This window comes from Oryzias latipes, chromosome 24 (assembly GCF_053564925.1).
Source record: "Oryzias latipes strain Hd-rR chromosome 24, Olatipes_Hd-rR_3.1".
In the NCBI taxonomy this organism is placed as follows: domain Eukaryota; kingdom Metazoa; phylum Chordata; class Actinopteri; order Beloniformes; family Adrianichthyidae; genus Oryzias; species Oryzias latipes.
In genome coordinates this window covers 18,613,143-18,861,457 of record NC_136260.1, presented here as the reverse complement: position 1 = coordinate 18,861,457, position 248,315 = coordinate 18,613,143, and the positions used below count along the sequence as shown (strand labels likewise).

The following is a 248,315-nucleotide window of genomic DNA, read 5'->3' as shown; positions in this document are numbered from 1 at the left end:
TCTTTTACTGATGTTTGCAGGGAGGTTTTATTATTTCATCAACTAAAGCTTCCAAACTTTCTATAAAACCAAGCTCTGACTCCAAGAAAAACTCTGCTGGCTGCTCTCTGACCTCAGCCTTTCTCAGTTTTACAAAGTCAACACCACAAACATCTTGTCAAACTTAAAAGTAAATCAAGCAGGAATGGAAGTTTCCAGTTCTGCTGAAACATGGTCGCTCACATAAAAAGACATTTAGGAGCTGAGAATTGTTTGCGCAGTGAATTTAGGCCGTTAAAGGAGAAAATGATAGAGAAATGACGCAAAGAGACACAATGTCAAGTGAAAATGTTGCTAAGGCCAAATTTAATGAACTTTGGTGTCGCTGATTTCCAGAAAGTGGTTCCATGTAGTAACACGCACAAGAAACAAACAGCGCATATAAAATTTTGAGACAGTAGTTTCCCTGATGTGAGAATCATTCTTATTTTGTCAAGGGTTATTCAAAAGAAAGACTTTTTTTCATTTATGCAAAAAATACACTCATATTTCTATATTAGATTTTTTGATTAATTAAAAAAAAACACATTTTAGTAAAGATAATGTTTTTGTTTTTTCCCTATGGAGCTGTAATCGATGGCATCATCGTTCATCGTTGAAACCACAAACCATCAGTTTGCAAACAGAAATGATGATGTTGGCTGATAAATCTTGGCTAATCTTAAATTCCTCTTTGCGAGTTTGGCCAAAAATAGCTCCAATAAACAGGTCAGTCAAGTCAGCTGTGACTGAGCCTGCAGAAATCCTCTCCTCGCAAATTGAAGTGCTGCGAGCCTCAGCCAATCAATGCATCAATTAATCCACGACACTTTGATCCCAAATCTGGCCTTTCTAAAAATGTCTGTTGAAAAGACTAATGGCATGGTTAGCGCTGTCTATATTCCTCCAGTTATCAGTTAATCATTTCCAAAAGGAAGTAAACATGTTTCTGCAGTGAAAGTCTTTGGCTGGATAAATTAATGTTTATTTACACATGCAGCTATCCAATTCCCAGCGGCATGCATACATTTTTATTAAAAGATGCAAATCTTCTCAATAATCTCACTCATTGATGCAGGGTTATTGTGCTTTTTGAGTAAATTTCTCTAATCTTTGTTTGAAAAGAAAAGATTACCAAATATATCAGTACCTTACCCTTAGTAGTCTCTGTGGTGCGTTTGTCAATCAAATCGGCTGTTAACATTAATGCCAGCTACATGCCTTTAGTATATTTTATTCAAAATATAGCCTGAGAGTTTAAAAAGGTTATTTGCTTTGAAATTGTTAGTCAACATAGTAATAAATGTCTCAATATTGTGACACACGAACTTTGTAGCTTAGTGGAAGTTTGCCCATTTTTTGTTGTTGCTTTTTTCTTATTTTATACTTTTTTTTTTTACATTGTTTTGACTTTGTCTTTGCTTTTTAATGTATTCATTTTAATTTTGTCTGTACACTTTTGATATTGTAAAATAAATGTAAAAACAGTTTTCTCTTCATTTTTACAGTAAAAAAAGACAATTTACAGTTCAAAGTTGAATTTTTTTGTACATTTTCAGGTTTATTTTAGATTTAAGAATCGAAAATGTTACAAAAAAAACGGACATCCAGCGTTAAAAAAAAGAAAAAAAAAACTGTTTTGATGGTAGATTATTTGCGCTAATTGTAAAGCATTACGAACAGTCAAAAAGACCCTAACTACTAAAACATATTAGAACATTTTCAAATTTAACTTAACCCAAATACACAATATAATAACACATTTTTGTAAGCAAACTGAAATAGTTTTTTTCAACTTATTAAAAATGGTAGTAAACTAGAAAAAGTTGGCCATTAAGAGAAACGTTTTTTTATTGAACTGTTCTGAACACTCCAATAATATTGTGAAGTGGAAGGACAGGAACATTTTTATTCTTTTATTTAACTTATTTTATTTCATATTTTATAGCAAAGTGCCCCAAAGATCCCCATTCTTGCAGGTCTTTGTAGGAAACTTGTCAGTTTTCCTCATAATCCCAGGGACATTGTGATAAGTCTAAAGACTTCCTGTAGTCACACCCATTTCCTGTCACAGTATAAACTATAAATTAAGCCGGGACACTTAGTACTGTAATTTTGAGGGGGTGGCTAAATCCACACAGGACTCTGAGTTATGTCTAAACACGAGGGAATTTACCATGGAAGGGAAGAAAAACATTAACTTAGGGCCAAGTTACTGCTAACAAAATATACCAGAAAAAAAATGATTTGGAGCTGCTTCCTTCATGTTCTAATGTCTTTTAAATGTATTTGGGGGTTGATGAAGGAAGTGAAACATCTTTGTTTTTAACCATGTGCTTTGTGTTGTACAGAGACACACAACCACAAACCAAATAGTCTCTGGGCACTTACTGTAGCAGGAAGTTCAATAGGGCAAACACTCGGCATATGTCACCAGGCAACATTCGTGACTCGCAGAAGACGTTTTATGGCTTTTGGACAAAGCCAGAAAATCTTTAGTGACAGGAATAATCCAAACACAAAATGCAATTTTAAAAAACAGCACAAAATTAAAAGAAATATTTGAAAAAATAATAAAAACTTTTATTTTTGTACTAAGTAGATAGAAAGGAGTTCATGACTTCAAAAAGTATTATACACGCTTTTTGCAGACATGTAGGAAAAAAAACATGAACTTAAACCTGTTTTTACAGCTCTCTCAGCATTTGAACTCGTTGACAGCACCCGGGCTGCATAAGGCAACTACACTTTACTGTAGAGCACGTTACATAATCTTGTCACATGAGGACATCATTAAGGGCAATGCCATGGAAACAATAGCAGTCCCACCCCCCAGTTTCCAACCTCATATCCTCCCTGAGCCTGAGAGCACCTTGGGAGGAGCGTCCTTCAGCTGCCCGTCTCATTACACGCCGTTCAATTTGGCCACAGCTTCCTGCTGACATTCAATTAGCTTCTTTCGTTTTCCTAACATTTGCTCCTCTTCTGCATGTCCGCTGCTGCCCCTGCTGTCATTTGCTAATTATTTCAAACATTTATCTAATTAGAGGTGAATCTGTTTATTACGGCCACGATGGCCTGCTGGGCGAGACACACCTGTGCTGCTCAGCAGGAGAAAAATTGACAGTAATTTCCACTGGTAAAAGGATTTGGATGGTTGGTCTTCACCCCTTGACCTTTTGTACCATCAGAGACATTGTTATGCCTGAGCTGCTCCATGAGACCCGCAGGTTCTTGGTCAAAACTGAAGCTAATTTACGTAAAAAGTGCTAATTCCAGTGCTGTTTCTGAAGAAATACCTGACCTACAACATCAAAATTTTAAAGCATTCATTTCTGTTCTTGTAATAGGAAAAAGGATATGATGGATCTATGTCCAGACAGACATCTGTATCTTTGAGCTCATGTCTATAAGAACTACACAATAAAATGATAGTTTTAATGCATATTGCAAACAGTAATATTAACTTCTTAGGTGAAATCTCAACGTTTCTAAAGGTTTCCGAAAGTCTAAAATTATGAGACATAATGACATCTCCTCTCAGTCTGCTTTTTTCATTCCTTTTTAGATGCACATGTGCATAAAAAAAAGTTCTGTTCTTTTGGATTATCTTGTTTTAAGAAGAAGCCACTTTGTTGCTCTGCAAACCTTAAAACCTTGTATTTGAATATTCTTGATATTTTACTGTTTGCTCCACACCTTTCAAAGCATTTCTCAAAATCAGCTTCTTCAAAAATGTTGTGTCTTAGCAGCAAGGATCCAGATATAAGGGAATTATTACTTTTTCCACTTATTACATTGTTATTTTTTGTAACTCTAAATCAACATTACCTATAAAATGATATTGGGCTGTATAACATTCAATTTTAGGTCATTGACAGAGTTGGCTTTTTTTATTTTATTTTTCCATTTTTTTAATGCTCTTTTGGAACTTCTTGTTTCTAGATTTTGATATCTCATTGGATTTCTTGAGAACTTGCTGCATGGACCAGTCATTTATAGGGACTTTGTCATTTAGATAGGTGCTTTTTTCTATTTTTAGGCAACCTCTTTTTACAGTAACTCATCAGGACCCTGCTAGAAAATCTTTGTCTGTAGTAAATATGTACAAACAATCACAAGACACCATATAAAGTATTGACACATCCAGCGTTAAACATTATAACTATGATTGATGATTAAATGGCTCCATCTTTGGAGGTTTCCTCAACAGGACAACAGCGGACCTCACAAACATCCTTTTCGGTGACTGGATCAGAGAAGTTCTGGAGGTAATGAGGGAAACTGTCTTTGTTTTTACAAGAAATCTTAATTTTATGACTTAAAAATGGCACATTTGGGTGATGAAATAACACACTTCCTTTTTATACATTTACAAATTATGAGTGGGTCAGCAGTATTATTTGCATCTTCTTTAACCTAGAATGTGTTGTGATTTATGCGATCATTTAATCTAAAAGTACTAACGTCTTCCCACAAATCCACAATAAACAGCATGACCCTCATTAAAGCTATAGTTAGAAAGGTCACTCATGAGCTCTAAGGTATAGATTTAGCTCATAATAGGTCCGTAACACAAAACATGATAGTCATTTATAAATCATGCACAAAGACAGCAGGAGGTCCTCATGAATGCCTGATTAAAAATACAAATTCAGACTGGCAATTACAAGGTACTAAAATTAAAAAAGACTCATTATCCTATTAAACATGATAACTGGTAATTAGTGTGATGATGGTCTGTTTTTTTTTTTATTATAAAGTTACTAAAGTGATTATATAATCATGAACTTTATACTTCAATTGTCAACAACAACTTTTTATCTATTTTTTTGTTTCTTTTTTCACTTTGTTTTCTAACAATTGACAATTCAATACAGTTTTCCTCTTAACTTTAAGGATCAAAGATCATAACAAATCTGTTTAAAGGATCAACTGAAAGCATTTCTCTGTTAATTTCAAATGTCTGGTTTTAGAAGCTTTCACGTTTATTCACTTATTTATTTTGAAACATTACAGTTTGTAAAAAAAATTGTAGTGTGATGAAAATTCAGAAAAGAAAGCCCCCCTGAAGAGCCTGGTCTTTAATCATGATGCAAAATTTGATGTTGCTTTGGTAATAATAAAAGACACAATCCCACTTTTTTGTAAAATATCTCACAAACATCTTTAGAGATCAAAACAATATTTAGCAAAAAGCAGATTTATTGGGCGTTCAACAAGTACTCTATACAAAAAGCGAGGCAGTGTACCTGATGTTTACTTTGTATATATTATAGATAAACTATATTTATTGTAAACTAAAATGCTCAGTTGGTATAATAAGTTCCTACACTACATGTACCTGGTCCACTTGTACTCAAGTACTTAATGAAATAAAGAAGAAAGTAGTACAAATGTACTTCTTTTTGCCAAGGGATTGTATTCAAACAAAGAAAAAACAAAGCAATTTTTGTTGTCATTTGAGTTGAAGTTTCAAATGTATAAAAATCCATCCTAAACATTTATGACTTTGTAATAGGATTATCTATTACTTTCATTATTACAAATTAGTTGGCCATCATGCTTCAATTTTTAAAAAAGTTTTACTAAATTCAAAAATGTCAAAGCATATCATATTTTACAATCTTTATACCTTATGCATTTTTAATGGAAAGACTTGACTGGAAGAAGTTGGAGGAGTTTTGATTTTCCCACAATGCATTGCAACTCAAGGGCCCTTTAGCAACAGTAAAAAAAAATAATAAAAATAGATTTTTTTTTTTAGAATTTAATGACTATTTTTACTCTTAGAGTGTTTGTAAAAACTGATTTTAGGAAGCACTTCATGACAGGAGGATGAGATGTTCAGAACACTGTTTGGGGGCAGATGCAGTTAAATAAAGCTTCATTTTATTCTTGAACAGAGTCAGCGACCCGCATGACAGAATTTTACTCTGAGCAGAAAGGGTTTGCAGCTGCAAACCAAAACGCTGCCACAGGCAAATCCCTATGATGAGAATGTGGGTGCACCACTATCTGCTGCTGCATGCCCCCCCCCATGTCACTTTGCTTTCTTTAAGTTGTGGCTCCTACCTTTCTCTTGCAGGGATTCATCTCCAGAAATACATTCAGACTCAAGATAGGAAGCTCATCTGACATCCACCTCCTGAGGTTTTCTTCAGTAGAGGAAGACTTGGTTTTATTCTGTCACCAACAATATATATGATGCTTATGTTATATAACACACCTGTTCTACACTCAGTTACCATGTCTCCCATCAACAATGGTGTTCAGCAGTCATGCAAGAAAACATGAAGCCCGTTTGTTGAGAAAAGACAGGAATCGTTGAATTATTATTGCAATCAGGCATGTCGTCTCTGGTTGCCCAACAAGTGCTTTAAGATTGTTTGCTTCTACCGTGAAATATTCTAGAAAACATAGTTAGCATAAATAAAACATGACAGTCGGGCCTGTTGACAGTGCACTGGTGGGTTGCTAATATATGCCCTGTCACAATGCAAACATGATGACTGTGCCAGCGAGCCAACACTTAATAATGAACCGGCAGAGTATAGCTATGCCTGATGGGAATTAAATCAGTTGCCAGCAACTTCGCATTTTGACAGCATTTCCAACTCAGACGGAACATGAGTCACCTCAGTCAGTTTGCAGCATCAGTATTGAGAAAAGAAGTCTTGCCAACAACTTCTGCTACAAAATACCCAAAATCTGAATTTTATTGTGTAAAGCAGAAAAAAAATAATGCAAGAACTTTTAATTTTTTAAGAGAAATGTTCATGTACCTTCCTAATTAGTTTGAAAAATGAATAGTTCATTTAGTTGCGGAGGTTGTCAAATGTCGAGCATTTCCTCCGTCATTGTCTCTCTTTAATTTCATTCTGAATCATAAAACTGATCCAATCAACATTTACGTCAGTGTGTGGTCAGCACCAATCTCTGACAATCCGTCTGATTTAAAGGTAACGACAAAAGCAAAGGACAATAGCCCCCCCCCTCCGCAAATCCTGTTTGACAAGTGACAGATTTGGAAAAAGACAACACTTTTCCACGCTTGATTGTGAGTACCGGACAGTGCTGGATGAATAATTCATGGGAGATCCAGAAGAGCTCGGCGGTAATTCTCATGAGGAGGATGTGCTTATAACTGTCAGCAAACAAACTGCTGCTGTTCACCTATAAATTATTCATAAATTGAGATGCTCTGGATTCAAACCACTCCACTTCACTTTAGATAATGTCAGGTGTTTCCAATTGTTTCTTTGGTTTTCAGGCTGCAAACCTGAAAAGACGACAAATCACTCGTTTGTGGATTATTTATGAGTTATGGAAAACCTCATGCAAAAAGGCTTTGGTTAAACATCTAAAGGCGACTGTGGATGAAATGGCAATTTAGAGGTTAATATATACAGATTTGATGCCACAAATTCATGTTTGTCTTATTTCTATAAACAATAAAGAAATGAAAAATAACGTGTGTTTTTTACAATCAATGCAGATTTCTTAAATTGCTAAACATCTACATAAAAAGAGACCTTTTACATCTTCTACATGAGGCGATCCTCTGTCCTCCACTTGTTATCTGTATTAAAGGAACCTGTTTGAACATGTTATCCTAGGGCAGTGGTTCCCAAACTTTTTCTGCAGGGCCCCCCTTTCTGAAGATCAGAATATTTTCGAGCCCCCCCCCCCACACTGACACGAACATACAAATCCTTTGTTTCTAAACTCCACCGCGCCCCCCCTGCAATACCTCCGCGCCCCTCCTAGGGGGCGCCCCCCAGTTTGGGAACCACCGTCCTAGGGAATGACGTGCAGAGATCTGGGACCAAAGTAACAAAGACTGTCATCAGTAACACACTACGGCCCCAGGGACTCAAATCCTGCTAAATCCAGTACATGTGCAGGCCCATCGGAAGTTTGCCATAGAGCATTTGGATGATCCTCAAGAGGATTGGGAGAATGTCCTATGGTCAGATGAAACCATATTAGAACTTTTTACTATGAACTCTACTTGTCATGTTTAGAGCCAAAAGAATGTTGAGTTGCATCCAAAGAACAGCATACCTACTGTTAAGCATGGGGGAGGGGGGGGCATCATCATGCTCTGGGGCTGTTTGTCAGCAAAGGGACCAGGACGACTGATCCGTGTAAAGGAAAGAATGACTGGGGCCATGTATTGTGAGATTATAAATGAAAACCTCCTTCCAACGGCAAGAGGATTGAAGATGAAACGTGGTCCGGCCTGGGTCAACATGATAACACAATGCCTTGTAAAAAGCATTTCAAGGTCCAGGATATGTTTGGAGGGAGTTGAAAGTCTGTGTTGCTCAGCGACAGCCCCAAAACATCACTGCTCTAGAGGAGATCTGAATGGAGGAATGGGCCAAAATACCAATAACAGTTTGTGAAAACCTTGTGAAGACTTACAGAAAACGTTTGACTGCTGTCTTTGCCAATGAAGGGTGTATAACAAAGTTTTGAGTTGAACTTTTGTTACTGACCAAATCCTTATTTTCCTCCTTAATTTACAAATACACTTTTTTTTTTAGAAATTAGGCAGTGAATATCTAGAATTTTTTTCAAATTTTGTCTCTGTGAAAACTTGCACAATAGGTGGCTGCCTAAAAGCTTTTTTGCCCCACTGTATATACATAACCACATTATATTTTGGTCGCATAAGGAATAAGGGCAATGTTATCAAAAATTTTGGAAGAAAATGTTTGGAGGCCGGGTGACATTTTAACTGAAAGGTCAAGTTGACCCCGATTCAATGACTGTCATTCAAAAAATAATGGTTGACTTTTTTGTTTTTTACTTCATATTTCATGACTTTTCCTAATTTGATGGGGACAACTGATTAAGCATAAAATTATCATGATGATATTATTTTCAATGTGCTAAACACATATTGTATACATTGGTGTTTCTTTGGGGTCAATTTGACCCCAAGCCGTTTTAGCTCAGTAAAACTTGTCTGTGTGTGCGCGTGTGTGTGACCTAACATCCCAACACCTGCAGGTGCAGACTTTTCTCTTTTGAGTTGATACATAACAGGTGGGTGGGGAAAACAACTGTTCCCACGAGAATGTTGATACTTCCAGTGTTGTGGGCATGTGGGAAACAACTTGACTTGTGAACTCCTGCCAAAATGAGGAAGCCAATGTAGGCTTGGGAGTTGATCACATCCAAGTCTTTCCAACTACACATGCCTCCCCTATAAAATTATTACCTCAATGGCGTGGTGCAGTGATAGGGCGGTCGACCTCCGATCTGAAGTTTGTGGGTTCAATTCCCACCTTACTCGCCCATGTGTCGAAGTGTCGTTGGGCAGGACACTGAACCCCACATTGCCTCTGGTGGAAGGTTGGGGCCAGTGTTCGGCAGCAGATTGGGACTTTGACTGTAAAGCGCTGTGGGCCTTCAAAGAAGGTAGAAAAGCGCTGTATAAGCATTTGCCATTTTTTTTTACCATTCAAGTGAAATATTATCAATTGATGGTTGTATGAAGAGCTCAAATAATGACTTTGTCTTCAACATGGCTGTATGTCTGGTGGAACACGCTCTTAGCAGTACATCTACCTTGTTGTTGAAGTGAATAGAGGGACCATTGTTTTCTATTTTTGGTGCTAACGTGAATTTAGGGAAGGGGGAAACCATATTCTCCTGAGAATTTTTCCGCACCACGTGCATGAAGATGTGTGTGTGTGTCTGTGTGACCTACTGTACTCACACCTGCCGGTCCCAAGCCCAGATAAAAAAGAGGAGGGGTGAGTGAGACTTTATAGTGACCAACCAATATATTTTAGAAAAAAAGGAGATACAAATAAGTAAATGAATATGTTTATAGGAGGAAAGGATGGGTCATCAGCATCAGGCAATATGCTTCATTCTGTGCGAGTCCTGAATGTGCACCCCAAATTAGAAGAGATTTGGATGAAAGATATTCAAGATACACCAACTCAAAAAATGAAAGTTTGACCTGATGGTGGCGCTACAGTAAAGGTCATATCATCACCCAAACCAATAGGGTTCTTTCTCTTGTGGCCAATGTTTTCAGTAAATTTGAGAAGATTAGTATGAAAACAGAAACATTAATTTTAATATAAAAGTTTTTTCTGATGGTGGCGCTAGAGAACAGATCAACCCACTGATCTGTTTCATTATCATGGGGTTATTTATGTATTCAACAAATAAACACTGTGCCTGACACGAAAACTTGGTTAACAATTGCATACAAATCATTTTATGAAGGCAAAAATCCCTGGGGTCAAATTGACCCCAAGGGTGAAATGTGTTAGTAATATTTGAGGATAATCCGAGGGTTAATAACGTATTAAAGGAAATGTCCAAAAATCATAAAATGTTTTTTTTTTTGGTTTGTTTTTTTAAACATGGAACCATGCTCGATAAATGGCAGTAAATACAGATATGTCCCAAAACAAACCTCAACGTCTTTTGAAAGCTTTGCTTTAGAGCAGCCTATTAATCCCAAACATTTCCATATAGAACATTTATACATTCAGAAAGCCACACAACCTCATCATATAAACAGAGTATTGGACATATGAACAGCCCACATTCATCTGGAGGCAAAGATAAACAGGAAGCGACAACGCGTCGACTTGGGCCGTTTAAGACTTTCAGTCGGCACTGAGGTCAGAACATCAACCACAGATGGTTTCTATTATCACTCCACAGGACTCAGCGGATTTGAGAAAAAAAAAACATGTTGAAAGCTTGTCAGGAATGAGGGCATTTTTAACTGAAGGCTCAGGATGATAAAAGTGTTGCAACATTACCATCTTGTGGACTTTTCAGGCATCACTTGTTTATAAAGTTCAAAAGTGTCCACTGATTTGTTAAGTTTTTTTTAATTTTTTGGTAAACAAAAAGGGTAAAAAACACATTATTTAGATTTAAATCAGTTCAATATCTGAACCAAAAGGAATACAATGATTTGTCTTTGTAAAGTAGGTTTAAACTTGCTGTAGAGGGATTTCACATTTCTTCTTTTTTTAAGTGCTCCAAAACTTATTAAAAGTTCCTAAAATAACCAAAACACAGATTCTTTTATTGCCATGATTCTCAAAGTTGCCAGTATTTTAAATTTAAAGTAATTATTTTCCAGGTTTTAAACTTGAATGAAATAACCTATTGCCCGGCTAATATATAATACATTTAAATAAAAGGATTATTGTTGACATGAAATCCAAAGTTGAATGGATATCCTTGAAGGTTTCCTCATTCTTAGAGTAAACATGATCTATGAGAAAATGGACTAAAGGGTGATTTGTCTGAAGCAGGGGTCTGCAACTTTATCCTTCAGAAAAACGCAAACAATATGAATAAATAATAGGTATATTAGTGAAGTTTTGTCATATTATTTTTTAAACTGAGGTAATCCAGCTTGAGTAAAAACTGTATTTTTTCTTACACCACTTTTTATTTTTTTATTTTATTTTTAAATAAATCAAGAGGCATTAAGAGCTTTACTATTCCTCCAAAGTGTGTCACAATGATGGTAAAAGGTTTGATCTATTGTCCAAGTGGTTTATTGGTAGAATTAGTATGCAAGTTTTCTTTTTTGAACTTGTCCCGTCCAACAGCTAAGCAAATTAGAGCGGAAGCACATAGTTTACTGTTACAGCTGGGTGTTATGAATCTTCTGACACACAAGGTGTATATTTGAATAAAGCCCTTTTGTAATTTAGACTAAACTTTGAAAGTTTTCTACCGAAGCAGGATCTCAATTGACTAAGGATGTATTACAATTTGAAAGAAAATTGTATGTGCTGCTCTCAAAAGTACAATAGAAATTTAATGCTGTTATAATACAATTATTATAATATTTGAAAGCTGCAGTTTATAAAAGAATGGCTTAATGGCCACAAAAAAACATTACGTTTATTTTTTTAAATGGTGTAGTGGGACTTAATGGCTCTTGAGTTTTGGTTAGTGTAGGAAACTGGAGCAAATGGCTTCTTTAGTATAAAATGCTACAGACCCCAGTCTAAAGAAACAAAAAAGAAACGCTTTTTGGGGGTTTTCAGTGCAATGTCATTGTAAACCTATAAAACTATATAAATAATTTGGTTAGTTAACGATAGTAAGCAACCAAAAATATATATTTCTTCTGCCGGGTTTGTTTCAAGACATCATTAAAAGGCGATTAATTTTTTTTAATACAAATGTTAAAGTTTATCTTCAAAGTGTTTCCAGTGGTCTTTTAATTATGATTATCCCATCTTTAGCCCGATCAAAAAACCTGTGTTGTTTTCTAGGACATAGTTCATTAGAAATTCGCCTTTAAATTGTAGGCAGGACTGTTGGACTGTTGATCCGCTTCTCATTCACCATGATTTGAATAAAGAAATACTCAGAAATGCTTTTTTAAGTGTAATTTTCTTTATATATGTGCTCTATCATTAGAAAAATGCTACTAAAACAAGTGAAAAACACAAAAGCTATTTTAATCTGGGTGGGTCTTTAAAAAAAATCTTGGGTTTTTGCGTATAAATCTAATTTTCAGCTTCAAAAACAAAATGTTTACAATGCAACAGAATAGAATAGAATACAGTACAACACAATACAATACAATAAAATCATTATTTATCCCAAAAGAAATACAAAAGTGGCCAGCTGCTTGGATTCATAACAACACCAGCACATCAGAAAAACAAAACAAAAAAACAATACAAATAAAAAAATAAAAGAATAAAACCATGAAAATTTTCAAAGATTAAAATCTTTTTATTTAATATACTATTAAACCATAAATAATTTAAAAGTGGAAAATGCTAAATCTATTTTTCATTTAAGACGATCAGCATTACAAAGTTTAAGAAAACGCATTTAAAAAGAGAACAGATTTTTTTCCATGCATATGTTCAGGTATATTTTGGACCATAAGAAGACTCCATTTGGCTTCATAAGTAACTACCTCAAACTCCTGAGGAAGTTAAAAAAATAAAAAGTCAGTGGGTTACGCAACGTTGGAAATTTACAAGAAGTGGTTGATTATTTAGCACAGTGCATCCATCTATGACAGGGCTTTCCAACAGGCTAGCTTTTAAGTCCGGCAGTTGATCAATCATGCTGAATTGGTTTTGTTTTCCAGCTTCATGGAGTTTAAGTAAAGCTTGTCTTTTCCTCGATCAAGTAAACCAGCTGAGCATCTGGATTACATCTACTTTGAGTCTTTTTGTATCCACACAATTGCATTTGTGATATTAAATAAATATTTTAGACACTTTAGGCATTCCATACATTTTTCCTAACTGGAAAGGACCCACACTTGAAGACGTCAAACAGGCGGTGCCAGACTTCAGCTCAGAGTCACCCAGAGGGGACTGACTGCTGCAGTTCATTGTCTGTGCCGGGCTGAGCGCGCAGCACCATGGAGGAAACCAAAGCAGAGGAGAGCTTGCCTGACCAGGAGGCGACTGTGTTTGGAACTTCTGAGCCAGAAGGTCAGAAGAAAACGTCTGAGCGGAGAAAGACAAGGATTAAACACTCTAAAATCATTGTTGGGGTACGTTTGGTTTCTGCTCTGTCCAGCCTGGAGAGAGCCTTTTCTCTAAACTTCAGTCTGCAGGCAGCTGGTCTGGCTGCTCGACTGAAAAGTCTCCACTGTGGGACTTCTAGTGGATATTTGTGCTCTTAAATTGGGGTTTCAAACCTTTCGGAGTGTCTAAAACTTTAACTGATGTAAGCAATACTTTTTAGCATTAATTCAATAAAAATAAAACTTATTTAACTTGGAAAATAATTTTCAAAACTTTTTACAATGTTTATTTTCATTTAATGAAGATAATTCCATCTTTTTCTGTCAGGGACAATTGAAGTAAAGTATAAAGTTGAGAGAATTTCTGTCTCTAAAGTTTAATTTTATAGTTTCTACCTTGCTTTTTTGTTGTCACTTTTAAGTAATATTAATGAAAGATTTCTCTCCAGACAGAATCATCTTTGAGAATGGAAAACCACAACTTTACACTGTTTAGTCCCACTGTGGTCTCTGTCCAGCTGTCACACAGCTGAGACCCTCTGTGCTGCTGGTGTGAACGTGGAAACTAAATGTTTTCGCTCCAGTGCAAAGACGCTGAGGTCAGGAGGACCTGCAGGTGAACATAACTCACAGATGGAGGTGTGAAAGCCGGACTAGACCTCCCATTTGAGGAGACAGCATTTTGCTGGGAACTGATTTATACTGGAGTTTGGGGACACAGGGTCTGGATTAAACACAGTTCGACATTTTTCTTTTCAAGGTTTAAACCAATAATTACTTGCATGGCAGGCTAATCTATCATCCTTTTCCTGAATTGTTGCTTCATTGTTCTGCTTAATCAAAGCATCAATATTTAGTGTTACTCATTTTATGACTCAGATGTTTTATGTATGAATCTGATTGGCTGAGGTGAAGTTGGTTAAAGGTCTTTGAAAGTGTGAACTTGATAGGGATCTATCTACCAAAAATTTGTTAAGAAGTTTCAACAAACTCTGTCCTCTCCGTCCCACATGATTATCTTCAAAGTAGCGTCCACTAACATTTATGAAGGTGGACTGCTGAGCTGATTATGTGGTTCTCCTTTGCTGCTGGCGTAAACCTAAATCTTCTACTTCCGAGAGTATTTTGAATCCGTCTGGAGCTTGAAAGTCCTGACACATATGGAATAAATGTTGTCTTCCTGAAGGCCAGTCCTGAAAGCTCTCTTTTTCTCAACTTTCACCATAGTGCCGATTGTATATTCACAAGTCCTTAGGGCTGTCTTGATGTGGTTCTTCTTTGTAAGTCCCTTCAGAACTTCTTGTTGTTCCAGTCGTGCTCTGATGACTCTCAGCTTGTGGAAATCAAGACGATCAGTTTGGGTGGGCTCCCGGTACACTTCAGTGTTGAGATTTCTGTGCTCTTTGATGTGTACAGAACACTCCAAAAGGGTCAAACCCTTTTTTGTTGAAATTGAAGGAATGTCAAACCCTCCACCCCCGGAGAGCCATGCTCTGCCTGTAGTATTTCCAGAGGAAGAGGAAATAGGTGGTGTCCAAAAGGGCTCAAACATAGTGCCAGAGAAGTTCTCATCTTCTCATGTTTTGGAGCTGGACATGAATAGATGAGGAGGGATGTTACATCACATTCTTAACCATGGATGAATGGTGTTGAACAAAAATACAAATGACTATACCTTTTACAATAAATTCCCCAAAAGAACAAGGAACACAAACACGTGAACTGTCATTGACTAATGTATGCAGCTGTGTACGCGGTTGAATTTGCCTTTATTTTCATTCAGGTCCCCTTTTATTTTAACAAGTCTGGATTTTCTCCATAACATCTGCCTGAATCTCTGAGGTCTTTTCTTCTGCATGTCGCATGCCGTCATAAAATAAATACTGTGAAATAGACTGACATTTATCCTCAGGTAACTATTGTACCATGACTGAGCCTGTGGCAACATGAAACATTGCAAAACATTCACAGCAACATGTTTTAGAGGAGGGAAGAAAATTCATTCATTAACTTCTGGTTTGCTGATAATCAACACAGACATGTTCATGCTTGTGACAAGTTTTAAACAGACTTTAAATATTTCTGCTGTTGAACACATGAAGTTGTGATGAACTCAAGTGGATCTGAGAGTCAGACTCAGGCTTTTCCACCAGACACACTGTTTACTTTTGCAGCCCTCAGAGAAAAAAACAGTTTCCCTAGAAGTTCATCCATCTTTGTTCACCTAAAGCTAAAAAAAAAAAAGCCATTTAGGCAGCACAAAATAACACCAAGCCAAAAAAAAAAAGGAATTACATTCCAAATACTGGATTTAATGCACATCTGATTAGATTAAGTCTGTACCAAAACAAGTTACTCAGAATCTTGACAATCAGTTGTACACCTGACTAAAAAAAGACAATCGGTTCTGACTTTTTGTTTAAAAAAATAAGGCAAAAACAGGAAATCCAAAGTTACTACAAAGTAGGAAAACCATCCATTTGTGGGTTTATCCAGTGATGCAATGCATGACATCACCAGTAGGCTCCTCCAACTTTCTTGGCAATCCCTGTCTCTGGTTTTTACTTTGCGTGACTCAACTGTAGATCAGTGTGAAAAGGTTTTGTAAACCCTGTTGCACACTATTTAAATCTGTAATAACATCAACTAACTTTTGCTGAAGAATTACACCCTACATGAAAGTGATGTGTAACGTGGTGATTACAATACATCATAGACACAAGTAAGAGTAACTTGATGAAAATAGTTGATTTTACTGCATCTCCATTTCGGACAAGACAATCTAAACTTAAAATAAACTTTCAAACAAATCATGAAAGCTAAAATGAATTTGTAATTTTTAAGATTATATAGCTGTAATAAAGCTTTGATCAACTTGACTGTACAGAAGAAGAAAAAAACTCTGCAGCAGAAAATATAGGACAGGCTATAACTAAGTGGTTAACCTACGTGCTTTAAACATCTGTGTAGCAATTAAAGATGATATATGCTACAGTTATTGATATGTTTCTGTGTGGTCGAGCACACAGCTTGAAAAGGCATCTTTAGATCTGCTCTCACCATGGCGGTAATTTATGTCCTCTCTGATGGATCCACTACATGTTTTCTTGTAACTTTAGCAATATAAATATATATTTTAGGGTCTTAATTTGTTGATATATGATCAATTTATTCTAGTTAAGGAAGCATTTCTTCTCTGGGTTGTAGGTTCTGCTACTGATTTTGCTGATCGCCATCCTGGCTGCACTGATTTCCATGAAAACAAAGACTCACAGAGGAGGTAAGAATTTTTGGTAGCGTTTTCTTTTACAGTACAGTACTGACAGTGAACTTAAGTGGTATTTACATGGTACTTAATTGTGTAACTACCGACTACTTTCAGAGTATTTACATGGTACTTTTTATGGAATTTACTGGGTACTTACAGGGTGTTTACATGGTACTTTTTATGGGACTTACATGGTACTTTTTGTGCATACCCAGTACTTGCATGGTACTTACTGTGTATTTATGTGGTACTATTCGGTTCATTCTTTTTTTTCCTTTTTTTTAAACTGTTGTTCTAAACATGAACTTGTTTTAATTTAATGTCAGGAAAAGATGTAAAACAACAAGGCTAAATATTTACTTTTGATACTAAATGCCCCCTGAGTGAGTGTCTAAGCAAATTAGATTTTCTTTTATGGCAATTTTGATTTTTTTTTCCTTCATTTTCTTTTTTGTGTTTTTGGTTTTTTTTAATGTAACTAAAATATACTTGGTATTTCATCAAAAAAGTTAGGGACCAACTGGGAACTTACATGGTACTTTTTGTGTCTACTCAGTACTTACTGTGTATTAATGTAGTACCATTAGGTTCATACTTATGTGGTACATATTGGGTATTTATACTATACTTACTGGGTATTTACATATTGTGCAAAGGGTGTCTTTTGTGGTACTTACCACATGTAAGAACAAGGTAAGTACAAATAAAGTACCTTGACCTTTAGGTCTGCAGTAGTTATTTGTTTCATGGTATTTACCATGAATTTACCACAGAAACTACCCCTTAAGTACAATGAAACTGGACTGTAAAAGTAAGTCAGCCCTATTTCCATTCAATTACTTGGTACTTTCAGTAGTAAATGCTGGATATGTTCACATATGACCTTCCCGTACAGTGTACAGACAATTTAAACTTTTTGGTAAAGGTAAAGTAACTGCATTGTAAAAACCTATTCTGGCCTGATTACTTCTTGTAACATGTGGCAAATATAAAGAGAAACAAGACAGCAGTGAAAACAACAATCTTTAATATGATACACTTCTGTAGCATACAAAGTGTCATCACAATGAAATTTGTTTTAAGTTCTCAACAAAACAGTAAAAAGGAGCATTCCAAAGAACAGATTTTTTTTCATATAATTATCTTTTCTTTCAGAGTTTTGTGTTGTTCCAGGAATGATTCACACTTCTCTGTATAGCTCATGAGTTTATCACCCACCGTGAAACCAGGAAATGGCCCGAGATCCTCACCTTTTCCAGCCAAAGTAATTTCTGCAATAGTTGCAGTCAAATCTATTGTAGTTTTGCCTATATTACACTGACGACATGTGGGGTCGTGCTTTTTGTCCGTCGAAATTCCTTCAGCAGAGTTTGGTAGTGGAGCAGGACTTCTTCAGGGGTTTGTAACTACAAGAAAAAGTACAATACAAGCTCAAATGAACATAAAAAGCATGACAACTTTGATATAGTACAAAGTACATTTTAGTTATTTAATCATTTCTATAATAAGTTTGATAAATCTCTGTGAATTATTTATTGCTTTGACTGCAATGTTTGAAATTAATCAATTATCCTCATTTATAAACGTGACAGATTATTCACAACTTAACTTTTTTGATGAAGTACAAAGTATATTTTAGTTACATTAAAAAAAAAACACACAAAAAAGAAAATGAAGGAAAAAAAAATCAAAATTGCCATAAAAGAAAATCTAATTTGCTTAGACACTCACTCGGGGGGCATTTAGTATCAAAAGTAAATATTTAGCCTTGTTGTTTTACATCTTTTCCTGACATTAAATTAAAACAAGTTCATGTTAGAACAACAGTTTAAAAAAAAGGAAAAAAAAGAATGAACCGAATAGTACCACATAAATACACAGTAAGTACCATGCAAGTACTGGGTATGCACAAAAAGTACCATGTAAGTACCATGTAAGTCCCATAAAAAGTACCATGTAAACAACCTGTAAGTACCCAGTAAATTCCATAAAAAGTACCATGTAAATACCCTGAAAGTACCCAGTAGTTACACAATTAAGTACCATGTAAATACCACTTAAGTACACTGTAAGTACTGTACTGTAAAAGAAAGCGTTACCGATTTTTTTTTAACACTCAGTTAGCTAACAGGGCAATGCCAATTCTAATAGTGTGTTGTAACTTTGTGTCCTTCTTGCAGCCTAAAAATAGACACGTGACTGTACTGTTTTCTATTCACTGAGGTTTATTTGTGGGAAATGCAGCAGATGTAATAAAGTTTAATTAACAGCTAAGTGTGTCAATTTAAAAAGTTCAAATCTGGGATAAAAAAGTAACTATTGATGCGCGTGTCCAGAGTAACCTCAAAAAGCATTAAAAGTATTTTGAGAGTTGAGTTACAAAGGAGCCTGTGAAAAATGAAAACAAAGTTCCACCTCTGTCTTATTGTGGTTTATTAACAGACACACGTTTATGTCTGTGTTGCAAAGCACGTTAAAAAACACACTTTTCCTATGGAAAAGTGTGTTTTTTTTCTGTTATGTTCCTCTGCAGGCATGCAGGAGAATCAGTGCGAGCTTTGTTTCTAAAGCCGTTCCTTTACACCCCTTTTCCTTTCCTGGGGCAGTAGTGGTGAGTGTAGGCATATGTGTCCATGGGCGGGGTGTTCCCTCCGCTGTGGCAGAGGACATTTTTCCTCCTCCAGCATGAAACCCACATGGAAAAAAAATACATTTTGACTTATTTATGAGTTATTCTGGTCACTTCAGGGCTGTTGGAACATCTTTCAAGAGTTGTTTTTAGAATCAGATGAAAAGCCGTACAGCTCTATGACTAAAACTAAGGCTTTGTTGGGAATCAAAGATCAAAAATACTTCTTGGAAAGTGTCCTTGCTTTTGGGCCCAAACCAAACTGGAGTCGGTCTGTAGGGGATTTCTCATCAACATGCTAAGATTCCCTGTTATTTGACCTCGCAGCAGCAGACTGGACAGATGCACGGGGGAGTCAGTTGTTTGAGAATGGAGGCAGTGGGCTTGGGTGGTGTCTCCTTGCCTGTCTTTTCCGACTTCATGGCAACACTAGTTCTAGAAGTAGCAGTTGAATCAACTATGGCTGTTGTAAATTCTTATAAATGAAGTCATTTGGGTGACGTGGTCACAGTATTTTCCCAGAGCCGTTTGCTTTTAGCATAAAAATGATGAGCAGATGTGTTCAGCTTGCAGAAACGGACGTACAGTTGAAACACCCCCTCCCAACAACCCCCATTTTTATGTTCTCCACATGTTCACAAGGCTGTGCTTTTTGGACCACATTATAAATAATCAGGGTGAAGACCTCACTGGTTCGCATCACAGGAAACAGATTTCCACATCCTTATGGTTGACACTCGTATTTGCCAATTTGTTAGAGCAGTTCTGATGCAAATATCTATTGTAAAGAGTCTGCTTTGTCGCTATTAACCTTAATAGTTTCAAATAAAAGGTAGCTGATCATTTTGCTCTTCGTCATCAGGAGGGGACCTGTGGTTGGAGCAGGAATCTCATGAAGTTCAGCAGCCAACGTGTCCACCTGGGTAATAAAGCATTGTTTTGTAATGTGGAAATCAGTATTGTTTTATAACACGAATATCAGACGGTCTGCTTTGGATTAGAACTGCAAAAGGAAATGTTAAATTCACCCTCTCTTATTCTGAAAACACAGTCCCTTGTTGGCAGCTCTGAGGGGAATTCAAGCTGTGGGCTTGGAAATAAAAAAATAAGCTAGTCTGACACATCATTTCATTATGTGGAGTATATAATCCAACACTCCTTTTTCCCCCCAAAGGATCGTTTCAATGAGAAAAAAAAGTAGTCGTGTCTATGGAAACCAGACTAATCAGTGTTTTTACTTGTTTGGAAAGAAGAGACATTGCTTAATTTAAGTAGAACCACAGAATGATTAGGTAAGGCGGGCCCAGAAAAAATTGAAGACTCAGCTATTTTTTATTGGGTATACAACCAAACCTCACCTATTTTATATGTGGCTTATTCTTTTTATTTTTGTGATAAAATGCAGATCCAAACAACAGCAAATTTTACATTGTCTCTGACAATTTTGAATTCAACTCTTAAACTTCCTACTCACAGATCATTTTCATGAAAAAAAAGTGAACAAAGAAAAAAGATTTGCCCCAAAAATTTCCTTTTACTTTGAAACACTATGCAACAAAAATGCAGCAAAAGAACCATGTAAATGATGATGAGATTTATGATGTTTGACTTTGAAACTGCAACCCCATTTTAGCGAATTAAACAAAACAAGACGAATCTTCAGATGTCTGCTATCCTATCTCATAATTGACTCTTCTCAGACAAACAGCTCAAGTAAGGGCTGAACTTAAAAATCCTGCAAACAAACTGAAACCAAAAACCACTTTCGTAAACATTTACAGCTCAAAAAGATGAAACCTATAGTCCTGGAAGCATAGTTTTGGGTTTTTAGGCAGGAAGTGCTCACAAAAAAAAATGCAAGTTGTTATTTTAAAACGTCAGTGCCTTTTTAAAGAATGCATGACATTTACATTTTCTCAAAGGTGAAAGCCTTTGTGATTCTTTAGTGAAGAGGTTTGAGGTCAAATTACATATAGAAAATTTTATCATTGTGTTTGTATTTTTTCATTGAGTCATTCTTTTCAAAAAAGTTTTGTATTTTTTAACTAACCCAAGAAGTAAAATGACAAACATGAGTAAACAGTTTCTGCAATCCCTGACCATATCAGATGGTGACATTGACGCTTTTTTTTGCCCTTTAAAATATTTATTGGTTATGCTTTTTGTCAGGAACTCATGAGACCCAAAATGTCCATGTATGTCTAACAAACTTAACACCTTCACTTCACCTTTCAGCTGCTCTCTGTAGGGGTTATAGTAGCAAAAAAGCATTGTGGGGGGTTTTCGGTTTTATATTGGTTTTTAGTGCTAATCTGCTATAATAAATTGCCCTACATTACTAAATTTGAAATGAAGTTGCTCATCTGTTTGTTTTATTTAGCAATACAATAACTTCATTTCTTAGTTTGGTCTTTGAGATTTTTCCTCACTTAAATGTGAACTTTTTAGCCACTGCATTGTTCTAGAAGTTAAATATATTAGATTCTCAAACTTCATTGCAAAAAAAACAACAAAAAAAAGGTTTCTTTGCAGTTAGGAGAGTCTGAATAAATATTTATGGGTATAAGTAGACATAGGATACATGGACAGGCTCCGGGCTTCCTGCTGAGTGATTTTTCATTTCCACAGCCCTAAAAGTAAAAAGAACTCCTCGAATCTTTTCGTTTTATAGTTTTTCCCGACCTCCCCTGATCCTGGTGTCACTGGACGGTTTCCGAGCGCAGTACCTGACAGATCACCAGAGCCATTTACGAGTTATCGGTGCTTTACGTGAGTTCCCAGCAGACAAGGTTTGGCCCCTCAGCTCATCCTGAAGTGAAAGAGTGATGATGTTTTGCAGGAAACAGAGGAACAACAGCTCCATATATCAGACCTGTCTACCCCACAAAAACCTTCCCAAACCACTACACCATCGTGACAGTGAGTGCATAATTCACAGCTATGAGCTCCTCTTACTTCATAGAACAATGTTTAACTTGGACCTTGAAGCACACAGCTAATATTGGCACCCCGAACAGAGACCTTGTTATAAAAAGCTGTTTATATTGGGGCTTTCAAGACACACTTTTTGACATTAAAGATATTTTTCTTTACTTCTATACAGAGGGACACACGCAGTGTCTTCCCACCATATCAAGTTACTGCAGTGCTGAGGGCTAATGGCTCACATGTGCCTGGAAAAACACACTAAATTGAAGGCATTATAACGTAGATTCCACCTCTGCTGGTTAAGCAGACTCTGCAATTAAAATAAACTGCTGTTTACCAGTTGTTTAGATTAAAAAGATAGGAGGGGGCTGGAAAAACCTCTGAGATTCTTGCAGCTGCACCTCCAAATCATCTGGGTTTATTTTTCCTGTGACTCCTGCAGGGTCTTTATCCCGAGTCTCACGGGATTGTGGATAACAAGATGTACGATGTGACTCGAAATGCTTTCTTCAGCTTGAAAAATGAAGACGAAAAGTGTAACCCGAAATGGTACCAAGGAGAACCGGTAAGCTTTAAAACTTGAGGTGCAGAGTCCAATCAGAGCCTTTGGAAAGTTGAAGAGAAAACATCTTTGTTTTTGAGCAATCTTGGAATTGTAGGTCCTTCCTTGCAAGAGTTTACCAGGCATCATTTAGCGGAAAGCCAAACATGATGCCGAAGGCACTTGTCTCGTGTAAGAAACATGCAGCTTTGTTCTCCAGCCGTGCTGTAATTTGCTCTCCAAATAATGAGCTTTCTGATATAATTATGGATTCAGCTTGTGCTAAATGACAGCTTGTGGGGACTGCAGCTCGTGCTTGCTTAGACGCTCTGTGGTTTCTATCTAAATGGGAGGCCTCTTAAATTTCATTCCTCAGCTGCATGACAAACTGCTTCTTCTCTGCACTCTTAGAGGCAGAAGCCAAACAACTTTCCAGACAGGGCGGACAATTTATTGTGCAGAAAGGAACTTTTCTGTGAAAACTTTCAAAAGTGCATTGACCAAACCCTGCTGCTTAAAATGAAGCCTCAAATTGATCTAATACTTACCGATTTAGACCAGAAACAGCATGTCAGATTTCCATCATGTAAAACTTTTGTTTTTCAACTCGTTGTGGGCTTATGCCTTTTCTTTTCTTTGCCTTCTTCTTTTGTGCTCAGATTTGGATCACCGCCATACGTCAAAAACTGAAGGCAGCCACTTACTTCTGGCCGGGCTCTGATGTGGCCATCAACGGCACATTTCCAAACATCTTTAAGGAATATGATAGGTAAAAGGACTCTGGTATATTATTATTTATGAGAAAATTATTTTGTTGTATAAGACGTGGGTTTTTTTAGCATTCAGGTTACTGAAAGCTTTGTCTATACACAGTGGCATCACCTTTAAGACCAGAGTTTCGACTTTATTGAACTGGCTAAGTTTACCAGAGGAGAAAAGGTAATGTCCTTCTTTAGAATAATTTATAAATCAATACATAAATAATTTAAATGCTATTCTGACCATTTTTGATTTTCTTTTTTTACTTTAGACCAGACTTTTATACTTTGTACCTGGATGAACCTGATAGTTCTGGGCATCGTTATGGTCCAAGAAGTCTAGAGGTCAGTGGTGCTCTAGATAAGTTTTTTTTTTTTTTTTTACAAACCAGTCAAGATCTAAATATTTTTTACTGAAAGAAAAAGAAAATCCCTGCAAGAAATCTGTCAATCTATCCTTCTAATTCATTGTTGTTTATCAGAACTTTAAAAACTATTTTGGAAGGGTTTATAATTTGGGGTTATTACGTTAAAGTATATGTTTAAAACAAAACAAAAAAAGGAATACATAGATTAAGAGAGAAATTTGCTAGGATTCCTTTTTTATTTTTAACTTTCTTCAAACCTTTTATAAAGTTTAGAAGATTACAGTGACAGTAAAATAACAGCATAACAAATTAAATGATCCAAAACAAATTGCAATGCAATGAAAGTATCCAATATACATATTAGTACTTTTTTTTTTCTTTAAAATGCATTTTTTTTATTAACTAAAATGCATGAAATTGCCAAATAAAAGAAATTAGAAATTGATCTTTCGGCGTACAACTTGAATGGTAAAAAACAAAAAAGGTTTAATTAACAAATCAACTGATTAATTCTCCTAAACTTGAATTTCCCTGAATTTAAATAGCATATCTCATCTGAAAAGTGTCCTTTATGTTTTGTTGCATGTTTTACTAAACCGTTATACTGTGTTTCCTCCTAAGGTGATTGATGCCCTAAAAAATGTTGATGACATGGTGGGCGAGCTGATGGACGGTCTGACGGAGAGGAATCTGCATCATTGTGTTAATATAATCATCATATCTGACCATGGTGAGCAAACTCATGTTATCACATTTATGTGAAGATGATAGAGCTATTTCCAGCAGTAAGCTATTGAGACAGAAAGTTCTTAAATTTTGTGGTGATGGAACCAAATAATTTCAAATTACATGAGTAGGGAGGTATTGCGGTTTCAGCTTCATGCACTTGCAGGAATATAAAAGCTTGTTATCTGTGCCTTGACACAGAAAATAAAATCCTTAAGTAGCACACAAGATGGTTGTCTGGATATTATATGCATTTCTATCAATGATCTGGAGGCAGTAGCAGAAGCAGCTCAAAGCAATGCCAAAATAATTCTAGGAAAAGATGCACTTTTCTGATCTGTTTTTTGTCTTCAGATTAAAGAAAAAAATCAGAAATGTATAGTTCATCACTTTCAAAATTCGTTTTAACAAATTGGTGAGTTTAAGTGTAATTACGATTAGAAAATGTTGATTGCTACAAATGTGGTGAATCAACCCTCAAATAGAGCAGGTCAGTGGAGATGAATGAAGGTTACTGTTTTTAACTTCTAAAAGTACAATAAAAAAGATAAAAACACACACGAATTAAAGAGGACAAACACAAATCCATACACGCCCTAGGGGGCTTGGGGACCAGAAAGCCACCTTTGTAACAGAGAAAACACACATGTAGATGCAGCAGCTGCCGCAGGAGTGATATATGTTCAGCAGGATAATGAACAACAAGATGCAGCTGGGGTGACTTAAAGACAGGTGTGGACAATTAACAGGAGATGATTTGGGCACAGACACACACACAGCAAAAGTTGACAGGGCAAAAATGTAACAGTTACAAAAATGCATATATATAAACATATATATACATATGTATATGTATACACATTTATATATGTGTATATATGCATAACATATACATATATATAGATACGTATATACATAATATATACAAACATACATACACACACATACTTACATATATACATGCGTATATACATAATATATACATACATACATATATGCATACATAATATATGCACATATATATATGTATGTATATATACATTTGTGTATGCATGTATATATATATATATATATATATATATAACATTTGTGTATGCATGTATATATATATATATATATATGTATATATATATATGTATATATATATATATGTATATATATATATATATATATACATATATATATGTATATATATATACATATATATATACATATATATATGTATATATATATATACATATATATATATATACATATATATATATATATACATATATATATGTATATATATATACATATATATATACATATATATATGTATATATATATATACATATATATATATATACATATATATATATATATACATATATATATATATATATATATATATACATATATATATATATATATATATATATATATATACATATATATATATATATATATATAAATTCCATATTTACATACACATACATACATAACAAAAAATATATGTATGTATATAAATATATTCTCACATGTAGTTGATTTCTTACATGTGAGAATGTATTTATATATAAAAAAATGAATTATGGTATGTATATATTTATATAAATAAATATATATGTTATTTAAATGTAATACATTTGAAGTTATACTGTGGATCTTACTCACAAAAATGGCTTTACTTTTGGTTTTATTACGCAGCACTCTTTTATTTGTCAAGATGAGTTTCTGCTAAATGGAAGAACCATCAGCAGAGTTATGAAAAAGTGCAGCAGATCTACCAATATACCTGTAACTGTTCTCCACAAACAAGGTCCTTCATGAAAAATGTAAAAACATTCTAAATAAAGCCCTCTGGACTCAATTCCTGTTTGAGGAATAGGGCTGTTGATGTTGAAAGTCAATACATTATAGGTCAAATTGCAGAGTAAAAAAATGCTAAGGAAGAACCCTAAAGTACACCTTTTTGTATTATGGTTACTATCATATAAATAAAAGTACCAAAATTTAATTTACATATATGTTTGCTTGTAATCTGCTCCATATCTCTTTTAAAAGTACATGCGCCTTACACAACCATGTAGTTTTCCTCCTGTTAGGACAGTTGATAACATTTTTGTTTTCTTTTTAATAGGTATGGAGGAGGCTTCATGTGAAAAAGCAGCATTTGTGTCAAATTACCTTCCCCACACGTCTGACTTTGAAGTAATCCAAGGCCCAGCTGCTCGCATCAGACCAAAGCGTCTCCCAGAAGATTACTTTTCCTGTGAGTTCCTGTCTTCACTTCCATCTCTGATGCAGAGTTGTTTTAAACCCTGCTGTCTGTCCTTTGTTTCCTTCCTCAGTCGACTACGAAGGGCTAGTGAGGAACCTCTCGGTATGCCAAATATTCCAAGTCCAACTCTTTGTATTGATAAGAAGAATGAGAAATTATCTGCTTGCGTGACTTCATGGTAAACACAGCCATTCTCCCTCTGCTGTGGCGCTGATTCTTCTCATCTGTGTATGTTCTGAAGTGCAGCGCCCATGATCTGACAATGACGCCATACCTCAAAGAACACCTCCCCAAAAGGATGCACTTCGCCAACAACATCCGCATCGAGAGGGGCCACCTCTACATGAAGCCGGGCTGGCAGGCGGCGCTGTAAGCGATATAGCTTTCATTGAGCAAGCTGGAGCAGACGATAAAATAAATGGAGTCAAAAATCCCTTAAAAGGACGTTTCCTTTGAGTCTAAGGAGTTAAAGCTAACCAAAATAATCACAAATCAATCGGAGGGTTAGGACTTTGTCACAACTTCCTGCACAGGTAACTTGTACAGGGCTCCCAAGTGGTCCAAAGGAAATATCAATGTCGTAGACGACTTGGTGTACCCATATATTAAAAATGTTTGTGCTAATTTTTGCTTCGGGCATGCTGCAGGCGGCAGGTCATAGTGAACAGCTAACACGCAAGGGTGAGTCAGGATGAGGTAGGCGAGACGCAGGTTAGCTGTAGAGATTTTTAAGTACAGTTGCATGGCGATTAGGGCTTTGTGAAAAGAAGCAACTGGACTTTTTCCAACAGTGACCTAATATTTACATACCAAATAAGAAAATATGACAAGTATGCTGTGTAATATCGGTACATTAATACTTACCAAATACCCAGTAGAACTGACTAAACCAATACAGTAAGTGCTTCAATCTGCTTTGTAGATGGTTATTTTCTAATAATGCTGTGATTGTGATCAAAAATTACTCAGAAGCCTTGAAAACAAAAATATTTAAGATTGGTTTATTGAATAAACGATGCTTCCATAGTTTAAGGCTGTATCTTTTCTTTGTGGATTTTCTGGTTGTTGGTTGATGTCACATGTTTTGTGGCGATTTTCTAAAAGAAACTTTTTGAACATTGCTAGTTCTGGTCCTTCCTGGTCTTTGGTTTCCTTTATGAGCCAGCCTGAATTATCATGCTGTAATCGTCACCCTAAAGCCCAAAACTACCACACAAAAGCCCAAACCTAGATTTGGGATTTATTCAGTTACTTGTTACAAAATCTCTTTACAACAACAAACAAAAAACTCTGTTTTACATAACCCTTTGCAAAATTCTAAAAATTGTTCATTTTTACGTCATATATTTTAAATGCCGTTATCTCGGTCCCAAAATTTCAATTTTTTTTAAAATAAATATTGTTTGCAAACTTAAAATAGTCAAAATTACACAGTAGCAATCCTGATTGGCTTGAAATTCAATCATTTTAATTGGTTAAAAATTACCTTTTATGCTATTTTAAAAAAATCTGCAAAAAAAACGAACACAGTTATTTACTATGGGACATTTCTCTTTCGAGATGTTTGATCAAAACACAAGCAATGATAACAGGAAAAACATGTTTCTTCCTCTTTTATTCTGAAATATGATCTTGCTGTTTTTCTTGTCAGAAATCAAAATGAGGTCAAACGCTGCAGCGGGGGGTTCCACGGATCAGATAACATCTTTACCAACATGCAGGTCAGAGACAGGAAGAGCACAAGTATTCACTGGGGATGACAAACTAAAAGCTAATGAAATAGAAAGAAGTACCAATTTTCAAAAATTATTTAAAACCTTATTAAAATAAGTTTTGAAATAGTTTTAGCACCTGTGCTGTTAATTAGACATTATAAGAATTTGTTGATAGCTCAGCTGTTTTAGGGGAAGCCTTTAGCTTCCCTGCACTCTGAGCTTTGCTCCTTAGACCTTAATGGATGTGTCCCCTGACACAGTTTACTCTGGAATTTCTTTTGGTATATTTAGCTTACGAGGCTGCTGACTTGTTTAAAAAGGGGTCCCTCAAAGGGGCGCTTGAAATAGAGAGTTTGCTGAACAGTGCCTAATCGTCCATTCCAGGACACGCAGTCAACACAGATTTTTTTCTCATGATGCCTTCTTTGCATCATTTTATGACCTTTTTGTTATTCTCAACCAAAAAAAGAAACTTGTGGGTTAAATAAAAGTAACTTTAAGTTTAAATTTTAATATTTTCTAGATTGATTGTAAGTTTGTCACTTTAATTTTTTTTCATATTCTGTTGACCTAGTATCATTTAATTTGAAGATTTGCATCTGGACTTGGGTGTAAATCTTTCTATTTGCAGAATCAATTCAAAAAACAAAAACAGTTACCAAGACAACAAATAAAACATTTTTGATGATTCTTTGTCTTTTTTTTCTGTTTTGTTTCCAGGGAATTTTTATTGGTTACGGGCCTGGATTTCTACAAAACACAATTGTGCCCCCCTTTGAAAATATTGAAGTTTATAATCTCATGTGTGGTAAGTGGTTCAACGCCTGTTTTACTTTTGCCATTTTTTTAAATCTCACATATAAAACAAATCTTGTGTGGACTTCTTTATAACAAGAGGGGAAAATTTTGAATTTTTCCCGTCCTCAGATCTTCTTAATATCCGCCCGGCTCCAAACAACGGGACCCACGGCAGTCTGAACCACCTCCTGAAGAATCCTGTCCACCATCCAGTGCACCCTGCACAGCTGTCCCATGAGACCCCCTGTGAGGCTGCCGAACCAGCCCCCACATACAGCCTGCACTGCAACTGTTCATCCCAAATCAACTCATCGGTACAACTTCGCTGATGTCAATTTTATCCAGAATGATGTCTTAAAATGTAAAAGATCATCCTAACACCAGCTGGTAAAGATGAACATGTCATTTTTTTGATTTTTCTTTCCCTTCAGGAGACTGAAATGAACAGAATTCTACTAGCTAGTTCCAGTTAGTTCAGTTTAATTCCTTAATGATTTCTTTTTAAAGCTTTCACCTTTTGTTCAATAACATGAATTTCTTTCTTCAGCCAAAAAGGAGTCACAACGTCGTGTCCACCATCCTTACGGCACGCCAGGAGTCGTCCAGTCAGGTGCAAACTTCTGCCTACTTTACCACCTGGACTACATCAATGGCTACAGTAAAGACCGCCTCATGCCTCTGTGGGTGTCTTACAGCATTCAGCCTCTGGTGAGCTTTATTTCCAAACTTTTTCTCATTCAGCTGATGTTGTGTGATGTTGTGTTTTTTTTCTGTGGCTTTAGATTTGGCATTTCGGATTTCAAGCAGCTGCTGCTCATCTCCTCGGCTTTTCTTTTTCTTGCTGTGTGGCTAAGCTTTCACGTAAATCATGAGCTCATGCAAAGTGACTTTTTACACTATTTTATCATTCCCTGGGAAGTCAAACAGCTACAAATTAAACTAATACACCCTTTTAGATGAACTCATGTGTACATAAATGTGTACACACAATCAAAGAGGTGCGGCTTAAACTCTGACTAATATTCTCTTTCAGTTGAGACCGCCAAAGCCGAGGTCGGAGACAGACGTGTGTGTTCGTGCTGATGTACGCGTCCCACTGGCCTCTAGCCAGCAGTGTCTTCAATACAAGGACGACCGCAGCCTGACCTATGGCCTGCTGCACCCCCACTGTAAGTGTGTGACTTTATTTAAGAGCTTGTCGTCCCAACCCTCCTGTTGACCTGTCACTGCTGTGCTACAGTCTCTTTTTACACCTATGTTATTTTTTAAGTAGTTTTTAACGGATTAGGTATCATGTGATTCAGAGGCTTAAAATGTGCAATGAGTTTTTCAAAGAACCCCACAGCAGATGGCAATAATAAGAAACACACCAGCAATTCTGTATTTAACTTTAAGGTAAAGACCCACACCACTGAAAATGGTCTTTTTGGTCTTTTTAACAAGTTCTTGTGGCATTTTTTCTCACGATTTAGGACAAATATAGGGAAAATGAAGCCTAAAACTGCACTTATGAGCATTTTTTTTATTTAAATCATTGTGAATCAGGAGCAGACAAAAAATGTCATTTGAAGAAGCTGGTAGCAGTAACGTAGGACCTAGAATCAGCAGACTGCAAGTTCTTTGATATTCATAGAGAACCTCACACCTTTAAAATGTTTGTAGTTCCTGCCCAGTGCTTCTTTCTTTCTTCGTTATGCACTTTCACACACTTTGTGAAACCTTTGGACTTCATTTAATTCAGCAGAACTATTTCAGGATTTTCAGACCTTTGTTTTGTTTGTTTGCTCTGCGGTCTCAAAAGCAAACTAAAGGATGACTGTAGCAGTTACAACAGCTGCTTTTTGTGAGGTGGCAATGCCTGACAGAAGCGTGACTGAACTGCACCAACAAAAGTGTGAACAAGAAAACCAGTCACATGAGATCCCTAAAAAAGCGCCTTCACTTCCTCACCACTAACCAGCAAGACATTTTTCAAATGTTTCTGATCCATGCTTCTTTGAGCTTACAAGTGTTCACAGCGCTCAAAACAATTACTTCCTTTGGTTCAAATCCTCTTTTTTGTCTACAAAAAAGTCTATCTGCATTGACACTAAAGGAAACCGCACCAGGGTTCACTTGCAAGTGAACCAAATTGAACCTTAAGCCTCAGTTCCACTGAGCGGTACAGCCCGGTACGGTACGGTATGGTACAGTCCAGTTAATTCTAGCGAGCGTTTCCACTCAGTTAAGCCTTGCTTCCGCTAAGAAGTTTGTTTTCACGGCGCATGCGTGGTGTAGAACGTTAGCCATTATTGCGTCATTGTAATGCAACAACAATGGTGGTCAACCAACAGCTCGTCTTTTTATTGCTTTAGATGGTACATAAAGCATTACAGGAATTTGATGTCGTTTGAAAGAAGATTGCGGATGAACACCGCTGTAAAGAGGAAAAAACCTTTGGACTGGATCCTAAGTCGGAAAAGAGTCACAAGTGTTTGTGCTTTTTACTGTCGTCATCACTTTCTGCCAATCAGCAGGTGGCTACTACAGCTCCGCCCCAACCAATCCGTTCCACTATTTAATGGACCTACAACCAATAGGGACCCCCAAGAGGCACGGTTCGATACTGTTCAATAGGTCCATTTTAAAATGGCAGACTGGACCGGGCCGTTCAGTGAATACGAGGTTTTAGGTTCCAGATAGACCATGCTTCACGTGATTGGTTCAGATGAACTGTTATATGCTAAAGCAAGCAGACTGTCTGAAAAAAACAGCCCAGTGTGAGGGTTAGGGTTAATTCAAACCTCAATAAGGGTTTTATGTTTTCACACCAGGGTTCATATGGCAGTTTGACACTCTTTCCTGACCTATAATCTTAAAAACTCATTATGATCTATTTTAAATCTATTTTCAAAGTGTGTTATTTTAATGTGATTATTCAATTTTTAAGGCAAAATCAAAAAACCTGTCATTTTCTAGGACATAGTTTCTGCAGAGCAGCAGGAGTTCATCAGAAATTCATCTCTGGGTTGTGGGCAGGTCAGGTGGCATGGAGTAATCCCGCCCCCATTTTCTGTTATTTATCTGTTAACATGGTCTCCTGTTAGCAGCTCCTGAGACCCCGAACCTAACATGACCAGTGCAACAAAAATGGTAAGGAAAATCTGAGCTATCCAGTCGTGAAGCTTTGAGCCAGATGCCACCTCAGACGAGTAAAATGAAGACGTGCACGGATCCATTCAACTGCGAATGGATGCATCAGAATGGAGCGGAGCAGGAAGCTTGTGACCTGCCCAGCATATTTTCTACCTAACAAATACAATTTTTTTAAACTGCAGTTTTTTATCTGGGACTGATTCATAGTGATTTGAATAAAGAAATTTGTCCTCTGTCATCAGAAAAATGCCAGAAAAACACCATTTCCATCAGAGTGGGTCTGAAAAAAGTTTTCATGATATGGTTCAGGTGGTTGGTTCACCCTCTTTCCTGATATCTAATCTTAACAAATTTTTTAATCACATTTTATCTGTTCAGATCTAAGCTTCAGCGGTCCAGAAACAGACTCTCTAATTGGCACCAACATGGTGCCAATGTTCCCTGCATTTAAAAGTAAGTCATTTTTCCCCATTATTAATTTATGTAATTTTTCATTAAAACTTGTAAAAAAGTACATTAAAACAACATTTGACTCCAAAGTAAGAGTTTGAGGATGACAAAATCAAAAACATTATAGATACATAATGTACATGCTTTAAATGCATTACGTCCAGCTCCCTTTTTTTGTTTACAATTCTGCCTTTTTTGCCTCACAGTAAGATTAAGTTATAAAGCTGAAAATGGGTTTATAAAACATTTTTTTAAAAATGTTGCTTTATTTGTTTGTTTTTTCCATTAACTGTCCTAGAATGATAAAATAAATTCTTAAAATTGTACTTTTTATTGGATCAGAAGTGTTGTCTCGCAAGGGGCTGACTGATGCTGCCCCCTGGTGGCAGGTCTATCTCACTACATGTGTAAAGAGGCCATGTTTTCCTGCAGACAAATACTCCAAAGTGCTAATAGCAAATTACCTGCTTCCTAAACTATCTTTTTACATTTTTCCAGAGGTTTGGAACTATATTCATCAATCCCTGTTACCAAAATACTCACAACAGCTTAACGGAATCAACATCCTCAGCGGGCCAATATTTGATACGGATTATGACGGGAATGTTGATCCTGTCAGGGAAGTTTCGGGGTAAGGGACTTGCAGATAGGCTTTATTTTTACTAATATGTCACAATTAATGTTTTCATGCTTTTTTCTTTGATTTCTGCAGGAATGAAGCATCCATCCCAACGCACTTCTTCTTAATTCTGAACAGTTGCCAAAATTTGACTTTACTCCCCACTAACTGTGTTGGTCCACTGAAGGTCCAGTCTTTTATTCTTCCTCACAGACCAGACTACTCTGAGGTCTGCAAAGTAAGTAACCTCCCTGCACCCCTGTAGAAGCTTTGACAGCAGCATAGACGACACACATTCTTTTCCTTACTCTTCCTTTTTGTGCAGGAGTCAGATTTGGAGTTTGTTGAGAGCTGGATGTCTTTCCACACCGCTCGGGTCAGAGACATCGAGCTCCTGACTGGACTCAGCTTCTACCACAGCATGATATCAGTGGAAGAAACACTGCAACTCAAGACTTTTCTAGACACACAGCGTGCAATAGAAAACTCTTGAAAGTGAAGCTTTCTTTAAAAAAACATTTCCATCCTTTTGTTTCCTATTCACGGTTGTTTTTTTAAGGACTGGACATAAACTGTTCACATTTTTATGAAGTACAAAGAATGCACTCATAACTTAAAAAGTGTAAATCTTATGGATTACTCTGTTGATGGAAGGATTTGAATAAAAATACAGAAATCCTCAACATGTGGAAATATCTAATGAATACTTGTCACTGCTAAGTAGGTTTTATCTTGTGCCAATTGATATTTCTATGTTTTTGAATCAATGTTGTCTTTGTATTTTGGTACATTTATCAGATGAATATTCAGTTTTCGGTTTGTGTTTGAATAGATTAGGAAGTCCGTTCACTCATTGTGTTATGTGTGAGAAACAAAAGTTAAAATTGAAGGGCTTTTATCACTACAGACAAAGGTGTTAAGGGTAAAACATAATGAGAGACATAAATAAAGATCCCACAGGTTTATATGGAGCCAATCTGTAGCCATATTTTGTTTTTTTACTTGATATCTTTGCCAAACTCTTCATCACTAAATTATGTCCTTTCCAAAAATGAACTTAGGCCAGATAAACCAGCACCTTCCTCACCAACAGTGTGTTTGAGATTCCAGTTCAACCTTCCTCGTTTGTTCAGTGTGAACTCCATTAACTAAATCCGTGTTTAGGAACGTCCATCACTTCCCAGTGTGTCGGTAGCTTCACAGTAACTGTTCTCTATCTTTGGGTCACATTTGGGGTTTTAAAAAGATGTTACTCGCATGTACCGCGCTACCAAAACACAAAAACAGATGCAAATTCATGTTGGCGACACGTAATATGTGCGGCTAAGATGCATTTTGCTGCATTGCTGCACAAAAGTGCGTCCCAGCCCAAATTTTGCTGTTGGTTGCACGTATTAACTTAACCTTAACCCTAAAAACCCTTCTTTCGGGTCAGTGCAACCAAGAAACTAGTTCAGCACTGGCTGCATCTATCTAGAAAACTGCTTGCAAATGGTCACTTTCTTAAAAAAAAACAGATTCTGATAAAATGTTGAGGTCAAATACAAAATACGATGGTATTTTGTAAGGAGCAATGACAGTTATCACTAATATTACAGCATTTCCAACTGCAGCTTCACTTACCAGAACATCCATCCATCCATTTTCCAAACATGCTTAATCTCTTTCAGGGTCACTGTGCTGCTGGAGCCTATCACAGCTACTGATGTATGGTACACCTTGGGCAGGTGGCTGGTCAGTCAGAGCATTTTCATGCAATTAAGTTCAACCTTGCAGAGACACAGTGATACAGAAGTGAAGCGTTAGAGCAAAAGGCAGTGGAATAGCTTGGAAACAGAAACCTAAATTATGAAATAAACTTTGACAACATCTACTGAAGAACCTTAACTTGAGGAAAAAATCGTGAATGGGAAAATATTGTAAAGACAAGAGAAAAGGGCAGTGGGGCTGATTATCTAAGTCACATCAGCTGAGTAGATTGGTGATTTCTCCTCATGGACAAAATCAAATAAACGCAAAAATCAAGACGGTAAACAGAATTAGCACCAATCCTCACACTTTGACTACTAGGCTTCTTTAAGGATAAAGTGGAGCCAACACAATTCACTAAGTAACCACCGAGGGGTGTCTTACAAAAGTACAATTGTTTCCAATTACTGTGATGTAACATGTCACACTCAACAACAGAAACTGATTTCAAAAGCTTAAAATATTTTTTGGGTTTTTGCTGAAGAGCAGCAAGACAGCCTCACAGCTCTTCGGGGTTTGAACATTCTGTACTCCTAAATGTGACTGATGCAAGCTTTCTCCTGTGGCTGAGCTGTTGCTGCCGACTTCCTCTGTTAGGTTCTAGTCAATCAAGGTGGGAACTTTGAAGGATGTTCAGGCAGCAAAACTGTCAAAACCATGCAGGTTTCAGCACGTGCAGCACTGGTCTGACTTCAATCTGCTTTAATATTGTTCTAGGACAAATTTGAACAAACATCTCTTTATTGCTGCAACAGAACCATGTTTGAAAACGAATTTATGTCAATTTTGACCTTCACATTATTATTATTTGAATTGTCTAAACAATACAGACTTTTTCTCTTTTTTTTACACTTTGGTTGCTTAAAAAGATGTTTAGGCATCCTCAATGAGTGTAAATGCAAATGATTATGTTTTTTTACTTAATAGATTTTCCATTGCCCCTCCCCCCTAAAAAAAAAGAAGTAATAACCTGTGGTGACAATCGATTACAAAAGTAAAAAAAAAATTGCAATAATTTCCAATGATTGCACCTTAAGAAAGTTTCAAACCTGAGAAATGTGAGACATGGCTAACCACTTGCGTTGAGCCCACACCAAAGTGCAGCAACGCGTGACATCAAAAGGAAGGAAGCTGATGTGCGCACGTTTTCTTTAAATGCTGCCACTTCCTTCAGCTGACCACTTGAGTGGTGCAGACGGCAGCACGGTAAGATCCTGCAGATATTTGCTCTGCACCTTCTTCCTCTGCCATGACCCAGTTTTCTTGCAACAAGGCCCTGCCTTGCTTTCAGTTTGATGCTATGACATGCAGACGCTGCTTGTGACTTGCAAAGCCCTGCAATCAGATTTTGTTCTGTGCTTATCTTGAAAAAAGTGCTTCCTTCTTTGCACATTCTTTGTGTCAATGTTCTGTCATCAAATGGCAACCTAAAAAGTGACTTTCTCCACAAATGCACTCATTTTTACAGCTTCTTTCTGACAGTTTTCAATGTAAATGTGTTTCAGTTGTGTTTTACAGAGGTTTCAGGGGGAGAAAAAGTGGGTTTTTGTTTAGTCGTCCTTCAGTTTCTGTCCATTCATATTCTCTGAGCCTTGGTTGCTTTCTTTAGAAATTGCATGTAGGTTTGCTTAGGTGAGTCAAGTGTTACAGGAAGCTATGCGTCAGACGAAATGTCTGACTCTCATGGCCCTGGAGTACCAAATTTGGCCCCCTTGTTTCGGTGCTTTTACTGTCATTGATGTGGTTTATGGTATCATTTCCCAGTGTCTGTTCTCGGATGTCAAGCCACTTCTTAACCATCATTCTTGCAATGAGTGGACTTTCGTTGATAAAGTTTACGTGTAAAGCCCTCTGAAGCATCATCTGGCAACCTTTTGCAGCTGAGGTTTCCCATCAGGAGAGGTAAGATAACTGCTGTGTCCACTTCAAAGCCGTGAGGATAAATTAAACCTGCCGCTGATTGTGTCCTTCAGGCTTCCTGGCATTTCTGGTTAGTAACACAGACAAGCTCTTATCTGCAAATGCAGGCTGTCGTCAGGCAGACCCTACACAGGTCCAGGAAACATGTCGCCAGAATTCAAATAAGGCTTGTGTTTCACAAACAAAAAGCCTCAAAATGATTAAATGTTTCCATATTGCTTAAAGGTGACGTTTAAGATATTTTTAATGTAATCTTAAGAGACTGTGCATATTTTTAAATCTGGACACCAATTTAATCACAGCACATCTTTTTCTACTAAATCATTTCTGCCTCTGAGATCCTGTTAGAAAATCAGGCACTGCCCACAATCAGATTATTCTAATGTTTGACGTAAGAATCCTGCAATTACTTTGAAATCTATTGATTAAGAGGTCAAGAAATGAGCAGATTAAATCTTCAGCCTATGCAGAAACTTCAACAGAAACCAAGGAGCTGTTATCAGTTTTAAGATACACTTTTGCCGGCTCAAAATAAAATTAGACAAGCTTTTTGTTGTTGTGTTCTAGCACATCTACTTAATTTAGGCTACACATGTCTTTGTTTTTTTCTCAAAAAATAGTTGGATGGAAACAGAAAGTCCACAAAATTAGTCATCAATAATGCAAGCGCTGGCCTTTGGTTTGTTGCAGCTATCAGTGAAGCATCACTGCACCTCCTCCAGCAGAAGAAACATGATTTCTTTAAGCAAAATCTTGAGTACTACAAATAAAAATAGGGTGCTGAAACTGAGGCAGGAGAAAATTGGAAGGATGATCCAGCAGCGAGGAGAGGATGAGGGAATGTATCATTAGAGATTAAAATATTGAAAATGCTGAATTGAGGTGGCTCCAGCTTAAATGACTAGAGAAAATTCATCTGAGTTGTGGGTTTTCCCCGTTGTCTTCTAGGTATCAGCTGTTGAGGACGTAAGAGGGACTCTGAGAGTGAGACCAGTAAATGGGAGGGGTTGAGGAGGAGGAGATTGTGAGAAAAGAAGCAGCCTAGCAGAGGGGACGGACAGAAAACACCAACAAGCGATCAAAGGCAGTCGTTCGAAATGGATTTAAGTTATCTTCAAGTCCTGGAAAGAGAAAAAGTGCTGGAGGTTCTTCGGAGAGACAAGCAGCTGAGAACAGTTGAAGAGGACCGGATCAGGTGAGTCATTCCAGGCATGCTCTGTCAGGAAAATGCTGAGTGATGCTGAGAAAAGTCATGACTGGAAAATCTTAGAATAATCATCTCAAAAAACAGACCAGCAGGAAAATGAATATTTGCACTTTAATCAGTTAGGACAAAACGTTCTGGTTAATATATTTTGGAGTTGCAGGTTTAATGCTAGAAATGGGAGTTTTGCAAAATATTGAGACTCTGGTAAAAAGAAGGAAACATGTTTCACTACCTGAAACTCCAAAAACACATCTGCCCTTTTTCCATTCCCCCTTAGGAGGATGAAGTGTGAGCTGCAGGATCTGAGGAGGAGGGGTGCAAAGAATTTTGCCCGTCAGTATGGGGAGCGGACCTGCGCCCGCTGCCAAAGGCCCCTGGGAAAGTTCTGGAACTCAGGCGCTGTGTGCTGCGGCTGCAGCCACCGCATCTGCAGGAGGTGCCGTGTGGGAGCAGAAAACTGGAAGTGCACCGTGTGCCATGCTTACAGGTAGAGATGGACCGCAACGACCTCTAAGTTTATGACAAATTGTGTGTAAAAAAAATCTGAAAATTTCATCAGTGCCTCCAGCAATCACTGCAGGAATTTGAATTCCATTGCCAAGATTTTTCTCTAAATCGATTTAAAAATTAAAGAAAGTGACTCATCAACAGTTAACTTGTGGATATTTTAGGTTTTTGGCATGATGATTAATGTAATTTAGCAGATATCTGAACACGTTCTTGTTAATTCCAGTTTATTGATTATGTGAATGTCAATGGTTGGAATCTGTTCGCTCTCTGCAGGGAGGTGAAGATTATGTCAGGAGAGTGGTTTCTAGAGGAAAAGGCAAAGAAATTTCCTCTTGCAAAAGGTTAGTTTTTAGACATCTAAATGCATTTGTTTTTATTTAGGTGTTTTTTCCCCCCCCAACCAGTTTACTGGTTAACTCATCCTCATCAAGAGGGAATCACATTTGATTATTTTATTAATGTTTCACAGACAAATATGAAACGGTTGGGGACATGCTGTTGAAGATTTACAGTGGGCTGAGGTGAGATCTACCTTTACACACATATTCCTATCTAAATAAATCCTTTACATGCATTTTCACCTCCTCTTCATTCTGCCTTATTTTACAGTCACATTTCCGTCGTGCCTCCCACACCTCCACCCAACAAGGATTATCAATTCATGGGAAGATTTGGGGTAAAACTTTTATTTTCCATGTTCACTTTACAGGAAAGGTCAGAAATATTCGAGTTTACTGACTTTTTTTCTGTGTTCTTTGATTTTTAGGAACTGAAGAATTCAAAGTCATTCACCAAATCAATGGAAGATGTTATGGTTTCATTCAAGTGCCAAATTAGAGGCGAGTTCCTATATTTAATTCTGTGTGGTAACTGAAGACAACACAGCGGCTTGATGCGTGAGAAAGAAAAGTGTGACTTCCTGTGGATACTATCACACTAACGAGCTGATTAAGCACGCATGTATAATCACATAGGAAGTACGTTGAAAAAAAAACATTGCATATTGATGTCAGCATAACTCTGAAGATTGAAAACTGATGAGGAAGTCCTGTTTCTTCACCGCATTTTTTCTTTTTTTCTTTTTTCGTGCAAGTTGCAGGTTTCTCGAGTTGCTTTGTTTTCTAGTTTTCCAACTGTGTAAATATGTCTCGTTACAGAGTCCAACTCTCACAATGATGTGCGGGTAGACTTTCTGCAAGTCGACAACAGCAGAAATGGAGGGTTTTTCAAGAGCAGCAACCAAAAGAGCCTTTCTGACACTAACATCAACAAATCCAGCATTGTAAGTCTGTTTTAGTCATAAAACTTAATTATTGGGAGTTTTGCATATGCCAAAACAAAAACAAAAACTAAAAAGAGGTTGGCATAACAGAACACTGTTTTGAATTTGCAAAATCAGTTTTTTGAAACAGCATGAATTCATTTTTATAAATGAGTCACTCTGACACCTGCTGGGGATGAGAGGGAATTTACTTAAAGTGATTTTTTAATATGTTTTTTTGTGGGTATTAAAATAAAACAATTCTATTTCTTTTCTACAGCTTTTCAAAGTCCCAAGTCTTCCAAACTTGTTCAAGAAAAGCAAAGACAGTGACATGGAGGGCTCCTCCACCGGAGCAGAGGATGAAGCCTCCATCAGTTCTGAGCATTCCGGAGGACAAAGAGTGAGTCAGTAAACAATCCCAGGAGGATTTAAATGATTGTCCTGCTTGAATTTCTTGTGCTTTGCTTTCAGAGCAGCATCAGCAGCATCAGCGCAGACTGTGGCCACTTCGACAGCGTCTCTGTAACTGGGGAGCTGGAGTTGGCTATGGTCTACAACAGCAATGCTCTTTGCCTGGAGGTGACGGTGGGCGCCTGCAGAAACCTCACTCATGGAGATGGCAAGAGGAAGAAGTGCAACCCGTAAGAACAGCTGTCAGAACAGTCCACAATGTTGTCTCTGGATATTCAGGACCTTACAACCTCCTGTCAATCTCATTGTAGGTATGTGAAACTGTACGTGCTGCCAGATAAGAGCAGCAAACTCAAAACATCAGTGAAGCGAAACACCACGGATCCCATTTATAATGAGGTTGTGAAGGTAAAAACAAGAAAGCTGCCACATTTTTTCAATTTTTGATCACTTTAATTTTCATCTGATCTTTTTTTACTTGCTTGCTTCTACAATAGTATGATATAGAGCGCCACCTGCTGTTTGGAAAGAGACTGCAGGCCTCTGTGTGGCATTCAGGGACCCTGAAAAGGAGAGTGTTTCTCGGTGAAGTTCTCATCCCGCTGGATGGGTGGAGATATGAAGACAAATCCCCTCAGCGCTTTCACTGGTACCCACTTTGTCCAAAGGTGAGAGCAGAAAATACTTTTGGTAAAGAACCTGAACTGATGTTTGGGTTGTTGAAGGTTTAAAGTCCCACTCCAATCATCTTTTCAGCTATTGTAAAGTGTTGGAGCTAAGCAGGGAGCTTGTGGCCCGCCCAGTGCATTTTCCACACCACAAATACGCTCTTTTTTAAATGGCAGTTTTTCAGCTCCTCCGGATTCACGGTGATTTGAGTAAAGAGAAATTTAGAAATTGAATTTTAAGCCTAGTTTCTTTACATATGTCCTACATCAGAAAAATGCGACAAGAACATCTTAAAAACACAATTTTTATAGAGTGGGTCTTTATGTATATTTGTCACAAGCAAAATTTCAATATAAAACAGCATTTACATTTGGTTTTTGGGGAAATTGTGTATTTATATGAATTTGAATCTATGAAGAAACCACTGTGGAACTGGTCCAAACTCAGCCTTTTTTGTTTTTGTGCATTAGAGTCGAGATGGAGTTGCTGCAGAGCACAATGACTGAAGCCAAAGTTAGCTCCAGAAACTCAGGTGAGCGGCTCAGCTTCAATTAACACCACTTTTTCACAAAAAGCACAAGAGCATGATACATCAGTTAACCTTTGCAACAGTCAGCAGCAGCAGTTATCCCTCATTTTCACTTTTCTGCCACTAGAGGTCAGTAAAAGGCCTATTTTTGCTTAATATTATTTGTTTGCATGTCCAAACTTAGTGGCACAGTGTCTTTTATCAAATCTGCCAAACACTTTATGAAGGCAAACATTGAGCAGAACACTTTGTCAGAGGGTAAATACACTCATTGTGGCCCACAGGCCTGTAGGGAGTGCTGTGTGTGCTCTGGTGTGAGTGACGGCATGCATTTAAAGGCAAGTGTCAAAAAGGTGTGAGGGTGTCTTTCTATAATTTGAATGTATGTTGTGTTGTAGACATTCCAACTCTGGATGCAAGGATGGCAGTGATGTCCCCATCTGCATGAAGTGATCAAGGATTTCGGTCCAAACTGGGATCTGGGAGATTAAAAATGATGGTGTCAAATGAACCAACAGCAAAGACATGTTTGCCGCTTTAAACATCCATACTCTTCTTCAACGCCACGCTTTTCTGTCAAAGTATTCCTGTGAATTTAACTGACCTGACGGATGAAATCTGAAGGCACACGCCCTTCACAGGCGGCACAAGAAAACATGCCCACCTCCCAGACTCTTCAGCATTTCCCCCTCAACAATGCCGTCTTTCTTGTCTCAGAGGAAGTGTACAGATCTGATCTCACTGACCTGGAATTCTTTTTGTGACACCCAAGTGAAGAACATTTCAATATTTATGTATTTAAAAGTTTAAAGAGCCTGCACTTTATCTGTATGCAGTATTTATTTCCCTACATTTGCAAATAATTTATGTTTTATCTGTCAATGTTTTGTTGTGGAAGTGTTTCTTTGGAAAATAAATTAACGTAATGTATGTTTACCCCCCTTTTTAAAGCATGCAAATGCAATATTCAGATGTAGAGAGCAACACAGTGATGCGAGATGAAGTCTTTTTTATTGTCAGTACGTCAAACACCTCATTATAAAATCCAGTTCCTAAACAAAGGCCAGCATTCATGTGCATTTTCATTACAATGTCAGTAAATACTACTTTAGTCCAGAGAGAGGAGTTTGTTCTTACACTGTCTGACCAAACTAAAATTTCACGCTCATTTCCACTGAAATGAAGGTTGAACATAAAAAACAATATTAATAATAGAGGAAAATAGGTTTTTCTAAATTTGATTTTTAATTTTATTGAGCTGTCCCTCCTCTAGGGGGTCAGTGCTAAAGAGAAAGGACACTTAAGGCGTGAGAACTGAAGTGCTCACTCAGCCGTACAGAGTTCAGACAGAAACAGACATAATACAAGAACACCTCAGTGTCCTGCTAAGCACAGAGCTGCATGCAAAAACTAATCAAAAGTACCAAGACGGCAAACAGATTGCAATAGCATGCAGCCGGATATGTTCTGCAGTAAAAAATAATTTACAATTAAATCTCTTTAAGCGATTTAAAACACATCCAACATAAGACTATGATTGTTTTAGTCAAAATAAGTCAAGCTTTTAAAAATTATTGTTTTCTAGTGAGTAAATAGCAAAAATATACAAAGTTGAAACCCTTTATGTCCCATATACAATATAAATATGTTATGATTGAACCTATAGTTTTGCAACAGTAAATGGAAGTATACCAAAATATTTACCGCATGTTGGTTCTTCCCCTTTCTGAGTGGTCGCAGCAAATAAGTTCCTCCTTCACAACAAAGTAACTGCTCGTTAAGAAAATCTACTTTATAGAAGATTTGGCTTTGAACAAATGAAACCCTTTAAGTCTGATGTGAGACCGTGGATCCACTAATACAACTCATAACACTAAGAAAATGCAAAAGGAAAGTCGGTTTTGGCACTTTCTTTAACTTCTCTTGAAAAGAGGTGATTTTTTTCTGAAAAACTCAGAGGGAGTTTGTGTTTGCTTCTGCTGTTGTCCGGTTTCGTCTGCGGCGGGTGTGCACTAACAGGTCCTCGGGTGAGTTTAGATGTGTGTCGGCGTGAAGCGAGATCATTCAGAAAGGGTAAGCAGTGAAGCACCAAAAGCCGTTTACAAAGCTTCGAACTCGTCGATCCTCTGCTTGGTGTTGCCCTGTCGGATCTGTCGCAGGGTTTTGTATTTGTCTCGGCCGGCCCGCACGTTCTCAGAGTGAAGGAGGTCGTTCTGGGTGTTCTTGGATTCATCCCGAGCCTGAGCCAGCTCTGACGTCAAGGCCTAGGGGAGAAGAGATATGGAGAAGCCCCATTAGTCAGGAAGAAACAAAAAAAAAGAAAAAGAAACCCCTATAAAAGTGTATTAACAAAATTAAACCACAGGCTGAGATCAGAAGAGTCCCCATTATTCTGTGGTGACGTAAAGAGCAGAAAGTGTCACCCAAAAATCCATCTTAGTCTATTTTGTCTAAGTTTCAGGAGCTTCAATAATAATCTATTCTACTTTATGGAGGAATCTGACTGGGAGGTTCAATTCCCAGTCTGGCCCGTCTTAGACAGTTTGACGGAGGTTAAAGCTTTCAGTAAATGTTCCTCACATCATTCTAATATTTTGTAAATATTATACACCCCCTTTGTAATTCACTTTTTTAACCAGAAGAACAGAAAGTCAATCCACTTTGAATTTTCATCAAAAACATTAAAAAAAAGTTCTCTCCCTCATTCTATGAGGAACTACATTTTTCAATGTTGCCTTTTTCATAGTTCTTCCTCTATAGAGTCATTTTTTATCAGATTTCTTGAACATTCCCACATTTTTGTAGTTTTTCTTGTAGAGTTGTGTAAAAAACGTTATCTGCTCACACAACTGTTTCCAATCTTTACTCAATCTCCTTCCATCCAGTCGCTTAAGTAAAGTTAAAATACCTGACAGCTCTTTGGGAAAGCATAAGACTGTATACTACTTGATTTTAATCATTCTAGATATTCTACTAGTTTTTTTCTCATTTAAGTTAGAATCTAGAAATGAGGAAATTCCAATTAAATTAGTCAAAATAGTTTTGCTCCATTCTTTTCACACTAATAAAAACACTTGATTTAAGATTAAAAACTTAAGCCACATTAGATGTTTTTGCTTGTTTTTGACTAAAGTGTTCTGCTGGAAGATTTTAACACGTCACTTAAATTTTTTAACACGTTTGTAGGAGAATTGTTACTTTTAGTTGATGGACACAAAAGAAAAAATTGCAGAAAAGCTACACGCCCTTCTATTTTCCTTTTCAAGTGCTGACTTTTTTTTCCTGAAGGTAACAGAAAGCAATGACCTGCACAGTGACACAGCAGCTTCACAGCTAGAAGCCCCTGGTTCCAATCCCTGCAGGGACGTTTCTGCATGTAGGGTTTCTCCAATTCCCCCCAAATGTTATCCGATGTCTCTAAATCGGTGAGCATATGGGTGTGTGTGTGTGTGTGTGTGTGTGTGGGTGTGTGTGTGTGTGTGTGTGTGTGTGAGGCTCTGCAATAAGCTGGCAACTTGTAAGGAGTAATTTCCACTTACTACACTAGTTTTTTGTCTCTGTAATCAAAATAAACTACAATTGGGTACAAAAACTCAAAAAACACAAACCCAATTGCTTAGAACTAGCAAAAAATACCTATTATGAGATTAAAATTGAAGAATTTCAATATTCTGCAGCTAAAATCTGGAACAGCCTCCCTGAAGTCGTAAGACAGGCCTCTTCTGTGTTCATGTTCAAATCTAGACTTAAACATTTCTGTTTAGCCGTGTATATGACTGAAAGGTCCTATCTGCACTTTTCTTTCCTTTCCTTCCTTTATTTTTAAATCAATTTGTAAGTAAATTTTACGTTGATTATTTCTATGATGTATTGTGATTTTAATGCATTTTTCTGTTTTGTGAAGCACCTTGAATTACTTTGTGTACGAATTGTCTATACAAATAAACTTGCCTTGCCTTGCCAAGAATTGTATCAATCAGTTAACTTTTTTTAGCTTATTTTTCTCTTTTTGAATGCTCATGTGGAGATCCTTGTTTCTAGATTTTGATATTTTATTAGGATTTCTTGCAAAGTAAAATTACTTGCTGCATGAACAGATAATTTAGCTACTTTCTAGTGAGGCTGCATCAAGGTATGAAACTTTAAAAATCGACTCTTCGCCCTCACCTTCAACTGTTTCTGGACACGCTCGTTCTTTTCGACCTCTGTCAGCCTTTCCTCCTCCAGGGAGTGGTCAGAGAAGCCCATCGTCTGCAGCTCAGCACTGTGATTGCTGGAGTTTTCCTCGTTGTCACTGTAATCCTCCAGGTGGTTGTAGCTCGGGGGAGGCGGGGGTGGGGGTGGAACCGTCATCACCATGTGTAGTTCCTCCTTGGTTTTGACCAGATCGTTCTGAACCTCTTGGGCCTGGAGCCGTAAGAGAATTTGTGAGTGCACAATCCTAAAGATGTTCTGTACCTTTATTTGACGTGATGAGCTGCACACCAAACACCTCACCTTGTTCTGCCATGCAGTGGCCTCCTCCTCCTTGCGCCGCTTGGCCTCCTCCAGCATAGCGATCCTGGCGGTGTATTCCTCCAGGTCTGCAGCCTGATGCACAGAAAGAGTCAGACACAAAGACTACTGTAAACATGATTTAAAGAAAAAAAAACTCAGTGACACACATGATAACACACATCTCCTCCAATATGTGGAATTTAAATCGATTCATTAGACTTGAGGCGAAATAAGAAATCCAAAAGAAGTGGGTCAGAATAGAAAGAAACGGGATATCCCTTTCTTTAACTCCTGAAAGGTGCTGAACAAAGCAAAACATTCCTTCTGAACACAATGAGAAGAGCTCATCTTTCACTACACCAAACCAATCTCAGCTCCGTCTTTAACTGCGGTGTGCAACATGACCTTCTCCCACAGAGGATCGCCAGGCTGTGAAATGATTTCAAAGGTGTTCAAGCAGGAATGTGTGATCATTCAGTGACAACTGACAGCCTCTGAGGACTGGTAAAAGGAAATTCTTGCTTGATTTTAATATCTTTAAAGCAGCTTAGTGACAGAACGCTCAGTGTTCAGTCATAAGTGGGCATTTTGCACCGACCAGCATGGTCTTAGTAGAAAAGGGACCTCCCAGCATGTGTCTGTTCCATAAAATGCTGATTGCTTGTGGCTGAAATAAAGTGGTAACCAGAGCACTTCTTTGTTCTGCAGGAGGTCTGCAGCAAAGTGGCTCAGCTGGGTTCCACAAAAATAGGCTTGTTTGGAGCCACGACAGCCAAAAAAATGCCAAACCCCAAACCTGTAGAGGACGTTTTCTAAGTGTTACACTATCCCCTTATTTTTGTCATATAAAGGTAAAGACAGAGTTCTTAAAACACAGACCAGCTGCTCTTGAGTCCTCTGCTGATTCTCAGACTGGCGTGCCAGCTCTTCTTTAGCCAGCAGGGCGGCCTGGCGATCTGCCTCCAAACGCACTGCCTCTTCCTCCGCCCTTCTTCGCTCCTGTTCCAACATCATGGCTCTCTGCAGCTGCTCCTGCAAGTCTAAACAGACAGACAATCCTTCAGCTTCAGTAGCATCAATTAAAAAAAAAGAAAAGCCTGTTTCCTTAAAGACCCACTCAGATGAAAATGGTGTTTCTGACATGTAGAAAACACACAACACAATCTCCCTCCTCCGGGTTAGGGAAGAGGGGGCGGGGTTGCTCAGCCCCAACAGTCCTGCCCACAACTTGGAGGCAAATTTCAAATGAACTATTGTCGTTTTGCAGAAACTATGCTCAGCTTTTAGATTTTGCCTGAAAGCCACATAATCACAATTAAAATCCCACTGAAAACCCTAAAAAAGAGTGGGGCTTTAAATTGCAGTTTCAGATACAATATTACAACGAATCAGGTAACAATATTTTGTATTAGTTTAAATTTGTCTGGAAGAAAAACTTGCCGAACAGGAAGCATTTTTGGAACAATTTAACACACCAAGCACAACATGAGAAAAAAAAATACAACTTTTTTGTTGGTTTTACACTTCAAGCACTGCGTTGATTTTATTTGTGTGACTAAAGAGGAAAGCAGTCATCAGGAGTTTACCACACTTTTATGAGTAATGTCTCATTTCCTGTTTGATCAGGCCAACCATTCACCTTGTTTGTCTACTTTTACGTTCTATTTCGGTTGAGTAATTATTGCAAACAATTCATAACGTTGCTATCATTTAGGAGACGTTGACAGAACAAAGTGCGTATAGAAACTGGGAGCTTACAAAGTGAAATTACAGCTTTGGAAAGAAAGAACTAATTAGATAAATGAATGTGTGTCAACGATGAAAGTTATTACCAAATTTTACAAAAAGGAAGTCCATAATAAGAATCAGCTTTCTTCTTCTAGTAATTTGTAAATTTCAAATAAATGCTAAATAAATTTGCTTATTTTTAGTTTATATATTTTTGTCATCCAAATATTGTTTTAATTAACTGCATCCCAAATTTCTTGCTTTTACAAATACCGGTTCTTGTCTGGTGTTAGTACCCAGCTGAATAAGACATTTTACTCACACAATCCCACTGTGTTTGTGTGTCTGTGTGTCTGTAATGAGAACATTCCCGTCCTCTCATACCTTTCTCAGCCTTCTTGGTCTTCTCCTCGAACTGGTACAGCTTCATCATGAGATCCTGCTTCTCCCGCTCGATCTGCTCCTTCTCCCTCTCCATGGCCTCCCTCTTCTTCTTCTCGTTCTCCAGGTGGGCCCTGCAGATAAGACAGCCGCCGTTAACCCACACAAAGAACTGACGCGCTTTGTCGGACACACAAATGCTCAAAAGCTGTATCAAACCAAAAACGTAGATTACAAATTACACTGCAAAAACAGACCCCTTAGAAATAAATTAATAAATCTTACCCCGTTAGCCATTTTTTTTCAAATAAGCAAACCAGTCTACCAAAAATGGTCTAACCAAGAACGCTTATTTCAAGAAAAAAACTCTAGTCTCTCGGTTTTCTTAAACTAAGACTATTTTGCGTTCTTTAGAAATCTTTTTTTTTTTTGCACGGCAACGTTTCTTGAAAATATAAAGTTTTTGGAGTGCACATGATTACCACCTCCATGTAAATATTCCATAAACACTGCGACAGTTTAACCATTCCGCATTTACAGCCACACATGGAGGGAATTGATGGTTTATGACTTCCTATTAGAAGATGTACAACACTGTCGGCTTACAAGCCGCTCAGTGAGAGCAACATCATCAGAAAAAAATCATTTTAAAGTCCACTGGTGTCACCCACATCTGAGTGTGGGCACATTTCTGTTCTCACGTTTGACATACAACTCTGTCCTATAATGCTCAGGACCCCTCTGCCGGTTAACATTCCCCAATTCAACCCAATAAAACTAAATGGTTTTCAAATGTGTTATAAATTTAAATACAAAGCTGCAAATTTAAAGCTAAACTTATGCCTAAATCACTGAAAATTTGATTTTTCTTTCCTTTAAAGAACCACTCCAATGAGAACTGTGTTTTGGGTGTTTTTGAAATGTTCTTGTGACATTTTTTCAAATAATGGAAGACCTACATTAAGAAAATTAGGCTTAAAATTACATTTCTGGGCATTTCTGTACTCAAATTATTGTGAATCAGGAGCAGATGAAAAAGTTTAACGCAGTTAAAAAAAGGTCATAGAATCACGCTGGGCGAGCCACAAGCTTCCAGAACCGCTCCATTCTGATGCATTCACATGCAGACGACTAGATCCATGTCCGTCTTTATTTTCCTCATTCATGCTGGTATCTGAATCCCAACTGTACAGCTGAGTAGCTCAGATATTGCTCGCCATTTTAGGTTGGGAGTTTGAGGCCCTGCCAGCAAGCGGGAGAGCATGTAAACAGATTTCTCACTAACAGAGGGATGTGATAAGATTTCTACTGCCGCTCTGCCGAATGTATGTCCTAGAAAATTACAGGGTTTCTTTGGGGGCTAAATATAGCAAAAGAAATATATATAATTGCTCAAAAGATAATCAGAGTTGGACCTTTAACCTTTTCAAAGCTAATTACTTATTAAATAATTCAGAATGATTGCTTTTATAGACATCATGTGTTTTGCTGCAAAAACCAGAAGCTGTCTTTAAAAGCTTCTCGTTTGGGACCGTCGAGAGCTTCTGTGTTTGAAGCGGCGTTCTCGGCTGGTGATCTCATGGTACTGGCTGTTGTTTCGCCGCCGCGTTGTGTGTGCGTCGTTGCATCACTGTGTTTGAACAGCTGTGTGGGACAGACAGTGGGCCGACAGCTGTTGCCAAGTCCAGGGTGACATTCACTTTCAGTTCAACAGACAGGAAATAAACGGCGATCGAAAAGGAATGCGTTTTTATTGTCCATCGAAAGCCCCTGTTCAAATAGTAGATAAATGCTAAATTATTTTCCAAATCTGCTATAAATAAAAAATAATAAATCTGCTATAAAATAAATAAATTAAATAAATAATCTATCAACTCGTAACTTTCTTTTAGTAAAAGCTTTGTTTGTGAGCTTCTGCGTACTTTTCCGTCTGCCTCTGGTTCTTCTCCTCCTTGGCCTGGGTCTTCATCTGCTGCACTTCAATGGAGTCCGGCTTGCGGCGACGCATGTACAGCTCATGGTTGCCCATGCACAGCTGCAGAACGCGTTTGTTGATTCGCAGTCTTGGGGCAAAAAACACAAAGTCCTAAAGTTTGTGAGAGAAAACAAAAAAAAATAGGAGAAGATTAGGACGCAAGAACAAAGGCAACCTTCAGAGCAAATTCATCTAAACGTATACAGAAAGCCGTGTTGATTGTAAAAGTTAACACTTCCTGGTGTAAAAGAAAACCCAAACCGTGTCTGATCCCCTTTTCTCTCAACAATAGTGAAAAATTGCTAAACATGTAAACATAACAGGGAGTGGCGCAAATAAAACTCGTAAGAAATTGGATTCACCGGAGATTTTTTGTCAATTGGCTTGATGATGAACTTCTTATCGTTGAAGGAAATGTTTCTGATCTCACTCCACGGGAAGCCAATCTTTGGAGTCAGCCTGTAGGAGAGACCACATCAGAGTTACACGGCAAGCACCAACATGAAACCTGGACATCCTACAGAATGAATCACACCCATCGTGTTTAGACGGGCTGCTTCGATATTAGCGAGATTTAAAATCTCAGAGGTAATAGGAATGTCTCGTCTATTCAGACTCAGCCGCTGCGTTGAGCAATAGCAAAGTAAAAGAAAAACCTAAAAGAAAAAAGTGTCCTGAACATGAGCACACAGTAGAATTTACACCAATAGTGGGTATTGGTGTGAATGAACTGCATTAACTTCACTAATCAACTCAGGCCAGCTTAATCAAAGCCCATCCATGGCTACAAACTGGGATGTGGGGCTAATCCTCCCGTGGGCCGACTGTGAACACAGATAAAGGGTTAGATCTGGGGCGTGGAGCCCTCACCGCTCAGCAGTGTCACACCAACTAAACCAACGCCGGTTTCATTCAACGCAACCCAGATCAGAACTGTAAACAGACAAGCCGATAGCGTTAAAACCTGAAAAAGCAGTAAGCTGCCTCATAACAAAACCTGCTGCCGTGTCACAATACTCCCTCAACTGGAATGTCACTCCATCTCCAAAGCTGACACATGCTTTTGGAATCAGGAAAAACGTCGGTGAAACTATCAGTCGGTCGAGTTGTTTAGAAACTAAATGGCCAGAGAAAATCATAGTGAGCAAACAAAGAAAGATACAAATGAACTGAAGTGGTTTTAACACTTGTTAACTCAAGCTTTGCAAAAGAAACTGAAAGCTGAATTAGCTCCAGGCTGGCCCTCAGTCAAGCCCCAGGTGCACCGATGCATTGTGGGCAGGCAGCCCGCAGCGGAGACAGACAGGTTAGCCTCACATTCTTAGGTGTTGCATAGCTCGAAAAACCAGTTGGCGTAACCATGGTTACAGCAGAGGGTAGTGTGGAGGACAGGCACTTCTCTGCTGAAAAAACAGACTTCAGTCCTCAGTCAGTACCTCTCCTGTCTTGCTGAATTTATTCCAGACTAAAGTTACCATGAAGCTAAATGAAAGAGGATAAAGTTAACCTTTAGGATTTAAGATGATTAGTGTTTTAGGAGACGGTGAAGGTTGAATTGGAGGCCACACGAGGCTTCTGATTGGATTAACTTTGTCAATCCACAAACAGTCTGAAGACCACTTGAAGCCTTTAACTGGGGAGAAGCTGCAACCTACAGCAGCTCAGTCAGAGCAGAGCTGGCAGCCGGGGTCAGCGGCTGAGCCTGTGATGAAGAGCTCCTTTAATGCCGCTCACTCCCCCCCTCCACCAGCCACACAGGTGATGCACCTCAAGGGGGCTTAAAAACATCATTTCACCACATATCCAAGATTCCTTTCCATACAGCAAATAAAAAAAAGGAAAGTCACAAACACGCCAGGCAGAAAATGTGATGAGACATCTACAAAAGTAGGTTACCCTGAAGCAAAAGACAAAAAAAAAAAAATCAAAAAGAGATTCAAACAGGAATATTGACATTTTTGGTTCTTTTAAACAGGAAACGGGGGTAGTGACTGGCTGCTGGCATGAACCTGGTTGAGCAAGTTTAAGTAATTATTTAAAACCTGAGCCGAGAGTTGGAACTGATGCGTAAAAAGCTAAATAAAACTATTTTAATAGAAGTAAAGCGAAATACGTTGCACCCATTTGAGTAAATTCAAAGTTTCTCAGGGAACTCCTATTCTTCTGTGCAGAGATAGCATCTGTTACAAAAGGAAAAACCGGGCTACCCACGCTTTCATTCACAAGTGTTTTAGGTCATATCACATGGTTTGCAGTGGACTAAGGTTTGGATCTCAGCTGAGTCACAGCGACACATTGATTCTTTAGTTTCTACGATACCCCAATGCTGATTTATGGGTTTTGTTTTCGCTCATTTCTACTAATTTGATAATAAGAAGTGTCTTATTTTGGAAAAAAGTGTCATCAAAAATCTAAATTATTATTAACAAGTTAACTAAGTACAACTGTGTGTGTGTTTTTTTTTGTTTTAATTTAATTTAAATTAATAATCTGACATAAAAAAAGCATTGCACAGATTTTATTGATTGATTAAATTCACATATATGTGTTCTTTTAAGCTCTTGTGTCTTTTCTTAACAAAAAAGATTAGATTTAAACTTGTTTTTCTTTAGATATTTTTGCAAAATAAATGTATCTCAAGATAATAAAGATATTTTTTCACTAAGTTGGTTTATTCTAAACATTTTAACTTAAATCTCATGTAAAATTAAATAACAAATAAATGATTTTTCACCATTTTTCATGAATATAAATCAACAGATGCAGTGGAATCTGTCACTTCAGCTGGGATTCTTGGTCATTTCTCATTTTCTGCTAAGCATGCAGGGGTTTTGCAAAAACCTGAGGCAGTTTGAACAACAGGAATGCAGCAAACAAGCACAGAAGCGAGAGATTTAGATTTGATTTAGACATCAACATAAGCCAGATAATTGATGTTCTATTTAGACTTAGACGTTTCTTGAAGATTTCACCTCAGGATGAGAACAGTGCTTACTTGTCATCCTTCTCATAAATGTTGAGTCCAAGCGCGTCCACTCCCAGCCACAGCTCCGTTCCCTTCTTGTTTTTGATGCCAAAGAAATTGACTCCATACATTTCCAAATCCTGGGCAATTTTCAGATACTCCAGCATGGCATCCTCTCTAAATTACAATAAATCATAAAAGAAAATGTCTCCAGAATCACCACAAAATCCACAAATAAAAGAAAGGAAAAGAAAAGAAAAGAAAAGTTGTGGTTACTCACTTGAGCATCCCACAATGCTCCTCATGCCACACTTGAATCCTCTCCTCCCACTGTTCTTTGGAAAGCTTGTGTTGCTCCATGACTCTAGAAAGAAAACAAGAACAATGCACATCACTTTCTTCGCCTCACAGAAAGTCCCAAACAAACAACACAACTCGACTCTTATCATTCGATCGTGTTCAAAATGCAAGTACTTGTTGCACTCATGCAGAGGACGCTTCTGTAATGGCTTTTAGTAAAATATAAAATATACAGTAAAAGAAGTGTTTTACCCTCTGCTATAATGGAGCATTTAAAAAACTAGGTATCATAAATAAATAGATGTGAACAGATCTCTGATTTCCCTGTAGAAGAGTGACCAGTAAAATAAAGCCCTAATTGGGACAGACTTATTGACCAGAGCTCCGCCCACTTCAATAAAGTTCAGAAAGTTGAACCTCAAAATAAGAGATTTCGCACAACCTTTTAGTAAATTCAGCCCTTTTTTCTTTCTCTGTCTTTTTTTTTTAATGGGAAGTTGCTCCTTTTTGGAACCAGCCTCCAGTGGTCTTTTGAGGAGGTTTAGCATTAACCTCTAGAACAGAAGGTGCTGGCTACACCTTATCCCTTTAAGCTTTTTTGGATGTTTACATTAAACTAATCAGGAGTTTGGTGTAAATCCGCTTAAAAATATTTTAAATTAAGCAAATGAAGCAATTAAATGACTGAAAATTAAGGTTATTGCCAATTATTTCATCTTATTTAATGTAATTAGCTTTCAAACCTTTAATCTCCTTTGCCTCTTAATAGCATTCAGTAGCGGGTTTTTCCAAATGGTTTTGGACCACCACAGACTTTTATTTTGCTCCATGACCAAATAGTCCTAACTAGACAGCCTGGAAATTCCCAAAAATAATCTCACAAGTCCCTAAATCTAAAGTACTAAAACATCCTCACACAAGCTTGGAAAGGTTTTTTATGACTGAAGGTTCCTTTATTTTTGTTAAACAAATTGAAAGCAGCATTGATTGAAGTGTCTCAATGGTTTGCTTAATTATGCATAAATAATTCTTAAACTTTGATCCAAAGAACAATCACCTTAAAGGCATTTAGCTAAAATCCTGAAAATTGCACAGACTGTTATTTAACCCTTGTGCTATCCTAGGCACTTTTACCTTGGGAGTTGGGTCATCTAGACCCACTAGACCACATGTGTCAAACTCAAGGCCCGGGAGCCAAATCTGGCCCTCCATGTCATTTTATGTGGCCCGCAAGACCATAAAAGTTTTTAATTTCTTAAGATAAAAAATAAAAATTAGTGTGTATTTATTCATATCTGGGGGGAATTAAACTTGAAACATCAGATTGGGGAATTATACATTAGAACTTACACACTGTCAATCTAACCTAACTTGACAGAATCAAATGTAAAAGGATTTATGCTAGAGTAACAAGCAAACATATGTTTTCTATGCAACTGGAACTGTCACTTTAAAAAGTGATAATAAATAAATGATGAGTTATTTAACATCAAGGAGTAGTTACATTTATTTTTCAGTTATATCTGGCCCTTTGAGGACAACCACTATGCTGATGTGGCCCTCAGTGAAAATGAGTTTGACACCCCCGCACTAGACAGTGGGCTGAACCTTTTTTTCTTAAATGATTTGGTGTCCATGGATTACATGAAATCTTTCCACCTTTATTCACCTTTGTCATGGTAGGAATAACATGTCAATGTAAGGGTGGGGTCATCTAAGATAGCACAAGGGTGAAATCATCATAACATGATCGATGTGCTGTTAATATCCCTGGAAACAAACTTTGATTTTACTCATGTTTTGATGCCAATAATTTTCATCCAATCAGGATTTTCATACGAATTGTCAAAAAGCCAAAAAATCCAATTTATATTAAGCCACCTAGAATTCATTTGAGCCTAAAAAAAAAAACATAAAAACTCACAAAGAAAGTATTTCATCTCAAATTCTTAAACTAAACAAGCTTATCAAAGTCAATTTCTGGTTGGAAGCTCGCCAACCCCTCCTACCTCTGAGGCAGCAGGCGTTCTGACAGAAGATATCCAGTCTGATGGATACTTTTGTCGTAGTCTCCGAACCTGGCCTGAACGGAGTAGGACGCCAGCAGCACGGCTGTCTCTGGGGGACAGTAGACCTCATCGGAGAGGATGGTCTCCTTCACCTGCATGAAGAAGAGCTTCTGCGTGATGTCCTGGATCAGCTCCTCGGCAACATCCTCTGGGAAGAACTTTGCAAGAAACCTAAACTGAAGCGGGTTCTCCTTTTTAATTTCTTGTGCCGTCACCTGTAAAGAATGTATTACAGTATTAGAGAAATCGGCTTACAGGTGGAAGTTAGAAACCATATCATCATGCATGCATTTTTCCTTTCATCTTCAAAGCTAATTTCCCTGAGAGAAATCTACCCAGGTTTGCTAATCCTGAAGACCTGGTTTACAGAAACCAGGTCTTCAGTTTACATAACAGAAAGCCAATAGCCTGGTTACTTATGCTCATGTAAACACACGATACTGAGACCTTGAGAAAAAGAGACGCATATTTGGAAATATTTAAAATAATTATGATCAACTTTAGAACAATTAACTATTTTAACAGATTCCAGTTAGAATACAGAACCAGGCATTTTGAATTTAGGTCAATTAGGAATATTTTGGGTCAAGTATGAGCTTATGAGCAACACCATATCGGCACACAATCTTAGCGCGCCAAGCATAAAGCCAAGCTCACATCGCCCTCGGCAACACCCATCAAGCAGCTACTTCCAAAGATATGTCTATGCTAGTGCGAATAAACGTGTTTCTGGATTCCGTGCTGAAAACCCTCCTGTTCACACGTAGCTACGCAAGTTTCTAAGACAGTTTTTGGGCTCCACATAAAAAGGAGGGAATTTCTTTCATATGTCGGAATAGAGCTGTGAAAGAAAAAGTCAGGAGCATGATTTGTGAGATTTGAGTTTTCGTATTGAGCTTTTCCAACTGTAGGCGGCAGAAAAGCACTAGTAAACAGTAGAACAGAAGAAGAAAAAGGCCCTCCCTGTGCGTCCACCGTGAATACCATGGACTAACAGCATGGACTAAAGAATGCGTGTCACATGCCCAGTGTCCCTACCTTCACACTCGTTGTTTCAATTGCTAAAATATTTGCATAATTTAGGAGAATCAAGCAGGGGTTCAACAAGTTCTGCCATCAGCTCATAATATGAGTCCTTTAAACCAGCTGCTATACTGGAAATGCAAAAAAATAAAATAAAATAGACGCACACCAATGCTGTAGCTACTCATCGACTTCAAGTCAAATAAGATCTCTGATTAAGGAGTTCCTTGAAATCGAGACAGTCTTTATCACTCTCGGTTTTCTGAGGACAAACATGAACTCTGTATGCGCATTCATGAAATGAGCAGGAAATATGCACCAACGTTTAAAGAGTAAACATTCATAATGTTGCACCTAATAAACTTCTGAAACATTGGGAGGTATTTTACAAACTAATGCCGACTTATTCTTCCTGATCATGACGTTAAAAGGTTTCTTACTTTTTTCTCCAGCTTTAGCCAGGTGCTGTATCCTTTGGTGTCCACGTACTGCAGCCCAAAGTACCAGATTTCCCTTAAACCAACAGTTTTCACCACCTGCAAAGTGAAAAAGAAAAGTGTGCACTTCTTATTAAATTATGTGGCGCAGTATGAAACTTTTAGAGAGGAATTGGCTTATCTAACCCAATAACTACATGTTTGAATAGTCTTTTAGGACTTCATCTACTCTTAAAAAGGGCAGGACATCACAACCTATTTGAAGACATCTCACCAAGACAAATTCTACTGGTTCCACTGGCAGCTTTATTTACCTAACAAGGGAAAAACATCCTATATTTCAAATCTTTTTATGTCTTTGCTTACAGCTGCAGCAGCTCCAAAAGGCTCCGACAATGTGAGTCTATTGTTTCAGAAGTGAAGGCGGGGGGTGATAATGTATAATGAGGGAGTTCTTGCATGACTGGCATCCAGACTGCAGGAAGACGCGGTGAAAGTCGGAGACAGGCGGGGTGAGGCTCCTGCTGTTTCTATTTTCATGCTGAAGCTCATTATCATCAATTTTTCTGGAAGTTTTACTTGAAAACAATTTATAAACCTCACAGGACCATTTAAAGATCACCGCTTTGATTACAAAAAGAGGGGAAAGTTTTAGTACAATAGTCAGAAATCCTCCTTTCTGCTGCTGGAGTTCCCGTCAAGAGTTCCCTTACGCAGAGCAGAGGAGTTTTCCGCAAAGTAGGAAAATGTGATTTTCCTTTTAGGGACATGAAATGAGTCTCTCCCAGCTCCTACTTGAGTGCATCTCTGCTACATTCCCCACCCTGTGACCAGGTCAGGTGCTAACTGAGTCAACATGCCGGTGCTCCAGCCAGGCCTGCTCCAAACGATAAGCTCCAGGAAAGGCTAAAATTAACCCCCCCAAGCTTGGTGGTTGGTTCAGAATACGGGGCAGAGCCTAACTGTGGGGGCCAAGATAAATGGATCGGATTCAGGCACTCTCTGGTGCAACAAGAACTAAAGGTAACCTGAAATGAGAGAGCACTGCATCTCAACTGGAGAGAAACTTACAAGGCATCAGAAAACAATCGGTCCTTTCATGGGGGCTTTTACTTAAGGGAAGGAGGAGGAGGAGGAGACGCAGAGGACTGATCCACCGCTCCTTCACTAAAGAAGAGCTGCTGCAGCACTTCCCAGAAGAGGATTAGTCCTAAACGTGCAGACGCAGGTTTAGTAAACAGACTTCACAGCTGGTTGCCTTCACCCAACTACTAGTTCAGTTCCCTTTAATGAACATCAGAGTGAAGCACAACTAATTACACCCCTTAAAAAACTATTTGGTTAAGCAGCAACAGATGGCAGGAGAAGAATAAAAATAGTACTTTAGAGTAATAAGTTCCCCTCTGCCATCATGAGGGCAGCTCCACATATGCCAGGACTTAATTTGGACATTATAGCCCTTAAAAAATTCAGTTGTAAATTACAATTTCTAAATATCTTTTCCACACAAGCAAACTTGATCTAAGCTTAGAGTCTTTCTGCAGACATGTGCTGTATCTTGACAATGATTAAAAAATATGCAAACTTGCTGAAATGTTAGCAGCAACACTACAGAAACTTGACTCTGGGTCACCAGACACTTTAGAGTCACTTTAGGATGAAAGGCTCGATGAAATTTGTGTTTTGGGTGTTTTTAACATGTTCCTGTGACATTTCTCCGATGATGGAGGACATCTATATATATATGAATACAATGATTCACAGCAATTTTATAAATATAATCGTTGTGAATCAGAAGCAGACAAGGAAATGTTTTTGGAAAAGGCTTGTTGCCGTGACGTAGAAGCTATAATAGGCGGGACGCTCTGCTCCATTCTGATGGATCCACTTGCAGAGAAATGAACGTCTTTATTTGCCTCATCTGAGCTGGAATCTGCCTCAAAACTGTACGGCTGGATAGTTCCAATATTCCTCGCCATTTTTGTTGCACTGGTAATGCTAGGTTGGGGGTGTGAGGGGCTGTTAGATAGTGGAAGGGCATGTAAACTGATGGATGACAGGAAGCAAGGCTGGGCTCACAATTCTGTTGTAGAAAATGACAAATCTTTGGATATTGGCTAAAAATGGCATAACCATAATTAAAAGACCGTTGAGAACGCTTTCAAAATAGATGAAGATGGTCGGAAAGGATCTTAAAAATCAAAACCATAAAAATACAATCGGCAAAAAACAAGTCTTCAGATTATTCTTGTAGAAGCTCGGGCCCTGTGGTGAGGGAGAGGAATGCTACCGAGCTAAAACAGCATTAGTCACTGTATCCTCTGGGCTGTAACAACCGAAAGTACTCCTGTGCCTCAGGGGAGGAAGGGAGGGGTTCACCCAGTCGAGCCCTGAGAAAGCACTAACCACCACAATGGTGGTGGGCAATGAGGGGTAATAATCTAAGAGAAAGTCACAGATCACATGTTCAATGTGACGGAATCAAAAAGCACAGGATGTTAATTTGAAATAAAAGCTGGTTGAACATCTGTTAAATGTTCTGCCACAAACAGCAGGTTTCCTGTCTCTAAACATTCAGTTTTATTCCTGAGAATCTGTGCTTTCACATTTTGTGCTTCTGGCACCTGAATGAAAGATACAGCTCAAGGCAAACCGCTTCCAGCTTTGTTGCACTTTTAGCTGCAAATAAGAATTCATCCTGATGACTGACATTTTTAACCAGCAAAAACCTCTGATCTGAGATATATTTCTAACCCGTAGAAAATAAGAAAATAAAAACAGTGAAGTCATAAGAAGGCCACATGGAAGTAAAACTGTAGAAGGGTGCGTAAGGGAGTGGCAGGAGTTTCCCTTAAAGTGCCGCATGACAGGGAGTAAGGCTGTGATCATTTAGGCCACAGCAGACCACACACTCGCACTGAGAACGCTGCCGTTTCTCAGCATTTCCACAGAACCTGCTGAACAGAGTATGTCTTTATGCCATAAACCTAAAGCACCAGAAATTAAACTATAGGTTTACAACTAAAGTCATTTATTTGAAAAACATGGACCAGAATAGAACCAATAACTATGCAGCACACTTTTATGCAAAAAGTCCTCTGTGATTAGATGTCAAATATGAACAAGCTCCAACAGAAAACAGCATTTTTCAAGGAAAATTGTGAAATCTCTGTCTTTTTAAACAAAAAAGCTGACTAATCCAGTCCTAAACAAGGCATTTAACCTTCAGGGTACAAGCAGGTCATTGCAGAACGTTCAAATCCTGCCTCCTTCTCTGAATCAAGTTTGCTGATTTCATCACCATCACTGGACTCTTTGTAGTCTGGGATTATTGACAACAGTGACTCAAACGGAATTAAAGAGTCAGGATCAGAAGCTCATAACAACGACACAGTTACTGCTACTAGGCAACAAAACTAACAACCTTCCATCTAGCACAACAAGAGTTTAAACTTGGTGCTGCAATAGCTTTTTTAAGGCATAAGAGATATTTTCTATTATCCAATATTTTATCAAAATGAAAGTTTTGGAGACAAAAGTAAAATGTCAGGTTCCAATCTGTTTATTATGGTTTAAAAACGCACTGATTTGGAAAAAATAATTCAATTTAAGAAAATCAAAGACAAGATTTTGGATATTTAACAGTTGATTTAAAAGTTGATAAAGATGCAACCCCCTGTCCAGATTTGCAGCAACATTAACAACAATATCCTTAACGGTCTGATGCTTTATCACGCATGTTAGTTTCCTTAGTTTTTATGTTGTGTCACCCAAATAAACAGCTGTGTGGCCAACTTTAACCCTGTCCGGTTATTATTTTTGTCACCCATTTTCTGCCTCCTCCCTGAAGAGGGACAGAGCAACATGTGTGGAGGCATTTTGGGTATTTTTTAAATGAAAACTGATGGTAAACTCAGTATTAAACCAGACCTGCTGCTGCAGAACCAACCCAAACTATTAACCTTCCACCACCGTGCCCAACACCAGCATGAAACTTGGTGACTATAACATTTCATAAAGACATACTGCTGTGATACTTTAAAAGAAAGTAAGTACATTTTTTATTTTAACCTTGAGTTAAGCTCAATATCAGCCCCTGGTTTTGCTGACTAATCCTAAATGGCTTTTTTGGTGAGCGGCAAAGATTGGTTGCTAGCGCCTAACCTCGTTTATAAGCTTTTTTTTCCTATTCCAATGGTTCCATTACCTATGTGTAAGAGTTCTCCACATCTGTTGTGTGCACAAAACACGTGGAGCACATTTGTCATAATGTGCTCCACATGTTTTGTGAACACAACCAGAAAAATTGCTTTTTTCTGATGATTCTTCTTCATTTTTTGCTTATCTTTTTATTTATGTGTCGATACAGACAGCACATACCCTGCTGTTCTCTTTCCCTAGTATAAGCAGTTTTCTTGCCATCGTAAATGCTGTTAATCAAAAAAAAAAAAAAAAACTTTACCTTTTCTATATTCAGGAGAATACAAGCCGGATTAGAGATTGCAGTGAAATAAGAACCACAATTTGGGGTCAAATGGACTCTGTATGGCCTTTAATGTAAAAAGCAGATTTATACATGGAATGACACTTTTTTTGTGTTAAAAGACAATAGTCAACTGTTCTCACAGCTAAATTATTGCATTTTGTTTTAGAAAAAACTGCTGTAGTTGTCTTTTTAGAGTTATCACTTCTCTGTAAAGAGATATTCCACAATCTGATTATCTAGGGAAAAAAATTCTCTAAACATTAAAGAGCAAATAACAATAAGAATAAAAATAAACATTTTACAAACCATTTCTGTTGTATTTAAAAAAAAAAGTACAGCAAAAATACTAACAGAACTTTTTCCCCCTTTCATTTAAGCTTCATCTGAGATCAAATCATTTGTAACAAAAAGCTTCAAAGGTCAGTAACATCCTTCAAGGTGCCTGTTTAAACAGGCTGACAGCTTCCAGGATATGAAATAGACTAAATTGAGCTTCAGAGAAGAAAGCAAATCTATTCAAGGCAAATAAAGGTTAAAAGTAAATAACTCTGGTGTATCTGAACGTCATAGGATGGGCTTGTTAATGAAATTTGTGTGCAAAGTATTTGAACCAGTCAGTGTCTTCTGGAGCTCACAGTCACAAGCACTGACTTAAGTCACTGTTTATATTGTTCTATTTGGAGTAACATTAATCTTATCATGACAGGATCTTAATCTGTGAGGTAAAATCTTTCCAACAGAACAGCTGAGACGGAGGGTAAATCCCCCAAACACCCAGCCACAGTGACTGCCGTTACCACTGAAAAACTGGTTGTTCAGGAAGTACCCGAAACAATACCTTTCCTGTCCCGGTGCTGTAATGAAAGCAACCAGGATCTCTTTCCAATGACCCGTCTTCTACATTTGGGTCTCGAGCTTCACAATAATGTCCAACCAAAGGAAAACACAATGAATTGTCCCAGAAAGGGATCATTAATAGTAACAGGATGTTGCACCCTCAACATCCTTATGGTCACAAATGGTAACCTGTTCAATGAAAGAATACAAAGTAATGGCATTGACTCCAGTGATCAACAACCAGTACATAAAAAAAATGTGTAAAAATAAAAAATATGTCGGCTCAGCCCAGCAAACCAGTCATAAACTTTAATTACATCATCAACAGTAGTAAACCCTCAGCTTGATAAATACCAAAACAATCACAAACACGGATCCACAAACTGATAGGCTGATAAAAAAAAAAAAACTGTTCCAATAAATATTAGAATTTCCTGTGTTGTATGTAAATAAATGGAAATGAGCAGAAACGTTTCCCTTAGATTTACCATTGTCAAAAAGTTAGAAACATATTCTTCCAGCGTTTAAATAAAGCAGAACCAGAAAAATCAAGAAATCATCAAATTCTCTCAAAATTCCCTAAAAGTTGAAAAACAATTTTCTAGATCTGCCTACCAATACAAGTTTGTATTTTTTATTTTAGAGTAATACGCAAATCAAACATGTGCTACGAATATTTTTAAAAATAAACACTGACGATTCCTGAAACATAAAAAACGTTCACGAAGAAAAACAACCAGCGGTGGGGTTGGACTACAGTCCACGCTTAGCAGCAAACAATCTTTTCAACAGGTGAAATCTAACAGGGAGTTTTGGAAACACAAGAAACTACCATTTATGTCCAGAGTCATTCAGATGCATAAAAATAGATCAATTAATTGGGGTAAATACATGTTCAGAGGCATCACTTTTAACAAAAGTGGTTGATTTTTGGTCTCAAAAGTACCAGAGATGCCAACTTAGGTCGTTCTTTGGGACATTTGCATGTTCTCCAGGGGTTGACATAGCCCAGAAATTTGCACTGGCCCACAGGGCCAGTAGTTTTTGAAACTTACTGGCCCTGCCTGAAAGTTACTGGCCCGACACCGCGCATAGCGGGACCCGCCGCTCCGCAGGTGCTTGCAACTTTAGGGGGGTCCGGGGGTATGCCCCCCCGGAAACTTTTAATATGGTGCAATTTGGTGCATTCTGGTGACATCACTTATTTCTACACTTTTCAATGACTGAAAATAGAGCATATCAAACTTAAATCTGCTCTAGTCTGTTTCAGATGTTTTGAAGAGAGCACTGCAGTGAAGTAGGAAACACTAGTTCAGAAGTTTTCATGGTGCTTCTAACGGCAAATAGCGCAATAAATCATAAACCTTAAATGTGTTAAAACAATCTAATGGCAGCTTGAACCATTTAACGAATCAAATAAATCCCTCAATGCATTTGACCAATCGGATGGACGCCTTCACATTGTTGACCAATCAGATGAAGCCCTGTTATGTTAGATGTTTGTAACCTATGTCAACGAGGGTCATTTGGAGTATAATTTTTAAACTGGGAATGGTTATTTGGTTATTTTGCTGTTTGTTTATATACCGCAAATTATATCGTTATCGCAATTTTAATCTCTGATATCGCATATCGCGAGTTTTCCTCATATTGTGCAGGTCTAACTGAGATCATTCAGCTAACTAGAAATACTTACTGCTTACAGTGTTGTAAAGAAAAACAAAATTAAGTAGTTTAACATTCTACTGCATTTGAGTCTGAGATTCAGGTATTTGGAGTTGCCTTTGATTCTTTGACATTCAGCTTAAAGCTTAGTGGATACAGTTTCATCTTCAATGCATTCATTAAATATCTTGCTGTCCATACTACTAATTATACCCACTACTCCATCCAACATATTCCTTTCTATTCCTGCCATGTCTTCCACATCTCTGACATGCTTCAGTCTCTCTTCAGTGACGGTGTCGGATTTATAATCAAATGTAATAATAACCCACTGGCTTGTGCCTTCGTTGTTGCTGTTTAACATTGTTTTGTATTGAATTGTTACATTCAATAAAGTTTGAAAAAAAAAAAGTAGTGAGCGCGTGCCGCGTGGTGCTCGGCAGTGAAAGCCGCGCGCGCGCAGGCGGGAGAGAAGGAGAAGTGATCAAAGGTTTCCCATAGAAACCCTTGAAGTCTGAACACAGGACTAGCAGAAAAACTAAATTATGAAGACGAGGTAAATCTACACGTTTTCGCAAAATTTACTTTATTGAAAAAGGTGAAGAATATATAAACCGTTAGATATTTTAGTGGCCCGAGCGGGCAAGTGAAAAGTAAAGTCTTGTGGTCCGCACTGCTCGAAAAACAGGACCGGGCCAGCGGACAAATGGCTATGTCGAGCCCTGTTCTCTATGTTTGGGTTTTCTCTGGGCACCACTGCTTACTCCCACATACACTTCTGAAAGCCCTTTGGAACTGTATGTGTGGATGAAGGTCTGTTTGTGCAGCTTAATGACAGAAATCTTTCCAGTAGATTGTTAGAATTGAATAAATGCAATGCAGAAAATGGATGAATAAAAATGTAATTAATTTGCCAAAATAATTGATGCTTATAGGCTACAGTTTTACTGGGTCACAGCAGCACAAGTGTCACACGGAAGCCCAGAGTATGAGATTGTTGCTTTTTCAGGAAGAAACTGCTTCCCTAAGGCCCCACAACGATGAAAATTGTGTTATTTATCATGATAGAAGAAATATGGTAAAGAAAATTAAGCTAAGAAAAATTGCAGTTTTAAGTATTTCTTTATTCAAATCATTCTGAATCAGGAGCAGACGAGAATATGCAGTTTAAAGAGGTAGGTGTGATGTAATATGCTATGTGGGCCACAAGCTGCCTGCCCCGTTCCATTCTGATGCATCTACCTGCAGACGAATAGATCTATGTATGTCTTTGTTTTCCTCGTCTGAGCTGGAATCTGGCTCAAAACTGTACGGATAATATTTCTTGCCATTTTTGTTGCACCGGTACTGTTAGGTTGGGGGTGTGAAGGGCCATAAGCTAGCGGAAAAACGTCACAGGTGGGTGACAGGAAGTGGGGGCGGGCTTACTCCACGCCAACAGTCCGGTCAACAACTCTGAAGTAAATTCTGTCGCTCTGCAGAAACTATGTCCTAGAAAACGACACAAGTTTTTGATTTTGTCTAAAAAGGGCAAAGTCATAGTTGAAAGATCGCTGGGAACACTTTGAAAATAGATCAAAAGATAATCGGAGTGGTTGTTCAATGCAACTACTCAATGATATTTTAAAAGTTCTGTCTATGCTTAGTTTAAATTGTTAAACCAAAAATATTCGCTTTGGATTTAAATTAGAAAAAAACAAACTTTTCATGTTTACTTAAATCATGTTGAATAACGAATTGAATTGTGAACTTTTGGGTTAAAAATGAAGGGATTCCGTTTTCCAGCAGTGATTTCCAGCCCAGTAAGAAACTTTTGATGTGACTACTTCATGTTTGTTTTATGAACTCCTAAATATGATGTCTACTTGTATAGCGCTTTTGATATAAATATGCACAAACCATTAGAAATGCACAAGATCTCTAAGGACCCGACCATCTTTAGACGTCATCAGAACACTTTCGATGGTCTTTAATCACAGTTTTTTTTTTTTATATATGTGTATTGGCAAATGCGTTGTGATAAGTTAAAAAAGATTGCACAAACTCTTACCTGCTCAAACAGCTGCTTGCCGGTGGTGCTAGGCTGGATGGCAAACTCCAGCTCAGCGTCCATGGTGGTGACGCGAACGTTGACCTACACATAAAAGAAAAGAACGCATAGTGTTGGAAGTCAGTACACTTTTCACAGAAAGACAGTGTTTCTTCCAGGTGAAAGCAAATACAGAGAAGAACAGAACTCATTGCTTGGATGAGGGGGGGGGGGGGTGCATATGCTGGTTTGGTGGGGGCAGTATTTGCAGAGTAAACAGACGAGGCTCTGCTTTCTACAGACAGGCACGCTCATTGAGGAAAACTCAGATCTGCATGGAGGCTTCAATGTTTTGCTAAAAGCATAAAAAAAAACAGATTTTAGTAAAAGAAAAATCTCTTTCATTATAGATGACACTGTTTTAGTCACAAAAATAGCCCAAACTTTTAATGGTAAATATTAGGTTATTTCAGGTGATTTCATGCTAAGCAGATATCACAGCTGCCAGGTTAAATAATTATCAGTAAACACCATTTATATTGAACTAAAAGGCCATGAACCAAAGCACAAACTGCTTTTAGGTAATCCTCATCTCTATGCTTTTTTGTGGAGAGGATGTTAGCCGCCTCTGGCATCTGCGGAGGCTTCCAACCGACACGCTTAGATCCTCCGAGAACTGACTGGGCTAATTAATGCAGAGTGAAAATGATACAAAGCGGCCAGCGGACACAGAGTGACGAGAGAAACCCCGCAAACAGAAGCCTCCAGTTACATCTTCCATCTCCACTCCTTTGTGAGCCAAGCCTCGGCGGTGAATAAATTCAATGGCGCTCAATGAAAACCGGGCGTCTGGATCTGGTGACTCAGGCCGTGCAACACCGTTTCCCATGAAGCCAAAACAGCTGAGTAACTAACTGGCAGAGGTAAATCCAGCAGAGACAGCAATTCAACCGTTGCATTGGGTGGAAAAAAAAACTCATCCACTGGTCATACAGTGGATGAGTTTGACTTTTCTTTTTTAATAAATAACAGCTAAACCCAACAAATGTTAAAAACTCTATGATTAAAAATCAGATCTACTTTATTATTTGATTTTCTTTTAAATGTGCAAATGTGTGCCAGATTTCAACTTATGCAGTCACCCAACCAAGTAAACAGCTTGGAGTAAATCTGTCAAAAGGGAGGAGGAGGAGGAAGAAGAGGAAGGGCTTTTACTTTTTACACTAAACAAGCTACTCTTTCAGCTGCAGAGCGTTGACAGCTCTTTTCCATCGTCTGCATCCTATGAAGCCAGATTTAAAAAAAAACTTTTTCTTTCATCAATTCTTTTTTTACCAAATCACATTGCAACAGATGCAGACTTGACATAAAACTGTTCTTAATGCTGAGAAAGGACTATGCAAATGTGCAGCTCAAAGGAAGGCACACAGAATCCACGGTGTGATTGACATCTGATCTACATCGAAGTGATTGTGAACCACAAGGAAGGAAACCCACTGGACTCAAAGTTCCACTATGAGTAGCTTTGGTCACAGGAAAAAACAGGAGTTTCCATGAAGCGTCTAAATACCTGCCCAACACTAAAATAAAAGCATGAAGCAGATCTGAGAAGAGCATTGATAACAGAAGCTGGGAATATCTGGGCATATTGTCTATGAAAATCTAAACATGAAAGTGAACAACTGCTGTAAGATGGATCTGATTGGAGCTTTCCCATCTAAACCACAATTTTAACTTCTTTTCAAGAAATCTTTTTAGGATTTTTACAATAAATTTGGTCACCAAATTAGAAAATTAAACTTCCTCATTTTTTATTTTTACAATCAAGCAACAATTTTCCAAATACACTGAAGGAGGTGCACTTCTCTTTTTTCTTTAAACAAAATTGCAAATTTTGCTCAATTTTTTTAGTTGGTTCTCAAATTCTTTAAAGACGTCAAAGAATTCAAGTCTTTTTGTATTTTAATGTCTTTTTTCCTCCAACATTAAACATTCTTTATAATATTATGCAGCCCACAGCATTTTATAAAAGCTCTGTGTGTATTTCTTGACTGTGGTTAACGGTGAAATGCTAGGTTGAACGCTGTGAAAACTAAATTTAATGTCATTAGTTAATAGAACGTCAAGCCGAATGGTTGACATTTCCACCTTACCAAGTCTGGCCCTCTTTGCAAAACGTTTGAACACCCCTATCCTAAACTGACAAACCCTATGACTATATATATGAAAAGTTATAATGACTGAAAACGACAGTTTTAGCCTTAATGGCTGATAGTTTTCATCCATCATAAATCTAATAATTCTGACAGTATAGAGCCATGCGGTGCAAGCGTTTAAACAGATTGGTGATGGGAAGTGGGGTAGGCTTACTCGACGCTAGCAGTTCCGCACACAACTCTGAGGCAGATTTCTAATGAGCAACTGCTGCTCTGCAGAAAATGTCATAGAAAATGACAGTTTTTTTTTTAATGGCTAAAACAGAATAATCAATAAAAGATGACTATCTGGAAGTCAATCATCTTTTAATGATTATGCTGATTTTGGTTCATTATGAAGTCTGGATAAGCTGCGCTACACCTTTGCGTTTTTCATTGATAACCATCCAGCATTCTGCCCTCTGCATAGCTCAAATGCTTTACAAGAACCAGTAACAATGGGAGTCGCCATGGATATCCCAGTAAAGTCACTAGAGCGCAAGAAGGTCATAAAAACAAAGAAGCTGCTGTATGCAAGTTCTACGGATGTAAAATTTGAACACACAGGGTTCAGAGGCATGTGATGATTTTGTAATCATCTCTAGGGGGGGCTCATTTGACCCAGTCATCACATATTAAAAAGAGAAGTACCATTAATAGAATCGCACCGAAAAAGAAAACGCCCATGCTGATGTTGACCACACCTTGTGTGGTTTTTGTCATGAGCCGAGACACAGCACAGAGATCCTAACAGTGTTATGTCATTCAAATCAATCCAATATGAGGCATAATGTTATAAATAGACAAGCTTTACAATAGACACACACAAATACAAACCAAACATCGGAGCTGTAATAGCAAAATACTGTTAGTTTTCATTTTTTAGTTTGCAAAACCAACATTAACTCTTATATTGTGTTCAGATCAAAACTGACTCAAACACAATATAGGAGTGAAGAATGGCCAAGAATAGAGGCTGACCTTTGTTTGAAATATGTCTGCATGCTAGATAAGGGCAGCTGTTGAAGAAGAGGACAAAAGGACGTGGAATGTGGCTGAGTCGTACTGAAGAGGGTACCACACACAAACCTTTCATGGTGGTTCTGCAGGCACCTTTTATTTAGCATCTCTAGTTACAGTTACTGTTGGTTTTATAACTAAATGTTAAACATTTTAGCCTCCAACTTAACTTGACTAATGGAATTAGAATCTATATCAAAACTAATTTTTTTGTAAATCCAACTAAAACCTGTATGTGTTTGGCTTTAAAACATCTCGAACTTTATGTAATTTCAGATTTTACTAAAGACTACCACAACAGTGAAACAGTATTAAAAAGATTCATTTTTCCTGACAGAAAAACATAACAGATCTAATCTAAAAATTATATAAATAAAAAATGCATGTCACAGCTCCTTTGTCCTTATAAACACCCAGTGTTTCTTTCATGCCTAACAATGTTGTTTTGCCATCAGATGAGGATGGTGTCATTTCCACAGCAAGGCTCCTGACAACCCCAATGCCTCTCTAAACACAGCAACGGCAGCCTTTATGGTCCTGACCGCCGCTGTGATGATCACCACATGGACCAGCGTGAAGCACTTCTGCTATTTTTTCATTGCAACTGTAATATTTAAGTCCACCTGTAATGTGCAGGCCCAGACTGTATATTAAATTAATAAACGAGGGTCAGTTCAAGTCACGTCCAAAGAAATCCCCATCATATTTTCCATCTGACACTTAAATGTGAGCACGGAACCAGAAATTTCCAGGCAGGGAGCTGAGGGAAAGACATGTGTGACTGTTCAGAATGCAATGGCCGGGGTGGGGCAAACTGTGAGTCAGGAGGAGCTGAAGGCACAGCCTCCTCAAACAAACATATATGCATATATTTATGACACGATTTTATACAGCAACAAAAAGGGAAAAAGGACATTGCAGTTAAACCGGTGCATCCTCCCATTTAAAAACAACACACTTGGTTGTGATGTGCACCACAGAGGATGACTGATAACAACTGGCCTCCTTTGTAACGTCATATCAAACAAATCCTTTCTGGAGATATTAGGGGAAAGTGATGCTCCCCCAGGCTGAAGTTGGATGAATGGGATTCAACTTTGACCCCCCCAAATTTCCTTTTTTTTAATACATATTTCAATAATATTCATATGAATTCCTGAGAACATTAAGTTACCAAAGGGAAACAACAGTTACCGCCTCCCTCCTCAATCTAAAAGAAAAACCCTCAGTGAGGCAGCATCAGTCTGACACCAGCATCTCCTTTAACAGATTTATGAGGTTTTTGTGCGTAAAAATGGAATGACGTCTCAATTAGGGTGACCTCAAAGCGGCTACGCGCGCCGGCTTTACGAACGCCACCTGTGCGCTCTCCGCAACTTTTCTCCTCCTAAAGCAGGAATTCCTCAAACAGCAGAGTGACTTACCGCTTTCGGCATGTTGCTGCTCTTCTCCCGGGATAAACAGCAGGAATTGGGTTGATCGAAAGAGTCCTCTAAAAGGAAATAAAATAAATAAAGCTTTGCTCCTTGTGACAGCGCCTCTCGCTGCGTCTGTAAATGAGATCAGAGAAAAGCAGAGAAACGAGTTTTCAACTTTTCACTCTGACTTAAAGGCTGAGGACGCAGGCCACTCCTGCGGACGACAGTCACCGGGATGAATCACCTCCAACAGCCGGCAAGCTGACATGCGCGCTGCTGCCTTCAAAATAAAAGCATGCAACACAAAAGAAAGCAACCTTCTCCAATCACGCCCATATTTTTGTTTGGTTTTTTATCATCGTGGTATTTCTTCAATCAAGCATTATTTTTTGTTGTTTTGATTGTTTGTTAACAATGGATGAGCCTATTAGAGGGTGCTAGAAGGAGTTCTATATTCACATCACAAATAGTAAGAAAAAAAGAAGAATTAAAATGCAGGTAAATTTAAAACAAGTTGAATTTAAAATACTTTATTTTAAACTGTTTTAATTTTATTTATTATATCAATATTTTCTATTTATCAAAATTGAATAATCAATACTATAATCTATTTCTGCGCATTGATATTAGTAGGAATTCAATCTCTGTTTTTGGCTGTCTAAATATGTTTTTTACATTTCTCTGCAATAAATAGAAATATATTTAAAAGACCTTTTTGTTGAAAATTTTCCTTTTTTAATATTGTACTTAATACAGATTCTAGTTCCATTTCATAACTGATGTTTCTATATTACATTTCTGAAACAGTTCCAGACACTTTTGTATTTACATAATGTTTTTATAATGAAGGTTTCTTTTCACCCACTTTGTTTTACCTTTGTTAAATTGTTTACTGTTCACCTGGACAAGAAGAGCCAAAATAGCCTCACCATAGAACACTGAGGTCCTTTAGAGTTAGCAGGCCTCTCCTATAAGGTCATTCAATGACTCTGTGGTAGCCTCTGCAATCCTTCACACTCTGGTCTGCTGGGGAGCAAGCAGCACAGACCGGGACAGGAAGAAACAGAAAAAGGTGGTCAGGAGAGCCAGTTCTGTCCTGGGCTCCCCACTGGACTCTTTTGAGGTGGTAAGTGAGAGGAGGATCTTGGCAAAACTGAGATTGATCATGGACAACACCTCTCACCCACCACATCAGACAGTATAGAGGCGCTGAGCAGCTTCTTCAGCAGCAGAGTGTTACACGCACAATATAAGAAGGGGCGTATAAAAGAAGGTCCTTCATTCAACCACTGTTAGACCGTACAACCTAGTCTAACAACAGATTCAATATTGGTTTATTCCTGACAGAAACATTCAATGCTCTACTGCTTTTCTAGTTCTGTTGTTTTCTTTTTCTCCGGCAATGCAAGTATTAAGTATATAATGAGAGTTTTTGAAGAGTTTTATAATTTTATTTGATCTTTTTATGTTGTTTTAACCATACTTTTAATTGTTTTGCACATTTTACTTTTCTTTTGCCTGATCTCCAGAGCTGCTGTAACAGATGAATGTCCCCACGGCTGGATCAATAAAGTTTAACTTATCTTATCTTAGTGGGTTTTTAATTGCTTATATTTGCTGTAGATTTCCAATTAAAGTAGTTAACAAATAGTATATAATTGAATTGTTCTTTCTTACTCAACTCAGTAATCATAAAATTGTTTTTATTGTTTTAAATACCCATTTTTTCAGCCCAATAACACTAAGTTGTTCAACCAAAACAATAACAAGGCATTAAAATTGTAAAATGAAGTGGAGAAAATAAAATGATAGGTAGAACCAGGGACAAATAAGAACCAAACAAAAGAAAAAAACTTTTGGTTGTACGCAATGTGCTTTGTTTGTTCTTTAAGTCTAATTTGTGAGTTTTCTCTATGATTATTTAGCAATGATTAAAAAATAATAATTAAAGATTTAAGGTATGACAGTGAAACCAGAACAAAAAAACCGAATCTATTTAGGTGATGTATGTCTTAAGATCAATCTTATACATACGTTTTTTTGAAATTTTGAAAACCTTGTTTATGCCCTTATTTTAGAAAACCGAATTAACTGAGCCCCTGTTGAAACCTGACCAGACCAAACTTGCATGAGTCTAAAATACTTCTTTTATTCTGAAGGCTCCGGAAGAGCCACTTCCGCTCCCATCTCAGTGCAGCTGAATCACCAACGCGAGCGCAGAATGAATTTGGTTGTGAACATGCCTCACCCGCTACCCTCGATAATTACACAGTCCCCGCCCGTCTGTCTTTCATTCGTCCGCGATGACGCCCGCGTTCGTCAACAAACACACAACTCACTTAGAGATCGTTTACGCCACTCTTTGATTGTCCACTTAATATTGTCCGCCTGGCTGTTTCGCTTCAAAAGAAGAAACAGGGCGAAACTTCTGCAGTTACACCTCAGCTCTCACGCTCTGGGCCATAAAAATGAGGATTTACGGGTCAGGGATGTGTGTGCGTAAAGTTTGCGTAAAGGCGCAAATAAAAAGGAAATTAAAGCGTAAAATAGTTTCAGCTTTGCAAAGATTTGTTAGTAAAACTGGCATACGTGTTAACATTTTCCTATCTCGCGTGGTAATCTGGTTAGTTCTGGTTGTGGAGCGGCTTCATCCTCACTAATCTCACTGACACCTGTTGGATTTACATCCTCAAACAGGGAGGCGCAAGATGTGGGAAAAGGGAGGAGAGGGTATTTCTTGCAGGCTCTTTTCTTCTCAGCAGCTTTGCTGTTTTACCTGAGTGGGCACGTAGGAAAGGAAGATTGTTTAATGGCAATATGGAGAATAATTTCACTACACCAGTACACTTTAAAATTATTAATGCATCTCAGATAGATCTCATAAAACCATTTTTTATTTTATGTTTATTATTTTGACCTTGAGTCACCTACTTTGCTTTTCTGACACAAAACCTTAGTTTTCTATTTAGTCCTACATTTTCCTGATAATTTAACCTGAAACTAGTTCAGTCAACGAGTTCAGTCAGGATTCCGGTGCAACTCAATTGTGTGACGTGGTAACAAAGTTAAAGACAGTATGTTCTGAAATCAGACATAAACCAAAAAGAATGCAAATATTTGCTCAGCAACTATTGATTCATTCTGTGGATCAATGCGCGCGTATCCCTTAATTCAGGTGTGTAAAGAGTGTCACCAGACCCGCGCACAGTTACATCACACCTGAAACTTTCTGGAGGAAGGTGCGCGCCATTCACCCGCTCTGAAGCGAGGAAGCGCCGTCAGCGAGGGGAGGTGGCAGAGGTTAACCGACCAATGGCAGACCTTGGGACTAAAATAGACTCGTATATATTTGAGGTTAGAGGCAGGCGACTCTCAGCAAAGAGCAAAGCCTCTCGGTGATGTGACCCTACCACTCGGTTGTTGCTTCATCTGTTGTCATTCAGGTTGTCACTGCAAATATGCAGCAGGAAAGAAAACAAGAACAACATGCCCTTAACTTGAAACATTACTGGGAATGACATTAAAGTGTAGATTTTAATATGACTCTTTTAATTGAGGGAAAGGTGGTTTTAAAAGTTGTTGTTTTTTTATAACAAGCACAGAGTGATGAAGGTTTTTTAACAGAAGCGGAAGCATCCTCGTGTGTCCCCAAGTGATAACAAATAGATGGAGTTAAAGAAACACAGTAGGAAAGGTTCTTTGGATGTTTAGAATTCTTTAAAACCAGTTTTTCACCTATTTCACAGCAATGACACATTATTCTTCAAAGTAAATATTTGTTTTGCAATTTAAAAAGCTTTTCTTTTTTTGATTGCTTAGAAGCTATAGACAGGAAATGTTCACGTTTACATTTTTTCCCCATCGTTATTGGGTTTTTGCACAGTAATCATGACACTGTTGTCTTTCCAAATGTGACTCATCCATTCATCTAATATACAACTGGAGAAATTTTAGTTTTGTCATAAGTCAAAACACATTTTTACTCATGTTGACTGGTCTCATAATGATTTAACAATGTAAATAGAGTCAGTGAATGTTCTGCAACTGGTTTGTAAGTGGAAAAATTATTTGGTGACATCTGAAGAGCAGAAGGATTTCATGTATCAGTGGCACTGATAGTTCAGTTTTTGAAAAAAAGGTTTGTGCTTATAACTGTTAATTCAGAATCCAACGCTAACCCAAAATACAAAATAATATATATTTTTTAAATTGATAGAAGTTTGGGAATTCTTTTAGGTTCTGGCCAAAGACTTCTGGATGGCTCAGTTGGATGTGCGCACAACATGGGAAACAAGTGGTGTGATGAGCTTCATCCAGTGTGGGTCTCTGGGCAAGGCCCTTTACGCTACTGCCTATATGTGGCTACAAAGGAGCCGAGGTCTGGATCTACATGTGCTGGTCCCCAGCCCGGATAAAATTCAAAGTTGTATTAGGAAGGGCATCCGCCATAATAATCTCGGCCAAATCACATGTGCAGTGACCCCTGAGGGAATGTGCTGAATGGTGAACATTTTTAATTTGGATCAGCTTGGTGACCTGAGAGCAAACCGTAGATGATTCCTTATGTTTTCAGAGCCACAGATCTTGCTTTCCAGCATATTTCAGCAAACACAATAGCAATAGGAAACCCTGGAGGAAACAGAAGGAGCGTTATCCAATTTTTGTTGTTGTTATACTATAGTAATTTTGGAAAACACTCAAAAATAAATACTAGTATATATAATAGTTAAAATATTGTTTTTATTGCATCAACTGCTATCACTTTAAAATCATTTTGCACATTACTCAAAACATGCAAGAAGAAACTACGGTGTGCAACTTTCTTTTTTATTCAACCAATCCATGTACTGCTGAAAAAAACCACTAGGTGGCCTCAAAACATCGCCTTTGCCGGATTTAAACCATCATTCTCTTCTGTTGATTCTTTGAGAAGTTAAAACTCAGGGCAGCTCAGTGTTGAGGTGAATGGGAACCCACAATGAGATGCCCTTGGTTGGAGCAGTTTGCACAACATCCTTGATCCTTTTTGTGTGTTTTTATTGCTGTGCTGACTTCAAGGTTACTATGAAACCAGATGTAGCTTACGTAACATAAAAAAGTGTATATGTGTAAATCTATAAATGCAGAATGAAACAGAAAAAAAACAGAAAACTGTTTGAACTTTTAGCAAAGACAAGTCTTTTTGTCAGTAGTCTGTAATGCAAGAATAACATGAATTCAAATTTTGATTTTCCCTTGTTGATTTTGAATAGTATCTATTACTTTGTTCAGTTTGATGTTATGTAACAGCTATAGTGGGTTTTTCTTTTACTAACAGAAGAATACCAACAATCTTTTTCACATGTGAAGAAGATTTTTATGAATTTTTAAAGACATCTGAAAACTAAAAAAAAAAACTCTGAAGAAGTGAAATATTTTATTAAAATGTGGCATTGGTGAAAAACATCATAATGCAGCCTTTAAGGAAGGACTTACAAAAACAATTATGCAGAGAGGGATGCTGCAGGAACCACACTCAGTTCCATAAATGGGAAAAGTGTTTAAATGATTTATTTCTGTACCTTAGTCAACATTTTACACATATAAATAATTCTATGTTTGTAGTTTAAATTGTTTGGTGTCTAAGTCTCCAGTTTTACCAACACAAATGAAAATTGTTTTCATGTTTTAAACATGTTATGTTTTGAACAATGTCCAGTCCGTTTCAGTCAATGGGTGGCTGGAGCCTATCCCAGCCGCTGTTGGGCAAAGGTGCGGTCATCGCAGGGGTGACATATTATCAAAAAAGTCCATTAACAGTGTAAAAATTCACAGGTGTTCACCTGCAGCTTGGAGGCGCTGCTGCTCCTACTGATTCCATCCCATTCACTTTTGTCTAAGGACTTCAAAAAATAACTTTAAAGTTAAAAAAAGTGTTTTTAAAAGAAGAAAAACATCCAAAACATTTACCAAAATAAAAGAACCTTGAATCAAACTCCACAGTGGTAAGACATTTTCAGGTAAAGCTTAAACACAAATACCATCTTAAATTATCTGACAAAAGATCCAACACCACTGCAGTTCTGTACACTAACTACAGTGTAAACATAAAGGTCAAAATGTCCTAATCCTGCTAAACATTATCTCACAGATTGCGTCATTGGTTTGTTGTGACGCTTCGTGGTTTGTTGTTTTTTTTCAGCTTTTTTTTTCTTTCTTAGCTATACTGCACTCTGAAAAAACAGGTTTGTTTTGCTCTTAGCCCAGATGTGGCTAGCCTGATGTGCTGAGTAAAAGTCAGAAACCCGGCTGAGCATGATGCCAAACCACAGAGACCAAGCTCTGCTGCACAAAAAGGGGACAGCGGAACCCGTGCTGAGCTGTGCTGCAGGTAAAAAGGTGATAAGTTGATGGTTTTTCTACGAAAACCTACGACACAAACTATAGATTCTTGGTTTTTTTTTCCTGTTCAGGAGGTGCTCAACTTTCACCGGGTCAAAGATGGGAAGAAGCCAAGATAAAATGATCAAGCAAACCTCTTTTTTTGTTTTTCTTTGCACAAAAGGGAATCCTCATGATTCAGACATAATAAAAACATCTATTATCTAACACTATCTGAAATAATGCACGTATTCAAGCCACCATCAGCTAAATATAGACCAAGCATGGAGCTCCATCCTTTTCTCCATGGTTTTTGATGGCTGAACAATGAACACCCATCGAAACAAGGAGGTTTTGTGTCGCCGTCAGCTGGAGTTTTCACTCTTCTGTGTACGTTTTTGTGCTCCACTTGTTAGAAATCATTACAAACCATTAAAAGCATTAAGAGCTTGGCTTACCATTGTGCTTGCCTCCACTCATTAGTGACAGTCGTAGTATTGCGTAAGCAGCATGGAGTGGTCATGGAGTGCAGCGTTGTCCCCACAGCATCACGGGTTCAGTCAATTCTGAGAGGAAGATGCAGCACCTTCCTTCATGTTGATCTCTGCAGAACCCACGAGGTTGATTTGGAGAAAAAAATATTCTTATTTACTTCTTATTCATAAATTTAAACGACACATTTTTGCAATGTTTCCGATTACTAAAATCAAGTGTTACTATTAACTACCTGCATCTCCACAACATTTGCACTGCAAATACTTCTGAGGCTAGAAAGCTATTGTTTGTGGGGTAAGTGCAGTTTAGTTTCGTTTTTTGACAATTGTTACATCCAGGCTCAGTGTGTGCAACATAAAAGACACAACCAAGGGCTTACGGTACAAAAACAACCAGGTTTATTCCCACTAATATGGAAACACTAACAACAAATATCTGGGGAGGGGAAAAAGGCTGCTGTGACAAGCATGAGTCATCCTGCTAGTGTGTCTGCCAGCCATGGGAGAAGGGGTAAGGGAGGAGCCAAAAGGGGCCTTTTAAACTCTCCTCAATCAGGTGCTTCTGGGGCAGGCTGGGAAACCTGGAGCTGGAATTAAAAAACTGAAAAGACAAAAAAAATGGTCACATAACACAATCTTTTTTGGTCATGTTTTGACTTGTCCCCTGTCAGTCATTTCAGTCTCATGTTCATCATCCACAGCTGTTTTCATTTCTGTACATTGTCCTCATCAGTGTCTGCTTTACAGGTTGTGAGGTCATCTGTTCTCAGTTTTGTGTCTCCATGGGTTTTGTCTCCTGCATTTTGGGTCCCACACCAGTTTGACATGTTCAGAACACCTTCTTTCCTTTTTCAGCTAATGTTCTTTCCATTCCTGAAAACTGCTCCTGTACATCCTATGCAAACAGGGATGATAAACAAAGATTTAAATGAGAGATCTGCTGGCTCTTTTATCACTTTCCCCGCTGAGCACATATGAAACTTGTGAGAAAAGTCAAGGGGCACCGAATGCAAAGTCAAAATAGGTCAGTGGGCACACAGTTTTTTTTGCAGTGCTACCAGGCTCAGTTCAGCATGGAAAATGTGCATCTTCGTTGTATCGTCTCTGATTATGTTCATGCTTATTTATCATCAGTCTTTGTAGAACAAATATGGCTTTTAGGCTTTCAATTCACTGAAAAATAAAGATAATGCTAAACATAAAAACTCACATTGAGAAGAAAAACTGAAAGGGCAACAGATAAGACCTCTTGTATATATAGCTGTTTTTTTTTGTAGCATTTCCTGCTACTTTCAAAAGTGTGAGCTTGGATGTTCCAGTTAAATGCCATTTTGAAAAAAGTGCGATTTTTTTTTTTGCAAAAAATGTGAGGTCAGGCTTCAAGGTACTTCCTATTCAAAATCTTATTTTGACACAATGCCAGCAAGGTGTTAGATCACCCTGCAATGTCAAGTTTTGATCTGTTCATCTTCGCTTTGGATTTATTTGCATCATGCACGCTTTTATGACTGCAATAGGTTAAATATTGAATTGCTGTGGACGGAATATTGTCTGCAAATCTTTGATGGAGGGGAAGGAAGAAGAAGAAGTGGCATCGTCTTATCTTGCCGACGAGCGGAACAGCAGTACAGAGAAAAACCATTTCCGTCCATGTGACCCTGTCTGGTTTTCCTCTGCTTCAGCGTGCAGTTTGTTAAGAACACACTGTTCTCCCCATGCTAGTCTCTGTTATGCAACACATCTCGCACACACACAAAAAAAAAAGAAAAAGAAAAACACTTAACTTTCTCCTTAAATACTACAGGGTAAAAAGCTAAAATGCATTTTATTTTACTTCTTATTGTATTTTTATATTCTCAATGAGAAAAAAAGGAAATCAAAAGAAAAAAACATTACACATATAGTTACAGCTGTTGAATCTTTTATTTACAATTCCATCAAACAAATGTACAAAGCATAGTTACTTTCTAAAAAGTGCTTTAGTGTAGTTGAAGAAAAAGACCATGCAGAAAGGAAGTGCGTCTTCAAAAAAGCCACAAAAAAAGGGAAAAAAGTGCTTTACACATCACTAAGGCAACGAAACCTCAAATAGCATATTTTATCCACAGTGAAACATGTGTTCATAGCTTCTTTGTGATAGACTAAATATCTATCTTAGTATATTACATGCATTTGTACTTTTAATAGCACTACTAAGAATGTGCCACCACACAGATAGCACATGACTGAAATAACCAATGTTAGAATACACACATGTACCGGGCTGCTCACATCTACAGAGAAGGGTGAGGATTCTGCTAAAGGAAACCAAGCACCAAAAGGTAGTGAAGTGTGTGATTCATTGGAAATCCATTACTGAAGGCCCTGAAGGACCCCAAGTCTTGATGGATTGCTCCAAATGCTTTAGCTGCACCTTCAGACACCACATGGTGCAGTTTCTCTGCCGATAAAAAACTGTCTTTTAGATTTTTTTTTTCTGGAAAACTGATAGAAGTTAAACATAAGACTCCTTAGCATAAGAAAATTCCTCAAAAACAGGCTGGCTGCACCTCCGGGACGCCACCTCATGGTGGCCCATTGATACAGTCTCCGACATGGCTCTCGGACGGAAAGCCTGCCGTCGCTCCAGGACGCATTCCTGAGCCGTTTGAGCAAAGCAGTCCTGGTTGTAGACGTGCTCCGTGGTTGAAAAGTCATAGTTTACAGAAGAAGGTCGGGACCTCCTCTCCAGCTTTTGGGCGTCTTGGACAGTCATTGATCTGTACTGTGGAGGGAAGCCCAGATTCTGCATGGCCTGCTCGTAGGATGGAGGCTGGCTGGGCAGCTTGCTGTCCACGTGCTTGAACACTTCGATGGCGGACTGAGGCCGCGGTTTGCGCGGACTCTCGGCTGACGGATCTGCTTCACTTTGCGAGTCCTCTGGCAGCGTCTCACAGGGGAAGGAGTTCTCTTTTTGAGAGTCTTTTTTGTAGCTGCTCCTGCTGAACGCTCCCAAGCTCCTGGTCCTCATGAGGACTTTGGAGGTCACTCTCATGGACTGAGACCGCTTCTTCTCATCTGTAATTGGTCTGGGAATCTCCTGCTTAGTATTTGTTGCCACTAAAGGCTGGTTGGTGACATTTATTCTTCTAGTGTATCCAGGGGACCCTTTTGGAGAGCTGGCAAACACCGAACCCTCTGACTGATTGGAAGCTGTGCTCTCCAGGGAAGAGCACGAACAGTCCTTGCCCATGTAAGGCATCAGATCCACGTTGGGGCTGCTGCTCAGCTTGGGAAAAGACAGAGCAGGGCTGGTATCGTTTCTTTTCATTAAGAAAGAGTCGTCAGAGATTTGTTTTTTCAGGGGCTGCTCATCAAAGGTGCTCCTCTGCACCGAGCAGTCGTCATGACTCCTGGCATGGCTGCATAAACTCGCAAGCTCAGCTGAGAGGAATATGATGGGCTCAGAGCAGCGGCGGTTGATGGTCGTCTTTGCGTTCAGGGTGACATCAGACTGCCACGTGGAGGTGGTCATGTAAGGGCTGAGTGAGGAATATGAGGATGAAGAGCCACGCTCCGTATCTGTGGAACTCCTTTTTTCTCCCGCTTCTCCATCTCCATCTGGGTCCGTGCTGTCGTAAGCAGAGTCGTGATGCAAAGAGTACACAGAGTCTGTCAGGAGGAAAAACAAACACATCAGTCATTTCAAATTCTTAAAGTTTACTTTTTGAAGGAAAATTATGGCTATTTGCAGTTCCTGAAGGACTCACAAATGATTATTTACCTTCATCAGTATCCAGCAAACTGGGGATATTTTCTCCAAGAATCTCACAGTTCTCAATCAAGAACTGAGTGAGCTCTGTGACCTGCAAATAACCATTAAAAAAAGTCTCATTAAGTAACAGAGAAGAAAAAACAAGGCTCGACTTCAAACTGAAACCATTTTTTTCAGTATGTGCCAGTCAAATCTGACATTTCAAACCTTCTGAAATTTTGCACTCAGTGAACCGCAAAGCTTCAAAGAACCATAGGTGAGAAAGCGCATTCATATCGAGACTCGTTACCTTTTGCATCTTTTCCCTCTGCCCATCCAGCGGGGTGTCATCCAGCTGCAGCAGCGTGGGCCCAATGCATACCGCCAGGTTGTGGGCATCCATCTTGTTGATGTCTGCGTTCTTCAGGATGTGGTGGAGGACGCAGATCAGGTACTGCAGGAGGAGTTTGTTGGCCACTGGGAGATCATCTACCACCCTGGTTAGAACAAAAAAAAGAGGAAGGAAGGATTAGCTTGGCGCTCTTTTTCTAGTTCAAAGCTTCTTCCCTTTTCAAACGCAAGACATTCAACTTAAAAAGAAACGTGTAAACCTGGTTTCTACCCCACATATTATTGTAATTCTATCTTAATTATAATTATAATTGCACTTACTTTGTGATTTCTTGAGTTCTCTGCTGGGCGTCTTCAATGTCGAGCGCCGCTATCCATTTGTCGTAAAGTTCAGACCTCAACAGGCTCCCAGGAAGCTCCTTCAGGAAGCTCTAAACACAGAAGCAAAACAGCGATGAGTCTCAGGACTTGAAAAGTCAGCAGGTTGGCTTTGCTGAGGGGATAATCAAACAGTTCTAGATCCTTACTTTGAGCAGTCCAACTATCAGGACCACCGGCAGGTCCTTGTAGTCGACCTCCATGCTGCAGTTGAGCCGCTCTCTGATGTCCTTCATGTTCTTGTTGTTGCAGGGTTTCCGAAACACGCCCTCTGTGGACGGGCCTTTCTTCCTCAGCAGCACCAGCAGGTCCTGGGAGGCAAAGATGAGGTGAGGTGACGTTTAATAGAAGACAGCCTCAGTAATTAAATGGCTTCCTTTTCTCATTAACAAACAAGAGAGGGCAATAGTAACTAAGCTGCTGTGCATTAGTCCTGAAAGCTGAATAAAATCAACCAATGATCACAACTGTGGTCTATGCAGACCTCCACTAAACTGAACATATGGGTCTGTGGGAGCTCCTCCTTTTTTTCCCCATTATGAACTCCTGCACCTCTATGCAATTTCTTAAAAATTATTTGTCTCATAAAGTTACCTAAACTTGCCAAAACTGTTGTAAAAATGCTGGTAAATTTTAAAAAAGATCCACAAACTGCTTACCATGACTGGTTTGGGGAGCGAGTACTCATCGGGGCAGATCTTGCTGAGCTGCTGCCCGAACAGCTGTGCTTTGGAGTCTGATTCTGCCCGGCATGCTTTGTTGGAGGAGCCTTTCTTAAGCTTCATCTTGTTCCTCACTAAGCTCCACTTGGTCTCTGATTGGAAAAGAAACAACAGTTCCATCAGCATGGATTCTAAATGAATGCTGCTCGCCTATGCAACCAGATGTGCAGAAGTCAAAACCAGATGAACGAAAATGTTATCTGCACTTGATCAAAATACAAAAGTTTCTTTTCTTCATCTCTGTGGTTATTCTCTCACCTATGAGCTGTGTCGACCTCTCGTCTTGGCTGTTCAGCTGCTTTGACAGAACAAAGTTCTTTGCATCTCCCTGGCAACAAAACAAAAAGAAAAAAAGATTTGAAGATCATGCAAGAGGAAGACATACAGAAGAGGAAGGGTGTGTTTTTTTTAACCTAACGGGCCACATCGCACTCCTCAATGTGACACATGATTCAATCTACACACACTTTCAGTCATTCATTTGTTCTTCATGCACATTAATTACCACTAACACAATGTTTTAACTTTTGCAAACAGGGGTTTTAATTACCTCGATGGGAAGATCAATCATCTGCTCCATGCCACCTCCTGTAAGAGTTTTAGTCTGCAAGAAAAAAAATGAGAGATTGTAAGAATCCTTTATGGCTTTTCTTTTTTTTTTAGTTTTCAGGAGTTGGGGAGGACAGTCGGAGACTTACCGCGATGCTGCCACTCAACACCTTCATGAGGACGTCTGGCGGTGAAGAAGCAAAACCCGTTCTCACTCTTGCATCCAAAATGTTCCTGTGACAGAAAGAAATATTCAATTTAGCACACTTTAACTTGTTTTGTTTCCTTTACAAGTTCTATAACTACTCATTTTTAAACATTTTAGTACTAAATATCCCATTTTGAAGGATAACAGAGCCAACGTGAACAAAGTGTATATGTTTAGGGATGTCTTGCTTTTTTCCTATCTTACTTTATTTTAAAACATGTTCCTAAATGTGTCTAAATTAATTTATAGTGAGAGAATGTTTAGTTAGCGGTGATCAGAAAGCATCTACAGCTTTGTCCAAATAACTGAAATTAGACATTTTGATGATGTAAACACATCAAAAGTTACCTGCGGAGAGTATCGCACCAGTGTCCTTTCACCTCAGGCGAGCTGCAGACAAAACAACAGCATGCTAGGAGTTACTAATCCACAGAGAGATTCCAGTGAGCTGTCACAGAGCGTTAGGACGGACTGAGGCAGCGTGCGCGCCCACTGATTCTTTTAGCAACTCTGGGGGAGTGTGCTGCAGTGTCATTGGAACAGGAAACAACGTCACGGCGTGCCCCCACCAGACATCTTCCACTTCCTCCTATAGACTGCTGCTTTGCTGTGGCTTCATATCCATCAGTGGAAACAGGACGATGACACAGAAAGGCGTACCTTACACCTGCATGGCTTCACCTTCAGTGACCTGCTTTAATGCCAGCCGAGCTGCACTTCATCAGCCGACATAATGACAATCTGTCAGGGTTGACTGAAGGATCCATGAGGCATCTGAGTGTGGGAGGGCAGCAGAGAAACTTTCACGCGTTGAATCATTGCCAGAGTCCGAAGCAAAATCAAACAAAAACAACTCAGATCTGGAATTCCTCATCTTCTTGGAAGAGAATGAGTGAAAAGCAACTTTAGAGTTCAGTTGCAATGATTTTTGCGAGAAACGTGGGAGTTTAAATGAGCTGTCTGTCGACTGTTACCAGTCTGATCAGAAATTATTTACTCCTATTCTTTTATTCACTTGAGTAAGCAAGGCATTTTTCTGCCTTACAGTAAATGCTGGCATTACTTGCCACAGGCGGCTGCTTTTGATGCCCCGTCCTGCAGACAGGTTTAGCGGTCAGCCTGACACTTCCCAGTTTTTGACATTTTGTCTTGTGATGCTGCGGGGGAAGACTTTCTCTTTGCCACTTCCTAAATTTTCTGCGATCATATGACACTTTACTATCCGTGTTTGCATTCATTGGAAAGCCATAAATTCTTGTTAACCAATGACTTGCAAAAAAGTGAAAAAGACACAGAAAGTTGAGGACTGCATAAATATTTGTTGGATTCCAAGATTCCTAATGAAGGCAAAATGACAAACAGGTTATCAGAAAAATCAAAGGATAAATCTTGAAAATCTTTGCAGGTGCGACAAGGATCTACTCTTCCAGTCTGGGCCTAAATGACATTAAAGGGGTTAAGTCTGAGTTTGCAGACTAAAAACAGGTTTTATGATTATTTTATGATAATGTGCAGATCCTCAGCTTAAGACTGTCTGTGAGAAAGGACAGAGGATGAGCTATCCTCTCACCGAAAACACACAAGACAGAAGCTGAGTTCCCAGGCCAGGACGATAGTCAGTCTGAGGTCGAACTCTGCGATCATTGCGTCCTCTTCGTTCTCCAGCTCATCCTCGAAGCCGTAAAGCCAGACGTCCTCCAGGTTGACTCTGTGCTTCAGGCGGTAGGTGGCCGTGGATCTGATAGAAGAGAAGTGAAAACAACAAGTAGTCATCAAAGTTTTGGTTTATAAGTGTCTTTTTTTTTACTACAAACTTCACTTCCTCAAATTTCTATCTCGGTAATTAGTTTTGCCATGTCATCATCAAATATTAAGCTCTCCAAATTTCCCATTTTCTTTTCTGTAAAGAAGCTTGTTTTTGTTCTTGAGCATATTTACATGTAGGAGATGTTTCAGAGCAGGAATGATTCATCTGCTTCTTTAGCAAAGGTGAGTAATGAATTATCAGAGCGAGAAATCTGTGTTTTTTTTGTTTAAAACACCTTCATAAAGCCACACAAGTAAGAAAAAAGCAGTCAAGCACGACCCTGCTGACCTCTGTGTGTCTGGAGCAGCAGCATCATGCTGAGCACCAAACAATGGAAGCAGATCTTTAAGGATGAAGATACCAATATTTAGGATTTGGGAGGTGTTAAAAAATTGTGATACACCTTTAAATATAAACAGCTTGTCTAATTTTTTTTCGCAAAAAGTTACACATTTTGCTAAAAACATAAATAACATAAAACTGGGTTTGTGTTTTTTTTTGTGCCATTTTTAAACCTTTTCTTTTCAACAGTTTAGGGATTTAAAAAAAAAAAACATGAAACGTGCAGTTTGGAACTTTCTTCACGTGATTGTTTTGTGTTCCATTCTCGACAAAAATCTGAAAAACACCCCTGAAGGAACAAAGCTATGCAGATGAGTAATGATTGTCCATATTTGAGACGACAAGCCTCAAAAATGTGTTTACTGTACCGCTGTGTAGTCCCAGCTGTGCATCTAGCACACTACACAGGAAAAGTGGGCAGCTTGTGGTACAGAGATGACTCTGACGACACTCCCACTCAAACAAGCTTCCATTGGCTTTGATAAACAGATCAAGTGTGAAAGGTGAAAAAAGTTTAGGAGGCAGCAATTTTTAAAACTTTAACCTATTGTGCTGAAAAAAACTTTGGAAAAGTGAAGTTTGGATATTTTTGCAAACTAACTTGATACATGGAAAGATAAAAACCTTAACATTCAAGATATTTGAATGTAAGTGCTAAGTTTAGATTTTACTAACAGTTGATTATGATGGGCCTTGTATTCAAATTTTCTTCTCATTTTGTTCCAAAATGCGTCACTTCCACTTATTACTACACTAGTTCAATATCACTGTAATTACAATGAACCAGAATTAGATGCATAAAAACTAAAAAAACACAAACCATTTGCTTAGAACTAAACAAAAAAGACTTATCAGGCTTTATAAGATTTCAATTTGAGGTAATGTTATCAAAGATTTAGCTTTTTAAGCTCATCTTTCTCTTTTAAAATGTTTGTGTGGACTTTTGATGTCTCATAAAATTTCTTGTTAGTAATTACAGATAATTGTAGTTTTTTTTCTAAAGATTATTATTCTTTTCCTACTTTTAGAATACCTCTTTTTGCAGTTTGAAAGGGTCATACTGTGATGTTTTAGAACATTTTTCCCATAAAAAACTGCTAAACATTCAAATCCACATTATTAGGACTTTCAAAAGAGCAGATTTGGGTCTTAAAATGAAAACCGTTTATAAACACCGACAATTTTCCCCTCACATGACTTCTTTTAAAGGGAAGCACCTACATTTTCTATCTTGACCAGACTAAATGACAAAAACAAGCGAGCTGTCAAGGAGATTCCCTAACAGTCCAAAGTAGAAGTCTAAAAAAACACGGTTTGTTTGAACTTCCTCTTTCGCTTTGCAGTTTACTTGGCCAATTTGATAGTGTGAGATTTTCCACAACTTTTTTAAATGTGAGAGCCGCATTACAACCACACGTCCTGCTTGCATCTGTCTTACAAAAGCTTCAAATATTCCTAAAGAGTCTAACCTCCCGTTTCCTTACTTGAGCTTAGCAAAGACGATGACGTCTCGGAAGAGGAACAAGTGTCTCTCTCTGGTCTTGTGGCCCTCTGAAACCTGGACGCATTCATCCAGCAGCAATTCTCCGTTTTCGCTGGTCAATCCCAGGACAAATGGGCTCTGCTCCACAGACACCCAGCAGGGAGCCTCCTCCCTGAACCAAAGGAGACAAAAAGGGAAAGAGAAAAAGAATGTGCTAAATATGAGCACTTCTTTGTAATCAGCGACAATAGCAGATTTTTAAAAAGATCAGTTGCAAACCAGAAACTTGAAGGTTTCAATCAAATGCCTTTTTTTATTCCCTTAAAAAGTTCTTCTATATAAAAATGTCAGCTTTGTGTCCTTGCAGTCTTGCATCACAAGAACTGCATTCTCCACACACTTTTAAAAGCTCACTTATATACATTTATTTCTTTATGTTGGTTATTTTCACAGGAATGTGTTTCCACTTTTGTGTTTTTGTAAATTGTTTTATAGCTTCTTTGCCTTGACATATCAACCCATCAAACAAAAAACAATACTAAACTGCATCTCCATGATCAATCGCTGCTGTATCTCAGAACAAGTTTAAAAAGAATCCACTTGAAATATCATTTTCAGACGCTTTGCTTTCAGCAGCTCGATTCCAACTGGTCCCAAGTCTGTGGTTGAATCTATAAAAATCCAACACTGAAATGGTTTAAGAGGTAAAAAAAAAAGTTATTTTTGTACAGTGAATGGATCAAAATTCCTCCCAAAAAAATGTTCAATATCCATGAAATAATGGACAAGAACAGTGGAGACAGAACATTTCATCTCGGCAGCTGCCTGCTTCCTTTATTTTGGCTTTTCCTTAAGTGATCTGGAAAAAAAGATAGTGAATCTGTCTGCACAGAAAACCATCTGGTTCACTTGATGCTTAATTGCATATTTGATCCATGCGTGGTGGCAAAAAAACGACACATTAACTTGTCTATGAAGACTCTCATTCATCTAGGTTGGTTCCATTGTAGTAGGTTTAGGGAATGTCATCTGGACTTGGTTTTAAAGTTAGAAGACGTTTCACCTCTTATCCAAGAGGCTTTGTCAATTCTGAATTAGCTGGTCGAAGAGCTGGTATATATGCGCTCATGGGGGAGGAGTCAGACCTGAAACTGGATGGTATTGTCAACTTAGCCTACATGGTTTTGGGTCGTTAGGAGTCCTTTGTCCTCAGCTGGGGGTTGGGGAGCTAGTGACCCCCTCCCCAAACTGGTCATCTCTTTCAGCTAATAATGACCCAGGTGGAACTGGTTTGGTTTGTTTTGGTTTCAAAACACTGCCGTAGATGGATGGAAGAATAAACCTGAGACCACCATTCTTATTAAGAGAAGGTTTATCCTTCTTGATGTAGGCTAAGTTGACAATACCATCCAGTTTCTGGTCTGACTCCTCCCCCATGAGCGCATATATACCAGCTCTTCGACCAGCTAATTCAGAATTGACAAAGAGGTGGATGAGAGGTGAAACGTCTTCTAACTTTAAAACCTAGTCCAGATGACATCCCCTAAACCTACTACAAAAGACACATTAACTTCAAAAAGTGAAACTAATCTGATCCATAAGAAAAGCTTTATTCTTTTATAATTCACCTTTTAACTTAAAAAGAAAACATTACAAAAGATTTAATACCATTTTAAAAATGATTGATTTTGTGCAAAAATGATTTTATGTTGACACAGATGTATCTTACGCCAAAACTTGTGCTTTTAAACCAGATCAACTTTAAGCATTCATATTAGACACAAACCATTATTATCAGTGAATGAGAATTTAATTAAAATGTGTTAAACTTATCACAGACATATGGGATTAAATAATTAACCAAATCAGTTATTCTAATAATAAATGAATATTTATCATTTTCTTAGACTGAAATCTCCCCAAAATGTTAAATGCAATGCAAGTTTTTTTTTTTGAGCTAATTGCCAAGAGGTTCAAATAAAAACAGATGGCAAAGTCTGTTCAGAGATCTACTAACTTGATAAACGCTGCTGCGTTTTTCCAAAAATCTGGCAGAGACTGGCATTTAAAGTAAAGAGCACCTGTTAGACCCAGTGTTTAATAGAGATAAAAAGTATTTTAATTTTAAAAAAGTATTGAGCTACACACTCATGAGGGCATTTGCTGTTCAGCTTTTTTGAATAAATATTAATATTTTTGAGAAAACTTTATATATTTTTTTTTTGGGTGTGTTTTTCAGTGAAGTATGAAAATAAAATAATGTAAAATATAAACAATTTCTGTTAGGTCAAGACACATTATTGATGTTCTTCATCCCCTGTTATCAGAAACTGGACTTTTGTAATCTTTTTACATTAAAAGCTATATTAAAAGCTGACAGAATGTGTTGGGAATCTAAAGTGCAGATGGACACGCGACAGTGACAGCAGTGTTTGTGGGTGCTCCCCTCACTGCACCTGCTGTGGGGCAGAGATGTAAATGTGCATTCGAGGTACTTTCCCTGCCAGAAGAATGTGAAAAACAAAGTGGGAGAAGTTGGTGCATTCTCACTTACGCTGACACATAAACAGCTAATTTGTTATTTCAGGAACTCTAGTATGAAGGGTTGTGATGAGTGAAATGTCACATATGTGTTTTGTCACAAACAATCAAGTTTATTAAAATCAATTTCTGCTCAGCAAATGTCACAGACTTCCTTCTAAGAGCATGTGCCTTTTATTGTGATTTCCTCTGTGTACGCGAGTGGGTTTCCCATTACAGTGAGAGTCACAAAGTCCCCCCCACGTCCCCTGACTGGGTGGATGTGTGAAAGTGGGACGTGTCTGACATTTGTCTAGGCTGTCGCCCACTGCTCTGGTGGTCTAAACGTAGGGGTTTCTCAAACGTCAGACATATAGGGGCGATGCGGGGCCCACATGTGTGACATGACAAAAGTCCAGTCTGAAGGCGTTAATAAAGTTGGTACAATCTTAATTAAAGGCTTTTTAGCTTTAAATAAGAAATTTTAACTTGAAAATTTTCGGGATTATCCAAAAACATGGATCCTTTACAAACTTGTTTTTGTCTTAAAGTTGGAAAAATGTATAATTTACTGAGCTGGCCCTTAGCACAAAGTATTTAAGTGTACTACAAGTAGACTAAAAGTGAGGCAGTATACTTGTACTTTACTTTTATAAACTATTTAGATATTGTAAACGTAAAATGTTTCAATTTAGTCAGAAGAAATATTCAGTTAGTACACTACACATAGTATTCTTGCTAAAGTCATCCTTAAGTACACCTAAGAAAATAAACTTTAACTACTTTAACATTGTAATAAAAAACAGTCCCAGCTGCTTGGCTCTTGAAGCCCACTGTGTAAATCCCCCCTTGAGTTTGGTGAGCAGATGGGGTGACATGGTGACACCATGCTATTGGTCGACTGAGTTTCTACACGTGGAAACATCCGTGAGCGGAAGTTAGACGCTTTTTCTTCACAATGAACTCCTCTGTGTTGACATCTGCAGGCTGGAGGCTGCAGAGACTAAATGAAACTTGAAAAAAAGAAGGAAAAAATGTTTACCTGTGGATTTGTTGTTTAGCCAAAATGAACACAAGCCTTTCAGGATGGATAGAAAACTGTACGCATGGATGCTTAAATTATTCTGCAAAAGCCTGAATAGTTTTTCTTTTTCTCCAAATAGGAGATGGCAACTAATACAGTGCAGACAGTTTTTCTGGTTTAGAAATTTAAAAAGCAATCTCGAATTCACAAATCTGCAAATGCATTTAAAAAAAAAACTAAACTAATCTAAAAATGAAATTATTTTTTTTGTTTGGTACGTGTGATTTGTGTTTTCTGATCAGATCTGTGTGTAAAAATTCTGTTTCTGCAAGCAAGGGGAGCACAAACAGTTGTTGAAGTATAAAGGAATTGTTCAATTTCCAGCTGGGATTTTTTTAAGTGTGTGACTGAAAAACTGTTGTACCCCACCTTCACCCTCATATAAGCAGGTTCAGAAAATGGATGGATAGAAGGTATCTTGTGTAAAATACGTGGACAATTTCGGTAAAAGTAAATCTGAGAGTTTGACAAACTCAGAGATGCACACCTGATAGGAGACCATGGCATTCCCAAAGCTTTCCCAAGGACCAGTGATGGAGCGGAGCGTCGACGCTGAGCCAGATGTCTGAAATGCTGTGTAGGAAGACAGACATGTTGAACTGCAGGTTTTTCTTAATGCAATTTAATATTCATTTTCTATTCCGTTTAGTCCCTTTCGGGGTCACGGGGCTGCCGGAGCCTATCCCGGCCACTTGTGGGTAACATGCGTTACCCTGGCAATTTAATATAAAACACAAATTTTAGATAAGGATTGTCTCATTAAACAACACAAATAATTCAATGTAAAAGTTTAACCAAAAAGTACTACAATAATCTGTTTCAGATCAATCCAGGTATAATTTTTTTGATTAAATAAGCATAAGTAATAAACAGTGAAGGGATTTTGGTTTAATTTTCAGAAAAGACTTCATTCTGTCATGACTGCTTATGGTTAAAGCCTATGAATTGCGTATCATGAAAGACAGAAATTCACAAGTGTTTCTTGCGTTCATCCTTCGTCGATTTACTTGATTTCAGTTTTGAACTGTTCAAAAATTTTGGTTGGTTGAGAATGAGGCAGTTCATGCGTTTTTTTACACAATTATAAAATAAATCCTATACGCAATTGTAGGATTCTGCGAGATTCAAATTTGTTGCTTTCCATGACCGTTTCACTCGCTCCACATCTGTTCCCGTGTGACCAATGTTCATCCGTGCAACATGCGCAAAATGTACATAGAGGCTGTGTGACACGACCTTTAGACAGGATCAAAAAGAAAGACAATCAAAAACACAAGAACATCTTTTATAAGACAAAAGATAGGTAGACAATTCATTTTAAAATGGGGCATTTTTTTCCTTAGATAGGAAAGTAGAGAGGAAGGGTGGAGGATGCGAAAAGTGACCAGAGCTTTTTGAAAAATGACTTCCAGTAGTCCAGGTCTATAGCAACAGAACTGAAGGCAGGGTCACCCGGGCTACAGGCTTTAACAAAAAGAAAAGTTTAGATCAGTCCCCAAAAATGTCCACCTCCTGGACTTAAGCAGGGAATGTGTTCCAGAGGGGCCTGATAGCTCTGTCAACCATTCTAGGTCCAGCTAGATGCTTTGATCGGGAAGATTTGAAACCAAAAAGTCTCCGAAATAACATGGAGGTTTTCTATTTAAGCCATATATGAGAGGAGGCCCAAATCATGTATAAAGCTTCAATAAATTCTCTGCCGACCAACATTCAATCTTTATTTCAAAACAGAGATGCTGTTAATAAATATAAATTGAGAGGAATCAACAAATTCTGTCAACCCAAAATAAGGACAACATTAAAATCGATGTGTATCTCAGTAAAGGGTGTCACACTCTGGAACAATTTATCGGACGACATGAAAACTTGTAAAAATCTTGTTCATTTTAAAGTTATGTCTAAAAGATATATGATGAATGTGTACCAAGATGCAATGTAACAATGATGAGTATGTGTAGTCTTGGACTTTGGAAGGATCACTATCAAAGTGGTTGTTTTGTTTTATTTAGTTTTATTCTGTTATTATTTCCTTTATAGGGGGTTTGGTGTTTGGTCGGAGTTTTTGGGCATGTCTGTCTGTCGTCATCAGGTGTTTTTTGTATGTTAGCGTTATTATGTCAAATGTTTAATTTCATTGTTTTGTTGTTATGATTGTTGTTGAGTGGGGGTTTGGATTTATATAAGCTTTCGCTTCTTCCATTCCCCTTTCAAATCTTATTTTCCAAGTCATGTTTTGACTTATATTTTCTTTTTCCAGGTAAATGTTGATTTGATTTGAAATAAACTTGTTACATGTACATGTACAAGGAAAGGAACTGTAAAAAGCTGCTGAAAGTATTAGAAAGCGTGTGCCAATCTGTTCCAGGTCTAACAGGGTCAAAGTGGCCTTCAGTAAACATCACAACGGCCCAAGAACTGTGTTAAAAAAATACATGCACGCTCCGTGATCTTTGGCTGAAATAACAGTCTTTCAGATTATTGACATTTTAAATGGTTTTAGGCAAAACTTTGACCAAACCATTTTTTATCTTTGATTCATTTATTTTTAGACTTTTGGCTGCTTTGTCTCAGGTAATTGTTGTGCTGCATGTCTTATGGAGGTGCAATGTATTAAAATTGCTTAACAGAGATGCAACAATCATAATTCAGAAAGTGTGAAGCGAGGCGTTTGTGGGGAGAAGGCTTTGTTTGTTTGTTTGTTTGTTGTTTTTGTAGAAGCAGCATTATTGAAAGAAACTCTCAATTAGAGATGAAACTGTTCCTGAACTCTTGCAGAAGATTAAATTCTGTAAAGCCTGAGAATAAACATGTTGACCCCAATCTTTTAGGATATTTAATAGCTTTAGGCAAATTCGACAAATGTTTTCTTTAGTATAGAAGACCAAAATGTTGTCCTGTTCTCTGGAGACAGATTCTTTTCAGTGTTGCTGCTGTTGCCAACACAACAACAGTTTTCAGGCAGTTTAGCTTACAGGGAGATTTTTCTGCAGTTGGCAACACAGAAATGCGGTTAAAATGAGTTTTCTTGTAAAATGATCTCTGATAAATAAGGATTGTTCTGTCAGAAATTGACATTTCAAATCTTTTTTTTAAAAAAAGCAGCAAAATATCCTAATTTAAATCTAACTTCAAGGGTTATAACTGAGTTTCTTTTGTGTTGTTAAACCTTTCTGTATTGGTCTGTTCTATATCATTGCAACTTTGTGAACCTTCATGACCAAGTATATAAAAATACAAAAAAACAACAAGCCAGTTTAGGAGGAGTTCAGACTTTCAATAGACAATGAGAAAAATCTGAGCGTGAACTTTTGCTTTCTGAAAAACTCCCAGTTCAGCAGTTTGTCTGAAAGGCCAAAAAAGCTTTGATGAATCAGATTTAAGTCTATTTTCACCACCAACCTTCACCAATCAGATCCTGCATGTACAGAGACACATTAGCTCAAAAGAATGATCTCGGATTCACAAACTTGGAAGACTTGACAGTCACACTCTGTGGTCATCTCCAACAGGACCTGTTCACCTTTGCCAGTGTGTGTAGATCGATACTCACAGGACGCAGTGAAGCTGCATCATCATAGCTTCCTCTCCTCAAGGCTGCAGTCTCATAATCCAAAGGCTCCATGCTGCTTTCTTCCAGCAACCCCCTTGTTGTCCTTTGGTTTTTGCAGCAACCTCTGAGCTGGGAAAGTCGACTTGGTTTGTGGGGGCTCTGCTGTGATTTAGCGGCTGCAGAAAGAAGCCTCCTCTTCTGGAAAACAGCTTCTACTAAGTGGTGCTAATGAGGGGTTGAACAATAGAGGCCTGGCCGACGCACAAAAGAGGGTTTCTGTGCCTGACCTGGACCGGTTGTGCCACTTTAAACCCAGCTACCAAACAACAGTCCTCCATCAAGCCACATACACAAACAACCCCCCCCCCCCCCCCCCCAACCCTCTCCAAGCATCCCTATGAGCATGTCTCTATCCTAGACTGTGCTGTCATGCTTCAGTGGGGTGGCTTCTTCCCATAATGAGTCCCATTAGAGGGGTGTCACTTTGCCCCCATTTCCAGGATAATGAGGGTTGGATACCATAGCAGTGGACCCCCAAAGACCAGCCCCCACATGCCAAACACGTATGTCCTCAAACTTGTGGAGAACTTAAATTCAAAGTAATCAACATGCTGTTCATTTACATAGTTGGGTTTGTGCTTTGAAAATTGAACAATCTGCGGAATCAAATACCGGTAATCAACTTATTTTTTTATCTAAATCCAAAGAAAGACAAAAAAAGTATCTTTATACGAAAAAATACATAAATTAATCTGCAGTTATCAAACCACCTTCAGCCCTTTTGGACGGATCCTAACAGAGAAACAGGTCCACCTCCTGTCCCAGTTCTCATGCAAACTCAACCATAAATGATGCTTGTTCCTCAGCTCCTCCTCTCATAGACAAATGACCTGTTAAAGGGATTTTGAAAGCAAAAAAACAAAAACAAAAAAAAAAGGTCTTAAAGTCTATAAGCAACCCAACCAAGACAAAACAACCAATAAAAACACTTTTTTCCCCCCTATTTCTTATTCCTTTAGGTGAGTAATATATATATTTATTTATTTTTTAAAAAAATGCACTCTACAATTTGATTAGGCCAACAGGATAAATTATAATCTTTGGCTTGTTTGTCCTATAAGTTTTTAAAGTAATATTACTTTTTAAAGATCTCATACAGTAAAGAAGCAGCCACACCCCATAAAAAAAGTGTGTTTTGTAGCCCAGTAATCCATCCTGATCTGCTCAAGAGGTGGACCTTCATCTTCCATCCAGTACCAGCATCTGATGTCCAACCAGTTCTTAGTTTTAGCACCAGAACCACTTTCTGTCCCAGAGAAAGACACTGCCTGACTATTTGTGAATCCACTGAGTACTGATGATGAAAACTTTGATCATTTAAAAAAAATAAATCAAGATACAAATCTGTTATGTGAAAACCATTGAAACGCAATGCATTGTGGTCTACAGAATGTTTTGCAGAGACTTCTGGGAAATGTCTAGGGCACAGGTCTTTGGATTTGTAGATTCAGACAGCTCTACAAAATGGCGATACAGTTCACTAAGTCGTGATCGAAATTGGACACAACCAGGGACACCTTTTTGGTTTAGAATTAACCATTTCCACAGATGACAAATTTTATGGAAGAACACACGTTGAGTTGCCATTTGGGGGGGGGGGGGTGTCTAAAATTGTCTTCAGCGAAGAAACACTTTTCTTAGCTGAGGGCCTTCCAGTCTTTTGGACAAATCATGCAACTTTAGGAAGAAGAAGCTCGAACAAACAAACAGCGCCTTTGGCCTGCTGTGGTCGTCATTCTGCTCTGGCTTTGATCCTGCTGGACCCCCTCGGTTTTTGCTCGGTGAAGTTAATGGTCTCCATGTGATTCTCAAAAGCTCAGCATGAGGCCAATTCAAGAGAGGCCTGGGTTTGATTGCTCCGATCCTGGCTGCGATAGGCTGCTCCTTTTTCCAGAACCTCAGTCAATGTTTGGGGCTTCGATCTAGACTTTAATGATGTTGTCAATAGTCAGTTTGAGTGGCAGTAATAGGTTTTATTCTTAATGATCTCCTGTGTTTCAACATTTATGAATAAAAAGCATTTATGCTCCTGCAGAGCAAGATGGAGACCTTCTTAAAGCTGTATGTAGGTTTTTCTTTCAGCTTTAGCCCCTGTAAACAAGGCAGTCTGTTTGTGTTTTTAACTGTTGTTTTTCATATTGATTGTTTGCTTACGGGGGGAACTCTTGACAAAGCTTTTTGGCAAAGTGAAACGCAATTAAGTTCTGCAGCTGATTCGGACGACAGAGGAAACACTGCCTCGCTTTGTGGCTTCATTCATCAATGCCATCTATTGTCAGGGGGGTTACATCACTAGCGACACATTCAGAAAGCATCTCAGCGCTTAACTTCATGGAAACAAACACAGCACTAACTGTTGTAATGAGGAACCCAAAGTGTAGCTTCAGTTCCTGCGTTTTGGTCACGTTCAGCCCCTCTATTGGCTTTGCATTTGCGGACGTGAGCATGTGACGTTTCCACTTACGGAGGCATCGAATGGGAAATTCCCCAGGAAGAGAAAAAAAGATTAACCGACTGCTATCACAGCCGATAGGTGCAAAGTCCTTCCTCTCTTTACCTGAATTCAATCATTCTGGCCTGTAGCAGTCCTGGACTGCAACTCTTCTGTCTTACTCTACATTTAAGCAAAAATGTCCCCCCTGCCACATACTCAAAAACTCACCAGAATTTGCGCACAACTGGTACCTTGGGGATGTGTGGCTTGGATGCATCCGCTGACCCCTCTCCATCTGTTTACGTGGTCTACCACTTGGGGGCTGAGTTGCTGTTGTTCCCAAACTCTTCCATTTAGTTATGATAAAACCGACAGTTGACTGTGTAATATTTAGGAGTGATGAAACTTCACAACCGGATTTGCTGCAAAGGTGGCGTCCTATGACAATTCCACACTGGAATTCACTGAGCTCCTGAGAGCAGCACACTCTTTCACAAATGTTTGTAAGAAAAGTCTGCACGCCTGAGGGCTTGGTTTTACACACCTGTGGCCAGGCCAAGTGATTAGGACACCCGATTCTGATCATTTGGATGAGTGAGCCAATACTTTTGGTGATACAGTGCATTAAGAATGCGGGCGTGGTTAACAAAAAACCTCTGTAGTTATTCATGGAAATCCAAAAGTCTACTTTTTTTGGATTCTTCTAAAGATTATGTCAATCTCTTCATTACCCCCCGGCGACCGAATAAGAAAATGGTTGCTATGGAGATAAAAACCAACCCAAAAAAAAGTCACCATTTTGAAAAAGCAGCAGCTCAGCAAGGGAGGGCAGGTAAAAAAGGGGTAAAAGAGGGTTGCAACAGGGGCAGGTAGCGCCAGAGGGCCACACAACGCCACTTGCAGCTGTTTGAAATCTAACCACCATGAAGGGAATGGTTTTCTGGTATAGTTCGTTCGTCTTCAGTGGTCCAGGATTAACTCAGCTTTCATGCAGAAAACTGAGAACTGATTGTGCCAAGAGTGCCAGGAACTTTTAAAAGTTCGAAGAACAAATGATTCTGCCTCTCATTAACATTCATGAATCATTTAAATTAGCGAGATGATGTAGAGGTTTGTGGACTCTGCATGAATTGATTTGATTTTGTTCTCCAGAAAGTCTGGTTTGTGTCATGACTTGTCAAAGCTAGACGGACCCAGACGCTGAAACCCAGAAGGAAGACAGGAGGTGAGTGAAGGTAAATAATAAATTTAATTTTTCCAGCGGATGAATTTGTCCTGTTGTGGCGGGGAATGGCAGGAACGGCAACTCCAGATGAGAGGGTGGATCTTGACGTGGCTGGAGGCTCGACCGTGGCCCGTGGCGTGGCTGGAGGTTCGGCTGAGGCTAGAGCTGAGGCCTGATGTATGGAGCGTGAGAGGAGGTAGGTAACTCCGGGGATAACTCCGCTTGGGCTGAAGCTGGCGTCCACTCGTGGGATATGTAGGTCCATCAGGGGTAACGAACTAGCGTTGAATTCTGGTCCTGGCGCTCCTTAAGTAGGTCTGGCAGGTTGATGAGATGAGTGAACGCAGCTGGGACGAATCAGTGGCCAAGCAGAGAGGGGAGGGGGAAGATAGCTGACAGAGGCACCATGACAGTTTGAATAAAATATCTGTATGTGAGTTTTTTTTTGTTTTGTTTTTTAACAATTTGGTCAAAAAAAAAGTAAAATTTAAAAATAAATGTGCGTAAACACTTGCTTTTTTCAAATTAAGAGAGCACAAATACCTTGGAGAAAGTGCGCAAACAGCTTCAAACGAGCAGCATTGGAGTCTTTCTAATCCATATTTCTTTAATTTTTTAGACAGTAAAGCCTCCACTTTTGGAAAACTGAAGCATCAACAGCTTGACATTTATTACTGCATGGCCCGCTGCACAGGTGACCAACCGGATACTGGATGTCTAACAGGGAATCTTTGAAAACAGCTGCTTGGTCCTCTAACATGGGATAAGATAATGTTACATAAAAGCTATTGCATTGATTTTCTTTATCAGTTTTTTTTTATTTAGAATGTGAACTTGCACACAAGACTCTTGTTATGCACTAATATAAGCAAAGGCATGATTTCCTTTCTTTACATTTTTGAAAGTTTGTGAAGTGTGGTCCTTTTTGTCAGTCTCCCAGTCGTTTCATCTCAGTTTTGTTTGAACTTCGGAGGTCATTTTAAAGGTAGCTTTGAGTTTTATGGTTGTTGTCAGTTTTGGATTTGCTTTGAACTCACCTCATCCAAAGTTATTGAACAAAGTCAATTCTCCAAATTTACCGCAGTGCCGTAGGCGTCAAATTCATTTGAATCTTTCATATTGACTCTTTGAAGTGAGAATGCTTTTACTTGTCTTATCATTCATTGTTAAGTTCTGGTTTAAAGGTTTTTAAATGAATCCTTTTGATTTGACTGTCCGTTTTTGTAATTTATGGAAATGAGAAAGCTGAATGAACTCTCAAAACGACAGATTTGGGGGTTCTTTAATCATTCATGCAACTTTTTTTAACTTAAAACACATAAAAAATACAAATATTACAGGACATAATGGAAGACAAGCATTGCTGACATTCACTTACATAAAAGATGTTGAAACTAAACAAACTTCTCCTTTTGTTCTCTATTGATTCAATGACACAAATCGAGAATAACCATAATTCATGAAAACACAACATTAAAAATAAAAAAATAAAAGAGCTTTTTAAGTTTATGAACTATTTTTTCCATTTCCTAAAAACCCATTTAACATTTTTGAAAATAAGATGGACGTTCATCATTCTAATCCATGCAGCTGCATATGAACATTCAACTGAACAGAAAAAACAGAATCTTAAGATTCTTTACACCGAGAGTGTAAACTCCTTTATCAATCTGGAATTAGAAGTCAGAGTTCACATGGAAACTGCCTGACAGTCTGTGTTCTGTTCTTTGTCTTTGATGGCCTGTGCGTCCTTTGCCGCAGACTCCCAGCATGCAAACAGTTGCCTGCTGTGTGAACCTCTGTGAATCTCATTGGGTCTGCAGTGAGACACAGCAAAGTTTGTCCTCTGGGCGCAGCCTCGTTCCTGCAGCTGAATGTGGATGGGATGAGGGGCCTGCTGGCTCGTGGAAATGTGAACTCCAACTCGGTTTCCCGTCAGTTTGTGGTAGGATGCCAGGAGCAAGCGGCGCAGCTCCTGCTGGAAAGTTTTGTTGAAGTAGAAGTAGATAAACGGGTTGTAGATGTGCGAGCTTTTGGCAAAAAGAGCCGGGAGGACAAAACCCTCCGGCGCCATGTAGCGGGGCTCTTTGTGGAATATGAAGAGGAAGGACACAACTGCGTAAGGCGCCCAGGCAATCACGAACCCAAAACTGATGCAGAAAAACATCTGGAAGAGGAAGTCACAAAGCAGATTTTACTATTGCAGTAATGGCATACTACTTTTGTACCATCATGACGCATCGGAGTGGTTACCTAGGAGACCTTTTCTTTCTTCAACAATAAAGGTCAACAGTTGAGTCATTGTGTTACCAAAATTATTGACATGCCGGCCGGGTAACCACATTAGAGTAATTATAGACAGATGATCATCATTGTGGAAATGTAAAAAAAAAAATTGCTTCTTTTCTTTTTGACAGGATTGTGTAAAAAGCACAAAACACAACATACAGACTTTTAAATGTGGGAGAAAAATCTGCAAAATGTGTTTAAAAGAAATTTCTTGGCTTCTATCATTTTTGGGTAACGTGTTATGTTACAGTTGGTAACCATAGTCACAGATTTCAAAATAACTTACAGTGAAAATTGTTTTCCTTTAAGTTATTTCCTATTGTCCTAAAGATAATAGAAAATCCTGTTGATGAGTGAGTCAACCAGTGGTTTGTTCGGCTGATTTAAGGCCAGATTGGTTTATAATCTCTGTTGTCACCACGTTGACATGATGTATAGGATTCTCTATTCACGCACACATGTCAGATAAACAAGAAAAAATGATGATGGTTCAGAAACATTCACAGTCCAAAAATAATAGGAAAATATTTTTGAAGCAGACTGTTTTTGGAAAGCTTTCACAGAACAGTAACTTGAAATACAAACCACCAAAGGGCTACTTAGTGAATTGTCTTTTTGTCCAACCTGCCTCAAACAGGAAGCATTGCCCCTTTCAATTTATAACTTAAAGAAATCTTCACATTTTATTCTACATTTTACTGTGGGTATTTTTCAGAGTTTAACTGAGAAAGGCTTCCTCACATTAACTAGTAACAGATGGTTTTTGTTGGACCATTGTCCACTCCAACCGCTCACCTGTCTACATTGTTTACCTTTTTATGTTCTGCAATCTGCCATGTCCAGATTGAGCCTTTGACCCCGCCACATACTCATCAAAAATGTGTAAGTGACCCCCCCCACACACACACACAAAAAAGACATCACAATGGGAGAGATCTTCAAAAAAAAATGAATGGGGCCAAAATCTCTCAATAGGCTCAAAATAAAGTTTATGGGATAGCCACAGACCCTACAGCATGAAAATGGAAATTTGGCAATTCACATTTTCGCACAGAATGGTTAAAAAAAAAAAAAACACTTGTTCAGGCGATCTTCTTGAAATTGCACACATACGCCACAACATTGGGAAGCTTTGAATAGCGTTATCTCCTGTTGCTGGCACATTTTTTTTTTACCAAATTATTGTGAGAATTTAATACATGAATCGCTGACTCAAGCAGAACAAAACGAGCATGATTAACAAAAAACTTCAGTTGCCAAGGAAATCCAAAAGTTTACTTTTGCCAATTCTTCTAAAAAATTACATAGACCTGTTCATCACCACAATGGTTGCTAGGCAGAAAAAAACAACAGAAATTCTGCCTTTTTATTTTCAATTTATCATATGCAGCTCTGACCAGGGTGGGACAAGGCGCCGGTAGCAGCCACTCAGTCAACAAGGGTGGGACAAAGGGGCAGTCAGGTTGGGGGCAGGTGGCACCTGCAGGCCATAAAATGTGTGTTGTTTCTTAAAAAGTCCAATTAAGTTGTAAATGCTGCAAATCCTAGCAATCTCAGAAACATTTTCTGTTCAAATGAAGTGCAATCCTTGGAGTCCATGCTTATTGAGACCAAAAGAACTCCTCACCATGGATATCCTCTTTTCAGCGTGACGCAGGTTGTTTCGGATGCCTTTTGCGGACAGTTCACAGGAGAAGCGAGACACCTTGTAGAGGATGCTGCACTGTGACACCACAATGAAGAGAGCTGGAACCAGAGTAAAGCACACAAAGGAGCAGATGACATAGAAGGCGTCTTTTGTTGATGTATGATAGCCCCTCCAGGCGACGGTGCAGGACAGCCCGTAAGGCTCAGGGACGTACTCGCCCCAGCCAAACAGGGGAAAGCTGGACCAAACTGCAGAAACCAGCCAGATGACACAGCAAAGCAGCCGGATATTAGTAGCTTTCAGCCAAAAACCTGGAAGAGGGATCAAAACTCAGCTTCTTGCTGAAATCATCACAGGTACAACCTTTTAACAAATCCTACTCTCACTGTGAGCCAGACTGTAGCAGGTCTTCAGGTAGCGGATGATGCTGATGGCGGTGATGGTGAACATGCCGCACAAGCCGAAGATGTAGCAGCCGAGTCCGTAGTAAATGCAGGTGATGTTTCCTCCCAGCCACACGTGATGGAACGAGGACACAATGGAGAATGGGTAAAAGCAGACACAGCAGAGGAAGTCCACCACAGCCAGGTTGATGCACAGCAGCTCCGAGCCCGACATCTTCTTTCTCTTGCGGTAACAGATGACCAACACCAGTCCATTTCCCACAACAGAGAGCAAAACTGCAGGACACAAAGTTTACACTCAGAGAGAACAAAAATACACATTTGACTTTCCTCCAGCATCACCTTACTGAAACAAAAGTGCACACTTGAGTCAGTCATTTTGATTTATTTTCAAATCTCATACTTAGGATGTAGATATGCTTTAACCCAAGAATCCTCATTGACCTTTCAGCCTGTGATGAAGCAAAACTCAAACAAAAGTCCGTCACTGATGCTCCAAAATATTAAAAACTCAAAAAGAACAAAGTTAAAAAGCACATCCGGCATTTGATCAGTTAACTTTGACAGTTTAAATATCAACCTTAACTTATTCTTTTAACAAGACAATGTCATCATAAAATAAATCATTGGGCCAGTGTTGCATGATGGTGTAGTGGTTAACACTCTCTCCTCAGTCCCAGGTTCAATCAAATCTGAGGGCCTTTGTAAGTATAGTTTGGATATTTGCATGTGTGTGTATGTGTGTGTGTGTGGGGGGGGGGGGGGGATCTCTGGGCATCTCTTAGGGAATATGTGAATATGAGTTTGAGTGGTTGTCTGTCCTTGTTTGACCCTGCAGCAGTGGTGACCAGGGCGAACCCCGCCTTACCCCAACAGTAGCAGGTTAGGCTCCGGCCTAACCTGTGACCCCAAATGTGACTAAGGAACGAAAAATGGATGGATGGATCAATACGCAACTCATTGAAGCAATACATTCCCAAATTATAACACCACCACCCTCATGCTTCACAGCACATTTATAAAGAATAGAAATACAAAACCGATGAGTCTTATATACTCTGTAAGATTTTTTGAGATCTCTCTTCATTAGAGAAGCAGTGAAAAAAGCCACTTTCCATGTAGATAATAAAAAGTCTTTATGAATCAGTTATATTGATGTATGATTTGTTAGCTACTGTATATCTTAAGTTATAAAAGAAAGGTATTCATGACAGTCAAAAACATAAAAAAATGTTTTAAAAGATGTTTCTGTGCAAGTATTTTGTATTTCCATGTAGATGAACTTTCTAATAAAGTCAATTCTTTTTTTCTAAACTAGAAGAGTCATAGTTTTAAATGCTTTATTAGTTTAGTGTTTTAAAAAAAAATCCTGTTACATTTTTTGCAAAAAGACTTTCTAATAGATTTTTCATTGTACCTAATTTAGTCACAAACAGTAAAAAAATAAAACATTCTCCAAACTTCCAATAAAAGTTATTGCCACCACAGTTTATTAAAAATGGTTCATGTCTGCACCTTAACTTGGTATCCATGCGTCTAAAGTGAAAGTTTTTAGTTTTGCTTAGCTTTAGTCGGAAAAAAAAAACCCTTTAAATAGTTTTAGGTCAATAAATGTAGAGCATAAGATATGCATACCCACAGAGACGATGCCAAGTCCTACGCATAGATCAGCCTCTGGACTCAGCTTGGAGGAGAACGCAGAGCTGGTTCGGTTCTCATCGGAGGACTTCAGAGGCATTGGTGCTGCGCTGCCTGTCAAAACCGAATGTCTGCAAGGAAGCTGACTTTCTTTTATGCAGGAGGATTGAGCGTCACCATGGTAACCCAGGGTCCACTGGAAACAAGGATGATGTGATGTGATCCAGAAGCTCAAGTGGTATGAGGCAAGGTCTCACTGCTTCAGCAAGGATTGGGTCCCACTGGCTACAAATGTCAGAGGAACAATCTGATGAGAGAAACCAACTAAAAGATAGTTTGAAACTGCAAGCTACCATTTTTCAGTATTTATCATTAGTTTCTCATTTGAGATGTGGAATTAGACTTTCATGCATTTTAGCCCTTATTTTATATATAGAAAAGAAAGTATTAGAAAAATAATTGTCAAACAATGAATAGAATCCAGCAAAGCAATGTGCCTTTTTTCCGCAGTTTTATGTACTGTTTACTTTTATCTATGGAACAATTACTTAGTTTTTGCTTAAAAAATGTAAATAAAATAAGGCATTCAATATTTCAGAGGATTTAATAATTCTAGAAAAGGCATAAGGGTTCATCACTTGTGAAACCTTATGCAGCATCCGAAATTCGTGTCATTCCCGTTTAAAAATTGCACTCGTGTTTAAATGGCTCAGATGATGAGAGTTTTCATACAAAAATGGGACAAGTAAAAAAATCCAGAAGGTTCTTTCAATACAATCCTAAAAAAAAAAAATTAGAACCAGAATCAAACAGAAAATAAATGTCTGTCGCCCCCTGGCGGAAGATGGCAACATATTCCGTCTTGGATACATAAAAATCTAAAACATTAAAAGAAGTTCACAGTTCTGTATACATTCATATATTTCATCAGTATTTTACTGTATTACAGGCTTAATAATGCACTTTCTTTTTTAAACTACATAAAAAATGTTATAAGCCTAATCCATTGATCCAAAGGTTTTATTAAAGTGAAAGTGTTTTTCTACTATTGAAAAGAAGAAGGCTCTAAAATCATGAGTATTTGTTCATCTTTATCTTCTCATAGAGGTTTTCTTCAGCTTGAAGAGGAGGATAGGAGCTGTATATTAAACATCTCACACTGACTTCTTAAGTGTTCATAAATGCTTGCTCATCTCATCCAAAGGTGAATAAAAGCATTCGATTTGGTCTCTCATTGTGTTCAAGGCCTTCTATAAAGGCCCATCTGGTCTTTTGGACGACCAAAGCAGGAGATTAGGTCATTTTATCAGCATGCTAAGTTCTCAGTGAAAGTTGGATTCCAACAGTTCTGTTCAAGTTTTTCATGAACAGAATTTCTATGGAGCCAACAAGGATCAGAGGGAGTCTGGTTTAAAGAACACAGAATTTCAGAACCTTTGCTTTTTACCAAAGAGGTTGCTCTGTTAGCCTCATGGCACCAGGACCATTATTGTGCATTGAGGCTGCCTGCAGTCTTGTTCATGAATGAGGGAAACTTGGAGCTTGAGATTGACATTTGGATCCCTGCAGCGGCTGCAGTAATGGTTGTCACTGCAGTTATAGTAAAAGAGGAGGTGAACAAAAAGACAAAGCTCTCGATTTACTGGTGATTGTATGTTCATTTCCTCACCTTATATACGGTCATAAACGGAGGGTCATGAGGATAAGATCCCAGAAGAAAAAAGGGGAGGAAATGAAATAGAGTGAAGAGATCTGTCACCAGGGGCGGACTCACCATTAGGATTGACCTGAACACTTAGTAAAAATGTCTTAAATAAATTTTACGTCCATCATTATTTAAATCTGTGATGAAAAAACACCCCAAATTACTAATCTGGCATAAGATTGATCATGTAAAAGTGTTTGGTCCTCCCCTGTTCTTCTGCAACAGCAAGTCCAGATTGGGTTTCCAGCTGTCATCTTCCTCACCAGCCATCATAATCAAATTAATGATTAATGAAATGCATATGTTTGATTCTAATAATTTTAATCATTGCTTTATTTTGCATTGTTACTGTCATTATTTAAGCCAAGCATTTTTTTTTATTTTTTATTCCATGTCCTCCTTTTCTATTTGATAGGTCATATATTTCACTTCAGAAGATCTGATGTGAAGCTGCGCTAAAGAAAACACAGAATGAGGCAGAAAAACAATTGTGCTTATTATTATATTGATATAAACAATCGATCATTTGTTTTATGACTGCATACATATGTTTTTGGAAGGATTATTGCTGTCAGTGCCAAATTCCTTTTAATACACAAATAGAAAAACAAAAAGCACTTTTTGGAGTCATCTCAGGTGATATCTGATTTAATTCCTAATATTTTAATTAACACTTGGAAATGTTTTATTCACAAGAACAGGATTTCAAAAATCAAACATTTCACAAGATTTATTTTATCTCACCTAAATTCATAAAAATTAAAATTCAAGAACAATTTCCACTTTTGTTCATGGTAGGTTAATAAGTTGAAATACAACTAATATATTGTTTGATTATTTTTGATTTTTTTTTCCACTTTCCTTTTGTTTGATTGTTCTTAATATTTGAACAAAACATCAGTGGTTGTTAGAAAAGTTCAATAAGAGCCCGTTACTTCACGTTTTTCTCTGACTGACTGCAAAACTGGTGGATGTAATAACATAAAAAATGTGTTAAAGTTGGACTTTCAATCAAATCGGGAAGTAATAAATAATGGATGATCAATTATGACTAATTAATCACTGATTAATATTATGTGTGTTTTTTTGGTGGGTCTGGTTTTCTGGTGGTCTTTAGATGACGTTTGCTGGAGAACCCCCAACTCCATTTGGCAACACTGACAGATGTTAAAAGAAGATTGAAAACAATGTTTTTTTTTAAAGTGGTCAAATGAAGCATAGTGATCAAGAGGAAAAGGCAAAGAGAAAGCAAGACATTTGCTGCCACACTTCCAAAAGGGCTGGAAGGCAGATAAAATAGGAAAAACCAGAACAGACTAAAAAAACTATTTGCATTTTCTGCTTCTTTAGTAAAACCTGACAAGTTAAAGACAGAAAAATGATATTTGTTCCTTCAGGGAAGTGAGGGATTCACAAATTAGAGAATTTAGTAAAATTAATGTTTTTGCAAGTAAAAATGTATATAATACAAAATACATTTCTTTAACATTTAATTTTAGTTTTTAAAGTCTTATCAAAACACTTAGATTCTTGTAATTGACGTTGTCTTAAAGTGGACCAGTAAGGAAGTTATTTGACGTTTTACCCGATAGGTAAGGAGTAAAGAAAAGAAAAAAACAAGAAATTATTAATTATTAATACAACAGCTGCAGAGGGCCACATTCGCCAAGTCCGCCACTGCCTTTCACCCAGGAGGAGCTCAGGGTTAAGCAGCTGTATTTCCACATCCACAGATGAGGTGGATCAATCATCTCTTTGGCATGTCCCTCCCTGGAGAGGTATTCTGAGCATGTCCCAATAGGAGGAGATCCAGGATACCCTAAAGGATCTATGTGTCTTAGCTGACGTAACCCTTGTGCTATCTTAGATGACCCCACCCTTACATTGACGTGTTCCTACCATGACAAAGGTGGATAAAGGTGGAAAGATTTCATGTAATCCATGGACACCAGTGAAGATCACAAATCATTGAGGAAAAAATGTTCAGAGCACTGTCTAGTGCAGGGTTCACCAACCTTTTTGAGACCGAGGGCTATTTCATGGGCACCAAGTGGTATGAAGGGCGCCACTAAAAACCTCCTAGCCCCCCCCCCCAAAAAAAAAAAAACAACACAATTTGAGGACTTCCTTTTGTGTGCCCTATTTTTATTTGCTCATTTTACACACAAAAACATGCATGAATTTACTAGACTGGTATTACAGGGGGGGGGTCAAACTCAGTTGCAGAGGGAGCCTAATTTCAAAACAGACTTTAGGTTGCAGCCGAACAAGATAAATATTTATTGAACACACTAAAGCTAAACTTTTAAACCTTTAAAACTTTAACTTAATTTTAACTTTTTAAACATAAATGTAAATAAAAACAGACAGGAATATTAATCCTCACATTAATGGATTATTCAACCACCTCAACCTATTCTCAAAATCTTTACATTACATGAATCATAAGAATGTCCAGAAATTGTGTAAATTATTTGATCTATTTAAACTTTTGTAATAGACCCTTACTTTTAGTGATTATTTTTTAAGTTATATTTGTTTACATATTTGGGTTTTCTTTGTCTACCTTTATCTCAGAATTGATATTGTTGTCATTGACAGACATGCGGTGGTTGTTTGTTGAATATTTGCTTCAATAAAAAAAAAAAAAAAGATTTTTTTTGGGTGCATTCCCTGCGGGCGCCACAAGGGGTGCTCGCGGGCGCACTGGCGCCCGCGGGCACAGGGTTGGTGACCCCTGGTCTAGTGGGTCTAGATGACCCAACTCCCAACGTTAAAGTGCCTAGGATAGCACAAGGGTTGTTAGCACTTTGGGATCCTTCTGGACCTTCTGGAGAAGGTGGTCTGGGTCTCTCCACTAGTCTGCTCTCCCCACAAACTGAAGCAGATGAAGATGGATTAAAAGCTGAATGTTTGTTAAGAAACTCAACAATACGTAGTAAAAAAAAAATTCCACTGATGTCTGTGTTCTACTGCCTACATCATTTTATTCAACGCCTACCTAAAATTGGTTTTGTGGGAATAGCAAATTGTATTTGAGGCTTTAATTGTAAATCCATGTTGAAAAGTGAGCCATATTTTTCAAAAATTGGATTTCAATCAAAAGTAAAGACACACTTATCTACCAGGGACACAATTTGGAAACTTTAAAAAATAAAGTTTAGTGCAAGTGAAAATAAAAAAAAATATGAGTCTGAATAGAACAGTCAGTGCAGCCCAGTAACCCGTTAGACGAAATGCCAGACTGTAGTCAAAGCAGTGTAATCATTAAACGGCATCAGCTGTGAACATGCAAAGCGTGTGAAATTCTGATGACTTACTGAAGGAAATAGTTGAATAAAAATAGAAGAGCAGACAAAAGACATTCCCTTCTGTTCAGTATTGTGTCATGCTTCCATAACTACAGATAAAAAAGATCAAATGATTATTTTAATATATTCTTACTATTGACAAGTGAAATTTCAAGATATCAAACCAAAATTTTAGACAATGGTGAGTCGTAGAATTCAGCCATTTTTATGCTTACCGTACTACTGATGCTCATGAAGGAAGTTTTAACATTTCCAGTTCCACTTATCTACCAGCAGGGGGTGCTGCCACACAAACAAAGTCAGTTGTGCCTGCAGATATTGGAACAAGTAAATGTAGGCTTTATAAAGGGAGGAGTTTCAGAATCAACCTGCTTTTGTTACCAATTAAGACACTTGACTCTTTAAAGAATATTATTTTATTTACAAGAAAAGCTCGTTAAGATGAATATATTAATTTGAATTTTCATTTTAAATGAGCATTTTTTGTCTTATCTGATTTGATTCCATCTAGCAACAATATTAAATATTAAAATTTTAAATGAAATATAACTACTCATAGCTGTTGCCTTCATATGAGGGTAGTCAAATTGGAAAAAATCCCAAATTTGTCCTTTCGTTTCCTTGAAAACCAATTAATTTCTAACCCAAAACTTTATATATTTGCACCATCTGCTGACTTTCATCACACATTGCAACTCATGCAGTGGAAAAAATAAAAAATAAAATGTACAGAAACAAAAGAGTAGAAAGATAAAGTAGACTTTATTCGATGGTGAAACCTATAGAAGATCTGTGATTACAAAACAGGTTCCCAACAGTTTCTCCGAGGCTGGAATGCTGGACTGACAGAAAGGCATCAGGGACAACCGGACCTAACAGAAACCCAAAGGAGCTGAACAGACAGTGAGGTCCAGACAGGAATATGGTCCCTATCATCAATCATCTCCGACATGCAGAGAACATGACCACATTTTACAAGCTTCATCAAAAAACTTTACAGGCTTACAGAGCAGACGTGGCAAACAGGCATGATGGTCAAGAGGACTTGATGGGGATTTTCTTTAATAGCGCTGAATGATTTTTTTTTTTTAGGGGGGGGGGGGGGGGGGAGTTCCTCGGTAAACAAAAAGCCTCTTGTGCCGTATCAAATACCAGATAAGTGCTGAGATGAGTTCAAACCTTGGCTCTCAGCCCCATTATTCTCCAATAAGCACTGACTACACCTCCCTCAACCACAGAAGCATTAAACTGAGCAGAAAATCTGGCGGGGAGTGGCATTTCCCTGTAAGCAGCCCTCAAACTTAGCATTATTAAACGTACATTCAACATCCTTGATCCAATTTGACGTCAGTTTGTAGATCTTTAAATCGTTGTAGATCCCTGTGATTAAAGCAACGGCTGTTTTCGTAAAGAATTATCCTCCTTTATGCATTAAAAACTGCATTCAAATATAAAAAGAAGAGATTTCCGCAGCACTTTTGGCGTGCTTACAGCTTGATTCAAAAAATTGAGTAGTGGCCTGTTTCCAACAAATTGGAAAAATGTCAAACTATTTCTTTAAGTAAATTAAAAAAAAAAAAGCTTAATCTTTTAAAGCCCTTCCTCAATACTTCAACATGAATAACGGTATAAATATAGGCACCTACTGCTTTAGCTTCATGTTTTCACCCAGAAGAAAAATATGCATCACGTTAAACAAAAAAATAGTTTGAAAAATATATTTTTTCTTACGTGTTAATTCATATTATAAAGCAGAGTCACTCCCAGAGTCAGTGGTTAGCTTAATCATCTCCCAAAAGGTTTCTTCTCTACATAAGGAGGTGTCCAGGCTTATTCTGGTCCTTAAAAATCAATCCTCTCTACATATAAATGGGTCTCTCTGTAAATATAAATATATATATGGGGGTTTCATGTATAAGGATCTGGTCCCATCTGCACAAAACACTCCCCAACATCTGATTTCCCCCCCCCCCCGTTGAGGTTTGCACCCGAGTGTTGGCAGCGACGAAGAAAAAGCACATTAAAAACAGACATCTTTAAATAGCTATTGACCTCTTCTAAATGGAGAACAATCAGAAACATTAAATTAAAGTCATTATTTTTCTCCCGTCCCATGTGTCACACGTTGAATAATACAACAAGAAAAAAGATCATCAGTTAAGAAACTAAAGGTGAGAGGAGATATCTTCAGACAATGTACTGCAGCCACAACATAACATCCAAAGAGAGTCTGGAACATATACATTTCTTTACTGCCAAAGAACCACTGGCACTCGCTAAAGTAGATTTATTATACTGCTGAGGTGTCGTTTGTGTCGTCTCCGTTGCGCCTCCCCACGACGGTCCAACAGTCAGACCGTTAACGGAACCCCAAAAAAGAAAAACTGGTTTCTACTGTCATTTGGCACATGGGGTGCTGTCTTCAACTTCCACAGTGACGGCAAGGTCTTTGTTGCTCGGGGTGGAGGTGGCCTCCTGGCTCTCGTTGTTATTACTGTTGTTGTTGTTGTTGTTGTTGTTTTGGACACTAGGGATACTGTGGCTGTTGTTCTGGACCAGAGGAGCGTTGCCCAACTTAAACTGATCCAGTTTCTTCCACAGCTCATCCCTCTCCTGCTCCTTCTTCTTCTCCCTACGAAAACAAACAGTCATTTTTTAAAGAAAAAGATCCGATTCAAAACAGATATAAAGAGCTTGGAGATTCAATAAACAAACCATTAAGTAAAAAAAATAAAAATAAAGATGCAATAAGCAGAAGAACAGCTCTCTGGGTTTTAGAGGATGGAGCATCCCTGGAAAAGAAATGTGGGCTTTCACAAGTAAAAGCTTTTTTCTCTATGGCGTTTCACGTGTTTGAGGAAAACAATTGGACACCTTGATACTAGACTGTATGACGAACGGCAACTCTAACATCCTCAGCTGTGTGTGACATCACTTTAGCCTCTTAAATAGAAAACTGTGAAAGCAGGAAGAATAGGCTGCAAAATCCAAAAAGCATCCACTTTGCTCCTGAATGTCCAGATTGGTCAGAGTAAATGCAAAACCTCCTCTGACATATCGGAATCTTCAAAAACTCTTGAGTTGTTGAGGGTCTCATTCATCGTGGATCCAAGCAGCATCTTCACCTGGGAATTCTCCATTTGCATCAAGACCAGGTCGGAGTTCTTTATCGTAAACATAGGCTATTATACATAAATAAGGTCTTTGTGACAAACCTTTGCCTTTCTGCTTTATATGAGGATGTCAGCTCGTCAAACAGCGTGCAGTTCATTTCCATCAGCGTCTTCAGCACATTGTAAACCAGAGCTACAATCGTCCTGAAACACAGCAGACACTTCCTTCAGATACAAAAATGACACGGCTTCGGTTACAGTGATCCCTCGCTATGTCACCCTTTACTTTTTTGCAGTCTCGCTGTTTCACTGATGTGCAGTGTTGCATGTTTTTTTTTTTGTATCCTTCCTGACAGGCTGGAGACTTTGTCAATCATTTCTTCCGTGCCGTACAGATGTGTGCAGCTCTCCAAATCTTCGATTGCGAGCAGATCTTTGTTTTCATGCGATAAAATTGGGGATTTTTCCACAAAAGTTTAAACTTTAAGAGTTTAAACAAGAGAGACGTGTAAAAATGTTCATGTCTGTCTGAAAAAAAATGTATAAAATGTGCAGTGAGGGGTTTTAGAGCCTTAAAACTTCTGTAATCCTAATTCACAGATTAAACCAAACGCATGTTACTTTTAGAAAGCAATTCCCAGGATAAACTACAGACTGCTGGATATCAGAATGTATATTTTTTTCCTGGACTTTAAAGGCCTATTAGCAATTTTAAGCTACATGTTTACGAAGCAGATACAGTTGGTCAGATTCTTAACTTTAAAATAATTATCAATAAGAAGTTACAAGATTCTGTTTTTTTTTTAAGAAAAAACTTGTGTGATCAAATAAACACTTTTACATTTTTTAGAAAGGGACTCTTTAAATGTCGTCATTTTTCTTTTTAATTAAATCAAAACATTAAAATCCAACTTTTGCACATACTAGAGCTTCCGAATTTTAGTCATTCATGATCATTTTCACCTAAAATTATTAAGAAAGTGGTAAAAAGAAGGTGAAAATGCCTGAACGAAGGAGAAAGTTTATGGAAAAATGTTTTTTTATTTCACCTTACACATTCATACTAAACAACCCGAGCCAAGCCGTGCTGGGGCACCATTTCGTCGGCAGTGTGTACATGTAAACACAGGCTTAGCAGTTCTTGCAGATATAGCAACACATTTCCCTGCAGGCAAAATAAACCAGGAGTGTCTGATGATGCCAGACTTCTCGAAATGTTTTTCTCCTTTTTTTATTTATGCAGTAAAATGCTGTAATTCTGAACATTTTATGGGTATTATATGGATGAACATACGGATTCCAGTGCTCCTTAGAGATTCTATACAGGCTGCCAAACATGATGGGGAGAATCTTGTCGATGTTCTCCTCGATGAGGCTGAGAATGTAGTCATTGTTCCAGAAGTACAGAGCGCGCTCTGCTACCTGTGAGGACAGGAGAGACGGGATCAAATTTGTAAAGCATTTGAGGTTTGAATAAAACCAAAAAACAAAAAAAAATGAGAGTACCTGAAAGTGTGCATTAGCCACACACTTAGAAATCTGTTTGAACAACGGCTCCTGGACTTTTTTGAATTGGGTTGGTTCAACGACGTCCAAAATCTCTTCGATTTCACCCAGGAACATCACCTACAACACATAATAAAAAGAAAATAATTTTTCACAGCAGTCGCAAAAATATGGGAGTGCACATGAAAAGGAGCTAAATACCTCCTTCTGGCTGCAGGTCTTGGGCCAGTACTTCAGCAAACCCCGGATCACCTGCAACGAAAAGCAGGGGATTTCTATTCTGCATTTATTTGAGTGGGTGGTTTTTCCATCATTCACTACAACATTTCTGCGGTGCAGACTAATCCAGAGCTGGAGATTCTGTGCATCGAGTGGGAGGGAGGGTAAAAAAGATGTACCGGCTCTGTGAGCGTGGGATCCTTCTCCAGGAACTGGACCACGCAGTACGCCAGCTGAGCGGCACAAAGGACAAAATTAATAAGTAAACAAAGGCTGTTTTACAGAAGAAAAAGGACATTAAAGAGAAAAAAACGAAACCTATAAGGATGCAGTTGGATTTATGCAAATATTTAAATCAGTTTTCACTGTGACCTCAAATAAAACTCTCCTTAAAAAAGCTGCATAATCGAACCGATGCATATCCTTTGTGCAAGACAACAGACTTAAAAGACTTCAAGATAAAGATGCAAAGCAATCTGGTGCTGTTACAGAAATTAAAAGAAAAGCTGCTTCTACCTGTGCGTGGAAAAGGGCCAGGCTCTTGGCTGTATGCAGCGGGATGAGCACCTTCATCAGGAACTGCTTGTGCTCAGCCTTCAGAGGCAACGCAAACCCATTGATGATACTAGAAACAAGCAGACAAGAGAGGATTGTAAGTTACAGAACACACAGAGAAAACCAGGGCTTTAAACGAGCAATGAAAAGGAAATATTATAAAAGGGTTTTTAAAGCTGTTCCAAAAAAACAACAGTGAGGGAACGCAGTAACCATGCACTAACCTTACTTTTTTTTTGAAAAATTGAGGAAGTGGCAACTATAAAAACAAAGTTCCAATGAGGAAAATAGTGTTTTATTTGGTCAAAAAAAACTTCTAATAATTTGAAGTTTGGCCTAAAATCACAAAGGTTAATAAATTCCCTCCAGGTCACAATGGTTAAACGTTGAACTCTGCCTCGACTTTCGACTGCATCCCAAAGATGAAGTCTTGCTTAAGACATGGGGATTATTTTTATAGATTGGACTAGACAGTGCCACAGTTATTATGAGAGCCTTTGAGCTTAACAGTAAATGCAACAATTTTTTATATACATTTTTGACTATGCTCTTATATATTTGCTGTATGGTTTTATTATGAGAAATAATAAATGTAAAAAAATAAAGAAAAAAAATGTTTATATCTGAAGAAAAGCAGCAAATGCACAGATTTTCAAAGTTGCACAGGTTTGTGTCTCTGATTTAAAAGCAACAATCAATCAAATAATCAATGGGGTTTGTTACCTTCCCAGAATTTCCAGTAGCTCAGCAACACCGTTGAAGTGCTCCGTTTCATATATGAACCTGCAGAGTCAGAGCAAAAGTCTACATTATCACAACGACACAATAACATTTCTGAATAAACCTGAAAATGAGGATCAAATTCGCCTGTATGCTCTCATATTGTTGAGAAATAGACCAAACAATATTTACAGTCTAATAAGCCACGCTTCATTTATTTTTCTCTGCAGGGGATACTGGTGTATCCCTGAACCGATGCAATGTACAAAGAGAGTCTGTCAACTGTGGCCCTATTTATATCCGCGGTGGCAGATGGTCAAAAACCGGTGTACCCGTTTTGCCACCTCGCTGGTTGGAAATGACATCAGGTGTCCCCTGTCTGGGTCTTGTACAGCTCTGTGTCACACGGCAACAGGAGCAGTAAAGCTGCAGCACGCCTGACCGAACACGGTTACCGCTGTCCTGACGCAAAAATGGAAAGTTAAAATACATGTTTGCATCCGCCACAAGCAGAAACTCGGACTCAAACTCTGCAGCAGCCCAACAGTGCTGCTGGTGTCTGCATTGAAAAAGCATTTTTTGTCCAAAAAAAAAAAAAGCCCTTTGTAAACAAGACAGCGTCTTAGGACTAGAGGAGATCATGAGCCAGCATGAGCGATAGCTGCACTGCCTCATTAATGAACCTGCTGTTCCGGCCTCAGCGTTTGACCATTCATTAAGGCTCGGCTCTGCAAAGTGTCCTGGTTCGACTGTCCCCAGAGAATGGGCTTCTGTGAAAGACTGAGTTCTTCCCCTCCCGATTTGAGTCCTTTTGTTGAAAACTGGCAGGAAGAAGTACAAAGAACAGGTTTGCTGGGTGTCTGCAGATTTACAGACGTTCCATTGAAAAATAGTTAAGACTTTTTCTTAAGAACACTTAAGAAAGAAATGCATCTACGTCCGTATGTAATGAATCAAACAGCTGGAGTCTGCCGTTTCTTCCTCTACACATTTAAATAATCTTTGGGCAAACCATGCAGTTTGCTTCATAAGTACACAAACCAGTTTAATTAATATATTAATGGTAATATAGTAGTAATCCCCATTCTCAAGCCATTTCTCAATGAATTTGAACTTTCCTACTTTCCTGCACAGATGAGCATGAGCTAACTAACTGAGGTTAAACGACTTACCACCAGTTCACAACCTTATGACAACCATATGACAGAGAAATTAAGACAATTTAAAAAACCCACTTGTGAGGTATTAAAATTATTATACACTTAAAAGATATAAAAAATGGATCCTGCATGATATAAGTCCTTTAAAAAACTGTAATTTTTAGGACATTGTTTCTGCAGAGCGGTAGTAGTTCAATAAAAATCAGCCTCCGATTTGCGGGTGGGACTGTTACTGATTCACAACGATTTGAAAAAGAAATACTCAGAAATGCAATTTTGAGCATAATGTTCTTAATATATGTCCTACATCAGAGAAATGCCACAAGGACATTTTAAAAACGCCATTTTTCATCCGAATGGGTCTTTAATCCATATTTTTGGTCAATTTTTTCGATGCAGGAAAAAAAAGTGTTAGTTATGACCAAAACAACCCTTTCCTAAATCCTCTAATTTATACTTCTTTCATTATGGCCACACTGATCTCCCTCCCAATTAAGAGTTTAAAAATGAAAATGACAAAGTGAAACTGACTGCAAGAAAATGTTGTTGATCTGCTTCCTGATGAAGGCTCGCAAGCCGAGGAATTTTCCATAAATCCGATGCAGGATGGTCTTTAGGAAGTCTCTCTCTCGTGGATCCTCGCTGTCGAAAAGCTCCAGCAGCTGCACAGACGGAGGAAAATACAGTATTCAGAACTACATCTAGCATTTTACAAACAAATGTGAATCAAACTCCACACGGCGGATGCAATTTATTTGTTGAGAATGAATGTAACCATAAGAAAGGGGTCTGTGGAGGCAACTTTTTGACTGAGAGGCTCTAAACCCATCAGCTGTGTACGAGGCCGGAACAGACCACCAAACACAAAAACAGTGCCAACTGTGTTGACATATTGGCTGCTCAGTCAGTGGCATAAAATCTGGCTTTTTCCTCTGAACGCAGGCGAATCAAAACAGCAGCGCTGCGTGTCTGCGAAACAATAACTTAACTCTGTGGAGCTGGAACTCTCCTCTGTATGTTTATCACTCCAAGAGACCGACTTTGGGGATTATTATAGTAATGCTGCAGTGACTTGGCTGACTGTACAGCAGCCATGTGTGCAAACACATACATGAATATTCCCTCCTTATTTTCCCAGCTCCTATCCAGCATGCACAATGCATTTGTCGCAGATAATGCAAACAGCTTTGAAAGCATAAAGCAGCTATTTGCAGAAACGATTGATGAGTTATGTAATTTAGTTGAGACGGGAAGGGCTTTTTTTAAGGCCTCATCTAGCTTTGGGGTGAGTGCTCATCTTCCACTAGTGTGTCATCAGGTGACAGGTCTATTTTTAACCCCGGACACTTTCAGGAAAGGGGCTTCATCGTGTCAGTCCACGCAGATGAAGCTACATTTGCATGAAGCAAAACAGGAATATAACAACATGTCTCAAGTGCAGATTGTGATTTTTGTCCAACAGCCTCTGAACTTTGGAGCCCTAAAGATCCACGATGGAAAAGATCGTGGGAGCTCGTCCTCAGAAACAGATGCTCTCCAGAGGGGTGCAAATGACAGCGCCTTGCCAACGCTGTATTCATGCGGCTGAGAGATGTCAGGCACAAACGACATCTGCTGCCATGAAACAGCTCCATCACAGGAGGCGATGAGATGCCACCAGGAGTGTTTCTGGAGGCTGAGCGGACACTTTTCACCCCGCCTCACATTTACTTTACCGTGCTGAAAGCAGAATTGTTCATTTATTGAAGAGCGACGGCTTACGTAAGAAGCCGGGTGAGCATTAACGCTGATCGATAAGCATGAAAAGGGATACGGACACGGGGCCCGTCTGCTTTCAAATGGAAGTTGCTACAGTGCGATACATTCATGCTGCATCCGCCCGAGGTAACGTCAATATTCAATCACGCAAGGTCACATTAGGACTTGAGCTCTCACACTAACCTTACCAGCATCTGATCAACAATTCTGATCAACAATTCCCCACTTTAACCCGAAATCTTTACAAACATTCAGCTGGATTTTTTGGAAGAAACCTGGACTAAAACGCAGCAGAACTGCATCTTGCACATGATCGAAACGACTGGTTTTCTAATTGAGACTCAAAAGGTCCCAGCTTCAGGATGGAGAACATCATTTCCAGTTGAAGCACAACACAAGCAAATTCCTCAACCGTGTCGTACAGGTTTAACAACATTAATCGCCCACACACAGTTTGCGGTTCAGGAAAGAGTAAATGAAAACCTCCTGCATTACTTCATGCTTATCATCCCAGCTTGTGGAGGCTGAGACGGGCTCGCTCACGTGGTTCAGGTTGGCTTCTCACCACAGATATTCAGATATTAACCTGATTAAGGAAGTGCTCGATAAACGGATCATTTAACATCATAGTAGGCCATGACATCAGTGCACTGCACTCAAATGGGATTTGAAAGGTTCCTCCTACTTTAGATGAGCACAAAGAAAAGAGCTTTTTGTTTATTGGTGAGAGAAAATAAAACTGAAACTAATCTAAAGTAAGAATCTCACTTTAAAAAGGAGATTTGGTGCAAATTATTCATTAGAATGCTCCATTAGTCAAACATTGAATTTTTAACAAGAAATTATTAATAAAAAATAATAATATTTTTTTAAGTATCATGATTTTTATGATTACTCTTGTTTTAACAATTAAGCCTCTATTAATTGTAAATTCTTGTTTTTCACGACTGGTGTACCGTTCAGTAGTTGTATATTCCGTATTCATAAATTTCTTAATTTCTTTAATCAGACTTTATAACTCCTCTGTAATTGTCAGAGCTGTCCTCACAAACTTGCATCAATGCATCATCCCAGGTGCCCTTCAAGCTGTCTTTTACATTAACTGGGTATTTTATGTTCATGTATGTATGAGTTTCTTCCCTGCGCATTTGCTACTACAACGTAATTTCCCTGCAGGATTAATAAAACTAATCTTAATTTTATTGAGTGTCATGGCAGTGATGATCAGCTTTACTTGACAATTTATCACAAAACTCTAAAAAAAGAAGAAGAAAAAAAGCCTCAAATCCATCCTGGACACGTTCCCATGACATGTTGCTCAGAGGTTTCTATCCCCAAGACGAAATCCAGTTTCTGCAACAGCTGGGCCGAGTGAACGTTGCCGGCAGACCCCCAAAGAAAAGACAAAGACCGAGTTGGCAACGACAAACCGGTATCATACGCTGTCCTGAAGACGTTAGGACTTTACTGTTCACTCTTCGTTGGATTTGCCTGATCATTTCCAAAGAATCTGCCTCCCTGCACATCTCAAAGGGATCCCATAAAATGCATTCCCATGCTGTGTTTATTAAAACATGTGATGTTAGCCAGACCTTTTTCCCCTGCCTTTATTTCCATAAAACCTCGCCGCTCTTCTCTTTGCTTCAAACACATTTCCCTTTTCTCCTTGTGAAGCGTAAACAACAGGTAGCTATTTAAAGCCCCCCAAGCAACTACACTTGCATCACGGAAAGAGGGACCAGGCACCTCGAATGTGGCTGGGCCAACATTCCAGGTCTAGAGGCGCCCGCTTGATTATGAACCACAGATTTCTGCAGAGGATCCTGAAGCACAGCCTGTTATTGGTGTGATTCCCAAACCTTTTGCAGGCCACGGATCGATTTAACCTTAGACAATAATTTCAACCTGGATGACGCTGAAGTGGCCAACTTCCTCTGTAAATTATATTGTTTAAACTTTCTTTGAACACTGGATTTTATTTAGGAACCATTATAATGTGAAATTGATTTTTCCTTTATCCCTAACTGTCACAATGGAAGCTACAAGCCTTAAAATAGCTCAATTAAACTGTTTTTTGTTTTTTTAAAATAAAATTTACATGAATCCATTGCTTGAGTAACTTTATTAGCAGCATCCTCATAACATAAGATGCTGCATATGCATTACTTTTATGGTGTGTGGGAATGCAGCTTTTTTTATTTTGAAGTCGAAGGGTCTTCTTCTGTTTCATTATTGGCTCTTCTCTGTGAAAATAAACTTTTAAAGTTAACAAAAACCCTTTTCTTTTTGGTCAACTTTGTTAGCTTGGTCGTTTCAATTTGGCGCAGTCGCTTTAAGAAAGTAGTGGAGGTATTTTTGACTTGTGACCAAGCGACTTTACATGCGTCAAGAATGAGATGTGGTGAAGATAATCTAGTAAATTTTCAAAAATGAAACTTCCTTCAGAATTAGAATATTTAAAAAATGTGAAAATGTGGGTTTTTATTCTGTTTTTTTCTCTGCGGCCTGATGTCAACTGTTTGGTTGGGGACCACTGATTTCAGGGACAATATTTGCTCACATTGAAAACTAAATTGCATTTAACGCTAAAAGCAGCTTTAAACAAAATGCCTAAGAAATATTTTCTGAAAGTAAACAAACAAAAGCGAACCTACCTGAAGAACAAACTTCTGATCAATATGCCGCTTTGCAATGCTGGGCTGAAAGTCGGGATTCTCCAAGAAGCGGAGCAGAAATTCATAGACAAGCTGGAATATCAAGGAAAAAAAAAAAGAAAATCAACATTTAACTACAGTTCAAGTCTCTCAAAGCTGGAGTGGATGGATCCAGTGAAGCACTGGGTTCTTACTTGCATGTGAGGCCATGAAACCTCTAGAGTGGGCTCGTCCTCCTCCGGATCAAAATCTGGATTGTCGCTTGGCGGAAGTGCGCGGAAAATATTTGTGCAGATCTGCAGAAAAAAGAAAGAATCCCAAACTCAAACAAAACTTTTGAAAAAGATAGACTTTTATTTTTCTGTTACACAACCGACGAGTGTGTTTGCTTGTTTCATTCTGATCGAAGCGGGTAAAGTTTATCTTTGCGATCAACACGGAGAAGCTTTCTATGCTAATGTTTAACATCAGCAACGACAAAATGAAACGGGCTTAATTTATATTTGTGCTTCAAACATCACCACAGCTCCTAGATAGAGGCCCATTTGTCAGCACGAGATGTTTCTTACTAAACAGAAGGCAGCTTGGTAAAACCATCACTTATTCGGCATTTGTCACAAGCCGTATTAAAATTCAGAGGCAGAAACAATCGCACAGACAGGTCACTGCCACTGCCATCCCACTCTGTTATTTTTAGCAAAAGGTTGTGGCACATCCACGAGCAGCGGGGAGCTGGAAAAGCCAGTGTTAGGTGATTAGATGCACAACGTCCTGCTGAAGTGAGAAAGGCAAACATCAAATTAACTATTGGCAGCTGGAAAATCCAAGCGGGCCTATCGGGAGAGGAAGGTGGAAATGAAACTTCCCGAATTCTGATCTGCCGCGTCAACAAACAGCTTCTGATTGAGCGCCGTTTCATCCCAAGCTTGCAAACACAGATGGAAGATGTGGAAAAACATAGCTGCAGCTTCAGTAAAACACCTTGATGTGAAAACAATTCTAACATTAACGGTGCTAAACTGTGTAGAAGATGTCAAAATAAGAGTTTATTTTCTGTGCCATCTATTCTGAATTCTCTGTAAATCTTATGGTTCATCAAAACACACATTGGAGTTTTTTGCTATTTTTATTTTGGTAGCAAAAGCAGGTGAACTGATCTCAGGGAAATTCAGGACAGGCCTCAGAACGGCGGTCTAACAGCATATCTGCTTTAACAGCAGTCTCTTAGCAACCATGCACGCGCTGTTGGTGGCTTGGATCATTCAAGAAGCAGACTTACAAAGTCTGGATTCATTTTTGTGACCTTCACTGATCTTAACTGATGTTATCAGAGAGGTTTGGTAACTTTAGGGACCTATTTTGGCTGCAGTGCCAATTCCTTTTCAAACATTTCAGATAGTTTTCCCTAAAGCATCCAATTGAAACCTGATGATGATGTCCACATTTAATCATAGTTCATATTTCTACCAGGGTATTTGAGTCTATCCACTTCATGGATGACCTGACCTCTCAACTCGACTGTTTTGCTTGTTTCCTTTTCTAGATCCAGAAAAACAAAAAGCATTCTGATTATTTTGAATCTTTCAAAGAGTCTGGGTTTAAACCAGGCCAGGAAACACGACAGTCGGAACAAATCCACCATGATGTAAACCAAACCACATTTAAATCTAGTTAACTTAAAACAAATCCTTTAAAAAAAAAAGTCCAAGATTTCCAGAAAGCAGTAGATTACATAAAACCACCACACATTAAAAACAAAAAAGCAAACTTATTTAATTATTTTTGTCAATGCACGATAAAAAATAACAACCCACAGTGGGGGGCGTCTGTTATTTTTATATCAAGAAAAAGGGAAAACAGTTATTTATGTGTGAAAGTTATGTAGGAGGACTGAGAAAAGCAGAGAAGCAGGGAAAAAACTAGAGGAGATTCACTAAAAATGAGATGCTGAAGCAGCTTATGGGTGATGGCAACCAACACCTAGCAACAGGCTGCTCTACATGAGAGGAAAGGCCAAAAAGGTGCAAACACTGATTCTGTAGAAAATGGGACAAAATTCTATTTTTTTATGCAATTTATTTGGAGCTACATTGACAGGCAAACTCAATCCCCCTTTGGGCAACCACCTCTTTTTCTTTAAAGAAAAAAAAAGCATACTAATAGAAGCAAAATCTCCTTTGATGCAAATAAGAGACTTTGATGTTTATACCTCTGAAAACCCCAGTGATCAAAGCTGCAGCCGAATCAGGAGCAGCACTTAAAGAACTCATTATTTCATTGTCCTCTAACGCTAAGCAGCGGATGACGGGCCCGGCTTTCTGACATTTTAGCTGACTTTCACCTCAACTCTGTCAGAAACCGAGCCATGAACCAGTTTCCTGTCACTTAGCACCTATTTTTCTCATCATGCTACAAACAAATTACACAATTAAAAGAGTCGGACAGTACAGATCCATTTATTGTAAAGCTTTGGCGTGCCACAGTTTGGAAAATTCAACATTTAAGCCTCTAAACAGTCTAGATACCTTAGCACAAACGCCTGTAGTAACAAATCTGCTCAAATGCTCGGTTATAACTTAAAAATTTCAAAGAAACCTCAGTCAATTACCCACAACTAAGATTTCAAAGAGGAAAATCACAATGGTTGAATCAATAGTTGTGCAGTGCAGCATGGAAAAACAACCTACGTTCTCCGTCAGTCATTTAAATACTCCTTGACTCAGCTCAGGAAGTGCTCACTCATATCCATCATAATAATCTCTAGTGTGGACTGAATCACTGCAGCACTGACTGCTGTGCTCTAAAAGGCTGCAAGTGACTCACTTTTACACTGTGGGAGGAAACGATGCAGCTCAGGACACCTGCGATCAACACAAAATCTATAACACGCCGGCCAAGAAGATGTTCCAGAGTGCTGCTGGGCCTCTCGTTAAAACACCCGATTGTGTAACTCCCTCGTGTATTAATCCACTTGCTAATCGATATTAGATTCACATGTTCACTAAGCTGATGGATGCAGGTCTATGAAGAAAATCATAGCCCATGTGCATTTTAAAATCCTTTTTAATGATATTTAGCCATGGAGATAAATATTTCATTTGAAATCAATGATATTACTATCAGAAGAGAAACAGAAACAAAGTTTCCTGGAAATCTCCTTTTAACTAAATGAAAACAAACATTACAAAAGTGCTGTATGAAGTTAACTGATCCATAGATACCAGTGCCTTGTATTCATTATATAGTTCCTTGATTTTTTTCATGCCTGGTCTATCGTAATGACATTGGGGAAATACAAAAACATTTATAAATGTCATTTCCATCCTACAAAGAAAAAGCAAAAAAATAATCGCAAGAAGTTATTTTTCGCAGATTTACTAAAATATGGCATTTGATGTATAACGTGCATCATAAATGTCATAATGTACAAAATGTGTATATTTTTCATTTAAAATCTTAAAGAAAACCTAAATTTAGAACGACATGATAGATAGCTTATGGAATGACCTTCAACCACAAATCAAATTGGCTAAATCGATAATTAAAAATGTTCCAAAAGTTAGAACATTGGGAATTCTTAGTTGTTTTGTCCATATTTTTAAGCAAAATATGTGTGTGCTGGTGTTTGCTATTAGGTGTACATTTTTCCTGTTTGTTGTTTTTCGATAAGTAAAAAAAAAAAGGCTTTATTATTTATTTGTTTTATTTAATAAGGACAGTGCACATTAAAAGCATGGCTGCAATGCGTCAGAATTAGCCCAAAGGCTATTTTTCATCTGTAGTCCCCGGACAGATGTTAAAATCGTCAACCATTATTTAATAATGCTTTCCCCTTTTACTGTCACAAAAACAAATTGTGCGTTGTATTATTATCATTATTATACAATCATTATGAAAGTTGTTTTCATTTTAGGGTAACTATGATCATTTTTGCAATAAAACTTGCATTAGAAAAATAACTTCAAGCAGCAAAATCCTGTTTTACTTATTTAAATATCAAAAATCTATCAATACATTCATCTTCTTGTGTACCAAACGTGACTTGAACCCCACCTTCTGCGGACTCTTCCAAACAGGCAAAGAATCAACAACCTGATCTAAACTTTTGTCCCAAACACAAACACGATTCTCACTCTTTTCTGACAAACTGCTGGACAGCTGTGCGCAACCTTTGGATGGACGTCATGTTTCTTTCATGAATCTAAAAAGGGAAATGACATTTCCACGGGAATGGCTCACCATATTGGTGATGTCCGGGTATGCAGACTCCACCAGCACCCCTCTGTAGGTTGAAACATATTCAACTAGCTCATTGAGCGTGGCCCTCTTGATCTCCTTGCTCTTCAGGTCCGTCACGGAGTCCAGGAAGTCGAAGAGAACACAGCACTGGTTAAGCTTCTGCATGAAGAGCTCCTGCTGCTCGGCAGAGGGGGTGTCTGGAACAATAGGAGGAAATGAGAGAGGAATTCATTCACTTCCGACAGGCACAAAAATGGCAAAACACACGAGGCAAGTCCACTCAGTTGGCTACCTTTAGGTTTTAAATTTTTTTAGAAGAAAAACATTTTTTTCAAGTGGTCACAAAAACCAAACATACAATGCCCCCTTAAAAAAACAGCCTTGGCTTTGACAGCAAAGCCCTTCAGTCGTCAAGCTTAACCCAACAAGACCTGGCAGGCGTCCAAAAGCGCACAGACACGCTGTCCAGTTATGTTGCCGTCCAGCAACCCAGCCGCCCTTTGTGTAACCGTAGCGAGCAGCTACAGCTGAGGTGAAGCCGCACGCTCGGTCTGATTTACAGCAGCTTAGCAACCAGATACTCCAAAGGTGATGGGGTTATACTAAATTATACGGTGTCCACGAAAGCTTATTGCGCTGAGGAGCAAACGGTCTTCATTAAAGTGAATGTCTCAGATCCATGCTTAATTAAATTCTAGACATTTTTCTGGCCTACTATAAAATCTCAAATTCTCTTGTTGACCAACTTTAACTTGAAATGAGAAAAGGTTTTTAAGGAAGTAATAATACATTCTTATTGTACATGTTTGTGTCATTGACTGTATACGAGAACAGGACCTAGTGAGTGTAACACTCCAATGAAAAGAAGTCAATTTGGTCGCAAATGTTCCCCAATACAGACGTTGCCACGTTGGAGCCAGATAATTTCAGCAAACGGCAATTGGTCCAAGTTGGTCCACATTTCTACGGCAACCACTTTTGCCACTCAGGAGTGAGCTTGTTGAAAGGCCACACCCCTACCACTCGAAAGCTGGCTAAGGAGAATCTGTCCATCAAACATTTCAAATGTCCAATGTAGGCCTGCACAATATATCGCAAATTTATCGTTATCGCAATTTCACGCTGTGCAATATGCATTTTGCAAAAGACGGCGAAAATCGCAATAAATGGTTACCTTAAATATGCTAAAACAATCTTATGGCAGCTTGAAGTATTTAACGAAACAAACAAATCCCTTTATGTATTTCACCAATCAAATGGTCTCCTTTACATCATAGACCAACGGGATGGAGGCCTTTTATATTAGATGTCCGTCTCCTATGTAGATGTTGGTCATTTGTAATGTCATTTTTAAACTGTTGCAGTGAAATGGAAATGATGTTTTTGGTTGTTTTGCTATATGTTCATCATCGTCATTGCAATATCGCAGTTTTCCTGATATTGTGCAGCCCTAGTCCAATGTAAGATAACATACTTTTGAGGGATCCGATTGGTCAGTTTAGTACTTAAATGACTTGCAATAAAGAAAAAATATATATGACGAAAAAACGAGGACTAGCAAGAACATGTTTTTTAAAGAAAAAGGTAGCAGAGCAAGAATGGTATTTCTGACAAATAGAATGACTGAGTAATAGCTGTTTATTTCTCTATAGAAGTCTATGGGGTTTTGGCTTCTTGGAGCCACCAGGTACTTCCTGTTCGGAATTCCAGGGGGAGGGGTTTCTCAGTCCAGTTTTCATTTACAGCCAATGGTTGGTATAGACTAATTTGAAGTGCAGTGATATGCAAGTAACTGTAGGGAATTAATGGGGATATCAAAGCAGTTTTAGGGTGAATGGTGTAAAAATCTCCCTTTGATCCAAGTCTTTGTGAAGCGTTAAGGTTAATGCTTTCAGACACAACACACTGTGGACTAACAAGCTTTGCCAATGAGACCGATCACCTGCACCAGCAGTAGCAGAGGCGGCTGAGTGATAACGAATAAAAGAACAACATTCCTCCACATACGCAAACATTAATGACGCCAAGAATAGAAAGATGACCTTTAAGACAAATAGGTTTTTGGAGATGTTTCTGGATTTCCCCCCCCAACATTATTTAATTCACATCTCAATTCATGAATTACACATTTAGAGCATGTGTTTGTATTTTGTAGGGATGGCACAATCCTCAGTTTAAAGTCCCACTCCAATCATCTCTTGATCTAGTTTTCAAGCATTCCCAGTGGTCTTAATTCTGACTATGCAACTTTTAGGCTGTTTTTGTTGAGGACAGAGTTTCTGCAGAGCGACAGGAGTTCATTAGAAAGTCACTTCTGAGTTGTGTGTGTGTGTGTGTGTGGAGGGGGGGTGTTGGCGCAGAGTAAGCCAGTTTCAAGCCAGATGCCAGCTTGGACCAAGAAAACAAAAATGTACATGGATCTATTTGTTTGGAAGTGGATGCATCAGAATGGGGCGGAGCAGGGAGCTTGGGGCCTGTCGGCTGTGGCACCTACATCACTGCTAAAAGCTTTTTCCAGTGGCATTTTTCCCACTTGCTCCTGATTCACATCGCCCACGAGTGGCCGGGATAGACTTTGGCAGCCCCGTGACCCCGAAAGGGACAAAACAGGTTTAGAAGATGAATAATCAAACACATTTTTTAGCTTAATTTTCTTTATATATGTCCTCCATCATGAGAAAGACTGCACAAGAAGATGATGAAAACAGCAAAACCACGATTTTCATTGGAAATCATCATGGGAAAAGTGAATCATTACATCCCTACGTTTGCTTAAGTTCATATCAAAATTTTCCAACACGTGTTGTGCCAAATTTAGGAAGGATTTATTTTTTGTTATTTCATTACATTACAATAGGCCAACTATAAGCCAACTGAATGGTTTTTCTCAATTGTTACATACTTAATAGCCAAAAAATAAAAGATTTTTCAAATGTTTTTTAAATTTTTAATCTTATTTGTAAAATAAATCAAAAAGAAGCAAAACAGTAAAGCAAAGTTTGAGGTTTGAACCTAATTGTGGGGAAAGGGGATCATGGCATCTGTAGTATATTCTTACTTTTCTTTCACAGAGTATTGAAAACTGTGTGGCTGAACTTGTAAAACTGATCAAACGCCTGATAAGTTTTTATCTCAGTGTCAGAGCAGGAAACTGAGACTAACAGCAACACTGAGAAATGCCTCCTCACTACACAGCTATGCTTACTAAATATATAAGGAGTCAGGAAGGGACAAAGCACGGTTCTTTGGCAAATAATGAGTAACTAAAGCGATATTACCACTCATAGGAGGAAGCTCTCCTACACTACGGTGGCCAAAAGAAACTCAGACTGAATTTCACACGTAGTGAAAATGTTCCAGCGGTGTTGACAGCTGACAAAGTACTTATGCAACTGAAGTCTGGAGGTCAGCCATCCGCTTGCCGCTCAGACCCAACTCAATATGCCAGTGTAACTGTACCACCCTGTCTAGTTAACACACTACTTTACGTTAAAGCCAATTTTCCAAAGGATCGCATCTCAAAGGATTCCACAGTGAACGGGCATACTGAATACCAGACTAGAATAACAACAACAAAAGGATGAAAGGGCCACGAAACCCCTGCAGGCATGTCAACATGGCACATAAAAAGCTCATATTTCTACCCAGAAAGGGATATTTTAAAAAAACATGCAGCAGGTATAGAATGATCGAGGCCTAAATGTCTCATTTGCAATAAACAAACACCACAAAATCATAGGAGAAGTTTGTCTACAAAACACACTTTCATCAAAATAGGTGTATATTTTTATTGTTAGTATAATTAAATAATCTAAGCAGTTATGTAACATTTAAAATACTAATGGATATACAATTTCAATATTAATTGGAGTCGAGGCAGAAATAGCCAAGCAGCTTAGCATCCCTGCAAACATTAATGTAACAACAACCTAAACGGTTCACCCTTCAAATGCTTTAAGATCTATATGCACGTTTTAGAATTTTTGTTCTTCTACGGTCTTAAAATGTGCACCTGCATAGGTCTGCACAATATATGTAACCTTAAATATGCTAAAAACAATCTTATTGCAGCTTGCAGTAATTAATGAATCAAAAAAAAAAACATTGATGCATTTGACCAATCAGATGGACGCCTTCACGCTGTTGACCAATCGGATGGGGCCCTTTTATTTTAGATGTTTGCCTTGTATACGAGGGTCATTTGGAGTATAATTTAAGTTATGTTGACTCTTATTTTAATAAAACTGATGCAGTGAAAAGGAAATTATGTTTTTGGTTGTTTTGCTATTTGCTCATGTATCGTCATGGCAATATTGATCACCAATCGCGAGTCTTCCCTATATCGTGCAGCCCTGAACCTGCACAAAAGCTTCTAGGATTTTTCACAGAATGACTACTCTGCTGCCTCACTGAAACACAAACTAAATATTTCTTAAAAATCTAAAACATTGTTAAAAAGAAACATAATTCCCGTAAATAAATAAAAAACTAACAATTTTTTCTTTTCTTTTCAGACACACTAGTTAGGCTCGATATTGTCTGACATGCAGATAGTTTTCCCAACATCAGGCTATTTTTGGCTTTGACATAGAGATGCTTTAGTGCAGATTCCCCAGGGTGCTTAGCAAAGGAAGTATTAAAAAAATCTATCTAAAATTAAAATGACAAAACTAAGCCATAAATAAAAAGAGCAGAAACACATTTTTGAGTTCAAACAGTGAATAAAATGATGCTAGAGGCTTTAACTATAATTCTGTAGATTTTAATTAAGAGGAAAAAAAAAAAAGAGTCATTTATTTGAGGGATACAGTTGGACTCTTAGTCCCTGAAGGAGAATTACACAGAGCTTCAGCAGCCATCCAGCATAACGCATGTTCTACAAATGGACACGAGTCCAAAAAGGTTCAGGGTGAAAAACACACGCTAGATGTTCCATAGATTATCTTGAAATTACTCTTTTAGATCATTTGTTTTTTTTTTCTTTTCTTGTTGCTATATTTAAATAAAATAAGAACTGAAAGTTTGCATCCTTTCTCTTCTGCAGCTCCTAATTGGTCATTTTGGTTTTTAGTGTTTTTAAGGCGCCGATCAAGTGTTAGCAAACAAACAAAAAAAAAAACAGGCAAATAGAAGACAATGGGAGAAAATGTTTGCTTTTGTTCGATGTGCAGTAAGATATAAAAAGATCAGCGGGCCGGCTGTGGAGCAGTGGTAGAGCGGTCAACCTCTGATCAAACTATTGCAGGTTCGGTTGCAGCCCTGCCTGCCCATGTGTCAAAGTGTACTTGGCCAAGACTTTGAACCAGGTATAAAGCGCTACAATTATACGACATTTACCAGTTACAAAAGAATGCAATTTTACAAACTGCAAAGAGAGCTTGATAAAAAACTAAAACTGCAGGTTACATGGTTCTAATGACCATTTCTAATGACCGAAGCAACAAGCTTATATTAGCCAGAAAGACATAAAAGTTTCATCAACTGAGTAAAATAAACAAGCATATTCATATTTAACCCAATAGGTACTCGTAGCTTCAACAATGGAACTTTAGCTAACCCTAAAAATGAAACATCCATCCCCTTAACCCCCTATATCCCATTCGAGGTCATGGGGTTAATGGAGCCTGTCCTGGCCGCTGTTGGGCAAAGGCAGGGTTGCACCCTGAACAGGTCGCTAGTCTAATGCAGGGCACACAACAACATAACATAATTTACAAAAAGCATGTTTTTGAACAGAGAGGTGGCCAGAATGCCCCGGAAAAAAAAACAACAACACACATGCATTGGGAGAACATGCAAACTCCACATAGAAAAGTCCCAGCTGGGATTCAAACCAGGGTGAGAGCTAACCACTGTTCCACTGCGCAGCTCCAAAAAAGATGAAAGGACGGGAAAAAAGAACAACAACAATAGCTGCTTTATTTGGAGCTACAATGACGATGTTGGTCAAACAACAAACTAGTCATTCATTATGTTTGTTAAATGTAGTTCTGCTCCATGGAGGTTTTCAGAATGAACACAGATGAATGAATATCTGATTGGCTTTTCCCAAACTACAGTCAGAAACATGCAGTTTGCAGCTATTTCATGAATTACTAGAGCATTATGTAATGTAATGTAATAAGAGAACAGTTCTATGAAAATGAAAAAAAAGCAATTAAATCATTAAATCAGTTTGTAGTGTCAAGCTTTGAACTGCCATCAAGTTTGCTCTAGCGTTTTCCATTTGTCAGTTATTAACGGCACAAAGGTTCAAGTGAAGACAAAATCATTTAAAGCAATGTACAAGACAAACAGCAAAGATAACACAACAAAGAACAGCTTTAATGGGAACACGGGAAGAAAGAATTTACTCTATGATTCAGACCTGCAGAGTAAACAGAGAGGAAAAACCCCGTAGTAGAGCATCTCAGCTTGATGAAGATGACAAAACAAAAGAAGGAAGTAATGAAAAGAATCAGCAGAAACTTTCAATTAAAGTGATGACTACAAGTTAAAAGATTCATTTTAAAAGCACACGTTTTGACATCCACACATGTATGAGTGTGCAGCTTCTTAATATACAACAGAAAACTGTGTAGCGTCTTTGACATTTTAAATTAATTCAAAATCTTGCTGTAAAAAAACAACAGTTAATCCCTAAAATTAAATTGAATCCCCTAAACCTTGATGTTTTGGTAAATCTGTGAGTGTACGTTTCAGGTGTGCACACAGGTAGTAACCATTAAAGTGTAAATGCAGCAGATCCTGACCTATTTGCAGCTGAAGATGCAGTAAACATATTTACACTATACTGATATTGACCCCTCAGTTTCTGTACACAAAGGCCTGTCCCAGGGTTGCCCATAAATAATTCCCAGAACTCAATGGGCAAACAGAAAGAAAAGCCAAGCAAACGGAGGGAAAGTATGCAGGTCAGGTAAACTCTGAACAATGACTCACAAATCAGGCACTCGTCTCTTGGGATTTTTTCTGCACACTTTGCACAAATACTTTTCAGGAAAGAAAAGTAAAATATGTACAGGTATACAATAATGTTTTGCATTGTAAGAGTGGTAACGGGTAGATTTAGTGGAGGATCAGAAGTAAAATTCTATAATTATTAGAAGTTTTTCTACTCTCTAGAGCAGGGGTCAGCAACTTGACATGAAGAGCAAATTCCTAATTTTCTCCTCAACAACTGTGCCATCACCAACTTTAATGCAAACTCTAATACAAAGCAATACAAAAACATTTCCAATATATCTGATCAGCTGTACTATTCCTTTTAAATCTTGTTCAGATTTCACGTCGACGTTTGACAGAACTGAATGAAAGTCTGGGTTAAATATGAGCTTGCTCGGTTATTTTTCAACAAACTGAACTTATAACTTCATAAATGTCAGCTGCTGCCACGCTAAAAAAAAAAAAAAAACCCAGCTGTGCAGTCATGAACGTGTGCAACAGCTCACACGGTTTCCCACTCATGCACGCGCTCACGTTTGATCCACAGACACTCATTTCCCACCAACCATCATCTCACCGGCAACAGTTTCAAAACACAAAAGGGTCGTTATTACAACACTAAAACTAAGTTTTTTTTTCTATTAATTAATTAAAATTCTTTCAAATTAATTAAAATTGCCCGTCCAAAGTCAGTAAAAGTAATAAGTATTTTGTGATGTGTAATCAACTTTCATGAGTTCGCACTTTTAGCAAACAAGTCATTTTTACTCCGTTTTTGTTTTGAAGCTGGTTAACTTATTTACTAGATGCCGTGTAATTAGAAGACAGAAGTTCACCCATGAAGGGTGAAAATGGAGCCTAAAGTAGAAAGGGGCGGTTTCCTCCATCCCACATAACTACGTCCAAAAAAAAGTCAAGAACTAAGTTTGCTAGAAATGCACAAATTTGAGCCATGATCAAATCCAATGCAGTTGATTTACAATAAATAAGTACATAGAAATCCCTCCCTACTCTGAGTTTTTATGAATAATAAAGTAATAAACATCAAAAAGGCTTCAGAAAGCAAACTGGTCTGTTTTCTGAGAATTGGACCATTTTGAAACCAGCCTCTAGTGGTCTCTGGGGGAACTGCAATATCTTCTTCCCAGCTTTTTTTTTTTTTGTAAACAAAAGGTGGAGGATGGTTTAGATCCGATACTTGTGTTTTCAAAGCACAAAGAAGGGGGGGGAAACAGCTTTAAACTCTCATCAGGATAAAACAAGTTCACAATTTTATATAAATGCCGTCTTCACATTTAAAAAAATACCCATTTAGCCAGACGTGCTATAATTGTGACTTGATCGTTCCTGTCTAAGCTGTCACTTTAAGAGGAACACTGTAAATGTGCTTGGTTTAACTAGCAGGGTGCGGTTATGAGAGGCTGTGACTGTGTGGGTGTGCGCAGGAATCCGTGTGGTCGAATTGCGTAGCTTTAAAACTATATTTGACTGCATTCTTACACATGGGTGTAGATTCCAACCCGTCATGTCAGTCATTAGTGTTACACTAAGACGGCTGCCTGAAACTGGGACAGTAAGATGATTTTTCATAATATATCAGTACTTATTTACACACAATTACCATCATTATAATCTAAATAGTATTGAAGTTACATAAAGTTCCCTTAATTGCGCTTGAAGAAGAAGTCTTCAGAATAGTTTTGGATTTGTTAACCATTTACTTTTTATGATGTTATACAAAAAATTTCACTGCAGATCAATCAAGTTGTGCTTATTATTAAGCCTTTTCAGAAATAATAATGCCCGTGGTCCAGAGGTAGAGCAGTCATCCTCTGATCAGAAGATCACAGGTTTAGATCCCGCCCTCCCTACCCATGTGTCGAAGTGTCCTTGGGCAAGAAACGCAACCCCACATAGCCCCTGGTGGTTTTAGGTTGGCACAACTGTGTGAATGTGTGTATCGGTTTCTTTTAATCAATAAAAAAAACCTGATAAAATAGAACTTTAAATTATCTGTCGGTAAAAAAAAAAAACAACAACCAACAAAAATCATTTAGACCCACAATTACATAATTACTATTCATTTACAATAGAAAAATGTATCCTGAACATCCACAAAAGACTTAAAACTTTTTTGGAATCCACTTCATTAAACTGTTTATCACTATATCAAAATCGTTTTTTTAAAGGACTTGTTTAACGCTTGGGTGAAAAAAAAAAAAATCAATGTTTTATCCTATTCTGTCTTTCTAAAACTATTTAACAACTGCAGCAGAATTAAATGAAAACATGCTCAAAAGGTTTTATGCTAAACAAAGTCAATGATGAAAATTAAATGAAAAACACATCATCATTCAAAGCTACATTTGTGAAACGAATGAGGCTACAGTGCAAAATTCCAATGGGTTTAGCAACACAAGACGGATCATATCTTTGACCTAGAATTACAACTCAAATAATGAGTAGTTCAACAATAATCCACTGTTTTCCTAAACTTTTTCAGAAATATACTATGTGTGGTACTACTATAATAATAATATAGTCAGATCAATTGGGATAAATGTCTGCATGTCGATATAACAAAGCACGTGCTTCTAATCTGGATACAGCAAGGATGATGATTAGGTGTTTAGCTCTCATGATGGAAGTTAAGTAAGTCAAAAAGGTTGGAACTGCCATTACTAGTCTTAGTTCATGAGCCATAGACCTTAGTGCTTTTAAGGTATTATTGAAGCCATTTTTTACACCAAAAAAGGGATATTTTTAGCTAGCATTTGTGGTTTAAAACAAACAGTTGCTGACCTTTGGGGAAAGTGTATGATAGTTGGTAATGGTGGCTGTAAAAAGCGCTTCATTGAAGGAGAAGATCAGGAGGAAACTGTATTTGGAACGTCAAACGTTTCCCTGGCTTGCTCTCAAGGCTTGTGACTGCCATGGCAACAACATTGGTCACTGAATGACTCATGTTTTTAGTGTCTATCGCACAACAGGAGCTATAAGCACTTCAGCTTCTACACTACAAGAGAGGAAAAACCTGCTTTTAGGCTACTATCATTTAGTAGTTTAAGAATCCAGTTAAAAATAGAAATGCTCATTTCTGGGTGGTTTAGCAGGAAGGATGAGAGCAGCTGATTCGACGTGAAAATGAAAGAACACAAAGTAAATTCATTTGAAAGATGATGTTTAAATGATTTATGAAGAAGAGGGGTGTCAGGGTTGCCCTTTTTTTTGTTTCAGATAAAAATTTAATCGGTTAGTTCAAAAGGGGCCCAAGTCCACAATATTGCAAAATGGAGATATATGTTCTATGGTCTTCAAGGGAAAAGCTATCTGATTATGTACAAAAAAGTCCCAAGTCTGTTGTAATGTGTTGACTATGCTTGACATTTAAAATGTATTAAGTGTAAAATTCCAGGACTTGGGCCTCTCTTGCATGAGTTTTGCTTTACCCCATAGATGGCAGCACCAATATGGCAGGGCCCCTGTTTAATTCAAGAAGGGCCAAAGTCCAGAGACTTTAGTTTGCTAGTCCTCTGAAATTATAAAAGTGAGGTGCTTCATATTATAGCATTTGTAACTGGTGCCAAATCTGGGAAAATGTTAATCATTTGGTGTAGCCTCCCTTTAAGATATGCAATTCAAATCATTTCCTGGAAAAACAAACCTCTTGGACTTGGGCCCCTTTTGAACTAACCAATTCAATTATGTAAACTTCTCCTTATAATTTAGCTTTTAGTATTTTATCGCATTAACTGAAATCTTGCTTTGATATGCTTAGATTCTTACTGCAACAGCATCTGATAACTCAATGTATTCTATTATATAATCTAGAAAAAGAAAAATTATTTTTTTTTAGACAGCTTTAGAGTACGAATAATTTAACAGGAAAACTTTGAGAAAACGTCTGCAGGAAGATTTTCAGGTCCAATGGTTTTTCTCAGATTACTATTAGTTTAGGTCTGCACAATAAATCACAAATGTATCGCGATATCAAGGTGTGCGATACACGCGTCGCAAAATACGGTGAAAATTGCGATAAATGGTTACCTTGAAAGTGCTAAAATTGTATTATGGCATCTTGAAGTATTTTACAAATCAAACAAATCCCTTTAAGCATTTGACCAATCAGATGGACCCCTTTTATGTTAGATGCTCGACCTTCTATGTATTTGGAGTGTAATTTAAGTCATGTTGACTCTTACTTAAACTAGACTGTTGCAGTAAAATGTAAATTATGTATTTAGTTGTTTAGTAGTTTGTTCATGTAATCGTCATCGGAAAATGATCATCAATATCGCAAATCTTCCTCATATCGTGCAGCCTTAGTCCTTTTTCATTAAAGTGTCCCTCATGAATCCCAACCCCATCCGGATTCCTGACCTTCACACCTAACCCAAATTCTAAAAAAAAAAAAACAGATGGTGGGGGAAAAATGCTAAAAGACTGAAACCAAAATGTAAAAGTAGCAGAGAAGATATGAACACAACTCTGTCTGTCATAAATAAACAAAAATCATTTAAAGGGCATCCACCCCGCTATTCATAAGTCTTTTATAGTAAACAATATCCATGTTTATGATAATATATTACCTTTTGCAAACTAAAGGACTAATGTTTTAGTAAATATTTGTTATTTTCTTGAGCTATTTTCCTACCCGGGAGTAAAACGACTCCATCTCTGAGGCCCGCCTTTCGCTTTTCGTGGGTGCCGCCCATTCCATGATGTCAACCTTTAGCAGGCCCTGGCAGCGTGTCTGCATCAAACAACATCTGAACCTTTGCAGAGATGGATGTGAATATTGTTCATATAAAAGGAAAGCGTTTTAGCCGATCAACGCTAGCTCCACTGAGAAAGTGGATGTGTGTTAGCCTGGGGGCGGTGCTGGCAGCAAAAACTTCCTGGAAGGGGCTGTTCTCACTTTAGCTCATGAGAACCTGCTTGTTTTTGTGGGTTGGGAGGGGCTGATGGTCAGATCACAGGTTTTTAAAAGGATTACTTAGACATACAGATCAAAATACCACATTGGGTTGTTTTTTTTCATGACGAATGAACATTTTAATACACTTAAAAGCTCAAAAAATTCCTTTTGCATGGTATAGGCTTTCAAAATAAAAGTATTCAAAAAGGTATAGGCTAACTAGGAACATCTTAATTGCAATAATTTGATTTTAACACTCACTTTTAAAATAATTATTATTTTATCTTCAACATCAGCTGGAGTGAAATTATGCAGAAGGTTTTCACTGGTTATTTGTGAAGAAGAAGCTTCTGTTCCAGGGTCATCACATTGTTAAACTTCCAAAAAGGAACGGTGAAAGTAAAAAACGTTTAGAAAACATGCTTTTGATCAATCTTTGAACTTGTACCACTCTGCCCATGCGATTCTATATTAAGATTTGTGAGCTCTGCAGACAAGTTGGAAGGACAAAATCCAAGTAGGGATGCGAATTAATTAGCCAGCAGAACTCTGGATACCATTTGGAATATTGTGAAGAATGTAGCGTAATATTCTCATAACCGTCTTAAAGGAGTACAAATTTGGAATCCTCATATGTGGGGAGTAATTTGGAGCTAAAGGTAAACATGAAAATATTCTAAGTTATATCAGTAAATTCCCCAAATAGCAAGCAGAAGCATCTTCCAGTGGGACAATAAGTCTGTCACTCTCGTCCGCATCACGACTCCAAGTTTAACAAACCAACAATGCTCTGATGTTTGTCTTTTGGTTTGCATTTGCCCTTTGGAGGTCAAATTGAAACATTAAAAAAAAAATATTTAATACTGTGGATGTTACAAAAGCAGTCTGTTGATGCTACTTTCTTTCCTATATTTTGTTTTTACCATTTGACTGCATAAAGTAGCTTCAGAGACTTGACTGGACAAGTTCTTCTCCTGAGCTTCGCTCTTCCTCATAAAAGACAGTTATTAAACTGTTGCAGCTTGTCAGAACTGAAAACATTTTTCTAAATTACAGTTCACCCGAAGAGATTATTTCATTTGCAGTGTAACACTACTTTAAAAGTTCATAAAAGCTGTATTTTGTTAAAAATCAAATGAAATAAAAGTGCACATTCTAGATGTGAAAGTAAGGTGACTTCAGATTAGTTTTGACCTCAGGCTTCAGGAATCCAACTACTAGAATGCTCTTCAGGTGTGGGATTTGAACACATTCCCACGAGGTTGCGAAAGAGATAAAAACGGAAATATGGATTGGCTGACAAATGTATCCTGGCAGGTATGCATTTGAGCAACTTAGAATTTATCGTGTCAGTTAGAGAACATTTAGCTGAACACGATGTAAAAACCGTCACACCAACAAATCGCGTGTAGCTCTTAAAATTGTTAGTAAAACCTGTGAAATACCATCCAAGATGTCAATACTGTTTGCTGTGAGGGAGAGTGAATATCAAAAACTCCACACGCGCTGAAATAATAAAGAAAAGATGTGCCACATTTAATGAGCAAGGCCTCCACCCTGCATGTCTGTCCTTACCTACAACACACAACTGTGCATCAACTAAAAACAGACAGCAAAGTTTCATCCTGGCCACCCTTATTATCTCACACAGTGTCACATTTCATTTGACGAAGTCTCTGCTGCACAGGACCGAGTCTCTGCTGGCAGGCAGCCACTCACTTAAGGCCACACATGTCTCTTTAGGACAAATGAGGCGTAAAATGAACAGGTCAAAAACAAGCCAGCGTGCAGAGGGCGACTCCGTCTGATGCACTCTCGTCTATGAGTCACGTGAAAGTGTTGGCTTCTCTTGGATTTGGGTCGGGCAAACCGAATGGATGGGCCGTGGTATCTTAACGTGGATATCCATGGCAGAACACCTTTTGTTTAGCGAAAAAGCCAATCCAGAAATGGAGATTTGATTTATCAAAAGTCTAAAGCTACAACTTGTACTGACTTATGGTGAGTCTGGGATGAAAAAGAAAAAAAGTGACATCAACTCACAGTTAAAGTATTTTCAAGGTGCTTTCAAAAATGAGGGAGAATAATTACTAAACAGGTAAAATAAATAAATGAAAACACACAACAGACAGGTAACATTTTGCTACCCAACAATCCTGCTGCCCAACATCCAGCCAGTTATATGTGCTGGGTATTATCTGCCATTCTGACTATAGGTTGCATTCCAGATCTGAACATCCTGCCGTATGACAGTGGTCAGCACAGACTATTTAAAGCGGTAGGCCCCTTCATCCTCTTACCGTACCTTTGAGCTGCGGCAGCGGGGAAAGCTCCACTGGAGCGCTTTGAGTGCGGTACTGCGAGGAACCCTGGGATTTTCTCTGTCTCTGCGCCTTCCGCACGGACTTCCTCGTGAAGCCGTCCACTTTCTCGGATGCTGAGATGGTCGACATTGTAATGTTTAAAAAAAAAAAAATCTGATGGAGATTTCTGGCGAGCTATTTATCAGATGACACGAGCCCGTCGCTCTTTTCCTTCCCCGAGTCTTGTTGTTATTGTGTATGATCCATCATGCTCACTCGGCTTCGACGAACTGCATCTCATGCAAAACGAATATTTAACGCAAAATGATAAACAGAGACCCGCACTAGCCTCATAAATACAGCTAAATCCAAGTTCCTGAATACCCCGCCTTTCTTAAAGCTTAACAGCATGTGCACAAATGTCTATTTACTGTGAAAAGCAAGGATGACATAGTCTTAAAAAAGTTGCTCAAATGCGAACTTCGGCTGCAGCAAAACAGTTAAGAAGCTACACTGACAGCTAACGCACCTAGCTAACCTGCTAAATTTAGCCGACGTTATGTGCCGAATGAAAATCTCTAACGCTGTCGAGGAAATAAAGTTACAAATATACCCGATAAATGCGGATCTCACGGCGCGTCGTTAAAATACGAACTTCGCGAATTAAAATACTGTACAATTAACCCAACTTTGACTTCCGCTGAGCATATTTTCCAAACTCTCTTAGAGATCGATGAAGTTCAATTTCGCTCGACGCATTCATTCAGTCCTTGAAGGTTCGCCTCGTCTGCACGAGCATGGCTTTGCCGTCTTCGCTATTCAGAGCACGTCAAAATCCCCCTAGATGTGTCTAAAAATGACCAAGAAACAACTTCGTTACGGGGAAAGAAGGCAGCCATAAACACTCCCAGTCGTTCCGTCGCTGTCTGTCTGTGCGCTGGCCTGAGGGGCGATGACAGGTGTACGTCACTGTTTGACGTCTCAGGCAGCCAATGGGAAGAGGGGACTCATAAAGTGGAAACTTTTTTAGCCAATCAGAGCGCGAGAAAAACGGGACTTAGAAAATGCAACATGCAAAAACAACTGGATGACGTTGAATGAGGCCTGAAAGGCGGCTGTAATGTCAGACACATTTTTCTGTATATTATGAAAAATTTAAAGTTCTATTTAATTTTTGCTTGACTAAATGTTCCCTTAAGAAAAGTCAAAATAGAATATTGTTTGCCTTATTCCGTGTTATAGACTGAAATTAAGAAATGTTCAAACTGTATTTTAGTACTTTTTTTATTAGCCAGAAAATTTTTAGTTTACTCAAATAATTTTTTGTTTTCCGTATTAGACTTTAAATTAAAGCTACTCTTCTCTATTTGTTAAAGATAGGTGGGAAAAGCATTTCTTTGACAATGCAAGAACAGGCAGAAAAATGGAGTTTAATTCCATATTCTAGAACACGTGTTGTTAATATTTGCAGGTCTTATGTCTGTATGCAGACAAAATGTTGTCAACAAACCATCAGTTGGATGCAACGTTGTGTGCACCCTTTTTGTAATACATGCTCTGACTAGCTCGGTATTATGTTATTTTTCTTTATTCACTTGGACAGTTTGATCCTTTATTAATAGACTTATGTGGGTTCTAATAAGCGGACAAAATTTAAAAGGATTTATGCTAGAGTAACAAGCAAACATATGTTTTCTATGCAGCTGCAATTGTCACTTTAAAGGTTATAATAAATACATAATGAGCTATTTAACATTAAGGAGTAGTTACTTTTTTTTCATTGCATTTAGTTACATGTATAAGTTATATCTGGCCATTTGAGAACAGCCACTATGCTGATTTGGTTCGCGGTGAAAATGAGTTTGACACTCCTGTTCTAGCCAATTGCACTTTCATTTCAGGTTAAAAAAAAATCTAATCTTTGACATTAATTTTAGCCCACATGCTTTTTTTAAACTAATATAAAAATACCTGACATTATAAGTGGCATTATAAAGGTTGTGGCATTTTTGTAACCCATCTTTCACCCCCACTGATAACCAAATTACAACCAAATAACAAGCTAAAAGTATCAACACCCTTTAAAATTCAAGGCAATTTGACCAAAGCATTTAAATACAGATAAACCAAAGAAAACTTTTACAAATGAACGATATTACATTAAAAGAAAATGTTGAAACCATGCAGTTAAAAAAATACTGACATGAATGGTTTGCTTGAATCTGTTTAGCTAACATTTTGATAGAAAATAACATTTTTGCAGAATTTAGCACATAAATATACAAATCCTGCAGATGAGCCCATCAACTGTGTTCTCTTGGATTCAGTGCTGAAGCATCTCTTAAGGCGTTTGTTTAGAATAAAATGGCAGATATAGAAATGTTTTATATAGAAATTCTAGACAGCAACAGAGAATACAAAATGGCAAAATAAGACAAAAAAAACAAAACAAAACTGTTCTTTGGATCTTAGATCGTTTATGCACCCCATGTTAACGATTTACTTTCTGTCTAACCACATAAAAATACCTTGAAGCTAAAAAAACAAACAAACACTCAAACTGGTCAGTCCAGAGGGGCTTTAGCAAAATACATGGAGATTTTCTTCATGGTCTGTGGGGAGCGCATGGTCTGAAAAACAAAAAGGAACTTATCAGATAAACAGGCACCAAAAATGTATCTTAATGTTGGTACAAAACCAAAAGGTGCATTTGAAAATTTTTACCCCTATCTTATAACGCTAACAAGCAAACCTAAAGGCATGTTAGACAGAGCACGTCTGATCTGATTCTGTCTGATTTGCACATTTTATTTACTTGAGAAAAAATAAAAAAAAGGCAAAAATTCAGAACAAAATAAAAAAAATCAGACTTAATTTAAGTATGATGCTTGGACAATATTTTGGTGATACAAATAAGTAGGCATCAAAAAGGACAAAGTAATACTTTTACTCTTTAAACTTTAGGTGAAATGATAACCTTTGGCTGAAAGGAAATGTAGTGTGGTGCCGAGTTCTGTACTTACTGAAGTAGCTGGTGTTTGAACGTCTTGCTTCCTGTTGTTGCTGGGACTCTGGAGTCTTCCCTGACCCTTCCTCATCTTCTGACCCATCTCTGACAGCCAGTTCCTTGCCTGTGGACAGCAGTTCTCTTTTCCAGCCTGTTTTGGTGAAGCTTGATTGAGATTAGATGGGTGGCGGGCCGTCCGTGGCGGGGAATCCTGAGCGGAACAGCAGACGCTGGGAACGCTGCGGCTTCTCTTGGCCACAGGGTGGAGTTCTGTAACGCAGTCGCACTGCTCCTCACAGTCCGGAGAACCATCACTAGTGTCCAGTCTGCGTTTGGCTCGTCGTTCTCCTGTGGATGTGCCGCTGACTGGACTCTGGGGGATCAGAACCCGACGGGATGGAGGGGTGATCTGACCAGGAGATCCATGTGTGGGAGATAACCACTGTTTGATGGAACACGGCGTCCTCTGACGGACAACGGGCCTCTGAGAGGGGCTGTGCGATGTAGTGCTAGAGGGGAGAGGTAGGGCGGCGCCGCTGGGGGCACAGGCAGCGAGCTGGGGTGAGGTGAGACCACCAAAACTCTCGGACCTCTGGCTCTTGGCAGGGGTTGACTCGGCCCTGACTAGGGGCCCTAAAAACAGCAAAAACAAAAGAAAAACATAAATTCTTAATCATATAAATATTGAACAGCTGACTGACGATAACAGTAGAAATAATTACTTGGAGATTTAGGTCGTGCCCAGCCAACCAGGTTAGGATCTGCCACAGATGTCTGAGCTCCATGAGCTTCCCGGTGAAGCCGCCAAATCCGTACAGTGTGGTCATCAGAGCAGGAGGCAATCTGTCAAAAAGCAGAAGGGTTAAAAAAAGAAACTCAAAACTTCTCAGCTTCACTCCAGAACAGAAAATCTTTCTAATCCAGCAAGAAAGTATAATGATAAGAGCCATCATTTGATTTTTTTTTTGTTGTAAATGGCAAATTCAAACACTAAAGCTTGCAAACTTGCCTTAGTGAAATCTGTTGGGCACCACACAACTGATGTCACTTCCTCGCTGTGACCCTGGAGCATCATGGGAGGATGTTGGGGGTCAGAGATCTGAAACAGAGGAAGAGCCATGGCGTAGGAAAAAAAAATAATAAATAAATAAATAAAGCAGGAACTCGTCAGTCTTCAGCGCAGTTAAACGGAAAACAGGAATGAAACACGGATTATTTTTACCTTCCACATGTACGCGTGGTTGTCACTGGAGCCGCTGGCCAGGAACTGGTCGTCGGGGCTGATGGAGGACTTCACATAAAACGAGGAGTTCTGGTGGCCACTGAAAACCGCCACTGTGTGAAAACATTTAAAAACACTCTCTGATTAACCTCTGATCTACCTTAAAACCATTGCCAGTGGTTTTTCATTAAGATGCTGCCGTTTTTAGCCAAAATTAAGAAATCAGTTGTTTTCAGGACATAGTTTCTGCAGATCGGCACTTGCTCATCAGAAATTTGCCTTAGAATTTCCCTGTTGCTGAGAATTCTCTGTTCAGATTCTCTCCTGCCAACTTACAGCCCCTAACCCCCCCAACTGACATTACCGCTGCAAGCAATACTGGAGCTACACTTTAGAGCCAGGGGGCAGCTCAGACGAGGAACACCAAGACGTACGTGGATCTAGTGGTCTATGGGTGCATCAGAATGAAGCAGAGCAGGGAGCTTGTGGCCCGCCTCTTGTATTTCTACTTTCATAAGCTATTTTTCAAACGGAATTCCTTTTTTTTTTCCTAATTTACAGAAATTTAAAAATAAAGAAATACTCAGAAATGCAGTTTTAAGTTTAATTTTCTTAATATATGTCCTCCATTATCAGAAAAACACCCAAATTACCATTTTTAATGAAGGGGGTATTTACGGTTCACTGGATAAAGCTTTGACTGAAAGGAAAACCAAACCACCAATTTAAAAATGTCAACATAAGCATTTCAAAATGGCTGCCTACTTTGCATTGTGATATAGTGAAACATCTAAACTCCCAGTATTTGAGAATCCTCCTCCATGTTTTCACACGTTTAGACTTTAAAAACCCCATAATTGCTCTGCAGCCACCAAGTGGATATTGATTGCAGTTTGAGGGAACCATTAAGGAAGGATTTGTGCTTGCTGCACCCCGTGGCAGTTAAAGCACATAAAGGACATCAGCCCCACCTAGTGAAACTTTAACACTCAGCACATCCAGCCAGAGAGTGAGGACTTTGTACCTGGAGTCCGTTTCACTCCGCAGACATTAAACATATAGATGCTGTCATCCGTGCAGTTGCACATGACATTGGATCTAGAGGAATCCAAAACCAGTCCAGAATAGCCTGCAGACACACAAAGACATCCAGTGCACCAGGGTTCATTTGCATGTTTCATGTAAATCAATTTGCCCAACCAGAAAAGAGCGGGACAAACCCAGACGCATGCGTGTGCAGGACCCGGCGTAGGGATACGTCTGCAGAGGTAAGGGCTCGTGGCGGTGTGCAACGTAGTTCTTCCTCAAATCCCACATTTTAATCACCCTGTAGGGCAGAAATGAGAAGGATTTTTTTCCAAGTCCCACAGCAACTCTTTATGATAAAACAAACATTGGTGTTGAGAATCGGGATATTATTACCCATCGACAGCTCCTGCAGAGATGAGCGTGTGCTGATCCCGAAACAGAACTACTGTAACACTCTGCTGGGTGTCCTGCAGAACAAGGTTACAGGTTTGCTCCTCTTTAGCTCTTCTCAAAAGTGCCAGTTCAAAAAAAAAAAAAGCTCACCACACTCGGAGCCATGCCGCGCAAGCTGCTCCGCCTCTTCTTGGTCTTAGAGGAGGGGTTCGCCTCTGCTTTGTGATGAGCACCGCTGATCTGGTTCACGGGTCTATAAAACCCATCTGAGAAGGAGAGATGACATGATGGAGTCTGGTACTCCGTATCCATCACTTCAATATCCTCCTGTTGTGTATAAATTAAGACTTTGGGGCTAAACCTTTGAACACAGACCTTTTTTGCTGCACCTGGTGTCCCAGACCATGATATTTCCATCTCTACCTCCAGTGCAGAATACAGCTGTTCGGGAGTAAACATAAATGATGACAGAAAACAAAAACATCTTTGTTAAACAGGTTTCTTAAACTCACATTTTAAAACACATTAAGAACAGTGTGTTCTTCTGATTTAAGCCTCAATTTCACTCAGATTTGAACAAACACTAAAATTAAATTCTGAAAGAAAGTTAAAAACAATGTAACAATGCAAGTTCCTGTTTTGCATGTTGCTTTTGGATAAATTTCTGTTAAATGTGCATTTAAAATGTAAAATAAAGGATAAGTCTAACATCTGAATAGATGAACGCCTTTTACATTTTCAAATATAAGCTGGGGGAAACATAAATTCCCTTCTGTGAGCAGTCAGAGTTTGAAAAGTGAACCTTTTTCTTCAGCCGTGAATGCCACAGACTTGAGGCTGCAAAGATGGCCCCTAAAGCTTCCCAACAGCTCCCCAGACTTCACGTCCCAAAGCCGGGCTGTCTGGTCCCCTGCAGCAGTAACCTAACACGCAGGAGACACTTGGTATGAAAATACACGCCCTTGAAGCTTGATTTTGGCCATGGGAAATGTGTTCTTACCAATTGTGGCTCTCCTGGTACCCATGCAATGTCAAAGACTGCATTTTCATGAGCCAGCCACTCTGTAAAATACAGCCAGTTAGGTACAGATGCTTCACAAATCACAAACAGGATCATTCTGGGGGAAAAAACGCCTCTTCAAATACCTTTGAGAAGAGGATTTCCACGGCTCTCTGTGTTGTAGATCCGAACGATGCCTTCTTCATTAGCTGCTGCCAAAATGTTCTGCATATCCCTAGCTGAAAAAAAAAAAAAAGAAAGCACTGCAGTTACTCAGTAAAAACGACCGCAACACAGCGCTGACAAATGCAAGTGGATTACCTGAGGAGAAAGCCAATCCAAACGGTGGCACTGTGTCCCCCGTATTCCCATAGGAGATGTGCTCATCGTGTCGGACGCACCGGTAACTGCCGAGCAGAGAGATCAGAGGAATGCGGGGGACGAGATCTGCAGACAGAGCTGGGAGGACAAACACACAAGTCAGTTAAACGGGGGGAAAAAACAACACATTTTTTTTGTGCATACATATTGTGTTTTACTGCCATCCTGTGATTTCTGCGTTGTATAATACTTCCTTCATTTGCACTCAATAAAGATCACTTTAAATAACAATAATCAGGTGCAAGGAAAAAAATGTTCTTTATCTACAGTCATCACAAAATAGTGCAAATAAAAAGTTAAAATAACTTTTTTTTGTCAGATAATTCCAAATAATTCAACTGAATTCATGATACTAATTTACATAGATTTAAAACATGTATTTTCTGGTATTTCAATGTTTAAAAATAAATATATTTTTCGTGATTAGAAGCAAATAAAATGTAATACATTGTTGTGTTGTGGTGGTTGTTTCCTATCTTCCAGAAATAGTTTTAGGTTTGTAGAATAATTGGTACAATTGCAAAAAAGTAAACAGAATATGGTGGAATATTGAAGTTAGTATTGTTTTTTAATTATAAATCTAAAATAAAGTACAGAAAGACTATACTTGGGCGTACAATTACCCCACAAAAATGAGAATGTAACTGAGTGAATGTAAATGAGTAGTTCCCATTTCTGCAAACAAACAGACAAATTCCATCAGACTAATAATATTAAATAAATATGACCTCACTGACCTCACTCATCAGACATGATTTGTGAAGAGCGACGCGTTTTGTTAGTTGGAGAAAATGTCTGAGCGCGAAAAAATGCATCAAAACCTCTAGTTTAAGAAGTAAATCTACTGATTGCTGGTATTTTGTGCTAACTGAAATGACTGGACACATTTACAAGCAAGGCTACGTCCGCCTCCAGCAAAACGTAGCAAAACACTGCTAACTTTTAACACACACCGTTCGAAAAAACTAAACCAAACTACGAGATGGTCTCACCAGTCTGCCTCCGTCTGCCCACTCCTCTAGCGACTACGGATCGGAAAAGCATCCTAATACAACAACAAAGGACAATCCCAGATGGCTGTTAAAACGCCTGTGAAGTTTGTTGGATCGTTATGGGAAGGTCTTCTTGTCCGTGTTGCTGCAGACTGTTTCCCGCGAAGTGATCGCCCTCAGAGACAAACCGAATTCCGCGCGAGTTTTGCGTCGCAGGCTGCCATTGGTTCAATCGGGGTCCAAGTCGGAGCACTTCCGCTTCTGTTGACTTTGTGCTACATCTCCTCTTTCCGCTTTTTCAATCAAAGAAACGATTAAGTAAACAGCTAGTTTCAAGTATTTTATATCAACTTTTGTTTCTGCATTCATGCAAACGTTTTATTTCTAGACATCAGACCTTGATTTATCCCCAAAATATAGAAAATAGGATTTATTACCCCGGCCCTAATGTTGTTGTTGTTGTTCTGACCGGACGGAATTAATTGTGACAGACTGTCGCTAGTACTAAACTGTGCACTGAAATTCTTATGCTTATTGGGTAATATTAAATTTTTTTTAGCGAACATAAAATGTCGCTGTCGTCAGCGCGTTCTTTCTTATCAGAGGCTTGTTATGGAGAACAAGAACTGGACGCTAATTCTGCTCTCATGGAGCTGGACAAAGGTGTGCTAGCTTCTTTGCTATGCGTTATCATACATTGCATCCCAATATACCGTGAAGTTTTTTTTTTTTTTTTTTTTTTTTTTTTTTTTTTTACAATGGACTTTACTATAATTGTTTTTGTTTTAAATATTGCTGTGTAAATTCAGTTTGTTTTGTGTTAAATCCGCGTTCAGGACTGCGGTCGGGGAAACTCGGAGAGCAGTGCGAGGCTGTGGTGTTGTTCCCAAAACTCTTCCAGAAGTACCCCTTCCCCATCCTCATCAACTCAGCCTTTCTAAAACTAGCAGATATCTTCAGACTTGGGTAGGACCGTTTCATTTGTTTATTTTAAACACCCGATATTTCACATAGGATCGTTACAAGACCACTTGATTGTTTGTTGTTTAAATAAAGATGCATGAATTTAATCTCTAATGAAAAGGCAACTTTGACTTTTATGGTTTAGCTTGAGCTCATAGATTCTTAATGTTTTGGGGTTGCTCATAAGCAAGTTTAGTTTATCAGATTTAAAAAGAAGTTTGGTGGTATTTGTTGCCCTGGTAACGCATTCTGTGTACCCAAATTAGCTCTAAAGACTAAATGGAATATTTCAGTGAACTTTACTTTGCCACAAGCCTGTTTGTTCATGGAAACGTCTGTTTACAGCAACAACTTCCTCCGTCTGTGTGTGCTGAAAGTAACGCAACAAAGTGAGAAACATTTGGAAAAAATTCTCAACGTGGACGAGTTTGTGAAAAGGGTGTTTTCAGTCATCCACAGCAATGACCCTGTGGCCAGAGCCATTACATTAAGGTACAGCACAACAAGGGGGAGATGTGTTACAGAATGCACTTAAAAATTCAAATGGAAAAAATGTTGAATTTGTATTTTATTTGACTAAATTGCTAAGTTTCCCCTGGTTCTGGTCTGTTCAGGATGCTCGGTAGTTTGGCCTCGATCATCCCAGAGAGGAAAAATGCCCACCACAGTATTCGGCAAAGTCTGGATTCCCATGATAATGTGGAAGTGGAAGCTGCCATCTTCGCTGCTGCAAGCTTTTCTGCACAGTCAAAGTAAGGAAAGTCATGAGTGATACATCCATTGTAGTTCATTAGGATTTTTTTTTAATTACATGTTATTTATAATTTTTCCTTTTTAGAGACTTTGCAGCTGGAATTTGCAATAAAGTCAGTGAAATGATTCAAGGTAAATTGATTATGTGTTGAAAATAAAGCATTTGTGAAAGAATACATTTTTCCAAAGGTATTAAATAATTTCTAGATAGTCTTTTTAAGCTTTTATTTTTATTTCCTTCTCAGGTTTAGACACTCCAGTGGACCTGAAGCTAAAGCTGATTCCCATGCTGCAACACATGCATCATGATGCCAATCTGGCTTCCAGCAGCAGGGAGCTTCTGCAGCACTTGGTCAGTTCCTACCCTTCCACCCCTATGGTCATCGTCTCATTGCACACCTTTACCCAACTGGCTGCTTCCTCCCTCATTGATATTCCTAAGCAGGTAACCTCATGTCACAATCTTAGTGACTTGTATCTGATCTCTAATAAGGTTTTTAATGTGCTGGTACACTAAAAAGATGATATTTGGAACAAATTCTTTCCTGCAGTTGCAGCTTCTGCTTCAGTACCTTAGAGATGATCCAAGGAAAGCTGTGAAGATGCTCACAATTAATGATTTAAAACTTCTGGCTAAAAAGGCCCCTCATCTGTGGATCAGAGAAAACACTCAGGTAAGGGGGACAATGGTTATTTTCACGTTAGTTAAACGTTTTTATGTAATCCAACTGGTTTTATATATTTTTGCAGACTCTGTGCGAGTGTGCTTTGGCCATTCCCTACAATAGTTTGAAGCTGGGCATGTTGGCTGTCCTCTCTACCTTATCTGGAACAATTGCAATCAAGCAGTATTTTAGTAATCCAGCAGGTGACAAGTTTACTCCAAAAAATCTTGTTTTTTTACTAATATTTTCTAGCATCAATCTAAAAACTGAATCTGTTCAACTTTCAGGCAGCTCCATGGTCTCCCCCCAGCTTACTGACCTGGTTAAACTTGCTCAAGAATGCTGTTACCATAGCAACCTGGCAGTGGCTGCTCAAGGGGTCGCCGTGCTCTCCAACATTGTTATTTCTTGTCCAGAAAAAGGTGAGCTTCTGCGGTGGTGGCCTATATTCCAGTCTTTTTTGTTTTTAATCTAGTGTTTGAGCTTTAATTTTATTGTCCATTTCCTATTTCCTTCCCCTCAGATATAATTCAGTTGGAGCAGGAAACAGTTTTGGGAGTTGAGTCCCTTCTGATGCTGTGTAGTCAGGATAGCAGCCCTGGTTCACAAGCCACACTCAAAGTAAGACACAACTATTTCCCAAAGGCTAAGGTATTAAATGCAAATGTGACCCACATTTTCAACGTCTGCACAAAATTGGACCAAAATTCAAGCGATTTTTGCTCGAATTTTGCTGCTCCCCCTACAGCATATACTCACAGCGCCATTGTGAGGAATGGAAAGATTGAGTGTTTCATCTTTAAGTAAACGAATGAAGAAATCACAACTTTGGACCTAGCAACATTTAAAAAAAGCTTATTCATTTCAAAAATATTCAGTAAATCTGTATTTTATTGTCGTCTTCTTTCTGAACCACCACAGACTGGCCTCACCTCACTGGTCAAGTTGCTCAAAGGTCGACCGCATCTCAGCCAGGCAGCTGTGGATTTCCTGCTGGGCCAGCTCCACTTATCCTGTGACTCGTCCCGCACTCTCATTTGCCACGCTCTGGCGGCCATTGCCACTCACCTGCCCGTGCTGGGGGACGGCATGCTGGGGGATCTGGTGGATCTCTACAGGGTTGTCAGTCACTCCTCCACCGGAGAACAGCAAGAGCTTCTGGTGAGAGATGGCAATCAAGTCACGCCTGATTTTCTGTTAACTTGCGTTGGATGTGGATTTGGTTCAAGATGACATTTTTTGTGGATTTTCTATTTTAGGGTCACTTCATTTAATTGTTCCTTAACTATGGCCAGCAGCAGTCCTGGACTGCGAGGAATAGATTGTTTTTGCAATTCTCTTTTCTTACTGCATCTGGTCAAAATGTATTTTGGGCATAGAAAGTGGAAATGTGGGTGTGGTTAACAAAAAACCTTTGTAGCTAAGGAAATCCAAAAATTACATAGACCTGTTCGTCAACCCCATGTGACCAAAATAATGAATAGTTGCTATAGAGATGAAATCAATAAAAATATTTTGGGGAAAAAATCATTTTTTAATGAATTTGTCATGTGCAGTTTTGAACAGAGGGGCAGAGTGAAGGGGTTTAGCAGCCACTCAGCCATTGAGGGCAGGTCAAAGGGGGCTGCAGGGGCGGGTGGCGCCTACAGACCATACAACGCCATGCGCAGCTTTGGTTTTCTTTTTTATCTGCCATTTTAAACTAATTCACATAATGTGGCTGCTACAGGTTTCCTTGGCAACAGTGATTTTTGTTGCAAGCCAGTCATCTCTTTCAGCCGAGGTGAAAACTGTCATCAAACAGCAACTGGAGAGCGTTGCTAACGGGTGGACGGTGTATCGCATCGCACGCCAGGCTTCACGGATGGTGAGCTTCTATCGAAGCAGCGTTTGCGTGAAGCCATGAAGCCGGAAATCAAAGCTCCTTGTGTTTGACCTTCAGGGGTGCCACGAGTTTTCCAGCGAGCTGTACCAATGTCTGCGGACGCGTGTGGCATCTGAACACTTCTACTTCTGGCTGAACAGCCTGAAGGATTTTTCCCAGGCTGAGCAGTGCCTCACTCACGTGGAGGATGGAGACTACAGCGGAGCCATGAGTGCCATCGCCGAAGCTCTTCGCTCCTACCAAAAGGGCATCGCCTCCCTCACAGTCGGTTAACTCCCAGGCATCTGCTTGTCATAAAACATTAATGTAGTCCACGCTTCCCTAGGGACTTAAGTGTTTTAGGTTTTGAAAGTCATTTGGATGTTTATGTATTTTGTTGACGCTCCTTAAGTCATAAATGAGTAATATTTGTGAGCGTTTATCTGATGCATCTGTCCCTTTAGGCTGCCAGTACCCCTCTGAGCCCGCTTACATTCCAGTGTGAGTTCATTAAGCTGCGCATCGACACTCTGCAAGCCCTGTCGCAGCTCATTTGTACATGCAACAGCCTGAAAACCAGCCCCCCTCCTGCCATCGCCACCACCATTGCGCTCTCCTCCGGCAACGAGCTGCAGCGGTGCGGCCGCATCTCTCTGCAGGTTAAAGAAATAGATTCTGTTTGGGTGAAACTTGTGGAGAAAAGAGTTGGGAAGTTCTGCTGCTAAGTGGAAATGCATTGTGGGAACAGATGTTGAGGGTTATTAACTCTGTAGTTTGACTAATGAGCCTTTTATCTTAACGTTCCTCCTGTCCGCTTTGACATGTTTTTATCTACAAAATGTGACGAAAAGGAGTTTCCTGTTAAAATGCAAATAAATTATGAAAAAATAAAAGAAATCTTGGTGCTGACAAGCAAGATTTATGAGATTATTAATGGTGCTTCTCTTCTTTTTTCCAGATGAAAGTATGCATGGAAGAGTTCAGAAGTCTCGCCGCTCGCTATTCAGATTTACACCAGTCATCTTTTGATGCTGATTACGCCACCCTTCGTAATGTGGAGTTGTATCCTTAGCATTGGACTGAAGTCTGTCTTAAAAAGGTTTTCCATTTTTGCTCTCTACTGTGATTGACTTCACCTTAACTGTTTATGCAGACAACAGCAGAGCTGCCTGCTTGTTTCACATGTAATTGAAGCTTTGATAATCGACCCACAGGTAGCTAGGTGAGATTCACTCTTATCATTTGGCCTTCAAAAGAATGCACATTTCTATACCTTAGTCTATTTAAAAAAAAAAAAATTCTATTGCATATTCGTCCCAGTGTAATTCTACTGGAAGACCTTACTCTAAATATTTAAACATATCATTATTTATGTGAGAAAGTGAACTAAGAAAACATCTGGCATGAGGATGTATGAAGTTAAGATGTCACACCGCTTCTTGTGAACTGCAGTTTTCAGGAGTACGGCACTCTGGGCTCTGTCCAGACTGAGAGTGAATATGAGCGCAGAATGATCGCAGTTTTTAATCGCGTCCTGGAGGAAGCGGAAGGCCTCACCAAGAAGCACCCTCCTGTTTCACACCTGGTACGATGTCAACTTTCTGCTAAGTTTTTCAAACTTTAATGGTTGTACTAAGAGGTGGTTTACCTGCCCCTTTGGACATAAATTCTTTCAGTTTTTCAAACTTCTGTCAGTGTTCAGAGACTTGGTCACATGTGCAGATTAATACATTTAGGAATGGTCAAGATATTTGCACCTAATTTATTACATTATTTATCATAATTTATTACATTTTGTGATAAATTTGGACTCATTTATCTTTTTTTTTTTAAATAAATTTACTTTTACATTGTTCAATTCAGTTTCATGTTTAAAAATAAACTTGACTCTACATCCTGATAAGCTTCTTTTTTTTTTTTCAAAGTTTCTGTCTGTGGTTTTAAATGATTTTTTAAAAGCTGTCCTTTAATGCAGCTGTTTTTCCAGATTAAAATATAAAGGTGATGGGACAATTGGACTAAACCTTTAATTCAAGCAGAAGTTGGAGACTCCAAACAGCCGATTGTCATGTTTCATATGATGATTTGGTTTAATTACATCAGAATCGGCCAACCTAAACGTGTTGTTTTGTTTTCCAGCACACCAGCTGCCTATGTGACACTGTCATAGCTTTGCTCAAAGTGCCGCTGTCTTTCCAGAGATATTTCTTTCAGAAGCTCCAGTCAACCAGTATCAAGGTAATTATTATTTTAATTAGAATTGTCTGTGAAACATCTTTCTGAGCTTTTTATTTGTTGTTGCCGCTGAGAGGTCATTAGAGCTTTTATCTCAGTGATTGTAAGTGGGGGGGGGGGTGTATTGACCAGCTGTTTGTGGTACGCTGGAATACTTCCTGGTCCGGCTTTCAAGGAACCACTTGTGCCGAACCACTCCATGCAAAAACGAACTGGTTATTATCTTTCCGACACAAAAAAGGGCAGAAATGGTCAAATCAGCTCAGAGAAATACATTTAATGATTTCCTAAAGACAAAAAATGCTGCAGCATGAAAGAAAAAGAATGAAACCTTTTTAGTTTGCCCCTTGAGAGGTTTTTGTGGGGTTTTTTTTTTGGCAGTTGGCGCTCTCTCCATCGCCGCGCACGCCGAGCGAGCCCATCCCTGTTCAGAGCAGTCAGCAGCTCACGCTCAAGGTGGAAGGAGTCGTACAGCACGGTTCGACTCCAGGACTCTTTAGGAAAATCCAGTCTGTCTGTCTCAATGTCACATCCGTTCTCCAGAGCAAGACCGGACCTGACTACAAAGTAAGTTCTTTGAGCCAAAATCAACTCTACCGATGTAAAAGTGATTTAGAAAGCTGGTGTTTCTATCATCTGTTTTTCACAAACGGTTGCATATTCCGGGTTTTTATCTTTCAGATTGCGCTGGATGCTAAAACAAATGAGATCGAGCAGCGTGTAGAACCTCACAATGACTACTTCAGCACCCAGTTTTTGCTGAACTTCTCCATCCTCGGCACCCACTCAGTCACCGTGGAGGCATCTGTGGTGGATGAGAGTGGCATTCAGTGGAAGACTGGGCCCAAGACGACAGTATCTGTCAAGTCTCTGGAGGATCCTTATTCCCAGCAGCTTCGCCACCAGCTGCAGCAGGGCGGAGCTCAGCCGGCAGCACAAAGGAGTGCATACATTCGCTTCTAGTGACTTTTTTTTCAAGTACTTTACAATGTGAGCTTGTGTAGTTGACCTTTTCTACATCATAGAAACTAAGCATGTACAGAAAAAAAAATTCAGATAATAAAAGACCATAAATTCTTTTTGGTGTTTTTATTTGAAGTGTTCATGTGGTTAGACATTTTGATGGCATTTAAATTTCTTGTGCTTAGATTACCCAATTCTACTTTTTTTTTTTATTTGAAAAAGATTTTAAGACACTTGAGTATATTACCTTTTAAGTGGCATTTCATGCGCTCACAAAATGAAGAGAGAATAAAAAGACAACTTTTAAAAACTTTTGGCTTGATAATTGCTTTCAATAACATAGTTGGACACCAGGGGGCAGCACCAAACAAACCATCGCTTTCAATTATAATCTTTTAATTGAACAATTTTTCTGTTTTGCTATCGACGCTTTTTTTAAAGATATTTTCTAAAGAGTTCAAAGTATTTATAGTACTAAATTCCTAAGTTTAACCGTTTTTCAGTAGGAATGAGGCAATATTGTTTTCATTAAACTAACATGTATCTTTGTGTTTACATCTCGTACTTTGCTGTCACATTTAAAAGAGTTAGACATTATTTTTTTAGATACTTTATAAGTTAAACTATAGAAAGAAAAGTCACATTTCTTCCATAATTTTTCGGAATTCTGCGTTTAGATAACAGTATGAGTCATTAATAAACTCGTCTTGCATTTTTTTTAACTTTTACTCGGAAATATGACCGATGTCAAAGTTTATAATACCTATGAAAATTATATTTGAAAGAAAGATTGGGGAAGGCGAAGAGGGCGAGTCATTGTAGATGACGCTACTAAATAGTGCCACCGCGCCTGCTTTTATTTTGAAGGCGTGTCGCACTCATTTCCGTTTTTGGCGTTTTGATCCTTTGTGTGCACTGCCGCGGTATGAATCGGAGATCTGGTAAGAGATAACGGGTCCTGGCAGCCCAGGGAATAAATCTCGTTGTCCCTCGTATTTGATGCGCACATGAAGGTGTTGCGGTGCGCCTGTCTAACGAGCGGCGTTGAGCCCGGGCCCGCATTCACCAGGCTCTGCCGCACTCTTTGATGTGTGAGCTCGGTGGCTAGCGGAGTTGACGGTGATGCTGCTGCATCAGAGGATTTATCCCGGCGCCTATGACTGTGAGATGGAGCTAACGGCGTTCAAATGGAGCTGCCCCCTCGACAGTTAGCGAGCTAACCCTGCTCGTACAGACCTGTCCCGGAGAGCTAATGGGTGCAGTTTCATCGCCCAGGGCTTTCTGTAACATCACCACCACGTTGTTACACCCCTGTCTTGTCTACACATCTAACCGATCATGCCGTGCTGCAATATTTGCTAACTTTGCCGTTTAGGAAAGCTACACGTGAACGAATTGATCCTACTTCCAAAGTTAGTAGTCTTCTGGCCGTCCTTGGATGCTTCAGTGATATTAAGTGGGTGAGTAACTTAAGGTACCATACTTTTGCTTCCAAACTACAGGGTGGGACTACACTCTGGATGAGATCTTCTTGCGCGTTGCACCAACATCCATACATCCTGTTTCTAACGTTTGGAAATTTTATCTTAAAGTACTAATCAGCTTAAACCTGTCACCCCTTTTTTGTTTATGTCGCATCATTTATTTTTAAATAATTATTTCAACCCAGTGATTGTCATTGGTGACATTTCATAGCATCTGTTCCCGTTATGCTAACTCACCGCGCGGCTAACTAGCATGTTATGAAGTAGTCGTCTACGACCCCGGCGAATTGTCCTTTTAAGGTCCAGCCTCAGCTTGTCTTACTCTTTCAGCCTCACAAACAACCCCGAATAACACACGTTTCTTTACAAAATGAATGTCATTAAATAATAATCATCATCATAATAATAATCCGTTCATAGTGTCCTCTAAGCGTGTGTTGCATATAAATGCCGTGAAATAGCCTTATCCTCAAATGTGTTAGCTATGAAATACTCCCATATAAGTAAAACTTCAGCTTAATATATCCTTCGTTACACGTGGCTGTGTTATGGAAGTAAAACCCTAAATAAATACTCTATTACCTGCATTGTAAGGTATTAATTTAAAATACTAGTGTACAATTCAGCATGTTTTTACAAATGAAATCAGTAGGAAATGGTTCACTTTGTAATTTAATGATTTCCCTTAACTGTGAGGGGACAGGAAGTGATTAATGGGAGTGAACAACAAAAAAAGGTCATATGTGGCTCATAACACATCCTTAGATTTTAAAGGGGAACCTTTAAACTTTATAGTAAGTTATAATGACATTTTAGGTGGAAAGAAATACAGTATTTTATTTTTAAAAAGAAAACTTTGTGTCACCAATTAAAAGATTGCACAAACCAAACAGACCTGATTCCAGCTTCAAAGCATCAACAGAGCATTAACTTGCATTGGTTGTTTGGCATTCTAGTTTTTGTGGAAAAGCCCAGTTTGTCCGAGTTTTTCAGCCTCTTGAGCTTGACTAGACATTGCCCGATCCTCAAGGTCAGCTTCTTTAATTGTATCCCGCGCTTCGAGAGGTTCCTGCATGACATGACCCAAACGTATGTGAGCTGCATGCGGGATAAGATCTAGGGAAATTATCTAAATGCAAAGGATGAGAGCTTCCCCCTGCTTAGATTGTCTCCTTTGGCACTGAAGGTCTTTTTCCACACAAAAGGATCTGAGGTTATACCTTTGCACGTTGCTTTGCAGTCAGCGAGCGAAGGGATGTTCCATTGTTTATATACATTATGTCTCATAGGTAAATTAAGGGAAGGGGAACATGGTTCAGGAAAAACACATTTATTCCTTCTAGTGATGTGTTCAGGTACATGTATTGGAGATTATTAACAATATTATATGCTTAGAGTATTGGACGGTACCACTGACTGTATGTGGGGACTGGACTGAGTGACCCCTCCCCTCTCACGTTCCAAATAGGAAGCCCAAATCCTGTAGACTTCTGTTGAGAGATAAACAGCTTTTACTCAGTCATTATATTTGTTAGAGACAAAAAAAACATTCTTGTTCTGCTAGCTTTTTTTAACAAGTTCTTGCTAATCATATTTTCCGTTCGAAACCTTTGACAGATTCTCCCGAGCCCGCTTTTAGTGAGTGGTTTCAATAGAAATGCTGATTTAAGACTGACTCGGACCAATCGTTGCTCATTGATGTCATCAAGCTCCAGCATGGTGGCGTTCGTATCACAATAAAATAGAGTCTAAAATGACTTCATTTCAGACTCGCTCCAGTTCTCATATACGGTCAAGGGGTGGGACCAGTGAAGATGCTGCATCTCCTGTTTCAGGGTCACAACAGTTGTTGTAACAGTGTAATAAGCTTTTTTCTTCACGTATGTTTGTGTAACACATATTTGGCTAAATTCCACTCTCTGCCTTTTGCAGACGTTGTTTACCAGGATGGCACAGCTCTTGGACGGGGCCAGCAAACTGGGCTGGGTTCTCCTCAAGGCTGTGCTCCGTTTCGTCTTCATGTTCTTCAACAACTGTGTTGCCATCCCATCCTACTGCTTATACCTGCTGCTGCTTCAACCTTTGAGAATATGGGACAGCTACACTTTCTGGCACATAGAAGGAGTTATGTTCAAGTGGTTGCTTGGCATGGTGTCTTCATGGGGTTGGATCGCTGGTTATACTGGTAAGATACCTCATCATTTTGTTGGAACTGCTTCGCTGCTTGGATGTATTTGCATCGGGGTTTCAGAGTTGACATTGTGCTTAAGCAAAGCATTGGTCCTAAACCACCCAGAACTATAAATGTTTGCCCTTAAATCCCATGTGTTTATCTTTGGAGCACTTTTCTGAAGTTATATCTTTATGAAGTAATTCTCTTAGCATCATTTACAACTTTTCTTTTACAAATCAGCGACGTAATTTGTCTAGTCAAGTGTGAGCGTATGACAAAATCATTTTATTCAAATCACATATTGTAAATAGCTCGGTTGTTTTGCATCGGCACGGCACCATATGTTCCTTTTTGTTCCATTAGTGCATTTGGACGGTGAGTATTGAGGATGAAAAGACGCATTAAGTCATAAAAACAGTAAATATTTATTAGGAGCTATTGTGTTGATCAAATTTGCCAGAAATTAAACATTTCTTGGTATGTTCAATTCAGTTGTAAAACATTTTATTTTCAATTTCTTTTTAATGCAGAGCATTAATGGGTCAGTCAAGGCAGGATAGTCATGTTACATGACACAGCAGAACATCCCAGTGCTCGGGGTTTCCTCTTGGCCAGCTTGTTGAATATCTCGGTGACGCTCGCCGTCGTGGTGTTTGGTTGCACTGAAGTGTGAGCAAAATGCTTACAAATGAGCATCCAACACAGTGGACAGCAAGGCTTGATTAAACGTTTTCACCCCATGAAAAACTGGCAACGCACTCAGCGTTTTGTGTTGGAGATACACAGTAAAGGATGTAATATTGGTCCATATCCTGCGACTGTTTCGTCACACTTCTTGCATAAAAACTAGATGATTCTTCAAAATGCATCCATCTGGGAGTTCAATTTTTTTCACAAAAATGTATTTTCAGTAAAGCTTCAGTTATCATTACAGCACAGGCAGCATTATATTGTTTGAGCAAATGTGACATTTAAACTCTCAAATATCACTGATGATGCATAATCCTCTATGCGCTTCATCAGTTATTAAGCACCACTAAAGTATTATGCCACGTAATATATATATTTAATGTCATTACAGCTCAGAAACGCTCATGAAACACACCCAGCTTTAAGTTAAAGCCTTTAGGGAGTTTCTGTGATCAAAATGACTTATAAAAAACAATTATTTTATGTGACGTTTATTAAAAACAAGATAGTTTTTAGATCAATCATCGGATTGAATGTGTTTAATAAAAATAAAAAAATCCACACTTCAAAATAAAGGCTTGTTAATTGCAAAGATCAATAAAGTTTTTGTAGCATCAGCCAAATTAAAAAGTAGAAGTGAGTGCATAGAGACCCTGCTCTCAAAGCGTAGGTAAATAACAGTCTCCTTCCTCTCAGGTAATATTATGGCTTAGAGGCACGTTAACGTTTGGAGTGGGGTCATCTGGACCCCACAAGATAGCACAAGGGATACCGTATCGGCAGGATACTAGATGGAAGGATTTGGGATCAATTTGAGGTGTTTAAATACATTTTTTTTTTTTATTAAAAATGAGATCCATAGCTATAGGAAAAGTAGATGTGCTATCACGTTATTTAGGTTGAGGATGCAAGGACGTTTTGCTTATGTTTGATTTTACGATTTCTTGATACTTTCATTATTAGTACTTTAAGCTGTGGAAAATGTTGAAAGTTAAAATCTTCAAAAGGTGAAGCATAAACACCTGTACTCGTGTACAAGCCAGCTGGTTAATAACAAAGTGACTCTAGATTTTCTAGAATGTCAGAACTATATATTACTTTAAGTTGCAGTTAATTGGAAATAGATTCATTTTTGAAAAAAAATCAAAAATATTTGTATTTTGACCATTGTTTGGGGTAAATGTTTGTGTCCTTTTGAATAAAGTGGATTTATTTTTTGCGTTCCGTTTGGGCCGCACACGTGTGTTGAGGAACATTAACGGCTCCCAGATTCATGATCATTTGGTCAAAGATCATACAGGAAGTAACAACCGTCACCCTGGAAGCGGTGGTGGTTTGACGATATCAGAGGCGGTTTTATAACAGGTTGCACTTTGTCAGAGATGTTTAATCTCCGTCATCCGTCCAATGGTGGCCTGTGAGGTGAATGAACTATTAGCCTTTTAGGGTCCATCATCCAAAGTTTCTTGAACTCGCCTCAGACTGAACAAAGAGCTGCATTCTGCACTTTTTCCTAATTAGCCACAGTTGTGGGAGAAGCAGTTTTTACTGATTGAATGTTGACTCTTGTGGAAAAATGGATGTGTGGATTTGGAAATAGCTATTTTATTTAAATGTTGGCTGTTGCAGTTCAAATACTATGCATTTGTGCTAGAAAGCTAATTGTCAGAGGTAGCTCAGTTTCCAGTTACCTCACTATATTTGTTGTAGTCATTCAACTGTGTCTAAGACAACTTGGCTGCATCCAGTTGAAGATGCTCGTTTTACTTCACTCCACCGTGACTCAGAATATCGCATCACGGCTGCTGCTAACGCGATGCCTTGGCTGCACAGTGCATCATAAACCTCAGCCCAACCTCACATTGTGTTTTTTTAACTTTGTTATGTAAGCTAATGGCATTTTAATGTTGTCTATCAGATCCTTATATGAGGTTTTTTCAGGGCACGTTCAAAGAGGAAATCGCCATGTTGCTGTGACACGGACACCGTCAGCTTGACCTGAATATAAATCCGCTTTTTTTGTCAGCAAAAAAATATCTCCTTGGTTTGTCATTACATTGCAGCCAACAAAGGTAACCTTTTTTTTGTTGGGTTCATCTTCAGTCCTGTTTGTCGTTTTTGATTTGGTTTCATAGTCTGGCTTTCTTATATATAAACACAGGAGACTTTGGTTTGAAAAAAACAAGGACCTGCATCAGGTGAGGAATCCACTCATGGTTGTGCTTGCATTGTTTGTGAGTGTTCATGGCGCAGATGTAATCAGATGCAGGATTAGTGGGTGTTGGGTTGTGTGAGCTGAAGTACATTGAAACAGGATCGTCTGCCTCTCAGGCTGGACTTTGCCTTTTTTTTTTTTTTTTACAGAAGCGTCAGCGGCTGATTGAATTAAACATCTAATCTGGGATGTGTTCTTCAGCTCATGTTTGACGTTTTGTTGACAGTCTGGAAATAACAGCTGCAGGTTTTCAGATTAGATTATTTACTAAAATGAACAGATTTAATGCATTTGAATAGATTTTGGCTCATTAAAATTGGAGCGATTTTCTTTTAATGCCACTTTACATATTATATTGTTGTGAAATTGCCTTGTTGCTAGCTTTTAATCTGTTGACAGTTTAAAAAAAAAAGGAAGCAAGTTTCACCTATATTTCGTTGAAATTGCTCATCATTAGGGCTGCTCAATATGAGGAAAACCTGCAATATGGGATATTAGTGATTAATATTGCCATGACGATATAACTTGTGGTATATGAACAAATAGCAACACAACCAAAAACATCATTTTCATTTCACTGAAACAGTTTAAAAATATACTCCAAATGACACTTGTGTACATAGGAGGCGGACATCTAACATAAAAGGGCTCCATCCTATTGGTCGACAACGTGAAGGGGTGCATCTGATTGGTCGAATACATAAATGGATTTATTTATTTCGTTAAATACTTCAAGCTGCCATATAAGATTGTTGTAGCACTTTTGAGGAAACCATTTATTGCAATTTCCGACGCCTTTTGCGATATGCATATTGCACAGCTTGATCTCGCGATAATGATAAATATGCGATATATTGTGCAGGCCTACTCATCATATACAATTCTTTTGTCAACTAGTGAAAATCCTCTTGGAATTGAGATTGGAGAATGATTTGATATTGAATTGAATTAGATCAAATTGTAAATTGGATCTAATCCTGCTCTTGTGAATCGAATCAAATAATGCCTTAGTCACAACTGTCGGATGGATATGGGCGGTGTGTGGGCGAACAATGGGAAAACCTGGATGGAGCAGGTGGCCAGCACCAAATTTCTAGATGGTAGACCGCTCTGTGAGCCCATAGAGTGAACATGCTTGTGCACAGTTCTTTACACGTGTGCTGCAGTGACAGGTCGTGTCAAACACATATAGCGCGAAAGGATGAAGTAGGTGAGACGCAGGCACGTCATACAAAATTCGTTTTCGTTTTTATTAACTTACTTATCAGCTGTCCATGCAGCATTTGCTCTTGGTCCGCAGACCTTGCTAACAACCAGAGTGTGGCGTAAGGGATCACCCGTACGTCATCATTTCAAGTAACTTACATTATCCTTACTTACTTTCCATTTTCATGACGTCCCTTAAGGTATGGAACTGCAAGACACACCTGCGCTGTCCTTAAGATGCGACTCTCTGCGACCCACTATAGACCTGCAGCACCCATAGGCCTCAGCTTTCGAGACACATCTGTACTTTTTACTACTACACTAGTTTTAAATGACTCTGGCAGAAGACCCCTGTAATAGTTGGGGTCATTATCGTCCTCCTTCATATGTGGAATTATGGATGTCAGATGTTTTGAGTCATTTCTCTGCTTGTCAGAATCCTGTTTATGAATCACTGAACAATACCACAACATGCTTGGAAAACTGCTGTTTCAGCAGCAGCTCTTGCAGTTTTGAGAGCTGTTATTTATTTTATGGAAAGCTCGCTTTGATGTGGGACGGACTGTAAATGTTTAATGTGTTTAGAGCATGAATGCATATTAAAGGCGGGGGACTGACAAGGACTTGCCTTGTAAGACAAGAGAGGCCTAATGGCCGTACAGCTCATGTTTAGATGAGAGGGTGATAGCATGAATGGGAATCACCATCTCTTTTGTTCCTGGAAAGTGGATGCTGATGTTGAATTCCCTGGCGTCCAGATGCACCAGTAGCTCTGCGGTGAGCAACAGGCCACCGTGTTGTTCTAACGCAATGGCTAAAATGAACGCCAACATCAAATAATCAGCTCAGAAATGAGGTCAGTGAATTGGCTCGCTTTTAATTCTAACCTGGTAACATTCTTCCAGCAATTATTGTAGGAGGTCTTCACATAGAAGGCCCTGAGCTAATTATGTGTAGCATGTTCATGCGCTGTCAGTTCCCAGCTGCAAAGAGCTTTTTTTTTTTTAAACAAAAAAAACCCCAGACTGCCTTGTTGTGTTGACCAAATTTTAAGCGCTTTATCTTCTGTTCCTTAAGGAAAAGTTCAGAGACTTCTAGTTTTCTTAGACCAGAATGAGCTTCCAAGGGAGAAGTTTCTGAAAAACTCTTGGCAATGTTTACATTTACTTATCTTTTTTTTTTTTTTTTGTCTGATGTGTTTGCCAATTTCTCTTGGTTTTGCTCAAGGCTTATCACTAGAGATATGCTCTGGATTTTGCAGAATAACTATTTTGTAGTTAGAGTTTAAAGACCCATTTCCATCATCTTTTCAGTTACTTTAAAAGCGTCCCCAGTGGTCCTTTAATTATGAGTTTGCCAAAACCTAAAAACCTGTGTTGTTGTTTTCGACATAGTTTCTGCTGAGCACCAGGAGTTCATTAGAATATGGGCCTCTGAGTTGTGGGCGGGACTGTTGATACAAAACAACCCCGCCCCCTTCCCTTCCTGTCACCCAGAGGGGAGTATTATTTAGAATTGAATCTAGTTTCTAGTCCTCATCTCTTACATTTTCATGTGGATCTGTTTGCACATCAAACCATCTACTTTTTGGAAACAAAAATTGACGTAACTCTTCTATTTATGTCTTCCACATCTCTATTTTCTGTGTTTTCTGAGATTTTCGTTGTCCCATTGAGACTGGCTAAGATATGGAGTGCCACGCCTTTCAGTGTTTGTGCTTTGTCGCGTTTGATTTATTTTTTTAGACTTCACCTAAAATCATTTAACAGTCGTTTGATCACAACAAACATTGTGTCAAGGCTCCTAGTTTGGCTCATTTATACTCACAGACGGACCACTGTTATATTCGACATAGGTGAGAGAACACAGGCAACAAATTAAACCATTTTCAGCGTCTTTGCTTCTAGATTCAATGGAAGGAAGGGATGTCATAGTTTATCAACAAACATCAGGGTTTTTTAACACTTGGATTTTGTGCCTGGAGGGTTTTGACAACCCTGGAAACCATAAACAAATGATGAGTATATGATGAGTAAGCCTAATTCTTTCCCGAAATCTTGATTACTACTTATTATGATTACTACATACACAATTTATTTTATTTCTCCCTTGCTGAAACCATTTTCATGATTAGTCTTGCTCCAGATTAGGATTATTCCAAAACCACAAGGAGCTTCAGTTCGTGAATCGTTGCTCCTCTCAACGTTGATTTTCGCTCTCCTGGAGAATTAAGGCACGAGTGGCAAGGTCAGCAGTACACCGTTTAGCTGACCACAGATGCAGGATTAAATAGTGTGCCGGCAGCATAGCCGTCATCCTGCTGCACAAACGGTGTCATTTCTCAAAGACAATTTCCCTAAAGTATCTTATCTGACAGATGACCCATCTTTGTGATATCATTTCTGCTCCTCTCAAGCAACGGTGGGGAACAGAAAACATGAAGGCGTGCTCCATATGAAATGACATTGCCTTCAGGGTGCGGACATCCTACACGCCCCGGTCCCAGTGTCACAGATGTGTCATTTTTTTTCCCAAAGCGTGCTCTGGATTCCTACTCCCTGGTGGATTTATCTTCTTCTTCTTAAGGGGAGTGAAGGTGAAATGAAGGCCCACTTTGAACATTCCCATGACTTGTTTCTCACCAGATCTTTTTGATTTATGCAAAGATCTGATGTTGGCGAGAGTTCTTACTACTCCATCATCTGAATACGCAATTACTAGACATCTGTGCAGCACTTTTCATTTCAAACCAATCGGTAGTATCCTCATATTTGTCTATACCAGATATATTTGTGCTGTTCAGCACAGATATTTCTCCCAAGAGGGAACTTTAAGATATTGATTAACTCAGCCATGATTTGTGGAGGTTAAATTTACATAAATGACATAAATAAATGGATATTTATCAAAAGTTCATTATTCAGAATAATATATTGCAGTATTTGTCATAAATTATTGTGTTTATTTTTATTTAGAGGTATTTAAATGCTTTAATCCGTCATACTGCTAGATTTTTATGTCTTGGTCTAAAATAAGTTTCTTTTTAAAGACGTTTAGCAAGAACGTAATTTATTGTAACATAAACAGATGATGTTTTAAGCCTTTGTGTAATTGCAAAAACCTCTTCGAAGACTACATTAGGCTAAAAAAATGAATTTTATGTTTAGCAATCAGATTTTATGGTTTAAAAGTAAAGCAACATCAATTCAAGTTATCTTTTTGCACCTGATTTACAATAGAAAGGTATACAGAGCATGTTCTATGATGGAAGCTTTCCAACAGATGTTTAAAATCATAATTGTTGCTCATCGAAGCTACAAGTGTGCTTCAATTAGTAAAGGGCAGACTAAAAAACAATAAATAGACATGGATGATTGGAACTTATTTTTATTTTTGAATCCTAAATTATCATCAATGATGCAGGAACTAGAAATGCAAATGGCTAAACGAGTTCCATGTGTGACTGGGAGGTCAAAAAATCAGTTATATCTGTGGCAGAAAATCGCCTTTTAAATCTAATCAACCATTTGATCAGATCAGGATGGCTCAGATCACAGCAGCAGGGGGGCATTAGGTTTTATGTTACTTTTAGTTTTTGAAATTCCTTCACCTCGCAGGATTTTTCCCTCCTTTCGGACATTTTTATCACATATCACCAAATAAGTGTGCTTCTTAATTTATTGATTTATGACATTAAACTACAGTGATCCTCATAGAAACAGAGGAAAAGAGCAGTGAAAACAGGATTGCCTGCCACTTACGGCAGACTAGCTGCTCTTTTCTTTACTTCACCACCAAAGCATGTATTTGTCTTTATTTCACAGACAATTCTTTGGTCATTTTTTGACTCCTTTGTTGTTCGGTTTCATTGTTTTATTTATTTTAAGCAAGGAAATGATATTACCTTCTCGCTGATGCGAAAAATCGATTGCACTGACACAACTAACATTATATGAGATTTAGTCAGAAACATTTGGAAGTCTTGTAAGAACACAATAAACTAAACAGAAGTGAGAAAAAAACAAGTTTGTGCCCCAGTATACATGTTTATTATACAACACCATCAATGTTTGAATTAGCATTATCTCAGGAAAGAGGCACACTCGTTAATTATTCTAAATCTAAACTTCCTTCTAGCTAAACTCTGACCTTTCAACCGTCCACTCCTTCATCACAGGTTTAGAATGAACAGGCTTCTGTTTTCTATCATGTTAGCTTGAGCGGCTCTTAGACTGCTGGGCTCTGGTGAGTAGGCGTCTGTTTGCCTTCCAGTTGTGAACAGTTTGTCTCTAAATCCAACAAATATTAAAGGCACCTCATGACACCTGCTTTGTTTTGGTTATGTCTGACTCAATGTCCTGTGTTAGAGATCAAGTTGGTCATTAAATATTCATGTTTTCACGTTATGCTTTAGACGTAACAACAAGCGTTGGTTGCTGAGCGGCTGCCTTGTTTCTGCAGAAACGAGGCTCGTGATTTTATTAATCCAACTTTCTTTGACTCTTAAATTAATCTGGTATAAATCAATAAAATAGAAACATATCTGTAGTTGATTACTTTTAGGGTGGTTTGGATGTTTCTGCAGGTTTGTAGCATCCATGGGGAAGTGAAGTTGTGCCAGTACTCTGATTTGTCTGTTTTTGTATCTCTTGGTATTGTTTTTTTACTTGGCTGAATCATATTGCTTTAAATATGTCACATTGTTATATAAAGGAATGAGACACACCCCTCGTTTGGAGGTTCAACCTAAAAATTTGCCTATTCGTTGTTTAAGGAGAAGTGAGCAAATATGTTTGCTGTTTATTCCTTTTTTTTAAACTCAGTTTAGCAGAGTTAGTGTGGATACAGGAAGTTACAAGTGTATTATTGATAAGTTATGAATAATCAGTTTGATTTGGTTGTGTTTGTGAGACACACTTTAGCTGTTTCAGTTTCTCATCAAAGGATTTCAAAGTTTAAGTCACTTCAGGACTTTTTATTCAACTCCATTTCTCTAATAGAGATTATTCTTTTAGATGAAATATCCTAGAATAGTTTTTTTGATGGCACACGTTCCAGATGATTTTCTCTGAACCTTTGCTCTTGAACAAAACATTAGACAAATGTTCTGCATTCTAATGTCAATGTGAATTAAAGGCTAACCCTAATGCAAGGGACTGTATTCTTGTTATTTGAAAAGGTAACTTATAAATAGATGACTCCTTGACATTTTGGTTAGTTTGGATCAGTTGGGAACAAGAAAAAATGTTTTATTAAAGCCTAAAACCATTTGGAAATGTTAGAAAATGGCAAACTTTGACGAATTGTCATTTTTCTCGAGAGAATATAGAAGGCTGCGTGGAAAAACTGGGAAATTTAGAGATCAAAACAAATAGAAAATACACAGATCCGAGTAATCTAGTAATGTGATTTAGAATAAAAGGGCAGAAAACTTGCAACAACAAAAAAAAAAAACATTTTTGAAAATGGACTGCAGGTTTAATGAACTTTTTTCCTTACTTTGCAGTCACAGAATGGGGTGACGATGTGAGGCCCATTTCTGAAGAAGCAGCCATGGTCATTGTCAACCACCAATCCACGGGTGATGTTTGCACACTCATGATGTGCCTGCAGGACAAAGGCACGGTAAGCACCGGAAGGATTTCTTCTGCTGGCAAATGTACAAGCTCAGGGTCAAGAGTCGCATTTCCGTGTGACGATTAAGCTTCTGTTCTTGCAGAATTCTGAGTGTTTTAGTTGTTACCTATGCGTGGTGTCATCAAACTCTAGCATACAAATCTGACAACCTGGTAAACATTTTCATAGCTAAAATGGGGGCAGCTGTGTTGTTGGAGGCCTGCAGTGTTTTTGCTCTGGTGTTGTGTGGCGCGACACCGGAGTTGCCATGCTGCGCTGCACAAACATGACATGATCCGCCTCAACAACTGCATCCCTGGCCCAGTTTATCCTCTTAGCACAAAAAGGACAGTAAGCCAAAGCTGCACCAACACAGGTCATTAGGGTAGAAATGCTTCCGGGGGTGATGCAGGTTTTTCTGAACTGAGAGGAGGAAACAGGACTGAGCAGAACCACCCGAAATGGACATTTACACCTCATCACCTACGTTCTTTGTTGTTGTTCCAGGTGGTACAAAAAATGATGTGGTTGATGGACCATGTGTTCAAGTACACCAACTTTGGCCTAGTATCCCTGATTCATGGGGACTTCTTTATTAGACAGGTAAGAGGTTCAACGTTTCATAGATTTTGTTTTGACCTGTTGCATCGCGTCAACCAAATAAAGTGCTCAGTTTCATCTTGAAGCTGTCGACGACACATTAGCCGGAAAAGCTGCAGCTTAGCCGCCACCAGAGGAGACGTAGACCCATGTCCTCTCATTTGTCAGCACCTTCTTTAACCACAGACCTTTGGGTCACAATAAACCTTCATTCGCCACCAGCTGGAGGCCAGTTTTCACCTCAGCTCTTTAAATGTGCAGTTGAAACTCATCTGCTTCTTGGATTTTGGCCTTCCTGCAGGCGTTTGAACTCTGAGGAGACGGACGGCTTTTGTTGGGACAAAGTTTAGTTTTTTACTGATTGGGTTGCCCCTGTTTTCTTCCAAAATCGTTTAAATCAGAATATGAATGACAAAGGTTTTTTCGCTCATCTCTCACATTTGGAGCTACAGAGACAGCACAGCAAAAGAGGGAATTCTTTTTATTTATTTATTTTTTTTAGGTCACGGCGGCGGTGCTTTGCCGTGGAATTTCACATCCGGCTCTGTGCCGAGGGTGAAGCACCCTGAGCCTTGTGACAGCCTGACGGGAAGCTGTTGAAAGCCCGAGCAGGCTCGGTTCATTCTGCCATCCCCTCTGCTAGCTTTTTTTTTTTTTTTTGCGTACAGTTTTCGACATTTGTCCACAGAATACACCACATGTCTACGCTGCAAACAGATGACCGCTATCCCACAGCACTTGTTGTCCTCAGACGTACCTTTCACACACAGCAATGTTTGCTTAAACGGTGCAAAAAAGCTGCATTTACCAATTTTTGACCAAAATATTTCAGGTTTTTTATTTAAAACCACCAACAGAGTGCACATTAAATTAGTTTTCAGCTCATTTGCCTCATTAAGGAAGCTGTGATGCTAAAGACACGTTCACATTTACTTCAGGTTTATTTATGTTGTGCCATTTTAGAGGGAAAAAAAGCCCTCTATGAGCTCTTTAAATAGAAAGAACCCCAGCAGCTCCCTTTGGGTAGGCGTTTGCTGTATGTTAACACAGAGTTTAACACTTCTGCTAAAGTTTTTGTCAGCTGGAGCACTAAAGCATAAGGTCGCCGTTTTTCATGCATGTAGTGTTGTGGGCTGAAGGTTTGGCAATCTATCAATCAATCTCATGTTTTATCAGTTAACATGTTAGTTTTAGTACGAATCAGAATAAATATTTATATTTTTCTGACGTTTTAAAGGTTTTTACTATTTTAGTATTAGAAATTATGTTCCACAAATCCAAAGGAATAGCTGTGGTTGCTTTTATGTCATGAAAAAGGGAAAAACATAATGCAGAATGTATTTTTTGGATGTCTACTTTCTAAGATCAGAAGGCTTAGCGGTAAAAAAAAATATTTAAATATGTTCCATAGAACAGGGAAACCGATGCATGGAGCATGAAAACAGCTTCAGGTCTGATGGAAATTTAGATCTGAATGTCAGTGAACACAGAAAAATGAAAGCCGAGTTCACTGACGGTGTTTACAGCCATTTTAGACGCGCTGATACTTGAAAAAGCACTTTGTGATTGGTCGTGTCTACTTTTAGCTCGAAGAGCTTTTGTGTCTGATAGAAGCCCGATGCTGCTGCTGCTGCTGCTTCCATCTTTTCCATCATTTCTTGGTTTCACAGTAAGGCATCAAATCAGCTAGCAATAAAACTAAACTGACACCGAGGTTCACAGCAGCCAAAAACAGCAATATCTGGCTTGGCGGGGCTTTTGCAGGAAGTGCCAATGCTAACAGTCGCTGCTGCTGTCTGTGCCAGCCGACGTTTGACACGATCAGCTTAAAACGCCAAGTGTCTCCCCTCCATCAGCAGGGGTTCAACTGACCCGGTTCATCCAAAAATACAGTTAAATTGTTGCTAAACATGTAGCAACATTAAAAGAGGTTGAGCTTCATTTTGAAAATATATTTTTTTTAAATTGCCTTTTTGGGAATAAATTGATTCAAACTAAATATTATCTATGAGGAAAAATGAATATGGATATATTAATTTGTTTGTGTCCTTTGTTCAATAGTTGAAGAATATTCACTTTTTACTTGAAGGACAATGTTTCTGTTTCTGAAATAAAAGATGTTTTTATAAATGCGCCTTTCTCCTTCTTTCAGGGTAAAGCTCACAGAGACAAACAGCTGATCTACTTGAAAGATCACCTCGACAAATACTACTACAACCGGGACAGGAAGTGGATAGTGCTGTTCCCCGAGGGTGGCTTCCTCAGAAAAAGGCGGGAAACCAGCCAGTTGTTTGCCAAGAAGCACTCTCTCCCCCACCTGACCCACGTGACGTTGCCTCGTCTCGGGGCCACCCACGTCATCCTGAAGACCCTGTCAGCCCAGCAGGAAAACGGCAGCTTGGGCTGCGAAACAAGGACCACAAACCAAACAGGTAGATGAAACAATATTTTTAGAAGACATATAAAACCACATGAGCAGAGGAATTTGCCTCTTTGATAAAAGTTTTAAGTCTTAGGAAGCAGCGTTCTATTTCGGGAGAATCCTGGCAGAGGCTTTGCTTCTTCCTTCACGCTCCCTGTGCACTCCTACACTCCAGTCAGCAAACTGCACTTCTTGATCAGGTCTTGCTTTCCTGTTAGAGAGTCGACTAGCGGGTGAAGCGTGCTTCACGCGCTCAGCTTTAAATCATCCCTCCGAGCGCCCTTGTCCTCTGGAGTCTCTCTTTAAATGAGAGGGGCCTGCTAGCAGAGGATGGAGGGATGTGCTAAGAGGTACCAGAAATTGCATCAATGTTCCTGAAAACCCCAGCGGTGATTTGCAAGGGTGTCATTTTTTGCACCTAGAGACCAGCCCTAAATACAACCAGCCGGAAGACGAGATTGAAGGTCCTATCAGCGGCAATTTCAATCTTGTTTATTTTAAACAGTCTAAAAAAGAAGGCAAAACTAAAAAAAAAAATGCTTTTAAAGCATTAAGGCTTTTTAAAAAAAAATGTTTTTGTAATAATGCATCCTTTCTTATTATTCTGTATTTAAAGGTTTAGCTTCAAAAGGACCTCTAATGCTTTTTTAATTGCAGATATGTGTGTTTTCGCAGTAAAACAGAGGTTTTTACTGTTTTTTTTTGTTTTTTTTTGCAAAAGGCTCATAAATTCTGCTCCTTCAGCATCCTCAGCTGAAATTTTTGAAACCCAAATTCAACAATTCCCGCATGGCCTGCATGCTCACTGTGCCCTGTGGACTCCCCTGGCTTCTGCTCAAAGTCCATTTTAAGGCTTTGCTGCGTTAATAAGTAAATTGCAGAAAGTTTAGGCCAGCATTATTGAGAATGTTTTCTCAGAGACTTCAGCTTTCTTGAGGTCTGCCAACACAGCTCTGCATCCCACAGCCTCAGCACGAACTGCAAGATGCCTTCCATTTATCCCTGAGCAGGTCTGAGTGTCAAAGCCAGGGAGACACGTCTCTTCTTTGACCGTTTGACCAGATTAATCAGATTTATTTTATATTTAGATGATTATCGTGTTGTGTTTTTTTTGAGTACATATTTTAACCCTATGAGATTTTAGGGGAGGATTTTATAGACTCAATCCAATCATCTTTTTACACAGTGTTTCCAGTGTCCTTTTAATTACAATTATGCCGTTTTTTGTCAAAATCAAACAATCTGTGTCGCTTTCTAGGACATAGTTTCAGCAGAGCGGCACAAGTTCTGGGTGGGAACGTTGGCGTGCAGCAACCCCCACCCCCCTTCCCCTCCATGTAACTGAGAGCTCTCTGTTTCCGCGCTCTCTTGCTAGCTTACAGCGCCTCACACCTCCATCCTATCATTACCAGTGAAACAAAAATGGCGAGTAATATGGGAGCTATCCAGCCGTACAGTTTTGAACCAGATTCCAGCTCAGACAGATGCAGATGGATCTGTTTATCCACAATTGGATGCATCAGAATGGAGCAGAGCAGGTCTCTTATGTTACTAATACTCTTATTTTCAAACAACATTTTCTTCTCTGCTCCTCAATCACAAAGATATGAAAATAAAAAATACTCAGAAATGCATTTTCGGAATATATCATCAGAAAAATTCCACTAAGACACACTTTTTATCAGATTGGGTCTTTATTCATGTTTAAAAGCATCCACATCCCGTCCTATTCCCCCTTTGCATTCTTGTTTGAGCAAATCAGAAGCAAAAGAGACCGTCACTGCAATGGGGCTTGTCCTTCCTCTTGAATCTAGCTAATGGTGTTGAAACCTTGAGCAAGAAAAATGAGACCTAAAGAGGAGTGCATCCCTCCCTGTCCTGTGCTGTGCTCCTGATCAAAGACTCTCCCGCTGACCCTCCACCGCGCTCTCCAGTGGTGCCCAGAGCTTGCTGACTCACTCAGAGACAAATAGGCCACTTGGAGAAAATAGGATTTGGTTTGAATGTGCGTACTGCTGTGGTGGAGGCATGCGCCGTCATCCGAGCTGAACGCACAGATAAAAGCACACAGAGCCTCGAAAACGGATACGTTTGTGAACTTTGTTTACTTTTCTGAGTCATTCAGGCACGGATCAGAACATGTGATCCTCCGGTGTTCATGGCTAGGAGGGACAGGTGTGAGCTTTGACTAAGCTTTATCTGCTGGCGGTATTTTTCTACAGAAGGGTTGGGCCCCTCAATGCCGTTTCAGACGGCTGACTCTCCCACTATGACGATATCGTTCACCACATCCTCTCTTTACTCGAGGTTTTAGTCTTAAGCCTTAAAAAAACAAGATCTTGGCGACACAAACAGTGACTAATCTTCCTATCGGCGATGTTAAACATGTTCTCGTAATGAATCAGGCAGCTTCTGCTCCTTTTTCCATCCTCCCTTTTGAAATTGTCAGAAACCAAGGTGCGCATCAGTGAAGGCTTCACTCCAGCAGAAGCACTTCTTAGGACGCGCCGGCCTTTAAGGTCCTCGTCCCGGGCAGCAGTCAAACCATGTTACAGGATTAGACGCCTGCTCAATGATGGTAATTAACAAGCAGTCGAGATCCACGCAAGCATAAACAAAGTGTCGGATTGATTACATCTTTGTTCCACTAACAGTAAAAAAATAAAAATAAAAATAGCCAGTCTGATTAAAAAAGTGTGAAGTGACAGCAGAAGCAGGAAGCTGAGTTTTTCCCACATCACTGTTTGACTACAGCAGTCTTTTATTGAAGTGATGCTCATATTTTACCTGAACACAGCGACAGTGAGCTCCTGAAATGCTTCTCTGTTGGCAGTTATCAAACATCCCAGTGATAAAGCATAACTACCCAAAGCAAATTAAAAAAGAACATGAGTTGCTATCAAGTTGCCAGTGGGAATCTTTTCATCCGATTAGTAAAAAGAATGAAATTAAACCTTATTATAGATGATCAGAATTCAAGGAGTCTTTGCTTTGAACTTAAACTGTGGGTTCTTTATTAAAAATACACGTTCAACCTTTGGAACAATCGGTCATTTACAGCATCTGTAGTTTTACTGCTCATAAATCCAGTGGAGATATTGTCTTGTCAGCTGTAAAATACAACCCCCTCGTCATGTCACATGGTATGGCAGAGCTGCTTTGCATACAGAAACCGGTGTACTTTGACTGGGAAGTGCCAGCTGGACAGTAACAGCGTACTGCGCTCACCTTTTGCCAGGTATTCAAATAAGTTGCATTTGTTTAGCGCCAGAGTTTTTTAAGTTGCTCTGCTGCTGCCTCTTTTACAATCCAGAAAAAAGGTTGACGGTTTATCTCAGACACATAAATCTGTTCATAAAAATGATTGAAATTTTACCTGAAAACACCAACTGAGTGGGATCTCATAACAGGAAAGGTTTTACGACGAGAATTTAGTCTATAAGCACAGTTTATTCCTTATAAATTTATGTGTTTATTTTTGTGTTTCTGCCTTTCTTGCTCACAAGGAAAGTCCGCAAACAACGTATTGAAAACAAAGAAATAATTCAAGATTTTGCCTTTGAATCTTCCAACCAACTACCGACAGGTTTAATAGTTATTATTTCTAGCTTGATTTTGCTCTCTTTTAGATTTTAGTCAGGATGTTTGCCTGCTGCATCAGCTGTTCCTGCAGTTTTTCCTCATGTTTTCAATTATAAACCCCTGTTTTTGTTTCTTCCTCAACAGCCAATAAGCATAAAGGTCTGCAGTGGGTTATAGATGTAACTATAGCGTACCCCAAGGCCAGACCGATGGACATCCAGACCTGGATCTTCGGCTACAGGCCTCCCACAGTAACACACGTCCATTACAGGTAAGAACCGGCCGTTTTCTTATCTTTAGTTTCGGCTGAGCGGATGAGCCTCACAGTTATCCCAATCAGAATCAGCTTTATTGGCCAAGTACAGTGCATGTAATCACATCTTTAACAAAGGAATGAGGTCAAGTTTCAAAGTCTGGGCCGAAGCTGTGATCATTTTGATGTGAGACATACAGAAATACATGAATGAGGTTTAAAGGCGCCTAAGTTTACAGCACGTGAACTTTGACCTCCCAATAAACCTTTTGAAATAAAATAAAAAGTATTTTAAAAAGAGAAAAAATGTGAAATTATTTATGTTAACATTTTCACCCAAAGATGCTTGACTTAGCTGTAAACCCTCTTCTCTATTAAAATCCATCACAGATTTGATCGTTTCCATTTCCTCTTGTCTTTCAACAATAAAAGTTGTTGAAAAACAAAAGCATTGTCACAATTAAAGCTGCGTTACATCAGTCTTTAGACTTTGACTGTTGAATTATCTTTTCTATTTTGTTCCTTGTTGGCATTAAAGCTGTGAAAGAAGTGCAGGAACAGTCAGTTCTCTTCGTCTCCTGACCTTTACTCGGTATTTCAGGGTGTGGATTTCCATGCCATTCCTCCATGATGTGGATTTAAATAATTGCTTTAAAAAGGGCCATGTTAGTAGGAAGCTTTTGTTCTCAGCCATTACATGCTAATGCTCTACTGTAGAGATTTTTTCAAACAAATAATTCAAACATTCACTAATTCCTCTTTTCCAAGTTCCTCCGTCTGTCATTTGTTATCTCACTGCTACGAATAACGTCTTTACAGTAAAGTTTCCTTTTTGTTTGTTTGCTTTGATAAAGAAAATAATAGTTTCAGATTATTAAGCAGAAAATGTTCATTTAATTGTCATAAATATATGTGATACATTAGATACCAAAATAAATGTTGTCCTAAACTGTTTATCGTTAAATAAAGTTCAGGTGTCAAAAAAGGGAAACTAGGGGGGAAGTTTTATTACAAAGACATAAACATGTAATATGTAATGCTCTGTCGTCCGGCTGATTACTATTCTGTTTACATCTCAAACGTCTCCTGGTTATTGTCAAATACTTTGCTGACAATAGGTATGTTTAGGCGGTCACATAGTATTTTTTGCCTTAATAGCAAATAAGGACCCCGGGTTATTACTTTTTTTAACCCATCTCACAATAGGAACAAAACAGTAGTGCAAAGATAATTTAACGTCCAAAAGCAAAAGCGGCAGTGTGTGTGAGAGCACAAATGTTGCATGTCTAAGCAGCAAAACCTCGACAGCACACTGACTCTAAAAGACGCTGGTAGGACAATTGATCTTCTGCAAACTGATCCGGGTTTCTCCCAGCTTTAGATTGTCTTAGAGGGTCGTGAGGAAAGTCGTCTTCGGTGCACTCAGAAGTCAGAGGTGTCGGGTAGACGGCGTCTTCTCTGTCACATTGGTGCATTGAACAAGATGAGACAAAAGGAAAAGGTGATTCACGAACCCCGGCGTGCCGTTGCCTCCCCAGGGGCCCGGGTTGAAGCTGAGGACTCATTAGGTCTGTAATTAGACGAGCAGGGGAAGCTTTGGTTCCACTCCACCTCCCGGACACCAAAGTCTGCCGTCGATACAGTCCGCCTCCTCCGCCCGGTCAGCAGCTCTGCCGCTTTGAGGATCCTCCAGACTACAGCTGTTCCTGTTACAAGTGTGCAGAGTCACGTAAACAGAGCTGATCATTGAGAAGCCAGCCCCTTGCTGGTGCAGGTGCAGAGTCAACATGAGGATTAATTTGCCCGCTGATCAAGGGAGCGCTGCGGGGGACGGAGCAATGCGATACACTGTGGTGATGCAGTTAGTGGAGGAGGCGAGACATGTTTGCCACCATGGAGGGCTGTGCTTGCTGGGTCAGTATATACCGACAGCACCGCTTTTATCCCCTCTAGCATCCCCGCACATAATCAAGTTAATGTCATTAGAGCTGGAGGAATCAAACCACAGCACCAGTGATCTTCAGAGCTCCTCGAGTTCAATACTCATCCGTTCAAATGAGAAATACTTTTTAAGCAGTTGTTTTTCTCCTGCTCTGATGCCTTTAAAACGAAATATCTTTTTCTTTAAGCAAAACAAATCATTTTGGAGGTAATGTAGCAGGAAACAAAAAGATTATTTTACCACATGATGGGCTATGTCCGAATTCCCACCCTAACCCTATATAGTCACTATATAGTGCACTATATAGTGCGTTCGTAATTTTGAAGTGCTGTTCCAACCTACAATCCAAAATCGAGTCCCCTGGAAATATACCCAGAAGTCTCTGCGAAAAACCAGTGTGCATCGATGCTCACTAGATAGACCACATTGCATTGTGTCGGAACAATTTTTGCCAAAAAAATGTATTTTTTAATAAATAATCAATGTTTTCATCTTCAAAAGACAGTAGACTCATACATAATTGTTGCAATACGCTCATATTAATTCGATTTTAACTTCTTGAAATCGATAACGTCATATCCGCCATTAAAAAAACAAAGGTAGAGAGCATGGTGTAGTTAGGGTGGAAATTCAGACACAACCATGATGACTACTTTTGCACTAAGATTGATTGATGCTAATGCATTGCTTAATTTGAATACTTATTAGTTAGAAAATAGGATCTTAACTTAACTTTTTATATAAAAAATAGTTAAACTCTGTTTGTCAGCTTTAAAATATAATTAATTATGAAATTCTTAGCTAAATACCTTCTTCTTTTTTGTAAAATACCTTTTTTCTGGTCCCTTTAGACTCATGTATGTGAATCTAGGTACAAATTCACGACTATCGTGTTCATTTCTGCACAGTTTGACACGTTCCTGTCTAAGTGGACATGAACAGGACCATTTGAATGACTTCCACTGTGCTCTGAGGGAAGCAGATGATCATCTGATGTTGCTGTTTAAGGAATGTTGCTGTTGTGGTGAGATCCTTGCATTCATCAGACTCTGACTCCTCACCCGTCAGCCCCCCCCCCCGCTCCTTTCATATATCTCAGCCTCTCAGATTGCGCCGTTATAAGCCGTTTGTGAAAGGCAGATGGGGGACATAGAGAGGTGGGAGTGCAGAGGCCAAACGCTGGCAGAAGTGGGTGTTAAACGAGGTTGAAATTCCTTTTCCTTTAAATGCACCGTTTCCTGGTGATTTATGGATGGAGTCCTGCTGGTCATCAGAGTGGCGGCACACCTGGTTCCGTCAGAAATGTAAACACCGCTGTTTTGCCTGTAGCAACACAGCAACCCTGTTTGGACATGTAAGGAAGATTTTTCTCTGGTTTCTTTTTGAAAATCTCTGCACTCAAGAAGAAATCCCATGATCTCTGCCAGCATTCTTTCTCTGCCTCTTAAAGTGCACAGGATTCCTGCCGCCAAATACAAACATACACGGTTTGAAAAGCAAAGACAAAGAATGTACACTTTGACTCAAACAAAAAAGTAAAAAAAACATGCTTTCGGAAAAATTTGACATTTAAAATTATAAATTTAGATGTCGAACTTTTATTCTGAAAAGAAAACACGTCTTTAGAAAAGTTTCAGCCAGTAAAAGTCCTATAAACCACTAGTGTTAACTAAAAATCCTAGTAATCTTTAAGCATTTTTGGGGGAAAAATTACAAAAATCAGACAATCAACAATCTGTTAACGTACGTTTGATTAGGAGTTCTGTTTGCATTTATCTGCAGGATGAACAGATTTTGCTTCCATTCATTAAATTTAAGCAGTTTGGGACAGATAGAAGCAAATCCACTCAATACTCTAAAATGGTTAAGTCTCAACTTCTCCTGATGCCAAAGATAAAACGCCACACCTTACGTCTGATCAGATAAAAACTTATAGTCCCATTCCGATCATCTTTTGATCTATTGTAAAAGCTTTTCCTAGTGGTCTTTTAATTATATTTATGCCCTTTTTAGCCAAAATACAAAAAAAACATAAAAAGGTAATTTTCTATGTCATAGTACAGTGGCGGTAGTTCGTTGGAAATTTGCCTTTGCATCATCAAGACTGTTAAGCGCAACGCAACCCCGCCCCCCTTCCCCTCAACATACGGGAGTAGGAAGCTTGTGGCCCGCCCAACATGTTTTCTATGAAACCAAAATGCTCTTTTTTTAAACAGCATTTTTTTTAATCTGCTCCTGATTCAAAAAGATTTGGGAAAAAAACAGTAAAAAACTCAGAAATGCAATATTGTGCATAATCTTTCAATACATGTCCTCCATCATCAGAAAAATACCACAAAACAGGATTTTCATCATACCAGGTCTTTAAAAAAAATATATATATATATATGTATATATATATTTTTATTTTTTATTTTTTTGTGGAATGAACGGAATGTGTAATTGTGTAAAGAATTTACAGAAAAATGTAAGTATAAAGATATGTTTGATGACCCTCATAGGTCGTGTTGATCTGGCATCTGTGAAGCTGTGGTCACATCCACCAACCCCGCTGGGGGCTCTTTTTTTTTCCCCCCATTTATCTCAAACACCGCACTGATAACAGTTTAATGGTCATCATGACAAGGTGAAAGTTGACCGTGGCCTCGTCAGCGAGGACAGATTAACAACAAAAAAGTCCCTGTTCAATGTCTCAGTTCTGTGTAGTCTAACATGAAATGAAATCATCCCATTGATTTGATTTTCAAGTCCATTTAGATTCATTTCTTTTGATTCAGGCATTTCCCCCGATTATCCTTATTTTAATGGCACAGTATAGTTTTCAAAGCAGCAAAAAGCGGCTCTTGATGAGACGAGAACATGTTTACATAATGGCTGTTCGTGCATGTTTGCACCATCATCAGCTGCTGAGCTCCGAGGAGTTCAAGGCGTTGGCCTTTAGCGGAGCGTTTTGGCTTCTGCTCTGTTTGTACGTGGGGGGCTATTTGCTTTGTTAACACTTCTGCCTCTACCTAAAGCTTTTTACATATATTAGCTCGTGCTGTGTGTCTGCACCAAACCATGTTGTGAAACAAAGAACGAAGTGGGTTAAAGACTAAGTGGAGTACTTAAGAGTCCCGCTCCTGCCGCTCCTCAGGCTAAATGGCCTTCTACAATCATACTAAAATCTACATGATCCAATGGAATTACACTGATCTACAGCCTTCAAGTGCCTAATTTACAAACTCTTAAAATATCTGAAGAATATTCCGAGTTAAAGCTGGATATTCGGTGGAATATTGGGGAATCAATCCACAGGCCTGTTCAGCCTGAAGAACACCTGAACCATCAAGACAAAGCAGCCTCACCAAACCTATCTACTAACTTGGACACGTGTGAGTAGTTTGGACTGTAAAAACAATGGCAACCAAAAAATTGTCAGAAGAGATGGAGGAAATTAAAAAATCACTATCCTTTATGAGTTCTGAGATAAGTAAAGTTGTGACTCAGCAAAAAAGTCTCATGGATCTCCCTGAGGATATCAGGCAACTGAAAGAAATAATTATTCAAAAAGACCACAAGATTGAACTCCTGGAGCAAAGGATTGATGATCTGGAGCAACTAGCAAAAAACAAAGATGTTATCATCACTGGATTTGAAACTAAACATCGCAGTTATGCCAAAGTAGCATCTGGAGTGGATGAAGGTGAGGACGCTCCTACAGAGGAATTAAAGTCACTGGAACAACAACTCCTGCAATTTCTGAACACAAAGAATATCACTCTGGAAAAGCTAAACATCTCCAGCTGCTACACGATTCCAAACAAAAATCCTAAAATGAAACCATCTGTTGTTGTGCAGGTAATCTCTGTAAAGCAAAAAATTGAGCTACTGAGACAATCAAAAAAATTAAAAGGCTGTGGAGTTTACATAAACGAAAGTCTTACAAAAAATAATGCAGAAATAGCAAGATGTGCTCGACTGCTAAAGAAGCAAAACAAAATTCAAGCAACTTGGACCAGGAATGGGAAGATTTACATCAGACCCAACGGGGTGGAATCTACACGCTCAATGATGATAAGGAACATGAAAGAACTGGACCGTTTCAAATGACTGACATAAGAAGGTATGCTGGGATCGGGTTTGGGACTGTTCAAACTGGACTGGATGCCTGATAATTATGACAGACAATACAATGAAAAATAAAACAAGTTGCAAAGTTAACTCAGCTACAAAGGATCACTTATTGCTGTGTACAGAAAATCAGTCTGATTCATACATCCAAGATCAATCTGAAAACACAAAGCATGACTTTGAAAATGACATTGACCCGGACTCAAACTATTATAATGATCTTGAAATTAGTTGTAATTATTATACAGTGGAACAGTTTAACAGCAATGTGGACATTCAAGAAGGCTTATCAGTTATTCACTTCAACAGCAGAAGTTTATATAAGAATTTTTCTTCTATAGAATTGTTTCTTAAATCTTTAAAAAGATTTAATGTGATTGCTGTATCAGAAACTTGGCTTGATGATAACAAGATGGTGGAAGTCAACCTTGAGGGGTACGAGCTTTATACTACCAATAGAAATAAAAGAAAAGGTGGAGGAGTGGCTCTATACATTGAACAAACAATAAATAGCAAAATTGTCGATGAATTATCTTACACTATTGATAATGTTCTGGAATGTATCACAGTAGAAATAGAAGATGGTCTTTCAAAAAAGATATGGATTAGTTGTGCGTATAGACCACCGGGAACAAATATGGCCAACTTCAATGAAAAAATGTCTGAAGTTTTAAATACTATGGGCACAAATAAAATAAAAATAGTATGTGGTGACTTTAACATAGATTTAATCAATCCAACTGGTTTAAATCAAACAAGAGAGTTTATCAACTCAATGTATGGCAACTGTTTATGCCCAATAATTAATAAGCCTACACGTATAACCACAGAATCAGCAACGTTGCTAGATAACATATTCACAAATAGAACTGATAAAGAAATTTTGGGAGGCCTTTTGTTTTGTGATATTACTGATCACTTGCCTGTGTTTGCAGTGTTGAAAAATGTGTCTTCAAAGAAAATGTATACACAGACCCAGGGAAAATGGATAAGGTGTTGCAGTTCTGATAACATTGATTCATTTAGGAGGGCCCTATGTAATCAAACATGGAATGAAATCTATGCTTCTACCAATGTGAATGAAGCTTATGATGCCTTTCTGCATCGATACATAGAGCTTTATAATTTAAACTGTCCAAAAATTAAAATTAGTCATAAAAAAAATAACGAAAAGCCTTGGATAACCAAAGGTATTGAAAAGGCTTGTAAAAAGAAAAATGCACTATACAGACAGTTTGTAAGAGAAAAAAGTAAAGAAGCAGAAAATACATATAAAAATTATAAAAATAAATTGGTGAATATAATAAGAAATTCTAAAAAACAGTATTATCATAAGTTAATTGAGCAACACAAATTACACATGCAAGAGACTTGGAAAATAATAAACAAATTAACCAAAAAAAACAATAAGAAACAAGAGTATCCAAGTTATTTTAAAAAAAATGATATTCAGATCAGAAACCCAATGCTTATTGCAAATGAATTAAATGAATACTTTGCTAATGTTGGAAATAAACTTGCAATGGAAATAAAAGAGCCAATAAAGAAGTTGAAAGAACTTAGTATCCAATCAAACAAGTTCTCAATGTTTCTGTCTGAGGTTAGTTCAAATGAAATACTAGAAATTGTAAGAACATTTCAAAATAAAAGATCCAAAGATTGGAATGACATTGATATGTCATTAATTAAAAACACAATTGAGTTCATTGTTGAACCACTAACTCATATATTTAACATGTCTTTTAGGGAGGGCATTTTTCCAAATAACATGAAAATAGCAAAAATTATTCCCATTTTTAAAAATGGAGATCGCCATATATTTACAAATTACAGACCAATTTCATTATTATCCCAATTCTCCAAGATATTAGAAAAACTTTTTGTTCAAAGAATGAACAATTTTATTGGAAAGTTTAATTTATTGCATGAGGATCAATATGGTTTTAGGGCTGGTAGATCTACTTCAATGGCGATAATGCATCTAGTTGATCATATTTCTTCCTCGATAGAGAAGAAGAAATTTACTGTAGGCGTTTTTGTTGATCTTCAAAAAGCATTTGATACATTAAATCACACTATGTTACTTAGTAGGTTACAGAAATATGGTTTTAGAGGAATAGCATATTCCTGGTTAGAAAGTTATCTTATTAACAGATGTCAGTATGTTTATTTCAATAACGAAAAATCTGATATGTGTCCTGTTACATGTGGAGTACCCCAGGGGTCCCTATTGGGTCCTATATTATTTATTTTATACATAAACGACCTTTGTAAAGTTTCTGATTTGTTAAATTGTGTTTTATATGCTGACGACACTACTTTGTATTTATCTGGAGATAACCTGGAAAAGCTTCTTTCAGACATAACAAAAGAATTATCCATAATCAAACAATGGTTTAATTCAAACAAACTGTCTTTAAATCAAAATAAAACCAAGTACATTATATTTGGCTATAGAAAACGGGAAAACATCTCTGAGTTAAAAATTGAGGATGTTGTTCTTGAAAGAGTAAATGAAATAAAATTTCTGGGAGTAATCTTGAATCATACATTATCATGGAAACCACACATAACTTATATTCTCTCTAAATTGTCCAAATCATTAGCCATCCTACATAAAGTCAAATATTTTTTAAACACAGCTACATTGTATATTCTATATTGTTCCTTCATGATTCCTTATTTGACCTATTGTTTAGAAATCTGGGGGCATAGTTACAAGTCAAATACAAAACCTATTTTTATTCTGCAAAAAAAAGCAATTAGAATTGTAAACCACTCTTCATACAATCAATCCACAAAACAAATATTTCCTAAATTAAGGGCAATAAAATTTTATGATTTAGTTTATCTTAGTACTGGAATTTTTATGTTTAAAGTTAAAAAACAATGTGTACCTGCCAAAATACTGAGTTTGTTCGAAATAAAAGTTGATAATTATGATTTTCGAGGTAAAGATATGTTTAAAAAGAAAGTGGTCAGAACTAACGCATTAAGAAATAGTGTTTTTGTTCAGGGGGTCAACATGTGGAATTTATTATCAGACGAACTGAAAAATGCAAAATCCATACTGCACTTTAAGAAAATGTATAAAGTTAAAATGTTTCAAAAATACCTTCTGGACTGAGAGACTTTGGTGGTTGTGAGGTCATTTTGAGAAGTGTTTGTTTTGTTTTTGGTTTTTGGTTTTTTCATCTTTTTTCTTTTCTGATTTAAGGTTCTAACAGTTTGTAGGTAGATGTAATGTTTGTATTCAGGGTTGGGGAAATAAGCCTTGGCTTCACCCAACACCTTTTTCGGTTAATTTTGTTCAATGTTTATGTTATGTTTATTTATTATTATTATTATTATTATTTTCAATGTTTATGTTGACATTGATCAGTGTCAATGTTTATGTTGATGTTTTTAAGTTTGTTTGTTTAACTTAACCGAAATAAAGTTTCCTCAGCCTCTCTTGTATAGAAAGAGACCTTAAGATGGTGCAGCTTCTCACTCCATTAACCTCACTTTTAGCTGCAATGTTCTACAGATGGCATAAGGTAACCTAACCTTAAATAAAATGAAAGGGAACAGACAGGCTCCAATGTCAATATTTGTTGTTTGTAGCTGTTTGCCTTGAGAGCAGCTCTCCCCGCATGCTGCTGTGTTTTAAGGTTTCACAGTCAGAGCTATTATAGACTCCAAACAAAGACTGGCTTCCGTCCAAAGAGACTGGGAGGTGGACTGACTTCTACATCCAGATTTAATTAATACAACTAATGACCCCCTTCACTGAATATGGTGTTTTTAACGTGTTCTTGTGGTATTTTTCTAATGTTGGAGGGACATACATACAGAAAAATAAGACAATCAGTAGCTGGGATAGGCTCCAGCAACCCTGTGAACCTGAAAGGGATTCAGGGGAGGGATGGATGGATGACAGAAACGTCTGCAGATTGTAATGACTGCACTGTTTGTTTGTTTTTATTTTAACAGCTGACTGTGTTGGTGTTTCTATGGTTTTTGCAGATTGTTTTATCAAATTTGATCCAAAAAATTACCACTTTTCTGTAAAATTCTTTAAAGGCATAACTTCCTGTTGTACACTTCCTCTTACATGTATGCAAACGAGATTTGTTTTCATGTGAAAGAAAAAAAAATGTAAAGTTTAAAATACAACGGCAGGCTCAAGATGAACTATAAGTTAAATTCTGTGCAGCCAAGAAATCATAAACAAAGTAATTTTAAAAGTCAGCAGGAAGGAGGAAACCTTCAATTTAAAATGTAAAGTGAATACATTTTCAATTATCTATCATAGAAGCAGACCTTTTTCTGTTTTCTCTCAGAAATTGCAAGACTAAACATGAGCGAGCTTCACATTATATTTGGAATGTCACAAATGTGATTTAGGTAGCCCAAGTCAGAACCTGACGACGTTTCCTGACAGCTCAAAACCTCAGCTGTCTGTCTGTCTGTCTGTGGGCCGAGAGGTCGGGTTACCAGGCCGGCCTTTGCCAAGTGGGTTAAAGATGAGAACGCAGCCTTGGCACCTCCCCCCCCAGCAGCCTCATCAGCGGTACGCCCTGCTGCTGAAACTGAACACAGCAAAACACCTGGATGCTGATTGTTTGCTCTACACATCCCGCTGTAAACAAAACCACAGCTCAGCATCGTCAGGGACCGATTCGGTCACACGCTTATCACGATGCAAGCAAGATGGACTCCAATCAAAGTCCAGACTTTGTTTAGGCCTAAATCAAATTTCTTTAACACAACCTGCAGTTCAGCAGCCCATAAGCCCCCGCAGCTACGCTGACGTAAAAAAAAGTTCCTAATGAATGTTTGATCCTACATGGAACCGTCTGTTGAGTTATTTCCATCAGTTTTACATTCACTGACTCCATCTGTCAAAATGTCTTCAGTTTTTGCCTGTTTGGCATGATTTTGATTTACAGGCTTATTTAAGTCGACAGTATGTTTCCTCCTCTAAGTGATGACTAATGAAAATCCTTCACATTCTCACATGTTTTACCTAAAACTATTCCACAAAACTGAAAGGACATGAAATATTACACTATATAATATCCTTAGTGGTAGGGATGCAGGTTCAGCAACTGAAGATGTGCAGCAAAAGCGCATCTGAAAAGTATTCCTGGTTATTTATACAATATTTTAAAATGGAATGAAAAACGTCCACATTTAGGAGCTATTTGGTATTCAAATGTTTTATATATTTTAGTTTTATCCGTATTCTTCTGTCTGTAAATTTTTTTTTGTTTCAAAGCTTGTTTTAGTCACTTCTGCCCCCCAATGAGCAGCGTTTGTAACCTCATTCCAGGTGTTTCTAGAAGTTTGTGACATCACTTTCAGGTGAAGTCAAACCCGATGAACTTTCCGGTCACGGCAGCTTTTCCTTTTTTGCAGAAGTGCTTTAACAATACCCGCTCGTTTCCCTGAAATCAGATCAGCAGTACTTGGTTTTACCTCAGCGCTTCTTAACGCCTCGTGCAGCTGCAGAGGATTCTGGTTTCTGCATGATTATTTCAGCTGCAGGAAAACACCACGACAGCCAAATACTACCAAAGGCCTGAAGCTTGCAACCCTCACAATTAGAGCCGGCTTTGGTTTCCCTTTTGCCATCAGGTTACAGTTTAGAGCTCAGACGGCCAACCGAGGATTTAAACTGTTTGGGCTCGGGCTGACAGTAGAAATCGAATAATTTATTCATTCATGGATTTAGATTAGATGACAAAAAGCGACCATGTTTCTAAAAGGGGTGTGGTTTCCGTCTTGAACTTAGCATGATTTCACAGTTTTAAAGAGCTCTGATGAAGCTGGATGGACCAAAGACACAAGACAAAGTCTAAAAATGTCTCTTTAAATCCCAATAAAAACTTAATTCCAGGTTTTAGTCCAAATTTGTAAGTGTTCTGCAAACATTCTGCCTAAACCCGTTTGATATTAGACACAAACTGTACCTGGTTTTGCAATAAAACATTGCCTGTGCAGTTCTGCATAAATCCCATTTCCTGATTGAGTCATAACTATTGTGTCAGATCCAAAAGAAGCATGACTGGACTGAAGGTTCTGTTTTCTTAGCCCTGTCCTTTACAGTCTTCAACCACTTATTTCCCTTTCACTTGAATGTTTTTTTTTAAGGATTTATGTTGGGATCATACAGGATATTAATGATCGCTGAATCTACGTTTATTCACGTTGTTCGCTCTTCCTGCAGCACCGGGGGACCCTTCCTTCAATCTCTCCTGATTTTTCAGAAACGTGAATTGATGAGGTGATCGCAGTTTGCTTCCTTTCCGTCATAATCGCTTTTTTTGGCTTTGATGTGTTTTTTTTTTTCCTGAACACACAGAGGAAAGGCTCCAGAGAGGAGACGATAACCTTTGTTTGAAGGTGACCACCATCAGTCTGTGTGAGAGAGACCCCTTCTGGCAGCAAAACAGACTTTCACGCCCTGTTTTTACAAACACCTCCTTTTTGGAGTTTTCACTTTCTTTATTGGATTACAAATTAGTATTAACATTTAGATATATTAGAATTTAGGTAAGAAATGACAATTTGGATATTGAAACTTTAGCTTATGGATTTGTAATGTGAATTGTGTTGTATTTATACACATTTTTTTCCATATTTTGATTGTATTTTCACCCAAATATGAACATTTTTATTACAAATTGATAAAAAGTAATTAAATTAGATTTAAAAACTTTACACAAACCTTAAGTTGTTTGACCCCCTGAAGCCCGTTTTGTTTCTAAATGAAAAACGCATTTTAAACATTTTTAAAAAGTGTTTGTCTTCTTGGTTTTAATCTTTTTTCAGGTTTTTAAAGCTTCATAAATGAGGTCTTCCCTTTCAGTGTTTCAATAACTGTAATTTCTTTTTTTTTAAGCATTAAATTGACTGAACTTGTGACAATTATTGTCTCCTATGAGTCCCTCTGTCTGCCGTCAGAGTTCCCTCCATAAAAGCAGCAAACACAGAAAATTGTCGACCGCTCCGTCCAAAGGCGAATCGGACTTCCAGGGTTGAGGCTTCTTGCGTCTTTTTGCTGAAAACATTTTGAATTGTTCTCCGTTCTTCTGTCTGTCTGTCTGTCTCCTTGAAACTTCTGCAGGATGTACCCGATAAAAGACGTTCCTGTGGAGGCAGAGGCCCTGACTGACTGGCTGTATCAGAGATTTGTGGAGAAAGAAAAGTTGTTGACTTACTTCTATGACAAAGGTGTGTTAAGACCCACATTTTAATAAATAGATAGAATATAAAGATTGAAGATGGGAGGGAATGAATCTTTGTTGAGCACATTGAACATCTCTCTTTAGACAGTTTTTCAGCCTGCAGTCAAAGGGATTCTCAGTTTCTACGTGTCTCATTTATTCACAGCAGAAGTCTTCTCGAGGCATTTTCTACAGAAGTGGAGCAGCTTCACTGTGCAGCTAATCAAAGACAGCTCACTGTGAAATGGTCAATGCATTAGAATAAAACAGCTTATTATAAATTCACTTTTGCATTGTTCTTGTTTTTGGTGCTTCTATTTAAAGACCCTCTCCGATGAAAATGGTGTTTTTAACATGTTCTTGTCACATTTTTCTGAAAATAAAGGACATGTGTTAAGAAAATTAAGCTTCAAATGGCATTTTTGAGTAGTTCTTTATTCAAGTAGTTGTGAATCAGGAGCAGATGAAAAAACGTCCACAACTCAGAGGTGAATTTCTAATGAGCTGCTGCCACTCTGCAGAAACTACGTCCTAGAAAACAACACAGGTTTTTCAATTTGGCCTAAAAACACCATAATTGTAATGAAAAAAACACTGGAAACACTTTGAAAATGGATTAAAAGATGATCGGAGCGGCTCCACCGATGTTTCATTTTGAAATCTGTCTATTCTGGGTCAGAACAATAAAATGTTTGTCTAAGAGAAAACTGCCCTGGCAACCAAATACGAACAATAATTCTCATTTATTTCCAATGTGGAAGCAGTTGAGAGATATCCTAGTAGGACGTTTGTAAATTTAGGGAGAAATACACAAAAAATAAAAAACTTGTGGTTCTTATATCACAGTCTATTTGACAGTTTTTATCATCTTGAGACGCATCCTACCTTCTATTTCCTGAAACTGTACTCAACCAGCAGCAGAAAAAGTCCAGATTACTAAACATATTTTATAAAACAAATAGGATTTATTCTTTTCCCTAAACCCGCCTAAAGCATATTAATGAGCGGGTAGAGCTCTAAACTGAACCGTCTTTCATTTTCCACATTTATTCAAATGGTTGTTACTCCCAGTTTGTGTCTCTAAAGTGTTGTGTTTGTGCCTCCAACAGGATCCTTTCCTCCTCTAGAAGGACAGAAGGAGGCGCTTTCCCGGCAGATGACCCTGGATCCCGTGTGGCTGTGCAGCATCCAGATCTTCGCTTTCGCCTCTGGCTACATGTGGTACAGCGTCCTCCAGTACCTCTACTGCTGTTTATTTTGAGCGCGCTGATGGGACAAACACTTCTCTTGGACCACTGGGGAGGCCTCGGGATGAGTATGTGTGTGGCGCAGCTTCCTTTTCCCCCCACGATGACTGAATGTACATTTGCGGCAGCGGAGAGACTCGTTAGGAAACGACTAAATAATAAAAAACAACAAAAATGGAAAAAACCCATACGGTCACGGTTTAACTTGCGCGCAGCCCCAGCGCCACAGGAAGCGGTCATGCCCATCCCTGCTCCCATTTCCACGTTTACACATGCTCATACATGTACACACCGACATACACACACTTCAGGAGATTCTCGGGACCGGACTCGACTCCTCTCGATGCTTCAGCTGTCGTACTTTTACAGAGGAAGGAGCGCAGACGGACATGTGCGGGGGGCAACAAAAAAACAAGACACTGGAAGTGAACTTTCTGCCCGGAGAGTCGCTGAATCCCGCCGTACTCGTCAGTCAGCTCGCCAACCAATCAGCTGTCGGCACCTCCTAGAGCGAACGTTTGAACAGACGCTGGGGGGGGGGTCCACCCACCCTGGCCGCTCCCCTGGCTTTCATTGCACTATGGATCCATACTGCCCCAGATGCTCTTCTCCCCTGGAATAGCCCCCCGCCCCCCCCCCCCAAAAAAATGGTAGCTGTTGATGTTTTTATTATTTCTTTTATTTTCTTCCATTAACCTGCATATCTTCTCAGCATCTCTCATTCGATTGTTTTTAATATCGTTTTGTTGGGACTCTGTGCGCCTGTGAGGTCGTGTTGTGAGCTTGCTGAATAGCGGGGGGGGGGGTGTCATGTTTACATGCTGAAAGCCTAAAGCATTGTGGGTATGATGCATTACTTTTAATGCCTATTTAGAAGTTGAAAATAAAATAAAATAAATCGATTCACCTGTTCACCCCCCCCCCCCGCAGTTCAACCCCCCCATGCACATGTGCAGACTCTTGCCTCATGCAGGCACTCATACTGCCCTGCTGGACTCTGTAGTTTTACAAATATTTAAGCCATATGGTTAGAATCTTGGGGGATGGAAGAAAGAGAAGGAGGAACAATATTTTTTTCAATTGAAAGCTAATTTATGTTCAACATTCTATGATAGAGACTTCGGCTTACATGATTCAAGGTGTCATACGTGTAAATTCACAGCATAACCTGCCTAAGTGAGTGTGAGTGACTTTACCCCCATTTTTGATATCTATGACTCGCATTGTGGCGTCCAGACTGTCACCTCCAGCGGTCAAATTCGATTTTCTTTTAATTGCAAACACTGTTATTTTCTCCATGTAAAAGTATGTTTAAATCTTGTACATAGAGAGAGAAAAAGAAAATGTTGGAAAACGGCTGGTGTCTCTTTTTTGGTCCTTTAATGATATTGACGACATTTATTTTGAAATATGAATGTTTTTTGTTTTTTTTTAAAAGAGTTATTTTACCCTCACTTTTCAGTATTATTTTTCTTTTTTTTTTCTTTTTTCTTTTGCAACATGTGCTTCACAACGTCGTAGCTACTGTAGGTCCGCGTGTTCGGCACATGGGCCCGACTGCAAACTTTTACAATAAAGAGGACTTAGTGAAACAACTCTGACGCCTTACAGAATGTGCTGGTTCATCACAATCCCAAATAAAGCTGTTTTCTGGCATCGCTGCAGACACATCTGATGTTTCTGTGAAGATGGAAAACATCCTCATCACAAGCTCAGTTTAATTGCCAGGTTTAGTTCAGAGAATTAGGTTAAATACGTCATAAAAGGAGTTTTTGAGCAACGTCTTAAGCAGCGGTAGTAAAACGGCTAACAAGGGCTGCCTGTGGAGGTAGGTGAGAGCGTTTGAAATCCGAGTGTAAGTGGGATTTGTCCCGCCTCTTTTTCCAGTTTCCCTCCATCACAAGTGACATTTTTTTTCTTCCTATTTGTTGCACCTTTCGACCATGTTTCCAGAAGAGGAAAGACGAGTGTTTTCTCAAATGTGATTTTAGGAAATTGTCCCAATAAGGATTCCAAGTGATTTTACTAAAACTGTCTGTATTTTTCCATTTTGTACTTCTCCTTTAAGTCCAACTTGCGCTGCCATTTTACAACACCAACAGCCTGTGCTGGAATAAAACTAAATGACCCAAACAAGTGTTCCGCTCTTTATTAGACTTGGAGATTGAAGATCAGCTGATTCTGTCAAGCTGAGCTGGTTTGAGTAAGAAGACCTTGAACCTGAAACTAAAGTTGTTCTGGTTCCAAATATCAACACTCAGAGAAGCAGTAGCCTTTTCCCAGCGGCTTTGAGTATTAAAATGAAGACGTTTTCCAGTTCCGTGGTCCTATAAGGAAGTTCAAACGATCTGAGCACAAAGGTTGCACCACTGTGTTCAGACGGCTGGTCAAACCTTTCACCAAAATGAAGGAAAATATCTACACTTTGTCTTTGCCATGTTCCATGCAAAACATTCTCCTTCTGCATACTCTCATTTCATAGTTCAAACTGTTTTTTAGAGTTTTTGTTACTGTGAGCTCGGATGGAGGGGATCTGCAGGTAAACATTAGGGTTCCTGTTGCAAACAGACCAGGAAGAATCTTAATTCCTCAGCTCTAACTCTCTTACACCTACAGATAAGTTCGAATTGCAAAAAGAGAATGACATTAAATATGCATCAAGGTTTCCAAAATATCAGCAGGCTGTTTGGTGTTCCCTCCTGCTCAATGTCATCCTCCTCGTGCAGAGAAACGAAGCTGCAGAACACGTGGACATTCATGGACGGCGGCGGCAGCATCCTCTGAGACGGCAGGCAGGCACGTTTCCAGCTAGTTAAACCAAATGTGTGTGGAAAATAAATCAACATAAAAGGGAGGAAAAAGAAGTGAAAATAAGAAACTGTTATCAAACTTTGCAAAAAATTAGAGTCATTGTGCAACTATTGTGTAAAGTAAACACAATATTAACACAACCAAGGGATAATTTGGCAAAAGTAGGGAGGAAGTCTGACTGACAACTTCTGCCACTGTCTCCTCTTTCATGACAGCAATGGAGAACCATTCCTTTAGCTGTTTGCAGACGACACTGCTTTATTTCTAAACAACGATGCAGAGGTTGTTAAAGCTCTAAGCAGGATTCAGTTAGTGTATTATTGTCTAAAAACACAATAAGGAGGGAAGAAGTCAACATGGCAAACTTGACATAACGAATAGTTTAAGTCTGAGAGTACGATATGCACCCCCCCAGTGAGTGTGTATTTTGTAGTGTGTTCATCCTCTACTGGAGTTTGCCTTAGGTTTCGTACCTGAGTTGTGATTTTTTTTTCCCTGTATTTTTATACAAAAAATAAATTAGTGGGAAAAAACACAATTTTTGTATGAAATTCAACAAAAATAGAAAAAGTAGCAATAACCATAGAGCTATCTTTTCCTGCTCCTGCTTCTGGACCCAGAAAAAGGAGTCTTAAGTCACAACGACTGTTGCGACACCAATTTGTGCCTCAGGTGAGGGGGTTATTGTCGCTCGGGCTCTGCTCGTTCCCTCTAATGGGGGGCAGTTGACATCACAGTGGCCTGAGCCACCTGTACGTCTTGTCTTCAGCTGCCAGTTTTCCAATGGTGTCTCTCCTTCCTCTCTCTTCCACCTCACAACTGTCCCTGGCTGATGTCCAGCTTTTTGAAACAGTGACCTTTGGCGGAGGGATTTTTGGCAGACCGGTCCAACACTCTCTCAAGAGCAGACAGAGTTGTGGGGATAATCTGACTTGTTATGCTGGCTGCCCCACTGAGAGGCTAGACCACTGTCCCAGACGCTGCATCCATCTCCAGTACGGATCACACGTTCACAAAAACCAGCTGTCGTGGTTAGGATTTGCTCCAGTCACGCTTCAATTTCACGGGCTGGAAATTACCAACATGCTACTTCCCACCTGTCAATCTGTCACAGCACCAGAAAAGGGATGAAAAGGTGCACAATGCTAGAGATGATCCAAAGCCGTTTGAATGTTTTCGCTCTGTGTTTCAGTCTGAAAAATACAATGTGACGCCAGCATTTTTTTCCTTAAACCGTCGTGCCAGAAGGCATCCTGCTGCAGTGAAGCAATGAAGTGAATTCAGAGCCATGGCAGATGTAGGAGCACTGTGAGAGGTCACTGTCTTTCACTGCCCTGCAGGTCAAATCAAGGGACCGATGACTGTAGGATCTGCTTCCCATCCATCTTAGAATGCATGCTTAGAAAATGCTGTTGGATGAGCCAGTGACCTTTAAGTACATTTACAAGCTACCGACAGGGTTAAATTTATTAAATTCAATCGAAGGATTGTTCTCATGTGACTAGTTATTTTAAATGCAAAAGAAAAAAGTGCACTTGGCTTTATTTGAAAAATCAATTTATATGTGGATAATACGAAAAAAGTGTTTTGTAGCAATATTGTTTCCCAAATTGTTCCCCACGTTCCCCAAATAAACGTTTTATTTGTATCTAGTATGTTCAATTATATGTCAACAAATCCGTAAATCTACTGCTTGTTTTTGGTGCCCTCTAGTGGACAGGGAATAAACATGCTTCTTCCCGCTCTAATCTCGCGGGTTTTCAGCTCTTAGCAACGTGAACAAATGCGTCCTTGTTTGACCAATCAGAGACCGTCGTGCCCGTGGGAACGAGCCAATTAGAGGTAAGAATTCTGGCACCGATTTAAACGGAGAAGCAGCACTTCCTGTGTTTTCAACTGATGCCAAAGAACACGAGTGTTTTGAGGAGATCGGCTTTGGACTTCTTTATTATCTGGATGAGCAAAAAACATAATTTAAGTAACTACTTGAATTAGATGTTCAACTTTTCTAAGGCCTATCTTTACATTTGACGCTAACGTGAAGTTTGGAAACTTTTAACGTTGGTTTCGGTTGACGAAGGCAAGATGCCGTCCTGTGTTGATGACTACGAAGTGCTGTACACGATAGGCTCGGGCTCCTATGGAAGATGCCAGAAAATAAAACGAAAGAGTGACGGGAAAGTGAGTATTTATGGCACAAGACACGCATACAGTATTTTCTTAAATAAAGATACATAAATACACGGTGTGAATGTTATCTAATTGATAAGTCATGAAAAAAAAAACAATGACTTGCTTCTCTGTAAATCAATAACGACACAAATGTACTTTAATATTTGGGAAATTACAGTTTTTCTGACATTAATTTCACAAGAAAAAATCTTTAAACATAATTCAGTATCAAGGAAATGTAGCATTTAAATGTTTTTTGTCATTTATCAGTAAAACATAATATTTTTTACTCAAACACTTGAACTTTAAGTTTGAAAAAAGGACTAAGATGAACATGTTCTTGATGGTTAAAGCATCTCTGCTCTCTAGATTCTTGTGTGGAAGGAGCTCGATTATGGCACCATGGCTGAGTGTGAGAAACAGATGCTGGTCTCAGAGGTCAACCTCTTGAGGGAACTCAAGCACCCAAACATTGTGAGGTACTACGACCGCATTATAGACCGCCGTAATACCATGCTGTACATCATCATGGAGTACTGTGAAGGTGGCGATCTGTCTTGTCTCATCAGCAAGTGTATCAAAGAGAGGTAAATAGAGCAAATGGGAAGAAAGAAAAAGCAGTCATCCTCTTTCTATCTGCATCATCATGTGTTGTTTTTAAATGGCAGGAAGTACTTGGAGGAGCAGTTTATCCTGCGAGTCATGGTGCAGCTTTCTCTGGCACTAAAGGAGTGTCACCGGCGGCGCGACGGCAGAGCCACCGTCCTTCATCGGGATCTAAAACCAGCCAACATCTTCCTCGATGCAAACCAGAACGTAAAACTCGGCGACTTCGGTTTAGCTCGGATTCTGAACCACGACACCAGCTTTGCAAAGACATTTGTTGGCACACCATACTACATGTCTCCAGTAAGTTATTTAACATTTTTGGCTTTTTTTAAATTATTTTTTCTCTAAAAAAAATCTCTAAAGGACATTTACAAGGTAAAAAAAATATTGTACTTGTTATTGATTAGTTTTTTACACTTTCTATTCATTCAGGAACAAATAAATAGGATGTCATACAATGAAAAGTCAGATATTTGGTCATTGGGATGTTTGCTGTATGAACTCTGCGCATTATCGTAAGTTTTTTTTTTTAAGCTTTTCCATCCGCTCCCTCGGCTGTTTGATCTAATGAATTCATGTTTGGATTTTTTCCTCTTTGAGGCCTCCATTCACTGCTTACAACCAGAAGGAGTTAGCAGAGAAGATCAGGGAAGGAAAGTTTAGAAGAATTCCTTTCCGTTATTCCGAGGAACTGAACTCTCTTATCAGCAGAATGCTCAACTTGAAGGTCTGAAATAAAGGATTGATTGTTTTCATCCTGCAATAGACGATCTGCTGAGCACCAGTCTGCTTTTTGACAGGATTACCTGAGGCCGTCTGTGGAGTCTATTCTTCAGAGCAGTCTGCTGAGTGTCGTGGTCGAGGATGAGCAGAGAAAGTCAGAAGTTCGACCCCGAAGGAAGTCGGCAGACTCCAGCAGCCCCCCGCAGAGGCTGAGTGAAGCGCCCCACGTCTCAGCGGTGGAGCTCAGGCGGAGGGAACAGGCTCTGCGGGACAGGGAGAAAGCACTGAAGGAGCGCGAGGAGAGGCTGGAGAGTAAGGCTTTAAGTTATTTCTGAGGCTAAATCAAGGGGAGAATATAGTTCTTTGGTTATTCTGAGTGCAGCGGCCTCCATTCAATGAGAAACCAGTCCTTTGGATTTGACTTATCAGAGTCTGAGATACTTTTCTGAAATTGTGAAACAACATTTGAGGCCTTGAACTGTTCCGCTGCCAAATTGCACAAGAACTAGAAAACATTTCTCTGTTCCCACGCATGGGTTCATCCCAAAGAAAGGGGTTTGGGGTGTCTTGCTCTCTTAATAATTATAAGCAGCCCTTTTCGAAGCAATCTTTGATTAATACATTTATTCACAAATGCTTCAATCTGGTAGATTTTATATTTGCTGTACTTGTTTCTGATGTTCCTTATAAAACGCTTGAGGAGTCGGAACGTGATTATCCATCCTCTCAACCAAAGTGTTGCCATCACATCTGTCCACACACAAAAGTTTGAAATGCAAGGTGTTTTTTTCTAAACTTTGTTTTCAACAATAATCTCTCTTTTTGTACAAATAAATTGTGTTTTCTGTTGTCAGGAAGGGAGCAACAGCTGTGTGTTCGTGAACAGCTCACAAACGAAAGGCTTGCAAGGTAGTCTCTCTTTTTGTCTGTTGCATAATGTAACAACTGCTGGTTTTTGAATTATCGTGTAAAATCCTTGAGTCAATTCTTACTTTTTATGTTCTGTTTTAGAGCAGAGAGTTTACTGAGAAATTACAAGCTGCAGCAGCAGAAGGACCTGATCTTTCTCGAAGACATAGGTAGGGGAATCCAACAAAGACCTCTGGACTTACTGAACTTAGATACAGCTGGGCTATGAATTTATGAATGAATGAAATATTTATTGTGTTTATATCAAGTAAATAAAGTATCTTTTTTTTGTAATCTAACAATGAACTTTTATTCAATAAACAAGTTTTAAAGCCATTCTCAGCTCAAACCAAATTCTTGACAAAAGAAATCTGCCTGATTATTAAAAAGCGCTTTCAAGTCGTGTTAATCAGATCCCTGCTGTTTGATTTTAGATGCGGAGATTTTGTCTCCTGGGAAGAAGAAGGTCCACTTTGCTGGTGAAAACATAGAGAATGAGCAGCCAGAGGGTCGCCAGAGTGCAACGTCTCAGGACTTGATGAAATTGAGACTGCAGGCTGCAAAGCTACGCGCCCAAAAACTCAGCGAGATGGAGCAAATGTGCCAATTCAAGAGCAGGCAGATGCTCGGCATACGCTGAGCGCATCCTGATGTTCTTCATGACTGAATTACAACTGGATTTTATGTTTTTATTTAATAATTGTTTGGCATTTTAGTGAAGCTAATTTATCTTGTGTATTTCAAGTTTTGTTGTTGCTCTCTTTGTTGTCCAACTATATTTTAAATGATTTATAGATTGTGTAAATGTCAATGGCAGCTGTTGAAAGTGTTAAAATAGTGTGCACATTATTGCTGTTTTAACAACCCTTTCATTAAAAAAAAAGATTTTATGAACCACTGTTGAAAATTAATAAACAAAAATGTCACAAATGGGTTTTTTATTTATTATGAACAGACGAATTCAAAGAGTAAATAAATGATTTTAAATGTTGCTTTGAAGCAATCAACATAAACGAGTTAAAAGAGAAACAGTAAATCTCATAGTCCAATGACAATTTAACGTCTGCTCTCCACGAGAGGTCATCAGTTTCTAATAAAAACAAATGTGAGTCCATCCAAATGAAGGAGTAAGCCAGGGTAGTTGTAGTGAAGCGTGCCTGACCAAAAAAAAAAAAAAAGGAAATGAGTTGTCGCGGGATTTCAGTTGTGGACAGCGTGCGTAGCAACCCTGGTTGTCCTGCTAAGTCACGCCTCCTACTTGCGTGATTGGTGAAATAGACCAATCACATGGGTTCTAGTTTTCCACTCACCAATGGGAACGGTGATGGGCGGGTCTTGCCCTTCGTGTTCCGTGTGAAAACTTTGCCCGGCTCGGGTGCAAAGTTTCAACCGTCTGCAAACTGGAAATCGTCGGCAGATGAGTCTGGAATATCCTGGAAAAGAACACGGTGTATTCACACGGTTACCAGGTTTAGGGCTTTGTGGAAAAATGTTTGCGGTGTTCGTTGGGTGTAGATGAGTGATGGTGGCGGGTGGTAGATAAAAACAGACCGGGAAGACGCAGTAGCTCGGATTTTATTGTCTGTTTGGAGCAGTTAGCTTAAACGTAGGTTAGGGAGCTAGCTTACCGTCGTCCCGGTGTCTGTCGTACATCTTAGACATTTTCTAGACTAAAACTTGAATTAAAAATACTAGTAAATTTATAAAATGGCTTGCGAACCCAACCGAGCGCGCCTGCTCTGTATGCTTTCACTGACTTTTGGCTTCTTCCTGGTGGAGGTGGTGGTCAGTCGCATCACTTCGTCTCTGTCGATGCTGTCGGACTCCTTTCACATGTTGTCCGACGTGATCGCGCTGATCGTGGCTTTGGTGGCCGTGCGCTTCGCCGAGAAGACTCAGGCCACCAACAAGAACACCTTCGGCTGGATCCGGGCGGAGGTGATGGGGGCTCTGGTCAACGCCGTCTTCCTCACGGCGCTGTGCTTCACCATCGTGCTGGAGGCGGTGGAGCGTTTCACCGAACCCCATGAGATCGACAGCCCGATGGTGGTCGCCGGGGTCGGCGCGGCGGGGCTACTGATCAACCTGCTGGGACTCTGCTTGTTTCATGGGCACGCCGGGGGAGGCCACGGCCACTCGCACGGGGGACACTCTCACGGGGGTAAGGGCAAAAAGGGGAAACATGGCAAGTCCCAGAAGGCCGGGAACGGATCTGCTGGAGAAGAGACCAACTACCTGGTGGGGAATCACACCAGCAACACCAAACCAAGCATGGGTATGTATGGAAACGTGCATTATATTTGACATGGTGGCGTTAACTGAGCCTAATCTTACTGTAAACAGCTCAGATTCCACCTTAAATCATCAGCTTTTCAAACAACTGCCTGACTAATCTGTATTGTGTTCTTGTCAGCTTCAGTCTTGACATTTATTTGTTTTCAAATGCATATAATTTGTTGAGTCACTACATCCCTGAAAAGTGTTGCGACACAAGCAAGACGTTTCTTGCTTTGTGAGAAGTACTCCTTTACCAAAGCTATCAAAACAACCTGGGATTTGTAGCCTTTATTTTGTGTTCAAAAAAGACCCCCTTCAGTGATGCTGATGACAGCCTCGCCTTCATGTGTTTCTATGAACACATCTTTTCTGTGCATAAGGATTTCAAAATAAGATTATCTCCTCCCTTCTTCATTCAAAGAAGGGTTAAAATCAAGTAAAGAACACCCTCCTCTTTTGTTAAGCCCTGCCAGTTTCAATAAATGAACCTTCATTTCTTCCACCCCTGTACACCGATTGCTATTAGTGGGTCATACATCAGAGACTCTGGGACTCGACAGCCCCGGACACATCATTAGTCCCTGATGAACGACCTGGAGGTGCCCTGAGAGAAACGGCTTCCTAAGCTCTGCCTTTTTGTTACTAAATCTGAATTAGGAAGACTCAGATGCCACATGCGAAGTTTGCTTTCTGTGTTTCACTGGTTTGCGCATGGCCCCGAGCTCTTGTGCTAAAGAATCAGTCACAAGGTTGAGGAGCCCTCTGCAGAAAAGCTGCTTTTGTTCAAAAGGGAAAACATGTTGGTTGATGTGATTGAACATATCACAGTGGACTAACGCAGATGTTGCATAGAACAACAATCTTCTTTAAACTCGCTGCTGGTATCTTGAGGTCAAAGTCTATGTGATTATGTAGTGTGACACTACAGAAGTCTAAACCTTCTTCTACGGTTGTTTTCTGCAGAGGTCAGCTGTAAAGACAGCACAGAGGTGCAGATGAACGGCAACACCCACTTCGAGGAGATGGAATCCGAGGCCGATGCGTCGTCGCAGCTCAACATGCGCGGCGTCTTCCTGCACGTCCTGGGGGACGCCCTGGGCTCCGTCATCGTGGTGGTGAACTCTGTCATCTTCACTTTCGTGTGGAAGCCCTGCGAAGGTCCAAGCTGTACGAACCCGTGCATCAACAGCCACAAGACAGACCACCGCCACATCAACCACACTCTAGTGGATCTGCAGGACACGGACACAAAAGCCGGGCCCTGTTGGGTGCTCTACCTGGATCCCACGCTGTGCATCATCATGGTGGGCATATTGCTCTACACCACCTACCCTCTGCTCAAAGAGTCCGCTCTCATCCTGCTGCAGACCGTCCCCAAGCAGATCAACATGCACCGCCTCAACGAGCGCCTGCTCAGCCTGGACGGCGTCCTGGCCATCCACGACCTGCACATCTGGCAGCTGGCAGGAAGCAGAATCATTGCCACGGCGCACATCAAATGCCACGACCCCACGTCCTACATGGATGTGGCCAAACGCATCAAGGACTTCTTCCACGACGAGGGCATCCACGCCACCACCATCCAGCCTGAGTTCGTCACCTTTAACTCCGAAACTCAAGGCTCCCAGTGCGAGCTTTCCTGCCGGACTCAGTGCGCTCCTAAGCTGTGCTGCGGACAGAAGTCTGCCAGTGACTCTAAAGCAGCTGCTGCCTCTGGCCTAGAGGTGATCAGCGAGGCTTCGGAGCAGGTTCCCAGCATTCAGGGGGGCCCTCGGACTGAGGCGGAGGTTGCTGTCACCAGAGAGGTGGAGTCCTCTGTGTGAGTCCGGGATTTCACATAAAGAGAGGCAGCAGGAAAACTACCACTTTGTGCTTAAGCATTACTCTCATTTTTAGAGGGTTTAATCACCCTTTTTCCCTTAAAATGACTTTTACTTTTTTATGACTTTTTTTTTTTTAAATGGTTGCTCCGACTTCACCAACATTCATCCATATGAACCTTAGTTTCTTTCAATTTTTCCTTCTTTTGATGCGTTTCCTGCCCAGAATGCCCTCTGCCTCCCCACCTTCCCTTGTCGTGACAGTATGGTTGTTCTGCATGTTCGTGGTCCTCACATCTCCAGCGGGGCCTGCATGAGTGTTCCTCTGTGACATGTCAAACCTAAAAGGTGTTTTCTGTGCCAAAGCTTCTCACTGCAGGACTGAGGAATCCTTCTTTCTATAAATGGACCATCGGAGCGCACATCAACAAGTTTTGTAGTCTTGCCTATGGACCTCTTTTCAAACTGTTTATGCTGTGAGCGAATCTGACTTTCAATATCCTCTTGCGTAATAAATTAAGTTTTTAAGTTATTAGATATGATCTATAGATGCTGTTTGAATATTTTAGTTAGGATACACAGACATTGATTTTGTTTTTCTATCTTTGCCCTTTCTCAGACGTGATGCTTTTATAATAATCTGTGTTTTCACCCCATTCTCTGAATCGGCCTTCAGCTGGAGACGAAAGCCGCGTCGACCGGGCTTGCCTTTCAAACAGGATGTTGTGGAATAGCACTAGGCGCAGCAGAAACGCAGTGGACGTCTTAGCAGCACGGTCTGCTACTCGGCCATGCATTCGTACATCCGAAGCCTTGCAGGCCAGAGGGTCAGGTGTGTTGTACAGAGAAGAGCACTATTTTTTTTTTTTTTTGAGCGATACACTATTTTTCTGTCTCAATCTTTTCTTTGAAAATGTTGAAGTCTTCATGAATGTGTTCTGCACCTTGTCACAATCCACACTGAGGAAATGTTCCTACAACGATCTGTTGTTTGCATGAACAAGCTGAGACCTTTGACGACGCTCCTCCCAGAGCTTGACTTGCTGCTTACCAGCTCCTGCTGGTATCCTCCAGTATATAACTCACGTGTGCGTCTGGATGGGTTCGTCTCATGGCGTTTGGACAACTCCAGGCTATTTGCAGAAATCTAGTGGCTCAGGTGGCCTTTCAAAAGCGCGACTTATTCCCGTCAGCACAGAGATCGTCTAAGGACGATACGTCTCCACTTAATGTTTGATGTGTATGCAATATTAAGTGTGTGCTGGAAAATGTATTCCACATTTCAAATGTTTGGTCACTTTTCTTGTCATTTATGACTTGGGCTTTGTGTGCAAATGGAAAAGCGTTTTTATTTTATTTTGGAAATGACATGTCAGCTGATGTGTTTTTGATATAAATGCATATATATATATATAAATATATACAGTATATGTCCCATATGTCTTTGTGAAATAAAATGACTGTTTGGTACAGTTTAATAGAAAATGTGCTTTGCTTTTGCTTTATTTAAATCATAACAATTTTATTTGATCATTAAAATGCAAGAACACTTGGATCCGTTTTTAAAAAATCAACGCAAAATAATTGAAGATTTAAGTTTTCATGAAAACGTTCAAAGAAAAAAAAATAGTGCAAAATTCAGCTAACAGTTGCAAAAAGCTGAACCTAAACCCCTAAAAGCGATAAATGAAGTGAAGCTTGAACGGCTGATATTTCTCCAAGGCTAAGAAAACGCCGGAGCAGCAACAAAACCTCCAATCTGAACAGCGATAACGATTGGAGGTAATCCAGAATCTGAAGTGTTGCATAAGTCGACGATGACAGTTCCATGGCTGTCCTCTGTGGCGTGATTAGAAGGGAGCAGAGTTGGAAAAGCTGCTGATGGTCGGTGTGAAGCCGGTGGAGTTGCCACCAACTGCAGGGGGCTTATGCAAGAGTCCCAGGGCATTGCTGGAGTAACAAGTGCAATGCCCTACCCAGCATTCCTCAGGGCTGCAGGATATGGCTGAAGGAACACAGGCTGACTAAAGTTTTTTTTTTCTTTTTCCCAGAATATTTGTTGTACTTGTTTTAAACTTAAATTAAATTTATATTATTAAAATCCAAATGTTTAATTTATTTAATACAACAAAGTGTTGCCATTTTTTTCTTTAAAGTTACAAAAACTGCAGGGCCTGAACATGACAAGGTAAAAAATGGTCCCTAAAATTTATCATTTTTTGTGACAAGTTACTGTTTTAAAGGGACAGTTTAGTATGTTTGGCAACAAATTGGCATTTTGTGTGCCAAAAAAAATTGATTTTGTGCAGACAAATTAGTATTTTGTGCGCACAAACTATGTATTTTTTGGACCCAAATTTGGTATTTTGTGAGCCAAAATAAGCATTTTGTGCACACAAAAATTGAAATCTGTGAGCACAAATTTGCATTTTGTGGCCACAAATTGACAGTAGAAATTTCCAAAACCAAAATGGTAATTTGTGTGCACAAAATACCCATCTGTGGTCACAAATCATTGAATTGAGGGGAAAATGTCTAAGGACATGTCCAGGGCTCTGTAAAAGCTGTCAAGTGTTGCTTGACGGTTCAGCGCACTGTCTAGTGGGTCTATGACCCAACTCTCAACGTTAAAGTGCCTAGGATAGCACAAGGGTTACGGAAGAAATTGATGCCTTCATCATTTGTCCGCGTGGGCGTGCAACAGCATTTGGCCATCTGTCTCCAGCTTTATCCAGGGTCTTTTTTAAACACTGGTTGTTGGGGGGGGACAACGGTGGAAACGAGGTCGTGACCCCACTGCCAGATGCTGGTACCTCTTTTCAACCTGGGTAAGCTGGAAAAGAGAAAAGGTAAATGAAAAAACAGACACGTGACTCGAAGCAGCTAAACTAAAGGAGAATAGAGCTCATTTGTGCTGCTGCATCCAACTGTGAACAAATATGGAACTCGAGAAAAAGTAAACATTTGCTCTTGTGGTAGAAGTAAAATGTAGTCATCCCAAAAGTGACTTGAATAGGATTTAAAAGAGCAACAAAAGTACCAAAGTACTAACAGGTTGGGCTCGTTCAGTTTAGAGTCTACACCTTTTTTGGAGATGATAAAATTAGGTTTTCAATTGTCGAAATAAAAATAAACGTTCCCTTGTTTGAAGTTTTTCTGCAAATATTTAAGATGCTAGAAGCACATAGGGTTGGGCGATGTCCCCTAATTTGGCCGTTGACGATGTTTGCTGTCAACCATCGGGATGGACGATGACATCGTCGGGGGGGGGGGGGGTGTTACATTTTTCGTTCTTGTATAACTGCTATTCGTTATTTTGCTTTTTTCATTTTATCTCCCAACTAATGGTTAATCCGCGATGATCCAGTTTAAATTAGGGAAGTGACTTTAACAGAAAAAGTAACAAGCAAGATAGAAAAGAAGTGTAGTCGCTCCCGCACTTAATTAGTGAAGTGGACCGGCGGAGCGCGGACTTAAAGCTTTGTGTTTGATGGGAAGGGGGGGGTACATGAGCGGTATGTGTGGGAGATTTAAGACTGCGATCCGTCCCGCAGCTCTAGGGGTACAAGCAACCGAACTCAGAACCGGGTCTAAACGTGTGTCTGAGCACAGCTCGGATCGTCAGCACACACAGCGGTTTGAGCATCAAAGCAGAAATGTCGCTCAGTCCTTAGAAAACATTCAAACAATCACGTGGATTTGTGTTTCCAGTCGTGTCCCGACTAAATAAAGGCTGATGTTATTCTTACACGTTTACGTGCAGCGCCACCCAAAGCTAATGTTGTTAGCCCGTGTTAACATACTGCTAATCCTGGCTCCGTTCAGAAAAAGCACTGACCACACGGATTAAAATTCAAATGATGAGCGAACAGGTGTTTGATAATAACCGTAACATTATTAAAAGCACGTTTAGAAGATCATCTCGTATTTTACCGAGCTGACATGTCAATATATATAGCCGCTCGGTGCTGTTATCGTTTTGTATTGAATTGTTACATTCAATAAAGTTTGGAAAAAAAGCCGCTCGGCGGAAGTTGTATCCCCTTCCGGTTTTCAAACTGCGCATTTGCGAATACTGCGCATAAGCGAATGATTTATTCCGACCGAAATTGTGACCTTAGTGAACGTTTTTATATTCTGAAAACATTTTTTCTGGGCCCATGTACACAGTTGGATTCTAATCCGACCATTGATCCCATCAAGATATTTTGTACATGTAACCGCGGCTTATGGTGTCGACGCGCAACGTGGCGGGGGCGTGGCATCACGATGGTGGTCTCTCCATCGGGATGTCAGTCACCCATCACGATGGACGATGATATCGTCCATCGGCACAACCCTAGAAGCACATGTTGGCTTATATCCAAGATGTTATTAAAAAAAACGTATTATCTTTTATCAGAAGAAATTTTATTGTGTGTTGGTGGAATAAATGGAGCAAAAGTTTTGAACAAAGCAGTAACTAGACACATACATACAGCCCCATGTAACTGAGTAAAAGTTCTAGTCTGTTGTTAACAGACTTTGGAGAGAAAGCAGAAAAACGTATCTGAAGAGTTTACCAACAATAACTACAGTAAGTGTAACTGAGTAAATGGAATGGGATACTTCAACTGAACTTCTACCTAAAAAGTCCCTGTTATCTGGCGTCGCGTGGACACCAGTCTTGTCTAGTTTATTGTGCTGCACATGTATAGAAATTGTGAAATGCTGCTTTATAGATAATTAGAAACACATTTTTAAAGTCATTTATGGAAAAAAAAAGCACAACATTTCTATTACAATCATATGACAGCATGTACAGATATAAAAAAGTTGAGACGTTAAACATTTAACATAAATAATTTTTGAAAATGTATATGTCTTAACAAAAAGGCACGAAGTAACTCACAAATTAGAAAATAAACAGATTTTTAGGTGTGCAAAAGAACTGTTTAGGTTTAAAAGCTTTTGTTTTGAAAAGTTTTTAAATCAATCAACGCTTGTAAATCACTGGTGTTAAGACAAAAACGATTTAAATATAAAGCACGGATGGTAGCAGCTATTTAGTAATACAGAGCCATGCTGTAATCCATTTATTTGTATTGATCCAACAGAAAAACAACTTCCCTGAGTAAATTACCTGAGTTTCCAGTCATAATGGGGTGTAAAGCTTCAAAAACAGTAATGATTGTTCATTAGGGAAACCATTAGAACGTTATTTGTTCATCATGTGTTCTCTGTGAAGGAAGGTGTTTAGTAAATGGCAGAGTTAATGTTTCACTGGAGGCCCCCCACTGTACTTTGAAATCCACCTATCAGACTCGGATCACAGAGTTCAACGGGTTGCACCAGCAATCATTGATTCCTGCACGATAAAAAGAATGCTAACAACTCATCTCCAGCCACTCTCGCAAACTGTTCCTCCACGATTGTGTAACCACTGACTCCCATTATGTCACAGCTCATCTAATTAAGCAGAAAAGATGAGAAATATTTCAACTTCGTGAGCAAAAAGAGACATTTATCTGTTCATTTTCTGGTCAAGTTTAATAGTCATTAATCAAACTTTACTAACTATGGCTTTTGTGAGCATAAACATAAAAATATGTGGTGAAATTTAATTTTTAATGTTTGATTTATGAGTTTGACAAAGATGATGTGTCATCAACAGCTCATCTCCCTGATGACGCATTAGTCGCTGCTGTTGTTGCACAAGGCTGCAGCTCATCCATCCTCTTCATTTTCTTCCTTCTCAGACTCACAACTTTTACAAATCTCAGCTTCATAATTGGTCATCAAAACATTGTATTTACTCAGGTTTGTTAACAGGAAGTTTATATCTCGTCCATGGGACAACACTTAGCTGATCAATGTGCTTTTGATGTGCTGACACACACAGACACTGAATACACAATTCTGTGTGTTAACTGGAAACAGTCCAAACTAAAAAAAACTTTTCCACTCAGCAAACAACTTCAGGAGTTTATCCTTTCCATAATTTCAATAAAATTTCAGAAAATTTGCATAAAAATGTTTTTTACACTCATAACAATATTCATAGTAAAGTAGAAGAAAAAGAAGAAAGGCTGCAAAACAAATAAATGTTTAAAAGCAGCCTAATATTGACTTCACAGTTTATATTTACCAAAAAAGACAAAAGGTGGAGCTGAAAGAAGGAATTCCCAGACAGCTGAAGGAAGCCTGGATGACTGGATCTTAAACTGAGACTGTCTAAAAAACCAATTGCTAGAAAATATAGAAAAGCAAAATTACTTTTTTTAACAAGTACGGGACTTCAAGATAAACTCTTACAGATTTCATACTAAAAGTGTATTTCCCTGAGCTGCAATCACTTGAAATCTGCTGGAATTGAGATTTTTGCACACAAAGGATTTCAGCTTTGTGGTTTCTCCCTACATTCGTTCATTAGTTGCCTCACATAGCTGTCCCACATTCTCTTCCTTTTCTGACACAAAATTAAACTAAAATAAGTATCAGGTTAGATCTGGTTTGAGTCACCCCCAATTTTTAAAATACACACATTTTTCTGCATACAGATTGTAACTGCAACAATTTTAGTAAATGTAACCTATGCGATATCCTAGAGGAAAATCACCACACCAATAAAGGACTTCCATCCATCCATCTATTTATTCATCTATCCATCCATGCAAATAAAAACAATCAGCAAATCTATCTATCTACCTACCTACCGACCGACCTACTGACCGACCGACCTACCGACCTACCCATCTATCGATCGATCGATCGATCGATCGATCGATCGATCGATCGATCGATCTATCTATCTATCTATCTATCTATCTATCTATCTATCTATCTATCTATCTATCTATCTATCTATCTGTCTATCTGTCTGTCTGTCTGTCCGTCCGTCCGTCCGTCCGTCCGTCCGTCCGTCCGTCCGTCCGTCCGTCCGTCCGTCCGTCCGTCCGTCCGTCCGTCCGTCCGTCTATCTATCTATCTATCTATCTATCTATCTATCTATCTATCTATCTATCTATCTATCTATCTATCTATCTATCTATATATCTATCTATCTATCTGTCTATCTATCCATCCATCTATCTATCTATGTAAGTAAACACCTCCAAAGGTGGTAGAGAATCAGAGGGCAAAGATCCTGTGAGACATCTAGATCCAGTCTGATAGGATGGTAATGGAGAACCAACCAGACATTGTAGTGGTGGTCAAAGAACAGTGGAAAGCCGTTGTGGTGGGTGTGGCAACATCAGGAATAAGGAACATGAGAAACTGGAGAAATACCAGGAACTCAGAGAAGAACTGGGGAAAGCCTGGAAATTGAAGGTGACAGTGGTGCCTGTGGTAATTGGAGCACTCGCGGCAGTAACCCCCAAGCTGGAGGAGTGGCTACAACAGATACCTGGAAAGACCTCAGACATCAGAGGATGAGAGGGGCAGTTTTTTAAAAATACCATACATATATATGTACAGTTCATCCCTTGTGCTATCCTAGGCACTTTAACATTGGGAAATGGGTCATCTAGACCCACTAGACAGTGCTCTGAACCTTTCTTCTTCAATGATTTGTGATCTTCACTGGTGTCCGTGGATTACATGAAATCTTTCCACCTTTATCTACCTCTGTCATGGTAAGGAGAACACGTCAATGTAAAGGGGGGGGGGGGGGGGTGTCATCCAAGATAGCACAAGGGTTGACTATGCTTGAAGGTGACAGAGCGAGTGCTGAGCTGAACAAATATGCCCCCAGCATCTTCTGTCCTCCCTCAGACTGTTTACTCACAAACCATCTGGACTCTCTGCACTCCAAAAAAGCTGGCCGGGTTTTTTAAGAACACTGTTCACAATGAGTTTGTTTGTGCACAAGTCAGTCCGGCATGAATTAGCAAAAAACAAAGAAAAAAAGAGTCAATTCTCTGTTTAAAACCACAGAGATGTTACGTTTTTTACTGTCTTTCTTACAACAATTATTAGCTCTATGAAGCAGTTATATTACATCTATTATAAAAAGCAGACAAAGAAATACAACTATCCCATCAAAACACGAATATAAAGTTTATATGTTAGTTTATTAAAGATGGCATGGAGAGAAGCACCTTTGCCTTGAAACGAAATCACAGATAAGATGTCAGAGGCTGGGGCAAAAACTGAGTGAAATAAATATCATCGATTAATTCTTTTAGAGGTTTTAAGTTGGTGATCAATACAGTAAACCCCAACTTTAAATATAGACAGGAAAACATCACTTTAATGATTTTAGTTGTAATAAAATTACAAGTTAACAAAACACAACTAAAGATTTTGAGTCTGAGAAACACAAAAATAAAAAACAAACAAAGTTTTCGTAAATTGGGAGCATCTGTTTGCAGTTTCAAAGAGGATTTTATTCTTTGTTCTGTATTTTTATGACGTTTTAAATGTGGTTTTTATCAAGCCGAGAATCAGGCCTCAGGATGATGCCAGTCCACCGAACTGGAAAAACTGGAAGGATTCTGACAGAGACAAGATAAGAGGAAGTAAAGAGATCTGCATTCAAATGCTAATCATTTCTTTTCTTTATATATTTGAAAGAACTATAAAAGTTCAGGTTTTCAGTTTCATTTTTTTTTGTTTGGGTTGGGAGACGGTAATGCAACTTCAGGGATTTGTTGAACAATCATTTAACCAGGAGTTGAGCCTTTTATTTTAGTGACAGGACAACCCCAAAGCAACAAAAACAACACATTTTGGGTCATTCAGAATATTTTTAAAGTGTGTTTTAGCCTCCTAATGCCTGCTTTACGTACAGCTCAGAGCACGATGAGCAGTGAGAGTCCCGATCTCCACAGTGAATTCCCTGACCTCAGAGAGCAGTGGGCTTTTCTAGTAAAAAGGCCCGTTGAACAAAGACCAATGAAAAAGGGGATGTCAGCAAATCCGCCCCAGCTCTCATGTGATCTGCCCTGAGCTTCCTTCCCTGTTCTCGCCACAGAAAGGCTTAGGATTTTGCTGTCAGGTTTGTTCCTGTGTGATTCTGAGATTACATAATCAAGTCTGAGTAAAAAAAAGAAGGACTCATTTTGATTTTACGTGAATGAACCTTCATAAGAGCCTTTAAACCCACACAACCCCTGTTTTTTTTATTCAGCCCTTTTTTCTTTGCTGTAAGGTCCCTTTTAGGGTGGGTCAACAGACATATATATGGTGTTTTTGACAACTCAAATTTGACCAGTTAAGATTTATGCAAATAAGAAAGAGTCATCTGAAAAATGTAAAGACGTGTTAGCCTGTGAATGTAAGAGGAATCCATTTACTAAGAACAGTGTGTGCATGCGGTAGTCCTCTTTCCTGCTGAAAAATAACAAACACAGAAAAAAGTCAATGTATGATTGCACAACCAGCAACAAAAATAATCTTGTGTACAGTTTTTGTGTGTGTGTTTGTGTGTTCATGTTTTTTTTTTAAATTACAATAACACTTTTAAAGAACTGCCGGTCAGGATGACCTGACTTTGGTTTGTGAGACTTCTAGCTCCCAAAGTGTCAAAAGTGTCTGATTAAACGCCTACTGTCACATTTTCCATTCGCTTATCATCAAATGCACAAGTAATCTAACATCACTCCAAACTATTTGATATTTGTTTTTTAGACTTTCAAGATTTTTTACCAGGTCTTGCGTTGTTTTAAATTAATCTTTCACACCTTTCCAAGATTTTTTTATAAATCAGCACAGTGAATAATCTTTGTCTCATTAAGAGCTAGAATCTCAAAATAAGGAAATTGTTTATTAAAATGATTAAAAATGTGTTTGCGACATACTTTTGACATTAATAAAACTTGATTCAAGATTCAATAAAACGTCTGTAATTTTATGAGTTTCAATTGTGTTTTTTTTAAGTCCAGTAAATTTAGATTTATGTCCTAAGAATATGTGCTAGTTTTAGATTTTATGAGAATTTATTAAGATTGTACTAAAATGTGGTGTCCTCATTTTTTTTAAATGAGTCATTTCCACTCATTACAGTAGTTTTTCATTACTGTTATCAAAATAATCTACAATTAGGGGCATAAAAACTGATAAATACTAACTATTTACTTAGAATTGATAAAAAATGAAAGCTTCTTATTAGGCATAGAACAATAAATGTTCTATGCCTAAAGCTTTTTTGACAAACTAAAGGGACTCATGAACCTGTTATGCTTTTGAGAAGTAAAAATAAAAGCTGAAAATATGACTGTTCAGGGGAAAAACCCAAAAAGCAGTGTCAGTGGAACTGATGTTGGTATATTTTCATCATGTGACTTCTTCAAAGTGTGGCGTGCACAAAACCTGGCATGAGATTCCAAAGGCAACTCCATCCTGACTATCAAACCTGGCAAACGTGCGCCACACCCCTCTTTTTTGCTGAAACCTAAAACCGTCTGTTGAAAATTCTGCGAAATATTTCAAAGAGTGAAATAACTGAAAGCAGGTGTGAATTTCTGCCCCTCTAAAAACCTCGCCTCTTTGTTGCTGAGAGCTCAGAGAGGAATGAGTTCATGCATCTGGAATAATGTTTTTTCAGCAGGTGAAGCAGGGTGGTGCTTGTTGAAATTCAACAGTGATAAGAAAGGCTTTTCAAAACAACTCCTTCATTCCCTTTTATCCCCCCACCAGAGCAATGGTAAATTATTTGATCAAAACCTCGAGAATTTGTAGAGAGGAGGGACTCAGCAGTCCTCTGTAACCTTTCAGGAACATCTGAGCAGATAAAACTGTGATTGGACGTCCTCTAGCGGTGTATTTGAGTACTGCAATATGCACGTGCACATCAAATTTCCAGATTAATACTAGAATTCCCTCAGACGTGCCACATGACACCTCTACCTAAAGTGCCAACCACGGTGGCAAATGACACCAATTGCATCCTAATCACCCGTGATCAGCTGCTATTGTTACTTGAAAGGGGTAAATACTTTTGCACCGCAGGTGGGCCCAGGATGAGCCATCTCAGCAAGACCTGTTTTGTCACTTTGCTTTCTTTCTTAGGAAGAGATCAACACACGTTATCTACCCATTTGCTTCAAAGATTTAATGATTTAAAAAAGCAAGAAAATCATGTTTACAAACGTTTATAGTTTTAGAGCACATTTCACTGGCAATTGTAGCATTGCCATGGCCTCTCTATCCTGCATTTTCCACAAGTGTATCAGTAGCAATCAACACAACGCTGACTGGCATGATTCTTTTGACAACTGTGTGCAAACTTACATCTTTTGTTTATAACTGAGCAACCCCTGACATGCATACAAGTGTAAGAAATGTTCACCTAGATACAAAAAGAATTACCTTATTTGTGAGCAAGCTGAACGTAAAAGAATATATCTATGGGAGAGCAAATTTACTGAGAGGTGAAAAAACTTAACATCAGGATTGAGCGGAACAAGGAATAAGTGTTAAATAAATGTCATCCTTGTAAAAAGTTTGTAAATTGTTATTTTGCTCATTGAGCAAAAGTAGGCCCTGAAAAGCCTGAGACTTCTTGTGTTAATTGACTTAAATTACATGATTCATATAAAAATACTGTTCACTTTTTCATTATTATCAATGAAGAACTTACAATCGGAAACTTCAGATGTTTATAGAGATTTTACCAAGCTCCAATCCGAGGTTTGTAACGATTTAATGGTTGGGAAAAAGGACCTGATCCTGGTTTTTGAAGATGTGCTGCTGTTCTCGCCATGGCAGCTGTGTTGTTCTATTAGCTCAGATCTTTACTCACGCTGACTCACTGCCTATTTATTACACGTCCAACTGACTTCTTTATGCGGTTTATTTACCAGGATGAGCTGCATCTGAAAAGAAAAAAAAACAGCTCCAGAAACATTGGTATCAAAGGCAAATACATAAACGCAGGAGGGAACTGTGACAAATCAAGTTAGAATAGATTAAAACAAAAAACAAATAAATAAAAATCTGTAAATATTTTGTGAGTGAACCTAAATTTGCTATAAAAAAATGTCATTGTCTGTGTAAGTGAAATTTAGGAAAAAACAAAACGTCTCTCACTACGTATTGTTCAAATCATATTTTATTTCCATAGAACAACAACAAAAAAGAGATCTTAAAAAGATTTCCTTGAAAATGAAATGGAACATTGACACATTTTTTTTCTATCCCTTTTACATACTTTGAAGAAAGAAAAAGATTTGAAAAAAAGGAAAAAGAAAGAAGGTACTGCATCTAAACAAATATGTTCGTTTATTTGCATGAAGTTTACATTAAAACATTCAGTTCAGAATGACAGACAATGGAAAGTTTGTATCTTGTTTCGAAATTTAGGTACCTAGAATTCAGTAGCAAGGTTCATTGATTGTGTCGTTATTTTTAACATTTTTTTTAAGGTAATGTATATTCTTTGTTTTAGATTATTCCGTATCTTGACTCCTTAAATTGAAACACATATTTCCTTTGTTTTTGTTCAGAATTTTGGCAATGAGAAAATCTCGAGTCCTTTTGAATTGTAAGAATTTGCCTTTTTTTTTAAATCTTTGTTGTATTTTGTGTGTCAGGTAATTCTGGTGTGTATCATGCATTATCCTTTCCCTTCATGGTTTCAAACATGCTTAGACCTGCATAAAACAGAAACCAACATGAAGAAGCTGAAGAAGAAGACTGAACTTGGTTATCCATTGGTTATGGTGCTGCAGATTAAATCCACCTGTTAATCCATTGAACAAACCGGGGCGGATGATGTAAGAAGGACCTGCGTCACAACTTCACAAAAAGAAACCTGCTAAAACTCTCAGATAACATTAGTGCTGCTGATGCAGAGGCACAGCCTGGGGGGCGGGGAGGCCCACTCTATGAGGGCAACATGCATCTGAGGGAGCGAATCTCTTTAGAGGATTGAGATTGTTGTCTACCTGGATTACAGAGTGTTTACCTGCCCATCTGTCACCTCCTAGCAGAGCAGGCTGCACCGCATCTGCAGTTCAGAGTCACTTCTGCGGGAGGATTAGTCATGACACTATGAGCTGGAGTCTTTTTGTCAGTGTTTATATGTGGGAGACAGGTTTCGTGTGAGGATCTGATCTGCAGAGAGTGTGCATGAACACATTGGACTTTCTAGAAACAAACAAAATAAATGAACAGCTAACAACCAACAAGAATAAAGAAATTGGAAAATGAGGAATATGCACAGTTTATAGATGAAGGCTGAGGTAGGGCTGAAATATGACACCTTCATCATATTTTTTATCTTCTACTCCTCTTCTCTAAAATGAGACAATATATGAGAAATATAGATAGATAGATAGATAGATAGATAGATAGATAGATAGATAGATAGATAGATAGATAGATAGATAGATAGATAGATAGATAGATAGATAGATAGATAGATAGATAGATAGATAGATAGATAGATAGATAGATAGATAGATAGATAGATAGATAGATAGATAGATAGATAGATAGATAGATAGATAGATAGATAGGTAGATAAATAAACAGTTCATTTTTCTGTCATTAAAAAAACATCTTAATAATTTAATAATAATTTGATTAATAGATAAAAAGTGCATCATTTGGTCACCAAAAACAAGAAATTACAACATATTTAAAAATTCACTCTGATAAAAATTGTGTTATTGGTGTTTTTATCATGTTCTTGCAGCATTTTTCTGATGATGGAGGACACAAAATAATAATAAAATTGGATTTCTGTTTCTTTCTTCTTCTTAAATTTAGATCACTGTAAATCAGGAGCAGATGAAAAAATGTTTCAGGAAAAAGCCTGTAGCAATGTCTTAGGAGCTATAGTCTGCGTGCTGCAAGCTCCCTGCTCCCCTCCATTCGGATGCATCCACTTCTAGACGACTAGATCTATGTACATCTTCGTTCAGCATCTGGCTCCAAACTGTAGGGCTGGATAGCTCTAATATTGTTCACCGTTTTTGTTTCACCAGTAATGTTAGGTTCGGGTTGGGGGGGGGGGGGGGTTAAAAGCTAGCGAGAGAGGGTGTAAACAAATGGATGATGGGAAATGAAGACAGGCTCCAGAACTCAGAGGTGAACTTCTGATTAACTCCTGCCGCTCTGCAGAAACTATGTCCCAGGAAATGACACAGGTTTTGTGATATAGGCTAAAAACGGCATGATCATGATTAAAAGACCACTGGGAACACTTTGAAAATAGATCAAAAGATGATCCGGGAGGGACTTTAAAACTACTAAAAGGTGTGTCCATCAATAAAATCAAGAATTTACTATTTAAAGAGCATCAAAACTGTTAAGACAAGCCTGTTAATAATGAATATACGCAAACATTTCATTGCTTCAGGAGCTGCAGTTGGTTGTTGTGTCTGGACATGTGTTGTTGTTAAATGCCTCGTTAAAGCTTGTGTTTTATCCACATATACATACCGTAATTATCTATATTTGCAAACATAGTTTTTAAGTATAGGGACTGATTTGTGTGTTGGCTCACATCCGTTTATTTAGCAGTAAGATGGAGGGGGAGAACGGTTTTGTGTGATGAAGAGGTGAAGGGAAATGTGAACGCGTACAGAAGGGAAAGTTGCTGAGGTCAGGTTTCAAACACCTACACAGAAAAAGCAGGGAAAAAATGGATCTCCACCCACACAGCTGCAGTCTGGACTCTCTCAGCTGTTCACTTCACTAACACACAGTCGCACGAACAATCTCTCCTGTAATTAACATATTTCTAACCCTCCTGGGAATCACCCTGGGCTTTTCTGCATCAGTGGGCCTCATTATGTGTGAGAGGTTCAATCCCGCCGGCTGATCTCTCCCAGTGCTTTCCTCTGAAAGGAGCTGCTGCCGGCTCACACTGAGCCCACACCACGACTCCATCCTCCAAATTCTTTGATTTGTCTGCCTTTTTCCATCAGCCCACTCAGTCTCTATCTGCCTCTCCGCCTCTCTCCAGCTCCCTTTAAGCTGATGGAGCTTATTGTGGGCAAATAGGCTTATGAGCATCTCTATGGTAACAGCGAATCGTAAAAAGCTACATGAGCACTTCATCGCGGGGCCGGGATCCAATGGCTCCCTTTAGAGATGGTGCCCTTAACCTCCGGCAACAAGTAAAGGCAGGCCAGGGGAGCTCAGGGGAGGAGGAGGAGGAGGCACAAGGTAAAGAGGAGGGGCTTAAAGAAACCAGGAGAGGACCGGAGAGCAGAAAGAAGAGGACTATTCTCCTGGTTTTGTTTCTTCACCTGACAACGCTCTCTGGGTTTTGAAGACTACTTTTAAATCTAATTTCTGCTGCAGTTTTGATTCGTGTGCAGACCAAGAAAAGCCTCAGAGGAAGAAGAGCAGGTAACACAAAGGAGAATTTTACATTTTTTTATGATTTGGGCAATCAGAATGCTTGAAAAAAAAGGTGGATGCTTTAAAACAAATGAAGATAAAGCAAATAAATGATTTAAATAATCAGTTTTCTGCTGACCTGGTTCAGAACTACAATTTCATGCCACTAACGCTTAAAAAAACTAACAACAGTAAAGAACAGACACATATAAGGCTGTTTGAACACTTTCCAAAGCGGGATCTACAGATTTAAAGAGTTTTCTGTGCTTTTCTGGACTTTATTCAAGTTAACCCCACCGCTGTTGCAGACACACATTAAAAAGACAACAACCTCTTCTGCTGAGATCAGGCTTTTATTTTTAACCTGAACCAGCTGCTAGTGTGTCTGTCCAAATGTCTGCTTTAAAGCAGGGGTCAGAAACCTCAGGTAAACTGGAGGCTGCATATGTGAGAACAGCTTTCCCACTAATCTCACTTTGTCCCTCTGTTGTGAAATCTTTACTTTACTGTTTATTGGAGTCATGAACAGGACAGCAGCATGTGCAGGGTTTAATGGTACAAACAAGCAAGCCCACTTTAAATTGCCAAAAAAATTGGACAGAAATCCCTCATTTATGGGGAAAACTGAAAAGATTCTTAAATAAAAAAATCTACACTTTATTGGAACGTGAGTAGAGGAGAGATGAGAAGCAGCAAATCTAAAAATTGAAGCAGCACACCTGATTATTCATTTGAATACATCAGTGAGCAGCTTTACTTCAATGCTTTTGATGAAAGGCACCTGCGGAATAAAAGAGCAACACCAAATTATGCTCACATTTTGCGTCTTCATAAGCAATACAAAATCAAAAATCAAAAATTCTGAACAGGCGTTTTCAACTCAGTTGTGTTCTCCTCACAAGGAGCCGTAAAGGAGGACAATGGCCTCCTGGTTCAGCTGGAATGAGCCTTACTGCCGGAGCCCCCGCAGGGACCCGGCGGATGTGGTCACCGACACCTTAATGCTGGAGCTCAGCTGGCAGCTAAAGGAAACAGAGAGGCAGCAGAGGGAAAGGGAGAACGAGTACCGGCGCCTGAAGAGCGGCGTGGACTACAGCTGGCTGGCCAGCACGCCTCGCTCCTCCTTCAACATCAGCACCGGGGAGAGGCTGGCCCTGGAAGACCTCTGCTCCAAAGTGCCTCCGTCCTGCTGTGGGATGGTCATCCTAAAGTAAGAAGACACAGATCTGGTGTAGGCTTCAGGTCACATGGGACCAAAAATGTTTTTTTTGCATTTTTAAATAACATTATTTGTGCAAACTAACTTCTACAATAGCCAAAAAAAAAGAAGAAAAGAAGTTACATTTTCAATCTTAAGGGGGTCTGCAAGGGGTCAGCATCCTGCTTTTGAAAGGTATTATTGATGATTCACATTCTGATGTGATTCTCAAAGCACAACCGATTGAACTTTTCAGCTGAATCATGTCCATTTCTTTTAAAGGAAAAGCACAGGAAACAAGGAAAGAATAAGCCCTTAAACTGTTTAATGGGAGGTCTCACAGAGCAAAGACACTGATCAGCTGGCGCACGTCTCCCTCGTCCAACATGTGTTCTTCCTTTAATCTTCTGCAGAGATGCACTGAGCTCACCTAACACCTGTTCTTAGAAAGCTGCTGAGGTCTTCAGCATCTCATTACAGTTTGACACCATTAATGTTACTGAGCAGGAGGGGACGAACAACATGGAGGACGTTTTTTTTGCTTTTACTTTAGGGTTTTCTGTGAAGTAAAGAAGCTTTGGATGGTTATAACTCAAAAACGGTGGTTAAAAATGTAAACAAAGCTTGACATTTTACAAATCAATAGTCTGGACAGTAAGATGGCACATTTTGTTTCTCTTAATGACTTGATCGAGGATTAAAACAAATCAATTTCCCATCCAAGAGAGAAAAACAACGATAAAAAACAAAGCAAGATGACCGAGCTGGAAGCTTTTACTGGAAAGAGAGTATTTAGAGGCGGGTTGAACCTAAGCTTTGTCTTGTTTGGAGGAGAAGTGATAATCGGGAGCTTGGCAGGAGTGTGGTGTTTGTGTCATGTGGGTGGAGGATGTTGCTGTGTGCAGGGAGGAGGAGGCAGGGTTTGAGGATCCCATGATGCTAGCAGGACCATTTGGTCCAGTTTCTTACCAACCGGAACCCAGCGAGAGCCACAAAGTCACCTTCAACATTTAAATTATACAATTTATTTACATTTTGTGGCCATTGAGCCATTTATTTATGAAAAGTAGCTTTTAAACACCTAATTTAGAACTGACACATGTTTCTGTATATACAAATAGTTGATTTCTTTTACTTTTTCAGCACACACGAGCTCATTTCAAAATAAATTACACCCTCTGTCCAGTAAAATCCTCCTGCTGCAGCAGATTTACTTGAATTAACAATGCAAAAAAAGCAAAGTCAAACATGGAAAATTTTATGATTTTTATTCGATGCACCGTCATCCTTTTTCTTCTTATGCTATTAAATCTAAATATGACAATCTTAAAAAAATTGATACATTTTTTAAGATCATTGCTGATGTGGTCCCGAGGGAGTTTATTTTTCTATTGGCAGATGCACACAAAAGAAGGCAGGAGACGGAGGTACAAAAATTAAAATGATTTTATTACAAAACATTAAAACCAATTAAAAATGGACCCGTTAAAAGACATACACAACAAATTCAGTATGCTGAGGACCAGAAGACTTAAGGGAGGTGGAGGCTCCCAGAGAACAAAGATAAAATTTCACCCCACTCACGTGATGCAGACCACACACACACTGTGAAACCTTCACCCAAGGACACGTCACTCCAAACTGGGGGGATAGCCTCCACCTAGAATTCTGGGCTGGCACCTGAGTCCTCAGCACTGAGGGAGGGGGGAAACAAAGGTGGATCACACAATAAAATCCAGTTAAAACACAGGTCTAAAAGAATTGTGTAAAAATGCTAAAAACAAAATAAAAGAAACTCTCGTGAGAGTAAGTCCGCCCGTAGGGTGCTGCTCAATGAACGGAGCGCGGCCGAGCTTTTATTCTCGTTGGTGGAGGATTCAGGCGTGACGCCCCGTTAGTCCTCCGTTGCTCAGGCTCAAAGGCAGCTGAGGAGCACCCGGGCCCGGCAGAACCCTGGTCAGGAGTCTACAGGGATTCTGATCACGAGCGGTGACAGTTCCTTAAAATAATTCTAAAATTCAATATATAAAAAGCAGCAGCTGTTCAGCAGGTGGGAGCGTCAGAAAGTCCCCGGCGCAGACAGACTGTTCGTCACCTGGGAGGCGCGCTCGATTGCAGAGGCTGTATTTTGCTCAATCTGTGCCTGCAGGTCTCATCCGGAGCTGTGAGGCTAGCCGGAGGTGTGAAAACAGGAAGTGGGCGGTTCCAATGGCCAAATGCTGCCCCTGGCCGAGTGAAGGCTTCTTTGCCCTTTATAGCGCCCCATGAGGCCACTGCTAGTAATCCTCTGCCCTACAGCACCTGAGCCAATTAATCCTGCCACAATCCTCCCCCACAAAATGCATCGTCGACCCGACGATGATTCAAAGTAAACTACAGCCATGGTCTAAAAGCAACAGCAGATGATATGCTTACTGAGGAGGAGCTTTGCTCCTCCCCTACGGCCCGAGGAAGCCGGTGAGGGTTGGAGTGCTGTCCAGCAGTGGGCCGTGACGTCCGGCGCACTGGCACGCTACTCCTATCCCGGTCAGCTTGTAAAGTGACTCCGGAAGCACAGGGTACAGCAGCTGCCGCGGAATCAGCCTCAGAGAAGACTGGTGCCACCTGTCCAAGATGCAGTTCAGGTTGGTTGTCCTCTACCGCCTCACTAGTGCGGTCCTCCCTTAGAACAAACCAGTCCCCGTTCTCTATTGGGTCCTCTTGGGAGAAAGAACTTTGTGGGGGTTGGCTCGGAGGGCAACCAGCCAACTCTTTGTCTGGTCCTCGCCTGACCACGGCCTTCAGTAAGGACCGATGGACTTGTCGGGGTGTACAGGGTTCATCCCTGGGGGAAATGGTGTACACTGAGCCCCCCTCTCTGGGTGCCTTTAATACTCTGTGCACCCTGTGATCCCACAAATCCCTGATTTTCTGTCGTCCTCTAAACCCCAGGTCACGCACTAAGACCAACTGCCCCTCACTCAAAGGAGGGTCCCTTACCCCCTCATCATGACCTCTCTTCCTGCGATCAGCAGCTGCAAGCAGCTTCTCTCTGGTACCCTCAAAAGCCAGTTTTAGCCGAGCTTTGTGTTCCTGGACCCACTCCTGCACAGTGCCCTCCACTGGCTCTTGCACTCTTCCTAACAGGAAGTCAACTGGAAGCCTTGGCTCCTGTCCAAACATCAGAAAAAATGGTGACTCACCCGTTGAATGATGGGGAGTCGTGTTATAAGAATACAAGAGCTGCGGCAGGCACACGTTCCAGTCCCGCTTCCGGGACACTGGTAGAGTTCTGAGAAGGTCGTGGAGGGTTCTGTTGAAGCGTTCACACTGACCATTACCCTCTGGGTGGTAAGGTGTGGTGCGAGACTTCTCTACTGCATAGAGGTCACAGAGTTGTTGAATGAGGGCGCTCTCAAAGCTCCGACCTTGATCGGAATGTATCCGAGCTGGAACGCCAAATTTTGAAAACCATTCTGTGACCAAGACCTGGGCCACTGTTGCAGCACGCTGATCCCGAGTCGCAACCGCCATGGTGTATTTACTGAAGATATCAGTAATGACAAGAACATTCTCTATGCCACTGGTAGTTGGCTCCAGCACCGAAAAATCCATAGCCAAAATCTCATTGGGCTTGGAGGCCAGCAAATGACCCATGGGGGCGCGGGCTGCGGGACGAGTGACTTTAGCTACTTGGCAGCGCTCACACTGACTGCACCACTCTGCCACCTCAGCTGACATACCAGGCCAATAACAGCGCTGCCGTAGCAGGTCAAGGGTCCTGTCTACACCCTGATGACCATGCTGCTGATGGACTGCCGTCAACACTTCCTCCCTGATCGAGCCAGGAAGCAGGATTTGCAACACTGCCTCCCCACCATCATCTCGAAAGACCCTTCTGTACAGAACCCCACCTTGCTCAACCAGCCGGTTCCACTGTCGAAGCAATGCCAGCGTGGGTGAGGACAACTGCCTACGCTCCTCTGGGCTTGGGCGAGTCTGACGTTCCCAGAAAGGCAGAAACTCCTTTAGAACAGGATCAGCCCCTTGAAGTGAAGCCATGTCAGAGGGGCTGTGATGGGGCAGGGCAACCATGGTGGCTTGGGTTGTACCGACAGTCTCCGTCTGTTGCACCTGCTGCAACGACATGGGCAAGCAGCTACCCGGAAGAACATCTCTCCAGGCCTGCATGTCTGGAAAGTGCTGCCTTGACAGAGCATCTGCATTTCTGTTGCTGCGGCCCGAGCGGTACCTTATCTCCAGGTCAAACGCTGCCAGCTGCGCTGCCCACCGTTGCTCCATGGCACCAAGCTTGGCGGTGGACAGATAGCTGAGGGGGTTGTTGTCAGTGTACACAATACACTTCTGTCCCAAAAGGTACTCCCTGAATTTCTCAGCTACTGCCCATTTTAGTGCCAAAAATTCCAATCTCATGGAGCTATAATTGACTGGGTTCCTCTCGGTAGGCCGCAAGCCTCGACTAGCGTAGGCTATTGGCCGCACCTTACCCTCTTGTTCTTGGGAAAGAACAGCTCCAAGGCCTCCGTTGCTAGCATCGACCTCTAAGATGAAAGGGCGGGAGAAGTCTGCATACGCCAGGACTGGTGTTGTAGTCAGCTTAGCCTTTAAAGCCTCAAAGCTGCGCTGGCATTCCTCCGTCCAGTGGTTAGTTAAACCACGTGCAGACTTTTTTCTGACCTTGTTTCCCTCCAGCTCTGCCACTAACCGGTGCAGCGGTGCAGCCAACTTGGCAAATCCCTCCACAAAACGTCTATAATAGCTGGCAAAGCCAATAAACGATCGCAGCTGGAACACTGTAGTAGGGGGCTCCCAATTAGCCACCGCTTCCACCTTGCCAGGGTCTGTAGAGACTCCCTGGTCCGAAATCACATGACCCAGATAATGCACCTGGTGCTGAAAAAAGGCACATTTGGCGAGCTTAACCTTAAGCCCTTCGAGCTGCAGTCTCTCAAGTACCAGCTCTAATCGCTCCAGATGCTGCTCGATTGTCGAAGAAAAGACAATGATGTCATCCAGGTACAAAAGCAAGGACTGACCTTGTTGCTCGCCAAACATTCGCTGCATCAGCCTTTGAAAGGTGCTGGGGGCGTTGCAAAGGCCAAAGGGCATGCGGTTCCACTCAAAAAGGCCAAATGGTGTGCAGAACGCGGTCTTAGGACGATCTGCCTCTGCCACCGCCACCTGATGGTAACCGCTGGCTAAGTCCAGAGTGGAGAACCAACGAGCTCCGGACAAGGCATCCAAGGATTCCTCTATTCGAGGAAGTGGAAAAGCATCTTTCCTAGTCCTGCTATTCAACTGCCTGTAATCCACGCAAAGCCGGAGACCACCATCTTTTTTGCGGATCAAAACAATTGGGGACGCAAAGGGGCTGCTGCTCTCACGAATCACCTGAGACTGGAGTAAATTGTTAATATGCTCCTTAGCCGCCACATAATCCGATGGGGGAATGCGCCTATAGCGCTGCCGGACTGGAGCATCATCCACCAAGGGAATCTCATGAGTGATTAGGCTTGTGCAACCCAGGTCCCCCTCATGCAGTGAGAAGACAGTTAAATACTTCCCTAGGAGGGCCCGGACTTTCTCCTGCTCTCCCGCCGAAAGTGCAGAGAGGTCTACTGACTCCAGCTGAGCCAGAGGCAGGGTGGATGCTGCATGAGCAGCCACCACAGCGGCTTCCGATTGTACCTCAGTCACTTCCTTGGGTAAACTTACCACTCCAGCTGGAGCCACCGTACCCACCAGGGTACGTGGGTGGAGTCTCACAGCGGTGGACCCCACATTGATGATTGGGATGTAGGCTGTCCCCCTTTCCACCCTTACGAGTGATGGAGTTGCTAAAAGGCCGGCAGGGAGGCCTGAGCTACATGGCTCAAACAACACCGCTGAACCAGCACACTGCTCGGAACAAGTGGCAGCAACGATAGCCAGGACACCACCAGAAATCCAACGAGCCTTTCGACCACGTGTCCTTACATTAAACATGCTGGGGGTTACCGTAGCTTGAGCTTGCTGGCACTGTTTCAGGGCCCCAAAAATTACATCTGGGGCTGTGGACACCTCAGATTGTCCAAACAGGGCACTGCCATACTGGGCAAAGAGCTCTTGGTAACAGCGCTGGATGATGTTCATCCCCAAAACGCCCGGCGCCTGTAAAGGTCCTCCACCGGGAATATCTTTAACTACTAGTACACCACATTGTGGCAATAACTTGCCACAAAGTCCCACTTCCAACTCCAAGTAGCCAAGATATGGTATAGCCAGCCCGTTAGCTGCCCTCAATTGTAGCCACTGACAGGAGCGAAGTCGCTCTGGTCCCCATGGCTCAAAATTCTGCTTGAAGAAACTTTCCGTGATGGTGGATACCATGGACCCAGTATCCACTAAACACGAAATGGAACGACCCCCCATGCACACCTGTAAATGAGGACAAGATGCCAGAAGTCCATCAAACTCCCCCTTGGAGCCAGCGGCTGCCCCCTCCGAGCTGTGGCTCAACAACTCGGTGGGCATTAGTTTTCCGATGGTGATGGGGTGTTATTATTTCTCTGGCGGGACCTTTGGGTAGGCGAGACTGGGCGGGCCGAAGGAGCCACCCGAACGCCATCACAATCCTGGGCAAAATGCCCAGGCTGCTGACACCTTCTGCAAATAATGGGACCACGACGAGGGGGACGACTGGCCTGGCTAGGATTCTGCAGGCGTAGCAGGTCCTGAGACATCTGGAGGATCTGCTCTTGTTGGAGCCTTAACATCTCCTTTATCTCCGATAGTTCGGACACCGGAGGGACTGATTGGGAACTACCCCCAACGCCACACTGGAACCCAGGGACAGAGGGGACGGAGTAACTACGACTCCGTACGCCTCCAGGGAGACCCTCCCGCTCCCACTGCATTGCCTCACCCCTGACCTCCAGCAACGTAGCGGTGGGCTGTCGGCGCACAAACTGTTTTAATTCACGGCGTAGGGCACAGTCAAAAACTTGTTCCACAAATTGATCCCGCAATAAAATCTCTGCATTTGGAACACCACTAGGTGCAGCTCCCTTAACGGAGGCCATTAGGCTCATTAAAGCCAGGGAGTATTCATGCAGTGTCTCACCTTCCTGCTGCCGACGAGAAAAAAATGCCTCCTGCAAGGCAACATAAGAGTCAGTGCATCCGTATAATTCCTGCAGCACTGCAATGACCCTAACCGGGTCCTCCCTGTCGGAACCAGGGCGATATTTAATTTCGTCGCGGGCCTCTCCCTCCAGGTGATCGAACAAAAAGAACGCCTGATCGGCTACACCTAAATGGCGGGTCCTCATGCAAGCCTGCACCTCCTCAAGCCACTCCGTAAGCCCAATACCAGTCCGTCCCCTAAACATGGGACATTTTCTGTCTCTAGGGACATACAACAGTCTCTCAACCACGGGAGGATTGGTCGAAGGCCCAGCCAAAGTGGCAGGTGCTGCACCAGGGCCAGAAACTGCTGCTTGTTGCTGCCGCAGCCTCTCATTTTCAGCTTGCAGCCGTGAAACCAGGTCTGTCAAATCCTGGACCTGTCCTTCCATTACTTAAACCTGGAGGTCCCAAAAAAACAAAGTCCACTTTCCAAGGTTATTAGGATGCCAAGTTACCTTGCACAAATCACCTTCCTCACTTCCAAGCGGAACCAGCTGCTGCTTCTTTAAAATTAAAAAATAAATAATTAAAAACAGAACAAAAAAAAACAGTCTGCGTGGGACCAAACACAACCACAGAATAATGTAAAAACCACACGTCTCTGCCAAGTGTGCGATCCTGCCGACAACGCCAATTGTGGTCCCGAGGGAGTTTATTTTTCTATTGGCAGATGCACACAAAAGAAGGCAGGAGACGGAGGTACAAAAATTAAAATGATTTTATTACAAAACATTAAAACCAATTAAAAATGGACCCGTTAAAAGACATACACAACAAATTCAGTATGCTGAGGACCAGAAGACTTAAGGGAGGTGGAGGCTCCCAGAGAACAAAGATAAAATTTCACCCCACTCACGTGATGCAGACCACACACACACTGTGAAACCTTCACCCAAGGACACGTCACTCCAAACTGGGGGGATAGCCTCCACCTAGAATTCTGGGCTGGCACCTGAGTCCTCAGCACTGAGGGAGGGGGGAAACAAAGGTGGATCACACAATAAAATCCAGTTAAAACACAGGTCTAAAAGAATTGTGTAAAAATGCTAAAAACAAAATAAAAGAAACTCTCGTGAGAGTAAGTCCGCCCGTAGGGTGCTGCTCAATGAACGGAGCGCGGCCGAGCTTTTATTCTCGTTGGTGGAGGATTCAGGCGTGACGCCCCGTTAGTCCTCCGTTGCTCAGGCTCAAAGGCAGCTGAGGAGCACCCGGGCCCGGCAGAACCCTGGTCAGGAGTCTACAGGGATTCTGATCACGAGCGGTGACAGTTCCTTAAAATAATTCTAAAATTCAATATATAAAAAGCAGCAGCTGTTCAGCAGGTGGGAGCGTCAGAAAGTCCCCGGCGCAGACAGACTGTTCGTCACCTGGGAGGCGCGCTCGATTGCAGAGGCTGTATTTTGCTCAATCTGTGCCTGCAGGTCTCATCCGGAGCTGTGAGGCTAGCCGGAGGTGTGAAAACAGGAAGTGGGCGGTTCCAATGGCCAAATGCTGCCCCTGGCCGAGTGAAGGCTTCTTTGCCCTTTATAGCGCCCCATGAGGCCACTGCTAGTAATCCTCTGCCCTACAGCACCTGAGCCAATTAATCCTGCCACACTGACTTGACCCTTAAAAAACAACACACCGAATTTTGTTTATGTTTTTCTTATTATGATAAATTAATATACACTACTGCTTTTTTAGCATAAAAAAACGTGAAAAAAGTGAAAATAAAAAAAGTTTATAACTTTTGACAGAGGTTCACATGACTTCCTTTCAAAATAAGACACCCTATGTCACATAAGATCTCAAGGCAGCAAATATAGTAGTAGGTAGTGTGATGTCAGCAGTGATTAAAAAAATACAAAACACAATTTATTTTACCGTCTCAGCCAGAAATGTGAAAATCAAACAATCCAAAATTAAATCAGAGCTAATTGTGTGACCCTATTGAGATTTTTTGAACCACTTAAAATCCTTGAATTTGTTTAAAAATAGAAAATCTGGTTTATAATCTGGTACACCTGAGTTCTGGTTATTATTGACTTCCAGTTGATCTTCTGTGGTACACGGCGCACAAATATCTACCAAAATGTTTTAGTTCTACTTGTGATATGCACTGTTCTTCAGTTCCATGCGAAAAAGTTAAATAAAGTTAGATTTTATTCTGCTTCATTTTCTTTTTTTTCTTCACTACTTTCAGTTTTCGATTTTTCTTTAACCCGAGAGTCACTATAGAGGGGTAAAATAGTCACATGGAGCTCTGGAGCAGCAGGTTGCAGACCCCTGAACTAGACACTATTGTGCAGCAGAAAAGAAGAATCTGTGCTTTAAGCTTATTCTAGTAACAAATCACTCTTTTTTGCACTTTTTCAAACAGGTTCAGAGATTTGATTCAAACTAATGAACCCGAGGCCCATGAGGTCTCCGGCCTTTTCCGCTCCGTTGTCATGGAGATGTTGGATGGCTTGAAGGAGGAGCAGGAGGCCCAGCGACTCTCTCGCCAGTGGAACCACAAGCGCGCCATGAGCATGAATTTCAAGTCACGGATCAGGATCAACCCGTTCGGAAGCACCACGGGCCTGACTGCTGTGCCCGACAGGACTGGCATGAGCGATCTCAAAACAGTGTCAGAGGATGTGGAGAAAGGGATAGAGAGGGAGGACAAATTTCAGAGGGGGTGGAGCATGCCTGACTTCAGATACAAAGGAAGCAGCAGTAAGCTCGTCTGATGTGGACCCTCACAGATTGTAAATTCTGCCTCTGTGCAGTATCTCATCTTTGCATCAAGCAAAGGTTTTTCATTTACTACCACTCAGCATTTAATCCTGATTTAGGTTTTCATCTCAAAGGGGAACATTGCGTCTTTTCTCAGTAAGAGTTAGACTTTGCCTAAAAATACTGCCTCTTGCTTTGAGATTTACTGCAGCCAAATAGGGAATTTGTGTCTTTTTTTGTTTTTCTTTTTAGCAAAAGGTTGGTGGATCAGAATAAATAGAAGAAAATATAAAACATGTAATGCCTTTTAAAAGTAATCGTGTTTTACAGAATATTTGGCATGGACTTTAGATAAGCAGCTCTTGAAATTCAGAGCTTGAATTCCTCTCTGAGAAGCACAAAGACTCAGATGCAGAAAGCATCCGTCATTCAAGGTCACTAGTAGGTACCAAAAGAACAGAAATGCACTCGCCTACGCAGTGACATGTTCTTTTTGAATAAAACAAATCCAAGAATGACTGTGTTTTTATTGAGGGCTCTCTTCCTGTTGAGGTTTTTGAGGCAGAAAATAAATCTTAAACAGATAATTAAACAGCAATTAGGAAAAAATATACAATTCAATAATGATTTAGATTCATTTTAAGATTTTTGTTGTTGTTGCAAAAAAATATGTTCCCATACTGAATGACAGTGAGCTTTCAACATTAAAATCTGAAAAACAAAAAGAAAACTCTGCTGCACTGGATTTCTTTTAATCAGAAAATCTGACATCAACAGATTCTTCTGAATTGTACACTTCTTTCATCTTAATCTCACATTTAGATATGTACAAATCGATTTTTACAATTTATTTTACAATGACCGTTGAAGAACTTAAACATTATGTAAAAAGGTGACATGTCCAACATCAAGTCTGAACAGGGAGCTGAAATTCAGCTCTATGGGTTAAATTAGTTTTAGTTTCCGTCTTCTGGGGCAGAAAACCTGCCTTTAATATTTTCCTTTCATAAAAGTGTCTTCAACAACAAAAAAGAGGGGGTTTGCTGAGTTTGCAGTGGCCTCAGAGGGTCGAGTTCAAAAATTCCAAAAGTTCTGCTCGATTTTTATCCCGCTGGAATGAAACACAAATATCAGTCAAGGCGGCAAACTGTCAAACACATAAAACCACATGGATTTACTTTATTTTACCTGCTTATCTTTTTTGGACTTCTTTAGTTTCATTTTAATCTTCTTTCCTGAAATCATACTGTACTTGCCCTTATCTCTGTCCTTTAAGTACTGCAAGAAAAAGATACTTGTAATCCTGAAAACAGATCAGAGTAAAACACCTAAGGAAACCGTTTGGAAATATGTCGATACCTTTGAGATCTGAACAGGTCCAGACTTTTCTTCTCCTTTAGCTCGCTTATCTTTTTTATGCTTAGGAGTCTTTTGCTTCTTTCCCTTCTAGTTCAGAACAAACAAACAAAAATCAGCACATTAAAAAACATTTTAAAAAGACAATAAGTTAAACTCTGCTTTTGGAACCTTTTTGTGCTTCTTCTCCTTTCTTTTTTTGGACTGCTTTCTGGATTTACTGTGTGAATCTGTAAACAAACAAAAAGCATTGAAAAGAGGAGATTTATAATGGTTGCTGCTGTAACAACACATTCAATTCAGCTAATCTGACCGAATATTTTGGAATTTCTTGATCGTTGCCTGTACAGTATAATGCAAACTAGTGCCAGCAGTTCTTCAGTTTTTGCCAGAGTACATCAACACACACGTGTTCTTAGAGGAGACGAGCGAAGGATGAGTTTTGGCCAAAGCTGCAGCACGTCATGCACCAAGTTCACACAAAGATCCCCCTGTTTAATGTTCTTCACTGACATTTAAAGTTGACTTACCGCTGCTACTGGAGCTACTCCGAGAGCTGCTGGACGAGTGTGATGAGCTACAAGAGGACGACGAAGACGAGGATGAAGAAGAGGATGAACTGGATGAAGACGAAGAGGAAGATCTACTTCGACTTTGTTTCCTTTTCCGTTTTTCACGTCCTAAAGAGAATTTAAAACGTTTATACACATATTTTGAAAAACACATCCGAAATACCCAATCCTTAACCAGCAATTATTTCCAAAATCCGTATTAAAAAATGGTAAAATATAAGTCCCTTAGCTACTTTTTAATCTTTTGGTATTATTATTTGTGTGTGTGTGTCAACAGGAACCCTTTGTGAGTTTGTCCCAGTCCCTGTGCTGCCTGTGTTTTATTGAAACCAGGTATGGTTTTTAAGTTAAACATTAAGTAGCACAGTGAAAGCCTTGCCTCTGCTGCTTGATCTCCTCCTTTCGTCCGTTCTGGACGTGGAACTGGACGTGGAACTGGACACCCTGCATTCGGTTCTCGTTGACTGAAAAGCAGAGAAATGTTTCCACGTTTACGCGCGTTTCATCCCAAACAAGAACCACAACATAGCTTTAGTTTGTACGCTAAACAATAACTTAAGCAGCCACTTACTGCTAAAATATATATTTCAAAGTCTTACATTTGAAAATGAGCTATTTTTATATTTTCATTGGTGCAGATCCATCGTTGTGCTAGTTAAGCTAAAGCTAAAAGCGTATCTATAAGGTATATAAGTCATCTATACTTACCATGTTTAGATTCTATTGATGTTAATAAAAACATATATCTGATATATATATAAAAAACGAAACAAATAAGGAAGAACAGATAGTAAAACGTAAAATATACTCGTTGTTTTCCCTGGTAAATTAGCAATAGTTAGCATCCTTCGGAGACATTATGTATCCCATGATGCATTGCTGCGTTTAAAAAAAAGCGTTTAAACGAAGGTCACTAATGTTGGTGTTACACCTGCGACCGGACCATAAAAATACATATGCGATTTACCATCTATTATGATTTTCTAGTAAGCTATAACAAATATAGCTTTATGTGGGGTCAAAAACAGCCTTTTTTGTCAGATTGTTAGAATAGAATAGAATTACAGACTCAAGTCAAAACCATAAAATACCATAAATAAAATACATACACAAGAATTAAAACACAAGTAAAACACAAATTGTAAGGTCAAAAACTTCATCTCCTTTTTTCTCCAGTTTTTATTTGTTTTAGTCAAGAATTCATCATTTACTTTGTGTTTTTTTCTTCTTTCCATATTGTGGTGTTTATGACTTCAGAAAAGCTGTTGTTGACAATATGCTTGACAATATTGCATATTTTATCTTTTATCTTATAGGGCTCCTGACAGACTGAACTGGCCTGATACTACTGTCATTCCTCGTTCCTGTTCTCAAACTACCTTTTCTTATTTCCAAAGTTTAGTCTTTATATATATCATAAAAAAGTCATAATTCCATTTCCTTACTGTAAAAGTACTTAGATTTAGATCAAAAGTATCACATTTTTGAAAATTTCGACCATAATACCAGTAATAAACCTTCTTCTTTTAAAATAATATTTAATTCATGAGCAAGACGATATTATACTCTAATTATAATTATTGCATAAGATAGGACACATTCTTGTCTTTGCAAAATCTTAATTAAGTTTGGCCTTGATCGTCTTGATTTATTGATCTTTTCTTCCCTAGCAAAATACTTTCTTATTTATTTTGCCATAAATAGTCCTTTTTGTTCAGTTATCGGAATAGAATATTCGTTTTTTATGAGTAACCTAACATGTTAATAATGTTCTACTTAAGTTAACTTGTATTGTTTGTAAAAGGTTTTGACTTTTATCAGACAATTTAAAAAAACACATAATCATTTGAATTTAATTATATTTATGTCTTGATCTTAATTGGGAGGAAATTTCAAAGATTGAAAAAGAATCACTCTAGCGTGGCTAAAAGCCAAAAAGGACAAAGGAAGCAGGAAAATTGTACAAAACGCTTTTATTATTATGACAGTATTAGTATATTAAACAAAAGGAGCACATGTTCGCTGTGTAAAAATACAAAAATGTTCATTTTCTTCAGTTTTCTGGGTGTCACATGTGACCGACCTTACTGTCTTTGATTAACTTTAGTTGAAGTCAGTTTTATCAAGCTTAACTTATGATTGAAAGCAAAACCAGTTTTTTTGCACTTTGACGCAAAAAAGTCCTTTACAGAAAGCGAGTTTGTTTCAACGTTGAAGGTTTAATTTAAGAGGCAGACAGAAAAGGCATAGAATATGTAAAGCACATGGTGTAACTTCAAAATAAATGTTTCATTTCTTTGCTTTGATAAAACTGACCGTGTCGTCTGTCTGTATGTACATGTAAAACTAGTAGTAAACACACAAAAAAAACCTGGTTTGTCTGGGAACCCCCAAAGTCACGCTCAGATATACAGGCGTCCCCATAAAATAGGAAAGTCAAAGAAGTGGAAACACATTTATTGTGGGTTCATTGTGCGACCATCGCTGCCCTCCTCAGAGTCTTGATGCTGGACTCTGACTCACAAGGACTGGGCTCCAGTGAGGTAATGCAAAGCTGGAGAGCAAAGCCCAGTTTTTTGGTTACAAATGCAAATGTTTTTTTTTAATGAAAAACTTTCAAGACAAGATTATTGTCCTAAAGATGCTTGTATGCTCCTTATAATATATAAAAAAATATGCATAGCTCATAAAAATAGTGATCTTGTTGGAGTAAAACGTCTTTTCATATTCTTCTGCGTCTTCTAATTTAGTTTTGTTTTATTTTGAAAAATCTGCATGTATATATGTCTCGCATAAAAATATTTAAAAGTTTGACAGCTAATTTTTCAATTGCATAAAAAATTTCAAGATCTACAGTTTGACCTAAAAGAAAAATAGCTCATTTGTTAATTTCCAGCTGGGTTGAGGTTGTTTGTGTATTTAAGCTTCAGTTTTGTTCTTTGAGTGATCTGCAGGAGCCAAGCTGCCATCGCTCTCCTCATCCGCCTCGGGCACCTGAAACCACAAAGGAAATGTCTTCAATAATAGAATCAATCACAAAGTTTTTAATCATTTTGTGCTGTGCTGTTGCTCTTGATGTCAACATCTGGATATATTCCTTGACTTCATTATTTCTGCTAACAGTTGGCAACTCTGTTTTTGTTGATTCTTAGACTGAATGTGAAATTTATGAGGGATGGGACATCTTACCTCCCAGTAAATAGAGTCATCGAAGCAGTTCTGGTCTGGTGGCTGTCCCCAGACAGGCAACTTCATTATTAAACCTTACAGAAAAAAAAACAGTAATGGTTCATTGAAAGCTATAAGACCCTTTAATACAGTCGTAAACTTCCTCTTCAGACATTTCACATCCACCAACCTGTAATAGCACCTCCAATCAGAGCAAACCCGAGGGATGAAGCCAACGCGGCAGCTTGCATGGCTGCAGAGCTGAAATTTAAACACACTTAAAGTCAAAGCAGTAACGCCTATTTTGGTTGAGCGTTTTTGTTTTGAAGAGATTTTTTTTTACCCATCTTTCTTTCCCAGCGCCACAGCCACGATACCAGCAAGCCCACCCAGGATGCCGGGCATGCCGTGCAGATTGTGGACCCCGCAGGTGTCCTGGATGCCCAGTTTAGATGCCAGTACGGGCTGCGAAAGGAAAAACAACACATTTGACTAATACTGTACACATTCATCAGTACCTGTAAATATTTTTGTTGGTTTTCTTTTTTAAATTGTTGGCTTTGAATTTTCTGTTTTCTAAGTCAGAAATTCATAAACAGAAACAAACAAATATTTGAAGGAACTGATTGGTTTAGACCAGGGGTCTGCAACCTGAGGCTCCGGAGCCACATGTGGCTCCTTTACCCCATCCATTGCGGCTCTCTGGTTAAAGAAAAATAAACAATGTCTCCTTTTGAAAAGTAACTGTAAAATAAAAAGTAAGTAAGTTGTGAAGTTAAAAAAAAAAAAGTAAAGTAAACAACTCAAACTTTAGTCATTTTTTTCACTAACAGCTGGAGGACAGAACATATCACAAGTTGAACAAAATCATTTTGACAGATCTTTGTGCGCTGTGTACCATAGAAAATCAATTGGAAGTTTGAATGCCCATCCAGAAATATAAACCAGATTCTTAAGTGCACCTTATGGTTAAAGATCCTGTAAGGGGCATTTAATTAGCTCTGATTTAAATTGGGGCATTAGATTTCTGGCTGAAATGCACCAAAAATAGTAAAATAGATTGTGTTTGGTAATTTATTTTTTTAATCACTGCTGACATTACACTATACTACTAGTACATTTGCTGTATTGCGATTATCTTATGTAGGGTGCCTTTTATTTTGAAAGGCAGTCATGTGAACCTCTTGTCAAAAGTTGAACTATTTCATATTTTGAAAGACGGCTATTTTCTCTTTATTTTTATGTTTTATCAATGCAGAAAAAACAACAATAGTTCATATATAGTTTATATACGTTTATCATAACATTAAATTATGAATTAGACGAGAGCAAACTGTTTTCTTAAACAAGTAAATAATAAGGCAGTTCTTTTTTTCATTACTTATACTTATTGAGAATTCATAGATCTGTTTGTAGTTACATTGTTGGTAGGAAAACACACTTTTGACAGGTTTATGTTTTTCTGGTGTTAACTCACAGAGAGATATTTGAAGCCCAGGGTTGAAATGATACCAGCCACCACTCCGATCAGCATGGCTCCAAAAGGCTGGATGTTCATGTCAGCGCACGTTCCCACTGCAACTCCACCGGCCAGTGTGGCGTTTTGAATGTGTACCTGTGCAAATGACAGATAAACAAAAATAGTTCCACCATTTTGGCTGTTTGGAATATTATTTTCAGCATTTTTTTTAAACAGCAGCACTGCAATCTGACCATGTCCAGCTTTCCTTTGTGCTCCACAAGGCTGGAGATGGCGTAGGCAGAGAGCACACAGGCAGCCAGGGAGAGGTAGGTGTTGATCACTGCAGTCAGCTGGACGAATCCTGGTTCGGCAATGGCTGAGTTAAAGCTGGGCCAGAACATCCACAAGAAGACCGTTCCTGCAGAACAGCTCAGTTAGTTTTTGCTTTTTAAAATCGAAATTCTGCTCCTTTCCTCTTGGTGGCACAAGTGATGCATGTTGAGACAAGTTCAATGCCACAAGTGAAATAAATCACTTGCAAAATGTCAACCTTATTTTTTTTTTTTAATCTGTCTTGATGTTTGCAGTGGTTTTGCAAAATTATCAAGGCAAACCAAAACTTCAATAAGGAAAATTGCAGACTAGAAAAGTAAAGCTTGTGACTTTAGAACAGAACTTCCACTCACCAATCATAGCAAACAGATCAGAGTGATAGACAGATCCATCGTTCTCATGTCCATTTCTCAAACCAGGCCGGTACAGAACTCGGGCCACGGCCAAGCCGAAGTACGCCCCAAAAGCATGGATGATCATGGAAGCTCCAACATCATTGGCCTGTTTAGGAAATATGCATTTGAACACATTTGATGTTGATGAATAGTCAAAGATTTGGCTTCCATCCACCTCAATGAACTCACGCTCAGAATGTTAGCCACCAGGTGCTCGTTGATGGAGAAGATGGTGATCTCCAGGATGGTCATTATGAGAAGCTGCACAGGGCTGGTTTTACCAAGAACAGCACCAAAGGAAATCAGGACCGTCGCAGTGCTGAAGTCTGCGTTGATCATTCTGCAGGAGACGAGGCAAAAAAAGGGACCAAAAACTCAACTCACATTTGTTGTACTTTAAAGTCAACTGTCAGAGATGCACAGCAGCTAAAAGCTTTGATATAAAAGCTCCGTGTACGACCAGTAGACTTTGGAGTCTCTGCAGGACACATTTAAGACTTTCAAGATCTTTGCAAAATATGTAGTAAAAAGGCATTAAAGAAAAAAAAACTAGAGCTTCTTAGTTCTGCAATTTTTAACTTAACTGCAAATCTTTCAGAGTCATGTTTGTGATAAAATGCCACAAAGGACTGATGTTATCCAGTTCAGAGTTTTTTTTTTCCAGAGACATACTTGAAGACGTCGACTTTAATCTTGCCATGATCCATGTGCCAGACTCCTTGCATGAGGAGGCCCCACTGCAGACCGAAGGCAGCCAGGAGCAGGTTGATTCCCACGCTGCTGAACCCATACTTCTTGAGGAACGTCATCAGGAACCCAAAACCGATGAAGATCATGACGTGGACGTCCTGAAACACTGGAGGTTTGAGAAGGGAGGTCAGTTCTGCTGTAGTCAAACAAGAAAGCTGAGCGCGACGAAATTTTAATACTCCATCAGAAGGAAAACCGCACTGTCAAGCATACATTGGAAACTGGTAAAGAAATCAATCCAAAGACGGTCCAATTTTCTGCTGTGACTCTTAAAAGTTTTGCCATTGCATGTTTGTTGAAGCCTTCTCTCCTATTGTAGAATCACACAAACTGGCAGAATTGAGGTCGTTTAGAGCTGAGCACTTCTCCCAAAAGTCATCTTCATGCTTTCCTAAGGCACCCAAGTTCCCAAGATGAGCTTCTCATGTGGAAAACGTATTAAGGAGGAGATACTCAGGATAAGAGACAATGGGCTTCATTTCCTCAGATCTTAATGAGTGTTTACAGTGAGCGGCCTCTATTGTCTAGACCGGACTCTAGTGGAATTATTTCTAAGGGTGAAAGCAGCCTTTTCATTTCTGGCCAAAACAAGTGGAAACACTTAGACTCGTGTTGACTAAAATAGCTGAGATGTTTGCTGTGTTTAACTTGATTTATCTGATGTTTTTAGTGAGGAAAGGCTTTAGTAGTACTGCAAGACAACCGCTAGAGGCGTCATTGAGCTGCTGCTGCAGAGCTTCACTCATCCATACACATACTTTGAGTCTTTTAGCAGCAACAAATAAAAATAAAAACAAGCAAATAACAAAACAATCTTCTCTAGATTAATTCATTTTATGCGCCGGTTACATCTTTAAGTGTTATATTAAAGCATTGAAATTATTTTATGAAATCTTTTGTCATATTAAGCCTGAAATGCCAATATATCGACAATAGATGCTTAAAAAACTGTGAGCAGAGGGGATTTTTTTTTATTTTTCTTGCACTTTTGATGAACAAAAAGTAATTTGATCTTATATTCTATGGAACAAATTTTTTTATTAGATTACTCAGTATCAACACATCGACAACAACTAAGATACTCCTCATAGATTTGCCTTTTTTCGAGAAAGAAGACAAAAAAATATTTGTTTTGGTTCAAGTTCTTTAAGTTTGTTTTAAAAATCTTTTAAAAAGGTCTGTTTTTACTTGATTTTGCAGCCTTATACTAAATTAACATTTTTCTAATTGTAGTTTTTGAGTCAGCTTTCTATAACCCTGTTTATTTGTAATAACAGTGTGCAACATTGTCTAAAGTCTCCTTAAGGACTCCAAGTAGTTTTCAGAAGCCCACATGTGGAAATAACTAGTAAAATGAATCAAAAAGCAATTAGCGGAGCATTGTTTTAAAGAAAAGTCTGTTTTTTCCTGTAGCTCTTTACGGCTTCTATGTGAGGCTTAGCAGGCGGACGCAAAAACTCTTTTCTGGGAGAAGTGGGGTCCAGGTGAGCATTTGTTTGATGAGACCACAGTAAAAAAGCTGGAAAGGCACTGGCACTGCGCCCAGATGTTAGGTAATGCACTTTATCTTCAGCAGAAATGAGTGAGCCAAGACGGGAGAGAAGCTCCTCAGGAGCTTCTGTAGCGCAATGTGGAGGAGTTATGTAACCGGCGCATAAAAATGAATTAATCTAGAAAAATTCAAATGCAACAGCCACGCATCTGTTTGTCTTTGATGGCTCCATCATGTGTCATGTTTGCTTTAAGAGAAAATTAAATTAAAAACTGATATTTGGTCACATCAGACATTTAAAGTGTTTCTATAGACTCATTTTTAGCACCTCCATTTTTTGCTACATTTAACATTATTTCACATGCTGTCAGTTCTCATATTTAAACATTTATAGGTTTGATTTTATAGTTTTTTTTCCTTAATTGGATTAAACAAATTGAAGCTTTCTGTATAAATTAGTTGTCTGATCCAAAATCCAGCCTTTGAGAACAATTATTAACCTAATATGACATAAAAATAAATAAAATAAGCATTTATGATTAGATTCTGCAGAATATTTTCTTTTTTGAGAATATTTCTGCATTTATTACATCCACCCTGAATGGAAAGATGTTCATAAATATGAAGTTTTGCTAATCTCCAATGCTCACGCCGGCCCCACCCAACCGTGAGCAGACATTTGTGAACCAAAACGGCTGTTAAAGCTTCCAACCATCCAAATGCAGATAAGAAGATGCAAGCAAAGGAACATTTTCCTTTTTGAAATGATGCTCTTAAATAACACACACGTTTGTGGCTGTTTGACTCTATTATCGTGTAACATAGATCACATGCAGGCTTCTCCATGTCACCACCAACACTTCCAGTAGGATCTTCACGTGTTAGATAGGCAGCCACATGACTTTCTTTTATTGCATTCAGAAGACTTGGTCTGGAAATACCCTCCAAATTCTGTTTGACTGTAATTGGGAAATTAATTTGGTGCCTTTGAAGGAAATAACATCAAGTTACATAGGTCTTTTGCTTTTTTAATTTGGAAAAAACTTGTCACCTCTTGCTAAAGTGTCCACATAGAACTTAAGAAAAGGGAACCATTTAAAATGATGCTATAACTTTTAAAGACAATAAAAAATAAAGTCTTCAGCATGCTGGGGGAGTTGGCTCCTCAGCATACCGCCTCAGGTAAACTTACTGGGGTAGAGCTCCACAGGATTGGAGGTATGATTAGAGTTGGCATCATGTCCGTGACCTTTCCCATCATCATAGGTCACAAACACAGCGTACAAAATGATGGTGATAATCTCCAAAATCAAGGCCAAGATGGGGAACTTCAGCCTCATGTTGGTGGCGTACGCAGGCATCCTGGTTCTTCTTATCTCTCAGCCGCTCTGAGTGTCTGTCCCTCCCTATGTCACTTTTTTTTTTTTGAAAGGTTGTGCTATGTGAAGGGCGGAAAGAGAGCAGCGCCTGGTTTTAAAGTGCTGCGGGTTTTGTGGTGACCAATGAGAGAGCAGAAGATCGGGGCTTGGACACCCTCCTCATGCACTTTGCTCACAAGGGATGGGTTTCCTCTGTGGACCGAGGAGGGGGTGAAGCAAGACTAAAACATAATGACGCCCAGTTAGGGGGCCGACATAAGAAGACACTAAAAGGCCTTGTTTCACTATTTACTGTCAGCTTTTAAAATGTAATTTGTTATCAAAGTCTAAAAATAATTAGTAGAAATGTAAGGTTTAAACTTTCAAAGACTCACTTTGATGAAAACAGGGGTTTTAGTGTTTTTAACATGTTCTTGTGACATTTTTCTGATGATGGAGGACATATAGAACAGAACAGAATGCCTTTATTGTCACTATACACATGTAAGATTCGCATCACGCGCGCATACAGTGAAATTAGAGCCGATCACTGTTTAGTGCAGACATGCATAAGGAAAATAACTTCACCCAAAAAAAGTAAAATTCACAAAAGAACAAAAATGTACAATAAAAAATGTATCTAAAAAGCTTTACTTTCCACAGTGAGGTAGGTATTGCACTGCTATGCCCATGACAGCAGAGATACATTGCACATAATGAGATGATGTTGACATAATGATGTATTGACATATAATAGTAAAATTAAGTAAGTAAGTAAAGTAAAAGTAAAAATTAAGGTCAAAATTGTATTTCTACGTATTTTTATTTAAGTTGTTGTAAATCAGGAGCAGATGAAAAACTGCAGTTACAAAAAAAAGCTTATTTCAGATGTAGAAAATACGCTGGGCGGGCCACAAAGTCTCTGCTCTGCTCCATTCTGATGTAATTCTCATGCATTGAAGACAACTAGAGCCATGTACGTTTTTCTTGTCTGAGCTGGCATCTGGCACAAAACTGTATGGCTGAATACCTCCAAAAATGTTCGCCATTTTTGCTGCACCGTGAGGTTGAGGCTGTAAACCATGTAAACACAGAGCTCTCAGCAACAGGGACGGGAAAAGAGGGAAGGGTTGCTTCAAGCCAATGGCACTGCCTATAACTCAGAGATGAATCTCTTATGAACTCCTGTTGCTCCGCAGAAACTATCTCCTAGAAAACGACAGGTTTCTTTATGCCTGAAAATGGCACAATCATTATTAAAAGACCTCTGGAAACGCTTTGACATTAGATCAAAAGACGATTTGAGTCGGTTTTTAATGCACTTGCACTTTGACTTACAAGGTACTTAGCAGTACTGGGCACAGTCAGTGATATCTTAAAATATTCTCTTATTATCAACTCATTTAAAAAAAAACACCTTAAAATAAAAGGCTCAGTTTGAAAATTCTTTCTCTGTTTTCATAAAGCAATGCTGCAAAACACAGGAAAGAGATAGGACATGTCACATTATCAAATCCTTTCTGTGTCTTATCTTTTGGGGTATTAAATGTCTGAAGAGATAAAACCAATGTAGAAGAGACATTTCTTAAAATGCTTTTTGCAGTGTAATTACATGACATGTACATAAAGAAAAGTGCCAAGAACCAAAGTTTGATGGCCAAAATACAACATTTCCTGTTTGGAAAAAAATCCCCTTTTTTTAGGAAACAAGAAAACATTTCAAATATTCCAGTCAATGCTGTTAGGTAGTTCTCATCTTGTGACCTTTCTGTCATTAAAAAATGCAGGATTTTCTTGCAGGCTCACTTACATCCATGTTCCTTGTTAAAGTAAAAATTCAAATTCTAAAAAAATGTGCAGATATGAAGTGTTGCATTTTGGCCATCACCATTGTCAAACGTCAAAGCTCTGTCTCCACCTCTGGTCACCGGTGGGAACCGTCTCCAAAGTACTGAAAACACTACATCATTTCTGGATGCCACACACTGGACTTTCTTTTGCAATCACTAACAGTATACTTGAGTCTGCACTAAGCCTCACTGCATTATAGAGTGGTATATCTTGACATGATCTTCTGCTTTCCTGACCCTGTTTTGTCTCTCACTCCGTTTGCCTTTCGCCTGCCCCGAATCTCGCCTGGATCCTGACTACTCCTGTTTCTTCTCAATGCTCTCATGCTCATTATTGACCCCTGCCTGACCTTGATTTAACTTTGAGGGCTTTTAGCTGAGTTAATAAAACCTGCTGCAGTTGGAACCAGCCGCCTCCCCATTCTTGTGACAACTGTGCATGATACCAAACCATAAAAAAATAAATGAAAAGCAATTGTGTTGAAGATTCTCATTTGTCCAGATGACGTCTTGAAGATGTGTCACGACTTCTAGAGAAAAATTTTACATCTAGATGTCATGACTCAACTTAAAAAAAAAAAAGAAATGGTGATTTTTGTGAAAACTAGCTGTTTCTCAAACCCCTTAACAAGCTCTTCCTGTTTTCCTTTTCTTTTTTTAACATATTTAACCTCCAATTCAAATCCTTTAACTTCAAATAATAAACTTTTGTGATATAAAAAAGTATAAAAACTGAACTTCCTTGCTGTAGAATCTTGGTCAAAGTACAACGCTCAACAGAATAAAATTAACTTATCAGATTTAATGACGGTGGATGGAAAGTTAATGATGCTGCTGTAACTTAACTGCTGTTGCTTCATGTTATTCGCCTCATTCTTTACAACACATCACTTGAAAAAAGTAACAAAAGACTGATGACCTTACAGATTTTATCTTGTTCTTTAAATATTTTTATAGAGATATCTTGGTACTTTTACAAAAATCACTGATCTAAATGCTTTTTCCTGTATGGCCTGGTTGTCATCATTTGGAGTGCAGCCCCTGGAAATCGTCCAAGCTCATGTCAAAGTCAGTTATGCAGGTTTTGCTCCAGCAATTGGCCCCCACTTCAAGCGTGCTGACAATCTAACAGCTTCTCACCAAACTGCATTAGGCCACAGGTCCTTCGTGAGGTCCAGGAGCTTTACGAGCGAGCAGAGAGGCTGATCACTGCCGGCGGCACATTTCTGTTTGTCTTGGAGTGGAGACCAGTGACAGTTTTCCCAGAAACTTTCAGAAATCACTTTTAAATGTTGAGAGACAAACCCCTGCAGAAATTGTGCTACACTAGTGCTTACACATCACTTCATCAGTGTTGGCTGCTAGATGTTTCCTCTTCTTAGCATCTAAAGGATGCTCTTCCAGGAGATGGAAACAGAAATGATCTGATGGGACAGGTGAGAGAAGTTCTGCCATGTGGAATGCATGGGAAAACATGTGGATGTTGCTTTATGGTTCCTGAGAACCCATCATGATTTTTATGGCGATTTAATGTTTTGTGCCGACATAAAAGAAGAAAATTCAGGGAAAAGACAATTAACTTTTGAAAATCTTGATAGAAATAGATTTTTTTGAGCCAAGAGAATAATCCTACTGCAGCCTCTGAAAGGAGGTGTGGCTTGATGTAAACCCCAGATAAACATTGTGGCATTTAACAGATCATTTAGGAGCAAAATAGAGGAAAAAAAATCTGTGAGAAATAGGTGGGAAAACAAAGAATAATGAAAGCTGTCTTTCATGTTTCCTCACTTTGTTAAGGAGCTTTTCACAAGTGCTTTCTGACTGACAGCTTTTTTTCTGTTTGACCTTTGGATTGGTTTCCTTTGCTCAGATTGTTTAAACAAAAACAGTGGTACAAAATGTGAATGCACAATTCCTTGAGGATGTTTTTGAGGGGCAGCCGTAGTGCAGAGGTTACATGGATTTATAATGTTTTGTGCAGACTAAAAGGAAAATTAGGGGAAATGTTTTTTCTGATTGGAAGATCACAGTTAAGGTTCCCGCCTTGCCCGTTCTTGGGTCGAAGTGTCCATGGACAAGACGGTGAACCCCATAATGTTTCTGGTGGTTATAAATTGGCGCTAGTGTTAGGCAGCAGAGCTTACAAAGCTTTTAGGTGTGAGGTGCAAGCGCCCTGCTTTGCTCCATTCCATGACCAGATCCATGTACTTTTTTGTTTTCTGGCATCTGACTCAAAACTGTAGGACTGGATAGCTCCAATATTTCTGATTATTTTTTTTGCACCTGCAATAATAAGTTGGAGTTGTGAGGGTCTATAAGCTATCGGAAGAGAATGTAAACAGATAGATGAGGGGAAATGAGGGCAGGCTTACTCTGCGCCAACAGTAGTAACAGAGTAAGCCTAGTTCTAAGGAGCTGCTGGTGCCCTGCAGAAACTGTCCTAGAAAACGGCACAGGTTTTTAGATTTTGGCAAAAAACCTCATGATCATAAATAAAAGACCACAATGCTCTTACAAAAAATTAGATGATTGTAATGGGAATTCTGATTAACCTATGAAAATACATTAATATAAATTGCACAAAAAACACAGAAAATTGAGCAGTTTTCAGATTATAAAAAAAACACTTCATTTCCCTTTTTTGCCATGATCTTGTGAGACATGTTCTTGTTGTTCTAATCCCAGTTGGGGTGTTCTGTGTGAAGTCTGCATACAGTAGATTTTCTCCAGGCTTCCACCCACAGCCCAGAAGACATGTTTTACATGATTGGTGGCTCAATAATTAGCAGACTGTGTTTGGTTGAAACCCCTGTGACCCTGCTAAGGAGGTGGGGTGAGTATGGGACGCTCCTGATCTTGTTTTGCAACACTGTTTATGTTTAAATTACATTTTTTTAGCACTTTCTAAAGATTCTTGCTCATTGGTTGGAGCCATAGTTCGACTCAAGGGTGTCATTTATGAACACAGACACATATATTTAGACACAAACAAATTTTTTTTCAGAGTTTGAATGTTCAGCTTTCAAATTAAGTGGTTAAATAGCCCAATAAACCTTCTGAAGAAGTGATGATTTCATATTTTGCAGTTGTGCTTCAGCCTTGCAGAGATTACATCAGTGACTCCCTAAGGATGCACTGCATTTATCTTGGTTTCCTCCCTATTCTCTAACATGTTCTGCAAGCTCTGCATGGATTCCATCCCACAATTCTCAGTGTAAAAGAAAATAAAGCTTCTGATCAACTTGTGAGCAAAATTTTTGAGCACAAAAAACAAAAACAAAAAGAAAACCTTAGCTGGGACAAAATGTCAAAGCAACTCATTTATCAGCTGAAATCTGTTTTATCTGTCCTCCCTGTGAACTTAACATTCCAGGAAAGCCATTAGGCCATTTATCTCTCCTCACTCACAACCCCACCGTAAAGCAAAGATTTGTGGAAAATAAACAAGTCATCAGGCTTAGATGTGCTCCTTTTGTCTCAGATGCCCATGAAAAGTTATGCAACATGGATGCCACATTTCAAGATCAGAGTTCACTCACTCTGTCCATCTGTCGCAAGTCTCCCTGTACAATGAGACGACTCGGTCAGACTAAGGGATCAAAGATGTGAGGAGGATGACAAAATACTCCTTTCTATCCCAACATTCTAAAATTCTTAATTTTTTAGAGTTCCGATTGAGGTTTGGAGGGTCATTTTTTTTCAGGTAAGCATGCACGAAATGAGAATTTCACATGTTATCGGGAGCTTTTGATCAAGCTTCCCACATTAGGAAAAACAATTACTTTTATCTGATTGGTGAGAGAAGAAAGGCTTTCACTTGAAAGGAACATTTTGAATGAGAAAGATTATCTTGGAACCTCGTAACACACTTTAATGACTTTGCACAAAAACGAACATGTAATAAAGCTTTAACCTTTGAAGTGCGGAAACTGATTTTTATGTAGAGGTTTTTTTAAAAAAAAAAAGCTTCAGACCAGCTGGGACGTAATGGAGTCATTAAAGAAGATTCATAAATTCTTTAGTATTTGTAAATCGTTTCTGTATCAAAATGTAGGAATAATACAGAAAAAAACAGGACACATGCAAAAGAATGATAAATTTGTTTTAGAAATGCATGCTCTTGAGCAACCTGCACATCTGGAAAAAGAGCAATTATTTCTGAGCAGTTCATTCAGCTTTGAGAGCAACATAACCGCCGTCCAGATGGGTTTTTCTTCACCTTATTTATTCTGGTAAACAAAGAGACCTTAACTTCTCAGCATGATGCCCACTGGAAACATTTGGTGCATGAGGGAATTAAAAAGAGGTCCTGAATTTCAGAAGAAATGCAACAAAAGGAAAAAAAATATCTATTGGATTGTTTCTTGCATTATTTTTGCTTTGATTGCTTGAAATAAACCATTTCCAAAGCACCAAATGTGTTTTTAACATGCTGAAACCCACACAGATTAAGATTTTATTTTTAAATATCAACAAATGTGGCACTTTTGATGTTTTCTCTGAGCATTACTTAATTTCTTCAAGAAAATACCTCCATGGATGTCCAGGTTGTTCTCATGCAAAGGTCATCTCCACATGCTCCACACTCCTCACTATGAGCTGCTTATCATTGCTCATTGGGGCCCCTTGAGGAGTCTCTACACTGACCTCAGCACTCGTGCGAAGGTTCAAACCCTCCTCTCGTTGCACACTCAGGGGAGGACATTCCCTATAGATGCGAAGGGTTCTTCTGTATATGGATGTATATACGTGGCTGATTAGAATCAGAGACAAGCTAGTGAAAGACGAAGCCCAGAAGTTTTTCTACTCCTGTTTCTGAAATGTAAAGCCATCCATCTTTGGGCTTGGTGAGGTTACAATGTGAAGTCACGTTCAGCTCTCCCAACAGACCAGCTGCTGCTCCGGAGACTTTTACGTAAACAATCTGCAAACCAGCTCCTCCTTTGAGGCCAAAACAATTAAATTGACACAACTTGACAAAAAAAAGTTCAATTTTTTGTAGAAAGCATTGTGATGCTTGCTGCTTTTCATTTTATAATTGTGGCGTCATCTTTCTGCTGTGCCGTAGCTTCTTGTCATCTTGTTTTTAGGCGTTCCGAGTGGTCTTTTGTTTATAATTATTACATTTTTAGCCAAAAGGACATCATTTCTGCATAGCAGCAGTAGTTCATTAGAAATTTGCCTCTGAGTTGTGGGTGGGATTGTTGGCGTGGAGTAAGTCTGCTCCTACTTCCCGCCATCTATCTATTTATTCGCTCTCCCGCTGGCTTAGAACTCTTTACACCCCCAGTGGATCAGAGCTGGGAGCATGTGGCCTGCCGACTGTAGCTTCTACGTCACAAGCTTTCTGAACTGCATTTTTTTTGTCTGCTACAGATGTACCACTATTTGAATGAAGGCATACTTAGAAATGCAATTTTTTGTCATCATTTTCTTTCCATATTTATTCTCATGTTAACACAACATGTTAAAAAAACCAAAAACATCATTTTCATCTGAGTGGGTCTTGAATTGATCTCTCAAGCTGCAGGAAATGTGCACAAAAGCTGCTCACCATAAGTGATGTAACACCAAATATTATTAACCTAGAGGAGAAAACATTTTTCCCGTTTTTTTATGCTTAAAAACCAAAAATATATCTATTTCAGTTCCTTTGAGGGAACCAATCAGATTTAAAGTTTTGGGACTGCTTAGAAATCCTCCTGATGAAGAAAACAAGGTTTCCCTCAAGTCATTTTTGATTTTTGTAACTCTTCTTGATTACTTTTTGAACACCATTTGGATGCAAAATAGACAGCTGAAGACACTCTCTCTGCACCACCCCAAAATGTACCCCACCCTTTGTTTCCTGTGGCTGAAGCTTAAGGGAATGGTTGTGCGCCCTGATAAGCCTGCTCAGGGAGAAGCCTTTGCGGAGCTGTAATCACCATGTTAGCTGCTAAAAATCCAAAGCAATCACAAGCCTCCATCTTGTTTGCAGTTATTTATCTAAGTTGCACATCCTTCCTGTGCGTTCTTAAATTTAAGAAAACATAAATAGGTCGAAAATTAAGGAAAATTCCTTTAGACTTTGCTTAAACGTAAAACCTGATGGAGTGGGTTATGCAGGAATGCTGACAGGAAGGATTTAGTGGTGCATGAAGCTATAGTGTTACCACAGGATGTGCATGGAGCATCACATAAAGCATTTTGTTGACAGAAGAGCACACATGAAATATATACACTGTAAAACCACATGTGCAAAACAGGACACACAGGAATTTCAGCTATGAGGCTTTGCACTGAAGAAGAATGATGTATATTTCACTCAAGTCAGTTGATTCTCAGGAGAAATGCATTATTTGAGTTTTGAAATGGGAGAGCATCTTGAAATCTTGTGAAAGTTGGGTCTGTATCTGTGATTGAAGTGTCAGAAATTTGATAAAGGGCATAAGCAAATGTTTGGACACCTTGGATGAATTTAAGTGGTTCATAAAGCACAAGTTTGTTACTGTTTTTGAGAGAATTTCACATACGTTCCTGTGACTTTATTTTGTTGGCCTATCATGCATTTTTTTCTACAAGTCTGTGTGAAACTGCTAATGCCAGCGTAACCTTCAGCTTATTCTTTTGCAAATAAATTCCAAAATTTGCAACATTTTCATCCAAGTTTTGTTGCATAGCACTGCACCTTCTCGAAAGCTCAGCTTTATCGCCACTTTTCTGTTTTTTCTGCCATTATATCAAAATGAAAACTGAGTGTGTGCGAAGTGTTTGCATGTTCTACCTGTGCACGGGGGGTATTTTTTGGGGGGTTTGAGCTGTGATAAAGTGGTCTTTGGTGCACCCTGTCTTCAGCCAAAGACAGCTGGCATGAGATCCTGCCGTAACCCCTGACACTGTCAGGACAAAGCAGGTGTAGAAAATAGATGGATAGAAATATCACTGACATGTAATCCTATTTCAAAGCCCCACTTCACTTTGTAAATGCCGTTCTGCAACCAAAGGGGAACCAATGCCCGCTGCTGCTGCTGCTGCGTAAAAGGAAGAAGAGAAGACTGTGCATGCTTCCAGGAACTTGATAAAATTATTATACAGTTGTTATAAACAGTTACAAGTCATGATCCTGGAAAATGTGTTTGTTTTTGAAACTTTGATTCTATTCTTGTCCATTTGGTAAAGTATAAAGAACCATGAAAGCCATTTGTGGAAACCATCAGCTGCAGAGAAAGCTGATGAAGCGGGGGAGTGGGGTTGGGTTTGTTGCTTTGGAGAGTCGTGGGACATTTTCTGTTTGTGGACCTACAGAGATAACTCTCTGCTTTACTTTGTAGTTTCCTCAATTATGAAGATAACGTGAGCCAAATCCATATCATAAAACTTTTCTCCTCTGTAATGCATGACTCTGTCACATTTTAAGTGTTTTGACATCGTGCAGCACAGACGGCAAAAGTGCAGGCGGAAGAAATAGAACCTGCTGCTTTTCACTTTTCTTAACGTTTGATCCATACCTTTATCCCTAAGAGTAATTTATTCTATATTTTTTTTTCCAATGGATGAAGTCTGTAATAGCCATCAAAGCCGGATGTCTTATGGCGTCCCAGGCCTCCCTGCAGTGATGTAGTAATTGCTTTATCTAGTGAGGACTTCTTCAAATGACGCCTAATTGAGGGCCTTTGCCGCACCCTTTCCTCGTGCGGCTCCACGCTGCAATCAACCTGCAGCGCTATCACAGCATCTTAATAAAAACTCAAAATGATTGGACCACAACCCAGGACTTCCGCTAGAAAAAGGAAGAACGAAAAAGACGTTTGGGGGGGGTTGACAATGAAAAAAACATCCTGACTTTAACTGCTCTTTGTAGCACAGGATGTTGGAACATTGTGTTTTTAAGGCAGAGGAGCACAGCTAACAGGAGACTTGCAATATAAAGCCAGCGTTATCTGTGTGGAGAAATAAATGAGCCATATAGAAATATTTCAACTTTTACAGTGCCCAAAAGTGGCATCTAAAGTAAATTTATATTTGTTTTGGTCTGCAGCAATTTCCTGACTTTATTGAAAACCTTAAAGTGGTCAGAAGAAACAGGAAACAAGCTGATTACGTAATTATTCAACTGTTTAAATATTAGCTCACATGCTAGGTATTACAGGAGGCATGCTAATTGCATCGGGCCCCACACAAGAAGCGTTCATACATGTGGGAACACACATGTTTGTTCTTTAACCTCAAAGCCCATGCCTCTGGACGAATCAATGAAGTCCGTTTAGGTTTTGATGCTTTGCAGCCTGATGGGAAAAAGACTGCCAACTGCTGAGAAGACGC

General features: G+C 39.1%; 14 protein-coding genes and 2 long non-coding RNA genes across 23 annotated transcripts; 7 read left to right on the top strand and 9 right to left on the bottom strand.

Annotated features, from left to right (window-relative positions):
• Positions 1 to 13,313: 13,313 nt before the first annotated feature.
• enpp1 (ectonucleotide pyrophosphatase/phosphodiesterase 1) lies at positions 13,314 to 34,406 on the top strand. The gene is made up of 23 exons (XM_023953024.2): positions 13,314 to 13,552; positions 16,733 to 16,805; positions 20,285 to 20,345; positions 22,094 to 22,191; positions 22,262 to 22,341; positions 22,793 to 22,915; positions 23,551 to 23,660; positions 23,765 to 23,830; positions 23,922 to 23,994; positions 24,639 to 24,747; positions 26,866 to 26,997; positions 27,077 to 27,108; positions 27,248 to 27,375; positions 28,658 to 28,727; positions 29,442 to 29,529; positions 29,649 to 29,833; positions 29,951 to 29,987; positions 30,067 to 30,227; positions 30,553 to 30,688; positions 33,033 to 33,107; positions 33,603 to 33,735; positions 33,817 to 33,961; positions 34,049 to 34,406. The coding sequence occupies exons 1-23, from the start codon at positions 13,418 to 13,420 to the stop codon at positions 34,214 to 34,216; spliced, it is 2,418 nt and encodes an 805-aa protein (XP_023808792.1). The 5' UTR covers positions 13,314 to 13,417; the 3' UTR covers positions 34,217 to 34,406.
• Positions 34,407 to 37,656: 3,250 nt separating this feature from the next.
• sytl3 (synaptotagmin-like 3) lies at positions 37,657 to 42,912 on the top strand. Its single transcript, XM_011491560.4, has 13 exons — positions 37,657 to 38,587; positions 38,877 to 39,086; positions 39,383 to 39,450; positions 39,579 to 39,630; positions 39,719 to 39,785; positions 39,876 to 39,948; positions 40,267 to 40,391; positions 40,651 to 40,773; positions 40,845 to 41,014; positions 41,096 to 41,192; positions 41,282 to 41,452; positions 41,924 to 41,985; positions 42,381 to 42,912. Exons 1-12 carry the CDS (start codon positions 38,490 to 38,492, stop codon positions 41,957 to 41,959), a joined length of 1,290 nt encoding a protein of 429 aa, XP_011489862.1. The 5' UTR covers positions 37,657 to 38,489; the 3' UTR covers positions 41,960 to 41,985; positions 42,381 to 42,912.
• A 62-nt stretch (positions 42,913 to 42,974) lies between these two features.
• On the bottom strand, positions 42,975 to 71,288 carry ezrb (ezrin b). Its single transcript, XM_023953026.2, has 13 exons — positions 71,014 to 71,288; positions 66,396 to 66,479; positions 57,361 to 57,456; positions 55,838 to 56,112; positions 53,809 to 53,892; positions 53,559 to 53,705; positions 50,926 to 51,022; positions 50,511 to 50,674; positions 48,592 to 48,722; positions 47,359 to 47,519; positions 46,480 to 46,572; positions 46,150 to 46,389; positions 42,975 to 44,246 (listed from the first exon to the last, which is right to left on the bottom strand). Exons 1-13 carry the CDS (start codon positions 71,023 to 71,025, stop codon positions 44,082 to 44,084), a joined length of 1,749 nt encoding a protein of 582 aa, XP_023808794.1. The 5' UTR covers positions 71,026 to 71,288; the 3' UTR covers positions 42,975 to 44,081.
• Positions 71,289 to 71,862: 574 nt separating this feature from the next.
• LOC144990170 (uncharacterized) lies at positions 71,863 to 78,154 on the bottom strand. Its single transcript, XR_013654156.1, has 3 exons — positions 78,095 to 78,154; positions 77,826 to 77,971; positions 71,863 to 72,033 (listed from the first exon to the last, which is right to left on the bottom strand). It is a non-coding gene; the product is annotated as an uncharacterized LOC144990170 (long non-coding RNA).
• A 1,611-nt stretch (positions 78,155 to 79,765) lies between these two features.
• Positions 79,766 to 97,548, bottom strand: tagapb (T cell activation RhoGTPase activating protein b). 2 transcript variants are annotated; one of them, XM_078943248.1, is made up of 14 exons: positions 97,311 to 97,548; positions 91,526 to 91,611; positions 87,436 to 87,606; positions 85,373 to 85,540; positions 84,151 to 84,192; positions 83,744 to 83,828; positions 83,596 to 83,649; positions 83,304 to 83,373; positions 82,983 to 83,137; positions 82,473 to 82,634; positions 82,267 to 82,376; positions 81,905 to 82,091; positions 81,625 to 81,706; positions 79,766 to 81,512 (listed from the first exon to the last, which is right to left on the bottom strand). In XM_078943248.1, exons 2-14 carry the CDS (start codon positions 91,543 to 91,545, stop codon positions 80,356 to 80,358), a joined length of 2,463 nt encoding a protein of 820 aa, XP_078799374.1. In that variant the 5' UTR covers positions 91,546 to 91,611; positions 97,311 to 97,548; the 3' UTR covers positions 79,766 to 80,355. The 2 variants fall into 2 exon arrangements, with proteins under 2 accessions (XP_078799374.1, XP_004083609.2); XM_004083561.5 differs by lacking the exon at positions 97,311 to 97,548 and adding an exon at positions 94,589 to 94,868.
• A 2,024-nt stretch (positions 97,549 to 99,572) lies between these two features.
• Positions 99,573 to 104,549, bottom strand: opn8c (opsin 8, group member c). Of its 3 annotated transcripts, none has more exons than XM_078942753.1 (4): positions 104,288 to 104,549; positions 102,625 to 102,924; positions 102,224 to 102,555; positions 99,573 to 100,474 (listed from the first exon to the last, which is right to left on the bottom strand). In XM_078942753.1, exons 1-4 carry the CDS (start codon positions 104,310 to 104,312, stop codon positions 99,998 to 100,000), a joined length of 1,134 nt encoding a protein of 377 aa, XP_078798879.1. In that variant the 5' UTR covers positions 104,313 to 104,549; the 3' UTR covers positions 99,573 to 99,997. The 3 variants fall into 3 exon arrangements, with proteins under 3 accessions (XP_078798879.1, XP_078798878.1, XP_011489863.1); XM_078942752.1 differs by having other exon boundaries at positions 104,284 to 104,546; XM_011491561.4 differs by having other exon boundaries at positions 102,631 to 102,924; positions 104,284 to 104,544.
• A 5,496-nt stretch (positions 104,550 to 110,045) lies between these two features.
• Positions 110,046 to 140,346, bottom strand: ppp2r5a (protein phosphatase 2, regulatory subunit B', alpha isoform). The gene is made up of 13 exons (XM_004083439.5): positions 139,395 to 140,346; positions 125,227 to 125,423; positions 121,182 to 121,283; positions 120,988 to 121,080; positions 117,107 to 117,237; positions 115,419 to 115,478; positions 114,657 to 114,765; positions 114,320 to 114,373; positions 114,123 to 114,173; positions 113,922 to 114,041; positions 113,710 to 113,837; positions 112,518 to 112,619; positions 110,046 to 111,934 (listed from the first exon to the last, which is right to left on the bottom strand). Exons 1-13 carry the CDS (start codon positions 139,540 to 139,542, stop codon positions 111,700 to 111,702), a joined length of 1,530 nt encoding a protein of 509 aa, XP_004083487.1. The 5' UTR covers positions 139,543 to 140,346; the 3' UTR covers positions 110,046 to 111,699.
• A 1,109-nt stretch (positions 140,347 to 141,455) lies between these two features.
• dtl (denticleless E3 ubiquitin protein ligase adapter) lies at positions 141,456 to 147,577 on the bottom strand. Its single transcript, XM_023953025.2, has 15 exons — positions 147,417 to 147,577; positions 146,365 to 146,502; positions 146,190 to 146,282; positions 146,044 to 146,105; positions 145,846 to 145,966; positions 145,419 to 145,484; positions 145,194 to 145,309; positions 145,044 to 145,117; positions 144,842 to 144,948; positions 144,646 to 144,750; positions 143,622 to 143,734; positions 143,409 to 143,498; positions 143,122 to 143,242; positions 142,416 to 143,032; positions 141,456 to 142,022 (listed from the first exon to the last, which is right to left on the bottom strand). The coding sequence occupies exons 1-15, from the start codon at positions 147,466 to 147,468 to the stop codon at positions 141,957 to 141,959; spliced, it is 1,941 nt and encodes a 646-aa protein (XP_023808793.1). The 5' UTR covers positions 147,469 to 147,577; the 3' UTR covers positions 141,456 to 141,956.
• Positions 147,578 to 147,647: 70 nt separating this feature from the next.
• Positions 147,648 to 155,169, top strand: ints7 (integrator complex subunit 7). Its single transcript, XM_023953023.2, has 20 exons — positions 147,648 to 148,079; positions 148,253 to 148,382; positions 148,725 to 148,871; positions 148,994 to 149,131; positions 149,218 to 149,264; positions 149,378 to 149,577; positions 149,684 to 149,806; positions 149,883 to 150,000; positions 150,085 to 150,219; positions 150,321 to 150,418; positions 150,719 to 150,958; positions 151,527 to 151,664; positions 151,740 to 151,946; positions 152,126 to 152,320; positions 152,620 to 152,723; positions 152,815 to 152,883; positions 153,114 to 153,246; positions 153,801 to 153,899; positions 154,278 to 154,463; positions 154,578 to 155,169. The coding sequence occupies exons 1-20, from the start codon at positions 147,986 to 147,988 to the stop codon at positions 154,857 to 154,859; spliced, it is 2,883 nt and encodes a 960-aa protein (XP_023808791.1). The 5' UTR covers positions 147,648 to 147,985; the 3' UTR covers positions 154,860 to 155,169.
• Positions 155,170 to 155,713: 544 nt separating this feature from the next.
• Positions 155,714 to 191,752, top strand: lpgat1 (lysophosphatidylglycerol acyltransferase 1). Of its 3 annotated transcripts, none has more exons than XM_023953027.2 (8): positions 155,714 to 156,319; positions 158,276 to 158,528; positions 168,134 to 168,252; positions 168,751 to 168,846; positions 170,996 to 171,275; positions 174,992 to 175,118; positions 188,270 to 188,376; positions 189,479 to 191,752. In XM_023953027.2, the coding sequence occupies exons 2-8, from the start codon at positions 158,291 to 158,293 to the stop codon at positions 189,628 to 189,630; spliced, it is 1,119 nt and encodes a 372-aa protein (XP_023808795.1). In that variant the 5' UTR covers positions 155,714 to 156,319; positions 158,276 to 158,290; the 3' UTR covers positions 189,631 to 191,752. The 3 variants fall into 3 exon arrangements, with proteins under 3 accessions (XP_023808795.1, XP_023808797.1, XP_023808798.1); XM_023953029.2 differs by lacking the exon at positions 189,479 to 191,752 and adding an exon at positions 188,539 to 188,654; XM_023953030.2 differs by lacking the exons at positions 188,270 to 188,376; positions 189,479 to 191,752 and adding exons at positions 187,370 to 187,426; positions 187,505 to 187,548.
• Positions 191,753 to 194,265: 2,513 nt separating this feature from the next.
• On the top strand, positions 194,266 to 197,770 carry nek2 (NIMA-related kinase 2). Of its 2 annotated transcripts, none has more exons than XM_004083442.5 (9): positions 194,266 to 194,608; positions 194,969 to 195,186; positions 195,268 to 195,508; positions 195,641 to 195,723; positions 195,809 to 195,935; positions 196,009 to 196,243; positions 196,786 to 196,840; positions 196,943 to 197,010; positions 197,275 to 197,770. In XM_004083442.5, the coding sequence occupies exons 1-9, from the start codon at positions 194,513 to 194,515 to the stop codon at positions 197,478 to 197,480; spliced, it is 1,329 nt and encodes a 442-aa protein (XP_004083490.1). In that variant the 5' UTR covers positions 194,266 to 194,512; the 3' UTR covers positions 197,481 to 197,770. The 2 variants fall into 2 exon arrangements, with proteins under 2 accessions (XP_004083490.1, XP_020570124.1); XM_020714465.3 differs by having other exon boundaries at positions 194,308 to 194,608; positions 194,969 to 195,078.
• Positions 197,771 to 198,030: 260 nt separating this feature from the next.
• On the top strand, positions 198,031 to 202,422 carry slc30a1a (solute carrier family 30 member 1a). The gene is made up of 2 exons (XM_004083565.5): positions 198,031 to 199,115; positions 200,081 to 202,422. Exons 1-2 carry the CDS (start codon positions 198,548 to 198,550, stop codon positions 200,938 to 200,940), a joined length of 1,428 nt encoding a protein of 475 aa, XP_004083613.1. The 5' UTR covers positions 198,031 to 198,547; the 3' UTR covers positions 200,941 to 202,422.
• Positions 202,423 to 215,887: 13,465 nt separating this feature from the next.
• On the top strand, positions 215,888 to 228,005 carry rd3 (retinal degeneration 3, GUCY2D regulator). The gene is made up of 3 exons (XM_023953031.2): positions 215,888 to 216,222; positions 217,116 to 217,423; positions 226,938 to 228,005. Exons 2-3 carry the CDS (start codon positions 217,134 to 217,136, stop codon positions 227,287 to 227,289), a joined length of 642 nt encoding a protein of 213 aa, XP_023808799.1. The 5' UTR covers positions 215,888 to 216,222; positions 217,116 to 217,133; the 3' UTR covers positions 227,290 to 228,005.
• Positions 218,996 to 225,653, bottom strand: LOC111947075 (uncharacterized). 2 transcript variants are annotated; one of them, XR_002872874.2, is made up of 3 exons: positions 225,435 to 225,653; positions 225,034 to 225,081; positions 218,996 to 219,105 (listed from the first exon to the last, which is right to left on the bottom strand). It is a non-coding gene; the product is annotated as an uncharacterized LOC111947075 (long non-coding RNA). The 2 variants fall into 2 exon arrangements; XR_013654016.1 differs by lacking the exon at positions 225,034 to 225,081 and having other exon boundaries at positions 225,435 to 225,568.
• Positions 228,006 to 228,011: 6 nt separating the features above from the next.
• On the bottom strand, positions 228,012 to 230,094 carry si:ch211-22i13.2 (uncharacterized). Its single transcript, XM_004083443.5, has 7 exons — positions 229,912 to 230,094; positions 229,583 to 229,667; positions 229,162 to 229,311; positions 228,803 to 228,861; positions 228,635 to 228,721; positions 228,464 to 228,553; positions 228,012 to 228,386 (listed from the first exon to the last, which is right to left on the bottom strand). Exons 1-7 carry the CDS (start codon positions 229,912 to 229,914, stop codon positions 228,336 to 228,338), a joined length of 525 nt encoding a protein of 174 aa, XP_004083491.1. The 5' UTR covers positions 229,915 to 230,094; the 3' UTR covers positions 228,012 to 228,335.
• Positions 230,095 to 231,159: 1,065 nt separating this feature from the next.
• Positions 231,160 to 238,261, bottom strand: rhag (Rh associated glycoprotein). Its single transcript, XM_004083444.5, has 10 exons — positions 237,996 to 238,261; positions 235,234 to 235,417; positions 234,751 to 234,901; positions 234,520 to 234,667; positions 234,085 to 234,251; positions 233,849 to 233,986; positions 232,715 to 232,836; positions 232,562 to 232,632; positions 232,393 to 232,466; positions 231,160 to 232,197 (listed from the first exon to the last, which is right to left on the bottom strand). The coding sequence occupies exons 1-10, from the start codon at positions 238,162 to 238,164 to the stop codon at positions 232,123 to 232,125; spliced, it is 1,299 nt and encodes a 432-aa protein (XP_004083492.1). The 5' UTR covers positions 238,165 to 238,261; the 3' UTR covers positions 231,160 to 232,122.
• Positions 238,262 to 248,315: the final 10,054 nt, after the last annotated feature.

Coding starts and splice junctions, on each gene's coding strand:
- enpp1 (XM_023953024.2), top strand. CDS start 13,418: ATGGAGGAAACCAAAGCAGAGGAGAGCTTGCCTGACCAGGAGGCGACT. Junction 22,916..23,550: donor AATGGTACCAAGGAGAACCG/GTAAGCTTTAAA, acceptor TTTTGTGCTCAG/ATTTGGATCACCGCCATACG. Junction 26,998..27,076: donor CCCAGAAGATTACTTTTCCT/GTGAGTTCCTGT, acceptor TTCCTTCCTCAG/TCGACTACGAAGGGCTAGTG.
- sytl3 (XM_011491560.4), top strand. CDS start 38,490: ATGGATTTAAGTTATCTTCAAGTCCTGGAAAGAGAAAAAGTGCTGGAG. Junction 39,451..39,578: donor GAAATTTCCTCTTGCAAAAG/GTTAGTTTTTAG, acceptor AATGTTTCACAG/ACAAATATGAAACGGTTGGG. Junction 39,786..39,875: donor AATTCATGGGAAGATTTGGG/GTAAAACTTTTA, acceptor TTTGATTTTTAG/GAACTGAAGAATTCAAAGTC.
- ezrb (XM_023953026.2), bottom strand. Junction 50,675..50,925: donor CAATTGACAAAAAATCTCCG/GTGAATCCAATT, acceptor CACAAACTTTAG/GACTTTGTGTTTTTTGCCCC. Junction 47,520..48,591: donor GACCAAGAAGGCTGAGAAAG/GTATGAGAGGAC, acceptor CTGTCTGTTTAG/ACTTGCAGGAGCAGCTGCAG.
- tagapb (XM_004083561.5), bottom strand. CDS start 94,660: ATGGAGCCTTTGGATTATGAGACTGCAGCCTTGAGGAGAGGAAGCTAT. Junction 84,193..85,372: donor TTCTGTCTTGTGTGTTTTCG/GTGAGAGGATAG, acceptor TTTTGTCTGCAG/CTCGCCTGAGGTGAAAGGAC. Junction 82,377..82,472: donor TGATAGTTGGACTGCTCAAA/GTAAGGATCTAG, acceptor TTCTGTGTTTAG/AGCTTCCTGAAGGAGCTTCC.
- opn8c (XM_078942752.1), bottom strand. CDS start 104,386: ATGCCTCTGAAGTCCTCCGATGAGAACCGAACCAGCTCTGCGTTCTCC. Junction 102,556..102,624: donor CAGTCTGGCTCACAGTGAGA/GTAGGATTTGTT, acceptor TCCCTCTTCCAG/GTTTTTGGCTGAAAGCTACT. Junction 100,475..102,223: donor CTGAAAAGAGGATATCCATG/GTGAGGAGTTCT, acceptor TTCCTCTTCCAG/ATGTTTTTCTGCATCAGTTT.
- ppp2r5a (XM_004083439.5), bottom strand. CDS start 139,542: ATGTCGACCATCTCAGCATCCGAGAAAGTGGACGGCTTCACGAGGAAG. Junction 121,081..121,181: donor TTTCATGGCCTCACATGCAA/GTAAGAACCCAG, acceptor TTGATATTCCAG/CTTGTCTATGAATTTCTGCT. Junction 117,238..120,987: donor ATCAGAAGTTTGTTCTTCAG/GTAGGTTCGCTT, acceptor CCGTCTGTGCAG/CTGCTGGAGCTTTTCGACAG.
- dtl (XM_023953025.2), bottom strand. CDS start 147,468: ATGCTTTTCCGATCCGTAGTCGCTAGAGGAGTGGGCAGACGGAGGCAG. Junction 144,751..144,841: donor CTGCACACGCATGCGTCTGG/GTTTGTCCCGCT, acceptor GTGTGTCTGCAG/GCTATTCTGGACTGGTTTTG. Junction 143,033..143,121: donor GGCACGACCTAAATCTCCAA/GTAATTATTTCT, acceptor TGCTGTTTTTAG/GGCCCCTAGTCAGGGCCGAG.
- ints7 (XM_023953023.2), top strand. CDS start 147,986: ATGTCGCTGTCGTCAGCGCGTTCTTTCTTATCAGAGGCTTGTTATGGA. Junction 148,080..148,252: donor TCTCATGGAGCTGGACAAAG/GTGTGCTAGCTT, acceptor ATCCGCGTTCAG/GACTGCGGTCGGGGAAACTC. Junction 150,220..150,320: donor TATTTCTTGTCCAGAAAAAG/GTGAGCTTCTGC, acceptor CCTTCCCCTCAG/ATATAATTCAGTTGGAGCAG.
- lpgat1 (XM_023953027.2), top strand. CDS start 158,291: ATGGCACAGCTCTTGGACGGGGCCAGCAAACTGGGCTGGGTTCTCCTC. Junction 158,529..168,133: donor TTGGATCGCTGGTTATACTG/GTAAGATACCTC, acceptor CTTACTTTGCAG/TCACAGAATGGGGTGACGAT. Junction 175,119..188,269: donor GTAACACACGTCCATTACAG/GTAAGAACCGGC, acceptor AAACTTCTGCAG/GATGTACCCGATAAAAGACG.
- nek2 (XM_004083442.5), top strand. CDS start 194,513: ATGCCGTCCTGTGTTGATGACTACGAAGTGCTGTACACGATAGGCTCG. Junction 194,609..194,968: donor AACGAAAGAGTGACGGGAAA/GTGAGTATTTAT, acceptor TCTGCTCTCTAG/ATTCTTGTGTGGAAGGAGCT. Junction 195,509..195,640: donor CACCATACTACATGTCTCCA/GTAAGTTATTTA, acceptor CTATTCATTCAG/GAACAAATAAATAGGATGTC.
- slc30a1a (XM_004083565.5), top strand. CDS start 198,548: ATGGCTTGCGAACCCAACCGAGCGCGCCTGCTCTGTATGCTTTCACTG. Junction 199,116..200,080: donor CAACACCAAACCAAGCATGG/GTATGTATGGAA, acceptor TGTTTTCTGCAG/AGGTCAGCTGTAAAGACAGC.
- rd3 (XM_023953031.2), top strand. CDS start 217,134: ATGGCCTCCTGGTTCAGCTGGAATGAGCCTTACTGCCGGAGCCCCCGC. Junction 217,424..226,937: donor TGTGGGATGGTCATCCTAAA/GTAAGAAGACAC, acceptor TTTTTCAAACAG/GTTCAGAGATTTGATTCAAA.
- si:ch211-22i13.2 (XM_004083443.5), bottom strand. Junction 229,312..229,582: donor GAGGAGATCAAGCAGCAGAG/GCAAGGCTTTCA, acceptor AATTCTCTTTAG/GACGTGAAAAACGGAAAAGG. Junction 228,554..228,634: donor GACCTGTTCAGATCTCAAAG/GTATCGACATAT, acceptor TTTTTCTTGCAG/TACTTAAAGGACAGAGATAA.
- rhag (XM_004083444.5), bottom strand. CDS start 238,164: ATGCCTGCGTACGCCACCAACATGAGGCTGAAGTTCCCCATCTTGGCC. Junction 234,668..234,750: donor TGGTGGCTAACATTCTGAGC/GTGAGTTCATTG, acceptor TTTCCTAAACAG/GCCAATGATGTTGGAGCTTC. Junction 232,837..233,848: donor TGGGCTTCAAATATCTCTCT/GTGAGTTAACAC, acceptor TTCCTTTCGCAG/CCCGTACTGGCATCTAAACT.